Source organism: Mytilus galloprovincialis, chromosome 1, assembly GCF_965363235.1.
Source record: "Mytilus galloprovincialis chromosome 1, xbMytGall1.hap1.1, whole genome shotgun sequence".
Classification (NCBI taxonomy): Eukaryota; Metazoa; Mollusca; class Bivalvia; order Mytilida; family Mytilidae; genus Mytilus; species Mytilus galloprovincialis.
Genome location: NC_134838.1, coordinates 46,210,565 through 46,484,683, shown reverse-complemented (window position 1 = coordinate 46,484,683; position 274,119 = coordinate 46,210,565). Strand labels below are relative to the sequence as shown.

The 274,119-nt window shown below is 31.1% G+C and overlaps 3 protein-coding genes and 1 long non-coding RNA gene across 9 annotated transcripts; 2 read left to right on the top strand and 2 right to left on the bottom strand.

Annotated features, from left to right (window-relative positions):
• Nucleotides 1-10,567: 10,567 nt before the first annotated feature.
• LOC143076004 (protein rolling stone-like) lies at nt 10,568-24,873 on the top strand. The gene is made up of 4 exons (XM_076251613.1): nt 10,568-10,781; nt 20,748-20,964; nt 22,916-23,026; nt 24,253-24,873. Exons 1-4 carry the CDS (start codon nt 10,704-10,706, stop codon nt 24,687-24,689), a joined length of 843 nt encoding a protein of 280 aa, XP_076107728.1. The 5' UTR covers nt 10,568-10,703; the 3' UTR covers nt 24,690-24,873.
• An 11,863-nt stretch (nt 24,874-36,736) lies between these two features.
• Nucleotides 36,737-78,854, bottom strand: LOC143075979 (plexin-A1-like). 2 transcript variants are annotated; one of them, XM_076251596.1, is made up of 37 exons: nt 78,829-78,854; nt 74,580-75,879; nt 73,449-73,646; nt 72,133-72,264; nt 70,030-70,130; nt 69,161-69,284; nt 65,740-65,899; nt 64,755-64,851; nt 64,054-64,162; nt 63,430-63,477; nt 61,337-61,474; nt 60,503-60,613; nt 60,143-60,236; nt 58,780-58,958; nt 57,647-57,798; nt 57,111-57,207; nt 56,182-56,318; nt 54,995-55,168; nt 53,589-53,685; nt 52,169-52,429; nt 50,655-50,822; nt 49,997-50,240; nt 49,053-49,174; nt 48,561-48,694; nt 47,995-48,054; nt 47,472-47,546; nt 47,208-47,274; nt 46,764-46,916; nt 45,914-46,061; nt 44,742-44,902; nt 43,196-43,267; nt 42,643-42,714; nt 41,853-42,013; nt 41,212-41,359; nt 40,533-40,670; nt 38,371-38,451; nt 36,737-37,890 (listed from the first exon to the last, which is right to left on the bottom strand). In XM_076251596.1, exons 2-37 carry the CDS (start codon nt 75,762-75,764, stop codon nt 37,789-37,791), a joined length of 5,700 nt encoding a protein of 1,899 aa, XP_076107711.1. In that variant the 5' UTR covers nt 75,765-75,879; nt 78,829-78,854; the 3' UTR covers nt 36,737-37,788. The 2 variants fall into 2 exon arrangements, with proteins under 2 accessions (XP_076107711.1, XP_076107708.1); XM_076251593.1 differs by lacking the exon at nt 78,829-78,854 and having other exon boundaries at nt 74,580-75,940.
• A 70,816-nt stretch (nt 78,855-149,670) lies between these two features.
• On the bottom strand, nt 149,671-273,907 carry LOC143075957 (plexin-A4-like). 4 transcript variants are annotated; one of them, XM_076251577.1, is made up of 40 exons: nt 273,692-273,907; nt 245,542-245,648; nt 219,220-219,284; nt 215,199-215,341; nt 193,802-195,138; nt 192,503-192,700; nt 188,896-189,027; nt 186,577-186,677; nt 185,744-185,867; nt 184,824-184,983; nt 184,046-184,142; nt 182,104-182,212; nt 181,467-181,514; nt 178,839-178,976; nt 176,166-176,276; nt 175,790-175,883; nt 174,528-174,706; nt 173,889-174,040; nt 173,325-173,421; nt 172,816-172,952; nt 171,893-172,066; nt 170,485-170,581; nt 169,058-169,318; nt 168,351-168,518; nt 166,667-166,910; nt 165,072-165,214; nt 164,508-164,641; nt 164,041-164,100; nt 163,536-163,610; nt 162,866-162,932; nt 162,465-162,617; nt 161,575-161,722; nt 161,021-161,185; nt 159,502-159,572; nt 158,476-158,550; nt 157,884-158,044; nt 156,218-156,365; nt 155,576-155,716; nt 154,681-154,755; nt 149,671-154,141 (listed from the first exon to the last, which is right to left on the bottom strand). In XM_076251577.1, exons 5-40 carry the CDS (start codon nt 194,975-194,977, stop codon nt 154,025-154,027), a joined length of 5,730 nt encoding a protein of 1,909 aa, XP_076107692.1. In that variant the 5' UTR covers nt 194,978-195,138; nt 215,199-215,341; nt 219,220-219,284; nt 245,542-245,648; nt 273,692-273,907; the 3' UTR covers nt 149,671-154,024. The 4 variants fall into 4 exon arrangements, with proteins under 4 accessions (XP_076107692.1, XP_076107685.1, XP_076107675.1 ...); XM_076251570.1 differs by lacking the exon at nt 181,467-181,514 and adding an exon at nt 179,631-179,672 and having other exon boundaries at nt 159,502-159,590; nt 273,692-273,905; XM_076251560.1 differs by having other exon boundaries at nt 159,502-159,590; nt 273,692-273,904.
• Nucleotides 235,176-244,616, top strand: LOC143075992 (uncharacterized). 2 transcript variants are annotated; one of them, XR_012978505.1, is made up of 2 exons: nt 235,176-235,247; nt 243,820-244,616. It is a non-coding gene; the product is annotated as an uncharacterized LOC143075992 (long non-coding RNA). The 2 variants fall into 2 exon arrangements; XR_012978499.1 differs by lacking the exon at nt 235,176-235,247 and adding an exon at nt 239,395-239,648.
• Nucleotides 273,908-274,119: the final 212 nt, after the last annotated feature.

Sequence of the window (274,119 nt, the reverse complement as noted above, 5' to 3'; positions counted from 1 at the left end):
TTGTTGTATACCACACAATACAATTATTGTATACCACACAACGCAATTGTTCTATACCACGCAATACAATTGTTCTATACCACGCAATACAATTGTTCTATATACACACACTACAATTGTTCTATATACACACTACAATTGTTCTATACCACACAATACAATTGTTTTAAACCACACAATACAATTGTTTTATACCACACAATGCAATTGTAGTATACCACACAATACAATTGTTGTATACCACACACTACAATTGTTGTATACCACACACTACAATTGTTGTATACCACACACTACAATTATTGTATACCACACACAACAATTGTTCTATACCACACACTACAATTATTGTATACCACACACTACAATTGTTCTATACCACACACTACAATTGTTCTATACCACACAATACAATTGTTTTATACCACACACTACAATTGTTGTATACCACACACTACAACTGTTGTATACCACACAATACAATTATTGTATACCACACACTACAATTGTTCTATACCACACAATACAATTGTTCTATACCACACACTACAATTGTTCTATATCACACACTACAATTATTGTATACCACACACTACAATTGTTCTATATACACACTACAATTGTTCTATACCACACACTACAATTATTGTATACCACACACTACGATTGTTCTATACCACACAATACATTTGTTGTATACCACACAATACAATTGTTGTATACCTAACACTACAATTGTTGTATACCACACACTACAATTGTTGTATACCACACATTACAATTATTGTATACCACACAATACAATTGTTCTATACCACACACTACAATTATTGTATACCACACACTGCAATTGTTGTATACCACACAATACAATTGTTGTATACAACACACTACAATTGTTGTATACCACACACTACAATTGTTGTATACAACACACTACAATTATTGTATACCACACAATACAAATGTTCTATACCACACACTACAATTTTTGTATACCACACAATACAATTGTTCTATACCACACACTACAATTGTTTTATACCACACACTACAATTATTGTATACCACACAATACAATTGTTCTATACCACACACTACAATTGTTTTATACCACACACTACAATTGTTGTATACCACACACTACAACTGTTGTATAGCACACAATACAATTATTGTATACCACACAATACAATTGTTCTATACCACACAATACAATTGTACTATACCACACAACACAACTGTTGTGATCACACAACGCAATTGTTCTATACCACACACTACAATTGTTCTATACCACATAATACAAATGTTGTATAACACACAATACAATTGTTCTATACCACACAACGCAATTGTTGTATACCACACAACACAATTGTTCTATACCACACAACGCAATTGTTCTATACCACACAACACAAGTGTTGTATACCACACAACGCAATTGTTGTATACCACACACTACAATTGTTGTATACCACACAATACAATTGCTGTATACCACACAACGCAATTGTTGTATACCACACACTACAATTGTTGTATACCACACAATACAATTGTTGTATACCACACAACGCAATTGTTGTAAACCACACAACGCAATTGTAGTATACCACACAATACAATTGTTGTAAACCACACAACGCAATTGTTGTATACCACACAATACAATTATTGTATACCACACAACGCAATTGTTCTATACCACGCAATACAATTGTTCTATACCACGCAATACAATTGTTCTATATACACACTACAATTGTTCTATATACACACTACAATTGTTCTATACCACACAATACAATTGTTTTAAACCACACAATACAATTGTTTTATACCACACAATGCAATTGTAGTATACCACACAATACAATTGTTGTATACTTCACAACACTATTCTTGTATACCACACAATACAATTGTTTTATACTACACAGTACAATTGTTTTATACCACACAACACAATTGTTTTATACCACACACTACAATTGTTGTATACCACACAATACAACTGTTGTATACCACACAACACAATTGTTGTATACCACACAATACAATTGTTATATACCACACAACACAATTGTTGTATACCACACAACGCATTTGTTGTATACCACACAACGCAATTGTTCTATACCACACAATGCAATTGTTCTATACCACACAATGCAATTGTTCTATACCACACAACGCAATTGTTCTATACCACACAATGTAATTGTTCTATACCACACAACGCAATTGTTGTATACCACAGAACATAATTGATGTATACCACACAACGCAATTGTTCTATACCACACAATACAATTGTTTTATACCACACAACGCAATTGTTCTATACCACAGAACATAATTGATGTATACCACACAACATCATTGTTCTATACTACATAACACACTTGCTGTTAACCATACAACATATTTCATTCATAAGGTATCTTGTTATTTAGTATACCAGTACAAATGGTCGACCAGCAGGCGTATTGGCTCAGTGGTAATAAAGAATAAAGGATGTGATAAATCCACTCTTTGCCCCTTGAATTTGTAAAAAACAATGTAACTATGCATATATCTTTCCAGATAATTACAAGACTTTTAGTCTGTCAAATGTAAAATGTTATACATGTTGAGATAAACATTTAAAATTCAACATGTTGATGACGTCATAGTGAATTATTTCCCGTAATTTATCATTGGGCATTATTTTATTGTATATTATCATTAGTAGTGGTAGCGTTTCCAATTAACATATACTCTTGTGGAGAGTTGTCTCTTTAGCAATCATACCACATCTTCTTTTTTATAAGTACTAGACGATAGTCTACCTCACCACCCCATCCATCGATGACGTTACTTGTTCACTCGAGAAAGTTAAATTTTCAATTTTTGAAAAGCGATATTTAATGAGATTTTTTTGATTTTTTTTTGAAAGTGGACAAATGTTATCATTTGAGTTATTTGGTATAATCTGGTGTAGAAATGTCAAGTGCAATGTTCCGAATGGATATGGCGGGAAACATAGTTGCTGCTTCATTGAATGTATCTTCCGTCACCACTTTGATTAATCTCTAAAGGGGTTCATTATTCTTTTAACATATTGACAGAATTGCTTATCTTGCTTACTTTTTGGAGTGGCAGTTTAAGCTTGAGTGTTTTCCGAGACACAATACTAAAAGCGTACTACCTTATATATTAAGAAAATGTGTTACTGTTGTCCGATGATTGAAAATTACGGTATGAAATTTTGACTGCATTTGGAAGTAGAATAATTGGGATGGTGGAACACATTTTGTCTGGTTTACAGCTTTACTAGTTTTTATCATCAGTATTTCAATGTAAAAAGAAACCCATCATCGATCTGAATCAAAAGTAATTAAAAAAAATGTATTTAAAAAAAAGAAAGGTATTGCACCCGATAGCGTTTCGGTATTGATTGTGACGTTGCTTTTTAAAATCTATTGTGAGGTATAACGCCCTAGATTCTGTTACTTTCATGAAAGCATTATATATATGATACGATCTTTTTTAGGGAGCTACCATTTGATTTTTATGGGGGGCTAGGATGAAATTTGAAAAAAAAAGGCAGGACAGGATTTTGAGTAAAAAAAAAAGGCAGGATGAGTAACTTGGGAAAAAAAAAAGGCAGGATGACAATTGTTGTAAAAAAGTCAGGATAAGCTAAGAAAAAAAAGGCAGGACCGAATAGACTGAAAAATAAAAAGGCAGGACAGAGATTACAAATAAAAAAAAAGGCAGGACACAATTTTTCATCCTAGCCCCCCATAAAAATCAAATGGTAGCTCCCTTATCATTGTTTCCATTGTGCAAAACGTTTGACCCGACGGTATGTAGGTCAAACTACAGTAACCAACGACGTCATGTTTAAATCCGATGATATCAGTTTTGATCTGAAGTTATCGAGGCTTTGAACCAGAAATGTTGATTTTTTTTTATCGAAAACACTCTCAAAGCAACATGATTAACAGATTAACAGGCTTTCGATGTAAAGATATTGTTGATTATAGTAGGCTTATAAAAACCACATGTTTTTGCAAAATGTCGTTCAACTGAATTTGAATCGATGCAGGTTTGCTGGATCCTCTAAAAAAATCAAACAATCAATCAAATAACGAAGTTTCAAAAATCAATAAGTCAATCAAAGAATTCAACCCCAACATGTAGGTCACAAATTTAAACTATAATAATTAATAGATTTTTTTCAAGACTTCAATATTGATTTGATGAATCCTTGCTGTTCATTCATTGTACCAACCATATTAAAAATTGTGTATTTATTTTCTGCTGTGAAAACATATAAGTATGTGCAATTAATGAAATAATATATGTAGATATTCATGAGACGAATAAGTAGGTAAAACTATGATAGTCAATATATTCAAAAATATGAAAATAGTGTGTACCTGGTTACATAATTTTATCTTTATTTGATTAGCATGATTAGTAGGCATAGGTTCTAGTATTGATAAAGATGAAATATAGATTTATAAGACCAATTTGTGTTTCAATTGTTATTTGTTTTTCAATTTTTATTTGTTTTTCAATAGTTATTTGTTTTTTTTTTTTTTCAATTGTTATTTGTGTGAATATTGCAGGCTTTTGTTCAAATCTGCGTCTGCCTATCGAAACAGGCAGATGGCAAAATATCCCGAGGCAAGATAGAATATGTACTTTGTGTAATATATACAATAACCATACATAAATGAATCAATTTTTACCATACACAAATTGATAAGAAACGATAAGGTTACATATAAAAAGGGTAAGGATCGGAGGGTGGTGAATAGTATATCAAACTAACCTAGTCCTTACTATCTTGTAACGAGCGTCGCATTGGTCAAAACACACCTCAAATCTTCCTTATATAATGACTGCCAAAATCGTCCATGCAGAACCAATACCGCTATATATAACACATAGGGCCGTAAACTGAAGAAATGTATCTATAATTGCTAAACACACTTGGCGTCTGTTGTCATTTTTCGAAGATACTATCTCTGAAACTACTAAACCAAAACTTGTGATGTGCTTCAGGTATGTAGTATAAAGTTATTGTGGGTTTTTCTCAGTCAATCAACAAATTGGATCAAATATGAAAATAATGGAATTATACATGTATTGCAATTTATCTTACCTTCTATAGATTAATGGGGATATCATGATTGGTTAATCGACTACACGTGGTAACTATATATAGTTCATATAGGGTCTGCTAAAAAATACAATTTAGTTTAATACCATATAGAGTTAGCAACCATATGGGGTTAGTACGGAGTTTTATCCTTTTCAAAACATGAGATCTGAAAGGCTTAAACAGACGAAGAAACTGATAATAAACGATTGAAATACATTCATAAAACAAATTTAAAGCTAACACGTTGTTATTGTTAGCATTTGTTTTTGTACAGACAAATGGAAGTGGGTTCTTAAACATGTTAAAACTAAGAATTGAAGTCTTTTAAATCACTTTGATAGGACGGCAGTGTAAATGCTTTGTCTATGAATAGAATCATATTCAAAACAGTGTGGCTGTGGCCATTGATTGACGACCTAAATTATCCCATTGACTGGAACAGATTATGTGAACGTGTGTCTGTAACGACCACTGTTCACTATGTACTTGTTAAAGGCACTTAAACTGTGGGGTCACTAAAGGTTCTCAACACCTAAATAAAGTAATTCGAAAAATTAATCAGAAATAACACGATGTTTTGATTTATATCAATGATATAAATAAAAAACATAAAGGTTCCTCCTGATTAGTTTTTCGATTTATTTTATTATTAAAGGCGTTAAGAATCTTTGGTGACCCCACAGTTTAAATTATATAATAAGTAAGTAGTGAGCAGTGGTCGCTACAGAAAACGTTCACATAATCTGTCCCAGTCAATGGGATATTTTAGGTCGTCAACCAATGGCTACAGCCACACTGTTTTGAATATGATTCTATCTATTAATCTTTCTTGATCTTTGCAGGGTGACATATCTTAGCAGGTCGAGTAAATTGTGTCCCTCCCGTATACCTGATCATTGCGTCAAGAACTTTAGCAATGACGAGAAAAAAGAATGCTGTAAATAAATGTTGTCTTCTTGATGAGTTATGGTTTAAACAGTGTGCAAAGAAATGCATGACATTTTAACCCTCCACATTGAAAAGTTTCACTTTATAAATGTGAAAAAGGCGAAAAATCTTAATAAGTCCACTCTTCAAATCATATGTGACCAACAAATCCAATGAAGTGCTCCTGATTCATCTGAACGTGGTACAGGTACAAAGGAGTAGGTTCACTAAGACCCCTTTTTGGCCCCAAAATATAGCAGTTTTAGAAAATTGTGAAAATGTAATCTTTAAGCTATATTTTGGAAAGTAAAATGCTTCTGCTACATAAATATGAGCTGTTCTTGACGATACAATGCACAAATATCGCGTTTTAGCATCATTAAGTCATGCTAAATTACTGAAATCTTCAAAATTTTACCATTTTGGTCATTTTTTAGACGGTTTCCGTCTAAAATGAAAGTGGACGCATTCGTGTTCATTCATAATATTGAAATGTAAGTTGTATTTGATGATAATACAAAACATATATAAAGGTTGAGGATGAACACGGATGCGGCCACATTCATTTTTGACAAAAACCATCTGAAAAGCGACGTTTTTTGGCATATTTGATAGATTTTTCATATTTAAGCTTGAATCAGAGCGTTTTTATTGACTAAATCAGTTAAAAACTTTCACATAAACTAATCGAATCAATTGAAATAAACACTTAAGTGTTTAAAAAGTGTCCAAAAACTTTCGTTAGATGAACTTGAAATTTGAGGCCAAAATCGGCCCTTACTGGACCTACTCCTTTCAAAATTTGGAGTTATGGGATACATTTTGTACGTTTTATAACTGTTGCAGGTTGTATAGGAATTAAAAACAAACAACCTAAAAGTAGGTAAAAAATGTCAACCCATCATAACAAAATGACGAAAGCGCATTAGCATCAAAGTTCAGATCAAAGTTTATAAGAACATTAACAACCAAGTGATTTCATGACAAAAAAGTCATGTATTTATGTTAACAAAATGAACGTTTGTGTTTATGTATGATGGGTAACATTTTTTAGATGTGAATCTGATGAAATATTTAAGTCATAGTTGCATCTTAGAGCATTGACAAGTGAAATATGTTATTTATGAAATCAAATGGTATAAAATACGACGGCATAGAAACTAGTTAAATTACATTTAAGATAAATGATTATGTGTATACTACTGAGTATTTGATAAATATTGTTAACTGATTATCTTGTTTTATAGTCATCATGATCTACATCATTTGCAACAACAAAAATACTTCTAATCCTGTTTAAAATTGTTAACTATTGGCAAACACATTTTGCGAAAAGAAAAATGAGAAAATCTTGAGATAATAAAGTCGCCTGATGTAAACGAGAGGGTATGGAGAGGGGGGTTTTTAATTTCTGTAGTTTTATGTCATTTATCTCCTATTCTTTTACCTTTTGCCAATTATTCTATATTTTTTAGAAGCTCATTATTCTTTGTTCTCAATTTTTTAGTCCATTTTTCCTCTTTTTTTTATATTTTGGCCCTTTATTCTCTATTCTGTAAACTCTCATCCACACCCTCATAGAGGGGTGTTTCAAAGAGACAACAATCATATCAAAGATCAGAAACAGCCCAAGGCCACCAATGATTACTATAAAAATTAGCTGAAAAGGGCTTAACTTATCAGTTTGATACAAAAACAGAATTGCATCTCACAAATACACTTCAGTGGACGTTACATAGTACTTTTACACCATCACAACAAAAAGAGACTACGTGTTATTGACTTTATCTATCAAGCTAATAGAAAATATAAGATATAAAAAGAAGATGTGATATGATTGCCAAGTTTACAACTTCCACAAAAACCAAATGACACAGAAATTAACAACTATACGTCACCGTATGGCCTTCAATAATAAGCAAATCCCATAAGATATAGTCAGCTTAAAAAAAAATTAAAGAAGAAAACTTACAGCCTAATTCATGTACAAATAAATGTACGAAAAAATATATAACACAGCAACGACAAACCCGAATAACAGGGTTCTGACTTGGGCCAGGCACAAACAGAGTGTTGCCGGGTTATGCTATTGTTTTGGTGCAAAACGTGGACAGTGGTGTAACGGCAGAACAAAAGAACATCTATGCAAAACAATTAACGACAAATAAGTACGATAAATAGCAAAAAAACGACAACCACTCAATTACAGGATTCTAACTTGGGATAGGCACATACAGACTATGGCGGTGTTTTATTAGTTTGAAGGCGAACCCTCTTCTAACCTGGGACAGTGGTGTAACTGTACAACATAAGAACAAACTATAAAGTAATTGAATAAGGCTTAGCTCATCAGAAGGTTACAAATAGAAATACATACATGTAGATGCATGCTTATGTTTGGTATGAATTACGAAATTTTCTTACAACGATGATGATTGATTGATTGTTGGTTACTTAACGCCCAGTGGCAAAAATTTCATGCATGTTCAGGACAAGAAAAAGTTAACAATAAATACAATAGGTATGTCTTGTAATAATAGAGGCCATCCGGGATGGTGGTCGGGGAAATTTTACTGCCACTTGAAATTGAGGGTATATTGGATAGGGACAAAAATTTTGCCTGGCAACAGGCCACCTACGGACCGGACCCCTCAAAGAATTATTGCAAGGGTTCTTAATGTGCAAAGACTGTGGATTTCTCTATACACGAGGCATCGGATTTAACGTCCTCATTCTGACCGGACGTGGCTGCAAACTTGAAACATCCCACACAGCCAAACGGACGCCCCACTTTGGCAATCGTTTTACTGCCGGTCGGAAGAAGACCAAGTGACCATATTTCTATTCCCCAGTCATCCATGGTTTTTTCAATGAACAACATTATGTGTGCATTGTCTTTTTTGAAATATCTATACAATTCACCTTCCCGTTGTTATCAACTGTTCATGTCCACTGAATTTGTTTAACCTTATACTTTTAGTTATACTTTTTTCTCAATACATTCAGTTTTTGGGAGGTTTTTTGTATCTCTTTGATGAGTAAAATCGAACATCAATCCTTCAACTTAGTCTGTATAAACAGGTGTATCAAGTGTAGTGTTTTGTGTTTAAAATAGAACAAAGGTCTTGCAGAAAAAGCCCAAATGTCCTTTGAAAAAGCCCAGATGTCCTATTTGAAAAGAGCAACCGTCCCGCACCGGTGTGTAAATGAAATATATATGGGAGCTCTGCAGATATTTTAATAGCTCATTTATTTTTTATACAAAAAGGGACTGGTTTTCATTTTATAAGATACTTTTATTGGAAGGGTCAAACTTAAAATGCCCCGACACTTAAAATGCTCAATTGGCATGTTATGTTATATTTTAATATTTTGTTACTCATATACAGATTTGAAAATTTTTGAATTTCTCCAAAACATTGCAATTTTATGTTTTGATAAATCAATTTCCATTTTCGACAATGTAAAGTATACTACATGTACGAATAACTTTTGTGGAGAAGATCTAATCGGGATTCTTTTTTAATTCTGAAAATCATAAGTAATTGTCATTCGTGATTATATCATTTTGTTTTATATCAACAAATATTCATGAGTTGCATATCAAAATTTCTCGTAAATGTCATACAATGATATTTTCTTAATTTGTTTATTTCAATTGATATTTGAACAATAGTTTATTTGGTAAAGGAGATGGTCGATTGGTTGACAATATCACTGATTTTACAATAAATTGGTAAGAAATACGGATAATTTTAAAAGGTCAACCTCTTCCTCTTTTTAATCTTTCAAATCATAGTAAATTGCTTGGTTGATGGTCTTATCTACGTGTACACTAATTTAATTTGTCATTCGAAGACGTGCTTTGTCTGAAATTGTCTGAAAGCAAAGTCTTGTATTGGAATATAAAATCCTATTGTGTAGGGACAATGTTAGCGATGTTCGATACTTCAGAGTAAATTTTCTTGATTGTCAATTTAGGAAAAAAATATGTTACCGCATACGTCATGCAAAACAATAATCAGGAAATACACAAATATATGTTCTTTATGATCATAAATGTCCAAATTGTCTGAATACATAAGTAGAACAGTAAATATGTGTCATTACATATTTTAAAATGAAAAATATTACTCTTACTTAATAGTTATAAACTATTAGGTCGAATTATTTAATTATTTAAGGAATTGATCTTATGTCATTTAAACCTTAAGGATAATTTAAACTGTTAAGGCCATTAAACTGTCGGGACAATGGCTGTCTTAAGTTTGTACATTACCGTGAAATCGTAAGATTATACAATGTCTCAAAGAAGATTAATCATGACTTGTGTGTTATATATACAACTCTGATAGATTCATCAATGGTTCAATAACCAAAGATAGCATAGTCTTTAACCCAAAAACTATCCAATTCGATTTCATGTGTCGATCCTATTTTATTCAACCATTTCATTTTAAACGATTGATTGACAGTCGTTAATTTTAAGTGAATCATTAAATGAAACGTGAGGGCGGAAGATTTTCAAGCATTGATGTCCGGTAAATTCACATTTTAACTTGGTGTACTGTTAACCGTATCAGCTATATTATATGGATCTTTAGGTGTTGCAATGCATTGGAAGGAACATTTTAAGTTGAAGGAATTCGGACTAGCCTATAGTCGTCCCCAAGATTTCGTAACTTTACAAGTAAGTGCCTTTTATTGAATTTTTATTCAGAAATTTTTCACTTTTCACATGAATTTATAATAATACTTAGATATTTTGTTATACAAATTTGCAAAAATTTATATCACACATGCAATTTAAATGATTTTTTATTTGTATGAAAAAACGTCTGACTGATGTATAATAGAATGTTCTTTTATAAATACGGTGGCAGAATGCGGCCATGAAAGAAGAAGAAATATGATGTCCCCTCATATATATCATGACTATAAAAAATCTCTGAAAACTGTAACAATTATAATAATATCAACAGAGTCAAGTATCTATAAAATAAAATCTGTTGATTATTCAAAGAAAGAATTGCATTTGCGAGAAAATCATCGAAATCATATATAAGGGAACGATCATTTAACGTCCAGGGGGGAAAGGGGAGGGTCTAACAAATTATATTGATTCCAAAATTAATGAAAACAAATATTCTGGTCAAGCAGATGACAAAAAAAATAATTCTGAACCCTTATTTTCCCCATACCTTATAGTGTTACATATAGAAGAAAAAAACATTTGATTGACCGCGTTGATAAAGTAAATATTAAACTAGAACACACCCGCGAAATCGCGGGGAAATAGAGCGTATGTAAACTGTTAAAAAAATTATAACTGGAGAATTCCAGGAGAGGTATCAAAAGTCAAATGCTATTGGGGACTGGGCACATTTTTTTTTGCCCTCCCCCTTTTTTCCAAATACCGATTTTTATTCTTTCTGTTTTTCTGTATACTATGAACATACATATATATACATACTATAGTTACTATATAAAACGGTCACTGATATATTAAAAGTCACCCCAGTAAACTTTTGGAATTTATAGTAAATTACAGCAAATTTATACAATTTATTCATATTATATATGTATCAGTGGCGGATCCAGAAATTTTCATAAGTGGGGGCCCACTGACTGCCTAAGAGGGGGCCTACTCCAGTCACGCTTCAGTGATTCCTTATATAAGCAACCAATTATTTTCTCAAAAAGGGGGGCGGACCCCTGCCCCCATAGCCCCCCCCCCCTAAATCCGCCTCTGTGTATGTAGTATACAGAAATATTTCAGTGACCGCTTTATCTATAGTATATGTATGATCATAATATATAGAAAAACGCAAAAAAAAATTGTTCTTTCTCGAGTACTAATTTAATAAACTCATCATAGATACCAGGACTAAATTTTGTTTATACGCCAGACGCGCGTTTCGTCCACAAAAGACTCATCAGTGACGCTCGAATCCAAAAAAGTTAAAAAGGTCAAATACAGTACGATGTTCAAATTATGTTTAATTTCAAAACAGGCCTAAAGGACAGCGGAAGTCTTTTATTTTTCTCAAAAAGTCAGTCCGATGACGGAAACAATATATAGACGCATTTATTTTCGTTTTCCTCCCAATATAACCCAAACTGAAATACTTTAAGCAAGAATGATAAATGCTAGAACACACCCGCGAAATCGCGGGCATCCAAGGGTGGTTGTAAAGTATGTAAAGTGTTGTAGGATGAATTTTTGTAAAAAATAATGACTGGAGAATATTTCAGGAAAGCTGTTAAAAGTTATAGGTACTTGGGGACAGGACGATTGTTTTTAAACCCCTTCTCCTTTTTCCCAAAATTTCCATTTTTTTGTTTTCTATTTATTTAAATATGAACATACGTTTAGTATGTTATGAACATACATTACTATAAATAAAGTGTGTTTGCTTTTAACTATCAATTCTCAGTTAACTAATCAATCCACGGCGGTCATTGATATATTACATAGACCCTCTCTATTTAATGTACTTTTATACCACTGTCCCAGGTTAGGGAAGGGTTGGGATCCTGCTAACATGTTTAACCCCGCCACATTATTTATGTATGTGCCTGTCCCAATTCAGGAGCCTGTAATTCAGTTGTTGTCGTTTGTTTATGTGTTACATCATGATTTGTTTTTCGTTCATTTTTTTTTTTAAATAAATAAGGCCGTTAGTTTTCTCGTTTGAATTGTTTTACATTGTCTTATCGGGGCCTTTTATAGCCGACTATATATATGCGGTATGTGCTTTGCTCATTGTTGAAGGCCGTACGGTGACCTATAGTTGTTAATGTCATTTTTTTTTACATAAATAAGGCCGTTAGTTTTCTCGTTTGAATTGTTTTACATTGTCTTATCGGAGCCTTTTATAGCTGACTATATATATGCGGTATGTGCTTTGCTCATTGTTGAAGGCCGTACGGTGACCTAAAGTTGTTAATGTCTGTGTCATTTTGGTCTTTTGTGGATAGTTGTCTCATTGGCAATCATACCACATCTTCTTTTTTATATTAGTGACCCGATGAATTTTTGTAAGAGATTTTATGACTGAAGAATTTCAGAAAAGGTATCAAATGATTTAGGTACTTTGGGACATGACAATTGTTTTTCTAGTCCGGCTCCTAATTTTTCCCTCAGAAACTCCTATCATTACTCTTCTATTGATTTCAATAATGTAAGCGTTTAACTGTATATTATGAACATACATTACTATAAATAAAGTGTATTAATTTGCCTTTCACTATCAACTCTCAATTTACTAATCGATCCACGGCGGTCATTGACATATTATATAGAACCTCTCTATTTAATAAACTGAGTGACCGCCGTGGATAGTTAACTTGAAAATGATAGCAGATAGCAAATACACGTTATTCATAGTCTTTGGTATGTACAAAGTACACAAAAAACGCAAACCGGATGTCTAGTCTGACTGAAAATTTCGTCCAATGACGGAAAAATATCCGGACGCAGAGTTTTTTGTTTTTCTCCCAAAATAACCCAAACTGAATAGTCAAAAGAATGGATGACAAATGCGACAATATATGGTACCTATAGGACACAGAGGCATGATGATTAATTTATTGTGGAAGGAAGAGAAGCGACACACAAAATGAGGTCTTCTCGTTTAATAGTATAGATATTTTTACGCGAAACTCGAAAAAAAATTTCTGACTCAGACCCCTACAAGTAAAATGGTTGCTCCCTAATTGTTATCAAATCTTCCTGATTAAAAAAAACAATGATATTTTTTTTTGTTTTATGCGTTTATTATGTATTTGAAATTTCGTTATTGTAAAAATTCTTCAATATTAGTTTAATTTAACTCCTTTCTATTACATACATTAAATTTAATAGATAATGTAACTGCTTTGTATTTTCTTCTCTTTCTTTTGCATGGAAATAGAAAAAAAAAATTATGACCAATTATGAAACCTTGTGGGGTTCTAAATTCATACAATGATTACAATGATTTTTTAATTGCAATGAAATAATAAAATACAACACAATAAAACACAACATTCCATGTTTTGTTCAATTTTGTGAAGTCGTCTTCAAATTGACCAATTGCGCAAAAAGCAATATGCAAGAAAATAAATCGTATGATAAAATAATTTTAGGGGTGTGTATAGATATATTCAAGTTTCTTTATGGTTCATAAATATTTGAATGATAACTACTTAATAATTCAATCATACAGACTGACAAAACGTATGATACAATTGGATAAAATTAAAATATTTTAATAAAGCAGAATAAAAAGCTCACCATCACAATAGAAAAAAATAAGTGATATTCCTTGGCACCCAACATATACAAGTTTCTAAGTTTTGCTAATTATATCTTATGGTGTATAATGGGGCCGTATTGAGCTTGCAGTGACTTTTACATTGCATAAAGACATCAAATCTTTCATTTTATATTCTGAGGGGTTTACAATATAGTAATTCAGGATAATTATATGTATGTCTTGATTCTGTAACCTCGTCATTACGACTTACACACTTGTTGTGGTTACTGGACTTGTTTCGTGAATTGATACACCATACCCTTTCTTTATCTTAAAAGAATAGTCAAAATGACAAATAAGCGATATATTTGCGCACGGTGATTTGCGAATGTTGTTTTATCCGGGCTCGTTTCAAATGCAAAATATTGCTTACTTTTCTTTAAAAGTTTTTCAAAGTAAAAAGAACTAGTCAGTAACTTCCAGTTGTCCTTGTTAATTTATTTTTCTCATTATTTCTTTTATATTCATACGTCGAACTCGGATTTCTTTTGAACTGAGTTTTACTAGGCGTTTGCTACATTTGTTTCTGTCACATTGGCTGAGGTATTTTAAGGGGGTTGATAACAAAACATGTTTAACCCGGTTGAACTTATGCGTCTGTCCCAAATCAAGAACCTCTAACCTTTGTGATTCTTGTGTATGTGTGTGTTTTTTTGTTTTATTTTAATGTTTATTTTTAAAATTGAGAACGGAAATGGGGAATATGTCAAAGAGACAAAAAAAAAAACCAAAAAGTAGAAAACAGCCGAAATCCATCTATTTAATTTCATCACAGCGAGAATATCCCGCACCAGGAGACGTTCATTTGTACGATTTTTATTTAAGGGCAGTGTCTATTTCGCTGAACTAGTATCCATTGGCAGCTCTTTCTGTTGATAAATCTATATTCAGAACTTTTCATGACGCGGGCTTATTGAGAAAAGGGCATAGTGTACTGTCTGTACACAATGTCCAATTCTAAATGATTGATCCGAGATTGGTGATGACAGTATGCTGACCTCAACATATCTTTTAGTGTGAGTCGTTGGGTGACTGTCATATTGATGTAATACCAAAGTCTATACTTTTAAGTATACTATATTAATTATCTGTTTATGTCTATGAAAGTTTACTGCATTGCAAAAGCCCTTTCATAGATTATTTAATAACAAAAATTAGACTAAATTGTCAGCTTGGGGCTGTTGGCATTAAAATACTGCAACTCTAGAAAAGAGCATGCTAAACAATGTTGTTTAATATTTTGATGTTTTGTAACTAAATTTGAAATCAAATTAGAGAAATATTATTTCAAACGAGACATAAAATTATTTGGTTTTGGCAAAATTTCAAACACTTAAAGTTTTTGTTTTCTTCGAAAAATGCATTTACTAAGCATGGAATATGACAATTCACTCGTTCAGTTGGTTGATATAGTCAAGGATTTTGATAGACAGCCCCGTATTAAATTAACCCACGAGACCGGTATTTTTGTTTTTACAACTCGTCACCAGATTTTAAACTAATTCTTCAGTATTTACCAGAAAGCACTCTATGCGTTGTATACTTAGCGCACTCTTGATGTTCGATGTATGTTTTAACACCATCGAAGGTCGTTGTATTCTTGCACACCACTGAAGGTCGTTGTATGCTCGGACATCGTTGAAGGTCATATATTTATATTAACCTTCGCAAACATCTCTTTTTTAGGTTGATTTTCTCATGGGTTATGGTCCTTCATTGCATAGAGTATTGCAAATTTTAAGACAAAATAATCAACTTACAACACATGACTATAAATGTTTCTTAGCTCTACATCATCCATTTCTGATGATTGGTGGGTATGAAATCTCTATATTTTTATAAGAAAATGACGTGATTTAGATCGAATACCAGAGCCATTAGCATGCTTTAATGTTTTTGTGCGCTAATTTGTGATACATCGAAATACTATAAAACTATAATTAACATTGAGCAGGGTGTAACCTCAATGGTCAGTACCTTTCACGTCACATACATCAATTATTGTATAGATTATACAAAGTGTTCGTTTAAAGTCTTGATCTCTTCTTGATGTGTTAGTAACATCATTACATTACAAACTGGTATGTAAATAAATTGTACCCTATAATTATCATCTGACAATGGAATAAATATTGTTGACCTTCAGACGGAGATAGACAATAATGTACAAAATAGTTCAATGTCCGTGTGCTGGATATTAGTAATTACTATGAACACATTGCCAAAGGGATGAGAGGGAAAATATTCAAAGGACGCGGTTCACTTTTGGAACTTAATGGGATTGGATTTCAACTTTATCATTAAACATAAAAATAAAAGCTGCAATTTGGTTCTTAAATGGGTTTGTTTCAAAGCCAGCATGCTAGGTAACAAATATTGAAATCTTGGGGTTAATTCAAGCCATAACTGAATATATTATTTTTTAAATTCTATTATTTTAAGCAGAGTTTTAATATCATTTGTATAAATCAGGATGGTCTAGACGGGGATGGGGTTGAGTCCCTCATTTCTGTATTCTTGAATTGTGGATGTCATTTTCTCTATTTTTCTTTAAATTTTCTGCAATTATTCTGTATTATTTACATTTTGCACCTCATTATTCTCTATATTAATTTTTTTGTCCTTTTTCACTATTCTATAAACCCCATCTACACCTTCGTTTTGATTCCGTAAACTATTTCCAGTATAATATATACAAGCTTTTTCAACTTAGTACTTCCTTGTTTCAACTAAAGCGAGAAGTTTTTTTATTTTTTATTTATTCTGTAATATTACATGTATGTTTGTTTTGGATGGATAGATGAACAAATTGGAGATTATTCGCTTTTTAACGATCAAGGAACTCACTCCGGAATATAAACAAAAAACTTCACAATTTAATTTTAATTCAAACATGTTTCGTACCCCAATTACATTTATTTATACTTTGATTTTATACGAGACTCACGCTATTTGATTAGAATTTAGAATAACTTATATATGAGTGAACTTTTTTTTTCTTACGCGAATATTTGATTGTATCTAACTTTTGATATTAAACAAGTAAGCTTGAAAATACATTAAAAGGTTAACATATACACGCGAATGTTGATTGTATTTAACTTTTGATGAACATTTAAGTTCGAAAATACAATAAAAGGTGAACATATAGCCGCCAAGCCCCATTTTGATCGTATATATCACACCAGTCTTGAAAATTAGGGATACAACAGGTACAACTAGGACTGCTTAATTCAATCATTGACTTCCACCTAAATATCGACAGTAATGATGGGTTACAAAGTATTATTTTAATTTTCTCATTGTGAACTTTTCATTTAGTCGTAGCAATCCTGTTGATACTCTAGAGCTTTATGTTTACATCTTACAATAAAGCCGTTAGAGCTGTTTATAAGCTTTCCAGATGTTATTATAATTACTTGGTAGATCCATGGAAGTAATAATACTTCCATTGTAGATCTTAACAGAATATCTGGGTCAAAGATGATGCATCAAAATATTTCAAAAAGATGGACGAAAGATGGAAAAATTTCAACTGTCATCTCCTAAATCACATCCTTCTTTCCTTGTTGATGAATTATCATCGAATACTATACTTAATCTCATAGTTGTAACTTGTTCACTTTTGGAGCAGGAATTGATTAACTATCAGAACACTTGAGTTAACTCTTGCTTGTTTTGTCTGGATTCTTGTTCAATCCTTTTTTGTCATAGTGTTTTTTCAACTGCTGTTTTTTCTTCTGTTTACAATATATCGGAATGTTTAATAGTTTATTCGACAAATTTTTCATATCTATAAGTTTTACGTATTCTTACTTTTTTACGGAAAAAAAAGTTTGGGTTATTTTTAAATGCAGGACACTATAAAACCAAGATATTTTACGTGATGTAAGCAAGATGACACTAGAACAATATGAATGTGTGAAATAGCAAAACCAATGCGTACAAAAATATGCTTTTGATATCTAGTTAAGGGCATTTATAAACTTTTGGACAACAACTTCCAAAGAGTATTGTAATTTTCACATCTTTGGTTTTACATTTAAGATAAATATTTATTAATAATATAAACATCCTTAAAGTTTGTCTTAAATAACCCACCCAGCTTCATAGGTTTAGTATCTGTCCCGTTCAAGTGATGACATAAATAGTACAGGAAACTCCTCGAGAGACATATGTATCCGGATTATCTTATTCACTTATAATATACTGTACTAACGGTCAATACATGTGATACGCGTGCCCCTTTTCTCGGTCAAGATGTCCACAGGATTGACGCGGATTTAGTTTATTTGTACAAATAGCTTATATAAAATCTCCACTTTTAAAGAGATAAATGTATTTCAATCTTTTCACTGCTTATTTATCGGACTATATATAGTACTCAATGTTACTAGTACAATCACGGGGGGGGGGGGGGGGGGTAACTTCCTATTATTGGGTATACAGGGATGTGCCAAAAATATGGGTCATAATTTTGCGATATTTTATATAAAAATGACCCTCCTTTTTAATGACATCCTATATTAAAATGCATTCACGTTTGATAACTGTATATTGATTTGGGGTATGATCTACATATCATATATAAATTCAATCTATTCTTCTGCAAATCTGAATAAATTTGCACCTTTCTGCATGGAAGTATTTGACATTTAAAAATATCATATATATTTTAAATATTGTATATAAGTATAGGTCATTCTTTCTTAAATATCTATATAGCTATAGGTACTGAATTTCAGTGAATGTTATATTAAAATGGGTACGTTTTTTGAGGCAAAAATGGCACACCCCGACCAAAAAAATATCGAAGTTACCCCCCCCCCCCCCACTCCCCCACCCCCCCCCCACCCCCGTGAGTACAATATGACTATTGATTTGCTATCCTCTGAAGAAATGCTTTACAATAAATATGTAAAATTGAGAATAGAAATGGGGAATGTGCCAAAGAAAAGAGACAACAAATGACCAGGAATATGTATTTTACACCCAAAGGAATTCAATCATTACAATACTACACTACTATGCTGAGTTATCCGACTCTATTTTATTCTCCATGCTACATTGTACGTGACGTATATTATGGTAATTGCTATCCTATCGTCTAATGCTCTACATCAAACCTGTGTCATGTGTTTTACACCCGAATGAGTGCATTTCGCTGAAATAGGCGAAGGATGTACTGCATGCATGAATACCAAGGATCAAACCAGAAGGAGATGCGAGTACTTATCTAAATGTGACCAATCTTTGATATTGCATGTATAAGAATGTGTTCATTCAAAAGTGACTTTCATTTAAGGTCCTCCTCGCAAAAGTGTACAAATATTTAATTTCTCTACGAAACATTTGGTATTTCGAAGACATAAACACTTTTTTTTTATCACAGTGACTCATTTTTTTTTTTTTTTTTTTTGCAATATTGTATTATTGTGAGCCTTTTTCTTAACTATCATTGTTTAACTGTAAAAAGTCCAATATTTCACATTTCCTTAAAACGGATATTAGTGTACACTGGGAACAGTATATCTCATATGTACCTGGTCTACATGAACATCAAACTGTTTGATCTTTTATCTATTTTCTCCAAAAAAAAAATATATATATAATTTAGAAGCGCCCTCAATGGAATTTTTTAACTCTGAATTATTTTTATCATTTCTGCTTGGTTATTTTCGTGACAGACCGATGACAAACTTGGAAATACTTGACAATATGATTTACAATATATTTATTGATTAATCTCAGTATCCGCATGTGTCCAGAATAATAACAGTTTAATTATCACTACAAGATGCTAAAAACCAAAACACATAAACATGTCTTATCGAAGTGTCAGTTGCTAAAAGGCCTTTTAGTATACTTAATCTTTAATTAAGAATTGAATGCTGCTTTTTGTAAATTTATTGGGGTGTAAAAGCGTTGACCGAAGTACATTTTGTATGAAGCGCGGAAGCGCTTCATACTTAAAATGTGCGCACGGTCAACGCTTTTACAACCCTATAAAGTTATAAAAAGAAGCATTCAATACTTATAATTACATTTTTTTAGCAAGAATCATGAAAACACGATTTTTATCAAGTTTTCATTTAATTTACCTGTGCACTTTATTGTGGGACCTCGTGTCATCATGAATGATAAATGTTATTGTCTAATACAATTGTTTCAGGAATAGCACGTGATGTGCAGTTAGCCAATCAGAATAACGTATTATAATGAAACATACATCTAATGTAATTATTTAATGGTATTATACCATCTCACTCGTCTTAAATAAGCTGATGCACTCTTGGATATATTTTGTGACTTACTGTCTCTGTTATTTCCTTACTAATATGTGTTGTATTTTGCAGCATGGACCACAGATTTTATACGTTATTTGGGCAGCACTTTGGTTAGCCTATCATCTGATATGGATATTGATAGAAGCATACTGGAGTCTAACTAATACACCTGGAAAATGGATGCTGCTCTTGACCAATCTAAGTTACCTGGCTTTGGCATTTTTGACATTGATAGATTTTGTTTGCTGTCTATATGTATGCTGTTTGAGGCCAGATATAGCAAATGGTAAGAGGAGTTTGGTCATGTTAAAAACTGCAATTTATATTGTACATGTATACAGATGTATATTCTAACTAATGTAAATGTAGGGTACATTTTGTCTTGCATATTTTTCTGTTGGAAGAAGTCGAAGAATTATTAATATTCTTGAAAAAATGATAGAGGCTTTAAAATTATGATTAAAAGGTGGTAACAATTATAAAATTAATTTAGGATTTTTTTCAAATTTCCGTAATTGGGACGTGGTAAACTGGACTTCTTTTTACTAGATCTTACAAATTATAATAATCGTTTAACATAGGTATTAAAGTTTATTAGTTGTATATTAATAGTAGGAACGTATAAGAAAATATTATTGAAATATTTTCTACCAACAGAAAGTATTCGGTGGGAAAAAAATAGAATAATTTTATCTATATATTTCCACAAATAAAATGCCATGCCTCTAAAAGGGGAGATATCCGTTAAGATTGAAAAGGGATTTGCTGATATCAATACTAATAATCAGTGGTGTCTTATATTGGTCTGGTTTTTTTTTATAATACGACCACTCATACTTGATCACGATCAATTATATATTTGACTAAAACTGAGAAAAGGTTGGCGTTATATGGAACATACAAAATGAACTTACAATCTCGTCAAAATAGGATTTCCTGTGCACCTGATGGCATGCACACTACATTGTACATGTATCATATTCAAAATCTTAATTGAAAGCTTACTTCCTTTGAAGGTCATTTTTATTCGAATCAGCTGTTTTGTGCAATTATATTACGTTTCCTGACTATATACTTTTCCGTTTGTTCTTATTTATAGACAGTCCAATACGACCTTCCTTGAAAAATTACTAACTTTTAAATGCAACTATTTGGATTTTCGGATGCTGATTTTAACATGCAGTCATTTACTTTTAAATAGAAAGCCCGAGCGTAACTAACATTCATTTAGATATACTTATGAATTATGCTTACTTCCGTATCTTTTTTAATAAGGGAAGCTTTCTGTTTTGTCTTTTAAATAATCTGACAAATACTGTTCTTTTCGCTACTTCAAACAAAAATGCAGCCAGGTGCATTCGAACGCCAGCTTTCTATCAGAAAGAGAAAATTTGACATCCACTGGTCTAAATACAAAGGCGACGAACTTACAGATGTTGGGACAGTACATGCTATTTATTTCAAAAATAAAAAATGTCAAGACTATTTTTCAATCAAAATATTGAAGCCATGTATTAATGCTTATTTTACTATATGACGTTTTTTTCAAATCGTTCGTTCATTAATTTTCATCTACAAATGTTTTAAAAGAGGCGGCTAAAACCATTCTATTCCTCATATGTATACTATGTCAATCTATTTATAAGTTTGAATTAAAGTTACTACATCTTATCGTTTGTCATCAGCACTTGTTAAAACTATTTGGTTTTGATAATCACTTGACTGTACTTAACTTGCGTTATGAATTCTCAAGACTTCACTCTGACTCTATTAAACGTATTTCATGCCAATGGTCACCAATACATTCGCAATAAGCCAAATTGAATACCTTTAATACGCAATAAGCCAATACCTTTAATACGCAATAAACCAATACCTTTAATACGCAATAATCCAATACTTTTAATATTGGACGAAATTCAGCCATACATTTATCTTAAACCTTAAAATTAGGTTGACACGATTGAGATTATTATACAGTAATTTACGATTTTCCTTTAATTATGATTGAAATTAAAAAATATGCAAAACTAATATGGTACAGAAAAACAGATTTTCCAAATGAAAAGTCCCAAACCAAGACCAGAACACATCTGAATCATCGTTGATATTTTGTTAAATAAATGAATGAAATACTCTGCTCTAATTAAATATGAAGAATTCCTGAAAAAAATGAAATGAAAGAATTGTACGATTAATCTGTATTTATATATAAAAATATTCAAATTCGTTTTCAGGTACAATAAAATATTTGCCATGGTATATTAAACTGCAATGGATTACTTTGAACATCTGTGGACATGCAGCTGTACAAGTTACTCTACTTTATTGGGTTATGATAGCTACATGTAAGTATAAACGATATAATAGATAGTAAATACCTCGTGTAAGTTAGAACTAACTATAGACAAACAATAATAAGTTTTAATAACAGAAGTAGAATATTTTTTTAAATGCTTGAAAACATGCCTTTTCATCAGTTTTTCATACCAATTGATATTTCGAGTTTTTGGAATTCAAAATTAGAAGTAGATAAGAAGGAGCAGTATACAATTTAAGAAAAGAACTGGTAGAATTTTATAAACTCCAAAAGGAGCGAAACTAAGCGTATACAGGGAACGTGTCTTCTGCTAAGCATACATGTACATCCCCGGCTTACAAATCTAGACTCATTGCAGTCAATATCATTCGGGAAAATTCGTAAGTTTTCAAGAAAAAGAGTAAATCAGGTAGTTTATGATTTGAAGAGACTGATATACTAGGATCATTAATTTTACGATCAAAATCAAATTTGCTGGGTTACCGCATGAATTAAACGTTGTTTGATTTAACCGAAAACCCTATTTTAAATTTTATCAAAAACTGCAGTTCACAGAAAAATTATAAAAACAATACTAGTATATAATGAGTCGAAACAATTTGATTTTCACTGAACAATGGACAAAAAAGTACATGCAAATAGGGAAGATCTAAACATTTATTGGACAATCATAATGGACCTAAACAGGATTTTTTTTATCTTTGAAACATGCAAGTGATTAGTTCCTTTTCAAATATTGTAACTACCGAAACACTGTACAATCGGAGTCCTCTATCAGATGTTGTTTCCGGATGCGGTATACTTTGGTTTTGTATTATGTACAGTACACGTTGTTGCATGGTCCAAACAGATATAAAAAAAAACATTTGTGTTTGTTTATATTTAATACAGTAATTGTTAATTGTGTGTATGATGAAAATTGAACGTTTAAAAATATCAAGCTTCCATCACTGTGACATCCGTTTATATAGCTAAGCTTTGTAAAATTATACTTTTACATTACAAGCAGTGTCTCAATTGGTATTTTAGTAAATATATTGTGCGCTATGAGTCGTAGTATGGTTAGACATTATTATTATGTTTCAAACACATTTTATTATTGATTTAATCTATTTTGTTATGCTTTTAAACGCCAATGTTTAATCTTTTTTTTTATTGACTTTATGTGCTATGATTATGTATATCAACATTTCGATCATTGTCGGATCATTTCGTAAATGAAAAAGTCTAAAATGAAATATTATTATTTTTCAGCTACAAAAGCCTCAACCATAAACAAGCACGGGATAAACCTTGTCCATATATTGCTGCTTGTAATGGTATCAGCTAAACCAATCAAATTTCAACATTTTTATATGGCAGTGCTGTCATCTATCTTTTACATCTTTGTAAACGTAATGTATTACCTGGCCAGTGGACAAATACTCTATCAGTTTTTAAACTGGACAAAGCCTGGAACAACTACAGTTCTGTCGTTATTATTTATATTTGTTTCAACTCCGTTGTCTCATTTCTTATTGTTTGGCATATATAAACTACGTGTGTATCTTTATAAAAAGCTGGTGACTTCAAGATATGAAAATCGGTACCGGAAAGAAAAAGAAGAGGAAGATTTCAAAGAGATAACATTCGAAAACGGACTGGACAAAAATCGCAACTCAAAAGAAAAAGAAAAAATAGAAATCCTTTGACTGGATGATGAAAAACGATCGTTCAACTTCCGCAGAAACTAATATGCATTTATAAATACATATACAGATTAATATGTTGATAGTGCTTGATTGGAACACATACCTTTTGGGAAAATATGTTCCTTTTGTTATAGAAAGTAGAGGAACATTACATAAGTGTTTTCTTTAAGTAATTTTTGTACTTTTAATTATGTTAACGGTTTTTTTTTCACATTTATTTCTTGCGGCTTTTAACTTTTTGGTATAATCCCAATATATACCAGTTGTTCTATTCCCAAAGATGAAAAGTTAAATCTAAAAAAACCGACCTCCGAGGAAAATTCAAAATGGAAAGTCTCTTATCAAACGAATGGATAACAACTGTCATATTCCCATCAATCTATATTATTCCAATGTTTTAGTGCACATATTTTGTATGCGTTATTTTATGATTTGATTATAAACTGTTTAAACAGCTAAAAGAAGAATTACAAGTCAAACAGCTCCATCAATCGAAGGTTGTATAGTATCTTAAATATAATCATCATTATGAGAGCTGTTGTTATCTTAGTAAAACTTTATTTCTAGTCTTCTATGTGGACTTTTTATAAAATCCGAGGTTGCATAGTTAAAACATGGAAATAGCAATTATACCATAACGTGCTATAAGTTCATCCTTACGACAATCAGTATACCTCATACGTAATCACATAAACCCCTTGTTTAATCATAATTCATTTTTTTTCAGAATTGGATTGATTTTTACATGAATATAAATGGAATTGTCATGCATATATGTGCATCAAGGTACATTTTGTGAAGAAGAAAAAAAACGTGATAGTGTTTTCTTTTTCGATAGATTGGCTTAATATACATGGTTTCCCTTTTTAATGCCTATTTTGAGTGTTTCTGTTTTATTAAATAATCGATATGATATGAGCTGGACTCTAGTTATTTTCGTTGATGAAGGAATTGACTGCCAGAAAGATGTCAGTGTTGCCATATTGTCATAATTTATTATTTAATTTTGATGCTTAATGTCAAACTCATGACTTTTTGTCGCAAAAAACAATCACATTCAATTCTATTAAGCCTAATAATGATATAAATTAATTTTTCCCCCTAGATTTGAGATTTTAATTTCTAAATCACATTTTTTATGATCCGTTTTAAGTTGAAGTCTTAAAAAAGTTAGGACAAGAAGTGTGTGTTTATTAAATTGTCCAACATTCAGTGTTGAAATGTTCAGGGTATTTTGCGATTTGTATAAAATTATACCATATTTACAACTTGCAAGCTTTAAATTTTTTGGTTTTATAGTATTGAGTACAGATTTCGTTATATACGCTAACTTCACTTCAACACCATCTACTTAGTATGTAACTAGTGTAACTCTTATTACATTCACAGGATTCTGATAAATTTATGTAACTTATCACTGGGGTAAAGCTGATGACCGTAACTGCATTCACGGTCATCCCAAGATGTCGGATGAAAAATTAGGTCAGTTTCTGTATTGTCTGTTAAAGTGTTTCTATATCATTTTCTTTACAAATCATACATTGAAACGATGTAAATTTATAAAAGAATCACTCGGAAATCACTAATTACTTCTGAGAAATGTGCATGAAACGGGAAATTCGATTTGAAAAAATCACCAAGATGACCGTAAATCACAATCGAGATGACCGTAACAGAATCAGCGATTCATAACAAGGCTGACCGTAACTGCTTTTAAGATGACCGTAATTTGTAAATGATGACCGTAACTTTTAAAGGATGACCCTCAATACTAAGAAATATCCGTAATTATATAACTATCTTTTTGTATCAAATGATTGCTAAAAGACATGCAAATGAACAGAAAGGGAAAACCTGCCACAAAAGCGCGATAAAATGACACCTTACAAGCATAATAAAAAAAAATGGGGTGCACAGCCTTCAACTGCTCGACAAAAGATTTTTGTTTGTTTCTGGGATTCCTTTTAATGACATATAATAAATACACATTTTTAAAAATGCCAAAAAATTGCATGTACACCCATTGATTTTATATCGTCTTTCATTTTGTCGTGCAAATAAAATAACAGAAATATTTTGAAAATATCATTCGAATAAACTAGTGAAGGTGAGCTCCAGCAAAGTAGATCCTTAAAATAGTATTGTACGAAAAGCGTATCACAAGGCGGAACGTTGTCAATTTGTATATATACAGAAATGTTATTCATACAGTCAGGATTCTACTTCTTCAAAATTATCTCCCCATTACGCCAGTTCATGCTCACAATCGTAGAAATGGAAGCCATTGTAGGGATGACGCTCTGCCAATTTTGCTCTTGAAAACTGATAAATTTCCACATAGCACCATTACGATTGATCGTTATATGTCAGTTATATTTTTAAAGACAAATGTATCTACTAGCTAATGAGCATTAGTTAATGATCTTGTCTGCATTGATTCAACTTAAAAATATTGTCTGTTCGGATGTCAGATGGAATTTTTGAAAATTCTTTAGCATTTAAAAAAATTCTAATTAAATATTTCGTGGAAGGGCAGACTAAACATTTTCAGTGGTTGAAGATTATAAACCCTAGTTTGTTTGTCCGTTTGTCCAGCTTCAAGTTAAATAAAATTGAAACTTAGTACACATTTTCCCTATGGTATGATCTTTTTAATTCTAAAGCCAAATTACAGTTTTATCCCATTTTCATAGTCCACTAAACATAGAAAATGATAGTGTAGATGAGGCATCCGTGTACTAGGGATACATTCATGTTTCTTCAAATTTTCGTCGTATCGCTGTCAATTTGTGTTAAAATTTTAACGTCGATATCAATAAATATTTCATTGTTTACGAGAAATATGCAATTTACTATCATTGTTATAAATCCTAAATATGGCCAATTATATTATAGTTCAAAACAAGAGGCTGTCACAACGACAGCAAACCGGATTTATTAATATTTATTTGCAATATCACAAGAACCATTACTGATGAATGGTGAAATTGAAAATCGTCAATATCAAATTTGACCTCCATTTTGTCATCAGTATCAACATCTTAAAATTTGAAAAGCTTAGATTGAATGGTTCATGAGTAAATGCAACAACGTGAATGGAAACGCCATTTCACAATCTTTCAAGAACCATAACTCCTGAACGGTAAAAGTCAAAATCGTCATTATTGAACTTGACCTCTAATTTGCCATCAGTAACAACATATAAAAATTTCAAAAGCTTTGGTTGAATGGTTCATGAGAAAATGCACGGACACGACTGGAAACACCATTTTTTCAATCTTTCAAGAACCATAACTCCTGAACGGTAAAAGTCAAAATCGTCATTATTGTACTTGACCTCCATTTTGTCATCAGTAACAACATATTGAAATTTAGGAAGCTTAGGTAGAACATTTCATGCGTAAATGCACGGACACGACTGGAAACTCCATTTTTCAATCTTTCAAGAACCATAACTCCTGAACGGTAAAAGTCAAAATCGCCATTATTGAACTTGACCTCCATTTTGTCATCAGTAACAACATATTAAAATTTGGGAAGCTTAGGTAGAACAGTGCATGCGTAAATGCACGGACACGACTGGAAACTCCATTTTTCAATCTTTCAAGAACCATAACTCCTGAACGGTAAAAGTCAAAATCGCCATTATTGAACTTGACCTTCATTTAATGTTAGTAACAACATATTAAAATTTTAAAAGCTTTGGTTGAACGGTTCATGAGTTAATGCACGGACAACATTTGATTGCCGCCCGCCCGCCCGCCAGCCCGACTGCCCGCCCGCCCGCCGTACATTCCCAAATCAATAACCGACATTTTTGTCACAAAAATTCGGTTAAAAAGAAATTTATGAAACATATTTATATCCGCTAACCGAGCCCTTATTGAGATCGACAAACTCAACAAAAAAGCTTTGAATACAATACGGATATTTCTTAGAATTGATGGTCATCCTATAAAAGTTACGGTCGTCCTATATAAATTACAGTCAGTCTTTACAAATTACGGTCATCCTTTACAAGTTACGGTCATCTTTTTACCAATCACGGTCATCCTTGTTTTATGTTACGGTCATCTTGAAAATATTTTGATTATGATTTACGGTCATCTTAACGATTTTTTCAAATCGAATTTCCCGTTTCATGCACATTTCTCGGAAGAAATTAGTGATTTTCGAGTGATTCTTTTATAAATTTACATCGTTTCAATGTATGATTTGTAAAGAAAATGATATAGAAACACTTTAACAGACAATACAGAAACTGACCTAATTTTTCATCCGACATCTTGGGATGACCGTGAATGCAGTTACGGTCATCAGCTTTACCCCAGTGACTTATACATGACTGTCTTAATTTAAGGTAAAAAGGTTTTAAAGATATTTTAAAATGTAAAGATTGAGAAAATAAATATTTTAACTGTAATTAGTTTTATTACATTTTTAAATTAGTTGAACGCATAGTACCTATTGTTAGTGACCTCGACATGCCTTTATTGGAAAACTTTTGTCTAGTATATGTTCAACGTTTTGGAACAACGTCTTATAGAACGCAACATATCAAAGAGCATTAAACCCCATACTCCTCGGAGAACAAACACAACCTAGATTTATCTTTTATATTGTCACATTAACATTGTTTATATGTAGGATCAATGAAAAAAATCGAAAGTACATTGTCAAACTTTGACACTGTAACTGTCATGCAAATGATGAGGGCATCTGTAGAACTTAAGACCTGGCAGTTTTTGTGGTCGTTGTTCTCATTACTGGAAAAGTTGTGTGGTTGATTATGATTTTCTTTAAGGAAACACGGTAACCTGTCCATTATATCGCTTCAACTGAGACATGTTAAACGAATGCTCAAGAAAGCACTGTGGATGTTTTAGATAACTTACGTAAATTCTTATCAAACAACAGAATTTGCTGTAACTGTACATGTCTATTGAGAAAGTTGAATATGCTAAATAAACTTACTGAAAGTTAGAATGAGATGATAAAATTGTTAAATTTATTTGAAAGTATAGGAAAGTTATATATGGTTTTCCTGAACTAAATATTGTACGTTATGTTAACGTGTTTTCCCATATTTATTCTTTTCGACTTTTAACTAGTTTTTGGTTGAGTTCAAACATATAACAGATGTTTTATTCCGAAGGAGGAAAATGGCACACCTTAGTCATATTATTCCAGTGTTTTAGTCAACATTTTTTGTATAAGGTAATTTATGATTTGAAGATTAACTTGTCGGTTATCTCTGTGAATGAAATTATGTTTGTTTCAACAATAAATTGTATTTACAGTTTATATGGTAATCCTATTGTGCCCCATTAGGTAGCAGTCCTGTTCCTGTACTTTTGTAAATAGCAGGTTATGACCAAACTCAGTAAAGAGGCGCCTGAATTCCATTTTATTAATAAATTCAACAACACATACCGCTCTCTTTATTTATGCAAGTTATTCTTGGGCGCAAACAGGCCAAGTGTCCAACAGGAGGTTGATGGTGATGTGTTGGATTTAAACATTCAGTGGCAAATATTGCGTGTATATGAAGACGAGAACATGATATAAAGAGGCGATATGAATATGAAAATCCTTTGCTCTGAGTTGGATTTAAGAATGGAGCTCACAAGATAACAATTTACATGATGATCTGTCACATATTAGCTCAGGTCTACCAGACTACGTTCTGACCTCAAAAAGCCGTGTGTCAAGAAAAGAAAAAGCAAATGCTCATTTTCAATTTTTTGAGAGTTTATTTTTCGATTGTGAAATTTATATGGTTGCTCAGGATGTCAATATGAAAATATTGCTTATAACAAGTATTATTCAAATTTAAATGTGCATACTATATCTCTGCAAGGTTTAATTTGCCTTTTAAAAATTTATTACGGGTCGTTCAAGTGTTGACATTAATAGAGATGAAACTACTTGACACAAGTACATGTATCTTTTTAAAATATCTTTTGCACTTATAATATTGTCTGGAGAGGAAACACTATTTCTCGTCAAAGACGTTCGCAAAATTTATGAATTTTTATTAGTTTGTCTCGCACTCTCATCCCAGCCTATTGATAGGAGGAGTATATAAATCTTATAAATCCAAACGTTTGGTAGTCTAAATACCACTTCTTGAGGGGATCACAACCTTTGCTTTCGTACAATTAATAGTTAACTTGAAATTAACAAATAAATTGAATCTCGTGGATCACTTACATATATGCCAAGGAAAAGTTGAAAAGAGCCTGTCTCGTCTATGTACACATTATGTTTTGTACGTTGACAGTATAGTACATATTTTAAAACCGTTTCATGTAAGGTGTATATAGTTATCAAAGGTACCAGGATTATAATTTAGTACGCCAGACGTGCGTTTCGTCCTCATAAGACTCATCAGTGACGCTCATATCAAAATATGTATAAAGCCAAACAAGTCCAAAGTTGAAGAGCATTGAGGATTCAAAATTTCAAAAAGTTGTGCCAAATACGGCTAAGGTAATCTATGCCTGGGATAAGAAAATCCTTAGTTTTTCGAAAAATCCAAAGTTTTGTAAAAACAGGAAATTTATAAAAATGACCACATTATTGATAGTCATGTCAACACCGAAGTGTTGACTACTGGGCTGGTTATACCCTCGGGGACGAAACGTCCACCAGCAGTGGCATCGACCCAGTGGTGTAAATAGTTATAAAAGGTACCAGGATTATAATTTAGAACGCCATACGCACGTTTCGTCTACATTAGACTCATCAGTGACGCTCATATCAAAATATGCCAAACAAGTACAAAGTTGAAGAGCATTGAGGATCCAAAATTCCAAAAAGTTGTACCAAATACGACTAAGGTAATCTATGCCTGGGATAAGAAAATCCTTAGTTTTTCGAAAAATCCAAAGTTTTGTAAACAGGAAATTTATAAAAAAAAATGACCACATTATTGATAGTCATGTCAACCAACACCGAAGTGTTGACTACTGGGCTGGTGATACCCTCGGGGATGAAACGTCCACCAGCAGTGGCATCGACCCAGTGGTGTAAATAGTTATCAAAGGTACCAGGATTATAATTTAGAACGCCAGACGCGCGTTTCGGCTACATTAGACTCATCAGTGACGCTCATATCAAAATATGTATAAAGCCAAACAAGTACAAAGTTGAAGAGCATTGAGGATCCAAAATTCCAAAAAGTTGTGCCAAATACGACTAAGGTAATCTATGCCTGGGATAAGAAAATCCTTAGTTTTTCGAAAAATCCAAAGTTTTGTAAACAGGAAATTTATAAAAAATGACCACATTATTGATAGTCATGTCAACCAACACCGAAGTGTTGACTACTGGGCTGGTGATACCCTCGGGGACGAAACGTCCACCAGCAGTGGCATCGACCCAGTGGTGTAAATAGTTATCAAAGGTACCAGGATTATAATTTAGAACGCCAGACGCGCGTTTCGTCTACATTAGACTCATCAGTGACGCTCATATCAAAATATGTATAAAGCCAAACAAGTACAAAGTTGAAGAGCATTGAGGATCCAAAATTCCAAAAAGTTGTGCCAAATACGACTAAGGTAATCTCTGCCTGGGATAAGAAAATCCTTAGTTTTTCGAAAAATCCAAAGTTTTGTAAACAGGAAATTTTTTAAAAAAAAATTACCACGTCATTGATATTCATGTCAACACCGAAGTGTTGAATACTGGGCTGGTGATACCCTCGGGGACGAAATGTCCACCAGCAGTGGCATCGACCCAGTGGTGTAAATGGTTTTAGGATTATAATTAAGTACGCCAGACGCGCGTTTCGTCTACATAAGACTCATCAGTGACGCTTATCAAAATATGTATAAAGCCAAACAAGTACAAAGTTGAAGAGCATTGAGGATCCAAAATTAGCGTGTCTTATCTTAATGTTACTCATTCGAATTATTCATTTTCCCGAGTAAAAACTGTTATCCTTTTTTGTATCATAACGATATCCTTATCAGTTTGCAATGATGCAGAGCAAAGCATGCCTAAAAAATAACGAAGCAACGGCAAAGTCCAAGTTTTGGTTAAAGGTAATCTTAATACACAATAGAATCATATAGGGAGTATTATGGAAAAGTTGCAATCAATGTTGAAATAAAACACAAAAATTAACTTAATGTGCAAACCGTGTAATCAAAAGGTGAACCCAAAGATTCATTTAAAGAATAAAAAAAAATAGTCAGTGCAAAATATGAAATCACAAAAATACTGAACTCCGAGGAATATTCAAAACAGAAAGTCCCTAATCAAATGACTAAATCAAATTATAGAACACATCAAACGAATGGACACCAATTGTCCTATTCCTGACTTGGTACAGGCATTTTCAAATGTAGGAACTGGTGGATTGAACCTGGTTTTATAGCGCTAAACATCTCACTTGTGTGACAGTCGCATCTAATTCCATTATATTTACAAGGATTGTGAACAAAACAGGCATACAAGGTAAATAGTCACGATATGGATATAGCAGTCATCATTGCGTCACAATCTAAAAACAAACAAATATTTAACATAAAAGCACAAAAAGCATCTATCAGATTTAAAAACCCCATTCATTGTATTGCGTGTATGACGTCAGAAAATATAAACGTCACATAGGAAGAATTTATCATGCACCCTTTGTAAACCCGGGTTATTAATGTTCGATATAGGATTCTTTTTGTAAAGCATGTATTGAACGCACCCAGTGAAATAATTTCAACATGACTTATAGCCGAACATACTTTTATATATCAGTTAACTTTGAGGATAAGCAAAAACGAAATGTTTTAATTTCTTTCTTAGAATAATTTAAATATTTTTGAAAGATTTTGATGATTAAGACTATTTTTAGTTGCTTTTTCTTAGAATAATTAAAAAAACACACACAAATGAATAAGTAAATCTCGGAGGACAAAGTCTTTAGAAATTACTGCTCCGCGTTCTTTTCTTATGAAACACACATGTTAACGAGAACATTGATTCGTTACTTCAAGAGATCTTTCCGTTCTTATTTTCAACAGGAACTTATTAACGTAACATTAATTGTAATTAAAATGCAATTACCGTTTCCTGAATAGTGTTTCCTGAACGTTGAACTTGTAATTAATTGCACTTGTGCCGTACTTGCTTTGGTCTCTGGTGGATATTATTATCACAGAACTAGTATATATTTGTTTAGGGACCAGTTGAAGGACGCCTCCGGGTGCGGGAATTTCTCGCTACATTGAAGACCTGTTGGTGACCTTCTGCTGTTGTTTTTTTTTCTATGGTCGGGTTGTTGTCTCTTTGGCACATTCCCCATTTCCATTCTCAATTTTATATGTCTCAGACACGTCACAAGAGAAATGTAATGATAAGCTTCGAGCTCCATTGTTATTTTAAAACATTCTACAGACTACATATTACGAGATCCAAAATATGATCCTCAGGACTCCAAAGGAAAGGCAGACAATACCATTGGAACATTTAAGCTTAAAACAATCGACAAAAGAAAAACAAGATCATAAAACTCTTTATTGAAAATTAAGATTAAGCAACACAAACCCAACCAAAATCTTATGATTCTTAAAAAAGGTAAACAGTCAATCTTGGCTTCCGTTGTGTTGTTCATACTCAAAAGTAAAAAAAGTTCAAGCTAGACCACTCGACCACCTAGGCTCGACAAAAATCAAGTTTTAGTGGCCGGATGTTACCTTTACTCGTCAGTTTTATCTATCATTGTAACACAGTACATGTTATATATGGCATGAAGAGGGAATATAACAGATAAGCTGAATTATCTATTGTAGAGGATCGTAGAAATTAATATAGGATGCACTCATAGAAATAATTATATTTTAAGTACGTCTGAACAAGTGACAACTCTACGACTGTAACAGATTTTATCCATCGGATCATCAGTGGTGGTCCTACAAGGCTGAACCCATTATTTTTATATTTAAATTTGTTTCAAAAGAGAGATTTTTTGTCTTGAAAACGGACGACAAAGAACACAAAGGGATGAGAATATCTCACTTGACCATTAAAAGTTATGGTGCAGACGAATGTACATATATTAATAATAAAGTATATGTATAAAGCATATGTTGGTTGTTAGAATATGCAAAAATGGTTTTATGTTACTAGTGGTTCTTCACATGTGCTTTTCGTCTTTATGTGACAGAACATGAGTGATTCAGCGAGTCATAAGTGGAAGATGAACTGCGGACTCTTCAAGAACAACAGCATTGAAACAATTTTATTTTTGTTCGTCTTACTAATGCTATATTTCAGTGTAGTATTTCGTGGACTGGTTCACGCTTTTAAAAATTATAAACAGACAAATAGGTATGTTAAAATCAAAACAGTACCGATTTGCGGACTATTGAGCTGATGATACACTTGAGGAGTGATAGTCAACTAGCAGCAGAATCGACCCTTTTCAGTAAACAAAAATGAATAACAACATTTTATAAATTGAATGCATCCGATGCATTTTTTTATCTTCGGAATTTACAAACTTCAGAAACATAGTGTCAAAACAGAATATGTGTTTGCCTAGAGTTTATATGAACCGAAACACTTGAAGTGCTATATGACCAAAAGTGATCTTAAAGTAACAACAATATCAATCGTATGCCAACCTTGCCTGAGGGAGGGGAAATCTTTGTTTCTTAAATAATTTATAAATTTATCAACGGACAATGATAGAAAGGTTTGTTTTTAATCTACTATGCTGGTGACAGCCTCATGGACTGATAGTCCACCTGCAGTAGAATCGATCCAATGAAGAAAAATTTATATATTTTATTTGTATGAAGTGCTTTTATAGATTTATCATCACACATTTATCAGGAACACCTACAACCGATACACAAGACCGAAACAGTTAAATAGAACAAAGAAAGGCCAGAAATAGTATCCAAATCTGCAAAACTTGTTAAATGGTATTAATGGATGATGCTTTAATTTGGTACGTCAGACGTGGTTTTCGTCTACTCCAATTGACGTGGCTTTTTACCTAAACATCCTGTCATTGTGTCATAATGCTGTGGTAAAATTTTGAATTCTTGTCTTTCGTTTTATGCTATGTGCTTTGTCTATATGTCATTTTGTTATTCTTTTTTGACATATTTGTTTGATTTTATAGTGATTTTAATACAATGTTGACTGCTGTACAGTTACTTATGACATTTTAACCTATTATGTCTATTTGTTTTGTCCACACATTGTTGTCAATACAATAGATATTCATGTGACTGTTATGCAAGTGAGAAGTTTAGCTCACTATTTTCTGTTCGAAAGTCCTAAATCGATTGAGAGTAACAAATCCGGGCTACAAACCAAAACCGAAGGAAACACATCAACTATAAAAGGAAAAAACGAAACAACAAAAGTGCAACAAACAACAAAATCCAGGTTACAAATTAAAACTGAGGGAAACGCATTAAATATAAGAGAACAACGACACAACATTAAAATGTAACACACACAGAAACAAACTAAGCGTTAGAAGTAATCCAATGAGAATAACAAATATAGCATCAAAACTAATTACATGAATTTGGGATAGTACCAAGACACGTCTTATAATAATGTGAATTCACACTCAAATATAAGAGGAAACAAACGACACGACAGAAACACAACGTTAAAATGTAACTTACACAGAAGCGAACTATAATATAACAATGGCCATATTCCTGACTTGGTACAGGACATTTTTTAAAGAAAAAATGGTGGATTGAACCTTCAGAACATTCAGAGTAGAGAAATACACAAATGAACATTACAATAGTACATTTCCATATGCTAATAGTTATCAAAGGTACAAAACATGTACCAGGCTTATAATTTGATACACCAGACGCGAGTTTTGTCCACACAAGACTAATCAGTGACGTTCAGATTAAAACAACAAGAAAGCAAAACCAGTACAAAATTGAAGAGCACTGATGATCCAAAATATTGAGCCAAATACGGCTACAATTATATATTAAGTATTTAGAATAATTCATACTTTTGAAAACAATAGATTTATACAAATGAACATATAACTGATATTCATGTCAAACTCTCTCATAACTTTTAATTTTTGTTTGTTATACAAGATAAACGGTACTGAAATATTTGACTACATTTATTTTATAACAATTAACTATCTAGATGTATCATTAGTCCTGTATAAAATGAAAATCTTTAAAAATATAATATTTAATATAAATGTCTTGTGACATAAAAAAGAAATCCTATATACAAAACATAAAAAAACTATAATTGAATTAAATGTATGTGCATGCAGGGTACAATTGTAATGCAAGTACTGTACCTTGAAAAGCCATTATCAATTTGGATCATCTTCACCAGTATCAACATTATACAGAATGCCGAATATAAATTCAAAACTTGTATAGATTCAAAATTAATTATATGCTATGCAATAAATGTAATGTGTTCATAATGTAACAATCATATCAAGACATATATGATGTATTTTTTAATATGACATTATGTGTAGACATGAAATGAATTGTAAATGGAAAAGCAATGAACTCGTATGTTTGTTGCTTTTATATATTTTCTCTCTCCTCTATGGGGAATATCATTAACTCTGTTTGGTGAGCTCACACTAAATGATAAATAAATGGGAAATTCTGGTAAAATCAGTAAACACTACAGATTCATACATTCTAACACAATATTGTTAGCCTGACTAAAATCCACATTTCAGAGAAAACAGTACAATTTTAACCTCAATATTTTAAGAATGCTATGCTATATGATTGGATAGCAATGGTATCTTTATCAAACGGTACCAGTATATTTAATTTCCATATTGTTGGTTTTCCCGAACGAGGCTCCATTTCACACAGTTCTACTCGACAGAAATGCCTATCCTAAATCAATTCATTTTCGCGAATGCTTTATTTAAAGTTTTACCCTTTCTAATTTAGACCACTCCGCTAATTTACTTGATGCCGTTTAATAAGGAAAGATCCAAGGTTTACAAATTGGAGACGATTTATATTTGCATAAACTTTTTACTTGCAAAAGTTAGGAAAATAAATTGCTCTTGAAAATAAGTAGGTTCGCAGTATCAATTCAAATAGGCCATTTAAGCGTTGGAGGGACCTTCCGTATTTTCAATCTTATCATCAGGTCTATCTAGATATTCATCTGCTTCAGTCAAACTGTCAGGTACTAAAATTTCAGTTATCTGAAGAAAACATCAAACATATTAATATTGATAACGACTTTATTCCCTTGATGTTATTGTTTTGGATATTCATTTGAATAACATACTCAAACTTAAAATGTGAACTTAGCAACTAGAAATCTCCTACTTGAGTCTCTTCTCTGTAGAGTATTCATTTAGTAGAAAAATAAACTGTAAAAAAAGCTTAATAGGATGTTTCTGGCTATTTAATTTTTTTAATAAACATCCTTGGAATAGCTGAAGTGTTTACTGTTTCTGCATGTATACATATTGTTTAACCGTCTTCAATTTTCTACCAAAACTGCTTATTGTCTTTCTTTGATAACTTTGTCCAGATATTTTGAAATTGAAAATATTATTTTCATATGAATGTGTCTGCCTTACTAAACTTTATAATGAACTTAATCATGGCTAAAACTTTTATAATACAACAGTCATGACAGATTAAATCATGGGTGTTAAGTAATTATTGGAACTAACCTCGAGCTCATTACTGTATTTCTGTACATAGCTAAACAATTCAAGCAATGCATTGTCTTTGGTAAAGTGAGCTGTGCTCATCTGTAAAAGTTTTGAAAGATGATAATGTTATAGTTACATACATATCCAGTAAAAGAAATATATATTTGTGTATAAAGATTCGTTTTTATAAAAGGAAACATCATACATTTCATCAATATACCTATCCATAGGTATCTTTATATATATATATATATATATATATATATATACAACTCGTCTAAACATCAACCCAACAATGTTAGATCTGTAAATTTGCTTTCGCAAATTTTTGGTTCTTCCCTCGCCGGGATTCGAACCCATGCTACTGTGATATCGTGACACCAAATCGCCTGCACTGCAGCCGTCCCGCTAGACCACACGACCACCTGGGCTCTCTAAAAAAAGAGCTTTCGGTGGGCATGTGTTACCTTTCCACGTCAGTTTTAATCTAGCGGCGTACTACAGTACATGATATATAAGACATGAAGATGTTATTGTTACAGATCAGCTAAATTATCTATAGTAGATAATTTTCCTACAAATTAATGTAAGATACAGTCACAGAAAATAATTATATTCATAAGTACGTCTGAGTCAGTGACAACCCTACAACAGATGTATCCATCGGATCGCCATCAATGATGGTGATACATGGCTGTGTACATAATGTATATACAACTCGTCTAAACATCAACCCAACAATGTTAGATCTGTAAATTTGCTTTCGCAAATTTTTGGTTCTTCCCTCGCCGGGATTCGAACCCATGCTACTGTGATATCGTGACACCAAATCGCCTGCACTGCAGCCGTCCCGCTAGACCACACGACCACCTGGGCTCTCTAAAAAAAGAGCTTTCGGTGGGCATGTGTTACCTTTCCACGTCAGTTTTAATCTAGCGGCGTACTACAGTACATGATATATAAGACATGAAGATGTTATTGTTACAGATCAGCTAAATTATCTATAGTAAAGGATCCTACAAATTAATGTAAGATACAGCACACAGCCATGTATCACCATCATTGATGGCGATCCGATGGATATATCTGTTGTAGGGTTGTCACTGACTCAGACGTACTTATGAATATAATTATTTTCTGTGACTGTATCTTACATTAATTTGTAGGATCCTTTACTATAGATAATTTAGCTGATCTGTAACAATAACATCTTCATGTCTTATATATCATGTACTGTAGTACGCCGCTAGATTAAAACTGACGTGGAAAGGTAACACATGCCCACCGAAAGCTCTTTTTTTAGAGAGCCCAGGTGGTCGTGTGGTCTAGCGGGACGGCTGCAGTGCAGGCGATTTGGTGTCACGATATCACAGTAGCATGGGTTCGAATCCCGGCGAGAGAAGAACCAAAAATTTGCGAAAGCAAATTTACAGATCTAACATTGTTGGGTTGATGTTTAGACGAGTTGTATATACATTATGTACACAGCCATGTATCACCATCATTGATGGCGATCCGATGGATACATCTGTTGTAGGGTTGTCACTGACTCAGACGTACTTATGAATATAATTATTTTCTGTGACTGTATCTTACATTAATTTGTAGGATCCTTTACTATAGATAATTTAGCTGATCTGTAACAATAACATCTTCATGTCTTATATATCATGTACTGTAGTACGCCGCTAGATTAAAACTGACGTGGAAAGGTAACACATGCCCACCGAAAGCTCTTTTTTTAGAGAGCCCAGGTGGTCGTGTGGTCTAGCGGGACGGCTGCAGTGCAGGCGATTTGGTGTCACGATATCACAGTAGCATGGGTTCGAATCCCGGCGAGGGAAGAACCAAAAATTTGCGAAAGCAAATTTACAGATCTAACATTGTTGGGTTGATGTTTAGACGAGTTGTATATACATTATGTACACAGCCATGTATCACCATCATTGATGGCGATCCGATGGATACATCTGTTGTAGGGTTGTCACTGACTCAGACGTACTTATGTATATATATATATATATACATGATTAAAGAAATATATGCAATATGCTATCGTTGTAAATATGTCATTCAGAAACCAATTCATACTTTTCATTTTGTTGCCACAAATTGCTAAGCTTACAAAGGTTCCGTGTTGACAAAATACATTGCAGTATATAATATTTATATGAACCTACCCTAGACACTTCAGCTAGATAGGCATTGAGATCCTGGTCACTCACTGCAGGCATTCTCTGTATTTCATCAAAATATTTTGAAACAGATTTCTTGAACTCTGGAATATCTTTGGCAAATAATTTATCAGATGGGGAATTCTGAAAAATATTTTATGTTTGATTAAACCCACTGCACATGTATTCATTGATCCATGGAAGAAACATCAATCTGTTAGAAATTTCCTCAGTATCAACAAAAAACATGTGATATTCAAATGTGTTCTAAAGAATAATATAAACCAGTTTTGCAGTACAGCACGAACTGCCTCCACCTGCTAGAGTGAAAAATCAGTCAACTGGAACATAAAGCAAACTCAATCTCAAGTCATGGATTATTTAGGTACCAAGTATAAAACTCAACAGCCGTTACAAAACAAGTCTCGACAAATAGTGTATATACATGTATGTAAGTTCTCAGATTCAATGGCAATCATTAAAAAAAACAAACATCACCAAAATGCAAACTAGATCTAAATATGTTTTCTTTAAACAATAACGTACACAATAATATTTCAGTGTCAACAGGCATATAGCAAACAAATATCAGAATTAGAAACATGGTATTATTGTTAAACCTTCATGCATCTTAGTGATAAGGGCATACAAATATCATCTATTATACAAGTTTTTAAAACCTTACCTTACTCAAATTCTGATCTGATGTTGAGAAACTATCCATAAAACATTGGGCTACTACAGACATGCATGAATCTACTATATTGGTCTTGTGGATATCAAATACAAAGTCTGGATTCTTGATTACATTCACCCAGAACCTCAGCAACAAACTGAAAAATACCTTTATAGTACATGTTATGCATCTACTAATGGTTAATCAGTTTAATAAATAATAATATCTTCGCATAGAGATTTTTCTATATTTCGCAATGGTTTGTGATACCCGGATATAGATGATATAGTTTTATTTTTCAAGAAAGAATACACTCACAACTGAATAAGTAGTGTTTCATGTTGTTATAGTATACATTACATAACTAAGTCAGTTGTTCAGAAGTCACTATAATAGCAGGTTCTAGAATGGTTGTATTTTCTTTTTTTTTCCTTTTACACAGTTAGCATGTCCAGTAAAATGATGCTGTCAATTTTGCTCATGCGCTGAGTACATTAAACTGATTTATTAAATTTCCATGTAATCTATTATTATATGTTGTCCCTAAAATTTCCAAAGCTCATATCTTTTATTTTTTGCCTTTTTGAATCGGCAATAATTATGTTGTCACTTTTTTTGACAAATATACTATATATCAATTTGATACTGACCTATTACATTTCCATGTATATGCTACTTCTGGATTTGTAATATTGTTTTGTTTGGCTGCATCATCCAAAAAATCAAACAAATATTTTATCGCAGGAGGCATATTTTGACTGGCAGTCAGCACAGTTTTAATAAAATCATCAATATACTGTTTCAGAGTACCCTGAATAATACATACAGAAATTGTCAAATGGGGTAATAACCTATAGAATCAATTGTAGAACTTCTGTTTACTGTTTAAATACAGTAATTTACATCGACCAATAGTAACATTACATGGGTCCGGTGTATGGTCTGATGTTTTTTTTACCCCCTATCATTAGTCAAAACACCAAAATGTGATTTTTCAAGTATTGGTGTTTACTTTCAAAAAAATACAATTATTGTGCAAGGCTATACTCATGATACTGATTTGATGGTGTTAGAAATCATTATAACCATGTAGATAAAAGGATAATAAAGAAATTAAACAAACGTCTAAAAATACACTTAAAATACCACAATACTGTAAATTGTGTTCCCTATTTGAATTTCCACCCAAGATAAAACTTGCTGCCAATTCAAGCTCAACTAAACAAATAATAAATGAAACAGGAGTGTGCATAGTTTGTTGTTGTTATTAATATGTAATTAAATTGCTTGAAGACAAGAAATACTTTGGCTCTATGTTGGCATATCATAAATATTGTTTTCTCACTGTCAAATACTGTTAACACAATGTTATCGATCAAGTTCTTTTTTTGCACAGTTTATTGATTTTAATCTTTCCTTAATAAAGGCATTACAGCTTACCTTTGTAGCTAACAATCTAGAATGATATTCTTCTGAACTAATGCATTTAGTCTGGGCATCAGGTTGTTTTACCTGTAATCATCATTAAAATAATTAAACCAATGTACCGAATTTAGAAAATAACAACTATTGTATAAATGCTTTTTTTCAATTGATAATTTATATACAAAACATTAAAACGATTGAGATATAAAGTATAATATGCACATTTCGATGTTGTTGATGGAACGTGAGAAAGGAAGTAAGGGATTAAAAACTGTCAACGATAGTAGAAAAACTTTCATATGAGTCTTTAACAAAACAACACACACCAAAACGAAGTTATTTTGAAACCTTGCTATTGAACTTGTAAGATAAATATGTATATCAACTTTTGTCATATATACAAAATTATCCATCAAGTCAAACAACAGTGTATCGTCAGTTGTCATGATAATTTACAATACAAACAATATTTTGAAATCACAGAATGACGGACAAAACTATAGGTTTAATTTTTGTACACACAATACTAGCTAAAACTAATTTTATATTTTCTCATTTTTGTACCTACCAGATGCCAGTACTGTGTGCTTATTTCTCTGTCAGCACTTGTGGAAGGTACAGCCTCTGGATTGTAACATTTTGTTAAAATCATGTTAATAAATAATAGTTAGGAAGTATATATAGAGGTTAGTAGCACACCATCTATATTTTTTTTAAATAAAAGTTACAGTAATGGTCTTGTGAAACATTCATATTACTTCTTAACCCATCTTTTCAATGAGTGTTTTCTAAATTTTCAGACTCATATAAGGATATTTCAAAATCAAAATTTCATTGCTGAAATTGTTAATTGTCATTTTTTTCAGATATAACTGTCTACAAATATATATAGTACATTAAGCTGTCATACACAAGTACAACTGTTTGCAATTGCTCTTTATTGATTGCGCAGCTTTAAGTAAACAATAAACAAGTAGTTGAAGGTTATAGATACTAAAATGTATAGCACTGTAAAACATGTTAAATCTCAGCCTGATAACAAATATCAGGAAGTTCTTTTTTGTACCTCCCATGAAAAATGTGAAGAAAATTTCACAAATGGCAATTACGTGTAAGACTATACAAGTATTCAATAAACATGAAGATGATCAGCAATGCATCTGAAATCACATCACACAGTATTGCATGTTCAAATGAAGCCTGATTACAAATGCTGGAAGTTGTTGTTTTTAGTTACTAAGAAAAATGCTATGGAATTTTCTTTCTACTGACGCGCAAATAGATAATCGGCGATAAAACAGTGTACCCCTCTCTTAAAGCCAGGTTATTCAAACATATTAATATCTTGATATTAATCAGAAACAAATGACCATAAATCCCAAGTTAACCTAATGATGGGTTTTTTATAAAGTCAAAGCAGAAATAATTGTCTTTTTTACCACCAACGTATATAAATGATATATCTGTAAGAAAATTTAAGACAAATTAGCAGATGATGGAATGAAATAATACATATTTCATTGATAAGTGATGAACTAATTTTATATCTAAGAAAAACAAATACAACACATGAACAAAAAATGCAATATTATATTGTTCACAAAATACAAAAGCAAAACATTACACGGAATAACATATATTTAGATAAGTTGCTTATTTAGAATAAACTTCCGAAAATTAATCTTAAATTTAAAAATAACAGTTTGTTCGTATAGCATCTCTATCATTTATTTACTTCATGCCCGAATAAGATCTAAAATAACTGCACCATGCCTTCTTCTGTTCTCTAGTTATAATATAATATATGTGTATTTTCAAAACAAAATTTAATTTGTTGCTGTTAATACAATAGTTATCAAAGGTACCAGGATTATAATTTAGTACACCAGACGCGCGTTTCGTCTACACAAGACTTATCAGTGACGCTCATATCAAAATATTTATAAAGACAAACAAGTACAAAGTTGAAGAGCATTGAGGATCCAAAATTCCAAAAAGTTATCTTAGATTCTTCGCACTTTAATTGAAATATAATTGTCAATGAAAAAACTATTCACACCAGACAAAGGACAATGATGCAAACAATCATCAAGTTGAAAACACAATATCTTACTATTAGGAGGTCTAAGCAAAGGTCGACACTTCTGATATTGTGAAAGCACCACGTCGGCACCGTTTTGAAGTTTATAATCTTTTAGCATATTCAGTCTCCAACCATTATCCACCCACTTCATATTGTCTTCATCTTCTAATGTCTTGCTTTCATTTACCAAATCTAAAAATTTACTTGGAGCAATAAAGTAATGTTTTGTTTTCATTGACTCGATCTAAAAATGAACATGGTTAAAAAAAAGTTATGTTTTGTTTTTATTTATCAATCTAAAAATTCATTGATACCAATGATAAAAGACAATTGTCTAAATGTCATACAAGTCGACCAGCTTGTTTATTGTTGTGAAAATTGAACACTATTATATTATTTCTTATTTATATAAATTTGATTGGATACCAATGCACATCATTGAAATTTAGGTTATATCATTTGTAACGTTTTTGTCTTTATCAGTTTTTCAATGATGTTAAATCAAATTCTTGATAGTGAAATTGTCAATATCTGTTCTGTTTCTGAACCTTACTTGATTATCTTTAAGTGTGTGTTGCCAATGAGTTGTTGAATAAAGCATTTGTGTGTGTTTTTTTTAATTGAAACCATATATTCATGTCTACTTCAAACAACACATAGGACACTATATATATTGTAAAACGATATCACAGGACTGTTTGCAAATATCAATTATGTAACTTAAGAAATTATAATTTTAACTGATGACAAAACTAATCAAAGTGCTAGAGAGAACTGTAGGGTAAACATTGCTTTCATTTGGCAATTTTGTAAATTTTTAAATAATAAAAACATTGAATTGTATTTTGCTAGGCTAGTCAATATTCAGAGTTGAAGTTATCCTTCTTTGTTCATGATTGTTGTGAACTATTCTATAACAGATTCATTAACCATATGTTACTTATGCAGTTTGTAATAAAACAAAAAATGTTTTCTTGACAGGTACGGTAATTGAAATATACATCATTTGTCCCTTTAATGCCAATATTTGAATTGCATTACATGTTCATTTCACAGCACTGTTTTGCTATCAACGCTATTGATCGACTTTGGAAGATATAGATATCAAGTCAGTCGCAAAGGTTGTTGATTGTGTTTCATGGTATCTTTACCTCCAAAACTTATAACTTTCCAGTTTATAAAATAACATTAAGTATGCCTAACCCAGATCCAAATCTTCCCCTGCTGGTCTGGTAGAGTACGGAATGTTACGGTATATTACATCCAACATTTTCTCTTTCGCCTGAGTAATGGTATCACAGTCTAGACAGCGACATTTGTATTTTTTTCCTTCAAATTCTACATTTAATGTCTACAAGTAAAAATATTGTTTTCTAATAATTGCTATGCTTATTAGCTAACTATTACAGTGTTGCAAAAACATATTTTTCCGATTGCAATTCAGTGGTGAATTAAGACATTTTCACAAGATGAGGTCTACCGACTGCCTAAGAGGGGCCCGCTCCCGTCATGGTTCACCAATTCCCTTGACAATCAGCCATTTTTTCCCACAAAAGTGTGGGCTCGGGTTCCCTTGGCCCCCTTTTAATCCGCTTCTGCAGTTAGTTCTGTTAATCATTTGAATTGCACAAGGAATAGGCTTCTCTCGACAACATGTCCTACTTGTACTATCCCATCCTATTTATGTTTAATTTTCAAGTTATTGTAGCCACCATGCTACAACAGTGTGAACTACCTTATACCAACATTTTATTAACCTTGTGGAATAGACAGATGACTAAATGGATGTGCACGCAGCAAAATATAATACAACTATTGTAGGTGAATAAAAACATCAACTTCTTGCTTGCAACTCGTCTCAATTGAATTAATTACGTTTCAATAATAAACAAGAACAACAGCAACCAACTATGATACGATTATATCACTGCTGCAACACATAAAAAGGGTACAGCAAAATAAAACAACATTCAAACGGAAAATTCTTTTTATTATAGCGAATAAAAAGTGTACACTACTAGTATTCAATTTCTTCAGCTAGTGCAATACTTACTATGGTAACAGGTTCCGGGATGTATTCTTTCCTTAGTAACCTGTCTTCAGACAAAGAATACATCGCTTCACCAGTGACAGCATCTACTGGACCTTTCATTACTTGAAATTTTAATGCTTTGTACAAAACATACAAAGAGGAACCAGCCGACTCCTGATAATTAAGATCATATATGATCAATAAAGATGATATATGTATAAATCATAATTTTCAATTAGATGACCAAGATAAACTTGTAAAACAATGGTCTTGAATCTAAATCTAAATCTAGAAACAGAATCTTCAAACTGAGTTAGTAGTTAATTTATATATTAATCGTATATTGTAGGAATGTAGTAATTTGATTTTTACATTGATTATGCCTATATTAGGGTACAATTTTATTTATTTCAATGAAAAACATACAAATAAAAAAATATTTACTAACTAAAAATATACGCATACCTTTAATTGTGTGTACATACAAAGAGCTAACCAATTAGCCAGCAAATTTTCTACCACTGATTCTGTCCTAAATACAATGAATAAATATTAAGGAATCTGAAATATTTTCAGTATATTGTCTTATTCTCTGTAATTTATGAAAAACAAAATGAAAGACAAAATGATAGATTATTTGTTAATAACGGGTTTTGGTGCATATTTGTACTCATGTTTAATTCCACTACTAGCAAAACTTTTTTTATTATGTCAAGTATCAATAATTACCTCAGCAGCATCCATTTTGGATGTTTTCCTTCCACTGACTTTTCTACCAACTCTTTTAATAATGACTTGATAATTCTACAAATTCAAATCAATACAATTTTCTTAAACTACTAGTAAATACTAGTAAATACTAAATTCTATACAAATCACATGATTTGTGTTAACTAAGAAATAATTGCAACAAATATTCAATGCAAAAAATAGACAGCACTTATTAGAGAAAACAATTCTTCACTTCATCAATCAAACTTTTAATTTAACCATGAAAATTCAATGTTTGTGATTTACATTTTCACCATCTGTTCTACTATTAGTAACGCAACCATGTTTGTTTAATGATCAAATCAAAGGATACAAAAACGAAAACCTGTGTATAATTTGTTTCTAGTAATGTTAATAAAATGTAATGTATTCCAAGGAACATTAACAAAATGTAGGTTATTCTAATGTTATTACTATTATCTAAATAGGTATAAGATAGATATGAATATTCATACAATTGATGAGCAAAATGTAAACTTACTCAGTGATATATTCCAAATTATTCTGATACAATATTATCAACAAAGAAGCCACATTTGATCTGAAAATAAAAAGGAAGAGACAATAAGTTAAGGTTTCTTCATTTTGATGTTTTGAGTTTATCCATATTTTATTTCCTTTCGGGGCCTTTAATAGCTGACTATGCGGTATAGGCTTGATTAATTGTTGAAGGCCGTACGGTGACCTACAGTTGTTAATTACTGTGTCATTTGGTCTCTTCTTGAGAGTTGTCTCTTTGGCAATCATACCACATCTTCTTTTTTATATTTAGTATATAAAAAAAGGAATACTGATCAAACATAGTAATATTATGTAACATTTGTCTATTTCAAACTAAAAGTAATAATTTGGCAGACAAGTATCTATGAAGATAAATAACAATTTTTTTATTGTACGAATCAATCAGTCATGAACCTAATGACACAAATTACCAAAAGACATGTAGAATTATATCATCTGGATTATAACTCTAGCATAATAAATGTTATACCTTAAAAAGATTTTATTATTTCTCTTACTAGAATATATTATTGGACAAATACTTACTTATCTCGGATTCCAAAACTGTTTTGTCTTTCTAATGTGCGTATGAACTTTAATAAGAACTGTTTATGTTGTAAGAGCTGTTTAAAATGACAAATTGCTACATCTTGCTGTCTATCATTTGTTTCATACTTTTCCTAAATACAAAATGGTAAAAGAGACTAAAGCTGACAACACTTATGTTTGTTTTAAAATGCATATGAAATTCATTACCAGTAGGATGTAAATAAATCAAAACATCATTCAATATAGTATACATTTTCAAATTCTTTAATGATTGAAATTGATAAAGTTTTGTTGAACATAACTCTCATTTTTCACAATGTAAACTAATATGATACTTTTATCAATCTTAAAAGAAAAATAATAATCTCGAACAAAAACTATATTTGCGAATAATGAAACAATCACTTATATATGTAGTTCATTCTTTAATACAAGGGATGTAATCTTCAAATTGTAAGCGCATTTAGAGCAACACAATCAAAAACTTACAATTGGGGGCTGAAGTATAACATGATCAAGCATATGAGGGAAAAGTATTTTGAATGTATATTCGTCATATTTGTAGATAGGTTTCTTTCCATCTCCTATCTCTGCAGTCAGGTCTGACATATCTGTTTGTAATTCAAAAGAGGGAGAAAATAAAAGCATGTACATGAAATTCAATGACATAAAGAAACATATACTTTTTATATATATTTTTTTAATTTATTGAGTTGTTTGGTCAATGTATACATCATGGTTATTATAGAAAATATTGTAGTCTATTAAGCATTTTCAATTTCATTGTCATCACTGTAAATTCAATTTCACAAGCATAAACAACCATTAATTTATTTGTGTTCAATTCTCTCAGTCCACTTTTTTATTGAAAAAATACATTTTGTGTTTGCATTGGAAAATTTTCTACTGCAAAAAAAATCTATTTTGTCAGAAGGTTTAAATGAAAATAAAATTGTGTTAACATATTTTATGTGAAGTCCGCTGACTAGACGTACAGTATAACACACTGCACAATCATTAAGACGTCTGTTAAATTCATGTCATTATAAGAAATCTTAAAAACTATACGCAATATTGGGGTACTGACTGCAATGCACTTATATTTCAGAAAATTGGAGTACACTTAGTTACAAATTAACATAACTTTGTGTTTTGTTTACAGCATATAGACAATACATATTTCATTTTAAATATAATGGAGTTTTATGCAACTGTCATACAAGTGAGAGTTTTAGCTAGCTTTCAAAACCAGGGTTATTCCACTATTTTCTACATTAGAAAATGCCTGTTCCAAGTCAGGAATATGAGAGATTTTATCCATTTGTTTGGTGTGTTTGAGATTTTGATTTTGCCATTTGATTTGGAACTTTCCGTTTTGAATTTTCCTCGTAGTTCTGTATTTATATTATTTCACTTTTTATGTCTCTATTTACCTTCTATATTTTCAATCAGGACATTACTTTCCATGTTATCTAGATGATACCTCATTTTGTAAATATCTCGCTTGGATTTATTTTTCTGGCGTTTATATATACAGGAACATACAATGATTGTCATGAGGATAAACAGACCAACACCAGCCATTCCACCAATAATATAACCACGCGGTATACCCAATTCCTTGGCCGATTTATATTCCAAGTAACCAACAAAGTATTTTGAATTCCCAATATGGACCTAATACAATAATTTTATAATTTGATAAATATCTATATGTATTTTATGATATATAAAGTATTGTGTTGCGCCGTATATATCTGCCTCAATGAAATAGTTATTACACCATATTAATTTTTGTGTTGTCGACTTTAATGTATAACTCCTAAAAATGTAGATGAAGTTACACTAACACACATTGTGTATACACGTTCATGAACTAATGCATTGGTTTGTCTCGTCTTCAATTTTTTTTAATCCTTGGATTAGGTAACTTTTTAAATAACTTATGGTTCTTCTCTTCGCATCTTCCATAATTTTTTAACCAAACAAAAAGATTTTAAAAAGGTCTATCTGATCCATCATATGATTCTTGACTAGTTTACATTTTGACATTTAAAAGAATATATATTTCAGGCTGTAAGGGTAACTTACCACAACTGCAGGTATATCATTCCTGCTATGTCCAGATGTTGTATCCGGCTGTGATGTTGGAGGTTTACATATAATCTGATCTTCAGATAAATGTGTTACACTGCAATTGTCATTTCCAATGGCAATTTGTATATCTCTTCTTTGAGCTGCCACCATTAAATTTTTTCCCTAACATTAAACATATCAAATCATCAATTACAAAACACGCTGCCTGTTTGCACGTATGAAGCTGATACAAGCCAATATGAGCAGCCAACAAAGTCGAATATTCCCGTTTGAATGGGTTTGTTTTGTTTTTTTTTGGGGGGGACTTTATAGCTTGCTGTTCGATACGAACCAAGACTGCGTGTTAGAAACCGTACTTTTACCTATCATTGTTTACTTTTAAATATTGTGACTTGGATGGAGAATAATCTCATACCACATCTTCTTATATCTATGAATTGCACTGTATACAGTCAATTATATTTTTAGGAAGACCAGACTTCAAATTACTTTTGTATTCTGATTGTTATCATAAATTTAGAAAAGTGGTATTTTTATTCAGGGGTTTTCAGCAGGAATATTATGCGAGCCGTAAAGGCGATTTAATATGTGATCTGGTATTCGAGTTGATAAATTCAGTTTCAAAATATAGAATGTTATTGGGTGGTTTTTTTTATCGGTAATTAGTATTAACAGTATGTGTTTTTGTTGTTCATTATGTTAATAAAATAAATTGTTAGTAAAACTATGTTAATGTGTACAACTAATTGTGAAGTTATTCTGTTGCATTAATGAAGTCGCGTGCATTTTATTGATCATTTGCGGAGGATGAACATGGGCGCGAGGCGTCTAATATCTTCGAGGATCCAGTCATGTTCATGATCTAGAACAAGACATCTTATATTTTCGAGGATCAAGTACAGTTTATGATCTGAAAAATATCTAAAGCAGCAAGATCGTATGGAAAATGTAGAAATTGCTGATAAAATAAAATGTTCTTATGGTTGTGGTCTGTTATCTTTTTCTTGCATTAAAAGATACTGTTCGTATCACACTGCGACAGTGTGATAAGAAAAAGAGATACGAACATCTGCTTTAAATTGATTGGCTTGTCGCGTATAACATCGGAAAAGAACATATGAAGTCATACTGGAATGTGCAAAAGATTATATCAACATTTTGCGGAATGTTTAATTTGACAGAATGACCTTAAAAGAAATAGGTTTTACAACTTGTTAGAATTGGAAATCGCTTGTTATTAAATCTGGTTATCAAATTAAAATTGTTAAAAAAAACTCGCCGTTCAATTATTATATAGAAATTAAATAACTCACTGATATAATGCGATACCCCATTCCTACTCGTTATGAAACCTAAAAATGTTACAATACAATATTTCTTTACCAGAACAATAGCATAATTCTATTTTTAATGTTACAAAATTTCACACTTTTTAATTTTTGGGGTCAGAATATGGCTCGACGTTATTCCGCTTTTGATATCTGGATTCTTTTAAGTATACAACTTACATATATGATAACAATTTCTGATTTGAAGAGTTTCACATTGTCATTGTCTTCCTTGTCTGGTTCAAACTTGTACACTAACGGATTTGGGAAGTACAGTAACTGACTGTTGATGCCAGTCAAATTTTGAACATTAACTGCATTATCCATTATAAATCCTATTTCTGCTGTCATCTTTCCTGTGGATCGTTTCAGGCGTCTGAATCTTGTCACGAGTTTGGGTGATGGACAAAACATAAATGTTTCATTTTTTACCTGACAGTTCTGAAATAGCATAATAAAATATTTCTTAGCAAATTTGCATTTACCTATGAAAATCAATCTATTGGGGTAGCGTGTATACCGGAATAGAAGTGATAAGTCAGAGACCAATTATTAAAATGAGTCACTTCAATTATAGACAAGAAAAGTCTGATGAAACTTTTCTTTGTACAATGAGTGTTGTAAATTTTCAAACTATCGGCAGGAAGTGGCTATACGGCAGATGTGAAAATGGCGCACTCACTATAACTGATCATTATCAAGCTGCAAACCAATTATGAAATCTTTCAATTACATTAAAAAAGGAGAAAAGCTTTGACGAAAGTTTTATATCAAATTTACTGCCAGATGAAACTTACTTACTGCCTGATGGAGTCGATAAGTAACTAGACATTTCTCCACTTACGAAGACGCAGATGATAAGATTATATATCATGGGTTTTTGTTTTAAAGACTATCCGATTTGCAAAAAGATGGAGTATTGATAAATGAAATTTTTAGAGTCGTATACTTACTTATAACAAGTACTGACAAAAAGTTTCATTTGCCGGATTCAAATATGTTACCAATCATATTTGATTCATGCTCATCTTTTTAAAAGAGGGAGGAAAGATACCAGAGGTACAGTCAAACTCATAAATCGAAAATAAACTGACAACGTCATGGCTAAAAATGAAAAAAGACAAACAAACAAACAAACAATAGTACACATGACACAACATAGAAAACTAGAGAATAAGCAACACGAACCACACGAAAAACTAGGGGTGATATAAGATGTTCAACTGAACATAAAATAACAACCAGTCAGATAATGAAAACATTAATTGTATGGTATATAATCAATAACTATATTGCATGCAATCTATTATGGTGTAAAGTGTAAGAGTTCTGCTTATGAATTACTGGACGAACGAATAATTAATGGACACTCGGAAGAGGATGAACAAATGTTACAATACAATACAATATATTTTCCATCCACAACCTTACTTGTTAACAATCCATTAAAAATGTGTTTTAACAGCTGGTATACTTCAAGAAATTACCTCAGTCTTAAGTTATACAAAACTTCATTTTGTGTAGATCTGTGAAGTTTATATAGAATAATAAAACAATAAACAATATAAAACAATTTCCTTGGGATCTAAGTATGACTTACCGTAAGGTTTGACATGACAGAATTTATCCTGATGAACATTTGTGGTTGATCAATAATGTTAATATTGGTTCCCATAACTGTTATTCTTCTTCCTCCACTTAAGGTATGCATGAAAATAATTCATTACACAAAGGGTAAAAAATGTTGATTCCTCATACAATTCATCCATTTTTAATTCAAAATACAATAATTGGGTTGAGAAATTAACCTCTATGAATAATCAAACATCTTACTTGTTCTACTCACAACTTGCTCCTTATTTCAAAAATTGTATTATAATCAATCATCTATTAATGTGGATCGGGACTATTCGACTGCGTATAATTTTACGCATGAATTACAATGAACACGAAAAGTATGTATTGTAAATTCGATATTATTTTTTTTAATATTTTGATTGATTAGAAATATTAAAGCATTGTAGTTATGTCACTAAAAGAATATTATCGTTATTATGTGTATCTGTGAAAGGCTCAAAATGACATTTCACCCATTTTCACCATTTCCCCAACAAAATTTGGGTTTTAAGGCAAAGATGTTTTTCCCTTATCGGTGACCTATGTTTTCTATTTGCTCATTCTTTGAAGCTATATTTCAGCTTTTTATATAAAAATTTTGGACCAAGTGTCATAGAACGTTTTTATGATATTCCGATAAAAGTATGTCAACACCTTTATTGTTTCTATTATTTCATTGAAAACTAGTCCCTTTTACATACCTATTTAAAAGTAAAATTTTGAGCTTAAATGGTCCGTGACCCCCTATTTTTTTCGACCTTTTTGATTCACTTTCTATAAAGAATAAAATAACAAAAAATACGGTACTTCTGATAGAAACTTCGAATAGGCCCGAGCCACCTTAATGACCTTGGTTTTTTTTATTTTATCAATATTAAAAAAAAACCACATCAGCTCTATTTACAATGCAATATCTGCAATGTCAAGAGAAGTAGATGGTCACTAAATAGTTCAAAACTTAGCAGAAAATCTTAAAAAACTAAAACAAAAATATATTTGCAGTTTATGGCTAAATGGCGAAATTATACATTAAATTGTGATGGCGATAAACCTTTTTTTAGGTAAAAAGATTTCTTAGTAAGTTTTTTAGTAGAAAGATTTCTAAGTAAGTCAACATAATACTCTCAGACGGTATCAAGCCTTTTTTTAGTGGTTATTTTGTTGTTATAAAACTATTTTGTCTATTGAATAGAATAACTTTCCTATTGAACATTGCACTGTATACTTATATTGTTTGTGTAGATTTGAGAGGTACTGATAAATATGGAATTTTCTCATGTTCTATGCAATTTGAAAGTCACAACGCATCTGACTAACTTAGGTATGGCAAAGCCTAAAGAGGATTCATGGCAATTCCTATTTTTAAATGACTTCATTACTTTTGCTCACCTTTGAAAGCTTTTTAATGGTTGTATATTTGTGATTTCTGGATCTGCTACATATGTTAAACTTGTGTTGCCAACCATATCCCGTCTAATCTCATTACCATCAACTTTTACAGAAATTTTAGCTTTACCCAATTTACCAGGTGGCAGTCGACATACGATTTGTTCTTTATTTTTACTTTAAATAAATAAGAAAATACTTCAGACTTTGTGAAGTTTGTTAACTGCTAAATCCACAGCTTCTTTAAGTTAAATATTTATCACGCGTCACTATTTACATTAATTTACCCTGGAAATAGATATTTTTTTCTTGGTTCGGAGGGAACATTTAGCCATCTGTTTTATAACTTCAACTTTGAATGTGATTTTACAAGGATTTAATTTCCTTTCTTTTTAGAAGAACTAGAGTTTTCATTTGTTTTCATTTTTAAAAACCTTTTTTTCTATTTCAGGATTTGTAATTCATACTTTAAATAAGTCTTTCTAGTCTACATTTGCTGGCGAATTTCATTAATATCTCAAGTACCAGTTATATCTATAAATATCTAAATGTTATGCACTGCTTTAGTTTTTAAACGATATTCTGTTGTATTGACCGCTTGACATTTGAAATTATCTATCTCATAGCTATCAAGAATATTTACTTTATCCCTAACCATACTCGTTAGTTCTAACATTTAAAAGACAATAACTTATCTGACAAGCTGAAGTGAGAAAGTTTTATATAACAGAAGGATTTAAGATGAGTTAACTAGTAACGTAACAAGAATAAAAGGTGGTCCTTTGCTGGTTTTGTATTTGGTTTTGTGTTGACCTCTTGACATTTGAAACTGTTTATTTTATACCTATCAAGAGTTTTACTTCTTTGAGGATCTTTTTCTCGATCATACTTGTTAGTTCTAACATTTAAAAGACAATGCATGGCTAATCTGGGCAAATGAATTGAGAAAGTTTCAAATCAAAAACAGATTCAGACTGGTAAACTATAAACAAGAATTAAAGGTGTTCCTAAAATGGTTTTGATGATTACTTGTTTTTATTTTGAATTTGTTTTTCTTTCACATAGTCAATGTTCTATACATTTGGATTTCTAATACATTTTTTTTGGAACTGATGAAAATTATATATCTTTTAAAGTGCTGCACAGTTAGCATGATACAAAGTTATTACTGAACGTATTTTTATACATACCTTGTTATATTACACACTTTGTCATTCACAGTGACCTCTAGTGAGGTTCCTAAATAGATAGGATCTCCATGCAAGGTCAAAATGGCACCACCAGACACTGCTCTTTTATGTGGTGTCACTCGTTGAAGTATTGGATCCTATCAATATATATATATATATATATAATATAAAACAAAATGTTTATGAACGCGTTCAATATACAATAAGTTGAATGGCACTTATACATTAATTAGTCTTACTTATTTATTGATAGAATTATTGATAAATAATTATATATATATATATAGAGTTGTTCGAATCCCGGCGAGGGAAGAACAAAAAATTTGCGAAAGCGTTGATGTTTAGACGAGTTGTATACATATATACATATATACAACTCGTCTTAAACTCGTCTAAACATCAACCCAACAATGTTAGATCTGTAAATTTGCTTTCGCAAATTTTTTGTTCTTCCCTCGCCGGGATTCGAACAACTCTATATATATATATATAATTATTTATCAATAATTCTATCAATAAATAAGTAAGACTAATTAATGTATAAGTGCCATTCAACTTATTGTATATTGAACGTGTTCATAAACATTTTGTTTTATATTATATTTGATGTCCTATGCATCTTAGACCATGTTCTAATCCTTCAAAAGTTAGCACAACAAAGGCTTTTATAAAATGTCCCTCTGGTATCTTTCGACCCATTTTTATAAACCAATGTTAAGTGCTTATATATTTTATAATTTTATAAAAATAAATAACGTACCTCAACTAAATTTAAACACTAATAAATGAGGTAAAACTTGCTCCAATGTATGTAAAAGCTTCTTTTAAAACATGTAGAATACCATAATATCGAATCTTTCTTATTTAAAGCATCATCAATTTCTTTAACTGATATAAAATCTGAAATACTTTAAACGTTTACAATTTACCAAATATTGAAAATCAAACTTATAGAATGGTATGTTAAGAACCACAACATGTCCCCTTTTAACACCTGCATCACTGGCTCCCAGTATACAAACTATCCTGCAAATAAACAAAAACAATGTAATGAAAAGTCGTAATACACTGAGTATAGGAGATAGTATACAATATATTTAAATAACTTGTTTTTAATTATATTGAAGGTCCAGAGTAGCAAGTTACTTTCTCTGCATTTACCAATAAATTTCTTGGAATATTCATTAATGGCAATCAACATCACATACGAAATGCAACAGATCAGCAATCTCAAAAACTGTCAGAATGAAGCATTTCATTCCATTTTATGAGGAATTTCTAAACTAATCATTTCTAATAATCTTCAAATTTTAAGGATCTTTTGAAACTATTCACATTATATATATAACAAGATTTTTTGCCCATACAATGCTTTTCTTTAGTTCTAAAATGTTGATTTTAATATTTTGAAGTTAATTATAGCTATTTTAAAACAGTTGTAAATTACTCTAAGTAGTTTACTTACTCTCTTGCGGGTTGGTATAGGCCACTAACAGGAACACAGGCTACTCCAGCAATTGTCACATTATTTTTCACATCAACAAATTCAGCACCAAGATTTCTTCCTTTAATTGTCACAATTGTACCTCCATAAACATGGCCTACCCGTGGTGTTACCTACAACATATACATTTCTTATATCAACAAGTCGTGAATTATGTAAAAAATACTCTAACTTTTAAATAATCATATAAAATAATATAAAGCATAGCTGCATAACTAAGACCTTTCAGTTTAAATCTATATATTGTCAAAGTTACAAACATAGCTAGATGTCAATTTAAAAAAGAATAAAGAAAATATGTATATCAGTCATAGAACGACCTTAGAAAGCATGTGACCAATAGAAAGGAAACGGTAAATTGCAAATTTCGTGACAAACCCAACCTAAATAAAATTATTGCCTAGTGCAATTTTTCAGGTAATCAAATGTTTAAGTTTTTAGAAGAGAATACACCTTTTTACAAAAATTAAAGGCCAAACAAGATATAAACACACTTACAAAGATATCATATAAGAAATCCCTTGAAAACAATGCTTAAATTTTCATTTCTTTATACTGTGGAATCATTTACTTTCCTGGATAGTGTAAATTTACCATTTTTTAGGAAAACGTTTTTAGCATAAAACCCTTTCTAGTCAACTTTGCCTTGATTTTTTCTTATAAGAAATTCTGTGTTTTAATAGTTTGCAGTAATTCATACTGGCAAATGAGAAAATAAATAGCATGCAACAATTGGTCGGTAAACAATATTTGATTTTATGGTTTTGCCCTGGTCTGCATTCAAGTCTGTACAAGTTTGTAATTTGTTGACCCTTCAACTTCATTGTTCACATGTACCCCTAGAATCCATGAACATTTGTATTCCACAAATAATTATGAATCTACAGTACATAAAGATATTTCGTGAGCAACTTGAATTTGAAGAAGACCAAAAGAAAGAAGGAGTAGTTCAGAGTGACAACAATGGGATGTTTAAAGTTTTTCTTAAGAGTTGATTATATTGTATTACCCCTAGTAGGCTGAAAGCTGTATGATCACTTACAATTTTAGTTACATCAGTTGACTGTTAAATACAATACTAATATTTAACTAACCTCATCAATATGTGGACCTGGACACATTGCTATTGATCCCACTGCAGAACAGTGATCCTTGTATTGACATTGAAAAGGGTTGTCACACCACTGACAATTCAGCAATGCACGAGATTTCTCAAAATTCTTACACAGACTACAGTCACCATAAGCCATTTTGGAACAGCTGTATATTTGCACTAAAAATGAATCAGATGCATTAATTTGAATTAAAATTAAAATAAGTTCACCAACGCATAAATTGGGCCCTAAAATCTTAATTATAAAAGATAGGTTGAAATTTGATGAAAACATTTGCTAAAATGTCTTTGATGAAAACATTTACTAAAATGTCTTTGATGAAAACATTTGCTAAAATGTCTTTGATGAAAACATTTGCTAAAATGTCTAATAGTTTTTTATTATTGCATCTTTCGTGATGAATTTGTGACTTCCTAATGTACAATGAAGGAAAATCATATAATCCAGATTTTGTTTGTAGAATTGTGCAAAATTTATGACAGTTTTCAGAAAATTAACAGTGGCACCACCCTTTGACAAAATATTTTTGCTGAAATATTCCTTATATTCAATTTTTTTTAATTTTCAACAAAAATTTAAGTGGGAGAGGGGTGGCGCCACATATAAATTCATGAAAAAAGATGGAAAAAATTCTAGACAAAATGAACGAAAATGAAATCTGCCTATATAGGCTTACTTAGTATATCTAAATCTAAAGCAGACCTTAAATTTTTCGAATTAAAATTTAAAATATCATACATTTAGCTATACGTACACATAAGATATACTTTGATAACTGAAGTTAGAACAATTTAAAAACATATGTAACAGAAACTATTAAAGTAAAGGCAGCAGTTTTGTATGTACATAAATATGTGATTTGTTTTAATCTCTGCACATCATAAAATCAAAAGTTAAAGTGATTTTTAATCATCAAGAAATATGCTAAATAAAAAATGGAAAGTTAGATAAAACCTCCATATCACTAAAATCAAATTATTAATTAGTTGATATTTTTCAAAGAAGAGTAACCCATTAGCCAGGAGTCTACTGCTACCAATTTAATATATTTATCGCTATTTTACGAAATTTTCCTTTGATCTTGCTGACTGATAATTTCATTTTTCAACACATTAGTCAGATATAAAAAATAGTAGAGTGATATGAAAAATTATTCATAGAAACTAAGGTAGCATTTTCCAGTTGTCAATGAAATTAACAACTTGTGTAGGTAAAATAGAGATAAACAGATTATCATTTGTCATCTCTAACTCGATTGCTTTTCTCACTCTCACCGTTCAAGCTCAAGCAAGAAAATCCATCTTGTTATCTTAAACGATAATCTATAAATATTATATCCTACCTATAGCCCCATCATTCTCTATTTCAGCTCCTCTACCCCATGTAACTCGGAGACTGGCATTAAGGATACCTGTATCTGGTAGTCTGTATGATCTCTAAAAAAGCAAAACAAAATCATATAAATGTTAATTGACTACTGTTTCCACAAGTCAACTTCTTAGCTTGCAATAACTATTCTTTATTCGACACATTGTATAAATTGATCAAGGCTGTTTATACATAGCAAGATGTACATTAATAGCATATCTAGGACCTTCCATATACTTCTAAGTGGCAGATAAAAGATCCTTTTTTGCCATCTTAATCTTAAAGATAATTGATGAGAATAATGCAGATAATACAGAAGCACTTTAATACATACCAATGGAATGTGACACTTAAGTTCTGTCCCTGACACTCTGGTAGCCACAACCTCAATGTTCCCATTACTATAAGCACCTGTTCCAATTATGCATTTATAACCATTCCCATTCTGTAAATATTTAATCAACACTGTTCAAAATTCAAGAACGTTAAAAAACAAAAAACAAAAATTCTACAAAAACATGTTATGAAAACTAATCAACATTTGTTTTATGATTCAATTTTCATCCAAATATAGTGCTGAAAATGTTCTACCTATATTTTCTACATAAATCAAAAACGTATAAAATGACTGTTTTCCTTAGGGAAACAGTTTCAGTGACTACTTTCTCTAGGCACATTAGTTCCCTAGATGCAAATCCACAGTGCCTGTCTCTGGGGAAAAGAAAATGACTATATCCTTCATAAATAAAAAAAAACTGTGCAATATGATTTGTCTCCCATTAATCAATTAACCATATGACTTAAATACACGTCAGTAAATACCTTCAGTTGCACAAAAACAAAAAAAATAAGCTCAATATAAGTGTATTGGCAAAAAGTTCTGTTCATTGTTATATCTATAAAATCTTAATGATTGAAAAAGAAAACAATGTCAGCCATGTAGTTGTGAAGAAAAATAAAGAACTGAAGATGGCCAATGGCCGAAACGTCTTAAAAATGGTTTATTACTACAATAATAAAAATAGTTCTGTCCCAATATAAAATGCAAAGTCATATAGAAATATAAATGAAATGTTTGGTATCAAAAGGATTTACAATTCCTCCTGGCAATATACCTTAAATTGTATGGTCTATTTTGTCCACTTTTAATTATTTGGTAAATATTTACCCTAATCTCAGGAAAAGAAGACCCAATGATGACTACTTCTTTGCTGGTATTGTTGTGTATGTACACATCACCAGTTCGGCCTTTGTCAATCTTTGGACAAAATGTTGGACCTCGTCGTATTCCATCACCATAGATTTGCTACAAAAACATTTGGAGAACTTATTAAATGTTTAGATCAATGTTCCATTTGTATTTTACCCTGAAATAAATATTCCTTAGAAATGGATCATTAACCCTCCCATTATTTTACTATTTTCCTGCTCATATTTAATATAGTTGATTTATCAAATGTACATGTTTTGCCTATCACTGCACAAAAAACTATGCAGTAAGTTTTTAATGGAACCTACTGGTATATTAATTTAACACATTATTCAGCAGTTCGTTTCAATTTTGAAAATTCTTACTTGGTTATTTACAAATAGCAAAAAGAGGTTATATTAAAAAAAGGCATTACTTTAATTAACAAAAAACAGAAAAAAAGATAACAAAAAGAGAAAAAAGAGACAAATTTAGCTAAGTAAATTGTATGACATGAATCTTAATTACAGTGATATAAAGCATAATATACATTAGTATTTTGAGTTTACATTGGTAGTAGTTCTGTCAGAAAAGTTAAACTAAAGAAAAGCGAAAATGTAATGAAGAGTTTTAAAAGATGACGATAACTTTATTGTTATATCAGAAGGTACTGACATTGTTACGATGTGAAGATTGAGGCATTGACCTTTTCAGTACTTACTGGATAATTGCACCAAGGGGATAAAAAGAGGATACTTTTAATCTAGAAAATATATATGGTACAAGCTTATATATATGATCATAAGAGCATAAATAGTAGAATTGACTGTCCCTGTAAAGTAAAAACAAGTAAGCTCTTTTACAAAAAAAAGAGTGTTCTACATTTCCAACCTCAGATCTTCATTTCGGCCTTAATGATCATGATACTTATTTCATAATAAAAATCTAATCTTGTGACATTAAATATATTTTCATACAACAGGGTCTGACATCTAAATCATAATTTCAATCATACCACATCTCCCGATTTTATACTGACCTAATATTACAGATAGATAGATGTTCACTTACAACTGCCCAATGTTTCATCAATTTGAATGTATTACAAGGTACGACTTCAGCTCTTATATTTAACTCAGCTTGATGGTTTTATATTTAGTATCATACCCCAGACTACTTGGATTTCTACTGAACAAACCACCAAGGTTATTAGGAATGTTTCTGAACAAGACATTTTTGGTTGGATATAGGAAGGAGACTAGTTCTACCACTTGGCATGACATTCCATGCTTCTTCAAATTAATATATAACCTAATTTATTTGGTATTTTTATTTAGTTAAAGCATTAGAGGAATTTAAGGTCAACTACAGTGGCTGAGCTAATTGTGTTTCATCTCTTGGTATCAAAGCTCTAAAATACAATTTAGAATTATGGATCTAGCTCACAATCAAGCAAAAACATTTCCCCGCAGACTAACAAAACTATCAAGCGACTGAACTTTTGCCAAACATTTTACTCTTTTTGTGTACACTAGTATTGACAAAATTCAAAACAGTTCATGTATGTTCACACCATCACAAACAAGAGCACACAAGAATTACTGAAGCCGGTGAACTAATCTTTGGATCCGATGTTTGTATTGATTGTTTCAATGAAGAGACATAGATGGTGACTCTCAGAATATCAAAAAATAAAACTGAAATTTATATTGAGGGATTTCCTTTTCTTTTTTTATTTTATAAGTTGCACACAACCTTTTGAAATACTAGGTTGCAGAAATAAGTAAATACAGCAATATATATTTCAAGCAGTAATGATACATTCTAAGTCATAATGAGAAGCTTTTTGAAAGCAGTTATCTTTTTTCTTTTGAATAAAGAAGGCAAACTTTTCCTGAATATCATACACTGTATATGTAAATTAAGAAACCATGCAGAATTTTACACAATTTCAATCAAAATTGATGAAACATTCCTATATTCTCATCTCGTCTAGAAACATACGAGTGAAATTAACACCAAATCCCTGTGTGCAGAGTATACTATAAATGCTCTATTATGCAGAAACTTACGACTGTGTAGTTAGCTTCTGTATGGTTAGCGGGATCATATTCAAATATCTGTGAACGGTTTGAAACAATTTTATACTCAATTTGCTTCCTGCTAAAAATAGCCTTGCCCCAAATCTTTTTAAATTATTTACATAAAAGTGTTTTCATTTATCAGGAGTTTGGCTTATGTCCCTCAAATTTGAGAATCTTACATCCTATACGTGTATGTGTCAAACAGGACTATTGCTAAATTGTCCATTTTTCAAATTTTTTAGAACTAACAAAATTCTTCAATATTATAAATGTAAACAACTAAATAGAAAACAAAAACATGTAACATATACTGATGCATATACAAATTACAAAAAAAAATAGTTGTAATTAATGAAATATACTAATATTCTAATTCTTCACCAATCACAAACACATTTGATAAATTTCTAAAAAGATGTGTATTTGTAATTTATGGATTGTTGAAAAATATTGGACTTTTAAAGTCTAAAACAAGTTCTGTTAGTATGAAAATACAACACATATAATGTATACATTGGATCTGTGTGCAAATAACTTTATACGGACACAAATACAACACCAACATGACAAACATACATAAACATCATATATAAATGCGTGTTTTATACATACATTACAGCTAAAAATAGTGTGACTATTGCAAGGGTTGGTCCTGAAGGTACACTTATTCTCATAGACACACCAGTCACAAGCATAATTATTATCTGTACATGATGTGCAACTGAAATGTAAAAAAATCAAACAAATAAATTCAGCTTCAGAGAATATCAATATTCTGGTCACTTTCACATGGTCCATGGAATGAAATTTTAATACCTTCTTCCCAAAATTAAAAAATCAGTTGCAAGACATGCAAAGTTCTTACCAATTTAAATACAGTTTGACCTATTCCATATAATAATGTTTTGTTGTTGTATAAATTTTAAATCACAATAAATATCTTGCCCTGACACAATAACAATCTATACATATGGAGCTTATCATATGGACACTACTGATTTGCGTTTAGCGTCTTGTTTCTTTGTTGTAGTATACGATACATTTTTTTTACTCATTTCAAATAAATAATATCAACTGAAACTGAATTTGGTTAGAACTCCACTATTCACTCTATTCCAAATATATACATAGTTTCAACACCATAAAATTAACATCACTGGTAAGCCAGATATGTTTCTGTTTTAAAGTTCTGTGTTAATAACAGTGATTGATAATTTAAGACTTTATTCAACAAAGCCGAAGAATAAGAAGAGAGAAGTTGAATTCTATAAGTTTTATATGAAATATTGATGGACATTTCATGCTATTACTACCTTGAAAAACTTCCACAGTTATAAAATGTGAAGAATCTCGACACAAACAGCTTCCTGGTTTCTTCTGATCGTATCGACAATGTGGCATTCTTGCTGCCTGAAAAGAGAAAAATATTTTGTATATCAAAGTAATGCTTGTTATCAACTATTCATAATGCATTGTCAGAATTCATTGTAATGTTGTAATTTTTAGGAGTATAGTATTAAAAGCCTTTTTTTACTTGGGCTGGCAATAAGTTCTCACTTATTCTCAAATCTGTAGCTTAAATGCAAATTGCTTATAGCAGAGAAAATGCAAATACCCAGACCCTGTTCACAATAAGACATTTAGACAGATTTCAACCAGATCTGTGTGTTCTTTTATTCTGTTGGGTTTTTTCTTTCTTTTCAGGAACCGCAGCATTTCTTCATGTTGTGAATTTCTTGCTGCAGTTTTTGTTTCAAATTGATGAAAACTGCTTGAACTCCAGTATGAAATTTTAACTTGTTATTAAAGAGTAAAAGAGAGACGAAAGATACCAAAGGGATAGTCAAACTCATAAATCTAAAACAACTGACAACGCCATGGCTAAAAATGAAAAAGACAAACAAACAACAGCACACACGGCACAACATAGAAAACTAAAGAATAAACAACACGAATCCCACCAAAAAACTAGGGGTGATCTCAGGTGCTCCGGAAGGGTAAGCAGATTCTGTTCCACATGTAAGATTCATTCCATCCATTTTTTTTTCAAGTGTGTGTGTATTAGTGCATTAAGACATAAAATTAATTAGTTATTTCTATTATGTTTACAGTTTTACTGGTAATTAGGTCACACACGTTTCATTTTTTCTTGTAGTGTGAACGTAGTGATTCAGATTAGACCGATAGAGATCTTTAATAAATTTAACTGGTTTTATTTAGATCGATAAAAAAGCAAGTGAGAATGGGGTCCAATTTGATGCTATAATAAAAAGTTAAACTTAAAGTCTTGTAACAAACCTGTAGGTCCAAAGTCTACACCAAGAGAAAATATCTGAGGAGTTTTACAGCTGATACCAAAGTTCCATGAACTAACAGGAGTGGCCTGTTGTTTGTCACCAAAGTCAAACACACAGCTATAGTTTGAATCACGTGGTATATCTATGATTGACATGTACAACTGAAATCATGTATATGTTACAGTAAATAGGTGAAATTAGGAATTACACGTAATTACTAGAATTTAGGAATTACATGTACTTCCCGATGCACTTAGTAAATACAAGTAATTCCTAAAACGGTCCAGTTATTACCAGTAATTACTAATTTTAAAATGAATTTTTACACCTATTTACTAACTGTTAAAACAATGTTGTAATATGGTTAACTGATCAAAAGTTATGGTAATACTAACTAGAAATTCAGTGAGTACTCTTAAAAAGTGATCAGCCTAAAATGTACCTTTTTGCTATAGTTGCATTAGCTACGAAATGAAAAAAAATATGATTTTTGTTGTTGTTTAATCATTAATGAAAATGATATTGTGAAATTATATTTCACTTTCAGCAGCCTATCTGTTTCTATTTCGTTAAATACGCCGAGAAACATGGTTGATGAGTTGTGCACTTGCAAGTTAATAATTGGACCTCATATTCATTTGACCTTCAATACAACTCCTAGCTGGAAATTGGTTACCGATGGTTATTCAGCTATCAAAATCGAAAGGGTTTCGCAGAACCCAGTGTCTCGCCTGCTTTTGCTGTGAGTCGCAGGTCCAACAAAAATAGGAAAAAATATTAAAATTTTCCTCTAGATACTATATTTTGACAAGTTTAAGAAGCTTCTGTCCAAATTTGGTAAAAATTCAGGATGGTTTATGAAATCTAATAAATGTTTCAAAAACTGTAACTGCAGAGTGTATATTATGTTGACTGAAAAAATATAGTCCATTTATAAGTAATACACGAAAAAATGATATTTTTTTTTACAAACCTTACTTCTGGATCTTGTCTTATGATCATAAACAAGCTTCTGTCCAATTTTGGTAGAAATCCAGGATATTTTGAGAAAGTTATTAAAATTCAAAAACTTTAACCACAGTGTGAATGTAATAATAACTGGCATAAAAACTAAGTCCATTTATAAGTAAAATACAGAGAAACTTGATTTTATTTTTACAAATTTACTTCTTGAAATTTATCTTTTGATCATAAACAATGCATCTGTTCAAGTTTGGTAGAAATTCAGGATAATTTAAGAAACTTATACAAATTAAAAAAAGACTTTAACAACAAAGTGAATATGTGTTGACGCCGCTGGCGTCGGAATTAAGGTTGGTAAGCTATGTTTCGCTTTTGCGACAAAAGATACAGGCTCAACGAAAAGGAGAAGAATGTCAACAATGAAAGTAAAGGAAAAGGAATGGACCATTTAATTGACTTAGTAAATCCACAAAAAGATCATTCTTATACAGGTAGAAACGATGATAAAATTTTTGTTGCAGGTATATAAGCTTCAGTTTGGAAAAACTCATAAAAAAAGAGAAACACAAAAACACGGAAATATGAAAATGTACTCTTAACGCCATCAACTTGTATAAATTTGTTTTCGAAGAATGTCAGCTTCATTGCAAATTTCTGACAAAAGAAGCTGAGTCAAACCTATTTTGTAAAAGGAATTTACCAAATTTGGCATAATCTAATGTCTATCTTAAAAACAGAGCAGGCTAAGTTGCCTATATACTTCTCAAAAATGTTTTTCACAATTTTGGATTGTCTTACACTAAAGAGTATGCACTTTTAATGTGCCTTATAATCTCAAATCCTTAAGTAAGCCCTAAAAATCCCTACCCCTTTACTTTCTTATTTGATATCTTAAATTATGTCTTTAATTTTTAAACAAAAATATCTAGTTAGTAAATAGCTGTAAAAATGACAAAAACAATCAGTGAATACCCGTTATCACTGAAACAACTAGTAAATACATGTAATTACTAAATTGACTAGTAATTACGTGTAATTACTAAATTGACTAGTAATTACGTGTATTTACTAAATTGACTAGTAATTACGTGTATTTACTAAATTGACTAGTAATTACGTGTAATTACTAAATTCACTAGTAATTACGTGTAATTCCTAATTTCACCTATTTACTGTAACATATATATATATATACAAGATGTAAGTTTGTACAAACTATAATTTGTACAGGGTTTTTGTACAAGTTATGAGTTTTTTTACTCAAACCTTTTTACACAGGTTGATACTATTCTATCTTCTAAGATCTATCAGGTTAATGTCTAAAAATCAAATCTATATACTTTAACCTATCTTTTGATTCTTTTCTCCTTGACCTTAAATTGAAAATTAGGACACCTGAATGGTTTAAATTCTATTTTTATATTTCTCATGATACAAAATGCACATCAATAAAAAGTTGTTTTGTGCTCTTTAAATTTTTTTTGTATTAATGTTCAATATAAGACTGTATCATGAAGCCACAGAAATATAACAGAAATATGCAAAAGAAAAGACTGTGTGCTTGTATCATCCATTTGTTTTCAGCACTCCATAAAACACTTACAACTTGTATAATTTGTACAACATTACAACTTGTCCATAACATATATATATATATACAACTCGTCTAAACATCAACCCAAAATGTTAGATCTGTAAATTTGCTTATATATAAATGTCATATTATTAGGCATATTAGTGTAATTAAAGAAACACACTTAGCGAAGTGTTTACGACACATCATTTATAATTTCTTTTTCACAATTTCCCTAGACTTAAGACAATTTAAAGCTATATATGTATGCATAGAACCTGTCAATTGTTGAAGTCTGTATATTCTTTAGAATAGTGTCTCATTCACCTAATCGCAACATCTCCTTTTTAGTCATAATTATCTTTTTCTTCATTGGAGATGATACATTTTTTTTTCCTATCAAGAAAATTGTCAAATTGTTTTTTTTTTATTTCTAATTCTTTAATTTTAACGTGTGTTAATGAATATCATTTCATAAAAAAAATATTTATAATTTTCCTGTAATTTTAGTTGTGTAAATTTTATATTGAACTTTTACATTAAAGTGGGATTTATGAATGCATCTGATATTTTGTCATTTAGAGGTGAAAAAAAGTTATAATTTTCAATAAGCAGAGTTTAATTAGTAGCATATACTAGTAAATTGCATACAAATATCGACAATTTAAGCAGCATTACTAAATCTGATCAAGAACGGTATCAACTGTGTGACCCTTTCTATTTTACAGTTAAAGAGAGACCACTCTAATATTCATTTTGTCAACTACCAGAATACTTTTAATGATCCCAAAAAATTGGTTTACTGTCTATTTCAGTATTTGTTATCAATTATAGGGAGATGCATGCAAAAATATTTCACCTAGCCTTCACATTTTAAATAAGTTACCGTAATATCCTCTGTTGAAGACGCCATTGGTGGAGAGATGTTGTCAATAGCAGTACAGTCAGTCAGAATTTTCCATCGATCTGAGCTTTGGTCTGCCATGAAACAGTTGGATTTCAAGGTACATCTAAAATTCATATCATTGAATAAGAAATAAAACAGAAAAAAGGAAGAAAATTGTGAATTAAAATAATTATATAAAAATAGGTGACAGTGAAAATATATGCAGTATTGTTTTTTTATACTTTTTATCAACACTATAAAAAAAAAATATTTAACCAATGGCTTGACTTGAGTAACTTAATTCATGATTGGAGTACTCTTTTAACAATAGAGAAACATAATGAATACTTATTGGTGGAATACTTCTCTTTAAATTATGATGATGCTGCTGATAATCATGTGGCATAAAAAAAATTAATTTAAACACTTTTAAATCTTCAAGAATTTTGACCGGTTTGTTTTGCAATGCATTCAGTTCTATTACTGTACAAAAAATTGACAGTATGCAGGAGTTATTAGATTGATGTATGGGTTATATACTATCAAACGTTCTGCACCTGGATATGAACAATGGAATGGGATTTTAGTTTTATTGGTTTTCAAACCTTAACTCTAATGATGTTATATCCTAAAGAATCCATCTTATTCTATAGTTTTGCTAGCTTAATATCTTGTGTTTTAGAGATAGATGGCATAGATATCTCATAGTATATGATAAGCTGTAACATAAGCAGCATCTAATACTGTTACTCTATTGAAAGACAAAATTGTGCAGGGTAAACTTTTTGTGGCGCATATGAATTTAGTAAATAAATCAGTTGTAAAGATCAGTTATATTTTAAATTGGGTTCCATCCAATCATGCAATACCTGTTTTCCAAGGTGCACCAGCCACAAAATGGATCTTTACTGGCTAAACATGTTGTACAACTGGCGTACTGTCCACAATTTTCTACAGGCACCTTAGCAACCTGTAAACATAATTTGCAGAATCAATGCACGCATACAATTTTATAAATTTTTGATACAATCAACTGGTTTCATATGTGTGTATAAAATGAAATTACAATTTCGAGTAGGAACTCAATATTGTATAATAGGATCTCATTGTACTTTGAAATGTTGAGTTAATATCAAAACTGACTGTCAGACATCCAAATATACTGTAAATTTAGAAATTATTAAGATGTTTTTATTAATGCGAAAAATGCGACAGGGTTATAATCCTAATCTATATGATTGATTCAGGGACACATATATATTTTTTATATAAAAATGACATTAATAAACTCTAGTCATGTAAAATTACCAGAGTGCAGTTCCATAGTGCAATTATTTTTAATGTATCAGGTACCAGTGGTGTTCCAAATTTTATTTCTACTAATCTAGGGGACTATATAAACTACAAAAAAATAGGTAACAGTTCCGTATTCTATAAGTGTCAGCATTGTATAACAGCCAAGAAAATACATATGGTCATTATGAAGGCAAAGGTGAGTAAAATATAGATGAAAAAACAATGTCTATTTTGTGTGCTTAATGAAAAAGACAATTTCTGATGGCTCCTATATACAGAATTTAAAAATGTGTTCTACTTTTGTAAAATATTTTGATAATTTGTAAAATATGAATAGATTTTCTTTATTTTTTTAACTTAAATGCATCAGTCTTCAATTGAAAGTAGTTCCAATCCTGTATAATCCAATCAGAAGCAGCACATGATTCTATTCTGAGTACCATTTTGGCTTAAAAAAAAACATGCTAGTAAAATGTAAACAAATAATTGGGCTCTTGTAATAGAAAAATTGATGACGAAATCATATTTTTTTTCTGAAATGACATCTGCTTTCGTCCAAACATAGATTTAAGGATAATAATATCAACTCAGTTAAGTATCACCTAATAGAGAACTAGAGTTAACCCACTTTTATGGACATTTTTAAATCATGAGAAGTATCTTAATTTCTGACCTAACTATGCACACCACTTCACATTTTTAAAATGCATCTATATGTAATTTTCAATCCTCAAAATTCTTATCAAGCTATGATCAAGTACTTTATAAAAGTTTCTTATCCTTATCCTCGTCATTCCTCCTTTCCTTACTTCCTGAATAATTCTACTTCACAAATAAATAAGCAATGTCATGGCAAATTAAAGCTTACATTGTTAAAGTTAAATATACAATAGTACAAATGTAATCGCTATTTACTTTCACTAGTAACAGGAAACATAGAGGAAAAGAAGCCAAAAGATAAACTGGGATAATATAAAACAATTTTATACCTAAACTTTATCATTTTGAAAAATTATTAAACAAATGCCATACCTCGACACCTAGACTTGTTTGCAAAGAAAACATGTCACATTTGAATTGCTTTGATTCAACATAAAAAATATGGGACTATACAGTGTAGGTTATGCTCCTTTTTGAAAGACTGAATGGTCACTTATAGTTGTTTATAAACACTTTGTTTGGACTCTTTTGAATTGCTGAATCGTTTAAAAGAATACCACGTTACCTTATTATATGCAGTCATCACAAATTTATTACCTGTTCAATAATATACTTCAATGAAATATTTCTTAAACCAGAGATTTCTAATGTTGAAAGAATTCAAAGTCTATACATGTGATCAACTTAACTTTTCCTTTGAGTTTATTTAGAGTTTACTTCTAATAGTTTTTATAAAAAATACTAAAATTAAGGAAAAAGCTGAGAATTTTTTATGGCAATTTGTTCTGGGTAAGTGCAGGCTTAACAAGTAGTCTAATTCTTGCATTAAATCTGTTCAAAACATATACTATGTCGATAGTTAGTCTATTTTGTTTTATATACTGATGAAAAAAGCCCCAAAAGGATTGACAGTTGGTAAAATTAACTAAGACGAAGGAATACAAATTTTGGAGGCTTCAGACTACATCATTAGTTTAAAGAAAGAGAAATGAAAGGTGGCCACCAACAATACCTACCAATCTCTGACTCGTTAGATACAGATTTCTATGATCAAAGTCATAGAATGTATCCTGGTTAATAGGACTTCCCTCGTCTATGACCAGCTCTTGGTCATATTCTTTTGCCATAGTCTTGTTCTCTATCACTATCTATAAAGTAGGAAATAGAAATTAATGCATTAGCATTTAACATCCTTGTCAAGAAAATAGAAGTGCAACATTCTAGTTAATGAAGTTATATTTTAAAGTGGTTTATTTTGCAATATTACTAAATCCAAACCTATCAGTGAGTGTTTCATGTTTTTCTTGTTCCTGGTTTTGGTCTTCTTTTAAAATCAAATTAATAAGAGAAAAAACAATTAAAAAAATCAATATCATTTAATTATATTTGGAAACATTTAGATATGCATCTTTTTTGTTATACTTTCAAATACTATCAGTAAACAGTAAAGATTAAATTCTGTCAGGCAGACATATACAGTAACACCTTACAATAATTGCAGACACCAAATATAGTTGACCTATTGATGTAAGTACTGAAAAAAACAATCAAAATACAAAAATTAAAATTGACTAATGACTCATGAAAATAAGGTCAAGGTCAAATAAAATTTGCCAGACTGACAATCATTCTATATACGGAAGAGTTGACCTTATGCACAAAGTACTTGAAAACAAAACTAAAACACAAAAACATATTTTTTTGACCATTTTACCATGAAAATGAGGTCAGGCAAGATAAAACCTGCCCGACTGACCCCTTACAATCCTTTCATACACAAAATATAGTTGACCTACTGCTTATAGTGTCTGAGAAACGAAACCTTATCATGTAACTTTAACCTTGATCACTGATCCATAAAATTTGTCATTTGAACCCTGTCTAACAGACATGTGGATGTTTCAAGGGACCTGTTTACCCAATTTAGTTATCCTATTACTCATAAAAATGCATTTGCATTTTTTTCCTATCAAGCTGTTACTGTGTGTGAACCATGAAAATGAGGTCAATGACAATGGACACGTAATAGACAGAAACGTCAATACATAAGGTATCATCATACAAGGTATGAAGCATCCAGGTCTTCTACCTTCTATACTCTTAAAGCTTTATACAAATAGTTTAAGCTGCCACTGGATAGCAATACCTATGTCTTGCATGCTGGGTGTTTGTGTTCAAAATTTGAATAAAGAGGTTGTGCTTAGTACGGTGTTTTGGAACCTACTCCTATGAAATGTGTAAGTTTTTTCCTAACAAATAATTCAAATTGTATAATTAGAAGTTTTGGGGTGATATTTGCAATATAAAACATAAAACTACTATGAAATGCTACCTTTTTTACATGTCCATTTGATGTACCAAGGAAAGCTACAGTGAAGTTAGATGTTGTTGTAAGTGTAACAGAAGTCAAAGCAGTATTTTGGAAGACAATGGCAGGTTGAACTTGAGCACCAATCACTCCAGATATTCTCCCTCCATAATAACTTTTCATGGTGGTGCACAGTGTAGGTCCACTTCCTATTAATGATCCCTTATGTAGAAATAAAAATAAATATTTGAGTACACATATAAAACAACTCCATTGTAGAGTTTTAAAGTCATATGAATCTAGTGATTGGTAAAAATTATCTTAAACCAATGCATGCATATATCATAAATTTAGTCTTCTGTGCACGATTTTATCATTTTTTTCACAACCACTTCGTATGATCGTCAAAAAAATATTTCACTAAGTCAGTGTTGTTGTGAAAATATGGCAGCTAATTAACAGTAGCATTTTGAAGCTAAAGTTTACAGATTGTCCCCCATTTGTAAACAATCAAGAAAGAGGCATGGATATTCAGGTCAGCATGAGTATAACTGGTACAATAAGATATAGTTTCTTCCGATGACAGAGTTTTAGGTTTGTTGACTCTCTCTACCATTTTAGCGATTGTGTATTCACCAGATTTTTACAAAAAAGGTTACACCGAGGTAAATGCATACAGAAAACATGTCTGCGAATTGTTGGCTGTAAGCAAACAATTAAAAAAAAGTAAATTTTGTTTAAATAATGACAAATTAAATAATTTACTTCAGAGAAAAGGTATATATATATGCACATAATAAAAACAAATCATTTCCATATAAAAAAAAAAACATATGCATCATTTTTTTTTTTAATTTGAAGTTTCATATGACTTGAAGAGCAAATAGTACACTGACATGACTAAAGGATGTAGTCTTGTCAGGTGTAGGAATTTTTGTCAGATGTTCGGTCTGCATTAAAATGATAGTCAATTCAATAAAGACTGCACAGAATATAACAGTTAGATATTTTGCTCCATGTTGCTGTTCCTTTGATTTTGAAATTTTTGTGTACATGTAGAGATTTTGTGTCATGAATTGATACAACAAATTCTTCAATTCTACTGATTATGACACTATAAAATGCCTAGAGGATTAGTTCATAAAGAATACCAACCTGATGTGTACAAGTGGCACCATCGTCAAAGTTTGCTCCTTTCATTGCTTCACTTCCTTTCTGACATTCTTGTATATTAAACTTCATTTTCTCTTGTATTTCATAAATTGTATATATGCAAACTGCAGAATCTGTTTTTCCGTTATGCCGATTTTCAAACAGAGCAACAAGAATTTCACTGCTTTTAATGTCTTCACTGTTAAGTCCGAGTTTATTCCGTAAATTAAGACCAGGTATTATAGTTTTTCCGGCACGCACTATATTATAATTTGTAGTACTAGTATTTCCACAAGTAAGCGGTATATCAATATATGAATAAAAATGAGTATCTCTATTGCAGGTGAGAGATATCCTAGACTGTGAGGGTTTAGGGCTTGCATTGGTTTCACAGTTTTGAAATAAATTAGATGGCTGATAAGATAAAAAATATGTATAATCCTGAATTGAAAAAGCTGATACATAATCAATTATATATTTACTGATTCTATCATAAATTATTTTGAGAGCAGAAGGAGGCTGTTGTTCAATAAATGAGGCTTCTTTATACAATGAAAAGGCGCTTCCATCACTAGTAAGTTTTCTCATACTTAGAGAAGGTATATCTTTACGTTTCATAAAAAACACATTCTTAGTATCATCATCCGTGCAATGAAGACTGATTGGGTATGATGCTCCAATGAATAAAATATTTTCATTCAGATTTTGCTTTACAATCAAACCCACAGTAGAATCACTTTTTGAATTAGCTACAAGACTTGTATGCATTCTCATAGACAATTTTTTGCTTATATTTTGCAAGTCCCTAAATTCACAAAAACCTTGAAATATACTGCCACATACAACAAGACGATCATTTCCATTTGTGTTGGTTTCAATGAGTAAAATTTTGTTGTAATTATCGGTCAATTCTTTCGTCTTTCCATCACAACCAGATCCAGTACACAAGTGATTATCGGGTTCAGGGCCTGTAACGAGTTGTTGTTGAAGTTCCAACGATTTACTCAACTTGAAAATACGATTGACAGCACCAACATAAAACATGTTCGTGACGTTATCATGAACAAAGTGGGTGATGGATCCATTCAAACCATTTTCATCCTTTAGAATTTGTTTTTCGACTTTATAAGATGACATTGCGCTAACTACATGTATAACACTTACTAAGAATAAAAGCAGTTTTTCCATTGTCACTTCATATATATTTATTGCTTTCGAGGGCTTACATCAGTCGTCATGGTTCAACAGGTTATTTCCAGAATTACTTCTGTCACAAGTACACAAAGTCAGTATCATTCTTTATCTAAAATATTAGGATAATTAATTTTCAATGTTTACTATATAATCAGGGTTGATTTATCCTTCCAATTGATTGAAAAGAGATTCTCCAAACATCCTTGCTAGTAAAATGTTAACAAATAATTGGGCTCTTGTAATAAAAAAAATACTTATTCATACTGAAGAAATCATATTTTTTTTCGGAAATGACATCTCCTTTCTCCCAAATATAGATTAAGTGAACTAGAATTTAACAACTTTGATGGAATTTTTTTGAATCATAGGAAGAAACATTTAAATTTTGACCTAAATGTGAACACCACTTCACATATTTAAAACTTATCATGTAAAGTTTAATCCTCAAAATTGTTATCAAGATATGATCAAGTACTCTATAAAACATTCTTTTCCTTGTACTGCCTCCTTTCCTTCCTTCCTTAATCATGCTACTTAACAAATAAATAAAAAATGACATTGCAAATTATTGCGTTCATTATAAAGTTTAATAATACTACTGTAATTATTAATAACATCCACAATAGTGCCTAACAAAGATTTTGTGAGGTAGACGAAATTGAATTAAAAACGATCGTAGTAACTTTTGGTGTCAGATCGGAAATATTTTGACTTTATTTAACGACTATTTTAATTTAGAATTAGTTGTAATTAATATTTTCCGATGCGACTGAAAAACTTTTTTTGTTGTTGTTAAGAACTAGATAAACAATTAAAACGGTGGAAAGATATCGGAGGGAGAGTCAAACTCATAGATCGAAAATTATCTTACAACACCATGGCTAACAAAGAAAAAGATAAACAGGTAGATAATAGGAAACACCATAAAAAAAACTAAAGACTGAACAGCACGAACCACGCCCAAAACTGAGGGTGACCGCAGGTGTTCTGGAAGGTTAAGCTGATCCTGCTTCACATACGGCACCGGTCGTGTTGCTCATGTTATTATGGAAAAAAACGTCTTATTTGTAAACTGTCTTTTTTTCTCATAAATAATGTATCTACTGTGTCTTTGGAAAATTTTGTGAAAACATAAGAAGTTGCAATATTTGCCTTTCATACTTTTACTTTTATTGATAAAACATAATATGACCAGTGTCCAGTTTGAAGGTCATTAAAGTTACTGTACACATTTATGCACGTTCTGATTTAATCAATACACATGTATGAAACGCATAAACAGTATAAATGTTAACTAAAATTACTTAATCCAATCAAGTTGCGTACGATTCAATAAAACTGAGTGGTCCCCATCATAATAAGTAATATCAGGTAGGGAGAAAATGACAGATATTTTTAGATAATTTTTTTCAATAACGAATACAAATTTTTCAGTCAAAAGTTTTGCTGTAATTTCATAAACATTTCGTTCTGTATTGGTATAGTTTTTGGGTCTTTAATTTTTGTATATAAAGCAATTGAAAGTTCGGGTTCAAAAGTCTATATAATTATTGATTTTATACAGAAAGTGGTAGAGTGGTATGGTCAAAAGAGTGCTTTGAAATGAACAGTGCTATAGAAAACATCGACTTCCCTTAAAAAATGTTATCACACACTTTGGTAACAGGAAACATCCAGGAAAAGAAGCCTAGAGATTAATTGGATCATCTAAAACATGGTTATACCCAAACTTTACCACTTGAACAATTATTTAACACACACCATACCTAGACACCATTTAGACTTGTTTGCAAATCAAACATGTAACATTGGAATTGCTTGTATTGAATTAAAAACCCTAGGAAAACACAGAACTATACAGTTTGGTTGATGATCGTTTTTTAATTGCTGGATGATCACACATTGTTGACAAAATACGCTTTGTTTGGACTCTTCTGTATTGCTGACTCGTTCGAAAACATACCACGTTACCTTTTTTATGCTTCCATCACAAATGTATCACCTTTTCAATATTATACTTCCAATATCGTTATTTTAAACTGAGATTTCTATTAAAGGAATTTTCAGTATATGAATGCAATTAAATTATTTTTTCGTGACCTGTTACAAGTATAACAGTATTTCAGCTATTTAAGTATTATAAAAACAAGGAAAAGCGTTGATTGATTAAGAAAAGTACGAACTGTTCCGTGCGAATGGCTTGTTTTTAAATGAATCAACGCTATCGATTGTTTCTCTCACTTAAACTGTTGTTCTGGTGTCGTTTCAATATTGAAACCTTTTCTTGTATTGTGAGTAAGTGTAAAGTATTGTAAAAGATACCAGAGGAACAGTCAAACTCATAAATCGAAAATAAATAAGTCACAGTTTGCAAAAGTAAACCACTATAAGTCATAGTACGGTCTTCAACACAGAGCCATAACTCACACCGAACTGCAAGCTATAAAGGACCCCAAAATTACATGGTCACAATGATAAGATTTCAGTGTATCGCCATTAGCTAACTAGGAATAAAATTATTTTTTTCCAAATTTAAAAAAAAAATGTCTTAGTAGTTTCAGTGGAGAATATTTTGGGAAAAAATTGTTTAGAAGCCAGCTGAAGACCTCATCTGGGTGCGGAAGGTTCTCGCTGCATTGAAGGTCCATTGTAGACTTTCGGCTGTTGTCTGCTCCATGGTCAGGTTGTTGTATCTTTGGCACATACTCCGTTTCCATTCTCCATTTCATCTTGTTTCTTGTATGTGTCAAGAGTAACTTAAATTTCTCATCTAGGGAAAATATTATCATAAAACTAATCAAAGTTACGATGTTGAGTTGCCATAGTGAATTGAATTTGATTTTACGTAGGGTTTATTTGTGACCATACAAGGATGCCACAGTTTGTCTCAAGTCAATAAAACATTGTGTTAATTAAAGACCGTAATTTATAACATACAATACAATCTTTCACTCATATTGGAAAATGTCTTTAAGCTAAGACTTTGCATGTTCGGTTTTCTTTAGCAAACTTTATTATGTATTTAAACGCATAAATTCAATTGCTTAACATTGCCTACCTTACATGTCGTATGGTTATTATTACGAAGTGTTTATAAGTATGTCCTTCATGTCATCTCATTACAACAGGATGTCACTTATCTTCACTTGTTACTTAGAGTATGAATAATTCTATATTCAGGTCATTTAGTATACTGGTGGGAAGAATAGTACACAAAAACAAAGATTTGTTTTAGCATAATGTTACGTTGTATGTTACGGTGGTAGGATACGTGTTATGAACACCAGTATACTACTGTTGCCTTAACTTTGGTATGATACGAGAAGTAGAAGGTATATCTTTTGGTCATCAAATGCGCAACTTCAAAAGCAAACCTTTTCCTGTATTGATATGTACCACATGTAAGGCAAATCACCGTAACAATCTGTATTCATTCCGTTGAATTGAAAAAAGACTTAATAACACCTGTCGTTTACAAGATGATGTGTTCGCTATAAATAATAAAGAATTGTCTAATCATACTTCAAACATTACCCACGGTAACTTACTTATAGTAAACGTTTTATTAACGACAATTGTTGTCCTTTTCTAGTTTTGAACATATCAGTTGTATAGACGAAAATAAATCAAATCTGCAAGATGTAGGAAACAAATTTTGCATTTTTGGACTGATGTTGGTCACTTTTGTCGATGTGTATATTTCAAGGGGTACAATCAAAATCACGTGATGGATATACACACACCGGAAGTTACAGTCGAACTCGCCGCTTGAAAGGTTAGTAGTTGCATTTTCTTGTTTATATCAATTAAATTTTGATTAATAAGTTGGCACACCGAATGTCGGTTAGTATGTAGTTTTAAAATACACAATTGTTTTTGCTAGAAAGCGTGCAGTTATTGCAAACACTTCGACACAGTTCCAAATTTTCGACGGATAACACACACACTCAATATTTTTTCAACGGATAACCACACACTTTGTATATTTTTAATCAAAATTTCATAAAATTGTTTTCTTTATGATTTGTTTCGCAAAATAAATGCATGTCTCAATTCAACACCGCTACTATTGATTTATACAATAAAATTTTTTACGATAAACGCTTGGTTTATTGTCGAAAATCCAATTTTCAAAAATGATACCACACACACCGAAAAAAACAACGGATAACACACACACCGAAAAAAACAACGGATAACACACACACACATTATTTAAGCTAATCGCAAAGAACGTAAAAACAAACAATCATCATGACATGCAGTTCGAACTAAGTGGTTGTCTTCATGAGTTTATAGTCTAAACCATTCATTATTTAAGTTTATCTCGTATAAATAATGAATTTTTGGCTAGTATTTGCGGCAACATTTGTGCGACTTGTGATTGGATCATGCCATGCTTTTACGTATTCTGTAAAATGTTTTTTTTTTAATTTTAGGACATACAATGACTAGAAAAAAATCAAAGCTTGATTTAAACAAAAAGAAAAGAAAGAGGGATAGATCAAAATCTTCTGAAGCGGTATGCTTTGCCGCATATCTTGCAAATGTTAGATTTTATCCCTGTGTGCATATCCATGTGGTCTTTCAGATGGGATGCACGACTAAATGTAGCTTCACATTGGGTACATTTGTGATCGCCTCCCTTGTCCTCATACAGGCAGTGGTTCTTCAGATAGGCATCTGTTGCAAATGACTTGCCACACGTTTTACATATGAATGGCTTATGGTTTTGGTGTTTTTCGCTTGCCAAATGGGAAGTAAAGTTTGACTTGCTGAAAAAAACAAGCTTGCATTCATTACACAAATATGGCCCCTGTCCATCATGCCTCATCTCATGTTGTCGTAAACCACTTCGACCTTTAAATTTCTTTCCACAGTGCTTGCACAAATGTGACATATTCTATAAATTAATAGAAAGAAAATTGATTTTTTTAAAATGAATAAAAAATTATAAGAAAAATATAAATAATCTAACAATAGATATAATCTATTTAAAAACTTATCTCTCATCGCTTCTGTTTTAAGATATGTTGGTGTCATGCATGAGTTACTACTACGGGAGAGGTTAACGACTATGACTGGCTATAAAGCCCTTTTACGGTAGGGAAACTGAAATTTATGTATTTATATTGATATGCAAATGAGATGATTTCGGTTCTGTATGTCAATCAAACCTGTTCGCCCTTCGTTATACAAATGCGTTAAGTCCCTTCGATTAACATTCGATAAAAAATCAAGGTCGTGAAAGTTGCAAAATGATTTGTCGAACAGAACACCATTCCGAGTTCACTTTTTAATTTTTAAGACCTCTTATCAGGTTTTGTAAGATACACCACGCGACATATAAGAAAATTAAAGCGATGAGAGATTGCTTTTCAATTAAAATGTTATATAGGTTAAAGCTTATATTAAATTGTTCTTACTTATGTTTTTAGTATAATGTAGTAAAATACATCATTTGACTTTGCGTGAAACTTTGTACATACCTTCAGTTTCGATTTGTGTGTGTGTGTGTGTGTGTTATCCGTTAAATTAATGGGGTGTGTGTGGTATCATTTGTGAAAATCGGCTATTCTCCTGTCAAACGACCATTTATCGTAATTATTTGATTGATTAAATCAAAATTAAAGATAATGAATTAAAAAATGCATTCTTTTTCCACTAAAAACTCCCATAACATTGACTTTTCAGAAATTTTGTTATAAAAACATATGAGGTGTGTGTGTTATCTGGTGAAATTTTGGAACTGTGTCGAAGTGTAAGCATTAACTGCACGCTTTCCAGCAAGGATAATTGTGTATTTCAAACCTAGATAGTATCCGACATTCGGTGCACTACCTTATTTATTTAATTTTATTGATATAAACAAGTAAATACGACTACTTACCTTTCAAGCGGTCTGCTCGACTGTTACTTCCGGTGTGTGTATATCCATCACGTGATTTTGATTGTACCCCTTGTATTTCCCAACTTGATAGCTATGCTCGTGTCCTTATTGGCGTTTTATATTTATAACTGGCAAATTATAACGTGATGGATTTCTTCACCATTCATAACTTAAAACTATGTGTATGATTCTAAATGTATGAGTAATTTCAAGTTTATATAATAATAATTCACTAAAATGTGCAAAATGTGAGCATGTGAGAAAATGTCTGTATGCGTAATGAAAAAATACAACATAGTAATATTTCCATATACGATAAATAAGCTCCGAACGTGTTCTCATATTTCATGTATTCTTTAAAAGAGGGGCGAAGGATACCAGAGTGACAGACAAACTCATAGATAGAAAATAAACTGACAACACCTGGCTAAGAAATAAAAAGACAAACATACAATAATAGTAAACAAGACACAACATAGAAAACTAAAGACTAAGTAACACGAAACCCACAAAAACTTTGTGTGATCTCAGGTGCTCCGGAAGAGAACGCAGATTCTGATCCACCTGTGACACCCGTCGTGTTGCTCATGAAATAACATACCCGGTAAGTAGTCTTATGTGGTAGGTCACATTCTTGATGAAAAGGGAAGTAGATTGCAGTTACGACATACGGAACATATTCGATATCATCTGTGAAACGTTTATTCCATATACGAAACAATAGATGAAAAAAACACCTTTCGTTCAATGGCACGGGCAGTTTTTTTACGTCAGTAATGCAAAAGAATCTTCTATTGAACCGGTTACGATAAAACATGGAAGATCGTTGACACTAACCGATGATGCCATGGCCATAATGAATTGTGTCAAGGCTTTGTTTGTGATAAAGGAAAATCTATGTGCACAAATGAATGTGATGGTTTTGAGCAGAAACTTTCTTGTACAGACCTGTGTCCATGCCAGGCGAGTGAAATGTGTAGAAATATTAATACACGTCTTGTTGGGTGGTTGATGGAATGGATGGGTCTGTTTCACGTCATGAGCCTATCATACATGTTATACAGGGGTTGTCGTTGATGTGTATGTTATGTTGTTTTTTAATTATTATTTTGTACATTTATCAGGCCTTTATATATTTTGTTTGAATTGTTGTACATTAATCATTTCGGGAAATGTAAAAACTGCGGTTTTATTCATTGCTGAAGGTCGTATGGTAACATATGGTAATTAATTCTAATGAGTCAGATGGTCTCTTGTAGAGAGTTGTCTCTATTGCAAGCATACCACATGTTCTTACTTTTATATTGAATACATTTGAAGTGATTACGTTGCAGGTGAGAAAAAGGGTGGTTGGAATATATATATTTTTTTTGTTGTACTTAAGTGTTTCTGTTGTTTCGTTGTTTTCCTCTTAAATTTGATATGTTTCCCTCAGTTTTAGTTTGTAACTCGGATTTGTTTTCTCTCAATCGATTTATGACTTAAGTCTATAAAAAGAAAGAAGAATTCGCAAATTCAATTTGAGGTCCTATCTGACTGTACTTTTGCTTCTGGGTTGATACCACACCATATATGCTAGTTAAAAAAATAATTTTGAAGTATTTCCCTTCATGACACTTGATTTTTACATTATCTCTTAATATTTATTGGGTTGAAATCTGGATTTTTACAGTTTTGTTTATAAAACATCGTTTTCGGAAATTCTTTGATAAAAAATGTTAATGAGTAAGGTTAATGTTAATGTATAAAACAAATGTCAAAATTGAAACCTTTCAAAAATTTGACAGATTTGTAAAGATGACATTTGACCTCAATTTAAAAAATAATGTGACGATATCAGGTCTTTACGACAAGCACATTTTTATAGAATAAGGTCCCCTCTTTCAAATGATATAGTTGGGTGTTTAGTAAGAAGATTAAATTCGGGAAAATCTGTCTTCATTCACCGCACTATAACTACAAACTCAATTTCCACTATCCTAGAGGTAACTACTAATGATCATAGATTGTGTGGGATTTTGTTTATGTTTTTTAATGTGAAATTAATATTATTAGTTGTTTGAAACTGTCAACATTAAACTGGAACAGACTCTTTAACACTTCAATAATGTTTAACATAAAAAAAAAAAACATGTGTGTATCACTTTCCTGAATCGCAATATAAAAAAAAAACTGATGAATTTAAAAAAAAAAAAAACAATAACAATCATCTTTTTTTTTTTGGTACAACATAACATACAAATTCAAGATTGAAGCTGTGCATCACGTTAAATATTTCTTAATTGTGTGTAATGCCCATTAACAAGGTTTAATCCACCATTTTCTACTTAAGAAAATGCATGTACCAAGTCAGATATATGAAAGTTGTCATCCTTTCATTTGATGTGTGTGAGCTTTTGATTTTGCCATTTGATTAGGGACTTTCCGTTTTAAAGTTTACTCGGAGTTAAGTATTTTTTTCTGATTTTACTTCTTTTTATATGTATTTTTGAAACACTTACATCTTATAACTGATTCAACTCGGTCATCCAAGCTATTAAATCATTTATAATTGAAATAGTTATAGACAAAATATTTTTTAGGAAAAGGTTACATATTTAATTCTTTTTCATGTAAATTTGTATATATATAGTTTATGATGATTGCTTATCCGTTTACATTATAAAATCTCTATAATCAATGGAAACACATCAACTATTAGACAAAAATAAGGGAACAACAAAAAATCTGAACTGCAAAAAAAAATCAACAACACACGCCAGCATTACATATGTTACACTCAGAAACGTGTCCTTCCCCCCAAACGTGTCCACATCGACGTCACTGAACTGCAAAACATGTATGGGCGCCCAAACGTGTCCAAGTTTTCAACTAACCCCCAAACGTGTCCATTCCAATCCCCCAAACGTGTCCAATCCAATCCCCCAAACGTGTCTATATCAAGCGTTATTTGGTTCGTGCTATTTTATTAATGTATAATAATTTTGCCATTTCAATAAAAATAAAGATAAAGTCGTAAGGTCTTATTTAAACCGGCAGTATAAGCTGGGTAAAAGTGGGGGCGTCATTTCGGCTATGTCGTATGTAAATTGTAAGCAAACATGTTTATATAAACTGGTCAAAATGTCCCTTTCTCTGTGCATTAGAACTTTTATTTTCACTTTAAATATGCATGAAACAATTGGACAATACGCAATCAACAGCCTAAACTTAATTTATACACTAGAAATGTAAAATCATTAAAACGAGTATGTTCTCTTTAAATATGCATAAAATACTTGCAACTGGACAATACGCAATCAACAATTTAAAGTTAATTTATACACTACAACTGTATAAACATTAAAACATTAAAACTTGTATGTTCTCTCTAAATATACATGAAATACTTGCAACTTGAAATACGCAATCAACAGTATGTAGAGCCGAACTTAATAATAACGGGAAACCGAAATTGATTGAACATTATAACACAAAAATGGGAGGAGTAGATTTAGCTGATCAGCTTGTCAGCGCATCTGTCGATGATAGAAAAACTATGAAAGTATGAGAAAAAATGTTGTATTCAATCTACTACAAAGAATGGTGACAAATGCTTATATACATTATAAACAAAATAGTGATGCACCACATCTCTCTAGGTTCTCATTTCTGCAAAGTATAATTGAGGATCTCGCACAACAGCATATTTTATCGCGTCAGCAAAGACTTCCTAATCGTGAACCAAATAATGCGCGCATACGACTCCGTAAGATCCCCAACGGAAAGGAAAAAGATTGTAGCGGTTGTTCAGACAGAAACGGGTGACATGGGAGAACTGTTTGTGTTAGATGTGGGAATGGACTTCATAAAAAATGCAAACATAATCATGTATGTGTAGACGAATAATGAATATATCTAAAATTGTGAAATCTATTTATTTATTCGCCATGCATATGCTAATGACTTACTAAAATCGGCCCTCTGGCACTGAACGTAGTATGTATAGATCGGCCCAAAATCGGCCCTCTGGCATACAATGGGTTAAAGTAAATAGATACAGTACAAATTTAATTTGCAATTAGTAAAAATATATTTTTATTGTGCCATTCTTATCTAATGTCTGTTTATTTGAAGACAGAAGTCTGTTGTATCATCTTTAACCGTGTAAAATGTGCCTCGTCTAGGACACTTATCTATTTGTATTACTACACCTCTTCGCTAGAAACCGTTACTTAAATCAGCAGTCCCTTTGTTCATAGCAGGAACGATCGCTGTCGGATTGATATAAAAGACATCACCGGAGTTTATAATACACAAATAATTTACACAGTAAACAATTAATTCAACTACCTTTAATTTTTTGTATGTTCGCTATTAATGAGCATGAAATACTTGCAACTGGACAATAAGCCATTTCAGATTTAATTCATATGATACAGATTAGATTTGCAAATATGATAATCCTTTACAACCGGCATTGAACAAACTAATGCTAATAAATGGCTACCTCATCAATTGCTTCCCTCTTAATAGAATTGCCGTAAACGTTATCGATTTCATTTAGGACATACATGTATTAGCGCTAAAAGACGTGAGACGTTCTGGCGTGTAATAGTGGACACGTTTTGGCAAATAACAATTATCTGACAAGTTTGGGGGTTCTGAAATCGGACACGTTTTGGGAATATTGAATATTACGGACATATTTGGGGAGAATAGACACGTTTGGGGGAATCGGACACGTTTGGGGGGAAGGACACGTTTGGGAGTGTTTACGGACTATTTGATAACAACTGCCGTATCGATTTGGTACCAAAAGCATTGGACATAGTTTTATACCTAGCCAAACCTCCTGCTATCCTATAAGGATCGAAAATATCATATCATTATAAACCTCTATGAACCTTTCTATAATCATAACTCTCTCTTCATATGAATATAAAAATGACTAAGAAAAACAGATGAACACATATTTATTTAAAAAAGCGACTATAAAAATGCGAAACCTTATACAATTTGAATTCAAACTCTTCCACGAGACTTTTAATTTTGATTTGTTATTCCAGAAAAAAGTAACTGAAATATTTGACTACATGCATATCATAACAATAAACTATATAGGTTGTATTATTGATCCTTTAGAAGATGAAAGATTTCAAAAGATATGATTTTATATAAAATGTCTTATAACATAAAAAAAAATCCAAAAAATTACATACACAACATAAAATACTATAATTGTATTAAATGTATTTGCATATAGGGTACAATTATAAAGCAACTGATGTACTATAATGAAAAGCCATTCTAAATTTGCATCATATTTGCCATTATCAACTTAAGACAGTATGCTTCATATGAATTCAAAACTTGTACAGATTCAAAACTAATCAAACTAATAATTTGTTATGCAAAAAATGTAATATTTTTATTATGTAACACTGACAGCACAACATACATGATGTACTGTGTCTGATTTGTTTTGCCATTTCTCGAATATGAAATCTTGTGCACACAAGAAGTAAATTATGAATGCAAAAGCAATACATTTAGATCATATTTGTTTCTTTTATATTTTTTTCTCTCCTCTATAGGAAATATTATGAACTCTGTTCTATGAGCTCATACTAAAAGATGATAACATGGATTATTCTTGTAAAACCAGAAAACAATACCCAATCATACATTTTTAAACAATATTTTTGGTCTGACAAAATCCACATTTCAGACAGAAAAATAGCAATATTTACTTTTACATTTTAAGAATTCTAAGCTATATCATTGGATAGCAACTCAATGTTACTCCAAAAGTTCAGTAAATTGAATTTGCATATTGTTGTTTTTCCGAACAAGGTTCCATTTCACATAGTTCTGCTCGAAATAAATGCTTAGTTACTGTAAATCTATTTATTTTCGCGGATATTTCATTTTGTATTTTACCTTTTCTAGATCTAGACCACTGCTATTTAATTCCGTGATTTACTTTGATGTCCTTTAATAGGGAAAGATGCAAGTTTTCCAAATTCGAGATAATTTATATTTGCGTTGATTCTTTACTTAAAAAAGCTACGAAAATAAATCGATCGCGAAAATGAGTTGGTTTACAGTATTATTTCAAATATGTCAATCAAACGTTGGAGGGAACTGTAGTATTTGTAATCACATTATCTTGTCTCTCTGGAAACTCTTGTGCTTCAGTCAAACTTTCAGCTTCCAAACTTTCATTTATCTGAATAAAATATCAAATATATTAATATTGATAACGACTTTATTCTTCAAATATTATTGCTTTGGATATTCTCTTGGATAACATACTCAAATTTTACAATGTGAACTTAGCAAAAGTTTCAAAGTTAATAGATCATGCATAGAGGGGAGGACCAAAGTATATGCTTGCTAATAAGATAATTCAATGCTTATAGGACTGAATCAAACATTGGCTTTCTACTATGTATGTGCCTGTCCTAAGTCTAGAGCCTGTAATTCAGTGGTTGTCATTTTTTGCATAAATTAGGCCGTAAGTTTTCTTGTTTAAATTGTTTGACATTGTCATTTTGGGGATTTTATAGCTGACTGTGCGGTATGGGCTTTGCTAATTGTTGAAGGCCGTACGGTGACCTATAGTTGTTAATTTCTGTGTCGTCATTTTGGTCTCTTGTGGAGAGTTTTCTCATTGGCAATCATACCACATCTTCTTATTTTATATAGACTAGTGATTCCTCTTAAAGTAACGTAATCACAAACTGTTAGAATGGTTAAACTGAGGCAGCTACTTGAAATTGCCTATCTAAATCTTGTCTCTGTAACTTCATTAAGTAGAACAAAGTTAAAGTTTAATAGGATGTTGCGCGCTATTTTAATATTTATAATAGAGCCTAGAGTAGCCGTGTCTTATTTTTCATTTTCTTTCAAAACTACTTTTTGTCTTTCTTAATTAACTATATCAAGATATTTTGAATTGAAAATGTTATTTTCAACTGAATGTGTCTGTCTTACTGAACTTCCTAATCACCTTGATCATAACTAAAAACTTACCATCTAACAGTCGTTACAAAGTAAATAATGGATTTTTATGTAACTTACCTCATTACTGTATTTCTGTACATAGCTGTACAATTCAACCAATGCATTTTCTTTGGTAAAGTTAGTTGTGCTCATCTGTAAAAAAAAAATTAAAATAGTGAACTAAAAAAAATGTTAAATTAAAATAAACATAGCATAAAATTTTGTTATTCATAAACCATTAGATTCGTCAATGAAATTGAGAATGGAAAGGAGGAATGTGTTAACCATAGGGCAGACTACAACCGGAGGCCACCAATGGGTCTTCAATGCAGCAAGAAACTCCCGCATCCGGAAAAATCCTTTGGCTGGCCCCTAAACAAAAATATATGCTAGTTCAGTGGTAATGTACGTCATACTAAACCCGAATTATACACAAGAAACTAAAATTAAAAATCATACAACAATAACAAAGGCCAGAGGCTCCTGACTTGGGACAGGCGCAAACATGCGGAGGGGGATATCCAACCCTCCCCTAGACCTCTAGCCAATTTAGAAAAAACAAACACACAACAATAAGCACAGTAAAACTCAGTTCAAGAGAAGTCCGAGTCCCATGTCTGAAAAGGTAACAAAAGAAACTAAACTAAATGACCATTATACAAACATTTACAAAGGACTACTAGCAGTTATTGATTAACTTGAGTGAAGGATTGTGTCTTCATCACATGAATATTAAATATAATTCCTCCCGTTAGGGGTTTAGTATTATACCATCATAAAATATATGAGAAGATCATAACCCGTGTAATGCCAACAACTGGTTTAAGAATAAATGCGTTTAATTCCGATGCAACATAAAGGAAAAACAGTTTTACATACAAATGCATATGATTAAAGAGCTTTGATGCAAATGCACTTGCCGTAATTGTCTCATTCTAGAAATAATTTCACACTTTTAATTTGTTTGTCCTATTTAAATAAAGGCAACAGTAGTATACCGCTGTTCAAACTCATAAATCCATGGACAAAAAACAAAATCGGGGTAACAAACTAAAACTGACGGAAACGCATAAATATAAGAGGAGAACAACGACACAACATTACAATGTAACTAACACACACAGAAACGGACCAAGCATCAGACAAAATCCCACGAGAATAACAAATATAACATCAAAACCAAATACATGAATTTGGGATAGACAAGTACCGTGACACGTCTTATCGAAATGTCAATTTACACTCAAAAATAAGAGAAAACAAACGACGCAATATTACATTGTAACACACACAGAAACGAACTATAATATAACAATGGCCATATTCCTGACTTGGTACAGGACATTTTTAAAGAATAAAATGGTGGGTTGAACCTGGTTTTGTGGCATGCCAAACCTCGCACTTTAATGGCAATGTTAAATATAACATAGAAATGACAACCTAACATTACAGGACTACAATACAAATAAATAGGAAAACGTATTAGACAAAGAAACACATGATTAATGAATAACAAAAAACATCAGGTTTAAAATTTAATACGCCAAAAACGCGCCTCGTCCACACAAGACTCACCAGTGACGCCCAGATATAAAAGATCGAAAGCGAAAAAAAAAGTACAAAGTTGTACAGCACTGAAGATCAAAAGTTGAAAAAGGTTGTGTCAAATACGGCTAAGTTTGTATGCTTGGGATAAGATCATCCTAATTATTTAGAACAATTAATGCTATTGCAAACAGTAAATTTTATCAAATGAATATAACAGATATACATAATGAAACTGAAGTATTAACTCATTACATAAAACAAACACGAATACATAATGAATGACCAACACAGAATAGACACACCCGACTCAGTCCAGGCCTCAACGCAGTAAATTATGAAAATGACGTCACATACGACGGTGAAAAGGCATTAAAAATTACGTCACATACGATGATGAAAAGGCATTAAAAATTTGAACATATGAAATTTCTGAAACAGCAGAAAAATTACGTCACATATGAAAAACTATATCTCAAAAGTAAGATAGAATTAGGATTGATTAAAGATTAAAATAGAACTAAATACTGATATTGCATTTAAACACAATGCATATTGCAATACTTATTAATAGCAATTAACTATAATATGTATATGTGCAGTTTGTTATGAATCCAACTTCAAACTTAAATTACCGTACAGATTATGTTGACCAAAATTAAATCTAATAAATGACGGCGGTGATTAATTTTTGTTTCCATAACACATAAATATAATACAAAAGACGACAACACATTTGACAAAATCCGATGAGAATTACAAATATAACATTAAACATTTAAACTAAATACATGAGTTTGGGATAGACAAGTACCGTAACACGTCTTATAGTAATGCGAGTTCACACTCAGCAAAACAGTCACAATTGGGAATAAGTCACAATTATCATATGCCGCAAATAGTACAGCTAACAAAAGTTCAATGTTGACAAAATATATCGCAATATATAGTATTTATATAAACATACCTTAGACACTTCAGCTAGGTAGACATTGAGATCCTGGTCACTAACTGCAGGCATTCTCTGTATATCCTCAAAATACGTTGACACAGATTTCTTGAAAACTGGAATATCTTTGGCAAATAATGATTTAAGTGATTGGGAGTCCTAAAAAAATGAAAGTTTGATTAAATCCACAACACATGTAGTCAACATATCCATTGAGGAAAAATTTGTTAAAAATGTTCACAATTACAACAGACAAATGTATTGAACTGTCACGATAATGGCAACTGTACAAATTCTATGTTTTTGCTTCTAAAGAATTTTGACAAGGTGTGTCACTACAGCACGAACTGTCTTCACTCGCTAGAATGAAACGTCAATTCACTAAAACAAAAACAAACTTAATCCCGTAGTAGTAAATAAGTATATGATAAAAATTAGCATACGTTACAAAACAAAGTCTAGACAAATAGTGTCTAATGTTATTTCTTAGATTCAAGGCAAAATAATTTAAATAAATCAAACTCACCAAAATGCAAACCAAATTTAAATATGTTTAAACAATTACGTACCATAAAATCATTTCAGTTTTCGCCGATACAGAGAAAACAAATATCAGAATGATAAACATGTAGCCATGGTTAAAACTTCATGTATCACAAGGATAAGGGCATACACATATTAACTATTATCTAAGTTTTTTAATACCTTACCTTACTCGAGGTCTGATCTGTTGTTGAGCAAATATCAATAAAACATTGAGCTACCACAGACAGGCATGAATCTACAATAGCGGTCTTGTGAATATCAAAAACAAAGTCTGGATTCTTGATTATGTTCACCCAAAACCTTAGCAATAAACTGAAGAAAAAAATTGATAGTATATTAAATGCATATGAGGATTGATCTACAGTAACTTATCGTTGCTGGAATCAGTTTAAGAAATAATTAATATCTTGAGGTATTTTAAGAGAATTTTCTATTTTTATTAATGGTTGGAATAACAGGATTTGATGAAATAGATTTCTTTTTTTTTTAAATAAAAACAGTCAGAGCTAGATAAACAGTGTTTCCTGTTGTACTAGTATAAATTTCATTATTAATTCAGTTGATCAGAGGTCACTTTAATTGCAATTTATATGATGCTTGTATTTTCGTTTTCTTTCCTTTGTCACTGTAAACAATATCAAACTAAATCCTGTAAAATTATGTTCTCAATTCATCTCGTACCCTGAGTGCATTTAACTGCTTTAATAATTTCCATGTGAATTGCATTTCTTTTTCTTTTATATTATGTTGTCCCTTAACCTTTTAAAGCTTATTTCTTTAAATGTTTACCATTTCTGGATCTGCAAAACCATGTTGTCACTTCCTTCGACCAATAAACTTAACATCATAATGATACTGACCTATTACATTTCCATGTGTATGCTACTTCTGGATCTGTAATATTATGCTGTTTTGCTGCATCGTCCAAGAAATCAAACAAGTATTTTATCACAGGAGGCATATTTGGACTAACAGTCAGCACAGTTTTAATAAAATCATCAATATACTGTTTAAGAGTACCCTGAAAATACATACAGTAAAAGTCAAAGGGGGAACACCTATAGAAGCAATTTTAGAACTTGTATTTATTGTTTAAATACAGTATTTGACATCGACCATTATTAATATTACCTAGATGCTATGTATGTTGTAACGTCATCTTTATACCCTTGTATCAGTAAAAACACCGATTGATTATTTTACAAGGATCGTTGCCTATGGTAAAGCAATGTATCCAAATATTTGCTTTGATTTTGTTAAAATCATTCTTACCATGAAGGTTAGAAGGATAATAAAGATAGCGAAAACCACGTCAAAAAATATAAACTTAAAATAACCTAATACTGTAAAATATGTTCCTTAATTGAATTTCTACTCAAGAAAAAACTTGCTGTCAAGGTCAAATCGATTGACAAATAAATCAGAAGTGTGTACAGTTTATAGGTGTTATTACTGTGAAAGTAAATGCCTGAACACACGAAACACTGATTTGTTTCTATGTTGGCCTATCGGAAATATATTTTTCTTTCTGTCAGATACAGTTAACACAATTTCCTAAATCCTCCAGTCTTATCGATTTTCATCTTCACTCTATAAAGGAGTTATAAAGATTCCATTGGCGTACGACAGCTTACCTTTGTAGCTAACAATCTTGTATGATAGTTCTCTGAACTAAGGCCTTTCGTCTGGGATTCATCAGGATGTTTTACCTGTAATTGTTTTTAGAGAGAGAATTTAAAAAAAAAATGAAGGAGATAGTTGAAGTTGAAAAATATAAAAAAGAAGATGTGGTATGATTGGCAATGAAAAACAAATCTCCACAAGAAACCACAATGACACAGAAAAAGACTATAGGTCACCGTACGGCCTTCAACAATGAGTAAAGCCCATACCCACATAGTCAGCTATAAAAGGCCCTAATTGTCATAATATTTGGAAAACAATTCAAACGAGAAAACTAACGGCCTTATTTATATAAATACATGAACGAAAAACAAATATGTTACTCATAAACAAACGAAAACCACTGAATAACAGGCTCGGGACTTGGGAGTGACACATACATAAGAACGACTTTTTGTGATTCTTTGTTGCATTGAGTTGTTTTTATGGTAAATAAGATGATAACACAATGTTGACTCCGCTAATTTTAACATGTTTGTCTATTGTGTCTTTTTATTCACGCATCGTTTTCAATATAATAGAATTTGATGCAACCGTCATACAAGTGAGAGGTTTAGCTAGCTATAAAACCAGGTCAGGAATATGACAGTTGTTATCCGTTCATTTGATGTGTTTGAGCTTATTTTGCCATTTGATTAGGGTCTTTCCTTTTTTCGAATTTTCTTCGGAGTTCAGTAATTTTGTGATTTTAATGTATAAATGTACCGGTTTAAAAAAAATGTATAAATGTGGTTTTTTTTTCGATTGATAATCTATAAACAAAACGTTAAAACGTTTGAGATATAAAGTATGTGCGCATTTTGTTGTTGTTGATAGAATGGGGGAAAAGTCGCAAGGGGTTACAAAATGTCAAATATAGTGGAAAATATTAGATGTAAGCGTCTTTAACAATAAAACACAAACCAAAACAAGACTTTTTTGAAAACCTTTTCATTGAACTTGTAAGATATATATACTAATCAAATTTTGAAATTTATCCATCAAGTTAAACAGTGTATTGTCAATTGTCATGATAATCTACCGTACAAACCAAATTGTATACACTATGATGAAATGACAATGTGACGTTAACTAGAGGCTCTAAAGAGCCTGTGTCGCTCACCTTGGTCTATGTGCATATTAAACAAAGACCACACATGGATTTATGACAAAACATGTGTTTAAGTGTTGGTGATGTGTTTGTAGATCTTACTTTAAAGTAACATTCTCGCTGCTAACAATTATCTCTATCTATAATGAAGTTGGCCCAGAAGTGACAATTGAAATATTTTGTCAAAATTAAATTTTTGAAAATAGTTAAAAATTTACTACATGTATAAAGGACATTAACTCCTTAAGGGGTCAACTGACCATTTAGTCATGTTGACTTATTTGTAGATCTTACTTTGCTGAACATTATTGCTGTTTACAGTTTATCTCTATCTATAATAATATTCAAGATAATAACCAAAAACGGTAAAATATCCTTAATTTACCAATTCAGGGGCAACAACCCAACAACGGGTTGTTCCATTCATCTGAAAATTTCATGGCAGATAGATCTTGAACTAATAAACTAATTAACCACCATGTCAGATTTGCTCAAAATGCTTTGGTTTCAGAGATATAAGCCAAAATCTACATTTTATCTCTATGTTCTATATTTAGCCAAAAATAATAATTCAACTATTTGTCGGTCACTGTCAGAAAATATGAAATCAATGTGTACGAAGTTAAGACACAGGACGAAAATCGAGGCTTACTTCTTAGCGAATATCAATACCTTTAAATCGCTAAGTACATATATTGTTTTCATTCTGCAAATTACTCTCGGGACTTGAAGAGTAGTTTAATCCCAAATTATTGTCTTTGATAATTTCAAACATTGACTGCGAAGAATACCCTCAATAGTTACATTACCTACGTCCTATATATGTTGCACGGCTTCTTAATCCATCAGTAAAAAAATTAATACATAAAAGAATACCCTTGTGCAAAGACATTAACATTTACGAATCATTGTATGGGTTTATTTTTGTACACACAATACTAAGTTATATTAATTTTGTATATTCTCCTTTTTGTACCTACCAGGTGCCAGTACTGTGTATTAATTTGACTGTCAGTGCTTGTGGAAGGGACGGCCTCTAGATTGCAACATTCTGAGGCATGCACAGTTCCTGTTAATAAATAATTGTTAGGAAGTATATATAGAGTTGTTGGTTTCTCGTTTCTCTTTTTTTTTTTATAGATTCGACCGTTTGATTTCCCGTTTCAATGGTTTACCACTAGTATTTTTTGGGAGCCTTTTATAGCTTTATATCGTACGGCCTTCAACAATGAGCAAAGCACATATCGCATAGTCAGCTATCAAAGGGCCCCGGAATGATAATGTAAAACAATTCAAACGGCAAAAACGAACAGCCTTAGACTGTTTTCGAAATTTTCAGTTTAAAATGAGGAAGTTTAAAAATGCTAAATTTTATTGCTGAAATTGTTAGTTATCATTGCTTGTTTCAGCTAGAATTGTAGATTTATTTCTTCAAAAAGCACTTTGAACTGTCATAAACAAGCAATACTGTTAGCAGTTGCTTTTTAATGATTGCTCAGCTTTAATTAATTAGTAAACAAGAAGATGGAGGGTAATATATATTAGAATGCCATCAAGGTAAAGCACTGGAGCCACGGTGGTCCAGTGGTCTAAATAGTTTCTACTGTAACCACTAGCCAGTCAACACTGAGGTTGTGAGTTCGAACCCCGCTCGTGCGGGTGCACTCGACTCTAAACTTAATTGACTAGGATTGTCAGTTTTCCTATCGAAGGTCGGTGGTTTTCTCCGGGCACTTCTGCTTCCTCCAACAATAAAAACTGATCGTCACAAAATAGCCTAAATGCGGTGCTTAAAAGTGGCATTTAAACACCAAAAATCAAATCAAATAAAAAATAACGGTAAAGCATGTTAAAATTAAGCCTGGTAACAAATATCAAGATGTTCTTATTTGTAATTACAATGAAAAACGCAACGAAAATATCATACATGGCAATAATGAGTACATTGAAGTATTGAGTAAACAGGAAGTTAACAAGCAATGAATCTGAAATCGCATTACACAGTAAAGCATGTTCAAATGAAGCCTGTTAAAAATTCTTGAAGATCTTACTTGTAGTTACTAAGACAAATGCTATGGAAATTTCATTCTTATGACTTACAAATCGAAAATCGGGAATAAAACAGTATAACCCCTATCTAAGGGCCTGGGTTTACAAATATATTTTGTGATTAAGGCAGAAAAAATGAAGATAAGTTAATTTAAACAAAATCTAAAGTTTACCTACAGTAACGTTAATTTTTTACAAAATCGAAGTTGAAAGTATTGACTTTTTTTTTTAGTACCACTGTATATAAATGATATATCTGTAGGATAGTCTTATACGTTTCGTCCACGAGGTTATCACCAGCCCAGTAGTCAACACTTCGGTGTTAACATGAATATCAATAATGTGGTCATTTTTATAAATTTCCTGTTTACAAAACTTTGAATTTATCGAAAAACTAAGGATTTTCTTATCCCAGGCATAGATTACCTTATCCGTTTTTGGCACAACTTTTTTGAATTTTGGATCCTCGATGCTCTTCAACTTTGATAACTACTAAAACAAATATAATAATATGAAGATGTGGAATGATTATCAATGAGAAACTATTAACACGAGACCAAAGAACAATGATGCAAGTAACTATCAAGTCCGTATGAATATACCAGTACCAGGATTATAATTTAGTACGCCAGACGCGCGTTTCGTCTACGCAAGAGAAATACAATAATATCTTACCACAAGAAGATCTAGGCACAGGTCGACACTTCTGGTATTGTGAAAGTACCACTTCGGCACCATTTGGCAGTTTATAATCTTTTATCATATTTAACTGTTTCCAACCATTTTCCTTCAACTTCACATTGTCTTCATCTTGTAAAGTTTTATTTTCACTTACCCAATCTAAATATTAACATAGAGCAATAAAATTATGTTAAGTTTGTATTAAACCAAAACAATGCACATATACCAATAAAAAAGCTATTGTGTAAATGACATATAAACTTCATGCTATGATTTACACTTATTTAATGAATCATAATAGCTGGGATATATATTTTTTTGGTACATTTACATCATATTGAATATAATTCATTAAAAAATGCTCCAAACCACATCATGAATACAAAGTGAGATATAAGAATCAACGATAGTTTTAGACAGTACACCATGATTATAATTTAATACGCCAAACACGCGTTTCGTCTACATAAGACTCATCAGTGACGCTAAGATCAAAATAGATATAAAGCCAAACAAGTAAAAAATTGAAAAGCATTGAGGACCATAAATACCCCCAAAAATTGCCATATACGGCTAAGGTAATCTATTCCTTGGTAAGATAATCATTTAAAAAAAAAGATTAAGAAATTATAATTTAAACTGATGACAAAACTTTGTTTGAGAGAACTGTATGGTACAAATGGATTTCATGTTGTGAATTTTAGATAAAACATTTAATTGTAATTTGATATTCTATTAAAAATTTAGAGGTTGAGTTGAACTATTTAAGATTCATAACCCATACATTACTTATGTAGTTTGATATATATATATATATATATATATATAAAAGTGTTTCCTAGACAAGAACGGTAATTGAAATACACATCACATTGACCCTTAGATGACAAAGTATGATATATCATTAATAAATTGCATGACATGGATTGGACAGGATTTAAATAATGCTCAGTTCACTATTTTGCCATCAACGCTAGTGATCGACATTGGAAGATATAGATATCAAATCAATACCAAATATTTTTGTTTGAATTTCATGCCCTCAAAATGTATGCTTTTCTAACTACCAGTTTATAAAAAAAATCATTAGTTATGCCTTACCCAGATCTAAATCTTCCCCTGATGGTCTGGTTGAGTATGGAATGTTACGGTATATTACATCCAACATTTTATCTATGGCCTGAGTAATGGTATCACAGTCTAGACAGCGACATTTGTATTTCTTCCCTTCATATTCTACATTTAATGTCTACATGAAAGCAAAACATTTTTCTAATAATTGCTATGCTTATCATTTAACCATTACACTGTTATGAACTATTATTTTTCCGATTGCAGTTAGTTAAGTTAATAATTTCAATTGCACAAAGAAAAAATGCTTCTCTCGACACCATATCCCCCTTGTACTATCATATCATTTGTGTTCAAGGAAAAGACGACATATAAGTCAAAACACAAATTTGCCAAGTTTTTATAAAATTTCCTTGTAGGATGGACTGATGGATGAATGGATGAACAGACAACACAACATAATACTACTATTGTAGGGGAATAAAATACACAACTTCTTGCTTCAAATTCGTCTCAATTGATATGTGAATAAATTACTTTTCAATATTATACAAGAACTACAACAACCAGGTTTACATCCTTAAATAAGATATAACAACGGTTTCAAACTATAAAAAAAAGTGTACAGCAACATAAAAACATCATTTAAACGTCAGATTCTTTTGATTATAACGATTGCAAAAATGTACAATACAGGTACTTCATTGCTTACTATGGTAACATGTTCCAGAATGTTTTCTGTCTTTAGTAACCTGTCTTCAGACAAAGAATACATTGCATCACCAGTGACAGCATCTACTGGACCCTTCTTTACTTGGAATTTTAGTGCCTTGTACAACACATACAAAGAGGTACCAGTCGACTCCTGAAAATTATTAAACAAAATGCTGTGAATTCATTTTTTTCGTGGGTACCAATTTCGTGGATTAAGAAATAATATATGTTCGTAGATATTTACAGTCGGAAACCAGGTTGAAATAGAACAAAAGAATCGAAGCTCTCTATTAGAGAAGGCGATAAATGTTTACTGTATTGTTTACTATAGTGACAAATTTTTAAAAAGTTAATAGAAACAAACAAAACTGCAATTTTCTTCTCAATTACGAGGTGTTTTATTTCAAAAACACCATTTGCATAAGTTTTCAATTTATCTAGTACATAGTTAAGCAGAACAATTAGATATCAAGTCGACGACATGGGTACCTTTCAAGTTGGATGACAAAAATGCATAACCTCCGATTTTTTTTAAAAAATTACCACGGACGGAAAAGATATCAATCTATTAGTTCAGTAATTTACATGTCTGCCCTTCCATTATGTGACTGAAGAAAAAATTCCAAAAAATAGGTAACAATTGTGTCGAAAAGAGAAAATCGAGTGCACCTTTTTATGTTAGGGCGTGTTTGAGTTGAGTATTTTGTCTTGATATCGTTCAAAGTAAGAATATTTCATACATCGTCTCGCTTCAGATTCTATCATTTTTATATATTAAAGCTACAGGTTGACTTTATAACACAAAAAAATAACAGTACTAAAAGATGAAATATATGGGTCAAGTGAAATACCTATCTAATGAGTCACAAAAACAGGGAAGGTGTGTTCGAATAGCTATTTTTTTACTGAAAGTACTTGACGACAGTCTTACAAGTTGGATGATGAAAATGCATATCTTCGAAAAATTCTAATTTTTTGTGTGTGATAACTAGGGTTTATAGTCTTCAACCACTAAAAAAATCTAGTCTGCCCTTCCACGAAATATTTAATTAGATTTTTTTTAAATGTTTATGATTTTTCGAAAATTCCACCTAACAACCGATCAGACAATAGTTTTAAGTTGAATCAATGCAGACAATATCATTAACTGATGCTCATTAGCTAGTTGATACATTTGTCTTTTAAAATATAACTGACATATAAGGATCGTATTGGTGCAATGTGGATAAATTTATCGGTTTCCAAGAGCAAAATTGGTAGCGCGTCATCGCTACAATGGCTTCCATTTTTACGATTGTGAAAATGAACTGGCGTAATGGGGAGATAATTTTGACGAAGTAGGATCCTGACTGTTTATGGCTATTCCGAATTTGCATACAATCCTATAGGAAATTTGTTTTTCGTTGAACATTTAATTTCGTTGTTCACCTATACCCACGAAATCCACGAAAATTGATATCCAACGAATAATAATGAATCCACAGTAGTTATAATGCACAATTTTGATTAGATGACCAAGATAAACTTATATTAGAATGGTCCTGAATCTAAATATTTTGAAACAGACACTTAAAAGTTATTTAATTGTTAATATATGTATCAATCATATGTTGCTAGAATGTAGTAACTTGATATTTACATTACTTATACTATCTTAATTAACAATTATTTTATTTCAATAAAAAACTCCAAATGATAAAGAACTACTTACTAAATAGATAAACTTACCTCTAAATTTTTATACATACAAAGAGCTAACCAATTATCCAGCAGTTTTTCTACCACTGATTTTGTTCTGAAATATAATGAATAAATATTGAGAAATGTTTGATTTTCTAAAATTACAGAGAATAAGACAATATACTAAAAACTCAAACATTTAAGTCGACTAAGCACAACCAAGATAGGTAAAACTTTCTAATCATGTAAAGTATTCATAATTACCTCCACAGCATTCCTTTCTGTTGTGCTTCTTCCGCTGACTTCTCTACTAACTCCTTTAATAATGACTTGATAATTCTATTAATCAAAATCAATACAATTTCCTTATGTTATACTTAATTCTAAATACCATACAAGTCACATGATAACTAAAAATGTATTGCAACACATGTGTATTGCAAGAAATAGACAGCATTTATTGTTGAAACAATTCTTCACTTTATCCATAAAACTTTCAATTTAACCATTAAAATGCAATATCTGTGATTTATATTTTCATTCTCTGTTATACTTTTAGCTATTTTTTGTTTATTGATTAAATTTAAGGATACAAAAACTTAAACCTTTGTGTAATTTGTTGTAAGTTACATTCATATAGTGTTATTTATTCAAAGAAACATTAACAAAATGTAAGTTATTCTCAAATTTAATTGCTATTATGTATATAGGTAAATATGAATGTTCATTCAATTGATGAAAATAATGTATACTTACTCAGTGATATATTCCAAATTATTCTGATACAAAATTATCAACAAAGAAGCTACATTTGATCTGAAAAAAAAATAGAAAAAAGGAAAGAAAAAACCAAAAGGTTTTCTCATTTTGATGTTTTAATTTTAAGTATAAAAAAACTAATAATACTGTTCATACATAATGATATTATATAACTTTTGTTTATTTCCAACTCAAAGTGTCCATTTAGCATACAATTACATAAAAATATAAATAACAAATGTTGTGGTAAGTGTCAATGAGACATCAACCTTATGACAAAAATTACCAAACGACAAGTAGAAGTATTTCATCTTGATTTTAACTCTAGCAAAAGATCTATTAGACCTTACAAATTATTCATTTCTCTTCCTAGAAATAAATATACTGCTTCGTATCATTGAACAGATTTTCAATACTTACTTATCTTGGTCTCCAAAACTTTTTTGTTTTTCTAATGTGCGTATGAATTTTAATAAGAACTCTTTATGGTGTAAAAGTTGACTAAAATGACAAATTGTAACATCTTGTTGTCTTTCATTGCTCCCATTCTTTGGCTGAATAACAAAATGATTACATAGAATAAAATTAATTAAAAGCGCTTATGTTTTTTTTTTAAACTTGTCTATGAAATCAATTATCCGTAGGAGGTGAATAAATAAATAAATCATTCAACATTTTATACATTTACTAATTCTCCAATGATTGAAATGGAAACTTTTTTTTTTGTGTAACACATATGTGGTTTAAAACATATTAAAACATATATCCAAATTACAAAAAGTCTAAAATAAACAGTTTACAATATAGTGGTTCGATAAAAGAGGGATAAAAGATACCAATGGGACAGTCAAACTCATAAATCTAAAACAAACTGACAACGCCATGGCTAAAAATGAAAAAGACAAACAGAAAAACAATAGTACACATGACACAACATAGAAAACTAAAAAAAATAAACAACACGAACCCCACCAAAAACTAGGGGTGATCTCAGGTGCTCCGGATAATATGATCCACAGTTCATGTGAATTTTAGTTAAGACACCTTCTAATTAACCACTGATGTGACCTCCGAAGACTGATAATGGTCATATGACCCGTCTAGGTCTGTTTGATTTCATATTTTAGGTTAAAACAAATGTTGATTATTGTGTTTACCTGTATAAAAAAGTTTGTTTTGGATCGAGTTAGTGAATAACACGGTTTACTCTTGTTTCAGTTTCAATGCTGACAGTTCTTTCTCTAAATAAACGAACATGCATAATCATTCGTATCCCATCTCTTAACAATGAGTTATATTAAAGTTGACATGAATATGGACTCAAATAGATGGAATTATTCATTTGCAAGGGCCTCTTTAAAATATAGATGAAAAATTATAAATGTATTTGTAGAATGAAACAATCACTTATCTATCACTTATATATGATATTTGTTAATACAAGGGAGATAATCTTTAAATTGTAAGGGCATTAATTTTAGTACAACACAATCAGAACTGATGAACTTACAATTGGAGGATGAAGTACAACATGATCTTGCATCTGAGGGAAAAGTATTTTAAATGTATAATCATCATATCTGTAGAGAGGTTTCCTTCCATCTCCTATCTCAGCATTCAGGTCTAGCATATCTGTTTTCAATTCAGAAAAGGTAGCAATTGGAAAAAGTATATGAATTTCAATGACATTAAATAACATGTACTTTGTATATTACTTATAAAAATATTGTTTTGTCTTGTTAATTTATATATCATAGTTGTTATGGTTATTGTGGAAGTCTTTTAATCAATTTTCATTTCATTATCACCACTGTAAACCCTATTTTACAAGCATTAAATACCTCTTTTCATTACAAATTAAAAATATACTTATGTCATTATTTACCTTCTATACACTCAACTATGAAATTACTTTCCATGTTATCTAGTTGGTACCTCATTTTTTCAAACTCTCGCTTTGATTTATTTTTTTGACGTCTATATATACAGGAACATATGATGATTGTGACGACGATAAACAATCTAACACCAGCCACTCCACCAATGAGGTAGTCAATGAGGTAGTCAAGTGGAATACCTAACTGCTTGGCCTTTTCATATTCCAAGTAACCAACAAAGTATTGCTCATTCCCAATCTGGACCTAAACACAATACATTTTATAATTTAAACACATCTATATTTATTGATGGTATATAAATTGTTGTTTTGCTACGTAATTCCTGCATCAATGAAAGAATAATATACCGAAACTTTTTCTGCTGCCGTCTTTTATGTATCAACTGTAATCATTAAAGATGATGTTACAATCTAGAATCAAAAATGCATTTGTTGGTCACTTCTTCAATACTATTTTTTTTTCATTTTGGAACTATTGGATTAGAAAACCTATAATGAGTGATGGTTCCTCATTTTTGCATCTCCCCTTTTTTCACATAAACGTATAATTCAATAATCCTTTTGACTCATCATATGACTCTTGACAAATACACGGAAATTGAAATTCATGCGAATATATACATCAGACTGCTTGAGAAACTTACCACAACTGCAGGTATATCACTCCTACTATATCCAGGTGTTGGTTTTGGTTGTGAAGTTGGAGGGTTACATACAATCTGATCTTCTGATAAATTTGTTACATTGCAATTAGCATTTCCAATAGCAACTTGAACATCTTCTCTTTTAGCTGCCACCATCAAGTTTTTTCCCTATCATTTAAAAAATATTAATTGCAAACAACTAGGTTTACATCTTCTAAATCGCAGCTGTCATATTATGTGGTATGAGGATGATACAAGGCAAGTTAGAGGTTGTCAATTGGAATAAAATAGATAAGATAAGTGATATATTTAAAAAAAACAATAGCCTTACAAGGAAATACTTGTGAGCTTTTCTTACATTCTTTATAATAGTTGGTTAGTTTTTTCAGTAATTTTTTCGTAAAAACTCTCAATCAACAAACAGTTTTTGTTCCTTCACCTTGCAGGGATATTATCGATTCTTTTTTTTTAAGACATTTGATTCAGTTCTTTTTTTTCTGGTAAAAAGATAGTCCAATGAAAATAAACTCCTTGTACGCTAAGCTTAATCTATTGGACAATAATTAAAATTATTACTTTATGACATTTTTCACCAATATTATAACATTTTTCATTCAAAACTTTCTAATTCTAATAGCAAAAACATGGCTTGCTATATTTTGTTATCTGCAATCTTTTAAGTCTACAACTTACATTTATGATAACGATTTCTGATTTGAAGAGTTTTACATTGTCATTGTTTTCCTTATCAGGGCCAAACTTATACACTGAAGGATCTGGGTAGTACTGTAACTGACTGTTGATGCCAGTCAGATTTTGGACATTAACTGCATTATCCATTATAAATCCAATTGCTGCTGTCACCATTGCTGTTGATCGTCTAAGTCGTCTGACTCTTGTCAAGAGTTTTGGTGATGGACAAAACATAAATGTTTCATTTTTGATCTGACAGTTCTGAAATAGCATATTTTAATCTGATTAAGCAAGCATGCCAGTACTTTATAATAGCTAATCACCGACATTCACAATATAACTGTTTCATAATAAGTAAAGTTTGAGTTTAAACTAATGAAAACTTTTAGGGTAATTGACTTATTCTCATACAGGGAGTACTGCAAAAAGAGTAAATTTATCTGTAATTTAAATATATTGCCAAAATTATTTCATTCGGGCAAATCGTCATATGGTGTTCAACATAACATAAAGTAATCCATCAATAATAAAATTTGTTGTTAAATAGACTTAATAATAGTGTAAAGTTAAAATAAATTCAACAATTGATGAGTTGTGCTGAACAAACTGAGAATTGATGGGACAAATTGAGGATGGAAAAGGTTAAATCTAAAATGTAAATACTAGTATATCTTAACTCCAAACATTGTTAACAAACTATCTATAATAAATTTGTTTTCATTACATGTCAATTTCCAGAAATCCTTTTAAATATATACAGAACATGATATTGTGTAAGTTTGTGAGGTGAAACAGTTGAATAACAATATACAAGTCTTTATTTATTACAAATAATAAAAAATGTACAATAAAACTTACCGTAAGATTTGACTTGACAAAATTTGTCCAGATGAACATTTTTGGGTGATCGATAATGTTAATATTGGTTCCCATAACTGTTAGTCTTCTACCTCCACTAAAAGTATTCATGAAAATTATGCATTACACATACAAATAAATTGATACGATTTTACAACTGATACAGAGTATGTTCAATTTATCCATTTTAAGAAATTTACCTGATCCATAATGAAATAGCTTACTACACAGTAAAATAGAATTGTCAGTAACTATCGTAAATGTTCTACAAATAATTTTTACAATATTCAAAACTAGAAGTATTATTTACTTTATCTGCATAGTTAATTTCCTTCAACTTTCAAATTCGAGGGAACAATTTTTACCAACCTCTTTCTTTTATATGAAACTGGAGGTGAAAAGTATACCTTAATAATCAATTTTCTTATATTTGATGCAATTTGAAAGTCACATGGACTCGATCACATATGGCAAATCAAAATGGTCAATTTAGAGTCATGACTCATAATTTTATAAAAAAAATGACTTCAACACTTTTTACCTACCTTTTGAAACTTTTCAATGGTTGTATCTTTGTGATTTCTGGATCTGCTACATATGTCAAACTTGTATTGCCAACCATATCCTGTCTGATCTCATTACCATCAATTTTGACAGAAATTTTAGATTTACCCAATTTACCAGGTGGCAGTCGACATTTGATTTGTGCTGTATCTAGACTATAAATAAACAAGTAAAAAAATCAAACCTTGTGAAGTTTGTAAACTGTTTATCTCCTTTAAGCTAAATATATTGCCATATACAAATGCACTATGAGCTTCATTACTTTACCCTGGAAATTGACACTTTTTTCTGGGTTCTGTGGGATGGCAATATTTAGTGATCTGGGCCCAGTTTCACGAAGCTGTCTTAGGACTAAGACATGTCTAAGGATGGTCTTACGACATATCTTAGTCCTAAGTGGGTTTCACAAAGCGGTCCTAAATTAGGACATCTCTTAAAGTTGGTCATAAAGTAACAACAACGCAAGGGGGTGTCTTATGATGGTCTTAGGATAGTTATACGTTTATTTAAATGAATTACACTCATTTTTTATATTAATTTTGAAAAAAAATATCTTATTATTATCTAATTATCTATTCTCCTGTTCCTGCTTAAAACATATATACATTGACGGATTATCAGGATTTGTCAACAATGAAAATTCGATGTATTGATATAAAAATTGCACGATTTTATCTCTTAACCTTTTATAACCAATAAAGTCGAAATTGAATTCAACTCACTTGTACCAAAACAATGTCATAATTTTATATTCTTTTTTCTTAATTTTGCATGAAAATTTCATATGTATATTGATGTATTGTTTAAAGATAATTTATATATAAATTACTTTTATTTTTTTATATTTATTTTGCAAATTATGTCATTATATTAATCAATACGTTTAGAATAATTTATGGTAAGACATACTACATTTACATGATTTTTTTCCGTAGATCATATTTATATTTGAAAATTGAAAGAACTTGCGACAGGTTTAGGACGTCTTAGCTAAGATGATCCTAAGACAGCTTCGTGACGAGGTCTGAGATATGTCCTAGGATAGTCATAAGAGGATCATAAAACATGTCCTAAGATATGTCTTATGACATGTCTTAGGATAGTTTCGTGAAACCGGCCCCTGGTCTATAACTGCAACTTTGAATGTACTTTTTTGAAAGATTCATGTTTTCCTTTTTTTTAACATTAAAAACCTGTATAATTAACCTAATCATTTTTATGAGATGTTTTCCTAAAATAAAAATAGTTTCTGGAGTCTACATTAGCTTAATATTAGTCTCATGTATATTTTTGGTACCAGTATATTTATAAATATCTAGATGGCATGCATACACTGCCTTTGGATTTGAACAATACTATTTTGTGTTGACCTCTTGACATTTGAAATTGTTTATTTTACTTCTTTGGGGATCTTTTCCCTGGTCATACTTTTTAGATCTATAAACATTTAAAAGATACTGAACTAGTGCACATTTTGTCAAGGGGCCACCATGGTACAGGATTTTCTCACTGTGTTGAAGTTCCTTTGTTTGCCTTTTGCTATTTTCTGCCCTTTGGTTGGGTTGTTGTTGCTTTGGCATATTCTAATGTTCTATAATTTCAAATTTCCGATCAAGAATTTTATAAAAGATGAGAATTATATTTGCTTAATGTGCTGCACACGGAGCACCATATTAGCATAATATAAAGTTATCATTTCGTGTATGTTTATACATACCTTGTAATATTACACACTTTATCATTCACAGTGACCTCCAGTGAGGTTCCCAAATAGATAGGATTTCCATGCAAGGTCAAAATTGCTCCTCCAGACACTGCTCTTTTATTTGGTGTTACTCTTTGTAATATTGGATTCTATCAATATATATATATCAATATCAATATATATCTATCAATAGTTCTAACAGTAAATAAGTAAAGTTTATGTGCTTTTCAACTTATTGTATATAACTCATTTACAGTTTTAAATCAATGTATAGAAGATGTCTTACGCATTTTAGCCCATTATTCAATCCCTTAAAATAACAAAGGCTCCAATAAAACCGATGCTACAATGTAAGTGTCTAGGAGTTTTATAATCTTCATCAAAATATTCTGCATAGCTAAACTAAATGTGAACACTAACAAATTAGGAAACAATTGCTACAATGTATGTAAATGTATGTATGTTGACTGCTGTACCCCTATTTTTGACATTTTTACCTATTATGTCTGTTTGTTTTGTTCACGCATCGGTGACTATAGAATGGAATTTGATGCGACTGTCATACAAGTGAGAGGTTTAGCTAGCTATAAAACCAGGTTCAATCCACCATTTTCTACATTTGAAAATGCCTGTACCAAGTCAGGAATATGACAGTTCTTGTCCATTCGTTTTTGATGCGTTTTGTTATTTGATTTTGCCATGTGATTATGGACTTTCCGAATTGATTTTCCTCTGAGTTCAGTATTTTTGTGATTTTACTTTTTTTGTAAAAGCTTCCTCAAAATAATGATAAATACAATAACATCAAAGCTTTCTTATTCTAACTGTCATTAATTTCAGACATGAAATTTGTAATACTTTAAAGTTTACAACATACCATATATTGAAATTCAATATTATGGAATGTTTTGTTAAGAACCAAAACATGTCCCTTTTTAACACCTGCATCACTGGCTCCCAGTATACAAACTATCCTGTAAATTAAACAAAGTTCCATATACCATGACAAATCAGTATAGCAGATATTACATAGAGTATATATAGATGAACAAAAAAAAATTACAGCAATACATTCAAATAACTTTTTTCTTATTATTATATTTAAAGTCTAGAGTAGTTGTTTCAAGTCCTCTGCATTTACAAATACAATTTCTTGGATTCTTATTTATTGACAATCACCTTCACAAAAGAAATGCATTCTAGCTTTTAATTGCTTAATTAGATCGGCAATGTCAAAAACAGGATTTCCCTATCCAATGGAAGCAAATGCTTTCATTTTATAAGAAGCTTTAAAAACTAATCATCAGATTTATAAGGAACTTATAAAACTATTCATATTATAGTTTCTGCCCTTCAGTGCTTTTCTTTAGTTTTAACATGTTGGTATTTAGAGTTGACTTGTTAATAATAGCTATTTACCGTAATAAATTACTCTAAGTAGTTAACTTACTCTCTGGCAGGTTGGTATAGTCCACTAACAGGAACACAGGCTACTCCAGCAATTGTCACATTATTTTGTACATCAACAAATTCAGCACCAAGATTTCTTCCCTGAATTGTCACAATTGTACCTCCATAAACATGGCCTACCCGTGGTGTTACCTACATCACATACATTTCATATAACAACAAGTTTGGGTTATGTAAAAATATCCCAATGTTCAATCATCTTATAAAAGAAACAAACATAGCAACAGTTAAGTAAGAACATAGGAAATCTGTAAATCCGCCGAAAGAACCATAAATACAAGCTCATATCATTGCTTGCCCAACATAAAATAAAATGTAAATTGCTCAATTCCACAATATACTCATCGACAATTGTCTAGTGTTATTTTTGAGACATTCAAATTCCTAATTGTTTGGAAGAGGATACACCTTTAACAAAATTTAAGATATCATTTTAGAAACTCCTTTTAATACATCTCATATATTTCCATTTCTTTATACAGTGGAATCAATTACTTGCGTCAACACTGTAATTCAACTAATTTTCATTGATGACTAATTTCTCATTACGCCATTTCTAGCCAACTTTGCTGTGGTGTTCTTTTCTTTCAGCATGAAGAATTTGTGTTTTATTTATTTACAGTAATTTATATTTGTGAAAATCGAAAAAAAAACCAGTATTCAAAAATTATACGATTTCGTAATTTGTTTACCATTCAAATGGATTCTTCACCTGCACCACTAAAATCAATGAACATTGGTATTCTACAATAACTAAAGATATGAAATTGAGCAAACTTGAATTTGAATGATATCATATTAAGGAAGGTGTAATCTAGAGGGACAACAATGTGATGTTTGAAACTTTTGTGTGGATTCTATTGAATTAGATTGAAATATGGATTACCCCTTAGAACTTAAGTTACGTAAGTTAATTATAAAAGAGGTTTGCTACTCAGTTCAAGATAACAAGCTTTTTATAACACTAGTATATATTGATAGAGGATTAATAAAGGAACCAAAAGAACGGAAATCCTTTTTCAGGACGGTTGGCTTGTTTTCGAGTTATTAGCAATTGAAATTTTGGCGGCAAAATGTTCTCTTTTGATTTTTATAGCTTTATCATTGACAAGCTTACGTTTGAGCTCTAGAATCGTTCACAAAATAAAAACAAATTATAAGACTTTTACAGATGGCCTATATTTAGACATGTTAAAGATTTATAAAAGAAAATGGGGCTTAATGGGCAAATCTTTTCAGGTTTTTAAATGGATAAAACAAGAGGATTCCGAAATTCTGACAGAAATTCTAAAACATTACTTGCAAACATCCTTTAATATATTACTCATATTTGAAAACTAACCGTATCTATATGTGGACCTGGACACCTTGCTATTGCTCCTACTGCAGAACAGTGATCCTTGTATTGACATTGCAATGGGTTGTCACACCACTGACAATTCAGCGACACGCGAGATTGCTCAAAATTCTTACACAGACTACAGTCACCATGAGCCATTTTGTAGCAGCTGTATAGATACACTAGAAATTAAAAACAATAAAGAAGATGTATGAAATTGTTTTGTTTACAGGATTTAGTTAACCAATACATAATTTTTGTGTTTGAGCATTTACCATTTGATTAATAACTTTCCGTTTTGAACTTTCTTTGGAGTTTAGTATTTTTGTGATTTTACTTTTCCCTGAATAGTATTACTGCTTCCAATTTAATATTTGATATCTTATCCCACCTGTCATCCCATCATTTTCTATTTCTGCTCCTCCACCCCATGTCACTCGGAGGCTTGCCTCAAGGATACCACTCTCTGGTAGTTCATATGATCTCTAAAAAAGCCAAATAGAATACAAATTAATGTTAAGAAACTACTATTAACTCAAAGTCACTTCTTAGCACACACTATTCTTTATTGAACACTTTGTATAAATTGACCTAGGCTGTTTGTATAAATCAAGACATATATTAATAGCTTATCTGCGACCTTACGTTTTATATACAGCTTCTGAGAAGGCAGGTAACAAAAAACTGTTTCACCCCCACTTCGTTCAATGATGAATAAAAAATGTAGATAATAAAAAAGTACTTATATACATACCAATGGAACCTGACACTTAATTTGGCTCTCTGACACTCTGATAGCCACAGCCTCTATGTTCCCATTACTATAGGCACCGGTTCCAATTATGCATTTATAATTAAACTCATCATAGGTACTAATATTGAAATTATAACCATTCGCATTCTGTAAATATTTAAAGTACAGTTCATCTATTTAATCAACACTGTTAAAATTCTAAAAAATGGGAGAGAAAATCAACTTTTGTTTTGTGACTTGATTTTCATAAAAAAAATTAGATATAAACCGAACAGGATGAAAACATAATTATACATGTCGTTCTATATAAACCAAATACGGATAAAATAAATATTTTCCTTAGGGAAGCAGTTTTAGTGACTACTTCCCCTAGGCACAATAGTTCACAAAATGCAAATCTACAGAGCGTTTGGAAATAGTCAATGACTCTGGGGAAACTAAAATGGCTTTCACATCTAAACATAATAACTGTACAATATTATTTGTTTCCAATGATAATGGAACTACAAATCTGTATACTTAGTTAAAAAAGAGATTTGACCTTTCATTAACCTAATAATGCCTCATATTGAATTGATTTCTTAACTTTTCCATTGACTCTCTTGCACATTTCAGAATAACTTCACAAAAATGGCATCTGACGAAACTTACATAATCGCTGACAAATATTTGCTATGTACAAGTCGAGTTCTAATGTTTCTTATCAAAATGATTTACAATTTCGCCTGACATTATACGTTATATTATTGATACTTTTTTTTCGAGTAATCGGTTAATACTTACCATAATCCGAGGAAAATAAGACCCAATGATGACTACTTCTTTACTGGTATTGTTGTGTATGTAAACATCACCAGTTTGGTATTTGTTAAGCTTTGGACAAAATGTGGGACCTCTTCGTTTTCCTTCACCATACATTTGCTACAAACACATTTAGAGAACTTATGAAACATTTATAAAAGTTTTCTTTCTTTTTTATTTTACACTGAAATAAAAAATAACTTAGAATAGGAAAATAATTAATACTCCCAATTTATTTTAGTTTCTATATCTAATATAGTTAATTTATTGAATGTATTGAAATATTGTCTATCACTGCACGAAAAATAATGCACTGTGTATTTGTTTTAGGTAGATATAAGAAGATAGTGTATGAGTGCCAATGAGACAACTCTCCATCCAAGTCATAATTTGTCAAAAGTACTTCAACACGGAGCCTTGGCTTACACCGAACAGCAAGCCATAAAAGAACCCAAAATATTACTTTTTCAACACCATTAAAACTGGGAAACCAACGGTCTAATCTATATAAAAAAAAGACAAGAAACGAGAAACATTTATTAACCACATTAACATACGAAAACCGCTGAACATTAGGTTCCTGACTTAGGACAAGTGCAAACAAATGCAGCGGGTTCAAACGTTTTCACATGTACCAACTTTCACCCTTACCTGGAACAATAGTGTAACATCACAACATGGAAAGACACACTACCCCTTTTATTAAACTTCTGTTGCCTATATTTACCATGGGTTGTTTAAGCCAAAAATATCAATAAGGGAGCTACTGTTTGATTTTTTATAGGGAGGGGGGATTTGGAAAAAAAGGCAGGACAAGAGATTTGAGTAAAACAAAAAGGCCGGATGAACAACTTTGCCAAACCAAAAGTCAGGATGACAATTTAGGTAAAAAATTCAGGATAAACTTATGAAAAACGCAGGACCGAATAGAGTGAAAAATTAGAAAACACTGGATAGCGATTTCAACTTAAAACAATTCAGGACAAAAATTTTCATCCAAGCCCTTCCTCCAATAAAAACTAAATAGCTCCCTTTATTGATGGTTTCATTGGGTTTTTGTATTCAACAGATATGGTTACACTTTTTAATGCACTATTTTTTCAACTTAGCCTTTCAAAATCCTATATCTGTTAATGAAAAAATATAAAGTCTGAATTCCCCCCAAAATACTAGATTCTCGAAAGGTACTTTTTTCCCTACAAAGTGTAAGGAAAATAATTTTAAAAAATCCTCCAATTTTACCAAACTGGCCATGCATTAATATGAAATGTCCAATACCTTATTTATATAAAATATATGTAATCAATATAACGTTGTTAACCCCCAATGCATTTTAACATTGAACTAGATGGGGAAAAAACGAAATCTAGCAAAGTCATAACCGCATCTGTGCACTGAACCAATAGGACGTTACCCTATCCTCGGTAATCGTTCCTCATTATTGTCACAATATTAACTGATAATTTACACTTTTCGCATACCAGACAGCTTTATGTATCGGAAAATGCTTCGTTGGAACAGACAGGTACGATCATCTTTAATAATAGTTACGATCATCGTTGATAAAAAAAAAAAAAAGTTACGATCATCATCGTGATTTCTTGTATCTCGAATTTCATTCTTCTTGTTCCTTTTCCATCATGTACGAATAAATATTCAAATGGCAATGCTTATAAGGAGATTTTTTTTACCTAATACAAATCTGAAAAAAAACTGTCAAAGTGGAGAAAAGAACTCTCTAAAATTTCACTAAATTTTGTGTCCGCCATATTGGGATGATCGTAATTGCAGTTACGATCATCACGTTGACACCGATGCTAAACAATATCAATTGAAATGGCTCAACGCATTCAAAAGACATGAAAATAAACAAGTGAATATACACTTAACGATTAAATTTGATCTATGACACACTGTAAATACAAAATCAATCAAATAAGAAGTGAGAAACGTGAGAAGTGAGAAACGTCAGAAAGTGAACCATATATTTTAACAAAGTGACGCGAGGTACATGATATAACGATGTAAACCTTGAGCAAATTACCGCCAAATAAAATAATTTCAACAGGTAAAAGAAACTAATTTTGTAGAGTAATAGAGAACGGAAATGTTTTTTACAAAATGAGTAATTTTGTGCTTCAAAGTACGATTGCAAGGGTGAAAATGTATAGTACTACCAAACAGTTATCAAAGCTGGTATAATTAAATTATAAATAGAGAGACGAGATAAAAAAAAAGTGAACAATAAATGACAAGAAAGCATAACACATTGTATCAATACGTCAAATTAACACGAAAGTGCGATTTAATAGTACTCGCAGCTTCTGAAAGCTAGTTAAAAGCCAAAAACAATCAATAATAAAAAAATAATGCATGCATCAAAGACTAAAATCAACTATAATACTTACCAGGAATTTAGTATTTTATCATTGACAGTCAAAGAAAACATGACTTGTGCAAATCCAAAAATAAAGAAGAATATGTAAGTACATTAGTGTAACACAATATTAAGCAGGTCTTTTTTATTTTCTTTCTTGGCTATTTAAAAAAGCAAACAGGCTTGTAGTTGAATAACATTTTTCAAATAACAATAATAGAAAAAAAATAAAAATAAGAGCAGTTAGGATAGTAAAGGAAGTCACTTTAACATTAGTACTAAAACAACTTAGTTAAGATCACAACTTTTGCTAGGTTTATTGTTTATGGCAAGAATCTTAGTTGCAGTAATATGCATTAGTATTTTAAGTTTACATCTGTAGTTATTTTATCAGAAAAGTTAAACAAAGGAAATTTAGATGTAATGAAGAATTTTTATAAGACGACAATCACTTTAATGTTACTTCAGAGAATACTAACATTATTACGAGATGACGTTTGATGTATTAACCATTTCAGTACTTACAAGATAAATGTACCGGGGGGGGGGGGGGTAATCAGAGGATAATTATTATCTAACAAATATATATGGTTCAAGCTTTATATATATATATGGTTCAAGCTCTATATATATATAGTTTATTATTACCATACATGTCTCTTTAAGGAAAAGACAAGTAAAGTAAGCTCTTACACAAAATTAAATATCTTCTACATTTCCAAACTCAACTTTTATTTTGTTAAAACTATAAAGTGGGTTTGTGTTTTTGATAATTATTTCATAATAATTACTTTTTGTGAAAATTGCTGGGGATTTGCAATGTATATTTCTGCTATAAAAGGATATAACATACACATAATTGGCAATCATATTACATCTCCTGAATTTATACTGACCTAATGTTACAGATGGATGTTCACTCACAAGTGTCCACTATTTTACTATTTTAACGAGGTACTGCTTCAGCTCTTTTATTCTAACTCAGCTTGATGGTTATATATAACGTATCAAATCCCAGACTACGTGGTTTTTATTTTTGAACAAGACTTTTATGATTAGATATATGCTGGAGACTAGTTCTTCTACTTAGCATGACATTCCATGCTTCTTAAAATTAACTTAAAATCTAATTTCTTTTTAATTTCTATTTAGTTAGAGCATTGAAGAAATGTTTAAGTCAACTACAGTGGTTTAGCTCATTGTGTTTCTTTTCTATGTATCAAAACTCTAAAAAAAATTAAAAAAATAATAAAAAACAAACAAACAAAAAAAAAACAAAAAAAAAAAACAATATTGAGTCTAGATCATAACTAGCCAATAATCACGCAAAAAAAAATTCTCACTGACTAAAGAATCTATCAAGCAAGTGAACTATGCCAAACATTTTATTCTTTTGGTGTACACTAGTGTTGACAAGATTTAAAACAGTTTATATATATTCACACTATCACAAACAGAAGCACATAATCATACTGAAGCGAGTGAACCTATCTTAGGATCTTATATCTATATTAATTATTTCACAAAAAAAACACTGTTTCTCAGAAACGAAAAAAACATATTATTGAAATTTGAATCGGGAGATTCGTTTTTCTTTTTTATTTTATGTGTTGCACACAACCTTTAAGAGAACAGGGTTGCTGAAGAAAAGTGCAAGTAAATACAACATTATATATTCCAAGCAGTTATGATACACATTTTAAGCCATAATGAAAAGCTTATTGCAAGCAGATATCTTTTTTTTATAAATAATGCAGGCAATATTTTCGAGAACATCATACCCTGTATATATAAATTAAGAAACCATGCAGAATTGTACAAAATATTAATCAAAAATGATAAAACATTCCTTTATTTTCATCTCGTCTAGAAGCATACGAGTGAATTTAACATCAAATCCCTGTGTGCAGAGTATACTATAAATGCTCTATTATGCAGAAACTTACGTCTGTGTGGTTAGCAACGGTATCATTAGCGGGATCATATTCAAATATCTGTGAACGGGTTGAAACGAGATAATACACATTATTTGATTTCTGCTAAAAAAGATACCCTTTAGAATCTTTATATTATTTACATAGAAGTGTTATTAATTATCAGGAAAAGTTCAGATTTTGGTTAACGCCTGTCCAATATGAAAGCTTACATCTTATACTTGTATGTGTCCAACATGGTATTATCTGAATTGTTGATTTTGAAGAAAAAAATATAACTAAATGAATTAAACAGAAATCTTTAACCAATATCTACATATATTTACTACCGTACATTTATGATTAAAATTGGAATTACCTTCACTAAAATTAAGTTTTGGGTACTTATACATCTAACACAAACCCATTCAAATAGGTAAAAAAAATCAAACATTCGACTTACACTAACAGGAAATACAGAGATAACAAAGGAGATAATAAACAACAAAACAACATGAAACAAATTGAATATACCGATAGTCTAGTTCTTCACTAACAACAACAAATATTGATCAATTGCTAAAAAGCTGTGTATTTGCGATGTGTGGATTGTTTTAAAATTTTGCTTTACTATCTATATTAAAACAACATATATATTATATGTATACAATGAATATATTGGATCTGAACGTCACTATTGAGTCTTATGTAGAAGTTTAATTATAAGCCTGGTACCTTTTATAAATAATTATACATACATTATTGCTAAAAATAGTCTGACTATTACAAGAGTTGGTCCTGAAGGTACACTTATTCTCATAAACACACCAGTCGCAAGCATAACTATTATCTGTACATGCCGTGCAACTGAAATGTAAAACAAAAATCAAACAATGAATTCAGCTACAGAGTATGTCGGTATTCTGGTCACTTCCGTGGAAATGAAATTCACTACATTAAAAAATCAGTTGCAACAAAAGCAATATTTTAATATTTTAAGCAAAGTTTGACCTCTTCCATAAAATGATGATTTGTCCTGGTATACATTAAAATTTCTTTTTCGAATCACAATATATATATTGCACTGACACTTACTATAATAGTCTATATGGTGTTTATCATATGGACACGATTGATTTGTATTTTGTTTGTTGCTGTTTCATCTTGGTATTATATCCTAGCTTTCTTTTTTATCATATCAAAACAATATAAACCGAAACTGAATCAACTGTTTAATTAGAAATTGGTAAGATCCTTTCCATCATTCACATATGCTAAATATACTTATTGCTTTATCTACGCTAATATAAATCAACATTTACTGTAAGCCAGATATTTTTCGGTTTGTAAGTTCAGTGTAAACAACAGAAATTGAAAGTGGACAAAATAATTAAAAGAAAGAAGTTAAATTCCTTAAGTTCTATAGAAAATATTCATGGATATTTCTGGATAATGACTACCTTGCAAAACTTCCACAGTTATAAAATGTGAAGTATCTTGACAAAAACAGTTTCTTGGTTTCTTCTGATCGTATTGACAATGTGGCATTCTTGCTACCTGAAAAGATTAAACATTTATATATCAAAGTAATGGGGTTTTTTCACAAATTATATATAAATGCCTCATCAGAATTCATGGTAATATTTCATTTTCACGGAGTACAGTTTTTAAAGTCTTTGTATTCATTTGCTGGCTACATTTCTTCGTTTATTCTCAAATTTGATTTTGAACATTAATAGTAAATACATCGTGAAATCTTGTGTCTTAAGACATAGTCCAAAAATGTATATGAAACTAAAGATGAGGCTATAATATAATGATTGGTAGCATGTTTAATGAACAACATCACATATTATATGCAAATTTGGGACACATAATGTTACTGTGATAAACAATATAAACCACACCGTCGGTTTGACTTACAGACTGAGCCAGTTTTTAATTGTGCTTGTTCAATAGGTAAGTCCAATGGAAGACATACCACCCCACCAAGACATTATATTTTACGAAAGAGTCAACAAGTCTTTTCTCTACATGTAGCTCTTAAATTGAATGTGATAAGCGAGGAAGAAGCAAATGTCAATTATATGCTATAATAAGAATGGTAAAACTTAAGTCTTGTAACAAACCTGTAGGTCCAAAGTCTACACCAAGAGAAAATATCTGAGGAGTTTTACAGCTAATACCAAAGTTCCAGAAACTAACAGGAGTGGCTTGTTGTTTGTTACCAAAGTCAAACAAACAGCTATAGTTTGAATCACGTGGTATCTCTATATTTGACATGTACAGCTGAAAATAAGGATAAAAACATAAATTTGTTCTCATATTAGATATACAAGTGTAACCCAAGAAATACACTAAGTGAAATGTTCACATCTACTTTTTTTTTTACTTTTTGTCATTCAAAACTGCGTAGAATTAAAACAATTCAAAGCATTACATGTATGCAAAGACATCTGTTTCTAGTTTTTTTTAATAGTATCTCATTGACCTTATTATCACATTTCCTTGTCTTCATAAAAATATTTTTCTGCATTGGAGATAGTCCAAAATGTTTCCTATCAAACGGAAAGGTTGGGTATTTAAAAAAACATCAAAAATTCAACGTGTGTAAATAAATGTCATTTCTATACAAAATATTGACGATTTGAGTAGTATAACCCTGGTTAAGAATGTATCAATTGTAGGCCCCATTCTTCAATTAAGAAGAGACCACTCTGATATATATTTTGTCGTCAATTTATATTTTATTTTGTTTGCTAAAACCTGAATGTATTTCAAAATACTTTCTTTTCAGTTTTTAAAAAATACTTCAGTATTTTCTATCAATCACAGATAGATGCATGCAAACAAATTCTCTCCTAGCGTTCACAATTTTAACAAGTAATCAAAGTCACCGTAATATTCTCTGTTGAAGAAGCCATTGGTGGAGAGATGTTGTCTATAGCAGTACAGTCAGTCAGAATTTTCCATCGATCTGTGCTTTGGTCTGCCATGGAACAGATTGATTTCAAAGTACATCTATAATTCATATCATTGAATAAGACATAATACTATAAAAGAGAGAAATGGGGAAAAAAAGGTAATTTGTAATAATCATATAAAAAGGTGAGAATCATTTGGAATAACAATAAGACACATGTAATAATTCGTTTGCCTCTAGACTAATTTAGTAAGTAATAAGATTATTCAGTTTAATTCTTTTGATCTGGATCTACCAGAAAAATTTAAGTTGTAAAGCCATTATTGGAGGGGAAAAAACACTTCAAAAAGCAAAAATTGAATTGTAATGAAGAAAGAGATTTTAGATAAAATATATCTCAATATTTTAAGCAGATTGATTCCAATAGATTTCAATTGCAAACACAGTGATAATTCTTTAAAATGAAACGTTAAAGTGATATAAAGAAATCCATAACATAACCGTCTGAAAACTGAACCTGAAAACACCCAAAATAGGTATTACATGTACTTGTTTCACTGACAACTTAACCCGAATAATCCAGGCGATTTATTACGATCACTACGATCACTCGAGAAAAGTAGCCGATAGAGAGCGCTGAATTTTTCGAGTTACTGACAATACTGATACTATGTATAAGGGTTCAAAATATAAGATTCATTATACCCCCGCTTTAAAAAAGGGGGGGTGTACTGTTTTATCTCTGTCTGTCCTTCCGTCAGTCCGTCAGTTCGTCAGTCCGTCCCATGAATATTTTTCGTCGCATTTTTCTCAGGAACTACAATACAAGGATTTCTGAAATTTGGTTTCAGAGTTTATCTAAGTCAGCTATACCGTGTGATGCGTTTTCAGATTGATCACTTGACAACTTCCTGTTTACCGAACACTTGTATGATTTTACACATGATAGCCAAGTTGAAAATTTTCGTCACATTTTTCTCAGGAACTACAATACAAGGATTTCTGAAATTTGGTTTCAGGGTTTATATAAGTCAGCTATACCGTGTGATGCGTTTTCAGATTCATCACTCGACAACTTCCTGTTTACCGAACACTTGCATATTTTTACACTATTAATATTATCCACTTGCGGCGGGGGTATCATCAGTGAGCAGTAGTTCGCAGTTTCACTTATTTTTTTATGTAAAACATTAACATTAAGAAAATGTTGTACTGATTTATATATATTTTTGAGGCAAAATTAGATTCATCTATATATTATGGAAACTTAATACCAACTAGAACACACCCGTGATATCGCGGGTCCGTGACTGAATTAAAGTATATAACTATGCGCAAGCCTTATTTTAGTATTAGTACTGTCATCTGATAAAGTCATGCCGATTATAAGATACACAATTTTCTCTGATTTCAAATCTTTGTTTGAACCCGTCGAACTGGAACCCGAACTTATCAATTATTGGTAATATTAATTATTTGGAAAACAAATGGTCCTGGAATGGAGTATTTTTTAATCAACAGCATTGTCCTATATTAGTTATAAATAAAGTTGAATTCTTTGATTCGCTGTTTTACGTCATGCCCGCTAACAAATTGAAACTTATTTTTAGTCCAGATTTTTAGAATTCGTATTGTTATCTTAGAAAGTCTTACGGATTAAAATACTACAATAGGTAACAATTTGACAATTTAGTAGTGTCAACCCTGTGGTTATGACCCGTGTATATAGCATATTAATCCTGAATACACCGTTTGGTGGTGCGCCTGTCAGATGCGGAACGTACAGATAAGGTAATAGGTAACAGTTAACTGGCCACCCGCTGCTTGATACTTCGACACAAACTGTTTGTGTAGATAAGATTGAAACAACAGCAGGGGTCCAGTTAAAGGTAACAGGTGATTATACTATTGGTATCGGTATCGGACTCGACCCGGAACTTCCTAATTATTGGCAATATTAATTACGTGGAAAACAAAAGGGCCTGGAGGGGTGTAATTTTTAATCTACACCTTTGTACTATATTAGTTGTATATAAAGTTGAATTCTTTGATTCGTCTTTTTTACGTGATGACGGCTGACAAATTGGACCTCGTAATTTTAGTATTATAGATATATTTCCATCCTTTCAATTTTGTTATGAAAGCCTTAAGTAACCTTAAGTGAATAAAAATGTAAAAAAAACCATGATGTAAGGTTTGGTTATCTGAAGAAAAAAACTATAGTAGAAGCATCAAGGTCAGTCTCAATCATCTGCTCAATTAAAATGTCCCGATTGTATTGTCAATTTGAAATTTGGTTGAATAATAGATTAATATAAACAGCAACACCTATAGTCAGGTCACAGTAAAAAATTTATGCCAGTGTTATATTCCATTAAACATTCTTCACATAAAAAATAAACAATGGAATGTGAATTTAGTATTGCTTTTTTTTTACTTTTTGTGGTACGATTGCTAGGTATTAGACATTAAATCACAGAATTATGGCTTGAGGTTTCGCCATCTCATTTGGATAATAGAGGTATCATTTGTGCTGTTTTGCTCAACTTTAATATAGGTAGTGATTAGTAATAAACATCGAAACTGATCTGTATTGCAAGATACTTGAAATATAAATTGAAACTTACCGATATTTAGAAATATCATTTAATAATTCAATTATTCTTAATACATGCTAAAGATTTATGTGAGATTTATATACTATTAAATAGTCTGCACATAGATATGAACTGAGTAAACGATACAAAATGAACAAATCAGTTATATTTTAAATTGTATTCCATAAAATCATTCAATACCTGTTTTCCAAGGTGCACCAGCCACAAAATGGACCTTTACTGGCTAAACATGTCGTACAACTGGCATACTGTCCACAATTTTCTACAGGTACCTTAGCAACCTAAAAAGATAATTTGAAGAATCAATGCACACAATTAATTACAATTTCAGGTACGAACTCTTCCGACCGAGATTGTATGAAAGAATCAAAATATTCATTCAAACAGTGGGTTAATATAAACACTGATTATATGCCATCCATATATACTGATATCTGATATGAATTTTAAACGTCTTCTATGTGTAATGTATATTGTGTCTATTTGGCCCGAGAACACCGCTATTACGTAATGCATTTCTTTTAGATGATAAATTCAAATTTAAAAAATCGCACCTGCTCTATGTCAAATGGATTTTTATAGTGTAGTGTACTACTATTGGGACATGTAATAATAAAACTATAGAAACTTCTACCAGCTCTGACTCAAAATGTGGAAAATTCTTTGTTAAAAAATTGAAAACAATAAGTTTAATAATTTCATGCGTCCCACCAGCAAAGCCAAATTCATCTTAAGTCAACTTTGCCTGAAGGAGTTGAAAACTTAGTTTCTTAATAATTTTAAAATTTATAAACGGACAATTTTAGAAAGGTTTGTTAAATCATGCCAGTACCGAAGTACTGACTACTGAGATGATTTTAAGGGGGTATAAAATTCAGTTTAACAGTTTCAAATATACTAGTTGTTGACATTTCTCAACTAGACCAAATCACTACTTAAGAAAAAGTAACCCAAAAAAGCAATTAAATCATGTAAGCATGTAAGTAGAATACCTACCAATCTCTGACTCGTTAGATACAGATTTCTATGGTCAAAGTCATAGTATGTATCCTGGTTTATAGGACTACCCTCGTCTATAACCATATCTCGGTCATATTCTCTCGCTCTAGTCTTGCCCTCAATCACGATCTACAAAGTCAAAAAAATAAAAATAAGTACATTATTAGTGAACCTCCATGTCAAGGAAAATCAAAATAAGTGCAATATTTTAGTTGAGGAAGTCTTGTCAAGTTGTTTATTTTTGTCGAACCCATTATTGAGTGTTACTTTCCTGTTTGTCATGTTCCTGGTTCTGATCTTACACGTATATGTCTATTGATCTCAATTGCGAAATAGGCAACAAAAATAAAAATACCTGTTCATATTATCTCTTTTACTGAGTTAAAAGAAAACTATCGAAGAATACGATATCATTTAATTATTTTTTTAGATCATTAAAATCTACATTCAACTCCAAGTATAGACTGAAAAATAACTTGTGTCAAGTGAAAAGCTATAGATGTAACATAAAGTTTGAATATCAATTCTGTACTTTAATTTCACTAGTTACTTTCATCATAATGATACAGTTATATTTGGTTTCATTTTATTTGATATTATTCTATTGAACTAAATACTAAAAGAACAGGTGTTTGAAGTCCATGGTATCTTTCTCATTTAAACTTCAAGATACTATATTTATGTTGAAAGAACAGGCATACTGTAAAACATGGTATGGTATGATGGTATGGTATGTGTTATGGTATGATGGTATGGTACGAATACCATCATACCATGGTATGCATGAATGGTACCATGGTATGGTATGATGGTATGGTACAAATTCCTATACCATGGTACGAATTCCTATACCATGGTACAAATTATTATACCATGGTATAACTTGATAGAATGAAGCATGGTATGGTTTTTTGAAGTAGGAAATTTTGAAAAATTAATTTAGGTAATATGAACTATGATTTTGTTTTAATTTGTTGACATTATATATATGTTTTATTTATTAAAATAATATTTTACGAAATAGATGTAGACAAACCAGATAGACTATCACTTACATGTATAAAGCTGTAAACAGAAAACAAGAGAAAACTCAATTTAAACATCTCAGATAACAAGATAAGATAGATATAATGTCCTGTTCTGACACATTATAAATGGCTGTCAATTATTCTTTGAAATTTTGGGAAGTACTGCATATCTTTTGATGATAATCTAGATAATGTAGTTAAAGTTTTATTGCACAACCTTCTGTCAATGGTCAACTTATATATTGTTTTGAAATATGACACTTTAAACAGTTGCATATTCTGTCTACATCTATGGCCAAGAAATTCAATTAAAAATGTGAATAAAAGGTGAATGCATCTCCAGTGGTGATTAGAAAACACCATACTTTCAAATTTAATTAAAACTGTCACTAATATAGTACTATGTTAGTTGATAGATACCACATGTTGTAGAGTGTATATTGTTTTCTTCATTTATATGTAAAAACAATGTGCATTATGGAAGTTAATACACAATATCAACCAAGGAATGAGTCTTTTTTTATTATGTGAGATTTTATTAAACAATTTTATTTCATTTTTTTAATACATGCTGAGAGTGACAGCTATTTCTGTGCAGATAGAGATAGGAATAGGTTTCTTTAAAATGTATTTCAAGGTCAATTATAATTGCCATGTGTTGTAAATATTTGACCTTTAATTACATCAACATTTAAGAACGATTTTTTTTCCTTTTAGCTTTAATAAAGGGTTATAATAATTTGCTAGACGAAAAAAATCTATTATTTCATCTGATGTTCCATCGAATATTATGAATACATATTGTCCCTATATCTGCCATGATAGAATATTATGTAATGCAGAATTAAAGTATTTGATTCATTATTTCGAATATATTAACATGATTAAGTATATCACAGATTTCCCGTGAAGGGACTGCACCAATTGCCGCAACTATTATTTGTTTATAAATTTTTCCATCGAATTCAAATGCTATATATATATGTTTTCTAAAAAAATTCTCAACAAATGTTGATGACAGAGCTTGATTTGTCAAACTGTTAACTGTTTTCAACTCACTGGCTGTCATCTGTTCTGTTAAAATTTGAAATGTTGTTTACTGTTTATATGAAAATGGGATTCCTGTAATTTGTTACTAGACACTTAAAGTGTTTTTGGATATAATTTGTCCCTGAGAACTGATCTTACATGTACCTGTAGTTTACAAGAATTTTAAGATTCACGCTAATCACATTAAATTTGCTGTCCATTTCTTTCTTTACGGTACTTGCTCAAAGGAGTGACATAAACAGCATATATGTAACTGTCTTTGAGTATAGTAAATCCTTCATTAAATTTAGAATGGAAATGAGGAATGTGTCAAAGAAACAACAACCCGACCAGAGAGTAGAAAACAGTCCAAGGTAAACAAAAAAAGTCGCTTACACAGTGAAAAAATCTTGCACCAGGAGGCGGGCTGAAGCTGGCTCCTAAGGGAGCAATAATTTAACTTCAAAAAGGGGGTGGGGTTAGAAGTTATATGGCCGTTTTCTGAACAAAAATGTGTACTAGTTCATATAAAATAAACGTGACAATACACTCCAAAACATATAAATGAACCAAATTTTTTTAAAAACAAGACTAGAGAACAGGTTCCAGACTTGGTACAGGTGCAACAAATGTGGCAGTGTTAAGCATGTTTTGTGAGATCTCAACCCTCGCCCTATACCTCTAACCAATGTAGTTCATTACTGTCTCCTATCTATAGTTTATCCCAAAGTTAACAGGAGTGGCCACTCCTCAACCAGCTAAATCCCTGTTTTATTCAAAAGTCATCCAAACCCACCCAAGCATATACATTTTGTTATAATAAAACACCCATGCAACCACGCATCCCATATTGCTGATAGGACCCGACACAAATATCAATTTCGTGTTTCGGTAGTTAAGCTTGGGATGGTCATTTTGTTATAATAAAACACCCATGCAACCACGCATCCCATATTGCTGATAGGACCCGACATCTGTGACATACTTATGTTTGAAATAATGAATGAAATTATTTCTGCATTTCAATATAAAGACAAAATATTCTATCATGGCAGATATAGAGACGATGGATTCATAATATATGATGGAACATCAGATGAAATTATAGATTTTTTTCGTCTAGCAAATGATTATAACCCCTTATTAAAGTTCACCTATGAAATCAAAAACGATAAAATGTCGTTCTTGGATGTTGATGTAATTAAAGGTCAAAGATTTACAACATATGGCATTCTTGACCTCGAAATACATTTTAAAGAAACAAATTCTTATCTGTTTCTGCACAGAAATAGCTGTCACTCACAGCATGTATTCAGAGGATTTATTAAAGGTGAAGCAATACGGCAAATTAGAAATACAAGTGACCATAACAAATTAATAAACATTCTAACTAATTTCAAAGTGAAATTATTAGATAGGGGTTATGATAACGTTGAAATAGATGATAGTATTACTGATGCTTTATCAATTGACCGTACTGATTTATTACAACAAAACAAATCTAAAGAGAAGCAAAGTATTCCGTTAGTTTTAATAACTAAATATAATCCATATATACGTAAAATAAAGAAACGTATAATGAAACACTGGCATTTATTACAGTTCGACGAAGACTGTGTACAAATATTCAATACAGCACCAATAGTTGCGTATAGCAAACATAAAAGTATTGGAGATATGCTTAGTAGATCAAAGTTAAAGACTTTAACATTAAATTGACAGTTGGACCCCTGATGATGGTAGATCTGTCATAATAACTCGATATATAGAAGAAGAATAAAAATATAAATATATCAATATAAATATGAATAATTTTCATATTTGATTATATTCAAATAATGCATCTTAAAATGACCATCCCAAGCTTAACTACCGAAACACGAAATTGATATTTGTGTCGGGTCCTATCAGCAATATGGGATGCGTGGTTGCATGGGTGTTTTATTATAACAAAACATAGCATAATAATTTGTACCATGGTATAGTAATTTGTACCATACCATCATACCATACCATGGTACCATTCATGTATACCATGGTATGATGGTATTCGTACCATACCATCATACCATACCACATACCATACCATCGTACCATACCATGTTTTACAGTATGCCGAAAGAACATTAGTGAACAAAACTAAAATTACCTCATATCACATTATCAAATCTAAACAAAAATTCAAAGCAAAGAATGGGGGTATGCAGCCAAGGGGTATCAAATGTCGACTGCGATAAAGGTCTGGCTTGCATACATAGTCGCTGCGATGGCCGTTCATTCGTTTGTGAAATGACTGTTCTGATTCACCAATATACTGTTTACCACATTTACACTGTAGAAGATACACAGCATTTGTAGTCTTGCAATAAACATTGCAAAATATGGTGTATTTTGCACCAGTGGAGTGACTTTTAAAAGTCTGGGTATTCAGTATTTATTTGCAAGTCAGGCGTCGCTTGTTTCCGCACCCCTTGAAATAGCCAACAGACAATGAGCCTACTGTAGAGGATGCATCATTTCTTACCAGCAAGTCTTTAAGGCTTTTTGTCCAACGGAAAGTCAAAAAATGGGGACTTGGGAAAGATCTTGGGTAGTTTAAAATGTTTTTCTATTTATTTCCAATTTTCGCAGATTAGGTGTGATAACTTGTCGAAATAGTAGGTCCGGTAAGGGCCGATTTTGGCCTCAAATTTCAAGTTCAACTGACGAAAGATTTTAGACACTTTTTAAACACTTAAGTGTCTATTTTAGTTGATTCAAAAAGTTTATGTAAAAGATTTTAACTGATTTGCTCATTAAAAACGCCTCGATTATAGCTTAAATATGAAAAATCTATCAAATATGCCAAACATTGTCACTTTTCAGATGGTTTTTGTCAAAAATAAAAAGTGGTCGCATCCGTGTTCATCCTCAACCTTTATATATGTTATGTATTATCATCAACTGCAACTTACATTTCAAAATTAAGAATGAACACGAATGCGGCCACTTTCATTTAAGAAGGAAACCGCCTAAAATATAACTAAAATGCTAAAATTGTGAAGATTTCAGTAATTTAGCATGACTTAAGATTCATCATAACAAACGGACAAATATGGCTGTATTTACATGCCAAAAATTACTCTGAGTACAGACTTACCTGTGAAGTTGGAAAACTTTTAATTCCTGGCATCCACTAGATATAATAAAGTTAAATGCATTTTGTGTTGTAGAAATATAAAATCTCTTTTGGATTTTGCTGGGCATTTTTTTTCCTTCATGCAAAAGGTCTGAAAATTAATTAAGTTGTGGAACAACTATGAGATGCTCCCTCAGGTAAAAAACCGGTTTGTATTGTTTTGTTTGTCCTTAATTGACATGGATAAGAGGTATCTTCACAACTACAGGTGAGTTAAAGAGTTCATCTGAGTCAGTGAGTGGACAGTATCAAAGTAATTCAGGTGTTTGTTTATTTTTACACCTTCTGCAGAAAGGAAAAAAAATGCCCAGCAAAAACCAAAAAAGATTTTATCTTTCTTTAACACAAAATGAATTTAACTTTTATATATCTAGTGGATGCTAGGCATTAAAACTTTCCAAACAGCACAGGTAAGTCTGTACACAGAGTAGTTTTTAAGGTGAAAATACGGCCATATTTGTCCATTTGTTATGATGAACCTTAATGGTACTAGTACTCAATATATGTGCATTGTATTGATAAACACAGCCTATATTTATTTAGCAGAAGGATTCTACTGTCCAAAAAAAAACTAAAAGTACACATTTTAACAATTTTGTAAAACCGCTATATTTTGAGGCCAAAAGGGGTCTTACTGAACCTACTCCTTTGGGATGGTATCATCTTCAACATTGTTGAAGATAGAGATCAACTGTAAACAAGCAAGCATGTTCAGTAAAGTAAGATTTATACTCAATTCAATATGACCAAAATTGTCAACTGACCCCTTTAAGGAGTTATTGCCCTTTAAAAACAATTTTTCACATTTGTTCGTTAATTTTATAATCTTTTACCAAATTCTTCTCCTTTGGAATTTCTGGGCCAAGTTAAACCAAACTTGGCCTTCATTATACTTAGAGATGCTAACTTAAAAAATGTATCCAATGATGCGGTCCACTACACAAGATGGTTGCCATGGTTAAAAATTTAACAAAGGGGTAAAATGCAGTGTTGGCTTATATTTCAGTAATTAAAGCATTAAGAGCAAATCTGACATGGAATAAAAATGTTCATCAGGTCAAAATCTATCAGGCCTAAAATTTTCAGACAAATCAGACAACCCGATTTTCGGTTGCTGCCTCTGAATTTTGGTTATTATCTTGAATATTATAATAGATAGAGCTAAGCTGTAAATAGCAAAAATAGCAAAAATGTTCAGCAATGTAAGATCTTTAAATGAATTTAACTTAGCCGGAAATATGATTAGATAATATCTAACGCTACAACCAACATGGTCGCCATGGGAAAAAAAGAATATAGGTGTTTACTAGAGAATCTGGGGAAAATGTAAAAATAAAACCAATTTAAAATGGTCACAACTTAAAAACTTTAAATAATGATAACGGGTTTTCTCTAACTTTTGTAAGACTACAATGAGATGACTTGAAGTGATGCAAATTTTCCAGGTAGTGGAGGTGCAATTATTCCTCCCCTGAAATGTTCCATTTACAAAATTATTCAGTGTGACTTTTTATTCAGCATACTTATATAAGGTGAATGTACCCTAGACAGGTAAGTCGCGGTCAAGACCCTTGCCCAATTTGGTCTTTCATTTAAATGCATTACCAGCATTAAACAGGTCCATGGTGAAATAAATTTTGGAGCAGGGAAAAGGAAATTTTACATTTTTTGTTAATTTTCTAGACTATCAGTATAGATTAAGGTATTCTGTTGACAGCAAAAAACATCAAGCAAAGAAAGATCTTCAACATGACCAAAAAGGCAATTTATATCCTTTTGCAGTTATTTACCATTGAAGTCATTTTCTGCAATTAGCTAGTATTTTTTAGTTACTAAGTTACTACATATTTCAAAAATATTCGGTTTCTGTTTATCTACCAGGCCAAATTAAATCAAACTTGACCTCAATCATTATAAGGGTATCTTTTATGATTTTACATGATTTTCAAAACCAAAGTAGGTCCAGGTTAGGGAAACAGGCTCTTGAGAGCCTCTAGTTTTTATATTGGTGTTGTTTTCTACATTTTTTAGCCTTTATATTTAAGGAATGACTGTAATATTTTTTTCTGTCTATGAAGAAATAACATCAAAAATGTGTTGCACACTGAATAACCTGCGTAGCGGGTTATTTTACAGTGTGCACTATTATGTCGAATACACAGAAAAAATAATACAGTAATTTGTTATAATTTAATTCTAAATTTCATTTTAAACCGGAGTAAACCATGAAAAATGTTGATGACGTCACGGTCACATGATAAATTATGTATATGAGCAGATAGACAAAACAACATCTCCAAATCAGAAGATGTGTTACATCCAACATTAAATTATATACATATAAAAAAATTAATTTGAGAAAAACGTACGGTATAATTTATCTTACTTCAATGAAAATAGGCAAAATTTCGGTTTTCAATAACATAAACAAAAAACACCCACCCACACACACACATACGCATTGTGTGTGGTGTATGTGTTTCCTGTCTTGAAAACAGAATGGTCATCAAGTTGTGTCCGTTCAAAGGTACAAAGTTGGTCTTTTGATACCTTCTCCTATGCATTGTGTATGTGCTTATCTACCAAATAATTCATAATGTATCACTAAAAATTTGGGGTTTGAAAGAGCAGTATATACAACAAAAAACTTCAAAGACATTTTACTTTTTTTAAGTGTCCATGTGATGTACCAAGGAAAGCTACAGTGAAGTTGGATGTTGTGGTAAGCGTCACTGAAGTCAAAGCAGTATTTTGGAAGACGATGGCAGGTTTCACTTTAGCACCAATCACTCCAGATTTTCTGCCTCCATAATAACTTTTTGTGGTAGTGCACAGTGTAGGTCCACTTCGTATACCCTTTTACAATAAGAAAGAAAAAATATTCGAGTACATAAATAAAACGACTACATCTAATAATAAAATTAACGGTACCAATTTTCTTGCACCAGATGCGCATTTCGACAATACATGTCTCTTCAGTGATGCTCGTGGCCAAAATATTTGAAATCCAAAGCTTATATAAAAGATGTAGAGCTATAATCCAAAAGGTCCAAAAAGTATAGCCAAATCCGTGAAAGGAATCAGAGCTTTGCATGAGGGAGATACATTCCTTAATTTATAATAATTTCTATCATTTTGTAACAGTAAATTTTAATAACACAAGATATCCGTATTTTCATGCCATTACCGAAGTACTGGCTACTGGGGTGGTGATACCCTCGGGGACTAATAGTCTACCAGCAGAGGCATCGACCCAGTGGTAGTAATAAAATTAACGGTACCAATTTTCTTGCACCAGATGCGCATTTCGACAATACATGTCTCTTCAGTGATGCTCGTGGCCAAAATATTTGAAATCCAAAGCTTATATAAAAGATGTAGAGCTATAATCCAAAAGGTCCAAAAAGTATAGCCAAATCCGTGAAAGGAATCAGAGCTTTGCATGAGGGAGATACATTCCTTAATTTATAATAATTTCTATCATTTTGTAACAGTAAATTTTAATAACACAAGATATCCGTATTTTCATGCCATTACCGAAGTACTGGCTACTGGGGTGGTGATACCCTCGGGGACTAATAGTCCACCAGCAGAGGCATCGACCCAGTGGTAGTAATAAAATTAACGGTACCAATTTTCTTGCACCAGATGCGCATTTCGACAATACATGTCTCTTCAGTGATGCTCGTGGCCAAAATATTTGAAATCCAAAGCTTATATAAAAGATGTAGAGCTATAATCCAAAAGGTCCAAAAAGTATAGCCAAATCCGTGAAAGGAATCAGAGCTTTGCATGAGGGAGATACATTCCTTAATTTATAATAATTTCTATCATTTTGTAACAGTAAATTTTAATAACACAAGATATCCGTATTTTCATGCCATTACCGAAGTACTGGCTACTGGGGTGGTGATACCCTCGGGGACTAATAGTCCACCAGCAGAGGCATCGACCCAGTGGTAGTAATAAAATTAACGGTACCAATTTTCTTGCACCAGATGCGCATTTCGACAATACATGTCTCTTCAGTGATGCTCGTGGCCAAAATATTTGAAATCCAAAGCTTATATAAAAGATGTAGAGCTATAATCCAAAAGGTCCAAAAAGTATAGCCAAATCCGTGAAAGGAATCAGAGCTTTGCATGAGGGAGATACATTCCTTAATTTATAATAATTTCTATCATTTTGTAACAGTAAATTTTAATAACACAAGATATCCGTATTTTCATGCCATTACCGAAGTACTGGCTACTGGGGTGGTGAGTTTAGAGTTTTTTTTAAGTGCAAACAGTACACATAATTTGTAAATATTGAAGTTAAATAAGGTACCATAACATAAAATTGGAGTCAAATATACACGTTTAGAAAAAAACAGGTTGGCTTAAGGACCAACGTACAGGAAAATGTACCACACGGTATTTCATGTCCAGATGAAGCTTGTCAACTTTCGCAATTGTATATGTATCATACTGATAATGAATGTAATGGCTATCTTACGGGTTGTCCTCTAGAAAAGTGTGACAAAACTCATACAAAGATGACTTGATTAGAAAAGACATATGAGATGTTAAGCTTCAAGGTGAATGTCTTTTTGTAGCTTTTAGAAGAAAAAAAAACCAGTTGAAATGTTTATGATCGTGTAGTCATTTTGTGGCATGAATTGAAACACCAAATTCTTCAGTACAAACATCATTTAGTTGCCACTTTCGGCTACAAGTCTACTTCATAATGTACACAAACCTGATTTATACAAGTAGCACCATCATCAAAGTGTGATCCTTTGATTGCTTCCCTTCCTTTCTGACATTTTCTTAGATTATTCTTCATTTTCCTTTGTATTTTAGAAATTGTGAATATACAAACTGCAGAATCTGTTTTTCCATTATGCCGATTTTCAAACAGAGCTACAAGAATTTCCTTGCTTTCAATGTCTACACTGTTCAGTCGAAGTTTATTCAATAAATTTCGACCAGGTATGATAGTTTTTCCAGCACGCACAATTTTATAAATTGTAGTACTAGTATTTCCACAAGTAAGTGGTATATCAATATATGAATAAAAGTGAGTATCTCTATTGCAGGTGAGAGATATCCTAGACTGTATGGATTTGGAATTTGCATTGGTTTCACAGTTTGGATTTAAATCAGATGACTGATAAGATAAAAAGTATGTATATTCCTGAATTGAAAAAGCTGATACATAATCAATTATATATTTATCGATTTTATCATAAAGTATTTTGAGAGCAGAAGGAGGCTGTTGTTCAAATAAGGAGGCTCCCTTATACAAGGAAAAGGCGCTTCCATCACTAGAAAGTTTTCTCATACTAAGAGCAGGTATATCTTTACGTATAAGAAAAAACTTATTCTTATTATCTTCATCCTTGCAATGAAGACTGATTGGGTATGATGCTCCAATGAATATGATATTTTCGTTTAGATTTTGCTTTACAATCAATCCCACTGTAGAAGCATTTTCTGTATTTGTTACAAGGTGTGTATGCATTCTCATAGACAGTTTTTTGCTAATATTTTGTAAGTCTCTAAATTCGCAAAAACCTTGAAATATACTGCCACATACAACAAGACGATCATTTCCATTCGTGTTGGTTTCAATCAGTAAAATTTTGTTGTAATTATCGGTCATCTGTCTATCACAAAAAGATCCAGTACATAAGTGATTATCTGGTTCAGGGCCTGTCACGAGTTGTTGTTCAACTTCCAACGATTGCCTCAACATGAAAATACGGTTGACAGCACCAACATAAAACAGATTCGTGGAACTATCATAAACAAAGTGATTGATGGATCCTGAGACACCATTTTTATCCTTTAGAATTTGTTTTTCAACTTTATAAGATGACATTGCACTAACCACATTTAAAACAATTATTAAGAATGAAAGCATTTTTTCACTTCAGATATATTTGTTGTTTGTTTCGATTGCATAAACATTTAATATCATTCATAGATACGTGTATTTCAGACAAAAGTTGGCATGGTTTAACTGGCTTTTTTCCAAATTTATTCTGTCACAAGTTCACAAAGCCATTATAATTCTTTATCTGAAAATAAATCAGGATAGTTTATTTTCATTTTTTACTATTGGCTCTGGTTTTGTTACTCCTTCAAATCAATGAAGTCAAAAGAGTTTCTTATCACCCTTGCCTTCTTCCCACCCTCCCATTGACTCTGAATTTTATAGAAAATGTCCTGTATCAAGTAAGTAATATGGCAGTTGTTATCAAATAGTTCGTTTCTATGTACGTTGGCGTTTGTTTATGTTGCATTTCAGTGTTTCTGTTGTTCCGTTGTTTTCCTCTTGATATTTTTCCCTCGGTTTTAGTTTTAAACTCGAATTAGTTTTCCCTCAATCGATTTATGACTTTGAACAGCGGTATACTACTGCTGCCTTTATTTAAATGATAATGTATCTGAATGTTATCCGTAATTTACAAAATTTACAAAATAAGACATATTCGAACATATTTTTAAGTATATGTAATAAGTTTGTAACAGAAATTTCTATTAATTCTAGGCACACCACGATTAACTTGTATAGGAGTTTGCGAACAAACATGTGTTGAGATATTAAGAAAAACAGATGAAATCATACTATATATAAAAATAAAAAGTAGACAAATTGAATGTAATAATTTTCTTTTAAAATACGTAAAATAGCTTATAATAATACAAAAAAGAGTTAGAAATTAGGCTGTTATTACTAAAATCTCCACAATAACATACAAAAAAAACCCGTTAAAACTAAATATAAGGGCCTCAAATTTCAAGACGAAAGATTTTGAACATTTTTTAAACACTTAAGTGTCTATTTCAGTCGATTCAATTAGTTTATGTGAAAGATTTTAACCGATTAAGTCATTAAAAACGTTCCGATTCCGATGAAAATTCTATCTAATATGCAAAAACAAATGTCACTTTTCAGAGGGTTTTTGTCAAAAATGAAAGTGGCCGCATCCGTGTTCATCCTCAACCTTTATATATGCTATGTATTATCATCATATACAACTTCCATTTCAATATTAAGAATGAACACAAATGCGGCCACTTTCACTTAAGACGGAAACCGTCTAAAATTTAACTCAAATGCTAAAGTTGTGAAGATTTCAGTAATTTAGCTTGACTTAATGATGCAAGTATCCGATATATGTGCATTGTATTGTAAAATAACAGCCTATATTTATGTAGCAGATGCATTCTACTTTCCAATAAATAACTTAACGTTTAGTTTTTAACAATTTTGTAAAACTGCTATATTTTGGGGGCAAAAAAGGGGTCTTACTGGACCTACTCCTTTGAAACCTAAACCGACTAGTCTCTCCTTCTAACTTGTCTCTTTAACATATTGATTGTAACCTCACGGGTTGTGACTACACGATAGTCTATATTGTATATATAAAGGCACATGCCCATGGCGTTCGTTGTACCGATGCGTATCATATTTTTTATTTATACAAATAAGTTGCAACCCATTGGTAGCCGAGAGGTTTCCTCGGTGTGATAATGCCAGTCACACATAACAGACTTTAAGGAGGGGTTTAATTCCTCCTGAAGGTATATAACAATTACAAAATTTCAAATTAAGTTTTTAAATTAATTCCATTAGTTACAAGAAATCATTAAATATAAATTAACCTGTTCAAACTTACTTAAATGACACACATAAAGTTAAAAATTAAACACGAGTTGGTGATTTCTTTCAGCAACAGCCCTACGAAGCGTTGATTCTAATAAAATAAACCATGTTAAATAAACAGGATGACTTCACAGCAACGGTTTAAATAGTATTTAACTCAAGGCTAAAAAAATAACTGCATGCACAGACAGGTCAACCTTAACCACATACTTACAACTTCTACTCCAATCAAATTGATAGAATTTGCCCTCTAAGTTCTATATAACATACTATTCCTGTGTTCTATGTAGCAACTGTGCATGACTGACGACAATGATAAGACTTTGCTGTATCGTAATCAAAACATTCAGAACCAAAAATTGCCACTAGTTATTTTGGAATAAAATGATGTGTCCCAAATTCAAAAAAAATAGTTATCTCATCGATTCTTATTTATCTTGCTATTTGAAAAATTGAATATTAAGAAATCTTTTTGACAATCGCAAGTTTGTATCATTGGAATAAAGAATAACACATATGGTCCTTATATCTTCATTAAAGTTTTGTACTTGCTTAAAACGAATGAAAACCTTGTGAAGAAAATTAAGAAAAAGATGGATTTTTTTATTCTTAAAGAAATGGGTCCAACTCATCATGAATTAAGAAAAAGTGATTACGTCTGAAGGAAATATACCCCCAATATCTATATTCTTATAACGCTTTTAGTTTTTACTTTGAAAATAAAAACACAAACTATTATCTTTGATATATTGGTAGCTGATTTTAAATACATAGTCGCTAGACTAGCTATGAGCACAAAATCTAATATCTGTAAAATTTAAGTTTAGCTGTGAAATTGAAAAATGTTTTCAAAAGTTGTAAAGCTTCCGCTGTGATTTAATGTTGTCATGTGACCACGAATAGAAGTACATGAAGTAAGACACTGCTTTATATTAAGATACATATTTAAACCAACAAAATACATTTTTTTATTCTGGAGTCAAGGGCCTTTTTAAATCATATATTTATGTGAGATTGAAATATAAACCGCTATTTTCCAAATTCATGTTTGATGCATTTATAAATTGGTAAATCTATATAACTGAGAAAATTTCCTAAACTTGAAACTTAGTTGGTTAGTGAATTCTGTTTTATAAACACCAGTGATACAATTAAGTAGTCAGCCAAAATAAACTATCAATAAACCAATTAAAAGATTACTTGAGTTGTAAAAATGTGCTAAATTGGAAAGTCTATGAAAAGGTATTTACTATGAAATTAAATGCTCTAGGCATCCCCCTCCCTCCGAATTCAATAGTCGTACCTTATTATACACTAACCGATAATTAGTTTGACGTAATATTGAACAAATGTAATATAGTAACTTTTAATCATAGAATCATTAAGTGATGTAACTATCTTACACCCTTACTTGGAAAGGTCTTTTAGCTAAGATTTGTATATACTTTTTTTCTTTGCAAACTTTATTATGTACTTAAACGGAAAATTGTATAACATTGCTTACCTTTCATTCTGTTCACTTATTATCAGGAAGTGTTTGTAGATGTCCATGTCATTTTGATATAACAGGATGTCACATATCTTCCGACTTCTTACTTAAAGTATGTTTTTATTTTTTATATTCGGGACATTTTGTATACTGCCAGGAAGTACCATACGCAAACGCAAATATTTATTTTGGCATAATATAAACGTTGTGTGTTACGTATGGTACATGTATATGTTATGAACACCAGTATAATACTGTTGCCTCTATTTTAATATGGTATGATGGAATGGTAGGCATGAATGGTATCATGGTAATGCATGATGGTATGATACAAACAACTATACCATGGTATAATTTGATGGTGTTGTAAAAGAGGGGTGTTAGAAACATAAGGGACAGTCAAACTCCTAGATCGAAAATAAAGTAAACAAAATATGAGCTGGTATGACTGCAACATTTGTTAAATGAGTTGTGCTTATAAAAAGACAGTCCAACACAACTTTTTTGAAAAATTACTATGGCAAATAGTTAAAATTCTGAATGTTTGTTTTTTTAAATATCGTAATTTTCAAGGGGCATAAGCTGTCAAAATTATATTCGCTGATTTTACTAAAATCCTGATATTTGATTAACAACATGCTAAAACTCATATCCAACTTATAAAAAGTCTTAAATAAATAGTTAACAGTGCATATATTAGATAATATATATCAGAATTTCATGTGTATTTTAGTCTAGACGCCATCTAATCAAATATCGAAATAACCCCGAAAACTACCGACGGTAATATAACACGATAGGATCATAAACAAATATAAATAGACATGGGCGTCGTGCAACTTGATTTGTATAGGACCTATTTGATTTCGTGTTTAGGTTAACAAAAGAATAAGTTATTTTTTTATTATTTTACCTGTATAAGAATAATTTTCTTTGTAAAAAAAATCAGGCAATCAACGGATTTACCTTTGTTTCACTGTAAATGTTGATACTCTTTTCATTTCATAACTGAACATGCATCAATCATTATAATCCATCTCTAGCTAAGGGATTAATTTGAAGTTCACATTAATAAGACAATAACTATCAAAACCAAGGAGTAAATAAGGACTTACAAAACCAAAAGACATTTACATCAACAGTTATAAATAATAAATAAGAAACAACACGAACTCCACTAAAACCCGGGAGTGAAATCAGGTGCTCCGGAAGGGTAAGCACCGTATACAGCACCCGTCGTGTTATTTCTTTGTTCAGTTCGGTAATGATGGAAGGTAATTATGACTGAGGAAGAATATCAGATATGATTTCTGACACACTTTTGTCATAATGGCAAATCAGCTCATGATGGCGACCTTAAAATTTCTTGAGTGATGACCGTAATTTGATTAATTTATAACCCTGTCTTAGCAACTTTTGAGAAAGCAGAATTACTCGTTCACCAAAATCAACGTACTATGAGCTAGCTCTAGAGTAACGTATCAATTTAGACACATAAACTCCATATGCTGGTGCCGCTGAGATGTTGCTACACAGAAATAGAAAGTTGACTATAGGAAAAATAAAATCATCGCGTTTGTCATAAATTTCGGTATTTTTATTAACCTACCATCAGGAGTCATTTCAAGAAAAAAGGTCTAAATATGAAGCAGATTCATCTGTGTCGTTAGTATCTTTAACTTCAAGTTTACTTGGATAAATTAAATGTAAGTGATCACTGAATCTATCATTATTAAGAGACAGTACATCATTAATATACCGAAAGGTGAAATTTAAAAACTGGGCTAATTTCTGTTCTCATTTCTGTACAAGCCCTTGGATACATTCTGCTTCATAGGAATACAAAAAACAAATCTGCAAGTAGAGGAGCGCAATTGGTTCCCATTGGGATTACAATAGTCTGTAATAGAAGATCAAACCTCCAAATTCAACAAATATTTTGTCAATTAAAAAGTCCAGCATGGCAGTGATATCCTCTTCGGTGTATTTTTTGCTTGACTCTGTGTGATCTTTCACAAAGTAAGCTGAATTCCTGCTCAAAACTAGATTTTTAAAACGTCTAGCGCCCTTTTTGTTAAAGAAACATAAGCTGCCGAGTTCCTTCAGTCGCGCTTTAAGTTTAGTATGTGGAATAGTGGTATAAAGAGTTAAAAAAATCAACGGTTTAAATGTTGGTACAATGTTTTTATGATTGAGGTTGTAAATTCACCAATAACTCTTTTGAATTTTTCAGTATCCATATCTGATTAACACCACTTCTTGAATATGCCGTTTTGGAATATTTCTGAAGTCTTTCTTTAACTGCAGTGAGTATGGCATTAAGAACTTTAGAAAGGGGTTTAGTGGAACACTTGGAAGGACCTGCAATACATCCATTAAACCCAAAGGAGATTAGAACCGATTTGTGGTTATCCAGCATCTCCTGATTCGTAATATATTTAGGATTTCCAAATGTGTTATTTATCCCGAGTTCTTTAATCAGGCAGTCAATGCAGTGTTTCTTGCAAACAAAAATAATATTGTTGAGGCTTTGTTAGCCGGAACGACAACAAATTTGTCATGGAGGCAAGACATCTCCTCTATGACCTGAGGGTCTTTAAAGATGGAAGGAGCTTTGATGCTCATTGACCCTTTAAGCTTACTAACTCTTATCTGAATCAATGACCTCACTGATTTTACCCAATCCGAAAGAGTGTCAACTTCAACCTTTTCTCTTTTTGCCCACATTAATAAGGATTTCAATGAGGTCGAATTATTCACTTCCAAGTGAATACTTCATCATCGATATTTTTTTTAGCTTATAATGAGACAATTGAACCTTATTGGCTGCTGTAAGCGAATTATCAATTCACTTTTCACTTTCATTAAAGAGTGAATAAAATAAAATCCGAATTCAATTTTGTAGGTATCTCGTAGATAGTGCCCCATTAAATTGGCAACCCTTGTCAAATTCGATTTAAATCTTACACACCTTCTTACACCTACAGGATAGGAATCATGATAACGTTGCTTATTCAGTAGTTATATTACTTAGACCTTACTACCACCGAGGCCTCAAGTTTAGAAATAAGTAGAAAATAATCGAAAGTATACACCTCCACATAATAAAGTGAAAAAAATAACATAAATTCAAAAAGGGAGAATTCAACCACAAGGACACCTATTGGATCCGCAAAAAAACACTTTTCTCCTGCCAAACATTTTCGCCTTTCAAATCAAAACTTATCAAAAAGTCTATGAATATCATTCGAAATGATTCTTTTTTCTTTTTTTTTTTAAAGCTGACCACATAAAAGTAAAGTAGTTAGGTTAGAATTTAGATAATGATGTACGCCTCATTTAATGAAAAAAAATATGTCAATGTGAACTACACCTTCTTTTTTATATTTAACATTAAAGTGACACTTATAATTTTGATATAGATATTTTTTCTTCAATGTAATTACTGGTTCTTTAATAGTGTTTCCTAAATGGCGAGTGTGCTATATCAGAGCACTTGTATCAAAGGAAATGTTTTGAAATTCTAAAAAAAATGTTGAAGTGTCCAAACGACACGTCTCGAAAAGTTGAAAAAATCTGCAATTTCAACAACATAGGTGGACACAAATGTGCATGGTAGATGTCCAGTTCTCAAGACTAGTACTACTTAAATGAAAACTGTCCTTGATTAATAAGTAGTCATATCTATCAGCAAACAGGAAGTGGATATGCTGCAGATCTAAAAAGATAGGTTGAAAAAAAAATAAAAAATGAAACGACATAAAAATCAGCATAACGGAGTAAAACATAAACTTGTTCTGAAACTCCTTGTGCTAGACTCACACATCACAAAATAGTCGCAAATTATGAAGGTGCATAGGAAAAGGGCTGCATAACTGTGATTATAAAAACCTGTAATTTCGGCAAGAATTGGCCTAATGGAACAACACTTATACTAGATCTGTAACTCATCATGGGTAACTCACATACCAAACTAGTTATGTTGGAATATACCCAAAACTTATTTAAGATATTAGATTTTAAATGTAATACAGAATACGCGCGTTTCGTGTACATTAAATTCATACGTTAAGGACGTTCACTTCTCAGTTTCAAAATAACAAGCTTTTCATAACACTAGAATATATTGTTAGGGGATTATTTAAGGAACCAAGAGAGGAAAAAACCCAAGTCAATGTGCATGTTTTCGATATATAAGTCATTGAAATTTTGACGGGGAAATGTTCTCTCTTGATTTTTCATAGCTTTATCATTGACAAGTTTAAGGTCTCAAAAACTATTAAAAAATAAAGATTTTATAAGACTTCTACAGATGGCTTCTATATAGTTATCAAAGGTACCAGGATTATAATGTAGTACGCCAGACGAGCGTTTCATAAGACTCATCAGTGACGCTCATATCAAAATATTTATAAAGCCAAACTAGTACAAAGTTGAAGAGCATTTATTCCTGTAAATGATTTATAAAATGAAAAATTGGAGTCAATGGGCAATTTTGTTTAGGTCACTTAAACGGATAAAACCAGAGGATTCCGAAAATCTGACAAAAATTCCAAAACAAGACAAGCAAACATCCTTAAAGTTAGAAACTACAAGGTTGAAGAGCATGTAAAATTAAGAGCTGCGCTATAAGCGCATGCTACGCCCGTTGCAGAAACTGGAATAATCCCCCTTTTTTTAAGAATAAAAATCCATAACTGGAAAACATAAAATCCGAAATTTATAAAAAATGATAGGTAGATTAAGTAAACAGATATAAACAATTCACCATAGTTTCATAAAATTTTGTGAAAGTGTTATGAGTGATTGTCCAAAAACTGGGAAATCCCCCCTTTTTTAGCATAAAAATTCATAATACGGAAACTTAAAATCTGAAATTCATAAAAATCGAAAGGGAGCATATATCAATAGATATAAACAATTCAACAAAGTTTCTTTAAAGTTGATGGAAGCATTTTTGAGTTATTGTCCAAAATAAGGAAAATCACCCTTTTTAAGGATAGAACTTCATAACATGTTAACAAAAAATCTGAAATTTGTAAAAATCGAAAGGGAGCTTACGTCAATAGATATAAACAATGAACAAAGTTTCATAAGAGTTGATGGAAGCATTTATGAGTTATTGTCCGAAAACTGGAAAATTCCCCTTTATCTTAGACGGGCGAATAAAAACAAGTACATAAATCAGGCTTTGTTATCAATCTGTACCTCTTGTTGAAAAACTATATTCCTTCAAATGTTATCAACATACTAGGAACATTACATTTACAGTACATAACAATGTCATTTCATGTGAACAGTGCCGTTGACCGCCGCGTTAAGAAGGTTAACCCTTCGTCGGATACGATCAAGACCAAAATTGACTGTTTACGGTTGAAATAAACGGTGTTTGTTTTAACCGGAAACCAAATGTTGAAAGATTCTCAAAAACTGTTATTCACGAAAAATAGAAAAATATGAAATAAGTCGAAACAGCTTTCAGTACAATGGACAAAGTACTTCTTTAAAGGGAAGCAATCATCAGGATTTTGTTTTTTTATGGAATGTGTACTTTATTGTGCTAGCTGATAAGTCTGAGTCCATCACATAAAATAAGGGATATAAATATTCGCTAAATGATTTTTTTTTGTGAAAAACAAACGTCTATTTAATATGTCCAGTCAAATTATCTCAACACGTCTACTAGACGGACAGCTGAGAAATTTTTTCATAAATCAGTTTACTTTGGAGGGTTCGTTTAATCAAAAATAACTAATTTCTTTTTTGGCAATGATTTTTATGTTAATGATTTTGGAGTTGCTTTTTCCCAGCAGTATTGAACACGTGAATATTTGAAGACAATTGTTTAAAACAGGCTGTTCCGCGTACTTTTTCTATGCAACATAAATGTTAATAAGAACTTCGTTTTAGAAGTTCAAGATAATTTTTCATTTTAATTTCAAACCGGATTTAATTTCATGTAGCATAAGTGGCCATTGAAACATAATTACCATTTCGTTTGATATTGTTTCCTGAATATTAAGCGTGCAATTAACAGAACTTGTGCAGTATATGCATATGGTTTTTTTTTGGGGTTTTTTTTGACGGATCACTATTTTAGTGAGTATTACACGAGTCATTGTGTGGCCCTTGATAGCTTACTATTCGGTGTGAGCAAAGACTCCGTGTTGACGGCCGAACTATATAGATATAGGAAGATGTGGTGTGAGTGCCAATGAGACAACTCTCCATCCAAATAACAATTTATAAAAGTAAACCATTATAGGTCAATGTACGGCCTTCAACACAGAGCCTTGGCTCACACCGAACAACAAGCTATATAGGGCCCCGAAATTACTGGTGTAAAACCATTCAAACCGGAAAACCAACGGTATAATCTATATGAAAAACGAGAAACGAGAAACACGTATAAATAACATAAACAAACGACCACTACTGTACATAAAATTCCTGACTTATAACCTATAATTGTCAAATATTTATACATCGTGACTTGTTTAGAGATTTTGTCTCATTGGCATTCATACCACCTCATCTTATTTATAATTAATCTTAAAAATTATCAGATAAGGTCTTATCCATTGTTAATTTAAAATACTGTGTTCTTCTAGACTATTGGCTTCGAGATCCATGAATTTGACCCGAGATCCATAAAAAAGGCGGAAGAAAACAATGGGACATTAGAGCCTAATTTGTTATTAAAGGTACCGGATTTTGATTTAATACGACAGACGTTTCGTCTACATAAGTCTCATCAATGACGTTTAGATCAAAATAGTTGTAAAGCCAAACAAAGTACAAAGTTGAAGAGCATTGAGGACCCAAAATTCCGAAAAAACGTCTAAAGTAATCTATTTCTAGAATAAAAAAATCCTTAGTTTTTCGAAAAAAAGCTTTGTAACAGGAAATTTATAAAAATTACCATATAATTGATATTCATGTCAACATCGAAGTGCTGACTACTGAGCTGGTGATACCCTCGGAGAATAAACCTCCACTAGCAATGGCATCCAGGGAGGACCTTAAACAAACAGTTAAATCTATCGAAAGCCAACTTGCAAATTTTAATGACTCTTTAATGATAAATACCTCGTCATAGTTATTGCGAACCCAATAATAATTTTCCATATATTCACCTGACAGTTACCTGTCCAGTTAAACTTTTGGCAGTTCTTTTGTCCCATTGAACAAATGCAATAGCTATTGTTCTCTGTGTAGTTTATTTACTGGGACCGTTAAATTTCTTGTAAGAGAATTCTATCACTTATTGATTAATTTATCTGAGTAAATAATATATCTGCTAAAAAGAAAGAAATAACATGTTTAACATTAATAACTGCTTGTGATTTTGTGTTTATTCAATAGAAACAATTTTTTTTTCAATCTGTTCAAAATAAACACTAATTTAATGATAAAAAGTTGACTTTTGAAAAACATTAGTATTGTTCCTATCGAAATTTGCATTTTTTGTTTTTTCGTTTAGTTATAGAATACTGAAAAGTTTTAATATAAGCATCGCCATTTATAGGTGTTTTTTGTCAAACACATTTTTTTAACTATGTATATAGGAAGAATGTAAGAAATCAACTATTAGTAATGTGTGAATTACAGTTAACATTCAACAGATTGAAAATATATATTATTGATATTGAATAAATACAAACTCACAGACAGTTTGTTAAATGCTAAACATATTATTATTTCTCTCTTTTTAGCAGATACATTTTTTACTCAGATAAAATAATCCATGAGTGATAGATTTCTCTTACAAGATATTTCAATGTCCTTGTGAATACAATAGCAATTGTATTTGTTCAATGGGACAAAAGAACTGCCATAAGTTTAAATAGACAGGTAACTATCAGGTGAATCTGTGGAAAAGTAAAACTAGATTCGTAATAGCTAGTTTTGTTTGGTACGTAAGATGCATGTTCCGTCTACATAAGATTCGTCACCTTCACTCGAGTAAAACAGTTTATATCGATTTCAACGAAGAAGAGTTAAAATACTGAAATTCCGAAAGTTTTCGTCCTACAGTGAAACATCCTCGTTCATTTTTAAGGACATAGAGGATTATGCAACCTCGCAGATAGGCAATTATTATACCACTGTGTTTTAATGAAATAAACAATAAATACTGCTTTGAGCTAGAGTCCTTGTCACTAAATTGTCAAACAGTAAAATGTCAGCACTGGAATTCAACACCTTCGAGTGATCGTCTGTAATAGTTTACATTGGTGAAAACTTATTAAGGATATATGCAAATAACCTTTCGAGTATTTAGGAGTAATGCCGTCAAACCTTGGTACGTCACATCCGAAAAAGGGTTGAAAAAAATATTCCCTTGGATTTGACAGTTGAAGGGAATTAATCCTACATTTCATTGCAGTAAAGCATTTCTGGTCATAAACATATATCTTTGGTGTTTCAAAGCAACATTACTTTTTTATTTGGTGTTTCTAGGTTATGAGGTGATATAGTTACTTAGAAAAAGAGGTGAAAATTTGATTGATTAACTTCCAGTAATGGTTATTTTCTTATATGCAATGAAATGTTATGTGAATTTTTTCTGTAGTACTGTACAGGATAATACTGACCCATGCCAAGTTTTTCTTTATCGATAACACAGATAACTTCTGCAAAATCTTTTGAAAAGTACAAATGTAACAAATACTAAATTATAGGGGAAAACCAATGCTGGTATAAAACCTTAAAACGAATTTCGTCACCCTGTCTTTTCAACTTTGTAGTTGTTTGGCTTTATTAATATTTTGATATGAGCGTGACTGATGAGTCTTATGTAGACTAAACGCACGTCTGGCGTACTAAATTATAATCCTGGTACCTTTGATAACTTTTTACACCACTCGGTCGATTCTACTGCTGGTGGACGTTTCGTCCCCGAGGGTATTCAATACTTCGGTGTTGACATGAATATCAATTATGTGTTCATTATTAAAAATGTTCTGTTTACAAAACTTTGATTTTTTCGAGGATTTTCTTATCCCAGTCATAGATTATATTATAGTTCGTTTCTGTGTGTGTTACATTTTGATGTTGTGTTTCTGTTGTGTCGTAGTTCTCTTATATTTGATGCGTTTCCTTCAGTTTTAGTTTGTAACCCAGATTTGTTTTTTCTCTATCGATTTATGAATTTCGATTTAGCGGTATACTAATGTGGCCTTTATTTACCTTAACCGTATTTGGCACATTTTTTTTTGGAATTTTGGATCCTCGCTGCTCTTCAACTTCGTACTTTATTTGGCCTTTTTAACTTTTTTGGATTCGAGCGTCACTGATGAGTGTTTTGTAGACGAAACGCGCGTCTAGTGTACTAAATTATAATCATAGTTACAGGGCCAATTTTGAAGCATTCAGAAAAGAGCATCAAGATTCATAATATCCTACTGTAATAACGAGCCAAGCAGTAAGACGAGTATGAAAGCAGAAAATTTATCTCATTACTATCAAATTGAGTCAGTTTATCTTTCAAAAAAGTCTGCCATATTCATCATACAACAATTCAAAAGACCAAATATATATATATATATATATATATATATATATATATATATATATATATATATATATATATCATGAAAATGAAGCAGTCTTTTTTTGGCAAATCTCTAGAGCGGATAAAGGATTCAATAACAAGTAACTGAATGGGTCTATCAATGCCTATGCTACGTCAATCTTTAAAGACCCAAATGTTGCAAAACACCTATCCTACCTCCATGACAAATATATTGTTGTCCACGCAGATAGAGCCCCAAACAACATCGTTTTTGTGTGTAAAACTCATAACATTAACAGCTTGATAAACGAATTAGGTATTGACAATTCACTTGGAAACTCAACATATACCCTCACCACACTTACCAAAGAGTAAATCCTGGATAATCATAGGTCTGTTCTATGTTCCTTTGGAACTTCAACCAAAGATGAAGAACTGGATCTTTCATCACTGTATTGGATACCTAAACTACATACGTGTCCTTACAAACAACGGTATATTGCTGAGTCTTCCAAGTGCTCCACGAAACCTCTTTCTAAATTATTAACATCTATTTTATCAGCAATCAAAGACGGGCTTCAAAGTTATTGTGAAACTGCCTATTCTAGAGGTGGCGTGAATCAGATGTGGATACTTAAAAATTCCAAAGATCTTTTAGAGTACATAGAATCTAACTCTCTTTCATCTTGTAACAGTATTAAAACATTTGACTTTTCTACTCTTTACACAAGTACATGTATTCCACATTCCAAACTAAAAGACTAATTGAAAGAGTTGGTATTGCTTTGCTTCATAAAAAAGAATGGCCAACGTAGATACAAGTATCTTGTCTCAGGGAGGGATAAATCCTACTTTGTAAAGGATCACTCTGATTCAAACAAAACATTCTCTGAAACTGATATTATCAAGATGCTTGATTTCTTGAATGACAACATATTTTTTTATGTTCGGAGGACGTGTTTTTCAACCGACTGTCGGCATTCCAAGTGGAACAAACTGTGCCCCTCTACTTGCCGACTTGTTTCTTTATTATTAATAGGCTGAATTCATGCAGGAACTTCTTAGGAAGAAAGATAAGAAGTTAGCAATATCCTCTTTAACTCTACTTTCCGCTATATAGATGATGTTCTTTCACTAAATAATTCAAAATTTGGTGACTATGTGGAACGCATCTATCCCATCGAACTAGAGATAAAGGATACAACAGATACAGTTAAGTCGGCCTCATATCTTGACTTACTTATAGAAATTGACAATGAGGGTCGGTTGAAAACAAAACTTTACGACAAAAGAGATGATTTCAGTTTTCCAATTGTGAACTTTCAATTTCTAAGTAGCAACATTCTAGCAGCACCTGCATACGGGGTATATATCTCCCAATTGATACGATATTTCCGTGCTTTCATTTCCTATCATGATTTTCTTGATAGAGGGTTGCTGCTCACAAGAAAGCTATTAAACCAAGAGTTCCAAATGATGAAGTTAAAACCATCCCTTCGTAAATTTTACGGACGCCATCACGACGGGTGTCACATGTGGAGCAGGTTCTGCTTACCCTTCCGGTGCACCTGAGATCACCCCTAGTTTTTGGTGGGGTTCGTGTTGTTTATTCTTTAGTTTTCTATGTTGTGTCATGTGTACTATTGTTTGTCTGTTTTTTCATTTTTAGCCATCGCGTTGTCAGTTTATTCTAGATATGAGTTTGACTGTTCCTTTGGTATCTTTCGTCCCTCTTTTTTAACAGATGGCAGGTGAACATTTCTGCACATAGGCAGACTACATATTTTGAAGTGAATGATTGTATTGCTCTTTTACTTTTTAAAATATTAGGCTTTAATCTTTACTTGATATAAACTCTAGATTAACATCCTTGCTTTGTATTCTTTGATTGTATACACAGGCTAAACAAAACCATCAAATATCTCAAGACAGCAAAAACAACTATTGACTCTAATACACTGCATTAGAACCACTGGGTCGATGCCACTGCTGGTGGAGATTTATTTCCCCCAGGGTATCACCAGACAAGTAGTTAGCACTTCTGCGTTAACTTGAGTTATCATTGATATGTTCATAATTATGAATTATTTGTCAACAAAACTGTGATTTTTTGAAAAACTAAGGCTTTTCGACCTCAGGAATAGATTACCTTAACTGTATTTGGCAGATTTTTAGGAATTTTTGGTTCTCAATGCTCTTCAACTTCATACTTTATTATACCCTTTTAACACTTTTTGATTCGAGCGTCACTGAAGAATCTTTTGTAGACAAAACTTGCATCTGGTGTAAATATAAAATTTCAATCCTGGTATCTATAATGAGATTATTTACAAAACAAAACAAAACTGATTAATTAAACTGTTGATCTCAAACAGCTACTTTGTGTCATTTATGCTAGTAGATTAGTGAAATAAGATGGTAAATTAGCAATCATACATTTATGCTAGTAGATTAGTGAAATAAGATGGTAAATTAGCAATCATACATTATTGAAATTGTGTACACATGGATTACCTGAAACTATACTATCATATATGTAAGGTCATATGAATAGGGTAGTTATTTTTCAATTGCTGTGTGAATGCATCAAAATTTTTCTATCTTTCATATCGTCATTAATGTTATTGTTAATACAACTTATACTTACATGTGACATCAATTTAACATCGTCAAAATCAAGCTTTCAAATATTGCATTTAGGGTAAACTCCAAACCCCAACAATGACAATGAACCAACTTTAAAAACTATTTTAAAGGATAGGGGGAAATACTGTTATGCTGTTATATAAAATAGATATCTAAAATCAGTTTTTCAATACTTTATTTTCTCATAAATGATGATTATCATTTGGAACTTTTAAAGTCAGCATTTTATATCATATAATTTACATATTAAATCATATTTTATATACAATTATATACATACTGTGTGCATAGCTAACAATATTTTTCATCTGAACACATAGAAGCAATATCATATTTAATACCTATTAATTTAATTTGCTATAAATACAATATTTGAGGATAAACCAAAGTTTGTATCAGATTTTATATAAAAAAAATATCCTTACATGAAACACTTGTTGATTTAAAAATTATAAGATTACTTTATTTAGCCCTAACATTCTGATTATATAACACCATTAAGAATATAAATTGGAAAAAAATCACAATTGGAGCTGCAGATTACAGCTATTTCAAGTATATATATTTTTTGGGAAATATAAAGTAAACTTTGCAGGTTTGACAGTAATTTGAATTTATTTATTGGTGATAGAATTTTTTTCAAAAAATAATGTTAAATTTTCAGCTCTTCTAATATTCCTAATAATTATTTCTCTCAGGACTATCAATGAAGCTTTTTAAGGAAGACAGTGATGTATTGAAGTTTTTGTGAGATAAATGATAAGAATAATGTTGGATTAATAACCTTCAATGAAAAACTTTTAGTCAAATTTAAAATGCTTTAAATAATTCTGAATCATGAAATTCTAAAAATAAACTAGTCAAATTAAAATTCTTTCAATAATTCTGAATCATGAAATTCTAAATGTAAACCATGTTTTTTTATAGATAAAATCAGTAAAAAACTATGAAAATCAAATATATCCTTCAATTAATTCATGTAAAAAATAAACAGAAATTCACTAAAGAATGTAGCATAAATTTGTAAAAGGGGACTATTTATTCAAAAAATTCTCTCAACATATAGAATTCCTGAAAAATACTTATCTTGCAATGTATATCATAACTTCATAACGAATTTCTTCTTATGACCCTTATCAAAAAATCTAACCCAAATACTACTCAAATGAGCCTAAATTGGGTTGGATTTTTATTTTCTTTCAATGATTCTTTAAAGTTGAAAATTAATTTTCATGTTGTTTAAAACAACCTGGACTGGGTTGCACAAATGTCAATTTACATTAAATTGTTACTGACTAATAAACACTTGAAATTTAAATGATTCTTAAGATTTGTTAACATTTGTGTATCCCAGTCCTAAAAAAAAATATAAAACAGAACATATAAAATTTACATACAATAATAAGTAATTATTTTGGCACAAGATAACATACAAACCCAAGATTGAAATATAGCTGTGCATCATGTTTAATATTCATTTTTTTGTTTGTTTAATACATGTAACAATAATCCATAAAAGTATATATGTTTAAAACACTGGTCGAATCACTTGCATCTTAAAATTGATTATGTGTGGTCATCAATGTCTTCTCTGATTTCCATGCCATTAAATTATTTATGATTTGAAACAGTAACAAACTCTTTGTATGGCAAAGCTATATCTTGATTTCTTTAAAAATGCACCCAAAACTACATTTTAATTCTAAACAAAATAAAAAAAACTTACAAAGCAAAATAGTGTTTTGCAGGCATGATAAGTGATAAACAGACCCTTTCAAATTTTATCATTGTCCAATTCTTATGTGGATTTTTTTCATTTTAAAATTCTCATGCTGTGAGTTGCAGAAATGAATTTAAATCAAGCTTGTCTTGCTAATATTGAACTTCAGACATTGCAGATCATTTGACTAGATTAGTAACTTTGCATAATTCTCGTTCTCTCGATTGCCAAGTCTAAATAACATTGCATAGTATAACTGTAAGAATAAATTTCAAAATGTGTGACATATTTTATATAGAGAAGTTTATTTATTATTCATAGAAGGATCTTCATTTATATTGTATATTGCTAACTACAACTTTTGTATTAGATCCCCCTAGGCTATAAGAAGGATAAAATTGTAAGCCTTAAATCTGATATTAAAGATCACTGTAATGATACTTTGTCAAACGCTTTAAAAAAATATATATATTCCTTCTTAAAGTTAAGATAATGTAAATATATTAAAGCTACATTATATAAATTAAATATTTTAGGGGACATTTTTTTGCCAAATTAGATTCATGAATAGAATGTTTACACTATTAAAATACCTTCCTTGTAAATGTTATAGCATTTTTAAGTATATTTGTTTTAGAGTAAACAATTATAAAATCTAACTCACTTTCTATTCCGGTGAGAACAGTACATCATGAAAATAACATAATCCTTTCTATGATCACAACTCTCTCTTCAAATGAAAATAAAATCAGTAAATATCAAAATGACTTAGTAAACAGATGAACACATATATATTTCTTAAAAACATCTATAAAAATGAAAAATCATAAACAACAAATAACATTTGATTGAAACTAAGAAAACTTTCCTGATGTCAAACTCCTTAAGAAGAATTTTAACCTTTTTAAGTTGTTTTGTTATTCTAGAAACATAACACAAATGCCAAGTAATAACTTGTTCCCTTTAACACAGCATTGACAGGTGCAATGTTGTTAAAAAATTTAAAATGTAACCTTCTCACAACTACTTTTAGGGTGAAAAAAAAGATTTTCAAGTGTACAATGGCATTTTAACTATTTCTTTAATGGTTTCAGCCTTATTTCCTTTTTATTTGTATAATGTCATGCTGATCAGTGATCTTGAAAAAGGGTACACATATGTACACATTCTAACACATATTGGTTGATTGTAGATCTTACTGCTTTACAAAATGGCATAACCATAATGCTAACCCCATGGTAAACTAAAGTGATGTGAAAAGGCAAATATTATTTTGCAGACTCAGGCTTATTTCAAAGACTGGTTTTCTCTGTTCAATGAACTTGTGTTCAGGTATCCATCAATAAATATTAAAGTTTTATGAAGATGGAACAAGCTGAGAATACACAATACCATGTACTCTGAGGTAAATCATTTTAAAGTAGTTTTTTCTATAGTTATCAAATGTACCAAGGTTATAATTTAGTATGCCAGACGTGTGTTTTGTGTACATAAGACTCGTCAGTGACGCTCATATCAAAACAGTTATACAGTCAAACAAGTACAAAGTATGCATGATGCATATTTATTATGAAGTGTTTGTTGTCAGAAATGTGTGCACTTGTCAAAAGGATTGATCTAATTATACATAGGTTATAAAACCAATGTTTGATCTTTTGTTCTTTTGAAGATCAACCCCAAAAAAAGGAATATTTTTAAATCTGCATTTCACATGAACGGTACTGGTTTTTAATGGAACAATCATAAAAACAAAGTTGAGGTTGTTTTCAATAGCACAAAATATGAACAACTAAAAACATAAATGAAATATTTGACTACATTCATATCATAACAATAAACTATATAAGATGTAGTGCTGATCCCATAGAAAATGAAAGACTTAAAAAAATACAAAATATATTATTTAATATAAAATATTTTCTAACATAAAAATCCCCAAAACTTACATACATAACATTATAACATACTATAATTGTATTAAATGTAATTTGCATACAGGGTACAATTTTAAAGCAACTGATGCCCTATTATGAAAAGCAATTATCTATTTGCATCCACTTTGCCATCATAAAATTTATACAGAATGCTGAATGTGAATTCAAAACTTGTATAGATTCAAAACTAATAATGTACTACGCAATAAATGTAGTATGTTCATAATGTAACAATCGCGTCATAATAATTATGATGTATCAGATTTGCTTTGCCATTTCTTGAATATGTTTCTTAAAACCTGATAATTTGTGCAGTCGTGAAATAAATTACAAATGAAAAAGCAATGATCTCTTTTAAATACTTGTTCCTTTAAACGTTTTCTCTTCTGTATGGGGAATATCATGAACTCTTGTTTTGTGAGCCTATACTAAACTCTGTTTTGTCTGCCTATACTAAAAGATGAACACATGCATTGTTCTGGTAAAACCAGAAAGGACAAACCACTCATACATTGTAACACAACATTTTTAGTCGGACTAAAACCTCCATTTTAGAGAGTAACAAGAATTCTAAGCTATTTGATTGGATAGCAAATGCATGATTATCCAATAGTACCAGTATACTGAATTTGCATATTATTGGTTTTCTTGAACAAGGCTCCGTTTCACTCCTTGACAAAAAATCTTTTTCCTTTCAAATATTGCACCATTTAACACTAGTAGTCAAATGAACCATTTACACAAATATACCATCTCATGATAAAGCAAACAGACTGGACTAAGAAAAAAACGTCTTGACAACATTTTGTCACCAAGTTATATCACAGTTTATTGCATCAATTGTTTCTGTTATCATTGTTACACATAGGCCATTCCAACGTTGGAGGGACCTTCCATATTTGTAATCACATTACCAAGTCTGTCTGGAAACTGTTGTGCTTTTGTCAAACTGTCAGCTTCTAAACTTTCATTTATCTGGAAAAAAATACCAAAATATATCAATATTGAGGTATATGAAAGGTGTTAATTCGCTTAAAATATTGCATTGGATATTCTCTTTGAATAAAAAAACACAATTTTAGCATGTAACTAAACAAATGCTTCAAAGTCTATCGACCATGACTAAGAGGGCAGGGCCAAATAATATGCATACAAAAGAGATATGTAAATGCTAAAAAAGGTAAATACCGAATATCATTGACCTCCCACTAGTGGTTTCCCTTACACTAACATAATCTAAATAGGAAGTTGCTAGCTATTTGATAATAGACAATCCTTGAATTAACTTACTTGTTACCTTTTCGAATACATATTGTTTAACTGTTTTCATTTTCTATCAATTTTTTTTTTCACCTTAAATAACTTTATAAAGATATTCTAAATGGAAAATGATATTCTTTATAATAATGATGTGCCTTACTGAACTTTCTAAACAACCTAATCCTGCATAAAACCATCTAACAGTCTTTACAGAGTAAATAATGGATGAAAAAAAAATTATTTATCTTACTAACCTCATTACTGTATTTCTGTACATAGCTGTACAATTCAAACAATGCATTGTCTTTGGTAAAGTAATTTGTGCTCATCTGCAAAAAAAATTTTAAAAATGGTCAACTCAAATAATAATAAAGAAGAAACAAAAGTCAAAGTCAAATAATAATGTTTAATTAACATACATATCCAGGAAAATTGTATGAATTATTATACCTCATTTATCATTATCTATATAAAATAAGTACACAATATTTTGACTATTTTTTTCAAATTTGAGCGTTGAACTATTGGACCAGTCAATACTTTAACTATTGTACCTTGATTGAACTATTTGACCCCAAGTGTCAATATATTTGGCATAATTTACAATGTACTACGGAATTGGAGGATTTTGAAAATACTGCAGAAGTAACAACATTGGGTTTTTGCTTTTTATATTGCGATAGTTGATTTATCACCGCCAATTATTGTCTGTTGTCTTTTCAATTTAATAAACCACTTACTGACTGGATACTTGTGGAACAGTAAGTTAATTGTCCCCTGGGATACAATTTTTGTCCTCAGCTACATCTCAGGACAATAGTTGCAACTCGGGGCCAATAAACTTTCTATTCCATACCCAGTCAATAAGTATACAATGTTTGTATAAAGATTTGTATTTATAAAATGAAACAGTCATAATTCTCATCAATGTACCTAAGCCAAAACAGTTTTCCATAGTTTAAATGATTAAAGAGGTTATTGAAAAAGCAATGGCTGTTATTGTGTCATTCCAGAAACCGTTTTACACTTTTAACTTTTTTGTCCTGATTCTAATGATATTTGAATTATCATGCGCCACAAATTACACAGTTTACAAGAGTTCCACCGTGACAAAACATATTGCAATACAAAGAATTTACATTAACATACCCTAGACACTTCAGCTAGATAGGCATTGAGATCTTGGTCACTCACTGCAGGCATTCTCTGTATATCCTCAAAATACTTTGAAACCGATTTCTTGAACACTGGAATATCTTTGGCAAATAGTAATTTATTTGATGGGGAATCCTAAAATGAATTTTGAAAGTCTCATAAAATTCAATGCACTTTTGTTCATTAACAAAACATCAATTTGTTAGAAATTTCCACAGCATAAATAAAAAAATTTATATTACTGACTAGAAACTCTTTTTTATTATGTTTGAAAATGTCAACTGTAAAGTTCAACTGTATTCTATAGAACAATTTAAAACCAGGTTTGTATAGTTGTTAATTTCTGTGTTATTTTGGTCTCTTGTGGCGAGATTTCTCATTGGCAATCATACCACCACTTCTTTTTTATATTGTTAGAACAACATGAAAACTCCTGCATGCATCTTTAAAGTGAAATATCAGTCAACTGGAACAAAAAAACAAACACAAAGGCCAAGTCATCAGGTAGTTAGGTATCAAATGTAGGATAAAAATTCACTGGACAAATATGCCTCCATGGTTAGAACGTTGTACCTGAGCTATTTAGTGATTGCTCCTTTAAATATAAACTATCATTTAAGTTTTTGAATACCTTACCTTACTCAAATTCTGATCTGATGTTGAGCAACTATCCATAAAACATTGAGCTACCACTGACAGACATGAATCTACTATATTGGTCTTGTGGATATCAAATACAAAGTCTGGATTCTTAATTATGTTCACCCAGAACCTTAGTAACAAACTGAAAAATACATTTATAGTACACATAATGTATTGTAAAATTGCCTCAACCTTGCTTTAATTGGGTTGCTAGGAATCAGTTTAAGAAATCATAAATTTAGTGAAATGCATGAAATTTTTCTTTTTTAAATAGTTTGTGATATAAAGAAATAGCTGATACAGATTCTTGTACATAAATGAAAACACTTACAACTGAATAACAATGTATAAATTGCATTACTAAATCGGTTGTTTAAATTTCACTTTAATGGCAGGTTCAACTAACATTTACTGTGCTTATCCAATAACCTTTGCAGTAGTGAATTACCTATTGCCTGACCAGTTTAAAAAATTGTCAATACAATTTGTCCATTTAAATTGTACAATAGGTATTGTGAGAGCTATTATTAACAGGTAGTCATTTAACTACAGGTTTATTTACCTGGTTGTTTTTGACAGAGCTAATTTAAATGAATGATAGCTAGCTTGCTTTCCTCATGTCCAATGTCCTGAATGGACTATTCTATTTAGGTATGGGACATTTTACATTTAATACACTATTTGTTCTTTCTAATAAAGATATTTATTGAAAATTTATTTATTTTGCTTACAATCACAAATAATCATTGCTGGTAAATCATACTTTCATAATGAAGAATAAAGCACTGAAATTTCTATTCACTAAGCCATTTGTACTTTTTTTCATATATTGAAAATAACTTTTTAACAGTAATTCCAATTGGAGTAGATCCTGAATATTAAATGAAACTTAGCATCACTACTATTCCATTTCAGGAATCGTAATATAACATGAAGAAAATATATCCCATTAGAGAACACCAAGCCACACATAATTCATCTTGTAGAATTATTCACAATTAGATGGGCTATCCAAAAAAATCTGTTTCACAAACACTTTAATTCCATATCAGGAATCAGAAACTTAAAATACATCCCACATTAAAAACACCATGAAGCAAACATATATCTTCTTTTTTTATAAACTAAATTCACTGATTGACATTTCCATCTTGACTTTTTAGAGACACAAAAAGAAATAGTTTAAAATGTCCAATATCTAAATAGAATAGTCTATTCAGGACATTGGTCATGATAAATGAGGAAAGCAAGCTAGCTATCAGTCATTTAAATTTTACCTTTAAGGAATAGTGAAGATTTTTTACTGGGTAGTTAAATGACCACCTGTTGATGAGTTCTCTCAATACCTATTGTACAATTTAAATGGACAAATTGTGTTAACAATTTTTTATACTGGTCAGGCAACATGTATTTAAATACCACAAAGGTGATTGGATAATGACAGTAACAACTTCTGTTATATTATGTTGCTTATCACTTCATCTCTATCCCTAGGGTATTCAGACGGATTTATCCCAATTCCATATTTGTATCTGTAATATTATGGTTTTCAACATTTAACCTCTAACCCCAGTGCTATGATTCTAAATTAATAAGTTTGCCATTTTTATATTATGTGCTCGCTGCCTTTGACCAATAACGTTATCATTGTGATACTGACCTATTACATTTCCATGTGTATGCTACTTCTGGATCTGTAATATTATGTTGTTTGGCTGCATCGTCCAAGAAATCAAACAAATATTTTATCACAGGAAGCATATTTGGACTAGCAGTCAACACAGTTTTAATAAAATCATCAATATACTGTTTCAGAGTACCCTGAAAAATACAGATTTTGTGTTTTTAAACTGCACTACTCAAATGTTTATCATACAGAATGTATATTTGCCATGGTTGGTGTCTATTAAAAACCCAAACCATTAATGCTCCAATTGTGCTGTATAACATTAACTGTCAAGCTATACAAAACAAACACTAAATGGAATAGCAGTTGCTCAATTCAAATAGTGTTTTTGTGAGCACTTTTAATAGTTGATATTCCTCTAAAAATAAATGTGCCTGAACAAAGGAAACCCTTGTTTATTCTATGCTTGTATGTAAGAAATAAGCTTGTTTCCTATGAGTTGCAAAGTTAAAACAGCATTTTTGCATATCTATTGCATTGCATAACAGCATAAAATTTCAAAATTGATTTTAATAGTAACTCATTAAATGCAGGACAAAGATCAAATCCTCTGGTGACAGCTTACCTTTGTAGCTAACAATCTAGTAAGATATATCTCTGAACTAAGGCCTTTTGTCTGGGCATCATCAGGTTGTTTTACCTGTAATTATTATTAGAAAAATAATGCCAATGTTAAGATGTGAAAAAAAACCACAATTGTATAGATGATATTCTTTTCAATTGATAATTTATATACGATACATTTAAGATATACACATATCAAGACTTGATTATTTGGGAATCTCTTCATCAAAATTTTAGTTTTTAGTTGGGGCTGTTCCATTTAAACATGCATGGTGCAAATGGAAGGAAAATGGTGTGACCACATATAGAAGTAATTTTACAACATCCATTTTACTGTACAAGAAACTTTTTGACACCAACTACTAGTTACATTTCTTAGGTCCTATGCTAGTTTTCAGGAGAATGCCCATATGAACTTTTTATTGTTTCAGAAAATTTTAATAAATATCTATACTGTATGTATAGGCCTTTGTCTACTTATATGAAGTTGAACATTTACAAGAAAACTGATTAACAAACATGTGTTTAACCCTTTCCTCCATAATGTAGCCTTTTGACGCCACACCCTTTTTCTCTATAATGACTCCTTTTGATGCCTGTGTAAAACCTCAGTTGAAAAGCTTTGACTACGAAATGTGTGAATCAGACTTCATAAAATTTGTATCCAATATGAAAAGGATATTCATACGAATATCTGACTTAATTTTGTTTGATGAAATATTTGTTTTTCTCAATGTATTAATTCTTTAAAGCATATTTTCAGCATTTTATTGAAAAATCTTATGCAAATCAAGTATGCAAAAAAATAGTTTCCATTGAGGAAAGGTTTAAAATTATGTAGCCTAGGTGAATAATGTAAAGCTGCACATGTCTTCATAATCCCCTTCAAACAGCAAAATAATGTAAGTTTTGTGTATATAAAAGTATAACTGTGCAAAAAGTTTAACTCAGGTAATTTATTTCGTATTTATTTTGGTACACAAAATATTAAGTAATGCTGATTCAGTATAGTCATTATTGTACCTACCAGATGCCAGTACTTGGTACCAACTTCACTGTCTGTGCGTGTGATAGGGACGGCCTCTCGATTGTAAAATCCTGAGGAATGAACAGATCCTGTTAATAAATAATTGTTAGGATGTTTATACAGAGGTTAATACCACACCACCTATGAAGGTTAACACACCATCTATGAAAGTTAAATAATGATAGCATATGATATATGATATTATTTCTTAGTTTGTTCATTTAAAGAATGTTTATGAAATATTCAGGCTCAAATAAGGATATTTCCTACTGTAAATTTTCATTGTTTGATATGTTATAATTTCATACACTTCTTTGTTTTTTAAGATAAAATTGTAGATTTATTTTCATTTGTCTTCAAATAGTACACTAAGCTGTCATAAAAATTTCTTTACCAATTGCTCAGCTTTAAGTACTCAGTAAACAGGCAGTTGAAGGGTAATAGCTATCAAAATGCATCTCACAATTAATAAAAATTAATCGAAGCCTCATTACAAACAACAAGACGTTCTCAAGTGTAGTTTCCTAGTAATATGCCACGAACATTTTATACATGGCTTTTGTGTTAGAATATGTAAGTATTAGGTCAAGAGGAAGTTGACAAGCTATGAATCTGAAACCCCAACACACAATAAAGCATGTTCGCATGAAGCCTGACAAAAAATTGCAGGAGGCTCTCAGAAAAAAAGATATGGAAATTTTATTCCAACAGAAATTAGGAGCATAAACAGCGTACCCCTTCCTTAGAGCTAGGGAATTTAAAGATATTTTCGTGATTAATCAGAAGCAAATGATAAGTTGATCTAATCCAAATCCCAAGAAAACCTAATCTTAGATTTTTATCCAGTAAAAAAAGTTAGATGATTTACTTTTTGTGCTACCACCATATATTAATGATATACCTGAAAGTAAATTAAGGACAGATGAGGAGATGATGTTAGGAAGTTGTATCTTTTTGAATGGTTAGATGATTAACAATATTACAGAAAAACTAATACAATACATATACACAATAAGAAATTTAGTAATGTTAAAAAAATACAATAGATAAACATTACATGAAATAACTCATATCTAGATTTAAAAACAAATTCGATATTCATACAAGAATTACATATATTTAGATGAATGTTGCAAATTTAAAAATGAATTCTATATTTAAACAGGAATTCAGAGAGAAACATTTCTTTCAAAAATTAAACTTTTATTCTGAAACACAGTATTTTTTCTTATAACATCACTATCATTGATTTCCTTCATGGCTGAAAAATTTCTAAATAATTTCAATGACGATTACACATTTTTCTTTTTGCTTCTATTAAGAACAAAATTCAATTTGTTGCCATTTAGGAGAAGTCTTCCAGTCTTGACACTATAATTGAAACCTAATATTAAATGTCATCAAATATAAAAATATGAAAATGTGGAATGATTGTCCAATGGACAACTATCCATAAGAGAGCAAAGGAGGTTGATGTGAGGGTAATAAAGTTCTTCTCTAAAATACAAGCATCTCTTACCATTAGGAGATCTAGGCAGAGTTCGACACTTTTGGTACTGTGTCAGAACCACATCTGCACCGTTGCACAGCTTGTAGTCCTTCAACATGTTAATTTGCTTCCACCCATTGTCTTTCCATTTTAAGTTGTCCTCATCCTGCAGGGTCTTGTTCTCATTAACCCAATCTAAAAATATTCACATGGAGCAATAAAGTGATGTTTTAGTTTCATTTAAAATCACATATATCAATTAAAATAAGCAATTGTATAAATAGCTCCTTAAATTAAATAATATATGATATATAATAATCAAATTAATTAGAAAACATTTTATTATTTCTTAACCTTACCCAAAAAAAATCATGAAAGAAGGATAAAAGGAATCCCATAAGATATTGGACAGTACAACATACCACACCAACTACCGACATAAGACAATACGATTGATGTAAAAAGGTATCTCAAAACTGGGTAAAAATATCATTTATGTAATATAAAAAATTATCATTTTCAACTCATGCTATAACTTAGAATGAGCTTTTCCTTTCTGTCTGTCTGTAACAATTAAGCCTTACCCAGATCCAAGTCTTCCCCTGCTGGTCTGGTTGAGTATGGAATGTTACGGTATATTACATCCAACATTTTATCTTTCGCCTGAGTAATGGTATCACAGTCTAGACAGCGACATTTGTATTTCTTTCCTTCATATTCTACATTTAATGTCTACAAGAAAGTCAAACATTTTATTAGTAATGGCTGTGCTTATTAGCTTGAAATTACAGTTATAAAGTACTATTTTCAATTTTCAGTAAGTTTAGTGAATTATTTAAATTGCACAAAGTAAATTGTGTTTCTAGACACCATTACCCCTTTGTACTATCCCATTTCTATTATACCCGTAGCCAGGGGGGTTCCGACAAACCCCCCCCTTGAAAACAAATAAGCACTGTTAAAATCAATGTTCTGTTCCAATTGTGACTGTTACAGTCGAGTTCGTGAGTCCAGATAACCCAGGGGCCCTTGGAAATTCCTGGCTACGGGCCTGTCTATATTAAGTGAACTTTGGAATCTGGGTTGGAACAGAATATTGTCATGTTTTTATAAAGGTTCAAATCCTAATGAATATGTGTACAAAGATTCAAGTTAATGAGAAAATTTTGTAGACCATCATTTACCAAAACTTTAAACCCAACAGCTTGGAAGATGGAGGAATGGATGCAGACCACAAAACAAAAGGTTTCTGTCTAGATGTATAAAATAAGTAACTTTGAAGGTTGAAACTTATCTCAATCCAAATCACAGTTAGATATTTGACAACCCTACAGAATCCTCCTTTGCTAAGCACAAACTGAATATCTCACTCTGGAAATAACAATAACAACATTTAAACAATCAGATTCTTGTGAATAAAAATAGTACAAAATTTACATTAATCCTTAGATGTACAGGTTTATTCAATACTCACTATGGTTACAGGTTCCAGTCTGTTTTCTGTCCTTAGTAACCGGTCTTCTGACAAAGAGTACCTTGCATCACCAGTGACAGCATCTACTGGACCTTTCACTACTTGGAATTTTATTGCTTGGTACAACAAATACAAGGAGGAACCAGTTGACTCCTGAAAATTTAAAGAAGATTTATGTATATTGCAAAATTTTGATAAATTGACTGTTTTCAACTTGTATTAGAATGGTCCTTGACAAAAAATATTCTGTAACAGACATTGAAAACTAAATTTTAATATATGTATCAATTGTATTTTGTAAGAATGTAGTACATGTATCTTGATATTTACATCACTTTTATATAAATGTAAAGTTTATTGATAAAAAAAGAAATATTTACAAAATAAATAGATAAACATACCTCCAAATTTTTATACATACAGAGAGCTAACCAATTAGCCAGCAGTTTTTCTACCACTGATTCTGTCCTGAAATATAAGGAATAGATATTGAGAAATCTATTATAATTTCAAAATATTAGTATTGTCTTCTTCCCTGTACAGCAGAAAGAACAGAATGCAACACAGATGACAGATGATTTTTTGAAGTTTTGGTGCAGGTTTCACTTAATATCTAAATGTATTTCATAAACATAGCCAAAAAATGTAATTATAAGTATTGAATGCTTCTTTTTGTAAATTCCTTAGGGGTGTAAAGGCATTGACTGAAATACATTTTGTATGAAGCGCGAAATTGCTTCATTCTAAAAATGTGCCCTGTCAAAGCTTATAACTAAAATAAGCATTCAATACTTATAATTAAATTTTTCGCTATGATCATGAAAAAACGATTACTATCATTTTTTTATTTTATTTAACTGTGCACTTTATTGTAGAAGCGTATGTCATCATGAATGTTACAATAAATTTAGAAAGACTGTTGATTTCAGAATGACGCCAAATTGCTGTGAGCCAATCAAAATAACGTATTTTACATCTAAAGTATTTTATCATATTTAATTCCATTAAGCACGCCCAAAAATGGCATAGGAGATAAAAATGATGTATGAAGTTAGAATTATCTATAGTTACCTCCTCAGCATTAATTTTGGATGCTTTCCTTCCACTGACTTCTCTACCAACTCTTTTAATAATGACTTGATAATTCTATAAATTCAAATCAATACAATTGTCTTTATACATACTTAATATTCAAAACAATACAAGTCACATGTTGTGTGTTAACTAAGCAATAATTGCGGCAAACATTTCATGCAAGAAATTTACAGCATTTATTGAGGAAACTATTCTGTGAAATCATCTTCGAAACTTTCACATTTCACATTTTCACATTGGAGTGCAAAATTTGTAAGTTGCAATTTACCATAATAATCTAATTTTAGCATCAGGGTCTATGTTTGTTTCTGGATCGATTCTAATCATACAAAACCAAAAACCGATTGTAAAGTGCAATATCTCTTTGCGTAATTTATTCAACGTTAATGTACATTAACAAAGTGTATAGTGTAATAGACGAAGAAGCTAAATATATATAGGTTATTCTAAAATCTAATTGATGAGAAAAACGTATACGTACTCAGTGATATATTCCAAATTATTCTGATACAATATTATCAACAAAGAAGCTACATTTGATCTGAAAAATAGAAAAAAGTAGACAATGTAAGAAATGTGTCATTACTTATTTTGATTTTTTTCAGTGATTGTACTGTGAAAAATATCCCAACAATACTGATCAAGAAATTTTAACTGAAAATATAGAAAATTTAAAGGGAATTTTTTTTCACATTAACATATAACTTTCGTATATTCAAACTCAAAGACAAGTATTTAAGAATATGAATAAAAGATTTATGGTAAGCAACAATGAGACAGCAACCTAAAAACAAAATTGTCAAAGGACATGTAAAGGCTTTTATAGGACTTTAACTCTAGCACAATTTCTGTAAGACAAAAAAGATTGAATTATTTCTCTTTCTTTTTTATTTTTCCTAGAAGTATACAAGTCTCTTTATATATCATTAAACACATTTCAATACTTACTTATCTCTTATTCCGAAACTTTTTTGTTTTTCTAATGTGCGTATGAACTTTAATAAGAACTGTTTATGTTGTAAAAGCTGACTAAAATGACAAATTGCAACATCTGGATGTCTTTCATTGCTTCCATTCTTTGGCTGAAAACAATATGATTAAATTAAAAATAAAGTTGAAAACAAATTTTGCATTTTTTGGTACTATACATTGAAAAAATTTGTCTATGAAATCACTCATCTATAGGTGGAGAATGAATCAATACATCATTCCAATATCTTCTACCATGACAAATTCTCCCATCGTTAAAATAGATTTTTTTTTCTCTTCAAAAGCTCATGTTTTTTTTTTTCGTTTTTTTTTTTTATACAACAATGCAAGATGAATCTGAAACCATCAGGAATTTTAAAAGATAAAAATTATAGTGCTACAAGAATAGGAGATTTATTGCCAATTAATAACACAATTACTTTATCTTTCACCTATCTAGGCTATTTGTTAGTGAAAGGGAGATAATTCTTCAAAAATTCTAAACGTATGTAGAATAATACAATAGTTTAATGGATAACTTACAATTGGAGGATGAAGTACAACATGATCTAGCATCTGAGGGAAAAGTATTTTGAATGTATAATCATCATATCTGTAGAGAGGTTTCTTTCCATCTCCTATCTCTGCAGTCAGGTCTGTCATATCGGTTTGTAACTCAGCAAAGGCTGCGAGTGAAAAATATGTACATGAAAATCAATGACATCATTTTATAAATAATTGAATCTTAAAGCATTATCTGGTCAATGTATATATCATGGTACAATGGGGATTGTGGAAGTGTACTAAGGATTCATTGTTATTTGTTCCATACAAATTTTCATGGTTTTCGATCAAATACCAAAGAAAATGCAGGTTTTCCTCAATCCACAGTATCTATACTATTAAACGAGAAGACCTCATTTTTGGTGTCGCTTCTCTTCTTTCCAGAATAAATTAATCAACACGCCTCTGTGTCCTATAGGTACAGTGCATAGTCCGATTTGTCATCCATTCATATGATTATTCAGATTGAGTTATTTTAGGAGAAAAACGAGAAAAAAGGCATCCGGATATTGTCCCGTCATTGTACGAAATTTTAAGTCAGATTAGACTTCCGGTTTGCGTTTTTCTGTATACTTTGAACATACATATACTACGAATAAAGTGTATTCTCAAAATTTTATCTGCTATCATTTTCAAGTTTACTATCCACGGCGGTCACATAGTTTATTAAATAGAGAGGGTCTGTATAGTATAACAATGATCACCATGGATCGATTAGTAAACTTAGAATTGAAAGTAAATACGCTTTATTTATATAGTAATGAATGTTCATAATATACAGATAAGCGCTAAAATTATTCATGTGAACTTTTGATACTTTTTCTGAAATTCTCCAGTCATTAGATCTTTTACAAAATTCATTGATTACAAAAAAAAAAGAAGATGTGGTATGATTGCCATGTTAAGACAACTCTCCACAAGAGACCAAAATGACACAGATATTAACAACTATAGGTCACTGTACGGCCTTCAACAAAGAGCAAAGCCCATACCGCATACTCAGCTTCAAAAGGCCCGAAATGACAATGTAAAACAATGCAAACGAGAAAACTAGCGGCCTTATTTATGTACACAAAATAAACGAAAAACAAATATGTAACACATAAACAAACGACAACCACTGAATTACAGGCTCCTTACTTAAATAAATGTTCATAACATACTAAATGTATGTTCATATTGAAATTGATACAAAACCAAAAATTGGGAACTTTGGAAATAAAGGTGGAGGGTAAAAAAACATTTTCCTGTCCCCAATAACCTATGACTTATGATACTTTTCCTGAAATTCTCCAGTCATTCTGTATTTTACAAAATTCTTCCAACAACACTTTACATACTTTAAACTACGCTCTGAATGCCCACGATTTCGCGGGTGTGTTCTAGTTATAGTTTATCAGCACTGAAAAGCTAACGGACATAAACTACCATTATGTTTTTTCTTCTCAATTATCCATTTTATTTTGGAAATGAATCCTCTTTTTTTTTGCACATTGGACTATTTCAGAACTTGGGTATAAATGAACATAGTATTGTGTTTTCTTTTAATATACAATACACATGTTATTATTTACCTTGTTTACACTCATTTCGGACTGTGCTTTCCATGTTATCTAGTTGATACCTCATCTTTTCAAAGTCTCTCTTTGATTTGTTTTTCTGACGTTTATAGATACAGCAACATATGATGATTGTCACAATGATAAACAGTCCAACACCAGCAACTCCACCAATAATGTAATCAAGCGGTATACCCAATTCCTTGGCCGATTCATATTCCAAGTAACCAACAAACCATTTGACATTACCAATCTTGACCTGAACATAAAACATTTCATCATTTCTATAATTGTTGATGGTTTATAAATTTTTGTGTTGTTTCGCTAGAATATGTCTACCCCATTAGTAATAATGTAAATTCAGAAATTATTGCGATTACTGCGAAAAATGCGACAGGGTTATGATCACAATAATTTAAACTGGCATTCTGAAGTTTTGTATATCATTTAAGGTGGTATGCCTAACACTACAGGGAGACAACTCTGTTAAATCAGCTAAACGTTTTAATCATGTTGTATTGTAAAAGAAATATCAAGATTCCCAATTATTAAAATTAGTGTTTATCAAACTGCTATATAACCAATGAAATTTTTCTGATGAAATGGTCAGTTCAAATTTTTTATTTCTTTTATATTTTTGTTAAAGTGTCAAAGTTAATATTTTGTAAAAAAAATTATGAAAATTAAACGAGTCAAATAATTTTAGACAAGGTGTTGGGTACCACCTTAAACAGCATTTTTCTCAATATCGCAAAATTTAAAATGGCATTTTAGACAAAATTGCAATAATAAATGCACACAATAATTTCTGAATTTACAGTATTAGTTTTCTAGTAACCTGGTGTAAATTTTTGTACACCTCTGCTTGCACCAAGATTTCATTTCTGATAAAGCGTTCCCTTTATTTTTTTTTATACTTGGGAATAAAATTTTAAAATTCTCATTAAGTACTTGCAATTTACATTTTTTTCAACACTGCTTGGAATTGTCAAATATAACCCCTCTTTTTGTAGTTGGTTTTTTTTCTGGGAATTTTGGAAATTCATGAATTAATTGAAGGAAACTAAACAAAACAATTAACATAACAAATGTTGTTTGCTCACTTCTTGAATATTTTTCTACACTTGAATTAGCTTATCTATATTAATGACTTAAGGATGTACTTAGGTGAGGTTAGGTAAAAATTAATAAATTAAGAAATAAAAATTGATACTATCAGCTTGTAGAGCATCAATTAAGGATAAAGATAAGCTAAAAATATTGATAGGTCATGGACCTCCTTTTCGAGATATTTGAGATTTAAAATATGGCGGGAAAAGGCTGACTCTGACTTTTACCTAAAATTTGCATTGGTATCATATGGGTCTCAAAATAAAAGAAAGAATCTTCTAAAATTTTGGTAAATGACCTTTCATGAGCTGTTAAGTCTTATATGAAAAAATAAATGGGTGTTATGGGGCAAAATATATTACCTTGTATTGTATGGAAAAACTCCAAGGAGTCCGAACATTTGACACAAATTCCAAAACCTCACCTAAGTACATCCTTAAAGTTTCTTTTTACAATGTTTCAGTCTACTCTTTTTTTAACAAAAACTTGTAATCTAATTTTAAAAATATTATTTCTCACCCATCATTAGACTATAGCAGAAATTTAACATTTTAGAGAACTAATATTTCAGACTGCTTGAGAAACTTACCACAACTGCAGGTATATCACTCCTGCTATATCCAGGTATTGACTTTGGCTGTGAAGTTGGAGGGTTACATACAATCTGATCTTCTGATAAATTTGTTACATTGCAATTAGCATTTCCAATGGCAACTTGAACATCTTCTCTTTTAGCTGCCACCATCAAGTTTTTTCCCTATCATTTAAAAAATATTAATTGCAAATAACTAGTTTTACATCTTCTAAATCACAGCTGTCATATTATGTGGAATGAGGATGATACAAGGCAAGTTAGAGGTTGTCAATTGGAATAAAATAGATTAGATAAGTGAAATATTCAAAAAAACAATAGCCTTACAAGGAATTACTTGTGAGCTTTTCTTACATTCTTTATAATTGTTTGAGAGTTTTTATGAAAAAGTTTTTTTCCGTATTTTTTTCATAAAAACTCTCAATCAACAAACAGTTTTTGTTCCTTCACCTTGCAGTAATATATTCAATTCTTTTTTTTAAAGACATTTGATTCAGTTCTTTTTTTCTGGTAAAAAAATAGTCCAATGAAAATAAACTCCTTGTACGCTAAGCTTAATCTATTGGACAATAATTAAAATTATTACTTTATGACATTTTTCACCAAAATTATAACATTCTTTTATTCAAAACTTTCTAATTCTAATAGCAAAAACATGGCTTGCTATATTTTGTTATCTGTAATCTTTTAAGTCTACAACTTACATTTATGATAACGATTTCTGATTTGAAGAGTTTCACATTGTCATTGTCTTCCTTATCAGGGTCAAACTTATACACTGAAGGATCTGGGTAGTACTGTAACTGACTGTTGATGCCAGTCAGATTTTGGACTTTAACTGCATTATCCATTATAAATCCAATTGCTGCTGTCACCTTTGCTGTTGATCGTCTAAGTCGTCTGACTCTTGTCAAGAGTTTTGGTGATGGACAAAACATAAATGTTTCATTTTTGACCTGACAGTTCTGAAATAGCATATTTTAATCTTATTACGTAAGCATGCTATTACTTTTAGATACTAAGATTATGTATCACTGACACTCACAATATGACTGTTCCACACAAAATAAAGATGGAGTTTAAATAATGAAAAATTTTAGGGTAACAGACTTATTTTTCATGCAGGGAGTACTGCAAGTAAAGTAAATTTATCTCTTATTCCAATATATTACCAAACTTATTTCATTCATGCACATGTCTTCAAAAGATGACCACTGAACTTATAATGCAATCCATCAACCAACCAATCAATCAATCAATCACAAAATTCATTGTATGGTGCATTCTCGAAAAGTGTAAAGTTAAATTCAAGTTTAAGAGTTAAGGAGGCTCGTGGGTATAAGATTTTCAGAAAAAAAATAAACATTAATTTTTCACTACAAACTTTATTTATTACCTTTAGTAGTTGTTACTTTATCATATGGTACAAAAATCATTCCAAAAGATCAATTCGTGTTGGCCCCAGGTGACTTTTAAAATGTAGATATCATTGTAAAAGCTTCAAATTATCTCCCTTTGGTGCAAAAAAGACATTTTTTGGCATTAAAATTGAAATATCTCTTTAACTCATTAGTGACCTATATTTTTTATTGTTGTTTTCGAATAGTCTGTACATAAACTAAATAATTGTAAAATTTAAGCGATTTCTGTAATTTAGTTCTTTTTTATTTCGATAATACCGATATTTCTCCTATTAGTTCAACAGAAAAAAAGGACATTAACAAAAATGTATGCTTCTTTCGAAGGCAGATTGTGAGCGCAAATGAACAGTGACCCCATTTTTTTATTTCATTTTTCTATTAAGTATACTAAAGTTCATTCATAGAAAAATATAGAGAAATCCTATATTAAATTTAAAAAATGATTTGGCTCGCGAGCCCCCTTAAGCTAACAAAATCATGAACAAACTGAGAATTGATGGACAAATTCAGGATAAAAATGGTTAAATCTAAATATATCTTCACTCAAAAACCTTGTTAACATTTACATATAATTTTCCATAAATCCATTTACATTTATACAGAACATAATTTTGTCTAAGTTTGTGAGGTCTATATACAATGTAGTTGAATAATAAGTCTCTTTTTTATTACAAATAAAAAAATGTCAATGGAATCTAAACAAGACTTACCGTAAGATTTGACTTGACAAAATTTGTCCAGATGAACATTTTTGGGTGATCGATAATGTTTATATTGGTCCCAATAACTGTTAGTCTTCTACCTCCACTGAAAGTATTTATAAAAATTATGCATTACACATACAAATAAATTGATACGATTTTACAACTGATACAGAATTTGTTCAATTCATCTTTTTTAATTACATAAAATTTCCTTGATAAGAAATTGGCCTTTATTCATAATAAAATAGCTAGTTATTCAGTAATATAAAATAGTCAGTAAGTATGGTAAATGTTCTACAAACAATTTTTTACAATATTCAGAATTAGTCATATAATTCACTTTATCTGCATGGTTAATTTCCTACAACTTTCAAATTCAAGGGAACAATTTTTATAAACTTTTTCATATGAAACTGGAGGTGAGAAGTACACTTTAATAAGCAATTTCTAATATTTGATGCAATTTGAAAGTCACATATGGCAAATCAAAATGGGTCAATTTAGAGTCAAGACAATCCTTCTTAGAATAAACAGCTGGGTCATGAGTGCATGATACGCCCGACGTCTTGTGCGGAAGTTTTATGCAATAATCATAAATAGTTTCTTAGAAAGTTTTAAGCAATAACCATATATTGTTTTTGAGACACGGCGGGACATGTGAAACCCCCACCCTGTTTTTTTTTTTACAAAAAACTAAATATCACTAAAATAAAAATTTGAATCGAAACCAAAAAGTATACAGATCTTAAGATTAATATAACAAAGAAGTGTGTAAAGTTTAAACAATAATCATAAATTATTTTTGAGATACGGTGCAACATGTAAAAAAAACCTCCCCCTTTTTTTACAAAATACTCAATAACTCAAAAATGAAATTTTGAATCATCACCAAAAAGTATACAGATCTTCAGATTAATATAACAAAGACATGTGTAAAATTTGAAGCAATAATCATAAATCGATTTTGAGATATGGCGCGACATGTAAAAAAAAACCTCCCCCTTTTTTACAAAATACTCAATAACTCAAAAATGAAATTTTGAATCATCACCAAAAAGTATACAGATATCAAGATTAATATAACTAAGAAGTGTTTAAAGTTTAAAGCCATAATCAAGAATCGTTTTTGAGATACGGTGCGACATGTGAAAAAAACACAACCCTATTTTAGTTATAAAGTGCCGTAAACTCAAAAAGTTTAAATTTTATTTTCACCAAAAAGTATACAGATCATTTGACCATCATAAGAAACAACTATATTAAGTTTCATGAATTTTGGATAAGTTGTTCTCAAGTTACGGTGCGAAATGTTTACGCCGGACAGACAGACGGACACCGGACATGTGTATACCATAATATGTCCCGTCAAAATTTTGACGGGCGTATAAAAATGACTTCATTACTTATTACCTACCTTTGGAAACTTTTCAATGGTTGTATCTTTGTGACTTCTGGATCTGCTACATATGTTAAACTTGTGTTGCCAACCATATTCTGTCTAATCTCATTACCATCAACTTTGACAGAAATTTTAGCTTTACCCAATTTACCAGGTGGCAGTCGGCATTTGATTTGTGCTGTATCTAGACTATAAATAAACAAAGGAAAAACATCAAACCTTGTGAAGTTTGTTAACTGCTTTGCTCAGTTAGACTAAATATTTTGTTATATACAAATGCACTATGAGCTTCGTTACTTTACCCTGGAAATTGACACTTTTTTTCCTGGGTTCTGAGGGAAAGCAATATTTAGTGATCTGGTCTATAACTGCAACTTTGAAGGTATTTTTTTCAAGGATTTCCTTTCTTTTTTAAATTAAACACCTTTACTTTCCATTTGTACGAGTTGTTTTCCTAAATTAAAAGTAGTTTCTGGAGTCTACATTTGCTTATTAATCTCATGCATATTTTTGGTGCCAGTAATATCTATAAATATCTAGAGGGAATGCATACACTGCCTTTGGATTTGAACATTTTTATCTTGTGTTGACCTCTCGACATTTGAAATTGTTTATTTTACGTCTTTGGGGATCTTTTCCCTGGTCATACTTTTTAGATCTATAAACATTTAAAAGATACTGAACTAGTGCACATTTTGTCAAGGGGCCACCTGATTGCAGGATTTTCTCACTGAGTTGAAGTTCCATTGTTTTCCTTTTGCTATTTTCTGCCCTTTGTTTGGGTTGTTGTTTCTTTGGCATATTCCAATGTTCTATAATTTCGAATTTCCGATCAAGCATTTTATCACAGATGAGAATCATATTTGTTTAATGTGCTGCACACAGAGCACCATATTAGCATAATATGAGGATATCATTTTGTGTATGTTTATACATACCTTGTAATATTACACACTTTATCATTCACAGTGACCTCCAGTGAGGTTCCTAAATAGATAGGATCTCCATGCAAGGTCAAAATGGCACCTCCAGACACTGCTCTTTTATTGGGTGTCACTCGTTGTAATATTGGATTCTATCCATAAATATATCAATATCAATACTACAACTTATTGTATATAATATGAACACATTCCAATTCATTTATTGTTTTAAATCAATTTATAGTAGATGCCAATTATCAAATTCTGTAGAAGTAAGTATATCAAAGGCTCTTATAAAACCAATGATCAATGTCTAGGAGTTTATAATCTTCATCAAAATAATCTGCATAGCTAAACTTAATGTGAACACTAATAAACGTGGAATTGCTGCAATGTATGTAAAAGCTTCCTCAAAAACATGAAAAATACAATAAATTGAATAATATCAAAGCTTTCTGATTTAAACCATTATCAATTTCATCCACTGACATGAAATCAGTAATACTTTAAAGTTTACAACTCACCATATATTGAAATTCAACATTATAGAATGGTATGTTAAGAACCACTACATGTCCCTTTTTAACACCTGCATCACTGGCTCCCAGTATACAAACTATCCTGTAAAAAAAAAGAAGCAAAACCGATATATTGAAAAGTCAATATATCAGATAATACACTGAGTATAAGGGATAGTATAGCAATACATTTAAATAACTTGGTTTATTTTATTATATTTAAGGTTTAGAGTAGTTGTTTAAGTTCTGTGCATTAACCAATTAAATTTTTTGGATTCTTCATCAATGACAACCATCATCACATGAGAAATTCAATCTAGCTTTTTAATTGCCAGATCAGCAATCTCAAAAACTGGTCATCCCTATCCAATGGAAGCAAATGCCTGCATTTTATGAAGAACTTTTAAAACTAATCATCCATTTTTTAGGAATTTCTGAAACTATTTTACATTATATATAACAAGAGTTTTTGCCCATACAGTGCTTTTCTTTAGTTGAAATATGTTGGTTTTAATATTGGTAAGTTAATCACTATCTACAGTGACAAATTACCCTTAGCAGTTAACTTACTCTCTGGCAGGTTTGTATAGTCCACTAACAGGATTACAGGCTACTCCAGCAATTGTCACATTATTTTTTACATCAACAAATTCAGCACCAAGATTTCTTCCTTTAATTGTCACATGTGTACCTCCATAAACATGGCCTACCCGTGGTGTTACCTACAACACATACATTTCATATAGCAACAAATCATGAATTATGTAAAAACCCAGTAAATTTCCATGATGATTCCAAAGAAATAAATAGAGCGACATTCATATTAAAGTAAGGACATAATTATGAAATCTGTTTATCAGTTGAAGGAAAATTAGATAGCAAGCTCATGTTCTTCCTGGCCCAACATAAAAACAAAGATGAATTGCCTAATATACCCATCTATAATAAAACGATTGCCTAGCCTAAATATTTAAAGGAGGATAGACCTTTCATCAAATTGATGGTCAACTTTGCTGTATTTATTTTTAATAAGAATTAATTCACAGTGATTCATACTTGTGAAAATGGAAAAAATATATCCCATGTAGTTCAGTCACAACAATGGGATATTTGATGTTTTGGTACGAGTGGATTATATTGTATTAGGTTGAAATCTGGATGATAAGTTCAGTTGACTGTTAAATACAATACTCATATTTTAAAACTTACTGTATCAATATGTGGACCTGGACATCTTGCTACTGCTCCCACTGCAGAACAGTGTTCCTTGTATTGACATTGCAATGGGTTGTCACACCACTGACAATTCAGAGACACACGAGATTGCTCAAAATTCTTACACAGACTACAGTCACCATGTGCCATTTTGGAACAGCTGTATATTTGCACTAAAAATTAAAAAATTAAATTGGATGCATTAATTTGTTTTGTTTAAAGGAGTTTACCAACTCATAATTTTGGCCCTTAAATCTGAACTGTGAAAGAAAGGTTAAAATTTGATGAAAACATTTGCTGAAATGTCTAATATTTTTTACTAATTGCATCATTCTTGATGAATTTGTGACTTCCTAAATGTATAATGAACGTAAATCATAAAATCCAGATTTTGTTTGTAGAATTGTGCAAAATTTATGACAGTTTTAGGAAAATTAACAGTGGCACCACCCTTTGCCAACATGATTTTGATGAAATATTTCTTATATACCATTTCTTTTTATTTTCAACAAAATGTTTAATGGGTTAGGGGTGACATATAAATTAATGAAAAAAGGTAGAAAAAAATTCTAGACAAAATGAATGAAAATGAAATCTTCCTATATAGGCTTATATCTTAATTTGAAGCAGACCTTCAATTTTTCGAATTAAACTTTAAAATATCATACATTTAGCAATACATACACATAAGATATACTTTGATAATTCAAGTTAAAACAATTCAATAACATATATAACAGAAACTATAAAGGTAAAGGCAGCAGTTTTGTATGTACATATTTGTGTGATTTGTTTTATTCTCTGCCTATCATAAAATCAAAAGTTAATGTGATTTTTAATCATAAAGAAAGATGCAAAATAAAAATAGAAAGTTAGATAAAACCTTCATATCAAGTTTCCACTAAAAACAAATTACTAACTAGTTGATATTTTAAGAGTAACTGATTCACCAGGAGTTTACTGCTACAAATTTAATATTTTTATCCCTATTTTACGAAATTTTCCTTTGATCGTACGGACTGATAATTTCCTTTCTCAACACAGTAGAGTGATATGAAACATCATTCATAAAAACTAAGGTATCATGTACCCATTGTCAATGAAATTAATAACTTGTCAAAGGTAAAATAGCGATAAACAGATTATCATTGGTCATCTCAACTCAATTGTTTTTGTCACTTTCACCGTTCAGGCCTAAGCAAGAAAATCCATCTTGTTGAGATGCTTAACGATAATCTATAAATATCATATCGTACCTATAGCTCCATCATTTTCAATTTCGGCTCCCGTACCCCAGGTCACTCTGAGACTGGCTTTCAGGATACCTGCATCAGGTAGTCCATATGATCTCTAAAAAAGAAAAACAAAATCATATAAATGTTAATTGACTACTGTTTCCACAAGTCAACTTCTTAGCTTGCAATAACTATTCTTTATTCCTCATATTGTTTAAATTGATCAAGGTTGTTTATACATAGCAAGATGTACATTTTTAAATAGCTTACCTACAACTGTTCAATTCCATATACTGCTAGGTGGGAGAGAAGAAATCCTTTTTTTTTTTTTGCCATCTTCATCTTAAGTTAATTGATGAGCATAATGCAGATAATATAGAAGCACTTTAATACATACCAATGGAATGTGACATTTAAGTTCTGTTCCCGACACTCTGGTAGCCACAGCCTCAATGTTCCCATTACTATAAGCACCTGTTCCAATTATGCATTTATAACCATTCCCATTCTGTAAATATTTAAAGCATAGGTCATCTATTTAATCAAAACTGTTCAAATTTCAAGAATGTCAAAAAACAAAATAGACAAATACTCCAAATACAAAATAGACAAATTCTACAAAAAAAATTTTTTAAAACTAATAAACTTTTGTTTGGTGACTTGATTTTCATCCAAATATAGTGCTGAAAATATTATATCTATATTTTATATATCAATCAAATACATATAAAATTACTATTTTTCTCAGGGAAACAGTTTCAGTGATGAATTTCCCTAGGCAAAAAAATTCCCTAGATGCTAATCTGCAGTGCTTTGGACATAGTCGGTGTCTTACGGGAAAATAAAATGGCTATATCCTTCATAACTAAAAAAAATTCGTAAGGGTTCCACGGAACCCAGTGTCTCGCCTACTTTTGCTGTTAATTGCAGACTCAACAAAATGAGGAAAAACATCAATAAAAATTTCCCTCTCGATACTGTCTTTTGATTGAAAGAAGCTTCCAAGTTTGGTAAAAAAATCAAGGATAGTTTATGAATCTAATAAATGTTTTATAAACTTTAACTGCAGACTGTATGTAATGTTAACTGAAAGAAAAACTAAGTCCATTTATAAGTAAAATACGGAAAAAGTGAATTTTTTTTTCACAAAAAATACTTCTGAATAATATCTTATGATCAGAAACAAGCTTTTGTCTAAGTTTGGTAAAAATCCAGGATGGTTTAAGAACATTATAAAAATTTTAAAAACTTAAACCACAGAGTGAATGTTTTGTTTCTGGCAAAAAAACTAAGTCCATTTATAAGTAAAATACGGAAAAGTGGAAATTTATTTTTACAAAATTTTCTTCTTGATACTATCTTATGATCATAAACAAGCTTCTGTCCAAGTTTGGTACAAATCAAGGATAGTTTATGAAAGTTATTAAAATTTTAAAAACTTTAACCACAGAGTGAATGTAATGTTTCCTCGCAGAAAAACTAAGTCCATTTATAAGTAAAATACGGAAAAGTGGAAATTTATTTTTACAAAATTTTCTTCTTGATACTATCTTAAGATCATAAACAAGCTTCTGTCCAAGTTTGGTACAAATCAAGGATAGTTTATGAAAGTTATTAAAATTTTAAAAACTTTAACCACAGAGTGAATGTAATGTTTCCTCGCAGAAAAACTAAGTCCATTTATAAGTAAACTACCGAAAAAATGGAATTTTATTTTTACAAAATTTACTTCTGGACACTTTCTTATGATCATAAACAAGCTTCTTTTCAAGTTTGGTAGAAATTCAGTATAGTTTAAGAAAGTTATTAAAATTTCAAAAACTTTAACCACAGAGTGAATATTTGTGGACGCCGCCGACGACGACGACGCCGACGACGACGGAATGTAGGATCGCTTAGTCTCGCTTTTTCGACTAAAGTCGAAGGCTCGACAAAAAACAAAACTGTGCAATATGATTTGTCTCCCATTAATCAATTAACCATATGACTATCATGTCAGTTAGTACCTTTAGATGCACAAAAACAAATAAAATAAGCTCAACCTAAGTGTATTGGCAAATAGTTCTGTTCAAAGTTATATCTATAAAATTTTAATGATTGAAAAAGAAAACTAGATGTGTCAAAGACACACAAATGGCCCTGTCCCAAAAAGTTGAAAAATCTGCAATTTCAATATACACATGTGAACACAAACATGATGGTAGTCTCACATATCAAAAATAAGCTCCAAATTTGGAGGGGAATAGAGAAAAAATCTGTATAACTGTGATTTTCAATAATTTATCAAAGTCCAAAGCCCTTAATTTCAGCGAAAATAAGCAGAGCGGAACGAAACTTAAACTTGATCTGTAGCTCATCATGGTTAACTCTCTAACCAAATAATTTCTCAAAGTCCAAAGCCTGTAATTTCAGCAAAAATTAGGGGAGCGGAACGAAACTTAAACTTGATCTGTAACTCATCATAGTTAACTCACATACCAAAAATCAGCCCAATATCTGAAGGCTTTCAGAAAAAAGTCTGTATAACTGTGATTTTCAACAATTTCTCAAAGGCCAAAGCCCGTAATTTTGGCAAAAATTAGTGGAGTAGAACGAAACTTAAACTTGATCTGTAACTCATCATGGTTAACTCACATACCAAAAAACAGCCATGTAGTTTTGAAGAAAATTAAGAACTATATCTAAAGGCATTTAGAAAAAACTCCATATAATGGTTTGTTGCGGAATGACGGAATAATGGAATGACGGAAAGACGGAAAGACAGAGGGACGGAATTTCGGACAAGGGTAAAACTATATGGCACCAACAACTTTGTTGCAGGGCCATAAAAATGTCAGTCATGTAGTTGTGAAGAAAAATAAAGAACTGAAGATGGCTAATGGCCGGAACGTCTTAAAAATGGTTTATTACTACAATAATAAAAATAGTTCTGTCCCAATATGAAATGCCAAGTTATATAGAAATATAAATGAAATAATTGGTATCAAAATGATTTACAATTCCTCCTGGCAATATACCTTAAATTGTATGGTCTATTTTGTCCACTTTTAATTATTTGGTAAATATTTACCCTAATCTCAGGAAAAGAAGACCCAATGATGACTACTTCCTTGCTTGTATTGTTGTGTATGTAGACTTCACCAGTTCGGCCTTTGTCAATCTTTGGACAAAATGTTGGACCTCGTCGTATTCCATCACCATAGATTTGCTACAAAAACATTTGGAGAACTTATTAAATGTTTAGAACAATGTTCCATTTGTATTTTGCCCTGAAATAAAAATTCCTTAGAAATGGAAAATCTTTAATCCTCCCATTATTTTACTAGTTTCCTGCTCATATTTTATATAGTTGATTTATCAAATGTAGATGTTTTGTCTATCACTGCACAAAAAACTATGCAGTATGTTCTTATTGTAATCTGTTAGTACATTAATGTTCACACAATATTGAGCAGTTCTTTTCAATTTTGAAAATTTTTCCATGGCTATTTGAAAAAAAAATACCAAAAAAAGGTTGTATAAAAATAAACATTTATTTTTTAAATAACAAAAATAGAAAAAAAAGAGTAGTTAGGATAGAAATAAATTCACTTCAACATTAGTGCTGAAACCTCTTAGTTTATATCACAAATTTGGCTAAGCTAATTTCCATGACATGAATCTTAAATACAGTGATAAAAAGCATAATCTACATTAGTATTTGAGTTTACATTTGTAATTATTTTGTCAAAAAAAGTTCAACTAAAGAAAAGCAAAGATGTAATGAAGAGTTTTTAAAAGATGACGATATCAGTTGTTATATCAGAAGGTACTGACATTGTTACAAGATGAAGTTTAAGGTATTGACCATTTCTGTACTTACTGGATATTTGTACCAAGGGGGTAAAAAGAGGATACTTTTTATCTATAAAATATATATGGTACAAGCTTTATATATATGATTAGCATAAATGGTTGAATTGACTGTACCTGTAAAGAAAAGACAAGTAAGGGACGACATCAAAAGTTCAATGAAGGATAAAAAACTTAATTCACATAGTTTTTTCACTGACCCCCACACCCCCCCTCTTAACTTAATTTGGGAAAAAATTATTGACCAATAGGGATATATGTAAAATCGATTTTAGATTAACAAAACTTGCAGCAATGTTGACCCCCCCCCCCCCCCCCCACCCCCAAACTATTTGATTTAAGTTTTTTATCCTACATCGATCTTTTGATGTCTTCCCTAAGCTCTTAGACCTATAATGGTTTACTTTTACAAATTGTGATTTGGATGGAAAGTTGTCACATTGGCACTCGTACCACATCTTCTTATATCTTCTTACACAAAATTAAGAGTGCTCTACATTTCCAACCTTAGATCTTCACTTCAGGCTTTATGTTCACTAGAACACACCAGTCAAATCATGGGAATTTAAATTTAAGTTGGTTTGCCTAAGATAGAGTTGTTTCGGTAACTGAAAACACACATTGGAATTTAAATTTAAGTTAGTTTGAAGATGAGTTGGTCTGGTTACTCTTTAGGTTCATGATAATTATTTCATGAAAATGTAATCTTGTCAAAACATCTGTGGATTTGAAATGTATGTTTATGTTATAAAAGGGACCAATATCCACAACATTTGCCATCATACCACATCCTCTGATTTTAGACTGACCTAATATTACAGATAGATGTTCACTTACAACTGCCTAATGTTTCATCAATTTGAACTTGTATTGGAAGGTACTATTTCAGCTCTTATATTTTAACTCAGCTTGATGGTTATATATTCTAGTATCATATCCCAGACTACTTGAATTTCTACTGAACAAGACCACCAAGGTTATTGGGAATTTTTCTATACAAGACATTTATGATTGGATATAGGAAGGAGACTAGTTCTACGACTTGGCATGACATCCATGCTTCTTTCAAATAATGATAATCTAATTTATTTTGTATTTTTATTTAGTGAAAGCATTGAAGGAATTTTCAAGTCAACTAGTGGTTGAGCTCAGAGTGTATCATCTTTTGGTATCAAAATTCTAAAATACTATTTAGAATTATGGAGCACAGATCTAGCTCACAATCAAGCAAAAACATTGCTGCACAGACTAACTGAACTATCAAGCGACTGAACTTTTGCCAAACATTTTATTCTTTTGGTTTGATAAAATTCAAATTAGTTTATATATGTTCACACCATCACAAACAAGAGCACACAAGCACTACTGAAGCCAGTGAACTAATCTCTGGATCTGATATTTATATCATTTGTTTCAAGGAAGAGGCGTGTATGCTGACTCTCAGAATATCAAAAAATTAAACTGAAAGTTCCATTGGGAGAATTTGTTTTCCTCTTTTATCTTATAAATTGCACACAACCTTTTGGAATACTAGGTTGCAGAAAAACGTGCAAGTAAATACAGCATTATATATTTCAAGCAGTAATGATTGATACATTCTAAGCTATAATGAGAAGCTTTTTGCAAGCAGATATCTTTTTTCTTTTAAATAATGCAGGCAAAATTTTCCTGAATATGATAAACTGTATATATAAGTTAAGAAACCATGCAGAATTTTACACAATTTCAATCAAAATTGATGAAACATTCCTTTATATTCATCTCGTCTAGAAACATACGAGTGAAATTAACACCAAATCCCTGTGTGCAGAGTATACTATAAATGCTCTATTATGCAGAAACTTACGACTGTGTAGTTAGCTTCTGTATGGTTAGCGGGATCATATTCAAATATCTGTGAACGGTTTGAAACAAAATTATACTCATAATTTGCTTTCTGCTAAAAATAGCCTTGCCCCAATCTTTAAATTATTTACATAAAAGTGTTTTCATTTATCAGGAAAAACTTCAGAGTTTGGCTTATGTCCCTCAAATTTGAGAATCTTACATCTTATACTTACTTGTATGTGTCCAACAGGACTATTGCTAAATTGTCCATTTTTCAATTTTTTTAGAACTAACAAAATTCTTCAATATTATAAATGTAAACAACTAAATAGAAAACAAAAACATGTAACATATACTGATGCATATACAAATTACAAAAAAAAATAGTTGTAATTAATGAAATATACTAAAATTCTAATTCTTCACCAATCACAAACACATTTGATAAATTTCTAAAAAGATGTGTATTTGTAATTTATGGATTGTTGAAAAATATTGGACTTTTAAAGCTCAAACAAGTTCTGTTAGTATGAAAATACAACACATATAATGTATACATTGGATCTGTGTGCAAATAACTTTATACGGACACAAATACAACACCAACATGACAAACATACATACACATCATATATAAATGCGTGTTTTATACATACATTACGGCTAAAAATAGTCTGACTATTGCAAGGGTTGGTCCTGAAGGTACACTTATTCTGATAGACACACCAGTCACAAGCATAATTATTATCTGTACATGATGTGCAACTGAAATGTAAAAAATCAAACAAATAAATTCAGCTTCAGAGAATATCAATATTTTGGTCACTTCCACATGGTCCATGGAATGAAATTTTAATACCTTCTTCCCAACATTAAATCAAAGAGCAGATTGCTCTGAGGGATACGATTGCCATTGTTTTCATTGACACATGTATACATGTAGCTGGATAATATCATTTTCAAAACTAATTCAACTGCACATGTAAAATGTATGTAATCTGAAGATCCAAATAGCCAATCCCGGATACAAGTGTATGAACAATGTACTCATTGTGTTTTATTTTTGTACTATCAATTCCAAGTTTACTTTTGACAGCAGTCACAGCAGCGACTCAGAGTATCTTATCATCATTTCTCCTACGATAATTCTACGGGAGGAACCCCATTCCTAACTCTTTTAAAAATATTTAATTTCCTTTGGGTCAGTGGTCATGACTCCTTTCCGTACACATTCCTCGGTTAAAATTGTGATCGTATTTAATATAACACAACCTTTATCGACAGAATGAGTTAATTTTTCTCAACATGTTTTGTTTTCGGAATTTACGGAGGTCACTTCCGGAAGAGAGACAACTCGAAATGATAATATGGAAGACTCCATTTCGCCGTAAGGGGTGTTGGATGTGAATTACATCTATTTTAATTTAAATGATGCATATGATTTAAAATTATGAAACAACAATAACCCTCAGTAGCAGACAAACATAGAAACGATCTCATGAGTTTTAAATCAATCAATTGAGTGGGGAATCCAGATCAACCATTCAATCTAATACCCCTTGAAGTCAAGAAAACTGTACGCAAGCGCAGAATTACCTAAACAAACAATGGAGCCAGAATGTATATCAAATGTTAATTAAACGACCTATATGGTTTTTAGTTCTTTATGGAAGTTCAATATCAAATATCAGTTTCATAACGGTGACATATAAGAGAAACTCCACTTCAGTTCTTATATGACAGAAATAGATTTATCCGAATTCAGAGAACTCTCGCATTTTTATCAAAACTAGGGAATTCCCTCTGACGTGTTTCTAAATTTATAAAAACACTAAATATAAATACTGCTTAATTCTGATTTTCTGTGTTGTTAAAAACACGCATATAAGTCAAGAGAAATATCAAACATGAAGAATATGAAAAGAACATTATAGTAAAGTTGTTTAAGTTCAATCCCTTTGTTTGTTATTACCTTTTAAAGCAAGACACATAAGAATCTGAGATGTTCCTTAATGTTTAGAATAAAACGATTGACGTGAGGGCAATGCCCTGAGCCACTGGTATAAGTCTACAGATTGCTTGAAAGCAATCGTATCCCAAAAATCTGTTGCAAGACCTGCAAAGTTCTTACCAATTTAAATACAGTTTGACCTTTTCCATATGATAATGTTATGTTGTTGTATAAATTTTAAATCACAATAAATATCTTGCCCTGACACTTGCAATAACAATCTATACATATGGAGCTTATCATATGGACACTACTGATTTGCGTTTAGTGTCTTGTTTCTTTGTTGTAGTATACGATACATTTTTTTTTACTCATTTCACATACATAATATCAACTGAAACTGAATCTGGTTAGAACTCCACTATTCACCAAATATATATATATTCATTCCAAATATATACATATTTTCAACACCATAAAATTAACATCACTGGTAAGCCAGATATGTTTCTGTTTTAAAGTTCTGTGTTAATAACAGTGATTGATAATTTAAGACTTTATTCAACAAAACCAAAGAATAAGAAGAGAGAAGTTGAATTCTATAATTTTTTTATGAAATATTGATGGACATTTGATGCTATTACTACCTTGAAAAACTTCCACAGTTATAAAATGTGAAGTATCTTGACACAAACAGCTTCCTGGTTTCTTCTGATCGTATCGACAATGTGGCATTCTTGCTGCCTGAAAAGATTCAATATTTTTAATATCAAAGTAATGCTTTTTATAAATAATTTTCTAAATGCTTTATTAGAATTCATTGTAATATTGTATAGTATAGTTTTAAGATTCTTTTTTACTTGGGCTGGTAATAATTTATCAATTATTCTCAAATCTCCAGCTTAAATGCAGTGTGCTAAGTGGAGAAGAGGCAAATACCTGGACCCAGTTCACAATAGGACATTTAGAACAATTTAAACCAGATCTGTGTTTTTTTGTTCTGTTGTATTTTTTTCTTTCTGCATGATTTCTTCATGTTGTAACTTGGTGCAGTTTTTTGCTTCAAATTGATGAAAACTCCAAGAACCCCAGAATAAAAAATTGAACTTTTGATTCAAGGGTAGCACTTACTTTATCCATTTTTTTTCAAGTGTGTGTATCAGTGCATTAACACATAAAATTAATTTGTTATTTCTATCTATACACAATATTTACAGTTTTACTGGCAAATAGGTCAGACCCATTGCATTTTTACTTGTAGTGTGAATGCAGTGGTTCAGATTAGACCAATAGTGATCAATTTGATTAAAGATAATGTGAACGCTAACTGCTTTTATTTAGATCGATTAAAAAAAAGCTAGTGTGAACAGGGTACAATTTAATGCTATAATAAAAATGTAAAACTTAAAAAGTCTTGTAACAAACCTGTAGGTCCAAAGTCTACACCAAGAGAAAGTATCTGAGGAGTTTTACAGCTGATACCAAAGTTCCATGAACTAACAGGAGTGGCTTGTTGTTTGTCACCAAAGTCAAACACACAGCTATAGTTTGAATCACGTGGTATATCTATGATTGACATGTACAGCTGAAATCATATATATATATATTAATATAATGTCGCATTATTAGGTATAAAGTGTAATTCAAGAAAAACACAAGAATTGTTTACAGCAAATCTTTTATTGTTTCTTATTCACAACTTCCCTAGACAGGGCACAGATTAAAGCTATCTATTTATGCATAGACACCTGTCAATTGTTGAAGTCTATGTAATTCTTTAGAATTAAGTCTCATTCACCTCATTGCAACATCTCCTTTTTTCGTGATTATATTTTTCTGCATTTGAAATAATCCAACATTTTTCCTATCAAGCAATACCTGTCAAGTACTTTGTCAATTCTTTTTTCAAATTTTTAACGTGTGTTAATGAATATAATTTCATAAATAAAAGAATCTGTTGCACAAAATAAATATCTATGATTTTCTTGTAATTTTAGTTGTGTAAATTTTATATTGAACGTGTACATTAAAGTGGGAACTTTTGTAAATGCATCTGACAATTTGTCATTTAGCAGTGAAAAAATTAGAATTAGCAATAAGCAGGGTTTTATTTGTTATTTATACTAGAAAATTGCATACAAATATTGACAATTTAAGCAGCATTAATCTGATCAACAAAGGTATCAATTGTGTGACCATTTCTACTCTACAGTTGAAGAGAGACCACTCTGATATTCATATTGTCTGTTTGTTTGCAAATACCAGAATACTATAAATGATCATTTCTTATGCATGCAAAAAAGATCTGTTCTAGCCTTATCCTTTTATCAATTAAGCATAGTTACCGTAATATCCTCTGTTGAAGATGCCATTGGTGGAGAGATGTTGTCAATAGCAGTGCAGTCAGTCAGAATTTTCCATCGATCTGAGCTCTGGTCTGCCATGGAACAGTTTGATTTTAAAGTACATCTGAAATTTATATTATTGGATAAGAAATAATCATTTGTTCAGAGAAGTGAAAGAAAATTGTAATTTATAATTATATAAAATATGCGACAGCGAAAAAACATGATGTAATTTTTTTAATACTTTTATCAACATGAAAAAAAGCAGTATTTAAAAGATGTATGTGAGTGTTATAAAAAAATACTATTAAACATTCTGCAACTAGATATGAACAATGAAATGGGAATTTGGTTTTGTTGTTTTTCAAACCTCGATTCCGATGATGTTATATCCTAATGAATCCTACTTATAATGTAGTTTAGTTAAGTAAGACTTTGTAAGTACCTTGTGTTTAAGACATAGATGGCATAGACTTTTCATAGTATATGAACCTTATTTTTCTAGTTTGAATTGTTTTACATTGTCATTTCTGGGCCTTTTAAAGATGACTATGCAGTATGGTCTTTGCACATTGTTGAAGGACGTACAGTGACCTATAGTTGTTAATTTCTTTGCCATTTTGGTCTCTTGTGGAGAGTTGTCTCATTGGCAATCATATCACATCTTCTTTTTTTATATTCAACATAAGCAGCATATAAAATTGGTAGTCTATTGAAAGATATAATTGTGTGGGCTGAACCTCTTGTGGCACATGGGAATTTAGTAATTGATACAAAATATAAAACAGATCAGTAAAAATTTGAAAATTGTGTTCCATAAAATCATACACTACCTGTTTTCCAAGGTGCACCAGCCACAAAATGGATCTTTACTGGCTAAACATGTCGTACAACTGGCATACTGTCCACAATTCTCTACAGGCACCTTAGCAACCTGAAAAGATCATTTGAAGAATTATATACAATTTCAGACATTCTTGATACAATCAACTGGTTTCAGATTTGTGTATAAAATGAAATTAAATTTCAAGTAGGAACTCAAGATTGTATAATGAGATTGCAGTGTACTTTGAAATGGTGAGTTAATATCAAAACTAACTGGTCAGACATCCATATATATATACTGTTAATTCAGAAAATCAATGTTTTTATTACTGAGAAAAAAGAGCGACAGGGTTAAAATCACAATAATGTTAACTCGCACTTTGAAATTATTTATATAAATCAAACAGGATTTTTCTCAATTATTGCATAAATTAAAACTGCATTTTAGTCTAAAATGACAAAATTGTAATAATAAATGCACACAATAATTTCTGAATTTACAGTGCACTGATGTCTCAATCTCATATATAAGTTTGAATATGTCTTCTATATCTGATGTACATTGTGTTTCTTTATTTATTTTAAAAGTACATCATGTACATTGACAATCTATAAATTTCATGAGATGAAGTGTTTTCATAATTTTGTATAAAATTATCATTTATGCCCATTTTCTCTCATAGGTCGATGTTAAAATATGTCTACACTCTTGATTATTCAAGTCCATGTTGAACTGTCTCTAAACTGTAGAAGATATATTGTAAATACATTTGAAGCAGAAAGAGAATATATATGTATGGTTGATTCAGGAACATATTTTTTTATATAAAAAAAGACATTTAATAAACTCTAGTCATGTACGATTACAAGGGCGCAATTATTCGTAATGCATCAGCGACCAGTGGTGTTTTACATTTTATCTACACAAACTACAAAAAAATAAGTAGCAATTCCTTTTTCTATAAATATCAGCAAGCAAAAGTTGACTAAAATGCAGATGAAAAACAATGTCTTTTTTTTTGCGCTTAATGAAAAAGGCAATTTGTTATGGCTTCCTACATACATGACATACAAAATACCATAATATTTTCTATAAATCGTAAAATATAAATTGATCTTCTGGATTTTTTAAACTTAATAGCACAAGCCTTCGATTTAAAGTAGTTCCAATCCTGTATAATCAAATCAGAAACAGCACATGATTCTATTCTGAGTACCATTTTGGCCTTAAAGTTGACATCTCATAGAAAACTAGAGTTAACCCACTTTTATGGACATTTATGAATTATGGGAAGTAATGTAATTTCTGACCTAAATATGCACACCACTTCACATTTTTAAAACTCATTATAAAAATTTCAATCCTCAAAATTTTTATCAGGCTATGATCAAGTACTCTTAGTTTCTTATCCTTATCCTTATCCTTGTCCTTCCTCCTTTCCTTCCTTCCTTAATCAAAGTACTTAACAACAAATTAATAAACAATGTCATAGCAAATTAAAGCTAATACATTGTTAAAGTTAATAGTACAATAGTAATTGTTAATTACTTCCACTAGCAGCAGGAAACTTCCAAGAAAAGAAGTCGAATGAGAAATCAGATCATATATAACAATGTTATACCTAAACTTTATCATTTTGAAAAATTATTAAACACATGCAATACCTTGACACCATTTAGACTTGTTTGCAAATCAAACATGTCACATTTGAATTGCTTTGATTCAATATAAAAACCTAGAAAAAAACATGGGACTGACACTACAGTTTGGGTTATGGTCCTTTTTAAAAGATTGAATGGTCACATATAGTTGCTAAAATGCACTTTTTTTGGACTCTTTTGGATTGCTGACTCCTTTAAAAGAATACCACATTACCTTATTATATGCATTCCTCACAAATTTATCACCTGTTCAATAATAAACTTCAATGAAATATTTCTTAAACCAGAGATTTTTAATATTGAAAGAATTCAAAGTCTATGCATTTGACCAACTTAACTTTTGGTGACCTTTCCATTGTAACGAGTTTACTTCTAATAAAGTTTCTATGAAAAATACATAAAAATAAGGAAAAGCTGAGATTTTTTTAGGCAACTTGTATTGGACAAGTGCAGGCTCAAAAATTCCTGCATTAAATCTGTTCAAAACATATATTATGTCGGTAGTTAGTCTATTTTGTTTTATTTACTGATGAAAAAGCCTCAAAAGGATTGACAGTTGGTAAAATTAACTAAGACGAGGAATACAAATTTTGAAAATTCAGACTACAGGATACATCATCGGTTTAAAGAAAGAGCAACAAAAGGTGGCCGCCAACAATACCTACCAATCTCTGACTCGTTAGGTACAGATTTCTATGGTCAAAGTCATAGTATGTATCCTGGTTAATAGGACTTCCCTCGTCTATGACCAGCTCTTGATCATATTCTTTTGCCATAGTCTTGTTCTCAATAACGATCTACAAAGTGGATTAATATAAATTAGTGCATTGCCATTTAACATCCTTGTCAAGAAAAATAGAAGTGCAACATTCTAGTTAATGAAGTAATATTAAGTGGTTTATTTTGCTATATTTCTGAATCCAAACCTATCAGGGAGTGTTTCATGTTTTTCTTGTTCCTGGTTCTGATCTTCATTAAAAATCAAATTTACAAGAGGAAATATTTTTATAATTAGGCAACAAAAACAAAAATCCTTGCAAATATCTAATACTTTACAGACTTATTATTATAGTTGATGTGTGGAATTATTGTAAGGTGTTACTGTACATGTCTGTCTGACAGAATTTAGTCTTTACTGTTAATTGATAGTATTTGAAATTTTACCAAAAATGATGCATATTTAAATGTTTCAAAAAATTAATTTAACGATACTGAATTTTTTCTATTGTTTTCTTTCGACTCTGTAATAATAATAATAAGTTGACCTATTGATTTAAGTACTGAAAAAAACAATCAAAATACAAAAATTAAAATTGCCTAATGACTCATGAAAATAAGGTCACTGTCAAATGAAACTTGCCAGACTGACAATCATTCCATACATGGATAAGAGTTGACCTATTGTACAAAGTACTTGAAAACACAACTAAAACACAAAAAAATAACTTTGACCATTTTACCATGAAAATGAGGTCAAGCCAGATAAAACCTGCACTACTGACCCCTAACAATTGTTCTATACACAACATATAGTTGACCTACTGCTTATAGTGTCTGAGAAACAAACCTAACCATGTAACTTTAACCTTGATCACCGATCCATGAAATGAGGCCTATGTCATGTGAATCCTGTCTGACAGACATGTGGACTTGCAAGGAACCTATTTACCCAATTTAGTTATCCTATTACTCATAAAAATTCATTTGATTTTTTTTTTTCAAGCAGTTACTGAAGGCCACAGACCACAATTAATTCCTCTATCAGTTCTTTATAACCTTTTGCATCATTAAAAAAATTGCACCATGCACTTTTGTCCAATTTTTTGTGTGTGTAATGTATTGTCCTAGTCCAAATATATATCCAAAATTCAGAAAGATTGAAGCAATCACTTTTACAAATTTAGCCAATACACATCCATACCCCTATTGACAAGTCAAGAGATGTTCCGAAAACTGTAAATATCACCTTTTTGCACTTGACCTAATCACTCATTCCATATCAAAATCAGTTAAAATACAACCTCCAAAAATTTATTTGACCTCTCTTCTTTCATTTCCACCCAAAAAGATTTAAGGAATGAGTGAGGAAAGGAAAGAAAAAAAATTAAGGAAAAATACACTCTAATTAAAAGGAACTATATTCGTGGACAACGAAAAGTGGGGTCATTAATTGTGGTCTTGGGCCTATTAGGGGCCTAAAACTTGACCAATTCTAATAAAACTTGGCATGATTCAAGCTTAGTATATTATAAAACAGGTTACAAAGTTTCAAAGCCATATGATACCAAATAAAAAAAATGTGGCATTTTTTATATCTGAATTTTGGGTGCTGAATCGTGGCGTTGAATTAGAACAATTAAAACTATCAAATTTGAGCTTCTAAAAACCAAAAGATACCAAAACTAACACTTTTTAATGTCTCTATGTATAAGTTAACATCTATTTAAAGCAACAGAAAGCATATTTCATGTATCAGACTTATGCAAAATGGCCAGAAGTTAATTTTATATGAGCCTGTGCCAAAAAATAGAGGTTTTCAATTAGGGTGAGGCCTTATATCAAATGTAATATTTTTCACTTACCACAATTTTCTGAAGTTGTTAAGTTATCAAACAAACTTTAACAGGTTATAAATGTACTTTTGATGGAAATATAAGTTTCAAATAGCATAACGCATGTGGATAAAATGGTCTTTAGCAATGTTATGCTTAAAAAAACAGATTGCCAGTTTAGGCCGTTTCCCACATTTGCATATTTAAAAGCATATAAATGATATGGGAGATGGAGATATACTTCTTTTTGCTAAAATCTGTGCTCAGATATGATAAAACATGGAGCCTGGATGTAACAAGACTGTCACTTTCAACTATATATGCAGACAGTATGGTCTGATGCAAAGTTTATTAACTTTACTGTTTAAAAACTGAATGAAATGTCAGCCTCAAAAGGCCTATATTTAAACCACTAGCTATCCAACAGAAGAAAGTAAAGGTAGTCTGTGAAACAGAAATGGTTAAGCAACCAGTAATAAGTGTTTTTGATGTAGGTTCAGTGCAATCTGTTTTGGAATACAACTTTTAAGTGCATAGAACTTCACATTTCACCTGCTGCGTATACTGACCGTTAGACTTAGACTATTAAAACAGCACATTTTGCACTCTTTGTATGTTTTTATCTACTTTTTTTTGTGTTCAGAGTTCACAAATAAGTTAAACAACTGAAATAAATACCACAAACACAAATAGATATCAGAAAAAAACTGTCAGAGAGAAATTAAGCATGCTGTTTTTGAAAAAATAGTGAAAAAAGTGAAAAAGCTACATTTTAGGTATTTAACCTGAAAAGTGACTTTTTCACAAAATTTCTATCAAATGAAAGTGAAAATCATTTCTTCTCATATAGTTTGACAAATCAATACCAATAGATCATTCAGAAAAGATGCCAAAGTAAAAATTCTAAATTTGCTGAAATGCACCTCTTAGGCCACAGACCACAATTAATTCCTCTATCAGTTCTTTATAACCTTTTGCAACATTAAAAAAATTGCACCATGCACTTTTGTCCAATTTTTTGTGTGTGTAATGTATTGTCCTAGTCCAAATATATATCCAAAATTCAGAAAGATTGAAGCAATCACTTTTACAAATTTAGCCAATACACATCCATACCCCTATTGACAAGTCAAGAGATGTTCCGAAAACTGTAAATATCACCTTTTTGCACTTGACCTAATCACTCATTCCATATCAAAATCAGTTAAAATACAACCTCCAAAAATTTATTTGACCTCTCTTCTTTCATTTCCACCCAAAAAGATTTAAGGAATGAGTGAGGAAAGGAAAGAAAAAAAATTAAGGAAAAATACACTCTAATTAAAAGGAACTATATTCGTGGACAACGAAAAGTGGGGTCATTAATTGTGGTCTTGGGCCTGAACCATGAAAATGAGGTCAATGACAATGGACACATGATAGACAGAAACTTTGTAACATTTATAAGGTATCGACATACAAGGTATGAAGCATCCAGGTCTTCTACCTTCTAAAATATTAAAGCTTTATACAAATAGTTTACGCTGCCGCTGGACAACAATACTCTTGCATGCTGGGTGTGTGTGTTCATAATTTTAATTAAGGGGTCATGCTAAGTATGGTCTTTTGAAACCTACTCCTATGAAATGTGTAATTTTTTTTCTAACAAATTTTTCAAAATGTATCGCTAGAAGATTTGGAGATTTGCAATATAAAACATAAAACTACTAAGAAATGCTACCTTTTTCACATGTCCATTTGATGTACCAAGGAAAGCTACAGTGAAGTTAGAAGTTGTGGTAAGTGTAACGGAAGTCAAAGCAGTATTTTCAAAGACAATGGCAGGTTGAACTTGAGCACCAATCACTCCAGATATTCTTCCTCCATAATAACTTTTCATGGTAGTGCACAGTGTAGGTCCACTTCCTATTACTGATCCCTTTGACAATAAAAATAAATATTTGAGTCATATAGAACAACTTCATTGTAGAGTTTTAAGAGTAAATAGTACACTGAAGGATATATTCTTGTCGGGTTTAGAAATTTTTGTCAGATGTCTGACTCCTTGGTTTTTTTCCTACAATACAGAATAAGATATTTTGCCCCCCCCCCCCCCATCCCCCCCCCCTTTCCCCATGTCACCAACTTTTAGACTTCAATGGTTCATAAAATGCTCTTCTGGTTGATCATTGATTATATCATCAATTTCAAGAACAGTAAAAGTGACACCGCCCAATTTCAAATTTGATCTGTATTATATGGTAATAAGCATTATTTATAAGTTTATTAATATTGAATTGAAGCAAACTAAAGTATTTTAAAAGAGTATGGAAACCAAAAAATCAGCATTTTCTATGTTTATAAAGGGGCATAACTCAAGAACATTAAAAGTGATGCCAACACATTTCGAACTTGATCTATATTATGTGGTAATTAGCATTGTGTAAAAGTTTTTGGTTGAGGCAAACTCAATGACCCCTGTGCTATGGCAGGGGAATAAAAATAAACTATATGAAAGCTTAGTTTGGACATTTTTTATAGCAATTCAAAATAATAACAGTTCTTTCAGCATGGAAATGACCATAATATACCTATACAAACTGATAGACTAATTTTGTCACAACAACATTAAAGTGGAGTTAAAGTCTTACAGGATTGTAAGTATGTTTTATTTTATCACTTTGCACTTTCACATTTTGACTGAACAATTTGTTCAATATTCTGACCAGTTGAACAATTTGGTTTAATAAAACAAATTGCAATTTGGTCAAAATTTTGAATGAGTTGCAATTGGTGGAGAGCAACACTAACAGTCAAGTCACTGTAATAAGGCTGCATTAAAATGATGAACAATTTAATTAAGACTGCAGGTTAATAAACAGAATAAAACAGAGTTTTTGCTCCATGTTGCTGTTCCTTTGCTTTTGAAATTTTTGTGCCCATGTAGAGATTTTGTGTCATGAATTGATAAAACAAATTCTTCAATTCTATTGATTATGACACTAAATAGCTAGAGGATTAGTTCATAAAGAATACCAACCTGATGTGTACAAGTAGCACCATCGTCAAAGTTTGCCCCTTTCATTGCTTCACTTCCTTTCTGACATTCCTGTATATTAAACTTCATTTTATCTTGTATTTCATCAATTGTATATATGCAAACTGCAGAATCTGTTTTTCCGTTATGCCGATTTTCAAACAGAGCGACAAGAATTTCACTGCTTTTAATGTCTTGACTGTTAAGCCCAAGTTTATTCCGTAAATTAAGACCAGGTATGATAGTTTTTCCGGCACGCACTATATTATAATTTGTAGTACTAGTATTTCCACAAGTAAGCGGTATATCAATATATGAATAAAAGTGAGTATCTCTATTGCAGGTGAGAGATATCCTAGACTGCGAGGGTTTAGGGCTTGCATTGGTTTCACAGTTTTGAATTAAATCAGATGGCTGATAAGATAAAAAATATGTATAATCCTGAATTGAAAAAGCTGATACATAATCAATTATATATTTACTGATTTTATCAAAAATTATTTTGAGAGCAGAAGGAGGCTGTTGTTCAATAAATGAGGATTCCTTATACAATGAAAAGGCGCTTCCATCACTAGTAAGTTTTCTCATACTTAGAGCAGGTATATCTTTACGTCTAAGAAAAAAAACATTCTTGTTATCTTCATCCTTGCAATGAAGACTGATTGGGTATGATGCTCCAATGAATAAAATATTTTCGTTCAAATTTTGCTTTACAATCAAACCCACAGTAGAATCACTTTTTGAATTAGCTACAAGGTTCGTATGATTTCTCATAGACAATTTCTTGCTTATATTTTGTAAGTCCCTAAATTCACAAAAACCTTGAAATACACTGCCACATACAACAAGACGATCATTTCCATTTGTGTTGGTTTCAAGGAGTAAAATTTTGTTGTAATTATCGGTCAATTCTTTCTTACAAGCAAATCCAGTACATAAGTGATTATCTGGTTCAGGGCCTGTCACAAGTTGTTGTTGTACTTCCAATGATTGACTCAACTTGAAAATCCGATTGACAGCACCAACATAAAACATGTTCGTGACATTATCATGAACAAAGTGGGTGATGGATCCATTCAAACCATTTTCATCCTTTAGAATTTGTTTTTCAACTTTATAAGATGACATTGCACTAACCACATGTATAACACATACTAAGAATAAAAGCATTTTTTCCATCGTCACTTCAGATATATTTGTTTCTCGTACCCCACTTTCAATTGCTTACATCCAATACCATTCATAGTTACGAGTGTTTCAGACAATAGTTGTCACAGTTTAACTGCTGATTTTCAGAATGACTTCTGTCACAAGTACACAAAGCCATCATGATTCTTTATCTGAAAAATAAATAAGGATCATTAATTTTCAATTTTTACTATAGACTCAGATTTGGTTACTCCTTCAAATTGATTGAGTCATTTAAGTTTCTTAACACCCTTGCTTCCTTCCTACCCAGTTCCCATTTCCTTAGTCTTCAACTTATTTTTTGTAATCTCTTAATCTTATTCCTTTTTCCTGCTTCTCTCCATTTTTCCACCCTCCCTCTCACTAAAATGATTGCCCCTCCTTAAAAATAAAATGCTTGCTAAAAAAAAAGAAGCATAAAAATATAAAAGGCATTCTCTACACATTGCATAACTACTGGCTTCCAAAAAAGTATATAGAAATATTTTATCCCTCTTACTTTTTCAAGAAACTGTTGACACTTCATTCTTGTATCTGATATAGAAATTGTATCAATTTTCCAGTGTCTTCAATATTCTCTTTATAGCCCTATACAGTAATTTTTAAAAACTTATCTGCAAGCAGTACAAATAATTTACAATATTTCTTTATACAGCTGCTAAAATTTGGCTACTTTTCTATTTTATTCTTCAATTTTTTTTTATTTAAAACATGCACATAAGTGAATAAATATCTTGTCAAAATTTATGACTTCTGTCTGCAATGTTCAGTCTCCAAGTAACTTGAAACATTATTGTGCAAGTCATGGTTTCCCTAAAATTATTTTATATCTATGGATGCAAAAAACATTAAACAGGTAACAAAGTGTAATTTCTCTTTTTTGTTCATTTAGTTCTCAATGCTGGTGAGCAAACAAAAGATATAGAGTTAATTCCCTTGAACAGAATTACATACATTTATATATTTCAGTCAGGTAATACACCCCGACAGATGCATCCTATTCAAAACAACTCGTGCGGAAATTAATATTTCCCTTTCTTTTTATCATAATAGACAGCGATTTTCAAATGGGCACAACCTTTTATATCAGATAACACGTTTCTTCATTTTAACTATTCAAATAGTATTTAAACTCAAGGTTATGATTTACAAAAAAGATAATTGCATGCACAGACAGTCAAACCATTGTATTTACGTAACACTGTACAAGTGTAAAATAATTACTTGAAATTATAGAATCATTAAGTGGTGATAACCTAAGCAGATGTGTTCTAACATTTATCAAATGATAAATATCATGTGACAGTTGTATAAATATAAAAATTTCATGTCTTCTCTGTTATGCCTGTTTTGTCTACAAAAGTCTAACAAACTGAAATTCAATTTAAAAACTTCTCATTTTTTAGTTTCTATCGAATTCTTGGTGGACTATTGTTTATTTATATCTGTCCAACAACATTTTCTTTTATTTCCCCTTCAAACATAACATTCTTTTTATTATTCTTTTTTCCTTTTTTTTTCATCTTGTACCCTCCCCATCATAACCATCCTCACTTCACTTTGCTGTATTGCCTCTTATATTTTTGTCTCCTCAATTGATATTACTTTCTTGTGTATTTTAAGTTTCCTATGGTCCTATGCATCCTCAATCACAATATAATAAGAAAACAAATTGCATGTCCTTGTCACTTTTTAAATACAATAAACCCCATAAAATCAATTAAATGGTTATTGTAACAAAACTTAGAAAATACCAGAGGCAGATTTAGAGGGTTTTCTAGGAGCCTGCCCCCCACCATATATTTTTTCGGGGGAGAAAATGGTTGATAATTAAGGAGTCACTAAAACAAGACTGGATATATAGGACCCCCTCTTAGGCAGTCAGTGCTCTTATGAGAATTTCTGGATCACTGAGTACAGATTGAAAATTTGCAATCAAATTTATTTATTTAACCATGATTTACAGATAACAAAATTCCCACTTAATAAAATGTTAATCTTTTACTTAAACTTGTGTCCCAATTACCTAAAATTAATATTTCATTTTCTCTTTTCAAGCTGCCACCTCCATAAAAAGCATCTTACCTCACAGAAATTAAAGTCTTGTTTCTGGCATGTGTCAAAAGTAATTTAAATTTCACAGCTAGTAAAAATCTGATCATAAAAATAATTAAGGTAACCATATTGAGATTTTCATGGTCAATTGAATTTGAGATGGATTTTACACAGGTTTTTATCAGTTACCATCAAGGATGACAACTGAAGCATGATGCTTCTACCCTCAGCTGTTTATACCTCCACACAAAAGAGTCTTTGTCACAGTTTTTCACAAGTCAATAAAACACTGTGTTAATGAAAGACCACAATCAATGAGAACATTATGAAATGAATAAATTCAAGAAATAAAATTAAATGATTCAGTTTGTTTCTATAAATTTATCATTAACTGGAAACCTCTGGACTAATAGAAAATATTATTTTACAGGACAATTATGTAAAAAGTTGTAATTAAAGCAGCACTATTATGTAATTACCTGCCATGGTGATATAGTATGAGCTAATTGTTAACTTAATGACACAACTGTTAAAATACATAATAGACTTTTATTAAAAGAAAATTGAAAATGAATCCAGTTTTAAGTTAACATTTTGTAACAGACTAAAAAAAAAAACTACATGTTTTTTTTTAAATATACTTGATGCCAAGATTGATACAGAAAAATTAAACAAACTTCTATGTTGTGATGTTATGCTATTGTTTCGGAAAAAGGGAGAAGGTTTGGATCCATTAAAACGTTTAATCCCGCTGCAAATGTTTGCACCTGTCCTAAGTCAGGAATCTGATGTACAGTAGTTGTCGTTTGTTTATGTAATATATACGTGTTTCTCGTTTCTCGTTTTGTTTATATAGATTAGACCGTTGGTTTTCCCGTTTGAATGGTTTTATACTAGTAATTTTGGGGCCCTTTATAGCTTGTTGTTCGGTGTGAGCCAAGGCTCCGTGTTGAAGGCCGTACTTTAACCTATAATGGTTTACTTTTTTAAATTGTTATTTGGATGGAGAGTTGTCTCATTGGCACTCACACCACATCTGCCTTTATCTAATTATGCATGTTTTGGATTTTATATCATCTTAATATTATTTCATATGACTTTGTATGGTTTAATGACAGCACAACTACATTATATCATGTAACATGCCTTGCATCTAAAGCTTTACTTGAAACGAAAAGATTCCTTTCCCAACATATACAAACTATGCTGTCCAACCTGGAATTGGTATAACAAAACAGTTGGCATTTATTAATATAATAGAAGCAGTGGTCTGAAGCAACTGAAGTTGTTATTGTTTGAGTGGGAAAGTGCAGACAAAGCTACCCCTGTTCTTTCCCCATTCTTAAACAATACAATCCTATCGTGCCATATCTTATATTAAGGTCCACGCGACAAAAATCCTCCTTTATATCTACTCATAAACAACATAATGGCATACTTCATTGGTCATAACAGTCACATCCCAAGTTTCAACATTTCTTTTCAATCAAAGGGTAATTTTCCACATAAATATACAAAAGTCATCAACTGCTTCAATGTCAAATACAAGCACATGTAACAAAGCATTTGCCCATTAAGTTAAGGACAAACCTTTTTTCTCTCAAGAGGTACATAAAAGTAAGTACCTTTACTGCATAGGGTCTTATTTTTAACATAATTAGTAGCTTGGTATAGACTGTATTTCCTCTAAGGTTTCCTGTGTCTGCAGATGTAAGATAAGTTTTAAGTACATCATGTGTAACCCACCAGAAATTTTAGAAACTAACTTAATAACAACAGTCAGCTTATCAAATAATTCTTTCATTATAAAGCTTATTAAAGATGGTCTTTCTCCAGTTTATATCATTTTTCAACAAGTCAATAAAAATAATTTATGAACATGCACAAGCAGTGTTAAATTAATAGTCTGGATCTTTCCTTCCATGTAAAGATACAAAAATATCAAGTCTAAAATGACACTTGTTTACCTTCAACAAATCTGTTTTTATTTTCAGATACACTTCAACATGTTTGTTAAAAAAACAGAAAGCAAAAGAAACTGCATGCATCATTTTAATATGTTCTTTTATCCTGCAATTAGCAAACTATTGAACATATAACATGTATACAAATACATTTTTGCTTTATATGTACTTGTACAAATAAAGTCTCCTGTTACCCCACTTCCATGATGAGCAATCGGTAATATGAATATTTCTGTTTCCTAACCAGTTCATTTTGGGGGTCCTCTTCGCAGTCTGCCTTTCAACTACGTCAATTTCTTTGAGAAATTAGTGACAGATTTAGTTTTATAACTAAAGTTTCAAGTGTTTGGAGTAATTTCAGGATAAACACAATATATATTGTCGAAAGTATAAAATTTATTTGTACTTGCTACGAAACAAGAGAAAAGCTTGGCAGAGACTCGCTTTTGGTCCTGTTTCTAAAGCTCATACAAATAAATCTTATATTTTCCGGCAACATACATATATTGTATATTTACCAAACCTCCATGCTGTACTTTTATCAGGCCTATAACAGTAACTTAGTAGATGTTATTTGGTGAAGTGAAAAATTAAATTAAGAGTTGAGCAAATTAGATTAACATTACCAGCTTTATGTGTAATAAAAAGCCTGTTATAACATTACTTGCCTAGAGATTACCAGGGATTAACCCCTGTTGTTTTGATTTCCAGTACATCAGTTTTCCTATGTATTATGACACAACCTTAATGAGTTCTACCATAAAAAGTTCATCTACCCAGCAAGACTTATCCCTAGTTAGCTGTAAAACAATTACCTAGCAGTGTTTTGGCAGTATTTTATGGGAAATATTTTTATTAACATTTTGTAGAAGAGCATTCTGTAATGAACATGATGTCTTTAAATTTGTAATTGTTCTAAAAATCATGACTTTAAACTACATGAACTAATAGCATAATAAAAAACAATTCATTAAACCAAAAAAAATGTATTCTATATTTTTACTACAAGTATTTGCTTAAAAATTCAGTTATCTTACAAATTGCACAAAAGTGAAATAAATATATAATCAGTATCACAAGGAACTTGGCACAGTGCTTTGTTATCAGAGGTTATACTGTTAACAAAATAAACTCTATGTAACACACTTTAGGTACTAACATAACAATTCTCATGTCCTGACAGAATAATACTGTGTAGACAAAGTTCACCTGTGCATATATGCTCTAATTTGTTTTCAGTTATAATAGTGTTTTCATTTATCATATAAATGCATGTTCATTTTTCTACCTTTCAGCCACTTTGTTTATAGAAATTGTTAACCAGTCCTGATTCAAGAATATCTGCCCTATTCATAGATAAATTCCTGTCATCATGTTATACAACATCTATGGAAACTGGGAATATGTCAAAGAGACAATTACAATGCAACAAAGAGCAGAACACAGCCCATGGCCACCAAAGGGTCTTCAACAAAAGAAAAGTCTCCACCTCCACCACCCTGAGGTAGGCTTCAGCTGGCCCTTAAACAAGAATTAATACTAAGTTCAGCAAAATGGACACCACACTAAACACCGAAACATCCAAATGAACCAAAATATAAAAAGACATGACTAGCACAGGCCTAAGAGGTTCCTGATTAGGGACAGGCTTAAAAATGTGACATGTTTAATTGCCTTTTGTGAGACACTGCAATACATCTTGATGTGCAACATGGTTGTTACCGGTAAAAACATCTAGTAAAGAATCAACCCAAACTGGTGCTAAATTTAAGGGGTTGTTTTAAACTTGCAGTGAGGTGAGTTTTTACAAAGATATAATGCTAGAGTGCAAGGTGAATCTCAGATGAAGAACAGCGCTATATAATATTAAAACCAGATGTAGAATGAATGTCAATGAGATAAATATTCATAGACAAACAAGGTTGGAAACAATAAAAGCACTGTTCCTCAGCTTTTTGTAATTTTTTTTTCTAATTTTTGTGCATATAACAATTTTATATGAGGAATTGATGTACCATAAACATTTTTGGAGAAGTGTACTTTTTTGTATCAATATTAAAAAAAAAACCAAACATGACAAATAATTAAGTTAAAATAGCTTACCCATTTGTTAGAAGACTTATTTCCTCTTAACACATAAATGTTTATCCAGAATTTCCACTTAAAACATTCCTCTATAGAAACTTAACTAAATCCAAAAGAATTTCCAATGTTTTCTTCCAAAATTCTCCAAAGATTTGTACAACGTTTACATAAATATTTACCCCTACTAACATATCACAAACCATTTAATCTCTATGTATATGGATCATCTCTGCATGAATTTATCACTTATAAATTATCCTTAGGTCATTTCTAATTAATTCTCCTTGTAAATGAGGCACATCATGAAAGAAATATTAGTATTATAGCTGTCAGAACCAGTTACGATTAGACTGTGATCAAGTTTAGATTATCACATGTGAAAGTTGTATGTTTATCCCGCCATAATTAAAAACATTTTAACCCATTTGTTCCACTACATAAACTGTAATGTTTACATGACGTGCCTTTCATAATCAAATTTCAAATAAATATACTCTAGATCGCACACATGTTTGTTAACTGATGTGATAAGTTCAGTGTGTATTTCAAAAATAACCTTCAGCAATATATTTCAAAGTTCCTTTTTAAAGAAGAATACAGCAAGTTTAATTCTTAGAACACCATCAAAATGATATTATTGATCTCATTGATTTCTATATTTATAAAAGATGTAACTAGGAAGTTGTGCATTACCGTGAAGCCTTCATTCACATCTCTCCATCCTTGGCTGACTATATTTAAGTAAATGGAGTGGAAAAATAAAGGTATTGCATGCATTAATTTGTTCTTTATGTACATATAAAGAAGGTTAAACACTTTTCCTTACAAATGTGTTTTGGTAGACAATTTATTTTAAATTCCACTAACTTCCGATCACATGGAGTACATTGTCAATAAAAGTGATATTTTCTATAATTTTATGAGAGAACCATTTGGAAAACTTTATTAAAATAACACTCAATAAAGTGTGTTGTAAGTCACTGTAGTGAGCTTTACATCAAATAAGAACTCTTATTTACCGTACAGATTTTAAAAAGAGATAAAAGATACCTTCAACACAAGTCGAAAAATTAATTGACAAAGCAATTGCAAAAAAGAAAATAGAAAACAAGACATCTGTAAATCTACAAATGGAATGTAATAAATAGTCCAAATTTGTTCATTTGCGTGAGCAGAATTAAAAGTCATTGTTTATCCCAGTTGTTTACACACCTTTAACATGAAATAGACATGGATTAACCACAAACAATCCATCACTCTATATTATATTGTACCTATCCTGCCAGTACATTTGTAATTTTTCTGTTTATCATCCAATTTCATAGGTTTCTATTGCACCAGATATTATGAAAACTGCACCTCGCAACAAGTTACATGATAATAGAAATAAAAGGTTTCATTTTTTCATCAACCACACAATTATTGAAAATTGACACCACTGTGACCACAAAATTAACCACCATTACAGTAAAGAAATTGTTTCAGTACAGTTTATTAAATAAAATAAGGTTCTAAAATTATCTATTCAGTTAAGACTTGACAAAGAAGATTTCTATATAGGAACGGCATCAGGCAGTGCGATATTTTCAAGAAAACAATTTCTATCATATTTTTTTATTCATTTTTATTTGTTAGTCTTGTATTATTTTAATTTTAGTTTCTTGTGTACAATTTGGAAATTAGTATGGCGTTCATTATCACTGGACTAGTATATATTTGTTTAGGGGCCAGCTGAAGGACGCCTCCGGGTGCGGGAATTTCTCGCTACATTGAAGACCTGTTGGTGACCCTCTGCTGTTGTTTTTTTTTTTGGTCGGGTTGTTGTCTCTTTGACACATTCCCCATTTCCATTCTCAATTTTATGGTTTGTATATAAATCAATCAAAGTCCAAAATTGCAGAGGGACCAGCTACTTGATGGTTTGATAAGTCTCCCCTACCCTAATACCTAGTTTCTCATTTCTTATTTCACAGTTTGTCACATCTGCAGGTCTTTTATATCTGATTTTACATTTTGGGTTTTGCTTATCAATGGAGTGCTTAAACTCATGTCATTTGGACCCGATGGACTAGTTGTCTTTATTGAAAATCATACCACATTTCCTTGTACTTTCACATTCAAAAAGCTACATAAAACCATTTTCTTGTAAGGTTATACAATGTAAGGATAATTCAGGGAAAGACCACCAAAATATGATGATCATAGATTTGTGTTTAACGTACCATGGTTAGTATTACATGCATTATCAGGATATGAATGTGTTACTTAATGTGATATGATTTTTAACATGCAACTTCACAACAGTCCCCAGGAAGACATGAAAAACTATCATGATACAGTATAATTCTGACTGTATGGCAACCAATATGGACAAAAAAAATACCAATAAACTGTAGATTATCACAAGATTTATCAACTTTGTAAAAGCAATTATGATCATGTTAACAGTTTTGAACAAGTAATGTTTGGCGATTTCAACCCTCTCCTCTCATCTTGATTAAAAAATTGAAAAAAATAAAGAGTAAATTTTCTCTACATTTTCTTGAATTATTCAAAAGACATCAAAAAGCAACAAACAACTGTATGTAAATTATAATGTACCAAAAAGTTTCTAATAACTCGCATGGCAGCCATTTATATTTCTCAACTGCAAGAAAACTAAAATAACATATAATCTTAATACTTTCATCCTGAAAATTTCAGGGAACATTCAAAATTTTCGATAGGATCTTGAAGCTAAGACTTACTTATACATACTTATTTCTTTAGTATTACTAACTTTTAAAAGGAATTTAAAAGTAAAATTTTGGTTTGAACAGTAGATATTGCTTACCTTACATGCTATAGAATTATTATTAGGAAGTGTTTATTAGTATGTCCTCCATGTCATCTCATTAGAACAGGATGTCACTTATCCTCCAACTTGTTACTTATACATGTAGTATGATTAATTCTATATTCAGGTCATTTAGTATACCAGCAAGTTCAAGGCCGTAACAAGGCATATTATTTTAGTGAGGCAAAATAATTGAGCCGAGCGAAGCGAGGCGAAATTTTTTTTTGGAGGGTATGAAATGAATGGTGCAAAATCCTGCATTCTAGGCATTTCCAGAGAGTTTGACAATGTTTTAAATTTGGACATTTTTTATATAAATTTTTCATATTTAAAGACTTTTACTAACACCAAATTTTTAACAACTTTATTTAAATTTATATGTTAGATAATGATTCAAATATCAATTTGAGTCTGTTGTCAGAACCAGAGACATATATACACAGAACATAGAACAAACATCGATTCAGTAGAGTTTGCCAATTTTTCTTCTAAGGCCGGTTTCGTCAAATCGTTTCAGTATATTTGGTCTGCTGACATACTTATAGCGATAAACATGGAGCATGTCAAGACCGCACAATCTCTCGCCACTTATGCATGCTCTTTTCCAAGTTTTCAGTCGCTTCAGGGCAGTCTGTTTCTAGCGGTAGCACACTATCATCAACACAATAATCGTTGTCCTCTTCCGATTCCTTCTCTATCAGCAATTCGGTAGCAGCATGGGTAGTAACAGTTTTGTTTGCAAAAGGGAATTAAGCTTTCCTGTGAGCACCATCATACAGTCGCAGTTACAAAATATTAAACTCGCTTTTATGCTACCAAAAGGCTTAACAAATTAGGGATAGAATAAGATAAGATACATGAATATGATTCTATCTAGAGTAATAAAATAAAATTGAGAATGGAAATGGGGAATGTGCCAAAGAGACAACAACCCGACCATAGAAAAAAAAAACAATAGCAGAAGGTCACCAACAGGTCTTCAATGTAGCGAGAAATTAAAATTGATATGGGTACAGGGGAATTAGCCGGGAGTTTACGAGGTTTACATGTAGTTCCGTAATTTCAAATTATTTCTTGAAATAGTCGATGGTATTTTAGTTCCAGAATCTATATAAATTTTGGGGTTAGGGGTTGGGGGTTTATACGATTCCGAAACCGCGAATATAAAAACACGAAATTTCGAAGTCCCGAATAAGTCAACTAAAGACAAAATCCCGTTTTAAAGATTTTACTGTTCTTCAATAAATTTTAAATTGGAATATGGAATGTTCTTTCAATTTTTAAGGTTAAAGAAACATGGATAAAAACTAATCCATGTATGTTTCATATTATTTATATTTTATTTATCTGTAAAGAGAAAGATTAAAGTTGGTGAAACAGAGAAATGAATACACAGACAGGATTGTACCCTTGCGATGCCCAGTACTTGATTTGTCAGTCTATTTATCGTTTTTTTTGGATTAGTTCTAATGAAGTTATATTCAATACTCAGACTCTGTTCACAAAAAAAATAGTTTACTAGAATTATTCCTTCTTTACCTTCAGTATCGCTTTTCCTTTTTCTGCAAGAGCCTGTTTTTAATCAGAAATTCATGATGCTTATCGTTACTAGGTTAATGTAATCGAGAAACATCACTTGTTGAGATGCTGAGTTATATCCAGGAAGAATCTTTTAAAAGGAATGATGACAAGTTATAGAAATTAAGGTTGAGACAGAACAACAAATGACTATTATATTTATATACATATATATAAAAAAAATCTGTGTCGAAATTTTTGTGAGGCAATTGCCTCACTTGCCTCAATGGTAGTTACGGCCTTGAAGTTAAGGAGAAGATAACATATTTTCATACACAAAAACAAAACAAAGTTTTTTTTGAGAGTTGTGTTTTACTGTCGTCATGTATAATAACATCAAAGCTAAAACGCAAAAAAGTAAACTGATTAATTGAAATATTTTACCAAAATAGTTATCTTATAAAACTCTTTAGTTTTTAATTCATCAAATGAATAAAAATTAGATCTTAATGGCGTCTACTTACATAATCATATTTATAGCCAAATATTTGTGAATTAAAACCTGATAATTTGTACATAAAACCAGATGTACAGACATGCTGTGTACTTTATCCATTACAAACCTTTTAAATCAACATCCACTGCCAAAATATTTAGAAAAATCATAAAAATCCCATGTAAACATTATTCCCAACTAATACTAAACACAAGACCTCAACTGATCTGACACAGAAATAAACTATGACACTTGAAAAATCATATAGTTAGTAATCAAACACCTCAGATAGAAAGTAATATGACCATCTCAAGTACCTACGCTTAAGGGTCATTTAAAAATTGTGAATGTAGGTGGAGAGGCTCCAATGTTAATTAACTTTCTGCGACCATTATAACCTTCCAATCTAAGCCAGACACACCCCACACAAAGCAAATCGGTGAAATTAATTGAGAAAGAAAACAAACAGAAATGTAGACAGCTTTTTGATTAAATTGGTCAGTTAATTTATACTTGTACTCACTCTTTAAAGTTTAAACCAGCAGAGTTAGTGGTCATTAGTTTTCTTCAAGTCAGCGTCAAACTCTCAGATGCAAGTGTACTTTTTATATATAGTATAATGAATTCTCAAAAACAATGCGATAATCCTAAACTTTCATTAGAACCTATAACTTCATTATATGTGGTGCTACTCAACACGGACCCATCTTATTCCATATCTTCATATCATTTAATGTTGTATATATATTAAAAATGTCTCTTATGACATGACAAAAGATCTCCTTTCATAATAAAATTAATCTTCTTTGATATAAGACGAAAGGATCTAATCTACCCCTTACCAATCCTCTTACTGTCTCTACAAGGTTTTCTCTAGAAATTAATTTTCAATATTGAACTTTTAAAACAGAGGAACATGTTGAAAGCCTCGTCAGCAAAGACATGAATAAACAATATGAAATCTGTCAACAATGATAAATCAGAAGAAAAATATTATTCAGTGTGATTACCACCTGTCAGGGCAGGTTACCTGTCAAATATTAAATCAACAGGTAGCATATCTATTTTGTCAGGTTATAAAAAGGTCATCACAGCTGTTACTCTTCAATGCTTTTAAAGTGGACAAATCGCTTTTAAAAGATCATTTTACTGACCTCCTGTTGCAACATCAAAAGCAGACATTTCTATTTATTAATAAAAGTGCATTTCTCTTTCTGTCTGGAGTTTTTAATAATTCAAATCTTCATTTTGGTTTTTAGTGGTCTTTCTACTTATTCTGCCATCAAATGGTGTAAACAACATGTGGAAATCTGATTATGAAGTCCGATAGAATTTCTAAAAACCTGAGTAATTATAGAATTTGAATGCAGTTTTTGAATAACATTGAATGTTTTAGTGATAAGAGAGACATTGATTTATAATATTTTCTATGATTACATATGCAACATCTACTTTATAATATCACTGCACTTTGTCAATCTTTTATAAAACAGGAAAACACACTCTCATTCAATCAAGAAAAAAAATGTTTTGTCTGTGAATGATGTAAATTATTGTTTTCAATGAATTCCATTGCTTTTGGACTTTATGAATATAAGATGTCTTCCTGTATGATTGCAAATGATAGAAACAACTGTCCACAAGAGACCAAAAATTATAAATGTAGAAACTAGATTGCAAATGATTGAAACAACTGTCCACAAGAGACCAAAAATTATAAATGTAGAAACTAGATTGCAAATGATTGAAACAACTGTCCACAAGAGACCAAAAATTATAAATGTAGAAACCAGATTGCAAATGATTGAAACAACTGTCCACAAGAGACCAAAAATTATAAATGTAGAAACTAAAGGTAAATGTACAGCCAGGCGACCGTGAAAGGGCTGTATAGCCAGTCAAGGTCGTTAAAAGTTCCATTTGTTGAATGTACAGCCTTCAACAATGATCATAACACAAGTGTTACATTGTAAGCCATAAAAGGCCTGGACATGAAAAAAAAAGTCACAGGCTTGACAAAAATCAGATGAAGAAAGGTTTCATCACCAGATCAGCACAAGGCATAAATAAAATTATTACAAAAGGACTTTAAATAAAGAATTTTTCTACACTTTTTACTTCTCTTTCTCATTAATATATATACCTGTTTAAAGAATTGTGATGTTCATCAGTAAAAGTCCCTACAATCAGCTTGTTAAAGCCATTTTTTCTGCACTGTTTTGCACTGAATTTTGTAACAATATTTGTAAAAAACAGATGCAAAAATAAAACAAAATCTGTTTTAATCGCATCCCTTAATCATTTGCTAAATTACAGTAAATGCATATTAAGAAATTTGATATAGGCATCATGTACTCCAGACATCTCAATTCTATAAAATCTATATCCTTGGCAAGTTTTAATTGCATCAGATTTATAAAATACAATATTCAGACTTTGTTTGACTGACAAGTCACTATGAAAACAAACTCCCATTTCATCTTCACGAATACATTGAGTGTTTCTAAATTGCAAAAAACATGCAGAGCGTATTTAAAACATTATCGGAGACCAATTTCATTAAACATTTTTTCTCCAACAAATTAATGAAATGAAATGAGTACCCACATGTTTTTTTGAATGACACTTAACAAGGTGACGTTATTTCCAATCTTAGACTTCAGATCTGCAAATCAATTTCTAAATAGATTTCCTATCCACAAAGAAATACTATTACTATGATGTTAAATGAAATTTGATTTTCTTGGTTATAAGTCCCAAGCTTTTCTGACATGCAAGGTTTTTGTATAGAGCTTTTATGATCTTTCCTTTTTCTGTACTTAGTTAACTAATCAATTCTATTATGAGGAACAATAAACTCATTTTTGTTGACAATCTTGAAGTCAGGTTATGTAAGGTTCAACCTCTTTTCAGTACTCATTAAGCTCTTTGATGCAAGAAAAAAACAATAGGAGAGAAAGTCAACCAAGTCTAAAAATAATATGATACATCCAAAAAAAAAAAAACAACATCAGACACCAAAGTCTCTGAAGAGTAAAAAAACAACATGATATTTAAATTTTTTTTATAAATAGTTAAACCACTTTTCATCATTTACTATTATTCATACTGAAGTAAGAATATTCAGCTTACAGCACAGTAGAATACTTTTAAATCACCTCTTCAAGAAAGGCTTCACAAGATCAGTACAATCCAATATCAGTCTTAAACTTTAAGTTTTACATGTAATCTTTTTTCAAATCCCATTTCTCTCATCTTTAAATTTTGTCAAGTTTCATCTGTTTTCCCCCTTAAAAGCTGGCAAACAAAGAAATATAATGCTCTTTGCAATATGATTTAAATGTCTACAGGCTGGATTTTTAAGCCTCCTCAGATCTTATTAAAGATAATTCTTTTCAAGTCTTTTTCATAATAATTTTTTTGTGAATATAATGAATCCATAACGATTACGAAAATTACCCTCGTAGCTCAATACCAGACTTGTATCTTCAGCTCAGACAAGAAAATTATAAGTTCCAGTAAATGTCAACATAGACCATAATCTCCTTAGGACATAAAAGGCAATGTTGTCAAAATATTAATAATATCACAGGTGGAAAGAAATCTTCAATTATTGTATTCTCCAAAATCATATTTGTGACTTGCAGACAAATAATCTTATTGATTCAGCTGTGAAAATGTCTCAAAGGAAAATAAATTTCTTACTCAAATTATCGGTAACATTTAAAATATTAATTATAGAGAAATTACTTCTTAATAAAACACTGATATCACTCAAATTATTAATAAAGCTGCCAAAATAAACACGATCCAATTCCAAAATACAATTTCCTCCAAAAATGAAACAAATGAGACAAATTATGAATTATCTTATTTAATCAGCTTGATCACATTCTGTCAACACAAAACACAATTTCTTGTGACGAGACTACTGGATTAGGTTTGATATATTAATAAAGTCCAGTAAGTGAACAAACAATCAATTATTATTCAATCCCAAAATAATCGCCTTGATGAGTATATACCAAGGCACAAAAACTAATCTTATTGAATCAGCTGACAATATTTTCCCGTCTATCTCACACAATTCAATTCATCATAGTGGTTGCTTAGGCCTGTGCATATTTTGGTTAGAGTAACCATTTCCAATTAATAGATACCAATCTACCAAAGCAAATATTATTTGCAGATGAAATTCAAACAATTCTCCGAAAAAATTAATCTATCGTTCTAGTATAACAAAGGTCAGGAATATTGATTAGTGGTGGAAGCTTAGGTCATAAACTACTCACTGGTTTATGAATATTTTATAGTTTGACCATAACACAGACATGTGTTTTTATCTGGTTTCTTTGCAATAAAAATGAAAACTTTCCAGGCTAACATATGGCATGGGCAACTCTCCAAACTACCTGCAATTGGAAGTATTACCGGTAATCAAACAATACAGCAACTGTCGGTTTTTACTGAAATCATTTTGTTCTGAACAAAACATGCACTTTATCAAACAGAGTTGCTTTATGTTGCTAAGTATAATGCATACTAAGAAAAATTCAATATCTGTTATTTTTTTGTGCTTCCTGCTGTGATTTTCATTTCAATCTCTTTATATCAGGTTTTGGTAGTTATCATGTAGCCTATTTGCAAAAAAGAATTTATATAATTTCCAATATTTTCATTTTGCTGCAAAAGAAAAATATCTGGCATATTTTTTCTCCGAGTAACTAGCTGTTACACCATGCAATATTATGAAGTGACACAACTGCTCCATGTTAGAGGAATGTTGAGCATTCACAATCATGTTTACCAGTAACCCCCTCACATCATGTATGTGCCTATACCAAGTCAGGAGCCTGCAGTTGAGTGGAAGTAGTTGTTTCATGTTTGTCATATCTATTTTGTAATAAATTATAGGCTGTATAGTTTTCTCATTTTAATTGTTTCATATATTTCATGTTGGAGCTTTTTATAGCAGACTATACGGTATGGAGATTCTCACTGTTAAAGGTCCTACATTGTTCCGACTTTGATACAACCAGTCTTTGTTCTTCATGCTAAGTAAAGAATTTTAAAGTCTTAGGTTAGACCCAGCCAGGGACCAAAGACCGCAGGACTGCAATCAAGGCAAATCTGCTATGATGAGACCACAATGTACTTTCAGTAACTGAAGGAACTCAGATATCAATATGCACAAAATACTCCACAGTACAAAGAAATTGGCAGAATTCATTTGTAACTTTTATCTCCTACTCACAATTCATTCAGAATTCGATCTAGAAATATTCTAATTATATGAAATCTGACCCATCATTTTTTCATTATGTATGCTCCAGAATCATATAAAATATGAAATATTGATGAAGAAGTAAGGAAATGACACCAAAAAATGAACTGATTCAAACATATTGCTCAGTCTGTTATGTAAATGATCATAAAATATCCATTTCAAATGATTTTTATAGTTTATTGCAATACTAGAAATGTACATCATTGTCCAAGGTTAAAAGGATTCCAATGAGGAAAAGTAATTTATGAAGCCTGAGCATATCATACTTAACGTGAATTGCTCTAGTCTAGATCTTGCTAGGTCCTTATACCAAGTTTCATATTCCTGTTTTTTGTTGAGTTTTTTGCCTGTTTATTTCCTTAATATGACTTTAAACTTTATAAACAGTATACCCTTTCTCTACTTCTTTGTTTATTTGAATATTTGCCGTCTCCTGTAAGCATTTTGAAGCAAAAACAATGACTGATTCAGTATCAGAGTTCATGTGTCCTGAAAGGGTGATGTCTTTTGGGGATTTTAACCTTGCATGCTAGCAGATGTTACAATTCTGGCACTGAATATCTGTCCAGTACAGAGTTGATATTCATTTTCAGTCTCTTTACTTACTAATAAGGAAGATAGGGAATTTAAGTGTTACAGGTATGACACAGACTTTGTGTCTACAATGTTATTCTTTGTGCCTGAATCACAGGAAGACACTTCACATTATATCCTCATAACTTAAACCTCCCATTATGCAATTGACTTGTTAATAACTTAAGATCTACTAATAAAGAATGTCTTTAAGAGTTTCAAATGATACAGAGATTTTGAACGAATGTCACACAGCAACCCAACAGTATTAATTCTAAGAATATGTGTCCATGAGATAACATGTTGCACTCATTCAGTTTGACCATCACATTTTCATGTTCTGAGTGAATCTTAATATCCAAGTCAAACCCTTATTTTGGCATACATTTTTAAAGGTTTGTAATCAACATCGATATACTACTACATGTAGTTTCAAATTGATGTGCTCAGTCAAAATTTCATTGTAAAGGACAGAAAGACATGCACAGACTGGAGAACACAATGTCGATCCCTATTGAAGGTATTATGGCCACAAGAAAAGAGATCTAGAGGTCACTATAAGTCCTTTAACGATTGTCAAGCAGCCAAACTATGCAGCATATCCTTTATCATAAAGTAACTAACCAATATGACACCACAAAAATCATTGGAAATCTTAAATGAATTTTATCTTAAAAGTTTTTCTTGTCACATTTGACATTTTGTCTGAACAATCATTTTCAAAGATTAACCTTTTCTTTTCAATAATAACATTCATGCAAAGTCATCAATATCATATATTTAGTGCATGTTTCAATGCCAACAGGAAACAAATAATTGTAACTGATTTCTTGATTTCTATCTGTTTTCAACAAAATTGTGAATTTATCTACTCATCAGTGGTCTCAAAAAGTATGTTCATGTAGCTTTCTTTTCAATTTCAACATGTAACATGACATTCTTCGTGTAAAGTCTTCATGCCTGCAGCAAATTGACATTAAGGTTTCTTGCTAAATCTTCTCCACATGGGAAAAAAGCTTGTCTATGACATTGATTTTTCATGGACTTCTCTAACTTAAATGCATGTTATCAGTCTTTTACTTAAAATGGAAAAATAATCTAAAGAAGAAAAAGACACCTTTGTGTCATTAGGAGACCTTTAAAAGAAGTCTAGACATAGTGCTGTCTAGGGTCACAACAAGACTGTTGGGGGAAACATAATATGTTCACTCTTTAAGAGTCTGGTCAGATTTAAGATTGGAAACCAAACCATATCGGTTTTACAGGCTGTAATCATTACTTCCACTTACGGGCCAAAATCAAAAACTCAAACACATCAAACTAATGGAAAACAACTTAAATGTCAAATTCTCGTCTTGAAACAGGCATATCCTTATGAAGAAAATGGCAGATTAAACCAGGTTTCATTGCTTCGCTAATCCTCTCACTGATATAACATAAAAAAATCTATAAACCCTCTTTTTAGCTATTTATACAATGATAAACAGACTTTTAGCTGCTTTAAGTCCATGGATACAGTTATAAACCTTTTTTTAAGCAGCTGTCCATTTGTACAGTAAAAAAAAAAACTTTTCTTATCAGCTTATTCCATATATATAGATATAGTCATATAGCCTCTTTTTTTAGAAGCTTATTCCATTAACGGACAGTCATTCACCAATAAATTTTAAATTATGTCACTTCCTGTTAGTGACCAGACAAAGAAAATAATTTTTATTCAAAACCTTTTTTTTTGTCTCCATCTCAATTGCCTTTCTTTTTTCCTATTAGGTGGTAAGTTTTAAACCCCATAAAACTTCAATAACTCACACTATATTTATAACAACAATTGGAACCTAACAGATTATAAAACCACACAAATTAAAATGCCTGCGAGCTTTATACAGCTTATCAAAGAACATGATGCTTAATTTAGTTAAGGATACAGAAACGCTTTCCATAATTGAATTTACATGTAATCATCGATAATTCATGGAGATTTTTCTAAGAATGGCTGTCAATTACTTCATGAAGAATTGATTATTTAAATGAAACGAAAAAAGTCTAATCCGAATTTAATGATTGTGTTTCCTTAATTAAGATGAGCAGAGAAAATGTCTGGCTTGGTTGTTCAGTGTCATTTAGTATTAGGACAAGGAGTTTATACATTCCCATACAACACTGCAAATCTTAGGTAAAGTTGACGGAAGTGTTTTGGGATTCAATAAAGAAAAACAAATTTGTCTGATCATAGTTTCTATCAATTTTCCTATTGATAAAAAAAAGAAATTAAATCAAATTCAAAGAAGAAAATAACATTTGTGTATTTAACCCCTAATTATCAAACTGATTGAATTCAAACTCTTATTTCACCTCTGAATCATTAGATTTATTACGTTGAATTAGTATTGAAAGACCTTAAGTAATCAATAGATGCTGATCTATCTATCAGTTTGGAATTACTGCAATTGAATATAAGGATTTGAAAGTGGAATGACTAAACCCATTAAAATACTAGTTGGTCTTATTCCACACATTTATTGTACCATGGTTTGTACTACATTCAAACTACATACTATTTGGTACTTTTTGCCAGAAGAAAAATAATGTAAATATGTCAAACTGAAATAGATCTTTCCTTGTACAAATACAGCAATAATATTAGAAAATCATGAAAATGAATAACAGCGTATACACCTTACTGTCCTTACTTTGGGTGTTAATGTAACATATTATAGTCAGTTCTGTTGAATTGATTCTAGACTTTAAATGCTTTAAATAAAAGCTTGCAATTGCAATAAGAAGTGGATCTGTTATTGTCTTTCATAAATGAACTTTTGGTGACATAATTTTGCTACTATTTCATTGACAGTTTTCTTACATACAACCAACGTTTTTCTTTGTAATGAACATGTATTTGTTACTTGAAATAGATTATATTCTATACTTCAATTTCACCTTAATGTTTGGTCCTTGAGAGAACTAGTTTAGTTTTACAAATTTCATTGTTTAGAAACTTAACAAACGGATGAGACATAAGTTTTATAACTTGTGTCTCTTCCGTTCGAGATGTGCAGATCTTGTTGATAGTAAATCATTTACAAGTTTTGTACTCATAAACAACTTTTTTATTTACACCAAGATGTCCTTAAATAAAATTGGATATCTATTTAATCATAATTATCTGCATTAAATAATATTTGCATATACAAGTGTGTGCCATTTTTTTTTATATACAAATTTTGCTTCATCATAAAAAGCAGTCAATTTTATCTACTTTTAACAGTGTAGATCTTCACTTTTTGTTTATTGGTTTTCTGAGTCAATTTTGTCTTATTGACTATCACATCACATCTAGTTTTTTTATATATTCACTCGTGTATCATCATGTTTTATACTTATAAATGAAAAGAACTTACCTTCAAAGCAGTCAAATTTTAGCTCAGGTTTACCAATGCACAAGATTTTAACCTGAACTGTACATTCTACATCCGTTTTTTGCCAGTGTTAATGTGTGACAATCACATCTTCAGTTTTAGTCAAGAACAGCATCCTGTTAAAACTACAAACAGGAAACTTAAATTAGTTGCTGATCAATTAAGGGCTTATTGCCCTCTTAGAAGGAATCAATCTTTTAAACAAATGAAATTATTTATTCCTTTCTGGAGTATCTGTGGTACTCAAAACATGATCTGTATTCATATCATAAATCCATGCTTCTAATGTAACACTAGAAGAAACTATGAAAATCAATGCTTACACAAGCAAAAAAAACGCCTCAATCAATTCTGGTCTCTAACTAAAAAACAATGCATTATCCTTTTAGTTAAATCATTTACAATGATTGCCTCTATTTTGTTCCAATCTTCTATAGAAATGGAGGTGGCGATCGTTTTTCTATATCCTGGCTTTGAGCAGCTAAATAGCATGCAGTCCAGCAGTTAAAAGTCAATGCACCAATTAGATATCCCATAAAACAATTCTCTGTCACAATAATACATTGATATTTGGAGAAACTTTGCCTGGTAAATGTAACGATAATGACTCCAAGTTACATCACAAGATAGGGTAGATTTTCATGAACTCTTAGCAATTGATCAATAAACAATTACCTACAAATTTATTACAGTTTTGATTGTTTGATTACCTGTTGGGCTATGTACGCTGTATATAAACCCAGGTAAAACGTCAATCATCCATTTATCGAGGGTGACAAAAAAGTATTAGGTTACAGTTACCGGTAACAGGGTGGTAGTGATTTATGACAACTCTTGAAAGGAAATCAATCTACTAATAAATTGACAAAAGTTACTAAGTACCAAAAACCAGATAGTGAGCAAGACACGAAGTCTAAGTTTATACATAGCAGCTCATTTCATCTTAAAATTTTATAAAATAATGAATACTCCATTTGTCACTGATGTTTCAATTTTGATCTTTTTAAATAAAGGATCATTGATTAAATCTCTTTTTTCAAGACTTTTTATAGAAGATGACCTAAGAAGCAACACCAAAAGCATGTATTTGATTAGTCTTGAAAAAAGAGATTTAATCAATGATCCTTTATTTAAAAAGATCAAAATTGAAACATCAGTGACAAATGGAGTATTCATTATTTTATATAGAATCATTTCATAACTTGTTATCTGTATCAAAGTTTACTTATTTTTCAGGTACATACATATCAAAGGGTGCCTTAAGTTATGAGAGTTCATTTTTGGTATCAGGCCCCCACCTTTTAAATTTGTGGGACCCACATCCTTCAAAAATCCAGACATCTTTTTGGTCTATTCTTCAAATAAAATTTAAAGAGAAAGACTTAGTTGTCAGATTTCATCTGATGTGCACTTTAATGTTTGTTTCAATGAAACATGTTACATATCATTTCATTCATAGGAATTAAGGTACAAATTAAGAGGCAAAAATTCAAACTCATTTTTTCAAATTATTTTCAATTTTCCATTTTCAGAGTTCTGTAATGATGATTAATTTGTTGAAATAACTTCAGTTTCATGGTTACCTCCATGAAGTGACAAAAAGTTTAATAAAAATATAAGCGACATATAACCATAACTATTTGCTGCACACATGCAGATAAATCATATAGGACATAGTGCTTGCTATGATGGGAAGTGCTCTATCAATTATCTTTTCCCTGGCAAAAAAATCATTTTGGCAACACTTGTGCTATATTTTAGCCAAAATATACCAGAAAATTGCTTTTTTATAACTAAAATTTGGTAAATCTCCAAAATTTATAATTTCACTTCAATAATGTCACACTCTATCAACCTAACACCAGTTTAATTTGAGCTAGTTACTTATACATTTTCTTAAATCCTTTATTTAGAATGTAAAAAAAAAAGTAAATAATGATTATCAGATTTATAATTATTTCTGAAAAATTTACTGTTTATATATACTGTTTATGCCTTCAAAACATATATTCCTTTGATCACACAAAAAAATGCACTAAATTTACTCTTTTATTGCAATTATCTAACAATTTCAATTATAACAATGCACTCTGCATAGTTGGAACTCAAAGTTGGGCGTCCCCATTTAAGTTTTTTTGCATTCTTAAACATGGATCTCATAATTTCAATTTGAACAACCCAAAAATATTTGATAAAGTTCAGAAGTAATGAAATGTAATATTAACTCCATCCTGATAAAAAAGAAAGCAAAAGTCATTAGAACAACAGTCATGATTGTCTGCCATATCAATATGCTTGATTGTACCTATTAACTATGCAATCATTTCTTCATGGAACATTAAAATAAAGTAGTAAATGCATGCAAAATTGAAGAAAATGAGAGCACCTGTTTATTATTTATCCAAAGTGAAATCAAAAGATATTAGATGATTGCACCTGAATCTCATGAAAACAAACAAATTAATAGACCTTGACAGAATTGTCTGTGAAATAGACAAGATAAAGGTAATTATTACCTGAAATCTAGATACACAGGTTGTCCCAGGTGTTAAAAGGTATATTTAAATGTTTACAATTATAATTATGGGTAATCGTGTGGAACATTTAAGGTCACACTCCAAATGATGACAATCTTGTTATAAAATTTAGTTCACCTACCCCATTCATAGACATATTGGTTATATTTATCAAGGTGACTGCATATAAAAGATAGATTTCAAAAGACAATTTAATATAGAATTTGATCATTTTAACTATCAACTGATATAACCATTACAACCTGTTACAAAATTCAGCCATTTAAATCAATAATGAAGATTCAAAACAAGTATACACTGAAAGCTATATAGCATAGAGGTACATGTAGCTGATATTTCATTTCAAAACCTCAGACTGACCCCTAAAAGCATATTTTCTAATTTAACAAAAAAATATGGTTGCATTACTTTCCATTTGAAAATAACGTTTTCTTCTGCCCTATTCATTAACACAATGATATAGAATCATATTCAAAACAGTTTGGCTGTGGCCATTGATTGACGACCTAAATTATCCCATTTACTGGGACATATTAGGTGAACTATGTCTGTAACGACCACTGCTCACTACTTACTTATTATAGAATTTAAACCGTGGGGTCATCAAAGGTTCTTAACGCCTTTAATAATAAAAAACTCGAAAAATTAATCAGGAATAACCTTTATATTTTGATTTATATTATTGATATAAATCAAAACATCGTGTTATTCCTGAGTAGTTTTTCGAATAACTTTATTTATGTGTTGAGAACCTTTGGTGACCCCACAGTTTTAGTGTCATTAAAAAGTACATAGTGAGCAGTGGTCGTTACAGACAAACATTCACACAATCTGTCCCAGTCAATGGGATAATTTAGGTCGTCAATCAATAGTCACAGCCACACTGTTTTGAATATGATTCTAAAAGTACCTATACTGCAATGTTAACACTTTGATTCTGGGTTGATATTTTCTCCAAGGCATTTCTAAATAACCTATGCTTTGGTTCCTTAAACTTATCCTAATCTGGCTAACATGTTAAACCCCGTCCATTCTGTATGTATGTGCCTGCCTGGGGCAAGTTAGGAGTCTGTTATTCAGTCGGTTGTCGTTTGTTGCTGTGTTACATATTTGTTTATCATTCATTTTATTGAATATCAACTAATAGGCCGTTAGTTTTCTCATTGGTAAAGTTTTACATTTGCCATTTCCAGGCAAAGCTGATTATATGCAGTATGTGCTTTTCTCATTGTTAAGGCCAATACAATGACCCGAATTTCTGCGTCATTTAGTCTCTTGTGAAGAGTTGTCTCATTGACAATCACACCACATCTTCTATTTTATATGTATATGTATTGGTTCCTTAAACTTATCCGGATCAAGTCTGTATGTTCATGCTACAGCTCTTTGATTTACCATCATCAGAAATATGACGGCAAATCGGGCATATCATTTTCTGTACATTTAAATCCTCTAACTCTACTCACCAGACATTAAACTTTCAATCTCGGACTATTTATGGTTATGTCGATTTCATTAATTTCCAGATATTCTGAAACAAAAGAAGACAAATAATGAGTTATGGCCACTTCTTTTAACGTTCCATCACCTGATACCCACCAATTTGTTGGCGTTCACCGACCTCACGACTTGATCGGTTGCAATACATCATTCAAAACTGTCAATTTTCATTTCTTATTCATTTATTAGACAAAGACAATTAAGGAAGAAAATACAATATTTAAGTGAGATAAGTGGCATGATCTGCAAATGATAGCAAGCTGTACTGATGCCAGGATATATTGATACACTAATCATTCAATCAGAAATTAGTTTAGATAATTCTGTTAAGATAACTATAGAGTGAATATCCCATTAGTGAGGCATACATGTCTCAAATTTTGTAAGATATTTTCTCTGAAATGGAACACTTTAAAACATCACTTGACCCTTAATGTGGCTAATTTTTTGTTCTCAAATTGAATTGGGAGTTCAATAAAAAAAATCCACAATTTCATTTCAGTTTTTTTTCACCATGCTTGTTATAAATGCTAATATTGAGTTGATAGTACTCCGTGTTGGTAATTTTCTACCATGAGAGATATATGGACATATTAACTGTCATTGTTTATGTTTGTTTGCTTTATGTATTAAACTCAATGGCTTCAGTCATTTTTCATTGTGAAGTGTATTAATGTTTCTCTTACTGAAGACTTGTTTGGATCAAGCATTTCCCTTATTCTATGTCTATTTCTGTCACAAAAACTTAGAGGCTGGTCTGCTATATTTCATGGTGGTAAATATTATATTTCAAACACATAACCTTTGACTTTGAGATAATCAAAACCTATCTTCTCGATTATATTGGATTGTGATACTGAATATAAACACCTGGTGAATGAGAAAAATCCTCAAGAAAAATAATATTTTAAATAAATACCAGAGATAGCCAATAACTCCTTGTGCCAAATTACTGATCAATTTATATGACTATTGTTTCTAGAATTACATGGGAGACCACATGTGTTCTGGAAATAGTTCAAATGTTGGCTCAATTTGTTAAAAAAAAAAAAAAAAGGCAAATACATATGATAATTTATAATCATCTGCTATGATTCTGTCTAAAGTAAGACAACAAATATATAATCAATCCTGGCTATAAAATTTGAAAAATCTTTCCTGTCAGTGGTGTATTGAATTATTCTTTGACCATACACTATACATATATAAATTTAAACAAGAACATAATAGACAGAGTCTGTGAAAACAAGAGTACCAATTATTATGAAACATGTTTGTGACCTTGACATGTAGACAGACATTCCAATCTTATATTTACATGAAATCCTCTGTCATGGGCAACAAATATTACAAGTATTATAATAACATCAAAACATTCAAAAGTTCGGAACCTTAGACACAACTTGCCCTTACACAATCATACAAACAGTACTGACAGAAAATAGATACAGACAAATATTGCATTTCGTTTGACCTTGCATATCCAATGAGTGCTCTGATTGCTGCAAACCAACTGAATGATCACCATTAGGGTATCACTCTTTGCTATACTATGCTTCTAATGGATGCATTTAAGCATTTGTTATCTTACAGTACTTAATCAAGCTAGTTAAAAATACAGACTATACATAAGACATTTGTAACTGTCCAGTTAATGAGACATAAAAATGAAATATGGTGTGATGCCATGCATATTTAACAGTGGCATATACCATAATTAATAAGCAACTAATATACTACACTAAATCATAATAGTTGATGGGTAATGTGATAGTAAGAGACACCTGACTATAAGGTTTTTAGTACAAACATCCAGGTTTGGGGAAGAGTTTTAAGCCCTCACCACATATATATTTTACCCACTTTACAGACTATAGGTACCCGTAGCAAGCAAGGAGTCTTTTGTCATGTCCTGTGAGTCGTCAGTTTGGATACTTTTGTTATATTTGTGTTTTGCTTTTTAATGTTTATGGAACAAATCATACTGCAAAATTGCTTCAGGTGTGGATTAAATCTAGCTCATTTATTTAACATATTTTCACCATTTAATTTTATCTATTTATTTATTTATTGAAGAAATGCATGTCTATTCCCCCGAGCGATTGAAGGCATATGAATAATGCCAATACATAGTACTACAGGGTGCACTGAATGTACATAAAATGACTTTTTTCCTGTTTGGCTGTAATAGTCTCCTTAACTTGTCACATTCTCATACTTGAAAATAAGAACCCTGAACTCTTATAAAGGGCATTTCAACAAGAACAAAAATAAAGAATTATAAAGATATTGGTATCTACTTCAATTAGAATTTCTCGTACATAATTTTGTACACTAAGGGATTTCTAGTGTGACTTTTTTTATATATAAAGATTTAGTGTCATTACAATATGAATAGAGATGAGAAAGAGTTTAAATCTGGGATTAAATACAGGAAATCAGAGATAACATATCAGTAAATTACATTTCAACTTTTATATGTATTCATATAAATACTCTGATTTAAATGTGCCCTAAATAAATAATAATAGGTCTGATGAATGTCTCAAAATAAACTGAGACTTTTCAGGTTGTTAACTGAAATTACTCATGAACAGGAAATACTTTGCTGACCTCAGTACTTCTTCATGCAGCTTTGTTGAAAGTGGAAAACCCACATTTTAATTCCAACTTATACATTATGTACATCTTGATCAATATATGTAATTTAAGTTCCAAGCAAACTTAATACAATATTAAGTTACTAGTTGTTTTATTTCGTTTTTGCATAATTACACAGGTCAAATTCATGCATTTTACAGGACCCTCTTTAACTTTGTTTCATTTCGTATAATAATGACAGGTTACAGATTCCCAAATTAGTAAAATAGCATATTTAAATAAACAACATTATAAGTCTAACAAAAATATCTCTATTTTATATACTATAATCTTATGTTTACTTTATTACAAATGCATTGATTAATTGTTGCCTGCATTAAATGTACAGTGGCAAATATTTCATGCATGTTTAAGACTAGAATAAATTAACAATAATTCAATTATGGTAGCAGTGGAAAAGGAAAGAAAGGATTGCACACTTTGACTATCACTTAAACTAGAGATAAATGAGATGTTTTTGTCTTGTAACACAGGCCACTGTAACAGACCCTTAAGAGAGCTTGTTAGAAGGGTTATTTAACATGCAAAAAGTGTGCTTTACACTTCACATTCTAATGAATATTTCAAGAATCTTGAAACATAGAAAAGAATTAATACTCTTTTTTTGTAGCATATAGAATTTAGATGCAATGCCACTGCCTTTAAATGGAATTTTTGTAGGCAAAATTGTCTTTCATTAGGCAAATTTCTACTTAAACTAAATGCAATACATTATGGATCATGCCATCAGGTCTGAGACCACAATTATTCCGTAGTGCATTTCTTTTAGAACATAAATGAAAATAAAAAGAATCCCACCTGCGCTTTCTCAAAGAAACTTTTACAGTGTGTTGTACTACTTTTGGGACAAATTATATCAAATTTATAGAAAACTTCATCGGCTCTAACTCAAAATATGGACAATTTTATGTTTAGGGCGTCTTGAAATCTTTTGACAGCTTCCGAAGTGTTAATTTTAAACCTTTTTCAGCTGGACCAAATCACTACTTTCTTTTAAAATTCTGGACCCAAATTTTTTTACAGTGTAATTTCACCCCCCTACTTGCAATTTGAGGCATTAAACATGGAGAAATAAATTTGAAAGGGGTATAAAAATTCATAGCAAGTAACCCACTGTCAACACTAGGGACTATATTTGTGAACAACGAAAATCAAGGGACGACAATTGTGGTCTTGGACCATCATTGGGCTGGCCTACAGCACCCCCAGCCCCTCCTCATAAATACTTTCAGCAAGTATGCAATAGAGTATTTTTCATCAGTGAAATTAAACCTCAGTGTTATGTACGTCAATTAATGACTAATTCCAAACTGAATATTACCATAAAGTTTTCAGCAATAAAAATAATGCTAAGATAAAGGGTAAATCTTTTTCATCTGCTTAGTCTATCATTTAGTTTTAAATCACAAATTAATGGTTGCCAAGTATATTTAAGAAAATTACACGCTTGCTGTTCTACAGAACAGTTGTTCACAAAACTTCAAAACAGTGAAAGCAAAAAAATAAATGAAAATATGTAATTAGAAATATATGATATCAGATGCTACATTTTGTACATGCCTTCTCGTTTCTGGCTCTCCAAGGAGTTTTACAAAATATCATGAATAAAGCAACTCTTGATGAATATAACATGATATATAGCAGAGATATTGATTCATTGTATGTTTTAATGACATTGAAACACATCAGTTTGGAACATACATTTGAAAGAAATTCTACAAGCAACCTCAATTAATTCATTCTTTACAGTTAGATGCAAATAATAAGCATCATTCAGTCATGTCCAAAATCTCCATGTTTAAAGTACAGACCTAATCGCAGCAATAGTATATGTTCATCTGGCTATGAAATCTTTTTCATACTCCCAAGCGATAATAAAAACCAAAGTAAAATCTACTTGATCAAGTGCAATATCAAATTTACTACCTTGCATAAACATGTAAAAAGATTCGTACTACTGTTCATGGGTTACATTGGATAATTTATATATATACAAATTCTTCAAGTTATAATTTGTACTTTCATTTTAACCTTTAAACCCAAAATTTGTTCAATTCAAAGAGATCATGAAAGGACATATTGTTTAAAAGTTTTTTTACATAAACATGAAAGTTTAGAGAGAAAATTGCCACACTTCCTACCTGTAAATCTTGATGTCAAAATATCCTAAATAAACAAGCTCCCTAGGTGGTAAAGGGATTATTACATAATGATTATTCCAATGTCTTACCTGGAGGTTTATGGTATAACATATATTGTCTATATATCATACCTGTACATAACAAATATTAAATCCTTACCTTAAACCCAATACATGTAATCAAGATTTGTGTATCATATGACTTGGAAGAGTAAAAGATGTCATAAATTATAACCAGATAAAGTGAAAGTACATCAGAGGAAATTATTATATTTAGCTTTTTTGGCATTTATGACTAGATCTGTTTACATCATATGTACATACAATGTATTGAAACCAAAATATACTAAGGGATGAAATGACCACATAAAAGTATCATTGTCAGTTCCTGTGGTTATAAAAACTCAGTGAATGCAGAGAACATTATCTTTATCGATTCTTTTTAAGTCAGTATTTAAGGATACAGAGATCATGAAATCTAAATAATGGTCATGTCCAAGTGACACTGATCTTCGTATCTTTTTAATATGGATATAATTTCACACCTATTAATGTGTTGGTGTCAGTATCACTTTACTATAGTACATAACAGATTTTCTGCCCTATTTAACCATAAACATTTAATCCTAACCTTCTGGTGAGTAAATAATAATATTCTGACCATATTTTACAACAGCTGACTAATTTAGTTGACCTTTTAGCACTTTTATGACCAGAAAGAAGATAACCATAAAATGGCTTGCAAGTAAGACGGCCATTAAATTGGTTTTTATCTTCTTTAATTTACTAGCTGATAGCATTTTATTATATATTTGTAATATTGTTTATATCCACATTATGGATCATCATGATGTTGTGATTCTCATTTTGTTAATTTATTGACTAAGTCTGTTCATTTATTGCACTTTTAGATCAAATAAAAGACCCATAAGAGAAAATCCATTTATCAAAGTAGCTTCATTCTTCAAATTAAAATCCATAACTTTGTTTTTGATAAAGTGGAAGTCTTTAATTACAAATCAAAACACACTTAAATGTATTGTAACAATAAAACAACTCATGACTGTCTGTCATCCAGCCAGACCTGTGTAAAAACAATCTAACAGATAAAAACTGATAAACATTTTTTATCAGGGATGTATATTTTTGCAAATAAACATAAAAAAGAATACTATAAAAATATGTTTCAACATAATGTAATTTAAATAATATTTTATGATGAATAAAATGCAACAGACTGCAGCTAGCTTACCTAGATAAAATCTTTGACACAAATATTCTGACTGATAACTTGAATGTTCATCCAACATAAAAAACAAAATGCAGACAGATTTAATTTATTCTTTTTTTATTTTTTTTTTACCTGTCATGAAGAATGGTTTACAATCCACAAAAATAAAACTTTTCCAATAGATTTACATATTGTATTCTTAAATATCAATACTGTATAGATCTGAATTCACATAAAAACTTTATTCCAACTGTGAAAGGATCAAAACGCTCAGCTGGCTTCCATTAAAGTTAACAGATTGTGATGTAACTTGGTACAAACATAGCTCACTGACCACAGATCCACTGTCAACAACAGTCTTGTCTACAAATAAACTCTGGAATTCCATTCATACACCATGACCTCCCACAGGGGACCAATCAATGAGCTCAAATGAAACTTTGTCTGTAAAGTCTAAGGCCGTTGCTATTCATATGATCGGTTATAATAATTAATGACAAACATTTTTTTTGTGTGAGATAACATTTTCTTGGTCATTAACATGAAGCCAAACTAAGATAAATTAATGAAGAATATTAATGTTTGTATTCACAAATGACCATGTTTTATGTTGGAAACTATTCTGTTAACTCAAAAAACATCAATAAATCATATTTGTCCCATCAAAAATTAATCAAAATCCAATTTCTCTGTGCATATTTTTCAGGGTAATTGCTTATGCTTTATTTAAACAGCTTTATTGTTTAGTCATGGTGTTTTTTTAAGGAAATTAAAACAACATTTGCTAGAAGCAATCAGAACATTATATTTTGCAAACTCAGCTATAAATATTTGAACCATACTATCAAAACATGGCATGGTTAGATTACAGAATTTCATGTGCAGTAACAGTACAGCAATATCCAACTTATTGATCAAATCTTCATAGTAATAGCAGGATACAAGTACTTACTATACCAAATACTTCCAATGAAACAAAAACCCAAAACAGCAATTATCAAACACCTAATTTTTCAATTAACAACAAACTGACATGCACTGTTCCCATCTTATTTGGACAGCAACATGAACATGTGGCAGTGTTAAAACTAAATTTTAAGAGATTTTACCCCCACCCTTTTCCATCTTGATTGGTGGACTAAGTTCATTTTGTAATTGTCTTTTCTTTTATCATCAAGTTAATGTCAACCTCTTTTGAAGAGCGAATGGAACATAAAAAAAAAAGGCAAAATACAAATAGTCTCAAAACCCTATTTCAAATTTTGAGGGACTTTAAATAATTTGTCAGATAGACACAGCTTAGCCTAATGTTATGCTTAAAAGGCTTGTACAAATAGTGATATACATTTGTATTTTTGAACCGTTTAGATATAGATATAAGCCTCTATGTTACACTATTCATCCTTCTACAACTTTGAAATGGATTTACCTTCTCAAAATATGCTTGCATCAAGTAATCCTTCTCTTTAAATTTCTGCTCTACCAAAATAAGCAGCTCTAAAGAATATTGGCCTCAGAAAATCACTCAGTAGAAGATAAAATTATACAGAGAAACAAAAGATGGATCAAAAAGACCACCAAGGGAATATTAAAACAGAGAAGTAAAACAAATCAATTTCTATCCAGTATTTCAATCCACTGATATCCATTAAAGAAACCTTTATACCGATCCTTTAATAGCACTTGGAAAGTATCTATAAACAAGCAATGTATTAGTTCATTTTTCACTGAAAGATTTATGCAGCATTCAATATCTATCATAGACTTGTCATAGCTAGATACCAGGATTAAAATTTACTATGTTAGATGTCTGAGACTCACATGTCTATAAAAGACTCATCGGTGACACTCGAATCAAAAAAGTTAAAGAGGACAAATAAAGTATGAAGCTGAAGAGCTGACTCAACCAAATGTTTAGGTGATCATGTTTTGTTTATTTTTACTCCAACTTAATGTATCTTATTTGTATATTTGGTAATATTAAGGAAAGATAAAGATAGCTGATTTGCACTGTCTGTAACTTTGTTTATTAGTAAATGAGATTAGTTTGCTATTAGTTACTTATTATAAGTACAAGTTTATTCCTATATTTAGGAAAGCTAAGGTATACAGTCACAACAAGTGTCTTATTTTGCTTTAGAACTTTCAAGATAAATTGTTTGCATGCAGTTAAAAATAATGATGTCAAAACTACATTTTTGTCATTTTAAAAAAAATATATATGCCATCTAAATTGACCATCGAATCTTGTTAAATTTTACTATATTCCAAATAAAGATTTAGTTCAATTAACATTGAACACATATATATCAATTATGTTTAAGCAAAAATCCTGATTTGTAATACTTCAATTATTTGGTCCAAATGGCCTAAAGTTCACTGTAATCTAAAAGATTTGTTTTTTTTAACATGTTTTTATACAAAAAATATAAATAGTTGTCCCTTTGAAAGGTTTTTTCTTGATATGAAAATCAAATAGTTCACACCAAACTTGCTAGACTTAATCAATACATTGCTATTACATAGAATAAGATGATTAAACTGTAGACTGCCAACACATAATATATACTTATGGCCTATAAGCTGATTACAGGGGATAATTAGAAGAACTCTATTGATAACAGTCCTGTGATAACATATACACCCGGCCTGTCAAACAGTTATAGATCCTCAGTCTGATAGAACCTATATCCTCTGACACTGGTAAATCTCTGATCAGGACTGATAGTGGTCATAATCCTCCTAAAGATGATATCTTACAAAAGTTCCATATTTTAAATGGACCAAGTCAATATCTTTTTCCCGACAGAAAGAACCCTTTATATTGAAAATGAGACATCAGGAAAAAAGGTTTTATCAATTTCATTTTCATTAAATATAAAAAAGAAGATGTGGTATGATTGCCAATGAGACAACTATCCACAAAAGACCAAAATGACACAGACATTAACAACTATAGGTCACCGTACAGCCTTCAACAATGAGCAAACCTCTTTTAAAAACCCAAGTATATCATTTTCCATACCGATTAGGGCATTGCTTCATATTATATTAAATGTCTCAAAAAACTATCTTGCCATATGCTTTGCTAAATCCAAGGTAAAATAAAAGATAGCTGCAAAAGTGTGACCTTGAAAGAATGATGTCCTTGAACTCATTTACTGTAAATTATTTCATCATAATTTCATTTTAATCTCATTTTAATTTCATTTTACTTGTCATTCTCAAAAGACTAATAGTCAATATATTAATATTTACACGAGAGCCACTTATAAACAGATGAGCAGATATACAGCATAAAATGTTCCCACATTAAACAAACTGGTATTTTCTCTGAAATTTTAAGTTGTGCAATAATTGGCAATCCAAAAAATAATCCTTTACAATATTTTTACATACTATAAATTATTTTAACTGCAAGATGTAACAGCTTTTCAAAGCATTTATAAATAATGTGCACCAAAGAGGATATTAGGAAGACTCATGAAATTTCATCTTTTATTTTTTAACTTTTGCAAAGAGATAAATTTCACTGAAAGCAAGATAAGGCAGATTGGATCAATTTGATACAATTAGTATTTAAAAGGTTTTGAGCTATCAATTAATTACTGGTCAAATTAATTCCAGCATCACTAACAATTCCTGAGCATCCACTAAAAGACTAATGGAAAAGTTGGAAAGTTGCTAAGAAATGTTTACCATGTGATTTGTGATTAATTTGAAGTGTGCAGTTTTGTTAAATTCATATAAAAATGGCTGTAAGTCTTATTTTCATCTGTAATTGCTTCTTTGCCCTCAATCATCCAAGATTCGTGTTCTGCCATTACGACTAATTTGTCATAAATTGTTTGATTATTAAGAACCGAGGGATAATCTTTGCATAGAAACCTTTTTCTTTCATTAACAAGTTGTACAAATTGGCCAAATTATGTTGAATCTTGATGGCATTCATACCATAACGAGACGACTAAATGACCAATATCTTTTACAATATGTACCAATTGTCCATAACAATAAACGATAGAAATGAGCATCTTCTTACCATAATTGTATAAAAGACAACATTTGTTCGTCAAGATATTACGTTAATCACCATAAAAGGCAGTTTACATGAGAGGTACAGAGTTTTATCACTTTCTCAATATTGCAATCAAAGATCACATTTTCTTTATTGATTCCAATGCATTCAACCACACAAACTTAAAGCACTGTTTATTATCTTCTGCTTTCACAGACAAATAACAAACACATTAAATAACTATACTTTTATGCTGCTTTTAATTGAAATATTACACATAGTTTGTATTTTCATCATAAAATTTGTGAAACAAAAAGCAAAGAATCATAAAAATCTTGCTATCTTTTGGTAGATGATTTTGTATAATATTAGCATTTTTACTATAGAAACAATTAATTATCTATCAACCAATCTGCAGTAGAAATATAATTAAATGTTGTTTAATATCAGTTATGGCAAACGCAGTTAAATTAAAGGCAAGCAAAACATTTTAGATTTTATTAAAGTAAAAGTAACATTCTAAAAAAAATTCATGACTAATAATGGCAATATATAAAGTATCATCATACTGGAAAACTAATCAATCATCTGAGAAATGCACTTACTCAAAGAGTCAAGCCAAAAATTCTGCAGCCTCAAATTTAATTGACCATGATTATAAAATTTCACATGAAATACTTCAACTACATAATAAAGGAACAAATCACTTTGACCCCAGGTCACCTTAAACTTGTTTTATGAAATAGTAGTAAAAATGTCAGAGATCGCATCAGATACACAAACTATCATTTTATATATCTTTCTCTACAGCAGTTACACTAATATATTTCAGATATTTTGCAATTGAGTGTATTACTTTATTGAGCACTGTAATGAAGCAGGCAAATTATGTTAGCACAAGAACTGTGGTCAGCTGGCATCATTAGACTAGTTTTAATGACATAAAAATCAAAAGAGGCATACTTATCTAAGTAAATAAAAAACAACTACAGGCTTACGAAGTACCCTTTTTTTTGCAAGCTTTTGATGAAAACCCCTATATAACCTCTAAAGTTGTAAGATCTAAGAAATGATCTTATGGTAGAAAATACAGCATTATTTCACATGTAAGACCTTAACTTTTTTTATTTTATTGTAGAATGATTTTTTGTAATATTTGAAAATTTTATGTTTTTTGCGTCTGTTGAAGACAATAAAGACTACTCATAAAGTTTTGAAGTGTGCTAAATCAATTCAAGATAACCCAACCATCATTTTACAATAAATCTTGACTTAATTTGAGTTTAACAGTAAACAAAAGATAAAGACTAACCCTACAGAGAGAAATAATGAATGTCAATATGCAAGTATCCAGATAACAAACAGACAATAACATGTAAAACATGCAGAATATTAAGTAATAAATGTAAGATAAACATGTTTCTTTCTGCTCCCGACTTCTATTAATATGAAATGTACATGAAATTTTACAAACAAGCGTAGTATGCAATGTCAAGGTAGGTAATGGTCACGTTTTGTCATTTTTTTTAAAAGGGATACAACCATGCAATGTGCAGAATGAATTTTTTATCTCTCAATAAAAAAGAGCTACCTTTTTAAATTGTTGATTCTTTACAATACCCAAATATTACTAAGGTTCCCAGTTTTAAATACCTAAAAGCTGTTATTATTTTCTAATAGAGTAATTCGCCACAATTACAAGCACAGGTTATCTCAAATCCCTCTTGCTTATATCACAAACAAAAAAACATTGCCAAACCAATTAAAGGCTAATTATAATCTATTTACTGTACCTGCCAAATTAACTGTAAATAATCCTAACTTATGACTGAGAATTTACACCTTTCACTGTTTGTTATTTACTGTAATGTCAAAATACATACAACTAGGAAGATGGTAGTGTGTGTAAAATACACTTGCCCAAGGCACGACAAATTATAACAGATTATCATAGCTGATCATCTTGACCTCTCTGGGGTTAAGTGTGAAATTTCCTTTTTATGGTGATTTATTTACTAAAGGGGTCATTCAGAAAACAGAGAGTTAATGATGGTAATCATTCTAAGTTAATGTGTATAATTCTGATGATTTGCTGTATTTCCACCACAAGAAACACTAAATTTGGCTTCAAACAGGAAGTTCTTCCTTTAATTGTTATCCGCATTGACAGGGTTATGCTATAAGTCTCGGAATGAACAATAAGAATTACTGACAAACTGACATATTCATATTAATAATAACTACAGTGCCAAGTAAAGAAAATCACAATCTTAGAAACTTCTTCTTTAGAAGACTTTCTGGACATTGAAATAATAATAATGATAAAAGAATTATGCCAGTACAAATTGATAAAAGGGAGACTAAGAGTCTAATTTTACAACAAATATTACTAGAAAAAAATATATATGTCATGAAAATTTCAGTACATAACCTACGATCAATTTTTGTTGCTGGATTTTTTTGTGAAAAAGAGCTCCTGCTTTTTAAAAATCAACAGTTGATTATAAGACTTAAAATTATGTTTAAACTTGATGAGTCATTGGCGGATCCAGGGGGAGGGTTCCAAGGGTTGGAACCCCCCTTTTTTTGGCCGATCAATGCATTTGAATGGGGACATATAGTTGGAACCCCCCCTATGTCCTGGGTTGGGAACCCCCCTTTTTAAAATGGCTGGATCCGCCCATGTGAGTGGATAAAACCATAACAAATACAACAAATCCACTAAACAAAATTAAATCTAAATATTTTTCAACATTAATTGATGTTTTGTGCATCAACCAGGTGAAGTCTAAACCCTAAACTGACCATCATATCCCACGTTGTTTTTCTTACTCAGACAAATTGACCGAGAATTATTTTTTAAATTCCTCTCAAATATCAAGTCCTTTAACTCTCTAAAATACAAATTTTGTTAATAGAAATATTATATAACCTTCTCTAAGAAATAACACACAATAACCAATATATTGAATGTTATCTAAAACTGTATCAAAATACATTGAAAATTAACTATAAACCTGTAACCAGAGGCTCTGTGTATTGTATGACATCAATATATGATTATTTTATGACCACACATTGTCTCACAATGATTTATAGGTGAAAAAAAAAATATTGTTATAAATGTTGTATTGAACTAAGTAAACTAGAACTGCCATAAAATATTGAATTTTACTATAACTATACTAGATTTCAAAATTATTTTGATTAAATATTGAACAAGTAAAGTTTATACTCTACGGCTTTCTGATTATATATTGTATGTTGATTATCTGTTGACAAAAAAATCAAATATCACCACGCAACTATTTTCAAACTACATCTGTTAGGCCTGATATAAAAAATGTTTGTGTCGAATGAAAAAAAAAGCATGTTATCTATCTGGTAAGAGTGACAAGGTGAGTGCAATTATAACATTGCATTTTGACCACTTAGATACAACTAAGAGAATGAGAAATCTTTCCAACAGAGACCAAGTGACATCAAAGCAAAGCAACTATATAGGTGATCGTACCACCTCAACAATAAGCATCTATTGCCCATACAACCTATAGTTATGACAAATGTAAACCAACAGAGAAAACTTATGACCTGATTCATTGTCTATTTTTTGTGAACTTGTTGCATCACTCTAGGAATTGAGACTGTGTTGCAGCTACAAACTTATTACTAAAGTTACTTTTAGGTGTGGGGTTTATTTGAACTTTATATAGTTTAATTGTACAATAATATACCTGAATACTAACATACCATGGAAATCAGGATTCAAGATGAAGAACAGCAATGAAAAATGCCTTCCTCCCAATATATTGTCTTCTTTCTGAATAACCACACTATAAAATATTCATTTATCAAATATAAATAGGCTTGTTAATTACAAATACATGTACCAAAGTTTTAATGAAACGAACATCATGATTGTCTGCAGTAATGCAAGAAGACATTTTAGTCCGTCGGAAGGGGACGATAAATGGCTGACCCGTGTTAAGAGAGAGCCATATCTCTTGCACGTTAAAGACACCCTTGTAGATTTTGAAAAAGAGTAGGCTTAAGCCGTTACAAGGCAGCACTCGCACCCGCAAAGTGGAAAGGGATTAATATAAGTTGCAAAACTTGTTTCCCAATCCACTATAAATAAATATGTTTAAACTAAAACATTTTATATTTGAAATACAGGTCGGCCTCATAACAACATATAAGCTGAATGATTCAATTAATGTTTAAAGTCTTTAAAATAATGGTTTTAGTTCATTTAGTATCACATTAATGTAAAATTATTAATCATCAATGTAAATGGGTTCAAGGACATTTTTAATGAACACTGCCAGACAGGCATGTACACCTTGCAACAATTCCATAAACCAAATATAGTTTGCATATTAAGTATCTGAGAAGACTAATCCACCTGAAAAACACAACATAACCGATGAACCATAAAAGTGAGGTCAACATCAGGAGAATAACATTGAGAATGGAAATGGGAAATTTGCCAAAGAGACATCAACCTGACCAAAGAGCAGAACCCTACCAGACAGAAATTTACACTCTATAATCATTCCAAACACCAAATACCATTGACTAGAAGAACATTGTTTTTTCTACATTAGCTAGAGGTATAGGGGGAGGGTTGAGATCTCAAAAAACATGTTTAACCCAGCAGCATTTTTGTGCCTGTCCCATTTAGTCAGGAGCCACTGGCCTTTTTTAAGTCTTGTATGATTTTTTAATTTTAGTTTCTTGTGTATAATTCAGAGTTTAGTATGACATCCATTATCACTGAACTAGTATACATATTTGTTTAGGGGCCAGCTGAAGGATGCCTCAGGGTGCGGGAGTTTCTTGCTGCATTGAAGACCCAATCTTAGCATCCCTTTGCATATTTCTATATTTTTCTTCGTAACTTTAACATCAAGCATGTTCCAATAAGTCTGGCTGACAACATGCAACAGGTATCATAAATATAGATGTCATTATAAAAATGTCTGAATGGTTTGTGAAGCATCATTACAGCTTCAGAAGACAACTTAAGTTAATTACACATCATCTTCACATTACAGCTTGTATATATGACAAAATACCACATACTTGTTTGTTGGTTAACACAATCACAGACATGTACCAATTAGCAAGTATACACAAATGTCACTCAATGGTTCAGTGTGGTCGCCTATTGCAGGCACAGAAACAATCATCAGACAGAAGCTCAAAAGACTTCTCAAGAAGGTGGTAAAAAATCGATCAGTCAACAGTTACTTTTGAGCTAAAAGAGCAAATATTTCAGCTGATCGTTGACAGTCAACTCACATAAAATTTTGTGAGATTACTATTACATTACCACCATCAGATGACATTATTCAATTCCACCTAATCTTCATAAATTACCTTTAGCATATGACAAAAGACAATCTACTTCGTCAAGTCACTATAACTAGCTCTTTATCAGTTACTGCAAATAAAAATAACAACTCCACGTTCAAAATTATAAGAAGCAATAGCTTTTCTCCAGTACACTAATTTTGCTTAATATAACTGCAAAAACCTGTTGCAAATATTCCTATCATATACCAAAATCTAAATATTGTGCCAAGTATTTTTTTGCAAGTTTAGGATTAAAATATACAAACTTTTTATTGTTCTTGATGTTTACATTTCAATTTTTTTGAGCTGTCTTAGTGAGTGAGTATGAGAAAAAAAATCCACTTATAATTGAAGAAATGTCTACCTGTGTTTGGAATAAAACTGTTTAAATTAAAAGCACATGCAGTTTTAAACTTTATGAATCTTATCTGTGAAAATGCATTTAAGTTTTACACATCAGAGGAGTTGAAAAGAAAATATGAATGGTTTCAAATAACATCACTCTGTTTTGTAGCCCATGGAAGATCGGCAATGAACACAATTCATAACAATAAAGCACACCCGTCTCCAATGATAAAGATGCAAGGTATGTCACCATGGAGAAATTCTTGGTTTTGATCTTGATGCAGATCGACCTTTAAGATTGGATACAAAGAAAAGAACTGTCATCTAAGCAACATGCTGACAAAATGGTGTCAATGTAAGGTCATAAGATCTTAATCAATCAATTCCTTATAGAAAAGTTATTCAATTAAGATTTGGACTGGCAAAAAAAAAATTACCGAAGAGCCTTTTCAATGTGGTTTAAAATTGCATTCTCATGCCTTAATGACAGTAATCCGACAAGCTGAAATGTAAATTTCATTTAGTTTAGGGGTGCAGTGGACGATAATTATTTAATTACCATGGATTCCTGCATTTTTCTTTATGCCCTTGTAACACGTCCATTTGCATTATTGATTCTTTACAATAAATATTATGATTGATACTCCAAAGTAATTTGTGAAATTGACGACAATTAGGAGATTATGTCCATAATGCTATCCGTCAATACTAAATAATGAACTGAGACAAATATAGAACTGAAGAAAAATGATCTGTAATTCTTTAAGTGGTAAGATGTTTTTAATCTCTGGACAAAGGTGACATTTACTGATAAAGGTTCAGTTGTCCACATTCAAACAATCTTTTAATAATTTGACATGACATTTTTTTGGTTATATTGGAATATTTCAGAATTGTCTAACTCTATATGCATTTTGCAAACATTAATTCAGCTCTGTTTGATTGTGTATTGATCAACTTCACGTAATATATAATACATACTAGAAAAAGCGATTGGGCAATTGCATGAATACAATGTACTAAGGTTACTTCTATATATTCCTTTAATAATTAATGGTAAAAGGGTAAAATCATCATAAATTGTTGTTTTATTGACCTACAGAGGACTATTATCATTGATAGCATTATAATCGTTATTGGTTTCACGAGATCCCAATATAGCATTGTGGATAAAAATTGTTGGTTTTTCGTTAAAACCCCCATTGTTAAATGAAATGTTATCCCCTAGGCTTACCAACATATGGTGCCATATTACTTAATAGTCTTTTTTTATTTATCGAACTATTAAATTAATATCGTATTTCATGTTATATCCAATAACTTATAAAAGAAATTGGTTTCATCCATTAAAAACATGTATTGGAAGGGTTCTGTTCTTCTTAAACATTACTTTCAGATAGATCAATTTTGTACTGTTGCTTCTGTAATAATTCCTCAATACTGAAATAGTGTCATGGCTCTTCTATTTCTATACCAAATATTAACTCAAATGTTTACAAATGTACCAAGATAAACTATTATAAGCCAGACATTATTGAACAACATAAAATGAGGTTATAACAGTGGGCAGAAATTTGATTCAGAGTCATGATACCCTGTCAAATTCATTAAATGACATCCAGCAAGTATATAAGATATAAAAAATGTAAAAATAAATCATTGCTGGTTCAAAGCACAAACTTAGGTTATCCAAGCATAAATAACTTCTACAATAATGCAATTGGCTAACTTCTGTATAAGTAATTTTTGTTCAAGACACATAAATACCATCTCAGTTCTTGGGAGTACAAAACTTGTGATCAAAACACTTAAGGTAGATTTATGGTATACCACCATCTTGGATTGTACAATCTCAGTACAAAATCGGTCTAGTTATTTGCCCAAATCTGCAAATTTGGAGACAGATTTGCAATTTAATACTTGGACTGTTTATTTATATAACAAAAACTTGGTGAAATATTGTTTTATACAAAATTTTAAACAAATATCATTTTCGTTTGTTTTCAGAATCATTTTTTAAAATGAACCATTTAATGAAAGATAACTCTTTTAGTAAAAAAATTATACTGGACTAATGGGGATTTTTTTTTTATTTTTACTTGTAGCAAGAAAACAAGTTCAGTGACACCATTTTTTCTTTTTATTTTCTTAAAACATATAATAAAACCTATCTTCTCACAATTAATTTCAAAATTTAATCTCATAGAATTTTTCTTATACACACAAATGTGGATTTTCATGAACAATCTAACCAAATTTAGGCAATTTTCAAAGACTAATATCTTGAAAAATAGCACGATGACCCACACTTTTTATCAAATTTTTGAAAAAAGCATAGTAAAATCTTCATTTTGGCAAATTATAAGAAAATTCTGTCTTAAAACGTCTATACTTATGATCTACCTTAAACCAGTATTCTGATTGATTTAGTACTATAAACATAGTAAAATTTTTGTGACCAAAAGGTCTGATGTACCTCCAATGAAACAGTTACAAAATGCCTGATGTGAGCATTGCTTTTTACCTGTTTCTAAAGTTCTTAATCTTATTTTTTCTACCATCATACATATACTGCATTTGATTGTGGAATACAAGAAACCAGCATTTAACGGCCATGAATCAGCAGCTAGTACTTTACTGATATGTTGGCTTTTCCCAATATGGACAATTAACAAAACAACAGTAGACATTATAAACGATCCCTTAACATGTTCATGTTAAGTCATAACAACCTTGTTGCTCTCTGTATTAATTTCCACAAGGTGAAATAAAATGCAACAAATTCAACAAATTATGATGTCATAACACGAAAGAAAACTTAAATTTTTTATGACTATTGATTTTTGGAAATACCAAACCAAAATTTGAAATTTTACCACAAAAATGCATTAAGATGTTAGAAGATCCCTATAAATGGATATTAAATTCTGCTTATATTGATGAAAATCTATTGCCTGGTTCTCCAGAGGAGATGGTGTAATTATATCCCCTTTGCTGTTCAAATAAAAATCTAATTTATCTTTATTTTTCTCTCAATAATGCCTGACCAGTTCAATTTATGTTCAGATTTGTCTAAAAATGAAGATGTTTTAAATTCCTTTTCAGCTGTATATCGCAGCATTGCAAGACAAAAATGTTTTGTATGATTGTAAGTGTGGATTTCTTTATTTTCATGGGGGAACAATTCATGTGGCTTGAGGAAAATAGTATTTTTGTGGATATTCGAATAACCCTAATTAGAAAATTTGTACCGGTACTTCTTAACACATTTCAATCATGGTTAACCACTGATAATGAAATCCATCAAAATTGGCATCCAACAATAATAATAATGAATCCACAGTAGAGAGGGGGGGGGGGGGGTAGGATTGGTCCTGACCTGATCCCGAGATCCCAAAATCCTGGGCCATAAAAACATGAAATTTGGAAGTCCCGAAATTTAAAAAAAAAAAAAGAAATCCGAACATCCCGAAAATTGAAAAAAGAAATCCTGGATCCCGACATCCTGAGCTTATAAACACCTGATCCCAACCTCCCAAAAAAGTTCCTGCCCCCCCCCCCCCCCCCGTATACTATAGAAGAAATGTTCATATTTCATATTTTATCTAAGAATATAAAGAAAGGATTCCAAATCTTTTTGTTGACCCACAGTTCTGCAACCCCAACAATTCAATTAACCTTCACAAGAAAAGAAGAAAATGCTTGCTTAAATTTGAACAAAAAAGTTAGCCTGAACCCATCTTAAGACTACAAGTCAATTAAAGACAATTTCCTGCTAAAAAATAAAAGCAAGATAAATTGCTACTTACTGTCAATCTCAAAGTAACTCACTATATTTCCTGATCACAATTCTAAACAAGTATGGTCATTATCTGATGTGGTCCTGTGTATTATGTCCTAAAGATGACCTCCAAACCATAACATAATCATTTTTGTATTATATTACATTACTTATGCTCTTACAATGAATTTATCAACAACGTCCCCTCGTAATTGAATCTGGGCGCATATTAATGAAATTATTTTCAGCTCCAGGCAATGGCTATTATGGTCAAGACAGAACGGCATATATAATATATTTTTAGAACAAAGAATCAAAATCAGTTGAAAATAATGTCTGTCCCCTCAATCAATTGTCACAGAGACCAATTCATACTATTTGTTTTTATTGACAAAACCAACACAAGGGGAGTGAATTATAAAGATGTTTTAATGGGAAAATAATTCTGCCTTGGGGATTGGACTTTGTGTCAATGTTTTTCCAAGATGTATTGAGTGTGAGACTAAATGTATTTAATTCATTACACAAATAAAGACCTGCCCAATAGATGACACCTTTCACTTTAACTAAAGCAACTATTTAAGACATCTGAATATAATGTTATTTCAGGACTTTATAAGTCTGTTTTCTGACAAAAAAAAACCAAATGTTGTGCAACTGCATTAAGCCTTACAAAACATTCATTTGTGCTAACTAAATAATCTGCATAAAGTACTTCACAAAGCTTTGGGTGATCTGAATTGCAGACTATTAGCAAATGAAGAGTATTTTAAATAGGCAGAGCAGGATTCAGAAAGCATAACAAAAGTTCGGATATAGGATAATTCCTTCTGTGAAGTATATAAGCAAAGGAAATCAAATGTAGGTACAGTCTAAATGATTTCTTTCAGACATTTTTCTGTATTTTAGTGTCCCTAGTACAAAGCAATTGTATATAATCAAAATAGCTGCAGGTATAAACAAAGGTCTGAATTTTTCTTATCATTTTATAGATTTAGAAAAGATGTGGAATGATTGCCAATTAAGACAACACTTCACAAGGGCCAAATGACCACAAAACAGCTACAGGTCACTGTATGGCCTTCAACAATGAGCAAAACCATATAGCAGTCAGCTATAAAAGGACCCCAAATTCCAAATGTATATATGTATGGATTTTCTTGGAAAGATCTTGAAAAAAGTAATTCAGCTTCATGACCTTTTGAACAGCAGGTTTTTAGATAAATCCAGTTCTTGTGAGAAAGCCATATATAATCCCTCTACAGAAGCAGTCTGTGTTTAAAAATAAACAAACAAGTAAAGCTTACCTCATATTTATAGAAATTTTCCTTTGATTGAAGCAGATTACTCCTGGCGTTTACTACATAATGAAGGTTTAAACGACTTAAAATCAATGCATTTAATGTCAGCACAATAAAAAGAACAACAGATGTTTAAAATTTGATATCATCCCTGGTAATACCACAAATTTATCACGTTAATCATGGCTGCAACAGATGACAAAAGAATAAATCTGTAAAAGACATCGGGATAGCTGCTTGGTTGTCTTTAATGCAATTATGGATTAAAATGTTAAAGCATCATTCTGGAGGTTAAAAATCCATTTTTGGTAGAAGATCTGATAAAAGCCATCATTCATGAGAAAAATAAAACTGATAAAGACCATCATGGGAGACCAAGAGAGGATCCATATTAGTTTATACTCTTTCTATATAATTGTAAATTTGTCTTTTGGGAATTTTGTAACTGTCCAATATTCAATACAATCAAGGTGACATTAAGGATTAGCATTCATTTTTTAGGGTACATTTTATTCAGTGTTCATAATGTAATGTGGAAACAGTTACGAACAAAACAGTGAGAGAATATATAAGTTTATCACCTTACAATTGGTGTTTTCACACTGGACACCACTTTATACTGAGGTATAGTCCTTTAATGATCAACATTTTTAAAATGAACTGATACATTTAGTCACACAAACCTAAAGGTCACTACCGCTTTAAACTATTTCTATTGAAGCATTCTAATAGGACAATTATAATGCATTCATTCATAGTCCACCTACACCTCTATCAAAAGAAATTAAAACAGTCCAAAAGATCAGTTTTAAAGGCTCCAATTAACTTGTACAATGTATTGCAAACCTAATTAACTGTGTCATCTCTTCAAATTCCTTTAAAGTCATGTCAACTTATTAATTTCCCACAGATGGTTTCAGCTGCATTAAGTTATTTGGCCATAAATGTTAATTGCTATAGGTTTTAACTACTATTACAAATTAAGGATTGTGGATCATATGTTACTCTCATGTGCATCCCAAGGGTACCACAATGGTCCCCTGCAATGGTGGTCAAAGAAAACTCTTTTACATATATATCTGTATTCAAAACAAGTTGCTTTCTTTAAAAAAAGAAAAGCAATACATGAACCTAAGACTGCTGACTGCCATGTCACCAAAAGATTGTTGCTGAATTTGTGTTTGCTTTTGAATTGAAATAATTGACTGTGAAAAGAAGAAGCCAGTTGAAAGTATATATTCACAGCTTCTATTTGAATAGCTATTTTAAAGCTCGACTATTATATTTATCACTTGGGAATGCACATATTTTTTTTTCTCGATTATAACCCTTTGGCAATCCTACTAACCAGATGACTTATGCAAATTGCACAAACCTATCGCAATATTTTATGCACTCAATTAGCTTTATAATCTGGAATTCAGGATGCATTTATTTTATCTATCATATCCGACTCGTATTTGAAGCTGTCTTTACTCATGTTAGATGTTGTATGCGGTGAAACCTGTGGCATGCAATTGATTGGGACCTCTTATGAAGAGACTTATTTTGGTCTCATAAAACATCTCAAACTTTAAGGATTTGCTGATTTTACTTAAATCAATTCAAACATTCTACAGGGAAACTTAGTTTTGCCGAAGAATTTCTTAATTCAGAAGTTTATAAACCTGTGCACACTTTAAAAAAAAATATATAAAAAGGTATGTAGATATAAAAAGATACCAGAATTAAAATGATGTACGCCAGACACGAGTTAAGTCTACAAAAAAAGCATCAGTGACGCTCGAATGAAAAAAGTTAAAAGGCTAAATACATTACAAAGTTAAGGAATCTATTCCTTGGATAGACAATCCTTAGCTTTTCGAAAAGGTCAAAGTTTATAATAGGACAGTGACTCAAAAAAGAAACAAAAGAGAAACAACTCGAGGTTAGAATACAGTTAGTAATGATCGTGCTTGAAAGTCATATGTAAAGCTCTTTCTGCCGTGTCCTGAATTTAGATAACAAAAACGAAAATAAGCTTTCACGAGTGAATTTAATAGTATTGCATGCAAGTAGTATTTTAGCGCACAAAATAGTAAATAGAAAGCTCAGGAAAAGAATACACATTTGCGTCATAACATATCTTAATCTAATAGTTGAATTCGAATGTCAAACGGCCTACACTAAATGTTTTGACTCAGGATTCATTGACATTTTATCAGGAATTTGTGAGAACGCAAACCGATAGTATGCTTTTGAAATGTGATCTATAATGTGAATGAATCAAGACGTGTAGGATAGTTGGTCAACACAATGAATACAAATTTCAAAACCGTACCATAGTACAAATATGTAGATGCTATAAGGTTAAACTATTAAAAAAAACAAACAAAAATTGAATTAAAATTTTATAATAAACTAACGTTCCGGTCAGTAATTTTTTTTCAAATTCTTTTGAATATATATAATATCAATAAACACGAACGTCAAGTATTTACGGATGGACATTTTATTTATCGAATGAATCTACTTTTAAATTCTAACATTCCACTATGTGAATATATTACTATACAAAATATAAGCAAAGACTTCTAAATCCATACTAAAACAGTACAAAATAATCAACATTATGGTTGTAATTAAATTTTATTGTGATTATTGTTAATTATTTTTGCGGTTGTTATGAGCTGCAAGGATTTAAAATCATGCTTTATGAATTGAAGACACACAAGTATTTTTGTTCACGACCGTTTAAAATTTAAATATTTAATAAATTTATTTTACTTTCCATTTTATGGATATATTATAATACAAAAAAATAAATAAAAATTACTCATAAAACCCGGCTAAATACTAAAATGGTATGAAATAATTAACGTAGAAATATAATGATTATTGTTTATAAACATTTTTTGTAGGATGCAAGAATTTATTTGGATTTAATTCTTATGTTTCCTATACAAATGAATATTTAAAAATACCAAAGCAGAGTATCTTGTCATATAAAATACTTATTTCTTAATTGAAACTCTGAAAATATTCTGATTTCAATCATTGTTAGTTTCTTCAGAAACATAAATAAAGTATTATATATTTTTTATATATTTCTTTGATTCCGATTGAATTAAATTCTTTTGATAAGAATATTATCTTTCTGTTTTCCGATCTAAAATTAACATTTTAAACAGAATGTTCTATCCCGTAAGTCTATGATGAAATACACAGTATCCCGTGGTTAAATCTTCAAACATAATTTGTTTACATGTTATCGAGACAACAGACAATACCACGTTATAATTGACCCAGATACACACAGTGTACAGTGGTCGTTTTAAAACAAATATAATTGCGTCGTCAAGGGCCATCAAGGGACCATATCAAAGACGTAGATAACAACCTGTGAAGACCTGTATAGATGACCGAAAACTTTCGAGACGTTCCGAGAATTTTATTCTGACTTCCGGCCGAGAGATATCGAGTGGCCCATAGACACATCCAAAACTCACCAATATATAAGCATGAACCCCTCAGGTGGTTCATGCAAAAATAACAAGTTTACACGTTAGAAACAAATTCTGAACCTTTATATCATTTTTTGCAGTTATATAATACATAAACAATATGTGCATTCTTCCAGAGAAATTTACATGTACAAAAACATGCTTTTTGTCTTTGATGATACATGAAGTAGACTAGTATAACCATAGGCTATTATCATATTTTGTATTACATTGCCTGGTTATTTTCAGGTGGCTGATACAGACAGTTTAAACAAATACAAGTGAAGTGTTGTAAACAGTATTTCATCCAGAAAGTTGTTTATAGAGGGCATGCACTTTGTACTGTATTTATGGAAGGCTATGGATAGTGCCAATTCAATAATTCTGTGAAGGAAAAGCAAGCTCTGAGACTGCTTAGACAGTGTTTTATTTCCTCTTTTTGAAAGACAGATGGCTATAAGAAGGATTAAATAAACAATGAATTCTAAAAATCTATATATATATATAATTTGTTTCAGATGCATAATTATCTATCAATATTGCCAAGGCAAAAATAGTGTACATGGTATTACTACAAAAAGGTAGAGGTCAAATATTCAAATGGTCGAGTCCCAATGCTTAAAATCACAAGAAAAACCATCCAAATACAAATAGTAATGACCTTAGTAATTGATGTAATTTAAAGAGCATCTTATTGAGCATTAGTGATGCAAGTTGATATTTACTGATTTCCACAATTTAAGAAAAAGTATGGAACACAACAGTCTCCCAGGAGATGTCATCTAAACAGACAAAATTGTACAAATATAAATAAATCTACACTATAGAGACAAGAAAGCTGCTAAAATGTAAAAAAATCATTCACAAACACCAGAAACATTAAACGTTCTTGGAGTTTAAAAATGAATGTGAAGACGATAAGACAAAACTGGTACAATCTGTTCCCTAAATGTCAACAAATCTGCACAGATTCACCATACTACTAAAAGTTAACATTCACTGTATATAATCTTGTCAATAAAGAACAAATTTGTTTCAATAAATACTACCACAATTATGTGTTACTGAAGATTGCAAGTATCCAGAGATTTAAAAAAATATTATTTCTATATTTCATTTACAAACTATGAGAGTGAAAAAAAACTTAATGATTAAAATGATAAATTCAACCAATTCATTGCATTTCTATCTTGACTTGACTAATTAAGCATGTTTTATCGGTTTGGTAATCTGGAGAGGTCTGGAGAGTAATATATCAAGTTTGATGAGAATCTGTCGAATTGATGAGTTGTGAATTTGATTTTAGAGATTATCCCACTGCATTTTGTGATATTTTTGACAGATTTGTTTTAAGATGGCTAACCAATCTATTGCTTCAGTGGTGTCAAGAACATTCAGATCTTTCAGGATAACTAGCTGCTTAATGTTTTCGTACTGAGTAGCTGCTGTATTGGTAATTAAGCTGACTAATAATATCTATAACATACAATACCATTTTTTCTTAAAATATAGTTGTAGATCCTTGAAGCTCTAATGAAATCCAGGCCAGTTCAGAAAGAGTAAGTGGGGATACACAAAACCAGGGATACTCATTTATGCAGACCAATGGAAAGAAAAACATTCCATACAATGAAGTTTTCTTCGTCAGCTAAATGCAGGTTTTAACAATTAAATGATAGTCTAGCATATGATTCAATGAACAGTTGGACTCTGCACAGTCTATTAGTTTTAATGAAATAAATCAAAATCTTTTCTAAAAATTTATGAAATCAATATATTATTTTTGTATCACAAGCAAAGTATACCGACTCAACAACACGAATAACCTTTACTGTTAACAATAGTACTTGAAGACCTAGCATCAAAAAATGCTTCATAACACAATTCCATTCCCATTAGTTTGCTTCTACAATCTCCATTAGTATATGCCTTACAATATTATCACTATCTATAATCAACAATCTTCCTTACCTTGCGTTAATCCCTGTTAATTGTCTGTGTAATTAACCAATCAACAAAGCATCTACACTATCATTACACATACTAGTTCCTATGACTTAACTTCCCACATAGTAGACCTGTTTAAAAGAAGAAAAATCTTTGAAATCATTTAAAACTCTTTTCATCTGAAGATTTAACCAACTGATAAGACATAGGGACTCTGCTATGCCTTAATTAACTAAAACACTGTATATAATCATGTTAAAATGATTAGAACATTGAACAGAAAGGTTTTTGGCAGGTAGGCTGTTAGGTAACCGGAGGTAATTGTTTTACCAGAGATTTCCCCCTGAATTCTTTCAATAGCTGATCTATGAAAATAAAAACTTTTGTTATCAGTAATTTTTTATTGGTTATGAGTGAGTGAGAATTATGTGGAAATATCATATGTTGTTGTTTATCGCTAATACTGCATGGGAACACTCCTCAGTTTGTGATCGACTTCTTTTCAAAAGTTGTTCCAAATTGCCTTATTTTTGCTGGTTTAAGTGGAGACATGTAAACAAGTTTAAGGTCTCATTATACTTTTTGATTTGAGGTGTTCAGATTTTTTTTCATCCTTAGTAATACATATAGTACATCTTTTACTATAGTTCAGTTCCCTTGAAATGTTTTCCATCATGTATCTTTGATGTTAAGCAACAAGAATGCATATGTTGTCTTACAAAGCATACCTTCAATCATAATTCAAACTATCAGAAAACATGATCATTATAGCAAACTTTCTCAAGCATCCAGTTTAAAGTGCACCTTTCATAGAAATAAGAAGATGTGGTATGAGTGCCAATGAGACATCTCTCCATTCGTACTTGATTAAGGATTATGACACTCTGACTCTGGAGTAAGACAAAGCAGCACATATCAGACTATATTGTATCAAGGTTGACAATTATGACATGAAACATCTTTCCCCAACATTAAGGGGACACTTGTACAACACGTCCTCATACTTTAGAACTTGAACCTATAAATACTGCTAGGTTACCAAAATCAATGAATTATATAAAGGACCATGACCTACAACAGTAACTGCATGGACCACTTAAATTTACAGTCATAGATATTATAAGAAGATGTGGTGTGGGTGCCAAAGAGAACTTTCAATCCAAGTCACAATTTGTAAAAAGTAAACCATTATAGGTCAAAGTACCGCCTTCAACACAGAGCAAGTAATGTGAAATTCTCTGGGTTAAAAAGGGCTGCAAGTCCAACTCTTTTAAAGAACATAATATTGTGTGGGCAATAATTGCATGTGACAGTGGCTTACACAGCTTACAAACTGTCTACAATTAAGGTAAGAAACAACAACTGAACATCCCAAAACCCATTCATAGATCTGGTCATTTTTCTTGATCTTCATATTTAAAATAAAAGAGATGGTATGCAAGTTGGTTTAGTTATTTTTGAAGAAACTCAAGTGGGAGAATTCTCACCGATATATGTAGAAAGGATCAAACAAAGAGAACAAAGTGTTTTTTCTTCGTAATTTCCAAATGATGTCAAGTAATTGTGATTTCATAGAATGTATGTTCAATAATAATGATAAAAGCCAGGGAACATTTATTTCAGCAGGAACATGCCAATCAGTCCACTCATCTCTTCTTTTTGTGACTGAAACCTCAAGTATAAGTAGCTGACCTCTCTTTTTGTATCATGCCCCCTCAAGTAGATCATACATACAGCCTTAAAAGTATCAAGTCTAAAATTTCATTTTAATTCTTTGATGAATACAGTATATAATTTTACTACTCACTTTGATTTTGGAAGTGGATGTTATTAAGATTAATATAAAGCAATTGTGATACATATTATCTAAATAGCTTCAAAAGAGATGTAAATTTCCTCATGCATACTGATCTATTTTCAGTTGCTAGGAACCTGCAGTTTTATGCATGTTTTATCTTCATCAGACTTGTATATTTTCAATAAGAAAAGCATGTGGATGTATAATAAAAACCACACCAAATGCTAGGATGGACATGAAATAAATGCTGAATAGCATGATGCTGTTCTTAATAGATCAAAGTCAAAGATCTTTCACTATAGGGTGTTAATAATGCTAACTTTAATTACTTTCTGATTCTAATAACATACTTAATGAAGTTTGCATGTTAATAAGGATTACAAAAGTATGGATACAGAAACTTATAAAAGATGTGATACATAAAAATTAATATAGAGAACAAGCAACACTAATAAAATTGAAGACTTGATGACTTTCTGTCAATTATATATGTAATTTTATGATGTTGGCTTCTATAAGAAGTAATTAGTTTTCCACATCAAGTTTCATGTTTTTCTACAATAATGCCAATGTAAATTGTTTTTAAAAACTTTTTTCTTGAATTTTATGCCCCCACTCTCACATGCAAACTAATTAGTTTGCTAAATTGGGAATATCATGAAAGTAGTCAGTGAACTTTTCTAATCATTGATTCCAGGTATGAATGCATCATCTGTTCTTTTTTTATATTTAAATCAACTTTAAAGCTTTGGGTAATTGCATTTTGGAAAGCCATCAATTAAAGTTTTAAATTCTTTTCTAATTCTGTTGATCGGCAAATGATACATAGGATTTAAAAAGCAGACAGACATACTCACAACCAGTAAATACCAAAAATGTTTCAATTTACTTCATGAATTCTGATAATGACCTTGAAATTCAATAACAATGACCTTAAACGGTACCTAAGCAGTTGCAGTACATTATTTCATAAATTTTGGGTCTTGGGATTAGGAAGCTTTTAACAATAAAAGTTAATAATGACTTTAGAAAATTGACCTCATAGATACCATATATTGTATTGAGACAAGTACGGGGAGAGATGTGTTTTGTTAAATTGCAAGAAAACTTCGGAACGCTTTATTGCATTTTAATGGTCTACAGTCAGGTTTCAGATTGTTCAATTTCAAGGGATAAAAGGGGGGTTTCATTATACATATAACAAGTTAATTTTTTGTCTTGTATCCATTTAAGTTTAAAATATATATGTATAGCAGACTCTTAAGATTATTACAGGGTGTTTCCCTATATGAGAAATATGGCCTTTGCCTTATTTTCTTCTGAAGAGAGAGGGGCTAATATATGATTGAATGTTGTTTGGCTAATACCCAGTACAAAATATTTAATGCACATTAGGGACAAGGAAGGGAGGGTGGATGTTGTTAGCTATATGCTTCTTGAATAAATGAAACAGGTGTCACACTAAATTTATACCAAACTTGAATTCTTTCACTCTACACTTTGCTCTGACACTTAACATAGAGTGCAAACTTGTGATAAATCAATGAAAACTATGACAGAACATGATTCATGCTACAACTTATGTTAATTTGCAAGTACCTACTTACCCAAGTATATAAAACATATGCAATTATTTACTATCAATATCATTATCAGATGACTTGAGAGATTTACTTAAACTTTAATACCATATTACTAAATACTTAGTTACTGTGCGATAACATCTTCAACAGCAAGATACTGATTGCAAGTAAGCAGACAGAAGGCAACCTAGCTGTGGATAAATTTATTACATATTTCTTTTGTAGCAGTTCAAAAGTAACACTAAAAAATATTTGGAAAAACTCAAATTCTTGATATGTTCCACGGGTCTCGACGACCACGGGTGAAGGTACGCGGTAGTTGACACACCCTTAAATGTAGGTTGACCTCCAATTTTTTTTTGGCTGGTCTGCTTATTTAACTGTTCTCATGTTCATTAAACGTGCTGCTACATCATTGTGGAAGGCATTAGGACAGAAACATGTTAATTCTCTACACAATCTGTATGTGCCTGTTTAGACCATTGGTTTTCCCGTTTGAATGGTTTTACACTAGTAATTTTGGGGCCCTTTATAGCTTGTTGTTCGGTGTGAGCCAAGGCTCTGGTTGAATGCCGTACATTGACCTATAATGGTTTGCTTTTTTTAAATTGTTATTTGGATGGAGAGCTGTCTCATTGGCACTCACACCACATCTTCCTATCTGTTAACCAGTGGTTGGCATTGGTTGCTGTCTCTGCCATAATAATAATTTGTTTTCTGTTTAATTATTAGAATAAATCAGGCCATAATTGGTTTCAGAGCTCAGTACCAGTATTAATTTACAGTTGTCATCCATAAGCCTATTATAGCTTGCATTGTGGTATTGGTTTTGCTCGATGTTGAAGGTCACACATTTAGTTCTTCATGTACTTTCCTGTTTGTCTTTGATAGACAGTTCTCTCATTGGCAACCACACTACATCTGAATACTATTATTAACAGTGGTATGCATTTGTAATGTTATTTCTTAATCAAGATTATTAAAGATAAAAGCAAATTAACAGACCAAAGCTCAGCAAAAAGTCATAAAGTCTACCATCTTTTCTGGGGAAAAAACAGTGAATACATGTATTTGAAATAATTTAAAAGAAATCTTAAAACAAATGAAACACCAGCCTACTATTGTTTTTTGAAGAGGTTAATTTTCTTCCTCAATCTTTAGCTTACAAGCAGTATGACTGCCCTTGCATAATTTTCCTAAGGCCATATGTATTGTATGGTTTTCATCAATTTAGGGTTTTAATCGCCCACTTGGTATCCCCTCTTTATTTCTTTTTCACTAAAGAAGACAGTTAAGAATCTAAACACATATGCTAAAATGTAAAAAGATTTATCAAAGTAATCCAAAATAGCCTACTTTTTCAGTATTATTATCACAGCCACTGTGGAATACAAAATGAGAAATCAAACCACATAAAACATCCCATTTCTCTTTGATATTTACAACTGTCATATCTGATGATCACGATTAGGTTTATGAGAAAAAAATGGAAATAAAAAATGAACAGCAGTTGTATAATTTTTTCTAATGTAAAAATAGGAATTAATGGAAATTAGTGAAAATTGAAATGTCACATTATTTCTGATTAGACATGGTACTCAAAACTAGTAAATCACATGACGTTTTAATAATTAAAGACATTGTTAATACACATTTTTTCCATGCAATTTAGAGATGTGAATATAGTAGCATGAAGTGGTGATAAAATGATTATCCAGGAATAAAACCCCATTTTATCTTGTTTACCGGCAGACTGAATAGATTTAAAATTACAATGAAGTTCCAAGGGGGTCAATCAAATTTTCAAAAAAGATTTTTCTGTCTGGCTCGTCATTTTATTTATTTGATTTTCCTTTAAAAATTCCTTAATCAGATAAATGTGTCTAATGTACATTACGCAATGAAAAACAGTAATCTTTAAACATGTTATAACAAAATTAATTCAAAACAGAGAGCATTTTCAAGCTATTGCTAAATTACAATAGCAATAAACTTTGTATTTTACTGAAAATTTTATTACAACAAAAATACTGTAATATCTAATAATAGCAGTAAAGTACATCCTAGTCTGAATATAATGAATCAACTTTTCTAAACCTATGTAAAACAAACTAGAGGCTCTAAAGTGCCTCTGTCGCTCACCTTGATCTATGTGCATATTAAACAAAGAACACAGATGGATTCATGACAAAATTGTGTTTTGGTGTTGGTGATGTGTTTGTAGATCTCACTTTATTAAACAATCTTGCGGCTTACAATTAACTCTATCTATAATGAAATTGGCCCAGAAATGACTGTGGAAAATATTTTGTAAAAATTGTTAAAAATTTACAAAATTTATGAACATTGTTAAAAATTGACTATAAAGGACAATAACTCCTTAGGGGTCAATTAACCACTTTAGTCAAGTGGACTTATTTGAAGCTCTTACTTTGTTGTACTTTATTGCCTTTGGGCCAGGTGAGCTAATAAACAGCTGCGCCATGAGCGCATGATACGCCCGACGTCTTATGTGGAAGTCTTATGCAATAATCATAAATAGTTTATGAGAAAGTTTTAAGAAATAACCATATATTGTTTTAGAGACACGGCGGGACATGTGAAAAACTAAATATTACCAAAATAAAATTTTGAATCAAAACCAAAAAGTATACAGATCTTTAGATTAATATATCAAAAAAGTGTGTAAAGTTTTAAGCAATAATCATAACTTGTTTTTGAGATACGGCATGACATGTAAAAAACCCTCCCCTCTTTTACAAAATACTCAATAACTCAAAAATAAAATTTTGAATAATCACCAAAAAGTATACAGATCTTTAGATTAAAGAAGTGTGTAAAGTTTTAAGCAATAATCATAAATCGTTTTTGAGATATGGCACAACATGTAAAAAAAAAACCTCCCCCTTTTTTAAAAAATACTAATAACTCAAAAACGAAATATTGAATCATCACCAAAAAGTATACAGATATTGAGATTAATATAACAAAGACATGTGTAAAGTTTTAAGCAATAATCATAAATAGTTTTTGAGATATGGCGCGACATGTAAAAAAACCCTCCCCCTTTTTTACAAAATACTCAATAACTCAAAAATGAAATTTTGAATCATCACCAAAAAGTATACAGATATTGAGATTAATATAACTAAGAAGTGTTTAAAGTTTTAAGTCATAGTCAAGAATCGTTTTTGAGATACAGTGCGACATGTGAAAAAAACACACCCCTGTTTTAGTCATAAAGTGCTGTAACTCAAAAAGTTTAAATCTTATTTTCACCAAAAAGTATACAGATCATTTGACCATCATAAGAAACAACTATATTAAGTTTCATGAAATTTGGATAAGTCGTTCTCAAGTTACGGTGCGACATGTTTACGCCGGACAGACGGACAGACGGACAGACGGACAGACGGACAGACGGACAGACGGACGGACACCGGACATTTGTATACCATAATACGTCCCGTCAAAATTTTGACGGGCGTATAAAAACTGAATTTCTGATACAACATGCCAATAAAACATAAATGTGTTGTGTCTTAAAGCATGGATGCCAATGCTCTAACAAATCAATGCCAACCATTTGAAAATAACATAGAAACAAGAATAAATGTGTCCTTAGAACAGTGTACCCACAAGAACTATCACATTTTCATGTTCAGTCAAAACCCCAATTTGGTAATTTGTTTTTTTTAAAGTTCTCAACAAAATCATGAGTGAACTATGTTTCAAGTTCATATGTGACCTCAACTTTATAGTTTAACTACCATAACCCAAAACTTGAATCTTAAATTTACTTTTCTTTTTAAATTATCAGGACTTTTAAAAGTTCCTCATTATAAAAGTTTCCAATTCTTTCTAGATTTGATCAAGCAATGAATCTGAACACATTTGTACAAGAAAGTATTAAAGTTCTTTAAACAAATTCAAAACCTAACTGAAACATGCCAAACAACATCCTACCTTCTCTAATGCTTTGTCTAAAATATTCAATGTCCCAGGCAGTCATTACTCCCATCAAAATTATCCTTGTCCACCTATTATGTTTATATAAAGGCCAAATCACTCATTACATAGGTAATGAAACTGACCACACTTCAAAGATAGAATAACCCATCCATCATCCCAGCTGCCAGCATATATTTACTTGGAACTATAATCAGAAACAAATTACCTGTGCAGTAGAAGACAGGTGGAAATCTACTACTAATTACTTCAGATTGCAAGTTTGCATGGCATATAAGATTTCACTATCTACCAATGTGTCAAGAGCTTTATCGGTACTTCTAACAAGAAAAAAAATTGATTATTGCTTAAAATGTATTAAGTAACACAAAACAGTAAGTTTCTTACTTATTTCTGGCATCTTATGAAGTTGAAAGTTCTTATGGTATATTATAGAGCTTTGATGCATTATAGGGACAAATCTCAATGCCATATGGGCTATCTTTTTACCTGTAGTGAGTTGTGAGAGTTTTGCTCCATGTTCAAGGCCTTTAAGTGTGACTATGAGATGAAGAACAGTAATAAAAGATTTGTTTCTTTGCTTTTGGTTTTTTAGGGTAATTGTATTTATTAAATGTTGTGTTTCGGACTGTTACACCTTATCCTTATTTTTCATAATATAATGTTAAGTTTAATAAAATATTAAAAAAAACAAATTACTAAGGTATTTAGTGGGCATAATAAACACTCAAGAAGACAGACACAGTCAACAAAATTTTCAAAATCAAATACAAGAACAAGAACAATAAATTACTTGGCTGAGCGCAGCCTGATACGACCGCAGATGTTGAACCCTGAACAGCTAAGGTAATTTTGGAACCAATATTCAAGCTTGATACTGTTTAAATTTAGATTGTGATCAAATTATTGACATAGCATAGGTTTCTGACATGAAATAAATGTCAAGATCTTACAAATCTATTGCGCAATACTGTGTAATTAAAGATTCTTCTTGAAATTTTTAAAGTTTGAAATTTAAAAATTTTCAAGAAAACAATTTGAACCCCTAAAAAAAAATGGAATCCCCCCAACTTTTTTAATCCCCCCTTTCAGCTATTACCCCACACTCAATTCCAGCCTTTCCTTTGTAGTGTGGAACCTTGTAGTACAATTTCAGAGAGATCCATACTCTTAAACACAAGTTATTGTCTGGAAACTAGAAAAATGCTTCTTTTTGGCCCTTTTTGGCCCCTAACCCCTGCAGGAATTCGGTAATTACCCCCAAACTCTTTCATAGCCTTCCTTTTGTGATATGGAACCCTGTGGTACAATGTCTGAGAGATCCATACACTTACACAAGTTATTGGCCAGAAACTACAAAAATGCTTGTTTTTGGCCCCTTTTTGGCCCTTAATTCCCAAACTATTGGCACCATAACCCACAATATGAATTTAAACCTTCTTCTTGTGGTATTTAACATAGTGGTATAATTTCAGAGCAATTGAAATACTTATACACGAGTTATTATCTTGAAAGTAGAAAAATGCTTGTTTTGGGTCCCTTTTTGGCCCCTTTTTCCTAAACGATTGAAACCATCATCCCCAAAATTAATCCCAACTTTCCCTTTGAGGTATTGAACCATCTTATTCAATTTTATAGAGATCTATTAACAAGAACTAAAGTTAATGTTCGGAAACAAAATGTGTCTTTGGATAAAGCAGACATTACGACAACATCATACCATTATACGATCCAAAAACTTTTTTTGCAGTCGTTTAAAAAAACAGCAAACAAGATAACTGCTCTTCATTTCACAAAAAACTAAATATTGAGCAATGTCATAGCCATCAGGAAAACTCAACTAGCCCAAGTCTGCAGAGCACCTTTGGTGATGATGAAGGCAGGAAAAAAAGTCAAATAACCATCACTGTTTTTAAAGTTATCCAAAACACTGTACTGTAACTACTGCTGATGGTTACAACTAAGAGTACCCTGAATGATGCATGTCAACTATGATAAATTCAGGAGTATCTGAGTTCACTCCAAGTTTATGGTGACCAATGGTGTCAATTTTTGTTTTCTGTGTAGTGAGTGTGAGTTGCTCGTCTTTTTTGTTGTTTTTTTGCTTTACTGGACTATCAAAGAAAACACCAAATTCAGACCAGAAACAATGTATGAACAGAAACTCCAGTGGTGGATCCAGAAATTTTCATAAGTGGGGGCCCACTCCAGTCACGCTTCAGTGATTCCCTATAAAAGCAACCAAATTTTTTCCCTGCCATCCCCCCCCCCCCCCCCCCCCCCCACTTTCCCTAAATCCGCCTTTGAACTCATTTCAGAATAAAAACTCAAAATATTTTATTATCAACAAAAATGAATTGTCTGGTTAACAGGAGTCTACATTGTATACTTCCCATTTGAAAATTCATTTCTGGCTTCTATGATCATAGACATATACATGGCAAAATGACAAAATAAATTTCAATGAAATATACATTTCTGAAAAGAATGATATTTTTGGAAGTAATTGCACAATAAGATGCCAAACTAAACTAGTATTTTAGTCATCAGGAAAAAAATCTAAAATACAGAAAATGTATATAAAACATCAAAATATCTTCACTAATGAATTTCTCGATATTTTAACAATAGAACAGGAATCTTAGTCAGACAAATTAGTCTAGCTGAGAAGAATGAGAGAAGTAAAAATTCTTCCAAAACAAAGATAACATGGCACCAATATTCTGCCATGGGGCTATTGCTCTACATAACAGCTGTTTTACCAACAACAAAGAATTTGTTTATAGTATACTATGATGAGTATGATCCCTTGAAATCATTCCAAACTTGATGTAATAACCATAATATAATACTTGTTGTATGGCTCATAAAATCTTACAAATTATTTTATCCTAGATTAAATTTCTATTGAAGCAGAGTAACATTTCCTCATAGAATATTTTCACCGATAAATCTTGTTTTATTGCACTCAAGAACTTCTCAAAAAGATCATTTTAAAATGTGGTAATAAAAAAAATGTAACAAAATTCATAATTATGTTATGGAATATCAACAACAATTCGTAAAGTTCTTTATTTACCAATAAAAGGAATAAATGAGATATATGGAAAACCATTCAGTTGATGTTTGGTTGCATTATGCTCTCTTGGAAATCCAAATTCATCCAGAATATTCATATTCAACTTGTTAAACTTCGTTACTGAGTGAATGTATTGGCTTATAATTTTATTTTCCCAAGAATACTGAATTTAATCTTAATGCATTTTGTAAAATACAGAAAACAAAAGTGTAGAATTACATAAAAATATGGTTTCCCTGCCATTAATTTACCTGCCAAAAACATAAACTGATTTACTGTTTTGATAAAGTTTACAACAAGGAACTCTGTTTCAAAATAAAAGATTTAGTCATTCTCTGATAGAACAGATCTCATGGGAAGCCAAAATCAACAAAATACTGTGTTACCACACAAGTGCAGTTTAGTTGAGTCTAGTTCTGGTGCACATATTATGTAATTTCAGAGACCACAGTTTCCTGGCATGTTCTTAGAATCGTATCTCTATAACAAGTCGTGAGTGTCAATCAAACAGCGAGAAAGAAAATTTTTTGCAATTTCAAAAATTCTTTATTTCTTAAACATATGGAAATAGGATGTCGAATTGTAGAAATTATTTGTGCATTTCATCAATCTGGCACCAAATTATAATAATAGCAAACAAATTCATCAAAAAAGGGTGAAAAATAAAATTGATATCGTGAGAATTAATTGCTTTGCACTATATGCTAATACACTTTTATCAATTTTGCATTTCAAAAACAGAACCCAAAACATGTTCAATGATAAAGATCCGAAATATGTTTCATGGCTTTTTTATTATAACAGAAAATAAATTGCTCTATTATGCAACAGCTATCTATTTAACTCACAGAGCTGGAAAAGACATAAAAAACAGAAGCAGACAAAATAAAATGATATTTCAAAACTATAAATTATATGAACAGTTCTTTCCTAATGTAAATGTTATATAATGCATCACACATTTTTTTCATAATTGGAAGTATGCAAAATAATTGCTCAAATCATCACTCAAGTCCACACCTTTTTATTTCTAAATCTCTGGAAATTGCTTTGATTTTTATGAAAAAAAACAACAAAACATATGAAAAATTGTTTAAGATTTTAAAATAATAAAACTATTAAAAGACAAATTTGTTAAAAGATACAAATGCCCCCACTCAAATTTGTTTTATTAAATGAAAATGGGACCGACAGAAGTACAGAAAAAAAAGACAGATGGTCAAAGGTTACATTTTATGCCAACTTTGAAAGCAGCAAGGGCATAACAAAAAAAAGAGCTTTTCCGATGAAAATGGGACAGACTGTAGGACGGAAAGACAGACTGTCAAGGTCACACTTAACACCCCCTTTGTCCTGCTAGGGGATACAAATTAGCAAATTTTAACTGTGCCTTTAAAATGCAGAATATCTTTTTTTAAATTTTCGGTAATAATTTAATCAGAAATCCCCTTCAACTATTTCTACTTGTTTCCTCTGTGTAAGTATTTATCAAAATCAAACTGTTGACCAACTTTTTAACAGGCCCAAAATGGACAAAAATCAGGACATGTCTTAAAACTGACCAAACAGAATCAAAGATTTATACTGCCTGTGGGAGTCATGATTTGGTCTAAATCAAATGAGAATAATTTGTAGAGGAAATTTTGAAATCATTCCTGCAAAGGTTAATGAAAATTTGATTTTAAAAAGATATGTTTTAGGGAAGAATCAAATGAGGATGGTTTGTATAAAGTATCTTTCAAATCACCAATCACCTAAATATAAAATTTCTTAACCATTTTCTTTAGTACTGTTTTGACAAATAGACTGAGAATTATCAAGAGAGTCAATAATTAATCATGGCAACTGATGCTTTTGGTAAATTTAACAGACCTTATTTTTTTTTTTTTTTTTTTAACATGGAATTTAGCTGTGCCTAAAACATAAAAAGCTAATTCAAATGTATTATATTTCATGTAAATGTTATTTTACTTGGAGTAAACATGTGTTTTCAATACTTAAGCTGCAGTTGTTCATCTCATGCTAAAACTCTGTTTACAGGGTAAACATTCCATGGGGCTAGATCTACTCCAAAAAATAGTTTTATGAAATATTAATGCTGACAACATTAATGTAAATATCAAGAGATTTAAACAATCCTAGGTTCTTTTATGTTATCAAATTTCACAACCTTTTTACATGGTATTCTCTTCACTAAACACATTATATAATACAATGTCAATTATGTCTAAATTACAAATATTGTGCTGCAAAATATCAGAGATCCATACTTATATTGACAATAAATGTCAACTCAGGTTTTTTGGAATGAGGCTATATATGACATGATAGCAGTAATTATGCAAGGCTAAAAATGCTGTTGAATTGAATTACTGTTGCATTATTTCTGAATATTTATACGAATTATCAACAATTTTTGTTCACAAAAATCACACTATCTCAATGTATGCCATAAAACACACTTTAAAAGTCACAATTTTTATTTCTTTTTACAAATTTGAAAGACGCTTTACTTTTCAGACATTTAAACTGTTGAAATCTATACATGTATAAATACAACCCAAGTGTGACAAAATTTAACATAATTATTATAATAAAAGCCATAAGCATTTACATACTTTCATATTCAACACAGCATCAAATTTCAAGGAAAAAAGACATGCAACAGAAATATTTGATAGAGTGTTTGATTGAATGGTGTTTAATGCCACTTTCACGATTATTTGGCTATTTTTTGGCGGGAAGTTTTTATTCTGATTGGAGTGGAAAGAAATAAACAGGCGAGACAGAACTACAATATGCATTCTAGCAGTATGAGAATGGTATAAGTTGTATGCTTATCATCATGCTCATCTTCTTACAAAAAAAATTGTTGATATTCCATTGATATCTACACTGTTTTGACAATCTAAATCAAACAATTTTTCTGTTTGATGAAGCACCCAAGACATTCTGATTTCTCTACAAAAATAAACACATTGTCAAACATTTGTCAATTATGAATCCTTCTTTTAACCAGGTATCATATTATAAACACTTAAATGCTCATAATTGAGAAAGACTGTGAAAACATTAACCAGACACCGTTCAAAGACCTGCAGTTACTGACAGATTATAGAAGTTCTATCTGAACAAATTCCAAAAACAGGTTGTTTTCATTTCTATTAGATAAAATATGTTCAACTTTTTTCCACCCAGGCAATTAAGAGCTTGACATATTATGTAGACACCTGTCTAATGTTTGAAAGACTGTAATGTTGTTCTCTAGATAGGTTTTGATTATTTTTGTCATTAAGAAGCTGTCTCATTGAGATACACCCTTAGTACATCTCTTATATTCATTCTAATCATACCGACATGAAATGTCTGAGTTCTGTACAAAATTGAGGTTGTACTCTGCCAGAACAGAAAGTGATGGAGTAATAGAAAAAAATATTTTCTTTGGAGAAAGTCAATAATATGTCAAGATCTAAATATTCAATGAAAAGCTCATTAAAAGCTTATGTTGTAATATGTTTGTCAATTTGACAAATCAAAATAAAGTTTTATTCACTTACTTACTTTAAACAATAGGTTCATCTTACTAGTTTGAGCCTAATGAAACAGAGTTAACATACCATGGCTTTAAAGCATCCTAGTTTGACAAACAACCAGCAAAGCAAAATATTGGCTCTTAAAAATTGTTTCACTTGTAAAACACTGGCTGTATTCTTCCACAAACCGAATGCAAGGTTTTACATTTCAGCATATTTTGTTTCCATAAAAACAAAAACAGATGAAGTTTGTGCACTGAAATTTTAGGAAGTTTACAATATAATTTTCCAATAACATTCATACAGTGTTGATCCTATTTAAGGTTTTTTTAATGTATACTAACAAAGAACAGCTGTTTCAGGAGAATAAACATTAAACATCTATAAAATTGTAAAATTTACTTCCAAAATCAAAGGCAGAAACATATACCAGTACAAAGTAAACAAAAATAATTCTATTTTACATAACTTTATGCCCCATTTCTAAAGTAATTCTAGATGTAAGAATGCAAAACTAAACAAAGCTGTTGAATGGTAAAAGGTCAAAATATAGTATCAGATGTATAAAAACAGTTCCACGCTGACTTTTTTTGTAGGAATATGCCACCAGTTAATTAACATAGCGATGCAAGTTGTCTTAAAACATTCACCCTGTTAATGTGCAATAACTTACAACTATCACTTGGTAATTTGCAGCAAGTTAATGGGGTGTAGTTTCTGGCATACCAATAATTGCTTATTAGCATACCATACATATAATCTGTTATTTTCTCCACATCAGATTCACAAGTTTACACAATAGAAAACTTAACTCATTTTCATGATTATTTCAACTGAAATCTTTTCAGTTATCTTGTAGCAAGTTTTTCATATAAATGAAATGTAAATTGTGTCATTGGAAATTACAAACCGTAACACAATTGTACTTTTTAAGTCTTTTTAGTTGAAGCCGACAAAATTTTACAGCTCAAAATGGTTAACTCACAGAGTACAACTTTCAATTACAAAAAGTGCAAGTGTTTTTAATTTAATAAATCCAAGGGATCCATAAGAGAAGTGTGTACTTACTGTCCAAGGCATTACCTTTCAATGTAAGTTAAGGGCATCCGATACAGTTTCTCGATGTAATGTCATTTTTATAGTTTTGAAATATGTTGTAGGCCTTGGCGAGTTATAAAATAAAACACAAAATAAAACATAGGTCACCGTGCTCGTTTTCGAGAAAATTGAGGCTGAAAATTGGGGATTTGTGCAATTTTGTAAAAAAGATAGGCAAGGTTATAAAAATTTTGGAGCAAATATTCTGCGTTGTAAATTATTAAGATCGGGTTCAATTTGAAGCTGTGATAAGTGACAATAAGGGAAAAAATAAATTCCTACACGAATGACTATACAACTATTCAAGCCTTGCTTGATATTGCAGACAAGATGCTCAAAGTGGTATTTTTTTAATCCAAAACATATGGAAATAAAGTGTTTCTGAAAATGTCATTTTTATCATTTTTCTGCATAAACTGCATTTTGTCATGCTTTCTCCAAATCCCAAATAAAAAATATATGTCACCGTGCTGGATTCTATGATACACGCGATTTATCCCAAAAATTGCGTTCCCCCTTGTAACCTCAACGTTAGCGTTAAAGTGCACGACGTCGCTGGCAGACATTTTCGACGTTACTACTGCTAGCTACCTAAAAATTGGTATTATTGTTTTCGGAACTAAAATCATGTAAATCATAAAAACATCTCTTTGTTTGTGGTCTAAGTGAGAAACATCTCAAGAAAAGTTATTACGGACTGTTGATAATTTACGGCTTTTAAAATTAAAGACTCGGCAATTCGAACTTGACATACAGGTACATGTACTGTACACACTCGTGTATTAATTTAAACAATATGTGGACCTCTAGATGTTTTTTATTTTTTGTTTTTTTTTTTTTTTTTTTTTTTTGTTTGGTGGGCTGCTGTTTCATTACAGTACTCCTTTAAATCCCTCTATTCACGTTTTAATCACTTTTTCATGTTTTTAGAATTTCACATTAACTCATAAAATTGAACTTGTATTCGGGTCAATGATAACAATTGAATAATATTGAGAGGCTCCTAAACAGTTTTATAGCTGATATGGTTGTCTCTTGTTGAGAGTTGTCTCATTGGCGATTAAACCACTTCTGTTTTATGTTGTCAGAAAACAAAAACAAAAATCTTATAAAGGAGAATCTTTAATATGCTAAAGGATGCTTTTGTCCAGACAGAGAAACTATACCATAATTTTGAAACTTTGATTTGGCAAAAACGATTGAATTAATAGCGAGAGGATTGCGCATATTACGTATGCGTAATTTCATTGGTAAATAACTATATATATATTTTCACCACAGCACGACACATTGCAGGGTACATAAATAATTATGGCACGTTCATTCCTCTGTCTGTCCTTCCGGTCCTTATGGTTAATTAAATTTTTCAAGTGTACAATTATTGCAAAATTCTATAAAACGAATATTATATGGACACATTCGAAAATCAGTGCATATCAACTATAAGAGTTATGCCATTCGAAAATATTAATTATAATGAAAATTGCAACGTATTTGCTGTCATTCCGTCATTTCTCTAATATATTTGTAAAAAAAATAAAGAACAAACTAAACAGCTGCGCTACGAGCGCATGATACGCCCGTCGTCTTATGAAAAAAAAAAATACATGTTTTTAAAATAACACGGGGTTGTACAGGAAGTCATGCGAAGTATATCCTGACTCATTCCTTATTCTTGCTCAAAAAGAAGTTTGTATATCACAACTTGTTTTCTATGATACCAAATTGAAGCTCAATAAAAAAATCACTGAGAACTCAAAAATGAATTAAAGAATCATCACCAAAAAATATACAGATCTTAAGAATAATTTAACTAACAAGTATGTGAAATTTTTTATGCAATAATTATACTAGTGTTATCGACAGCTAGCTTCACACTAGTAATAATTATCAATAGATTCTGAGGTATGGTGGGACATGTTAAAACCCCCTCTTTTTCATAAACTCAATAGCTCTAAAAATTAAATTTGAATCATCCTCAAAAAGTATACTACAGATGTTCTGATTCATATAACTAAGAAGTGTGTAAAGTTTTAAGCAATAATCATAATTCGTTTTTGAGATACATTGCGGACTGTGCGTTTGACCATCATGAAAAAACAACCATGTTAAGTTTAATGACATTAGGATAATATACTGTTCCATGTTAACGACGGACAGACGGATGCCGGACATTTGTATATCATAATACGTCCCGTCAAAAATTGTGCTTGAAATATTTGCCACTGAACGCTAAGAAATCAACAATCAATCAATGTATAGGACATAGTTTTGGTATTAAGCTGGCATTTAAAGTAGTGCCTTCCTCATATCAAAAATGATAATTGACATGCATTATATTAGTAACACCAAAAGGGTCAGTCATCTTGAGATTGCTAATTATACGATATTTTGTTGAAGATTACATAAAAACAGTAATGTGTTTTGTTTATTATGATTTTATTAGACTGTTATCCTGTTAGAATCAAATGCACTGCTATTAATGATGTAGAAGTTAGATGCGGGAGAGACAGAAATTGGAGTATCGAAAAATCCACATTACGTTTCTAATTACGGGAAATTACATGCATTACGTCCCGCAAAAAGTGACGTTTTGCGGGAATTCAAACGCTTAATGTCGCGCCAAGAGTTAACTCCCTTGAAACTGTATCTGATGCCCTTAAAAGTGATTCCAAGAAGTTCCTTGCTGTTGTCTGTTATATGGTCGGGTTGTCTCTTTGACACATTCCCCATTTCCATTCTCAATTTTATAAAATGCCAAACCAAAGAGAATTTCAATCTAACAAGTCCACAACAAACTGAAAGTGCCCTGGCCAATATTTCATGCATATTCAGCAGTACCTCAGCAAAATGCTGAGCCAGATTTGTATGGTTTTATTTTACAAAGTAACAGTCCACAGGAAGACTTGTCAGCCAACCAGACTCCAGCACAGAGAGAAGCAACATACAGCAATTTTAAAGTATTTAGTGTTGACTAGCTGGGAGTAAAGCCAAGACTACATGAAGCCAAGACAAGAACCCTACCATGAGATCACATAAGCAGTTGTTCTTGATGGAAAAGTTGTCTATAATATATCTAATGCTGCAAAGAAGATGGTTTTCCTCATGCTGCAGGTATCACATATTTGCCTTGTGAAGATGATAGTACATTTGCAATGAGCGAAAGTTTCGTGGTGTAAAAAAATGTACAAAATATTAAGAAATTATTTGTTAATTTACTTTTTGTAGATGCTTTACCAGTAAAAATGTGTGGAGACTTCCAAAGAAGTGATGTTTAACCTAGGGTGTCCAAAATAATATCAGCAGAATTGGCAAAGTCAATATTTTTGCATGCAAAGCTCCAACCTTAAAATAAGTCAGAACAAAGTTAAATCTAGTATCTTGAAATTTTAGTTTAATTCTGTCAAGCCATTTCTAAAGGGTGGCAGATTAGAAAAGTATATATTATAACACAAAGCAAGAATAAAGAAGTGATCCAAAGTGACACAACAAAACCGATACCTCTGATAAACTTAACTGCCAAGAGGAAGATTTACCTCAACTCTATCCTTTATCTGACAATAAGACTCAATCAAAACAATTAACAACTATAAACAAGTGGATTCATCAGGGACAACTCAAGTACAAAACTTCTTAAACATGACATTACAATTTATCAAAATTAGCTAAAAGCTTTTAGTGCTGAATTTCATTACTTTTTCTTCACAGGGAAAAAAATTGCAGAATTTTATCAGAACCATATGTCAGAAATTATAAATCTTCATTAGCCAGCTAATTTGCAAAGACAAAATCAGTATATCTTAAAAATTGATATTCCACTAAAAATGAAGTACCCTTAAGCATGAAAATTCCAGTAACGACCACCTTCGATGAGTTTGCTAATTTGAAGAGAAAAATCAGATAGCAGAAGATATTGATATGAATTTGAATATCAGTAAAGTAACATAGAGCTATGCTGGAAGACATTTATAAAAACTGAATACAGTGTGGGGTACTTGAATGATCTTTCAAAGGACAGTTTAGCTGAAGTTAAATGTACAATTTCAGTTGATTCAGGTGCAATTAAATAAATCTATCTGATAGCGTTAGAGATTTTAGGAAAAGTAATCACTTTTATCATTTTCTTCAAATACAAAAACTTGGCTAATATGAAAGTGTACTATACCAAAGCTCAGCATGGATCAATATGCCCACTAAATGAGTCAGAACATTTTCAATGGTGTATTCAAACATATGTGGCTAATTGTAGCAAATAATTATATTATTTAAGCCATATCATATTTTAAAATGCCATGAAATATGAATAGCACCACTTCATGTAGGAGATAAGAGTTTACGCCCTTTATCTCACAAGCCATTAATCAGTAACTGTTTCCTTTGAAACGTGAATAATTGTATTGTCAGTTTTAAATAAAAATAGTTAAAAACATGGAAATGATACATCTGAAAACTGTATCATAATCCCAAGGCAATTCAGCTGCCATGTTTTTTAACTGTTTTTTTTAACAGAATATTGTACTAGTTCGTGTGGTGAAAGCACAATTACTGGCAATTACCAAACAATTTTCATCTCTGTTTTGTAGATTTTCATTGATTTTTCCATGTTTATTTATGTGTTTTCTTATTTAAATCATTCTCTAAACCTATGATGCTGTTCAACTTGAAAAAGAACACCACATTTATACAATAAATGATGGTCTAATTAAACATAACAGAAAAAATGTTCATCTACAATTTCCGTTTTCAAATTAATGAGAAAAATAAATTACCAACAAAAGTCCTAATTTCTTTATTTCAAAACAATAATATATGTATCAGAGAGCAATAATTCATCTGGTAATTATACCTTAATGCTTAAGTATATTGCCATTTTCTCCTATAAACATGACAAAAGTATACAATTATTTCACTTTTGTTCATCTTTACTGACAACACTATGGTGTAAAAATAAATTCCAATATGACCTTTTAAATTGTATTTTCTATTGCTGATCCTTTAAAGATGCAAATGTGAGAAGATTTCACTTGACATTTTATCTCTGTTTTATCATTTTTATTGCCTAACTATAATTTTTCTTGAAACATACTTTCATCATCCATAAATAAGAACAAAATGAGGTTCTGTATATTAATCTTGTGATCAAAGCACTACCCTTCAGACTATCAATGATAAGGAAAAATTATCAGGACAATAAATAATCATATGAATCTGTCAAAATACTAAAATTTATCTAGTGCCAGACAAACATCATTGGTGTTAATGTAAAAGGCAAACTGTAAACAGTGGACCTGTTCTGAAGACTGGAATATGAAAGTCAACTGAGTTAAGTAAAAATTGACAAATGGGTTGATATCTACACTATATCAATAATTCATTTCTTTTTTATCAGGACAATCATTCACTTTTTTACCATCGACACCAGAATCTATTTCAAGCTCAATTGACCAAGGTGTAAATATGAATATCAGGATGTTAATTATCAGGTGTGAGAAATCCCCAGTCTGGTAGTCAAGGTCATAAAACACTTCTTAAACATTCTCAATTTCTTCATGGATACCCTTAAATTACTAAGGCCATTGTAGCTGATGTTGCCACTCTTTTTGTATTGTTTTTTTTTTTTCATAATATACTGAACATTTGAGTTCAGGGTAGATAAATCAGGCAGTGTTTTGTGATTTGTTGTTTTTTTATGAAAGACCCTCCATTATCATTTTCGCTAAGATTGGCCATGCACTTTCCACAAGAACTTTAATGAGGCAACTTACTGTATGCCACCTGCAATGAATCTTTGCAGAGGACCAACATGATTAATGTTACTGAACAGATTTTGGTATTTAGTTTCTAAGAAAAAAATTTTCAAATCTTAAACTAAGAGTCAAGAATAATGGATGTTGCTGTAGTTTGTTCCCCAATACATTGTAGTTACAAATTTGATAATATACTGAATTTTATAATTTTTACTTTAAAGTCATAAGAAACGAGTGACCGGTCAAAAATAATGTTCTTCCAATTCTTGAACCAATGCATACAAACATCATAAACTTAGTCTTCTGTACACGAATTTATAATTTTTTTCGTGTAAATTTCGTATAATCGTCAATTTTTTTTCAATCGGTCAATGTTGTTGTGAAAGTATGGCAGGTAATTAAAGTTCGTGTTTTGAAGCCAAAGTTTAACGATTGTCACCTGTTTGTCAACAATCGACATAAAATCAACAAAAAAGCATGGAAATTGAGCACGTGTTTAACATGTAAATTCAGATAATAGTTTATTTTAAGGACATCCATGCGTATATGTGATCAACGGATTCTTACGAGATGGGTCACACTGAGGTCACTTTGCATACGGAAAATATGTCGGGGGAATTACTTCCCGGGAAGGAAGCAATTAAATTAAAGTAAACTTCTTCTAAATATGAATAAATTAAAAAATTTTCTTCAGAAAAAAGTATATGTACATAAGTTTTATAATGAAAACTATCCATTGAGTTATAAAAAAACGTATGCATTATTTTTTTTTTGATTTGAAGTTTCTTATGACTTTAAATTGCACCAGTTAAATTCAAGTTTAGAACAAAATGGCCAAGTAATAAAAAAGATGATCAAAAGTTAACAGACAATGAAAAGGGCCATTAAGGATGAAAACATATGATACTGGTTAGCTACTTGTACAAGAATGCGACTTTTTTACATTTTTTACTAAATACATATTTTGTACTATATTACACTAGATTGATGGCTTGTCTAACTTTTCATACAGATTCAATTTAACCCCGACAAAATGAAATATTCCAGACAGCCTAAAAGCCTATCTTTTACTGCATTAATTGGACATTTACTGGTGCAATTGTTTTTGCATCAAGCAATAAAACAAGTATCAACACTCCATAATGTGCATCTGTATCCTGTCAAATCTCAAAGATTTCTGGATAAGGCAAGCTTGACACATCTGATCTTTCATAATTAGGATATTAAGATAAAATAAACACACAATTCAAATGCTTGACCCATGTCATATTAAACATGAATCTGTATCTCACGTTTTATCAAGTTATTTATTACTAATCAGAAAAATAATACATGGCACCCTCAGCATGTTCCCTATACACATTTGATTTTTAATCAATATTCAAAAGAATGAAGCGTTGAGTACCTGAGTACCAAAGAATGCAGCACTGAGTTCTTGAGAACCAATCTATGTACAACAAAAATATTCATCAAAACTGTTGTACTTTTAATATATGCTAACTTCTGTTATAAATGTAGAAGCACTGTCTGGTGTGGAGAATATTAGTATTGAAGATGATATTCAGGACCATTTCCAGGGTTTTTTCTAAATAGAAAATGTTCAATTAACGTACATGATGAGATTTTTTTTTTCTATCTCTTTTTTTTTAGTCTGACCAAAACTTTTTTATCAAATTACCCAAAGGCAGACATACTATAACCTAATTCAAACTTGAGACAACTCAGTGTAACAAAGCAGAAATATGTGAAATGTGCTATTTACTTCCTATATTTGGTTCATTTATTCAGATCACACTATAAGTCTCTACTATTTATATTTAGGTACACAATCATAGAATATTCTCAGCTACCAGACAGACTGATTGAACATTTGCAATCCCTAATATTAACAGAAAACTGTTACGTTTGATCAAATTCATTACAAAACGCAGTCAGATAGAAAATTGAAATCACGTTATGCATTTCATTGGCAGAAGAAAAAATATCAATCAAGTTCACGTTATCTGTGTAATTCAATTTCTACAGGAAATAGTCCCACAATGCACCAACAGTTTGTAATAATACAAAATAATCAGCATAGAGACAGATAATTTGACCCGTCTCTATCAATCAAGTAGCCAAAGCCGATTAATTACAGTCCTGTGATAATTCTGTCTTATTTTTTCTCCAATCTACCTGTTGTGATAAATGACCCTGTCAATCGAGCCATCACTTATACTCAGTGATTTCGTCAAATTTATGGATATAAACACAAGTTGTAATCAATCGAATACTTATTTTCCGATAATCTACCATTAAATGATCATTGTTGAAATTAACCTATTTCAATTGTTGATGATTATTATGGATGACAATTTCTTTGATGTTCCACATCTTCATTAAGGCCTTTTTATTTGATGAAGTCAAACTGACTCACTCAAGGCATATTTAAGGGAAAATACCATTGGATATTATAGCCTTCTTGGAGGATTATATATATGTAAATGGATGAATTGAAATGGTTATTATCCTTAATTAATTTTCTTACATACATTTATATTAATGCTTAATCTCCTTTCATTCTTGTCAGCAACATTACACAAAACAATGAGTTTTCTATATTGCTAGATCATGTATATTAATAACTTTTCTCCAAAAATATCTTTCATACCATTCTAAGCAACTTCTTTTGCATATTGTTTCAGTAAACTGATATTTATAGGACACAGTTTTCAGGTTTACTGGGTTGTTTGGTTGCTGTCTGAAAGTCAACACAGCTTCTCACAACTGTAATTAATCATTGTCATTGATATGTGAAACATCCATGAAAATTGAGATTTTATCTTTTCAATTATAATTTTTTCTTCAGCTAAAGAATGCACTTTATTGCACCAATATACATAATTGGGGACACTTACAAAATGGAAAAAAAATCCTGCTACAATTTCCCAGATAAAGCCAATGACAGTTCTGTTTTTGATTAATGATGCAGCAATCCCCTTACATTCTATGCTCTGACACTTGATAAATGACGGGTTTTGTCCACAAAACCTGATAAAAGGTTATCTACATTCATAAATATTTATAATTGAAGCTGCTGCAACCACATCTCATCAGCCAAATTTGTCCATTTTTGAATTAATATGTCCTATATATATTTGGTTGGTAAATGACCAATATTCATAACAGCCAATTCAGTGTGAAACAAGAGGATTACAATAGTCAGAAATGTATCCCTGTGAGTGATGGTTTATCCTTGTCAGTTGGGAATCTAAATTTATAATGATGACCTTCTCAGAAGAGCAAAAAATTTTAATAAATATATTTATAATTTCATACATTTGCATTAAAAAACTGCCAAAATTGGAAGAGATTGCAAGCTTTTTGATTAGAATATCAACATCTTAAAAATCTCCATTTTTAAAAATGAATACCAAAATCAATGTGCAAACGTTTTTAATAAGGGTACAGCGGTTTTATTATGAGGGACCCCTGTCAAAATGCAACCATGGATGGTTAACCATGGTTACTAATGATCACAGTTGATAATCATGGTTAAAACATGGTGGGCTGTGCTTTACACAATAGTCAACTATGGTCACCATGAGTTTTCCACAATCAAGATCATGGTTGGCCATGGTTGGCCAAGCTCAAATCTCATGGTGTCAAGGTCAATTTGAAAACCATGGTGAATTGAAAAAAGGTCTGGTTACAGTATAACATTGAAAACTTATTCAATGAAAAAACTACAAGAGCTAAAACCTAGAGTCAAATGGAACCACAACAGAATAACTAAAATTATCAAAGATCAACTTGGCCTGAATTTTAAGTTTTAAAAATAGATACAACGTTTATAAACTGAAAAGGGGGATTTATTATAAGACCTGTTAGTAAATCCTTAAAATTGAAAAAAAAAATACTACATCTCTTTTATCATTTCAAAATCATGTTGATTATATACTTTTTAGGCCAAACTTCAAATTTTGTGTTAATTATATCATAACTAGGGGCTCCCAAAAGTGTGTTACTTGTCACATTATCAGAGGATGCATTTTTCATTCATGAATGTGTGATACTTTCTAGTAGCTTAACAGTTTTGTGTAAAGTTTCAATTCACAGCTGGCTGGACAATAACAAGGTTTTACATGTTTTAACAACATAATTGCTAAATTATTCATATTAAGTATGTAAAATGATATTTTGAGTTCTAAAAGTAGATTTGTTTGCCAAAAAGTACTAATGTGTAGTCTAAATTGTCATTACAAAACATTTAAACATATATACCTAAAATTTGTATCAAGCTAAGTGTTGGATACACAGAATTTGCTTCATGAAATTATCAAATTTTACACTATAGATTTTGACTGTCTGCTATTTAAGTGTTGTAAAATAGAGCAAAATGTTCTATAACAGTGACTTCTATAGTTTCCTTTCAGAAAGGTCTAATAAAAAATAATATCCTTGAAAATGCATAAAACAAAAATACAGGTATATGTCCATAGTACACCTATGCCCCACTCGTACAATCACTTTCTATTTTCATTGGACTGTGAAATTGGGGTAAAAACTCTAATTTGGCATTCAAATTAGAAATATCATATCATAGGGAACTAATGTTTACTAAATTTCAAATTGACTGGACTTCATCAAAAACTACCTTGACCAAAAACATTGACCTGAAGCAGGCAGATGGACAAAAGAATGAATACAGACCAAAAACTATACTGCCCTCTATTATCATAGATGGGGCATAAAAAAACAGGTAATTAGATACTAAATTTTTTTTTTTTTAGGTTTAAATAGGGGAATTAGCCTTAATTCAATTGTATGTACTGAAAGATTTAAGCACTTAAAACTTGGGTAGGAAATGTAAGTGAAAACACTGATATTTTTTTCAAGCCTCAATGCATGATAGATGTTTGTTTTTTTTAATGCTGAATCAGCGCAAAAAGACTATTTATATATATAAAACATTACTCATTGTTTTTTTATTGCTCCTACTATTGTTTTGAAGGAAATCACCTGTATTCTTTTTAAAATGTATCTTGATTTTGTTTATTGTACTTGCATAAGCACAATTGAAGAATTTTCTACAATGAACCTGTACTTGAAATAACACTAATTTAAAACAATACTGAACTTTCATGAATGCAATGGTTACAACGGTTTATTTAGTTTCTATGTAGTTATACTTAGGCCCACTTAACAACTGCCTAAGCAAAGATGAATAACCTAGATGAGTTTATACAAGTACATGTATGTTCCAAGTCAAGCCTAAAACAACAAGAATGTGTCCCCAGTACACAGATGCCCCATCCACACTATCATTTTCTCTGTTCAGAGGACCACGAAAATAGGGTAAAAACTCTAATTTAGCATTAAAATTAGAAATATCATATCATAGGGAACAGGTGTACTATTTGTTTCAAGTTGATTGAACTTCAACTTCACCAAAAACTACCTCGACCAAAAACTTTAGCCTGAAGCGGGACATATGGACGAACAGACAAACGTCTGGACAGACAAACGGATGACAGACCAGAAAACATAATGCCCATAAATGGGGCATAATAAAAATTGACATATAAATTGGGTCTTAGTTCATTTATGTAGTCACTAATAAACAAGGGTATGAATAATAAATATTCTGTCTTTTTAGGCTGAAGTATTCTATCCATTCTATACATATATAGATCACCACAATTAACCTTGCTTGTACAGCAGCAAAACTGAGGTTTGTCCATGAACCTTAAATACTTTATTACAGAGCTTACATCCAATCTTGGACGAAAAAAAACTGCTGTTGAAGGCTCACACTTCATAAGACTATCTACTCTTACCCATCAGTGTTCTTTAAGACATATTCCCACAGTAATTATCAGATGATCTAGGACATTGTTTTAGCTTTTGTACTTCAGCATTTGCTTACTTTTTTTTAGTTTTTGGTTTGTTTTTGTTTTTTCTCACTCTCTGTCTTTCTGTTGTGTTTTATTAGAGTTATTTCATTTAATACAAACTAAGACATATGTTCCACAAATATTATATCAGAAGTCATTGTTTATTTGAGAAAATTATCCATGTCAAAAGAATATCCATTCTTCAATTATATGCAGAACGTTCAACCTTTTTTTTTTTACTAAAATTGGAATATACTTCATCATTATTCCAGAATGATAATCTTCAGAGAATTAAAAAAAAAATGAAATTGGTAATTAAAATCATCATTTTGAACATGCATAGATCATTTATTTCTGGAGAAAGGATAAAATGTTCTTGATCATCCAAAACATCATTTAACTTTTTATACCATCAAAGTCATATTGAACATCATGAACATTATAACATTCCAAGTAGACAATTAATACTAAATGCAACCATTTGTTATCAATTGGAAATTTCTTGGATGATTTCAAAAGAATTCTTTGATCTGCTAGTAAATAAAAGACATATGAAGTAACTCAATGACTTCCAGGGCAGGTGTATAACATGTACAATTACAGGGAGATCTACTGACAACAGCTGAGTCTATCTCAACTGTCAAATCAACTGTGCTGTAATAACCATTTCTTTCATAGACTTCAAGGGCAAAGGCAAATAATTACGTCAACCAAGCCAGTTATGTCAAAAACTATGGCCTCTTACATCATTACAAAAAGGCAATTTAATTAATATAAGAAACCAATTTCCTGTGATATATGCCATTACAATAAAGTGAAAAAATATTGCTAAGCTCTTGATGATAATGGGGAATAAATATCAAGAAAAGTATAGTTCCTGCTTTTTAAGACCTCTTACTTTGTTTCTATCATTAGTTAGGAGTGTAATACTTACAAATATGACATATTTCATACAAGAAATATTTTAACGACGTAAAGTCAGTATTTTAAACTGTTTCTGAAATAAGTGTGCTATCTGCACACATTTATTATCTTACTAGACAAGTTTATTATTGACCAGTCAAAAGTGGGCATGAGAATTTTTTTTCTGTTATGCAAGCCAATTGTTGATTTCCAAAGGTATTTTTGGCCAAATTCTTTAAAAAGGAAGGGCATGTTTTTTATTTATGAAATCCCAACCTGCTGTTGACATATCAAAAAGAGATACTAAAATCATGCTTCAAATTTGTAGTGTTGAATTCTGAAATTAACCTCTACAAATCTACGGTTCCATGTTTTTAAAAAGTCCTATTTTTGAGCAGATAATTTGAATTTAGGAGCTTTAAAATTTCCAATTTCCTGGGACCTTTAAAAAATTTGTTTTAAGTGCAAAAGTAGAAATGATCAATATACATGATATACAGTACATTATCAGAATATAATAATAAAACTATACGGCTATCTCTGTACAAGTACATATGTAACATGAAACTATCACGAAAATTAACTTACCTCAAAATTATCAATAACGCAGAATTTCCTGTTTACAGTTATAAACACAACTTTCCCATAGAAACAAATATTCTACAGTGTGAACAATCACTGAATGCAGTAACACCACTGGCTGTGCTCATTAGAATAGCTGACAAGTTGAAAGTTTTGTAACTGCTGTATAGTCCACACACTGAATTATTTAATTCTGCTACACATATCAGCTCTGATGGGTCTCTATGATCTACAAAAAATCCATTCTCTAGTGTAATTTTAGTCAATTATTGTTCATAATCATTTTCCCAATGTACAGCTTTATGGCCAATTTTTATACATAACCTAAGGATGTAATTGGAATTTTACGGTTAAAGCAAAACAGGGTATAGAAGTTAAATATCTGTAAAAGTGAGATATAATTGAAATGAAAACTGGGACAAATATTATTATAA

What these genes read in the sequence shown, in the direction of transcription:
- LOC143076004 (XM_076251613.1), top strand. Translation starts at nt 10,704, where the DNA reads ATGCATTGGAAGGAACATTTTAAGTTGAAGGAATTCGGACTAGCCTAT. An exon ending in AAGATTTCGTAACTTTACAA is followed by an intron (nt 10,782 to 20,747) that starts GTAAGTGCCTTT and finishes TGTATTTTGCAG; the next exon opens with CATGGACCACAGATTTTATA. An exon ending in GAGGCCAGATATAGCAAATG is followed by an intron (nt 20,965 to 22,915) that starts GTAAGAGGAGTT and finishes ATTCGTTTTCAG; the next exon opens with GTACAATAAAATATTTGCCA.
- LOC143075979 (XM_076251596.1), bottom strand. Translation starts at nt 75,764, where the DNA reads ATGGAAAAACTGCTTTTATTCTTAGTAAGTGTTATACATGTAGTTAGC. An exon ending in TTAAGTGTCACATTCCATTG is followed by an intron (nt 60,237 to 60,502) that starts GTATGTATTAAA and finishes TTGCTTTTTTAG; the next exon opens with AGATCATACAGACTACCAGA. An exon ending in GCACACAGTACTGGCATCTG is followed by an intron (nt 42,715 to 43,195) that starts GTAGGTACAAAA and finishes TGATGATTACAG; the next exon opens with GTAAAACAACCTGATGCCCA.
- LOC143075957 (XM_076251560.1), bottom strand. Translation starts at nt 194,977, where the DNA reads ATGGAAAAAATGCTTTTATTCTTAGTATGTGTTATACATGTGGTTAGT. An exon ending in GTGATATACCTGCAGTTGTG is followed by an intron (nt 166,911 to 168,350) that starts GTAAGTTTCTCA and finishes TTTTATGTTCAG; the next exon opens with GTCAAGATTGGTAATGTCAA. An exon ending in TTGTACTTCATCCTCCAATT is followed by an intron (nt 164,642 to 165,071) that starts GTAAGTTATCCA and finishes TATTGTTTTCAG; the next exon opens with CCAAAGAATGGAAGCAATGA.